At 39.8% G+C, this 288358-nt stretch overlaps 1 pseudogene; it reads right to left on the bottom strand.

Moving 5' to 3' along the window:
• Positions 1-240835: 240835 nt before the first annotated feature.
• On the bottom strand, positions 240836-241893 carry LOC149142975 (leucine aminopeptidase 2, chloroplastic-like; annotated as a pseudogene).
• Positions 241894-288358: the final 46465 nt, after the last annotated feature.

The following is a 288358-nucleotide window of genomic DNA, read 5'->3' as shown; positions in this document are numbered from 1 at the left end:
CCCTCTCATCAGAATTTTTTCAAAAATTTTTTATAAAGGAGCTATGATATTTACAACCTCTGATATGATGATGTCATCATTTCCACATGGCACCTTCGGAGTTGTGACATGTGTCACCCGGATTTGCCACACAAGTCCACCCCATAATGCCAAAATTTACTGCCACATGTCCTTCGTATGGCCACATCATGTTTCCATAATCTGCCACGTCTGCTTCTCGAGCCAGTCACCTATTTCCATGTTTCTTCTCATAGGAGAGAGAAAATTTCCTTGGGGTCGTTGGTTTTGCGATGATTTTCTTTGTATTTCCCCTTCTTTTCAATTTCGGCGATTTCAAAGGAATTACAATTTTTAAGGAGTTAAGAAACTTTGAGGTTCTGATAACACTTTGCTCTGAGGTATAGCCTTGCAATATTAGGTTCTGACATGACGCTTGCTCCAACCCTTCTGATATCGGGTCACAATATTCCTAACCATCTCTAAAATCCATCATTCTAAAAATCGGCCTCCAAATTTCGCCTCCCTTCTATATATCGGCCTCCAAACTTCAGCTCTCCTTTTTGGATTTTCCTTTGGTCAATGAAGATTGCACCTATCCTTCTCTATGCCAAGGATGAAAATAGGACCATTTGACACAAATACCAGATGGTATGACAGATAAAAACATTGGCTCCTATTGGGGGCAATGTATTGCAAGCAATGCATTGAGAACCTATAGATTAGTAACCTTCACCATTGGGCATGGAGTCATTGTATTTAGGTGCATAGCAAACAAAAACAGAAGCAGTAAGAACTTAAAACATTACAGGTATGTGCAATGGATTACCGGTATATACAGTAGGTAAAAATGGACCTTTTTAATGTTGAAAATATAGCTTGAGAAACTTCCCATTCACAGGAAGTTCAAGCAACTCACTATCCAAGTTTTCCAGTAGGAAGGTGTTGTTTCCCTTGTCTTCAGATATCTTGAAAGGTCCAAACCACAACGGATCAAACTTCCCATGTTTTCCTTTGTCCTCTCTCCTAACATCCCATCTAAGTAACAAATATCTTGGCTATAAAGATCTATCTCTTACCCTTTTGTCAAAAAGAGTCTTCATCTTTTCATGATATTCAATCAAATTATGAGTTACCTGTCCTCCGTTTTCTTGCAATTCTACTAGCTAATTTATTCTCCAGGTTAGAGAATTGGGCTCCTCCTCAACATCCTATAGAATTTTAGCCACTGGAATGGCTAATTATATAGGGAAATTGCATCCTTTCCATATAAAAATTCAAAGGGAGACTTGTCAGTTGATCTCTTAGAAGTGACTCTATTGGCCCATAAAGAAAATTTCAGTTGTGAGTCCCAATTTTTCTAATTTTTTGATATGGTCTTTTTCAAAATCCTCACTAAAGTTTTATTTTAAGATTCATCTAGTCCATTTCCCTATGGATAATAGGTGGTGGAGTGCCCCACGATAATGTTGTACTTTTGGAAAAAACTAAGAAACTTGGCAGACTTAAAAACTTGAGCGTTGCTAGTGATAATCTTCCTTGGACAACCAAATCTAGTAAGGATATTATCCTCCATAAAATTAATAACCATTGCATCAATTTCATTTCTGGTTGGGATGGCCTCCACCCATTTCGTGAAAGAATCAGTGGCTATAAGTATCCATTTGTGTTGACCATTGGATGGTGGATGTATTTCTCCTATGAATTCTAACCCCCATTTCTTGAAGGGCTTCTCCACAAAAACGTGAATCAGGGGGAGGGGTGCTAACTTCTGCTTATTAGCAAAAAGCGTACATTTTCCATAGGCCCTAACATATCTATGCACCTCACCGAATAGTTTGGGCCAATAGAAACTATCTTTGAGTATTTTATGGGCAGTGTCTCTCCAGCGGTAATTTCCCCCACAAACACAGCTATGGAATTCGTCAATCACCTTGGGAATCTCCTCTTCTACTAGGAATAGTAGCAAACCTCCCACCGAGTCCTTTTAGTACAGCTGGACATTTTAGATAACAAACTTCTCAGCTTGCAGCCTCAAGGCACTGTATTTAACTTTGCCAAAATTTAATGGGTATTTCAGAAAAAATAAATAATGGAAATATATTCGTACCAATGTGAGGCAAGGTACCTCATTTGAATCTTATGTGTTGAGGATACAATTTTTTTAATTCCCCTCTTCTCCTTTACCTTCCTCTTCCATATTTTCCAATAGCTTTATGCCCAAGGCCTGGAAGCTAGCCTCAGATAATATTTTCGCTAATCCCTGCCCCTTGATCAACTTAGTGGGTTTGATATCCATATCATATTCTTGGATATTGGCAATCCACTTTCCACTATTTACATCATTGTTGCCTTGCACAAGAATATCTTTCACAAATCTTGTTGTCTTGATAGGCCCTGACCCAAGTTCAGCGTTAAATAGCCAAGAAAATCCCTACATTACTGGCCCTTTCGGCATTAATCTGCAGAGTGCGAACTGAAGTCTCACTCGAAGAAGTATGGGGGAGTGTAGGAACCAAGTTTTCACACCCAGAGATGGTAGTGATGTTGTTTATTACCCTAAACCTTCCTTCGTGCAAGTCAATAATCCTTTTAGGGCTTATCGATATACTTCTCTTATTCGTCCTTCAGACCTCCACGAAGGTCTACGATCATCCTTCACATACCCTAGATAGGCAGATCAAGCACTTATGTGCCTCTATAATTACTCTTTACTTCTATTTTACCCAGATTAGCTTAAGTATTGAATAACTTCACATGTGTTAAGATTATCTTCGTGTAAACAAATATTCTTACTTGCGTTCATATAACAAAGAAATACATATGGATTCGCGCATCAATACAACATTAAAACATAAACCCAGTCTTCATCATAACATAATCATATGCAAAAGGAAACAGATCATACACGGATAATTCCAGAATAATTCTCTTTATTGATGTTCAAATCCTCTTTACAGACTCCAACTACCCTGCACACACAGCTGTAGGGCTTCACACACTCAGTTGTGGAATTCTACCATAGACCTTTGTGCACACAACTGCAGAGCCTCTTTCCTATGCTAAGACTCTTCACTCTCACCTCCCATAGACCGAAAATATATCAAGAATCAACTGAACTGAACTACAAATTTCCTTAGACTCTTCTAAGACTTCCCTTTTTATATAATCCCATGGTCCGCGGACCATGGGTGGATCTCTTAAATCCGACACAAGTTACATAAAAGAAGGGCGGAAGCATTTGTTGACTCTTTACATCTTCACACTCCACGGCCATAAAATGCAGATACTTTACCTTTATTATACAAAACTTGGGCTTTCTGCCCAAAACTTAGGCATTTTACCCCCAAAATGACCCTAGGGGACTTGTTCCCAACAGGCCCCCAACACAAATATGGTGACTCACCCCTGAGTCACTCTGCTAGCATGGAGATCTTGTCGTAAAGGTCTCCCAACTCCATCTATACCACTGCAACTTTGGAAACACACTATGTCACCGCCTTCTTAACCTGTTCCACCAGTTGCTCCGTTGCTGGTCTTGCGCTATCTGCCTTGATTTGTTGTTGTGTTTTCTGCAGGTTTTCCAACTTTCCTTCAATGGTGGTCATGAGCACATAGGCTTCATCTAGCCAAGGCCCCAATCTAGCCTTCAGTACTGCCTCCCTGCGCTGTGCTGCGTCCACCTGTTCCTTCAGTGCCTTTGCTTCCTGCAGCTTTGCCAACCTCTGTGTAATGGTGATGGTACGCACTGTCGCTCTGACCTCATCGTACCTCTGCTACAATTCCCTCACCTTGGTTTCTAATCTGTGTAGGTTGGGGTCTTCCCGTAGATTGGTAACTACTTCGAGCGACTATTCAAAGAGTGTAGTGCAATCCTTCACTACAGCATCTACTGATGCAACTGTGTCCTTGATAGCGGCCTCACACTACTCTTTGACCTCCGGTGGAGTCGAAGGCTAGGCCCTCAATTCAAGATATGTGATCTTAAGGTTTAGCTCAAAATGAACCTTAGCTAGCTCTGTCCTAGCATCATGCACACCTGTAGAGAGTTTCCAAATTATGGCATCGAACGATGCATCTTCTAGGATATGCAGCTTCAGAATGGTTCTGCGTGCTTCAGCTACCACGACTGTGGTGAGCTCATTCTTCTCTGTAATCTTCTTAAGGAGATCGATCGTGGAAGTCTTCTCTATAAACATCTGTGCATTGTTGACCTTCTGTTTGCTGATCACATTCGACACGCGTTGTTCTTGGGCCCGAAGTTCTGTGATCACACTGTCCTGCAGGGTGTGAAGGGCTTCACTTAGAAGCGAGGCCAAGTTCAACCCAACCCTTTTTAGAGTGCTAACGGTGGCCCTATTAGCTTCCGCTTCTATATTCAATGCTCCATCTGGAAGCACGACAGCCCAAGGATCCATAGAGCGAACCATCTCCACTGCTTCTGACATTCCCGACGCCAAACTAGTCGATGTTGTGCTACCCTACCCTACACCAGTCTGAGTAGCCCAGATCTGCAGCTCTCGCAGACCCGTCTGAATGGAAACTAGGGCTTGTTTTTGCTGCTGCTCAAATTGTTGTAGTAGTTCTACGGTCACATCTCTCATTGTGTCCTTGATGTCATTCAGATCACCTTTTGTCAAAGTGATCATGTCAAATGATGATTTACTGGCCTTGAACTTCTTCCATGACCCTTCTTTTTCCTGCTCCCTAGTGTGCTTAACCTGGAATGGAGTAGTCTCCATGTCTGCACCACCTTGTCTTGATTGCTACTCTTCATCCTCCATCTACAGTGAAGGAGACTTATGACTCCTATTAGAGTCGTGCTCTTACTCATCTTCCTTCTCTTTCGCCTGATCCTTAGCAGCTTGCTCTGCTTTAGCTTTTTCCTCAACCTCGCTTTTCCTCCTGTCGGCCAACTATTGCATCTTCAATTGGGCCTCTTCCTTCTTTTTCTTTCCTTTGGACTTTCTAGATCCCGCAAATAAATATGAGGTTGTGTGCCACTCTGATGGCCAGCGATCGAGGACCGTTACGATTGCATCATCTGTCACCAGGTATGGAAGATCATACCATTTCTACTTAGGGTCCTTTCATGCCCGCATGGAGATATAGTAGAAGTCCACCTTTAACTCCACATATTCTGCCAACTGCTCAAAGACATTTTGTGATAACCACAACTCGTTGTTTATCATGGTGCAGATGATTGATTCCATCAGTACCCAAAATATCTTACTATCCTTGACCCTTTCAGGGTCCTTTGTGGCCTAGAGAAAAGTGAACTTCACTGCTTCTGGCAGATCCGATGCGATTCGAGGAAACCGACTGTCCTCTAATAATTCCCACGTGACCAGTACGATTGATAGTAGAAGCCATGCATAATGGAAGGTCTTGCTCTGGTATTGTGCTTATTTACAGTTCGCGAGGAACTCACTGCAGAGCTAGCGCACCCAGTTGAATTGTACTCCCTCTGCACACTGAGTTGCTAATGACACAACTGGTGCTGGCACCTCATCTACGCAAAACTTCCTCATTATTTTCCCATCCAGGATCTAGCTGGCTACCTTAACTGTTGGGTTGGTTATGCTGGAAATTGAGTAGCCGCGCGACTTCTTAGTAAGCTTAAACTTGTCCTTCATTCTCTCGACGAGGTTTCGCTCGCCCGTCTTTCCACTAGATGCTTTGGTCGGATTCAACCTCGAGTGTGGTAGCAATGTGATCCTATGGATTAGCATATCTGTGATCGGTATTAGTTCTCCTAAACATAGGCACCCATTGTGTACCAAGCATAACAGTTGTTTGATCACTATTAAAGTTGTGGGTGCGGGGTTTGTCTTGTTTTTAGCGGCGCGGTGATATCTAGATTTTCAACTTGTGGTACTTCAACTTCGCGGTGACCTTCAGTCTCTGGGATATTAATGTTCCTTGAGTCCTTGTCCTCTTCTTCGACAATCACATTGTAACACTCCAATGCGTGGCTCAACTGGGTGGTCCAATATGATTGAATTAAGTCCAAGGGATCCTACGGTACTCTGAAGATTGTTTCGTTAACTTCCTATAATGCCTCATTAATACTTTCAAACCCATCCTCAAAGCTAAACGTCATCAAGAATCCTTGTTGCAAAACATCCCATTCTTCAGTGCCATGGCAGAGCTCTATTTCCAAATACCAATTCATCAGTATTACATCCAAAGTATGACAAAACAGATACACCCATTTAGGCTCAGGCTCCGCTCCATAAACCTTAGTCCATTTGGCCAGGTGATCACATGGGTTATTCCTTCCATCATATTTCTCTATTAGCCATACTTGTGGGTGACCAAACCGTAATCTCATCGTCTTTCTATACACGTGCCAATCTTCAAAATTGTCCTTGTGCGTACTCCACCATCTCGCAGGCATAGCACACAGTGCCCAATCCAAGGCTTGGAAGTGATGCTTCTTTGGTACTTCCCTTTCAAATGCATCCAAAATGTTATTAACATCAGTTAAACCATCATAATAGGGCAGACACCTTACCTCTAATGATACATAGCACAACAACTTGGTCATACAGTGCAACGTAGATACTTCATGCAGTCAATTCTGCCAGTGCTCCAACTCCTCATATGAATCTGATGTGCAGGAACTTTCACGGTCCCAGGCAATGCGTCCATCTGCTGTCGGATTCACCTAGTCCTGATCTCACATAATTATCTTATAAATCCGTTCCAAATCATCATTGCTTTCATAATCATGGACCGGTTCAGTATAGCGCGGTCCTTCTACAGGGTCCAAGGGCACTACTACATGAAGAGCCTTCTTCTCAAATATCATCTTCTGCTTCTTCAAATTAATAACCCCATTCATGTTAGTAGCCCAATCAATCCCAAGGAATGCAAGGTAGGGATTGTTGTCATCCACAATCTCTATCACTTCAAAATCATCCAATGCACTCGCGCCCTCAATATCAACTGTCACTCCTTGCAATCTTCCCATGGGGATGATTTTCTACTAATTTTCCATTCTTAACCGAATCGGAGACCACTGCAACACAGGTCTCCCCATCCTCTCCCATGTCTATTTAGGCAAAACATTCACATCCAACCCCAGATCTAGAATAACTTGATCCATCTCATATTCTCCTATATACGCATTGAGCCTCATCTCACGCCCCGTTCTCGCCTTATGCTTACCAATCTTCCTACTACGCACGGTCCATCATGAGTGTTTTCGTTTCTAGCGCACTTATTTATCATCTCCTATAGTCCTTTCACAGCCTTACTATCATGCAATAGCTTCATACAAGTCCTCAAGAAAGTAGTAAGCATGGAAGGGTCCATCTCTTCAGCTGGCTTATCTTGACTTCCTGAGGTAGAGGCCTCAATGAAGCTTTTCTTTGCTTCCATAAAAGTTTCCCTTGCGTGCTCTAGATAAAACCTAATCTCCTTTTCTGGTGCTTTGCGGCCCCATTCTCCTTATTCAGGCTCCTTCCCCTTATCTTCGACAGTCATCATTTTTCTCCATAACACAATATTTACCTCAAGATCCTCCTCGCAAGGCTTAGCCCTCATCATTTGCAGGTTTTGAGTCAGCTGTGAAGGTTGAGCCCCCTTATCGCGTATCTTAGCTAGCAACACTGGATAATATTCAGTCACGTGGTCAAACTAAGTATAATATCGGCATGACAGACGCATCAGGTTCGTGCAGTTTCACGCGTAGTGTCTCGGTCCTCCACAGTCGTAACAAATAACCTGTCCTCGACCTTTACCAGGTCCTCCTCCACCTCAGCCTCGTCTGCGCCCCTGATACTCACCTTGCGCTCCCCCAGTGCCTTGGTCTGGAGGTCGGGTCTCTTCCTGTACCCTATATGCGGGTGTTCTATCCATCATTAACTCATAATTATGGAAATTACGCTCATCATGAACCACCGATTGACTGAAGTTGTAGAAGAGTTGTTGCGGTGTCTGTACAAATTTTTGTAGCAGATGGAAATTTTCTATCGCATTTTATCCAGCTACCTGACATATAACACTCCATAGCGTGGGCCCTGTACTTGGCCTTGCTAGAGATTCCAGCCTCAGAGGCATTGGTCCCCCTGCTGCAACATAATTCGCAAAGACTGGACATTGATCTTTGTCATGCCCTTGACTTTTTCACTTCAAGCACCAAACTTCTTCGCACACCTCTAGCCGAGTTGTTCTATCTTTCTTCAAAATCTGAAATTCTAGGCACAGGTTCTGCAACTGCGCATGAATCTGTTGAACCCCTAAATTAGCATCTTGCTTCAGTGTCTTGTGCAATCTCATTGCAATCTCCAAGGCTTCTTCATGGGTTCCAATCTTTTGTTGTGACAAAGCAACCCTTAGATGGGGCAAGAGCGAAGCCACAAACCATTCGTGGTGATGCCCATCCATAAGATTCATGTTGGCTTCACGGATTGTGCACTTCAACCTCTGATCCAAATCCTAAGGTGTCTCACCAGGCTCATCATGATCTGTTTGAATCCCACAATTGAATGAGCATCATATTTTGGCCTATTGAATTCCTTATTCAACATGGTTTGAATATCTACTAGTGTAGCCATCGGATTATCAGTGCAGTACTTAATGTACCATATTAGTGCATGTTCCTGCAAAGAAGTAACCAATGTTTCTTTCTTCATCTGATCATCTGTAATACCTTGAGCTTCCCATACGGCCTTCGCAATGAACCAAAATTGGTCTAGGTCCTCAGTTCTCGACCCCTTGAACACAAGAAATTTTACTAAATTCGTCATATTGGATGGTGGTGGAGGTGGCAGTGGTGTGGGGGAAGGCATATGTGATGGAGGTGAATATGGAGGTGGTGTGGGGGGATGGGGTATTTGCGGGAACCCTTGTCTTATTTGTTGAATAGTGCTCTGCGGAGAAACCTGTGATGTTTCCTCATCATCACTCAAAGGAGGTCCAATCAGCGGGCTATATTTAGGGCATGTTTTCCCTCTATTCCTGAAGGTCTTTCCACTTCGCGTAGCTCCAAACATCAAGGTAGCTGCATAATTCACTTTTCACATAAGAGCATCTTAGTCCAAGTATTTAAAGACCTTAAATACTTACCTCATGGTCCCTTGAAGAAGCAGCGCTCTGCTTCGCCGTAACTAACTGAAGTATTGACCACAAACTCTGTCACGAACCCTCCTATGATATGATTGAGCCAATGATTGACAATGCGTGCGATCTTGTCTTCAGAGGCTTCCAATCTCCGCACTAACTCCGGGGTCCAAACTATCAGACCGTCAAGTCTCTACCTTCCTTGGTTGTCTGCCAATTTCGTGGTCCACTTGTATAATTTGAGCGAGAAGGAACAGAAGAAGATTTCATGTATCTCTATATACAGATATATGTCAAACCACTATTCTTTCGTCAATCACAGATTCATGTTCTCTTGCGTTGCGAATTCGTGGATCTTTCTATCCAACCAGTCTTTGATCTCCTTCTTAGTTGGATTCCAGTGATGCGACATCACACATCACTTTATGCAGATCCCAGTCCTGGCAATGGAACCATTTGTTGGCTTGATGGGCCCTGACCTAGGTTTAGCATCAATTAGCCAAGCAAATCCCTACACTATTGGCCCTTTCAGCATCAATCCGCGAAGTGTGGACTGAAGTCTCACCCGAAGCAATGGGGGGATGCAGGAACCAATTTTTTGCACCCATAGATGGTAGTGATGTCATTTATTACCCTAAACCTTCCTTTGCATAGGTCAATAAGCCTTTTATGGCTTATCGATATACTTCTCTTATTCATCCTTCAAACCTCCGTGAAGGTTTACGATCGTCCTTCGCATACCATAGATAGGCAGATTAAGCACTTACGAGCCTCTATATTTACTCTTTACTTCTGTTTTACCTATATTAGCTTAAGTATTGAATAACTTCACATGTGTTAAGATAATCTTCGCGTAAACAAATATTCTTACTTGCGTTCATATAACAAAGAAAAACATATGGATTCGTGCATCAATACAACATTAAAACATAAACCCAGTATTCATCGTAACATAATCATATGCAGAAGTAAACCTATCATACACAGAAAATTCTAGAATAATTCTCTTTATTGATGTCCAGATCCTCTTTACAGACTCCAACTACCCTATGCACATAGCTGCAGGGGTCCGCGCACTCAGCTGCAGACTTCTACCCTAGGCCTCTGCACACACAGCTGCGGAGCCTCTTTCCTACGCCAAGACTCTTCGCCCTTAGCTCCCATAGACCCAAAACATATCAAGATTCAACTAAAATGAACTATTAACTTCCTTAGACTCTTCTAAGAATTCCCTTTTTATATAATCCCATGGCTCGCGGACCATGGGTGGATCTCTTAAAGTTGACACAAGTTACATAAAACAAGGGCAGAAGCCCTTATTGACTCTTTACATCTTCACACTCCATGGCCACAAAATGCAGAGATTTTACCTTTCTTATACAAAAGTTGGGCTTTCTCCCACAAAACTTGGGTTTTTAACCCCCAAAATGACCCTAGGGTACCTGTTCCCAACAACTGCTATAGGGATGTAAGCTATTATATTTTACTGTAGGACATAAATTCAAAAATCCTTCGGAGATTTGACCAAGGCATAGGACTGTTTATCCAATATATTATACTTCATCTCTACATCTCACAACACTTAGTTGAAGAATGAAATCAATTGTTCCTATCCTTCATTATTTTTCAGCAATAAAAAAACTGCCACCGTGTTAGGAGAGGCAAAAGATAAAATGAGGAATGGCCTTTGATAGTCTGGGCTAGCTAAGACTGGGGATTCTAAAAAATATTTGTAATTATGGAGAATGACTCTCAGGCTTCCATAGTCCACTTGACTTCCCTATCCTTCTTCAACATTTTTGTGATCTCTCTAACAATTTCAACATAGTTTGGTTTAAATATTCTTAGAAAAATTATCCTGCCCAAGAAAACCTGAATTTCTTGTATATTCCTGGGTAATTGAATATCATTAATAGCCTCCACCCTTTAGGGATCAATCTTCACTCCTCCCTTTGCCACAATGTGGGCCAATAACATTCTCTCACTTAAAGAAAACTGTGATTTATTGGGATTTAGGGACATACCATACCTTCTACACTTTGCAAAAGTGAGTTGTAAGTGATTGAGGTTCTCTTCATCTGATTTAGAGAAAATAGTTATGTCATCTAGATAGATCACTACAAATTTATCCCACTCTCCAACAAACATTATATCCATCGCTCTTTGGAAGGTAGCTCCAACATTTATGAGGCTGAAATGCATTCTAGGATACATAAATGGTCCCCGTGGTGTAGTGAAAGTTTTTTTCCTCTGATCCTTATGGTGTATGGCAACTTGGCTATATCTAGAAAAACCATCCATCATGGAAATTTGGGTATACCCTACCAATTTTTGCATAACATAATCCATTTTAGGCAAAGGGTAGTTATCTTTTAGTGAGGCCTTATTCAGATTCATGAAATCTACACTCAACATTACTTCCCCATTCTTCTTCCTAACAGGAACTAAATTTTCTACCAAATCTAAGTACCTCAAAGGCACAATAATCTTAGCCTGTAATAGTTTCTTCACCTCCTTTTCAATTGATGGAAGTAACAGAGGATTAATCTTCTTGAGCTTCTACTTATATGGCTTCACCCTAGTTTTTAGAGGAATTTTGTGTTGTATGACACCAGGATCAAAAGTATTCAAATCATCATATGACCAAGCAAACACATCCATGTACTCCTTGAAAAGTTCTAGGTACCTGTTTTTTTATTCTCTAGGAACTCCTTTAGCTAATTTGATGATTCTAGGATCTTCTTCAATGCCAATATTACAATCCTCCACCTCCTCCTCAAGCTCTTGTTCAATTGGCTTAGCAGCCACATCATTTGAGTTAAAGAGCCTTTCCAATGGAACCAACCCTCTGGGGATGATATTTCCCTTTAGTTGCAATATTTTGTGACCAACAATAGATCCTTCTCAACCAGCTTGTTGTTCCTCTGTCAGCTTTTTGTCATATTGATCAATCACTGAGTTTGAGGATTCCCCAACCTCCTCCATGAAGCACTTGATATTTTCTTCAACCTCAAGCACCTACTAGTACCTCACATTGTCTGGTACTAAAGGCCTATACTTGACCTCGATTTTATATCTAAGAAAGGGGTTTTGAGGGGGTCTGAAATTACTAGCGGTAATAGGTAAAGAGTCAGCCATCTGATTTCATTCTCTAGGAAAGAACTGAATATTGAAGGCTAAGAATAAGTTTTCAACCAAATCACATACTTTGTTTCTATAGGACTTCAATATTGGGTGCTTGGTTTGGCATTTATTTTTTATTTTCTTCACCACCAGCTCTAAATCCCCAAACATAATCAAGCACCTAATGTTAAGGTTTTTAGCATCTTGCAGCCCCAATAGCAAAGCTTCTTATTCAAAAACATTGTTTGTAGCCTCAAACTCCATCTTGAAAGAGAGAGGGATCAAGCTACCTTCTAGAGATACTAATAACACACCTACCCTATTTCCTTCCTTAGAATAAGTACCATCAAAATACAATTTCCATACCATATCATGTTCCAATGATTTTTCACTCAGCTAAGCAGAACACTTGACCTGGGTGTCTCTTATAATTTGGTCATCTTCTTACATTAGAAGACAAGAGAAATCCTTCTTTGTACCATACATAGGAGCATTGTTTGAACAATATTCCTTCGTGACTATCTTCATGAATATATATTCCCTGTTTAATCAACACTCATCTCCACCAAACACGGGAATGGTAGCATATATTAGATCTAGTTTAATGGACCCCCCAATTTTCATTCCTCATGACCTAGACAAAATCGTACCAAACCTTGCAGGGATGCCAACAACTACAATGTCCATTACTATGCTCTTTACTGATATTTGAGCCAAATTTACCACTATATACTTGATCATACCCAAGCACTTTACTCTTTTGGAATAAAAGGAGTCACTAGATCTTTGTATGGTTTTGTTATCTTCAGCCCCAACTGTTCCATCACAAATAATGGCATTAAGTTATGAGACATTCCTGATTCAAGCATACAATTATGTAGTAGCAGGTCATGAATTAACAAGGTGACATACAATGGAGGAGTGGAAGGGTCCTACTCCTCCACATGTGGTCCAAACACAACCATAGGCCTCTCTTCCTACAGGTTAAGGTTGTCCTGCAAGGGGGTAGTGGTGGGTAAACTCATGAACTGAGATACTTGATGAGATACTTGAGCTTTATAACTAGATTGTTTCAATAATTTAGTCAAAGGAACATATATTTTGACTTTCTTCAATTCTTTTTGAAGGCTAAAGGTAGATGGATTCTTATCAATTCTAGAAAACTCAACAGGTTATTTGTTCTCATTGCAGATTGGCTTTATCGGTGGGGGAAATTTCTCTACTTTGGAGGCTCTAGACTCATTTGGAATAGGATTGGAGGATTCCTTTTTGGTTGGTGAGATAGGGTTGAGTGGTTTCTTCCCTATATCTTCTGGCTTAGGAGAACTCAGATGAAGAGTTTCTTCATTTTGATCTTGCCCCCTATACCTTTTCCTATACGACCTGAGATCATATTTCCTGTGCAATTGGACTTGCATGAAGTCAGCAAATTATTTGCAATAATTGTCTATCTCGTCATCATCCAATGGGGCATCCATATCATCCCCTTCTCCTTCAAGTGCTTCTACTTCATTTTTTCCCTCTGAGAGAGAAGAGAACTGATTTTATTAAAATTCTATAGTTTATTCTACCATCTCCTCAGGATCATCTTCTAGATAAAAAGGAGGTTTAATGTGATCCTATTGATCCTTTCTCTCCCTTTGCAAGAGATTCAAGGGTGACCTCGTATATTGGGGGTTAAAATTTCTGTTAAGAGTTGGTTGAATTTGTCAAGGAGGGTTTTTATTCTCGAACTCCAGATTTACCAGGTTTTTAGAAAAAATACTTATCAGTTTGTTCATCTCCTCTAACTTATGTTCTTGAGTTTCCATTACATGGCCTGAAGAACTGGCTTCTTCCTTTCCTCTCCTCCTGTCACTATATTCAAATTTCCCTTTCCACTATCCTGTGGAGGTGAAATACGCTTCAACTTCCAAGGAATCTATTTGGATTTGGTCCAGAGTATGAGAATTTATTTCTCTAAGGGTGAATCGGAACTCTGGTTCAAAGGCTCCAGAAAAAACCACTTTAGCAGCAACTTGTGGAAGTTTAATTTAAACAAGAAGAATATTATATAACTTATTAAACCTCTTTTTGAATTATGGAACATCTTCATTAGTTTTTTTCTTCACTGCATTAAATTTTGTAAGAATATATCCATGGTCCCTTTTCTCCCCCCATTTCTGCATGAAAGAGTTCTCCATCTCCTCCTAGGTATTAATTGAATCATTTGGTAGGATCTTGAACCATTTCCTGGCCTCCCCATTTAGAGACTAAACAAAGAGTCTTAAGACTACATCCAAATGATCCACATTCAAATTCTTAGAAAATGCACAGAAAATATCTATGTATTTTTGGGTTGAAATGTCATCCTCTCCAGTGAACCTTGGCAGGGATTTAAGGTAATCTTATGGAATCCCATTCAGAGGTTGTGGTAAGTTGAGTGGAGAATATTTATTAAGTATAAAAGTAGGGACATCCATGTTTTGCAATGGAGGTGGTTGAATATCTACCGTCAGACCTGGTTGAGGAGCTGTATGGATTATGGCTATATGGAGATGAGATGGAGTGCTAGAAATGCTTTGATTTAGACTAGTTATGAGAACATTTTTGACTTCTTCAGGTTCTGGGGAGATAGGGAATGTGAGAGGAGGTGAACTGGAAGAAGTTTCTTCAGATTTAACTTTAGAAGAAAATGAGTTAAACAGTTGGCTACATTCTTCTGAATATTCCAAGGCTTTGAAAGAGGACTCAGAGTAGTTTATCTCAGCCTTTTGAGAGTTGGAAGTTGACACCTCAGGAAATTTAATTATAGGATCTGGAGTAATAGGGGTCCTTTCTCTCCAAACTCTTATGGATATGATTCTTTTAGGGTTGAATATAGGAGAAGTTTTCTTCTAAGAAGTGTTAGAGTGAGCATGAGGCCTTTTGAAATCTGGGATGATCAAAAAGAATATTTAAACAATGGATTCACCAAGGTGATAGATCTTCAACCCACACTCCTTTCACTTACCTAAAATAAGGAATGTAAAAATCTCGTACCCAGGGGAAAATATTATGATTCATTCCCCGACGACAATGCCCGAAGATATTGTAGCTCCTAGAGCCAATCCCTGGGTTAAGGAGATTCAATGCCTAAGACATCTTAGTCTCTCTTGAAGATAAATCAGTTCAACTCAAGAGCTAAATGTACAATGAGATAGATTTTGGTTCAATTACCTTTCTCAGAGGAAGATTCAGTATATACATGAATAACATATCATTGCCAAGAATAAATGTTCGGGTCTGGTGGTTGACATACAAATAATGCAACTTAACTTTAAAGTTGTAGTAAATATGGGAAGGAGAAATATAGATAAGGAACTCAGTGCAAAGGGATGGAAATACCCAGAATCCTAGGAAGAAAATCCCATTAGAATCATGGAAATACAAAGGAAACAGAGTGCAGGAATTGTGGAACGCATTTTAAGGTATTATACTCAACATATCACACATACTTTCTACTATATCATAACATAATAAAATCTGAAATCTCACATGTATCATCTTCTAATACATAGCATAGATAAATCTGTGACTTAAGAGTAAAACCAACAACTACAATTTACACAATTTCTGATGAAGAAAAACATACATGAAGTGACACGCAGAGGAATAACACATACCACATATTCCAACTCTTGGAATCACTAGAAACTTATTCATTAATATTCAAGAATGGAATACGTGTCAGAGATCCGAACTGGTGAAATTTTGCAAAAAACAATTACATCCTCATGGAGCAAGTAAATAGAACCAACAAAACCTCTCTCTGAAAATAGAATTTGGAACCTCCCAATATAGAATTTGAAACCTGTGAAATAAAAGTGAGAACCCTTCTAATGAATTTCTTCTTCCCTTTTATAGGGAGAGGGAGAGCTCGAACAATAGTTACAAAAATATCTCAAAATGCTACAGTTGTTTGAGTGTGCGACTAGCCTAACTATCCTAATGATTACATGACAAACTTGATTCTTTTCTTGAAAATGAAAAAATTAAGAAAACATGAGAAACAAAAGGTTTCATAATTTAAATAAAAAAATATCTTCCTTGTTAATTCCTTTGATTTCCTTAGGTGGACTCCAGTATCTGGATTAATGGTGGGCTGATGATCTGGCCATGTCTCTATCATGGTATTCCTTGCAAGGTTATCTGTCAATTCACCTATATTTTTCTCCCTCTAACTTCTTGGATTGTCCCTCTTTGGAGCTAACCGTGATTTGATGTGGTGGCATTGGAGGTGCTTTGTACTTGCTAATGGCTTAACGAAGTTGATAGCTTCTAACCCACTCATCCTTTATACTCCTTGTATTGTAGTATTGGAGGCCTTAACATATCCTAACTCTATTAAAAGAACGTTGAGGAATCATAAAATTTTGATGCCCTCAACTCCATTTTTCTTACCCCCCTTTTTTTTATCTACCATAGTACCATGAACTGTGACCAAAGGCTTTCATATAACACTGCATTGGAGATTTCAAAGCCCTACATATCCTAACTTTCATTAAAAGGATGTTATGATATTACAAAGTCTCGGTTGGCCTTTAATTCCTTATTTCTTAGCCCCTCTTCTTATTTCTCTTCCTTGGGACTAGGTTTCGTGACCGATGACTTGGCATTTAGGTGTTAAGGCCTTCAGGCCCCTACTGAGGGCCTACCTTTCTTTGTATTTTCTCTTCCGCCATTAGTTCTTTGGTCTATCACAACCATGCATCACCAATCACATTGAATTTCCTTAGTATCATAACCTTTTTGAAATACAATTAGAATAGAGTTATGAAGTCCACTTCCTTCGACATTCTTTATAGAACTTAGGTTCTCTTTCCTCTCTACGCCCTTTTTTCTTTTGGGTCTTCATGACCAAGGGCCTATCAACATCAGAGCCCCTCTCATCAGAACTTTTTCAAAAATATTTTATAAAGGAGTTCCAATATTTCCAACCTCTGATACATTAATGTCATCATTGCAACGTGGTGCCTCCAGAGTAGTGACACATGTCTCCTAGATTTTCCACACAAAGCCACCCCAAAATGTCGAAATTGACTGCCACGTGTCCACCTTATAGCCATGTCATGTTTCCATCATCTGCCACATCTACTTCTCGAGGCCAATCACTTGCTTCCATGTGTGTTCTCGGACGAGAGAGAAAATGTCCTTGGGGTCCTTGGTTTTGCGATGATTTCCTTTGTATTTCCCCTTCTTCGCAATTTCGACACTTTCAAAGGAATTACAATTTTTAAGGAGTTCCAAAAATATAAGGTTCTGATATCAATTTTCTCTAAGGTCCAACCTTGTGATATTAGGTTCTGACACGCTGCTTGCTCCAGCCCTTTTGATATCGGGTCCCGGTATTCCTAGCCAAAAATTAGCCTCTAAATTTCAGCTCTTCCCTTTTCAGCTCCCTTTTAGATCTTAGCCTCCAAACTTCGTCTCTCCTTTTTTATTTTGGCCTCTGAACTTTGACTCTCCTTTTTGAATTTCCCTTTAGTCAACAAGGATTGCACCTGTCCTTCTCTATACCAAGGATAAAAATAGGACCATTTGACATTAATACCAGATGGTATGACATATAAAAACACAAGGAAAATTGCACAATTCTTGAGGTGAAGTAGGGAGACTGACTTCCTAAATTGTGCATTGTGCAGTCTCAGCAACCAGTGGTGCATCTTGAGGCTAGAGACTACACAAAGTACAATTTAACCTGGGCAAACTGGGGTGCAGGTTGCGCATTGTGCAGTCTCATTGGCCAAGGTATGGGCTTGAGCCCTAGAACTACGTAATGCGTAGTTGGTATATCCAGATACTATGAATTTCATAGTCTCAGAGGTTAAGCATCAAGCTTGATTCTTTGACTTGCGTAATGCCTAGCTAGACAAGGCAACTGCTGGCCAAGTGAAGGGAATATATGCCCGAAAAGGATATGGGAAACTAGCATATTTGAGTAATGGTGCAAGTTAAAGTGCATATATAACTAAGGATAGGTGGACCAATGCAAATCAAGTGTAAAATATCAACATGCAAAAGTAAAAACAAAAATGCACGGAGAGTCACCAAAACAATGACCACTAATGGGCAAAAGCAAGAAAATTTATGTGACACTTGTAAAAGGTGAATGAAAGACCAAACCAACACTTGTAAAAGTTAATATAAGTTAAAATTCCAACAACCATGAAAATAAATAAGAAAAACAACATTCATAGAAGCCAAACGACAAAAAGCGACAGAAAAACAATAAAATAAAAATTCACCAAGAAAAGCGTTGCAAAATCCATCGAAGGCTCCTTGATCTCCTTGGGAATTCTATAGCTCTGTGGAGTACTAAAAAGGTATGTTTTTGATGATCATTTCACTGGCTTTTTAGTGGAACTTGTGAACCTTTTTGCATCATGAACGTGGAAAACAATAAAGAATTATAACAAAACATGTGGGATTAGTATGCAAGACTTAACCGCTGATAGTTGTCATTCTCCTGTGCAGGAAGGGGTGAAAATAAGGAGTTGTTGTTCCAAAGAAAAAGACAAGAACAGGGTAACTGTTGTCCCTTTGATGGAGGACCGAGTGCAAACAAGGCTAAGCAGATTGAAGCAAACCGGTCCGGAAAAGGAGGAGAAGACACCAGCTCGACGAAGGAGAAAAGAAGTGATTAAGGATTAACAGTTTGGCGAATCCCTCAGGATCTATGATCCTGAGGGATCGCTGCTTTATTTATCTTGTTACTTAGGCATCTCCGCCGTCACCCTTATATAAAGGGACGACACTGTTAGCTTTGGGGGATTATGCTTTTATGTAAATTTCTGTTAAAGATCGAACTTTGATCATCGAGTCTCGTTGAAACTGGTTCATTGTATTTTTGTTTTATGCATTAATATACACTTGGTGATTATCTTATTTCTGCGTCCGGATTAGCTTAAAGCGGTGTACCCTTGGAGGCTAAGGGCCCGGCCCCGGAGGACACTTGCTTCTGTATCACTATGATTTGATTTTTGAGTGGTTTGCTTATCATCGTTATTTGGTAATTTGATACGCTTTATAAGTTTACATCACATGCTCTGTTAAGATTCATTCATTAAGGCTTTTACAGGAAGAACGGTTGTATTGACTCTGCATTATATTACTGATCCTTTCAGAGTTGATTGAATATTATTAGTCTTGACCAAATATTGTTACTATTTTGTTACAGAGCTCTTATGATGTACATTCATGTTATAGAATTTATCTGAAAGTTGTGTTCTTTACGATTCAGGAGTAATGTTGTTCCATTTTGAAACGCAGTTGTATTCCTATTAATGAAGATTGATGCTAGATCAGATTACTCTTCAAGCGTTTTGTGCGTGTATATGATTTCCAAACGCTGTTCGATAACTTATTAGTAATTAATGTTGTTCCATTAGTGTGTGCTGCTTGATTTGCCTTGAGAATGAAAGATTGCTATTTGATTACAATGAGTGCATTTGAGTTAGTAGAATAAAGTTTGATTACTGCTCACGAGACTTAGTTGTTTGATTGCTCTTCCATTTCAGAATTGCTGTTCTATTTTAGCATTGTTGTTCCATTCCAGATTTGTTGTTCGATTTCTTATTTGCTGTTCCATTTTTCTACCTGCCGTTTCATTTACTCGCATTTGTTGTTTTGGTGTGAGAGACGATCTGTGGCTGTAGTGAGCCTCAGAATTTACTGTCTAGCTCCCAGACCCATGGTCCATGCTCTAATTTCCTTTCCATCAGTTTCCAAAGGGATGGGTTATCGTTGCCGAACCCTTGACTGATAAGTTGTCTAGTTTTCTGAGTGTGTGATTTATTCCTTTGAAGTAACTTAGACATAGACAAACATCTGTTTACTCTTGTATTTTTGAATGCTGTACTACTAGCATTACTCTGACAAATGATAGCCTCAGACTAAGTCACTCTTTGAAATAACAAAAAGCTCGTGGATTGACATATTAATGTGAGGTAATTAGAGGTGAAAGAGACCCTTTTTATAGCTCTACATTTTGGCGCCGTTGCCAGGGAAAGAGTGTAGCCATTTGTCTTTTTCAGAGTAGTGTACGAACCTGCTAGGGAAGATTTGTATCTTAAAAACAGAAGGTAAGAACCTGCGTGCGGAGCATGTAAAAGCCCTGCTCCACTGTCCGCTTTCCTAACAGATTTGCTGTTGCTTTGTTTGAATAGAATTTAGTAGTTCATTTGAGTGCATGACTAAGAAAAAAAAACCAGAAAAGAATATTAAACTTCCATCCAAACCTGAAAAAGCTAAGGGGCCAGTGACCCTTGGCCGAACGACCTTCATAGACGAAATCTACAAGAAAACGGAATCTCAGCCATCAGTAGGCCCCAGGAAAATCATTTCTAAACAACCTACTAGTTCCCTTCAGGCCACAGGATCACCATCTGTAGCCTTTGCTGAGGTGCATAGTCAAACTGAAGAGAAGGACTTTCAAGAAATTGAAAATTCTACTCCAGAACCATTGCAGGAAGGGAATTTCAGCAACTTTTGTGAAGGAGAAGGAGAAATAGGGGAAACCGAGGAACCAAAATCCCCTATTGGAACAAATCAGCCATTAAATAGCCCAGATAAGGGGAGCGCTGCAAAAATCATTGTTGAAGGAATCCAATCTCCTCAGACATCAGGTATTCCCATTATCCTAGATAAAGGAAGTGCTATTAAAACTATCCCTGTCAAATTCGTTCCCTCTCAACCTAGGAATACCCTCCTAGATATCCCAGAAGGTTATTGGCATATATTCGATCCTATGGCTCAAAACCAGCCAAATACTCAAGCCTCTACATCACAATATCCTATAGTGGATTCTGCAGCAAATGTGCCCATGAAAGCTATCCCTCTTCAACATATCCCTACATTTCACGGTCTCACATCAGAAGATCTGGATGCATTTTTATTCGAATTCGATGTGTTGTGCAGGGGATATGATTACACCACCGATCCCCAGAAATTGAAATTATTCCCCTCTACATTAAAAGGGGTTGCTTTAAGATGGTTTATGGGACTAGGTGGTGGGGTCATCAACAATTGGGATCAAATGAAAGAATCTTTCTTAAAAAAATATCAGGACTACTATAGGTCTAGAGAATTAAAGGACGAAATATTCCAAATGGCAAACAAACCGAATGAAACATTAGAGGAGTATGTGGAATGTTTTCAGTACAATCTACAAAGATCTCCTTATGCATCACTACCTTTACCTGATAATGTGTTAAAAACTGCATTGATAAGGGGCATAAAGGAACAATGGATTGAAACATTAAACATCATGGGAAAAGGGGATATTTATCAGGAGAATTTTGCTGACATCATTGATTTATGTATCAGGAGTTCGAGAGGCAGCACAAGAGTAAAACCGGCAGAATATGATCGGTTTGCAAGAGATAACAAAATATCAACAGAAGGAGTAACACGTGTAGAGATTGGAAATTTATTAGAAAATTTTAAAACTGATATTCTGGGGACACTAACTACACAACTTGATATTATGCAGGCTAAGCAGAAGCAGATGGAGGCAGAACAGAATTTGGCGATCTTCTGTCCCCGATGCAGGACAAAGCATAGTCACAAGGAGTGTCCACTGGATATAGTCCAAACATGTGCCATCTGTACAAAAGATCACCTTACGGAAAGCTGCCCCTCACTTCCTGGATTAAAAGCAGTATATAAGGAAGCAGAAGAAGAACCAGAATCAGTGTACTTGATCAACCAGTGCCGCCAGTGGCAGCCGAGACAATCTGGTATGTTTCCAGACCCAACTTCTTCTTTTCAGCCTCCAAAGTATAATGCTCAACAATATAGTATGTGGCAAAGTTAGTCCCAACCCCCATTTTCAAATTGGTCACCACAGTCATTTCCTTCTTCAAACCCGTGGCTGAATCAGGCAAGCCAATCTGGTTGGCCGAATTTCCCCTACACTCCACCATATTGGCAAAATAGCCCATATCCTCCACAATGGACTCCCCCTACTTCACAAAGTTCACCCTGGCAGACAAACTGGCAAAGACCGATGCACCAGCCAGTAGGAACTATTCCGCTCCCTCAACCTACTCTGCCAGCCTTACAACAAAATCCCCAGTCTAATCTGAGACCGCAACTCCCAGCCCAACCCAACCCCAATCCAAATAACAAACCGGTCCAATCTCTCCAAATTATAGAATCACTAGAAATAGGACCCGACCTGAGGGAGTGTAATGATCTTCAGTTACGATCTGGACGTATTATTGAAACTGAGGGAGATAAAATAGTTCATATTGAAGATCAGTTACCAAGAGAACATCAGTTGCAACAAGAGGATGTAAATAAGCAGCAGACTCATAATCAAGCAACCACATCCTCTCCTCCGTTCCCAGAACGATTAGTCATACCTCGACCTTTACAGTATCCTGACTTCGACATTCTGGGAGAATTACAAAATCTGTACATAAAAATCCCATTCCTCCAAGCCATTCAAAACATTCCTATATACGCAAAAACTATCAAAGAATTGTGCATAAAGAAACCAAGGAGGAATATAACAACTAATCCAAGAGTCCAAGTAGTCGGTAATTTATCTGATTTACTATCCGGGAAAGAAACACCCATTAAATATGAAGACCTAGGAAATCCCATTGTAACTGTTCAAATTTATGGTCAGACCCTGTCTAATGCCTTAGTTGATCTAGGAGCTGCAATTAATATTTTAACAACCACTACTTGCCAAAAGCTCAGCATTACATCTGTAGAACCCACCTCTACTTTGTTAGAATTGGCTGACCGATCTGTGGTTAGACCAGAGGGTACTCTACATGATGTCATGGTCTCTGTAGATTCCTGGGAATATCCAACCGATTTCCTGATAATTAATCCAAAAACCCGACTTGATGGACACCCGCTAATCCTAGGTAGACCTTGGCTTGCCACTGCCGATGCTTACATTGGTTGCCGACAAGGAAATATGACCATAACCAAAGGACCAGATATCAAGAATTTAGTTCTATACCCTCCAGCGCAGCCAAGTGTCATAATAATTAAAACTAACAAGCACCCTGTATCATACCTTACTGATAACATTAGATCTCCATTGACTATACAAGAGGCACTTGATTTTAAAGATCAAACAGAAGATGATGCCATTAACAACTTCATTAGTCAAACTGAATCCGGATCCTGCACACAGTGTCACATGATAGAAGCAGCATTTGATAATGAATTAGAAGAAGATCCTCTGAAAGAGACACATGATCAAACAATACCTGTTACTTCTGTTGCAAATAGTAAAATTGTGGAAATTGAACCGGGAAAAACTTTAAATATCAATGCCAACCTCACACCTGAACAAGAAACGAAGCTCATCCATCTGTTAAGAAAATATCAAGAAGCATTCGCATGGGATTACCCTGATATGAAAGGAATCGATCCCCAATTATGTACACACCACATTTATATAGAAAAAGATGCTAGACTTGTTCATCAACCGCAAAGAAGACTTAATCCTCATCTAAAGGATGTGGTAAAAGATGAACTTCAGAAACTTTTAGATGTCAATTTTATCTATTCTATTTCTGATAGTAAATGGGTCTCTCTGCTTGTGGTGGTACCAAAAAAGAATGGGAAATGGAGAATTTGTGTGGATTACAGGGAACTCAATAAAGCAACACAAAAAGATCACTTTCCTCTCCCGTTCATAGACCAAGTACTAGATACTTTAGCAGGAAAGAAATTCTTTTCTTTCCTGGACGACTTCAGTGGATACAATCAGATTCAGATTGCCCCTGAAGACCAGGACAAAACTACTTTTACTTGCCCTTGGGGAACATTTGCTTATCGAGTTCTACCTTTTGGCCTATGTAATGCTCCTGCCATATTCCAAAGGGCTATCCTTAGCATTTTTGCAGATTTAATAAATGATGGACTTGAAGTATATATGGATGACTTTACACCATATGGAGATGATTTTGATCCAGCACTAGACACCCTAGAGAAAGTCCTACAACGCTGCATAGCTACCAGGCTTTGCTTAAGCCACGAAAAATGTTACATGATGATGACTGAAGGACTTATCCTAGGACACTATGTTTCAGCAGCCGGCATTCAGGTAGACCCAGCCAAAATCCAAATACTTTTGCTTATTCCCACTCCTACTACTCAAACAGAGGTACGCAGCTTTCTTGGATTTTCTAGTTATTATAGATGATTTATAGAACATTATTCGCACGTTGCTGCACCTTTATATGCACTAACTAGTAACGTTGATTTTCTTTGGACAGAAAAATGTGAGCGTTCTTTCAAGGATTTAAAGAAGCTTGTATCCACAGCCCCAGTCCTTCGAGGACCAAATTGGGATTTACCGTTTCCGATATCATCTGATGCCTCAGATACAGCCATTGGCGCAGTCCTTGGGCAGGAAGAAGATAAAAAAACCATATGCTATCTATTACATCAGCAAAAATTTATCCCCTGCTGAATTAAATTACACTGTTACTGAAAAAGAATTCCTAGCTGTAATACATGTTGTCAATAAGTTTAGACATTATATTACAGGCTATCCTATTATCTTATATACATATCATTCTACTATAAAATATTTAGCAAATAAGCCTGTCACAAATGCCAGAATAACTAGATGGTTGATTTTATTGCAGGAATTCGATATCACAATCAAGGATCGGCCTGGCAAAGAAAACCCTGTAGCCGATTTTCTCTCAAGAATGCCAAAGCCAATCGATGCAGCAGCAGTTGAAGATCAATTTCCCGACGAACATCTGTTTGCTGTTGCTGTTCAAACACCCTGGTATGCTGATGTTTCCAACTACCTTACAATAGGTAAACTACCAAAACACCTAACCCCTAATGAGCACAAACAGATTGTTCAGAAGAGTACTCGATTCTCCTGGATTGGGGGCTACTTGTTTCACACAGGGGCAGACATGCATATCAGGAGATGTGTTCGAGAAGATGAAATCTTTGACATCCTAAAAGCCTGTCATGATGGACCATGTGGTGGACACTTCACTGAGCATAGAACTGGACATAAAGTATTGCAGACAGGGTATTATTGGCCCACGATTTTCAGAGATGCAAAGAAATTTGTCCAAGCCTGTGATAGCTGTCAGCGAGCAGGACGTCCAGGTCAAGCTGACGAAATGCCTCTGAAACCACAGTTAGTCATTGAACCATTCGAGCGATGGGCTCTTGATTTCGTTGGACCCATCAACCCATCATCAAATCATAAAACATATATCTTGGTGGCAACAAAATATGTCACCAAATGGGTTGAAGCAGAAGCATTGCCAAGAGCCACATAGGACTCTGTCATATAGTTCCTGTTCCATTTATTTGTACGTTATGGTCTTCCAAGGGAAATAATTACAGATGGAGGACCATAATTTGTTGGGAATAGATTAGCTGCAACACTCAACAATTATCACGTCTAGCATAAAATCACTACTCCATACCACCCACAGGCGAATGGACAAGTAGAAAGCAACAATAAGGTAATAGAATCAATCCTAACAAAAACCATTGCGTCACATAGGCGTGATTGGGCTGCCAGACTACCTGAAGCACTCTGGGCCTATAGAACAACATGGAGAAGCACCACTGGTTACTCACCTTATCAATTAGTGTTTGGAAAACAACCCATTTTTCCTATAGAATTTGAAATCCAAACATTACGAACAACACAGGAAGTTGGCTTAGATCTAAGCGAGGCACAGATTAATCGACTACAACAGATCAATGAATTGGATGAAATTAGGCTATCTGCATTACAAAATAAAGCACTGATTCAACAGAAGCGAGCCAAATGGCATGATGCACTCATCAAAAAAAAAGTCTTCCACGAGGGAGACTGGGCTCTATTGTACGACTCTCGGTTTCAGGACTTCCCTGGGAAACTCCAGACTCGTTGGTTGGGACCATACGAAATCCAGAAGGTACATGACAATGGGACCCTTACTTTAATCACCATTGACGGTTCTGGATATTCCTTCAAAGTAAATAGCCACCGAGTTCGTCTCTATCGTAAACCACTCACTCGGGAATCCTTCTGCCAGCAGCTACGCCGAGACACTGATATGGAGATTTTAGGAGAGGAAGAAAAGTCTTCCTCACCTGTAATTCATTAAGGAATTCATTTCTTTTTACAATTTGTACATAAGTTCTTTTCTTTAAGTCCTTCTTGTACATATGCTTGGACTAATGTTTTCCTGTCATTTTTTTTGATGTTCCTTTTCTTTCTCAAAATTTCGATTTTTGTCATTTTGTTTCTAAAAGAATGGCATTTGCGTGTTTTTGCTGTTCCTTTTCAAAAGGAACACCATTCTTGATTTTCTGCTGTTCCTTTTTCAAAGGAACAACATTCTTGATTTTCTGCTGTTCCTTTTTCAAAGGAACAACATTCTTGATTTTCTGCTGTTCCTTTTCAAAAGGAACAACATTCTTGATTTTTTGTTGTTCCTTTTCAAAAGGAACAACATTCTTGAGCTGTTCTTGATTTTTGTTCTGTTGTTCCTTTTCTAAAAGGAACAACATTTTGATTTTTGTTGTTCCTTTTTCAAAAGGAACGGCACTGCAGAGTGTTTGCTGTCCCTTTTCCAAAGGCGCAGCATATTTTTGATTTCTGTTGTTCCTTTTTCAAAAGGAACGGAATTTTTGCGTCTTTTGCTGTTCCTTTTTTAAAGGAACAACATTTTTCATGGTTGCTGTTCCTTTTTCAAAAGGAACGTCATTTCGAGTGTTTTGCTATCTTTTTCTAAGGAAATAGCATTTTTTTTTTAATTTCTGCTGTTCCTTTTTCAAAGGAACGACATTGGTGTGTTCTGCTGTTCCTTTTTCAAAAGGAACGGCATTTGCACTTTTGAGATCTATGCTCCTTTGTTGTTCCTCTTTCCAAAAGGAACACTTCTAGCATACTTTTTCTCTCCTTGTGAAACAACTTATCCCTTTTGCTGATCTAAATTGAGGATGCTTCTTGCTCCTGTTCTCTCAAAGTCTTTAAGAGACAGATATGCACTTATGCAATGAACACAAAATCACAACATACTGAAATCCGCAAATTATAAATCGCTATCTTTATAAAGCTCTGTATTGGTAAGAGGACAAAAGGAAGGACACACTTATTCATCATCTTTTGTTGTCATTGTCTTACTAATTTTGCTTTGATTGGTTATCTTTATCATGACATTCCCTTTAATCCTCTTTGATTATTACTTAGGAATAAGAGCAAAGGGTTTATATCTTCCTATTGAGATGATAAGACTTCTTCCACCATTCCCACTCTTAAGGAGTGTTGAACCACCCTTTGTGTATAAATAAGGAAAAGTGCTTTATGAAAAAGAAAAAGTAAAAAGATGGATTATAAATTGTCAAATGCAGGATAGGGGGTCTCATCAAGAGCCAGCCTACCATGATCATGAGGATGGAAGTGAAGTGGCATTCCCATTATGGCCACCACACCAGAGATATGGTCCAAAATGTATATCAAATAAACAAACCTTGGAACAAGAGGTCTCATCATGAGCCGGCCTGCCCACTTTTCGCTCCTTCCTCGTGAATGGCATTATGGCTAACTAGTTACCAAGCCAGCATAATGGCCTACACTTTGACATTACATTCCTTAATATGCACATAAAGGATCATGGTTCCAAGGGTGAAAGAAACAACTCTACCAAGGTTATGGACACCTGTCGGCAGCAGAGCACTGTTAATGGTATTGAAGTCACATTGGTTACACCAACAGGTAAGATACTAATACTCTTTTGTTTCGTATATCCTAGGAACTAATCATACATTATCTCCCGATTCATATATCGCATGAACATTTATTACCACCAATCATGGCAAAGGAGGTGACAATGACCACTTGAGATTTGGCAAGTACGACAGATGTCCTATCCCCCAGCCTCGCATCATATCACAGCAGCCTCTTACGTAATATGCGATCCAACTTTATGCCTCGATTTTGGTAATTCGTTGTTTTTCTAAACATGGCATATTTTCATACGCTGTTCCTTTATGACTTTGTTGTAGATTGGGTGCTACTCCTTTCTTTGATGGCTGGGACAGCCTATCACATTGTGGAGGGGGAGGTTAACCTCATTATTCCCCGGATTATGTGTCAGCTCACTATTCGGGAAAGATAGTGTACTAGGGTATGGCACGGCTTAACGACATGATATTTCTATTTTTTTTACACAAGTTGTTGTTCATAAGCCATTTCTGTTGCATACTCTATGTTTCTTCGAAATCTTGTGATTATTACCCTCTCTATGTTTCAAACAGCACAAGCAGTTGCTGTTCCATTGAGAATCCACAGTGAAACCATGGGAGGAAGGGCAATTCGAAGGGAACCTCAGGAGTTGACAGTCTCCGCTGCTGCCCGGGAGATCCTAGAAAGAGCAGGGTGGCTGACTTATCTTAGCTGCTTGCAGGAGTCTAATGAAACAGTGGCGATTGAATTCCTGCAGAATCTGCAGGAGGATTACTCCATAGTAAGGGGGAAGCAGATAGCGGTCACCGACGATATAATCGCAGAAGTCTCGGGGCTACCAACCACCAGACCTGTATGGACACTAAAGAAGGAAAGATTACAGAAGATCATGGAAATCTTCCAGGACGAAGGCCAGAGCTTGACGATTAAAGGGAAGGGAGTTCTTCCAGCAACGCTAGGAGAACCCTGGGTAGAATTAGCAAGAACCGTGCAAAGCTACATCACCTGCAAGGGGAGAAAAGACGTGGTAAGACCACGACATCTTAAACTCTTAACTGTTCTAAAGCAGAAATGTTCTGTAAATCTGCCTGCACTTTTGAATTCATTACTTCATGATGTTGCACGAAGCTTAAAAAAGGCACAGCATGTCGAGTCAGTTGTCAGTCACCACGGATTAATTCGATTAATTGTTAGTCATAGCTAATTGCAATAATTGAGGGAAGGGCGACAGCACCATCCCCAAAATGTAAACATACTACCAGCACACCAGAACGTCCGGAAAAACGCAGAGAATTCGTAAAACAAAAACATGTTGCTAGTACATCTGAACGTCCAGAAACACGCCAAGAATCGGCAAAGCGTAAGCATGCCACCGATACACCCGAACAGCCAGAGAAACGCAGAAAATCAGTCCGGTTAGCTCGGATACGAGGAAGGCTGGAAAAGCTCCAGGAAAGCACCAGCCAGCTAGTGGAAATTGAGGACGAGCAATCCTCACGGCCAGAAGTAGAAGTAGAGCAAGCTGAAGGAGAAAAGAAAGGAGAGGCCCAGGAGGCGAGCAAGTTGAAGAGGAAAATGAGGAAGAAGTTGAGCATTCTGAAATAGAAGCTGAGCATTCTAAAGCAGAAGCTGAACAATCCAAGCAGGAGGAGGAAATGGGACAGTAGGAAGGTAGCCCACCACAGGACCCAGTGGGAGAAGATGAATTGGCTGCAGTTTTGGCCAATATGGGTGAGTATGGCCAACCTTCCAGTCCAACAGACCTCCACGACAAACCCCAAGAGGAAACTGCATCTGAAAAACCACATACAGAGGAGGCAGAAGAAGGAAATCTGCCTGTTCATGATGAAGAGGAGATAAGAGACACTGAACGGGAACAATCCGTTCCCAAGACACCAGAGGAAATTCCGAAGGAAGTAGGAGTAGAAAAAGAAGTTGCCCAGGAAGTGACGAAACCAGTTAAGGTTCCTACCCCAGAACAGAACAACGAAGAAGCACCCCAGGAGAAAGATCCAGGGACTAGTCATGGCCCAAAATGCAGCAAACAGCCTGCTGTTCCTTCTAATAAAACGCTGGAAATTAGGGAATTACGAAAGGAACAGCAGAGATTATTGAGCATAATAGCCCAGCTCCACCAGCAGATCAGGATCCTGAAAGCAAGGCAGAGGGTAAGGAAGACCGCAGGGAAGAAAAAGGTGACCACTGCAGTAAAATTCCGCAAGATAAAAAGGCGGAGGACCAAAAATTGCCCTCTTGTTCAAAACCCTGCTGAAAATCTAGCTGTTGTTCCAAATGATGCTGAGGAACAGACTGTTGTTCCATTTGAAAAGGAACAACAGAAAGCTGATATTCGTGTTAAAAAAGAAACGAATAACAAGAAAATTCAGACAGAGGCACCACCCTCAAGGGTGATAAGGGTTCTGAACTCGAAACAATGCAATAAGAAAGTTCAGGTAAAACTCCCGGCCTCCACTGTTGCATGGAGAAGAGATCCAAAGACAGTGACCTTGCGCAAAGGATTGAAACAGGCTCAGCAAGAAGCAGAAAAGCTTAGAGAGCAAACGGTCCCTCACGAGAAGTATGAAGAACTACAACAACAACTAAGGAACGTCAATCAATCCGAAAGCCAGGCCTTTGAAGGTTGGTGGAAGGAATAGGAAAAAGTTGAAAAGGTAACTCGTAGGCTAGATATTGTTATCAAGCAGATGGATACCTTGTGCTCTTTATACAATGACGTTTTAGCATGTAGGTCCCCTGCCAAAAACTATGCTCTGTTTTTACTGGAACGGTACTTACAATTAAAAATAAAAGTTGTTAAAGCAGGCGCCCCTATACAAATTAACACTGTCAATGACTTTATAGACTGTTGTAAACATTATGGGGTGAAAGTCCTGAGATTGCTATGTGAATTCTATTTACATAACCTCGTGCTAGATCAGGAGACTGAGCTGAACCCTGGCCCTTTTGTTGGAGACATCCAATTGCAAGCATTCATCTCATTCGGGGTTAAATGGCTCAAAGCCTATAATACTTTCCAGAGGCAGGAAAATAGCCTAGACTTGTGGGTAAGGGCTGAGCCTAGGGACCCAGTGCAGTTGTGGAAAGCACATAGAAACCTCATGAGAACTCCGAGTGTCATTGAAACATTAGGACCCATGCACGAGGCACTCATTCGACAAAGTTTATAATATTTTCTTTCTATTAAAGACCTCGCCATTGATGCAGCCAAATTTCGGTACCGAATCTCTAATCCAAACATCCAGCTCAGGGAGCCATTTAAGTATGAGAATTTTGAATTAGCTGCCAACCGTTTGAACCTCTATGGCGAAAGTATTTTGAGGGCAGGGCCATCCTGGTTAGGATATAGATTCTGCAGTCCAATTATCTGGCACCCTGCACCTGGATATCAAGCCCTATATGAGATGCCTGAGGGTCAAACAGGCCAGTTCTTTGACTACCTAGTCACTCACCACGGCTGTAGGCCTCCGCATGAGATTCCTTCTCCAACCTATTCTCTCACTGACTTGCATGTCAACTACAACGTTTTCATGAGGGCATGAAACAGGGTAAGCAGGGGGGTGTGTGGAGTACTAAAAGGGTATGTTTTTGATGATCATTTCAGTGGCTTTTCAGTGGAACTTGTGAACCTTTTTGCATCATGAATGTGGAAAACAATAAAGAATTATAACAAAACATGTGAGATTAGTATGCAAGACTTAACTGCTGATAGTTGTCATTCTCCTGTGCAGGAAGGGGTGAAAACGAGGAGCTGTTGTTCCAAAGAAAAAGACAAGAACAGGGTAACTGTTGTCCCTTTGACGGAGGACTGAGTGCAAACAAGGCTAAGCAGATTGAAGCAAACCAGTCCGAAAAAGGAGGAGAAGACACCAGCTCGACGGAGGAGAAAAGAAGTGATTAAGGATTAACAGTTTGGTGAATCCCTCAGGATCTATGATCCTGAGGGATCGCTGCTTTATTTATCTTGTTACTTAGGCATCTTCGCCGTCATCCTTATATAAAGGGACGGCACTATTAGCTTTGGGGGTTTATGCTTTTATGTAACTTTCTATTAAAGATAGAACTTTGATCATCGAGTCTCGTTGAAACTGGTTCATTGTACTTTTGTTTTATGCATTAATATAAACTTGGTGATTATCTTATTTCTGCGTCTGGATTAGCTTAAAGCAGTGTACCCTTGGAGGCTAAGGGCCCAGCCCCGGAGGACACTTGCTTCTGTATCACTACGATTTGATTTTTGTGTGGTTTGCTTATCATCGTTATTTGGTAATCTGATATGCTTTATAAGTTTACATCACATGCTCTGTTAAGATTCATTCATTAAGGTTTTTACAGACAGAACTGTTGTATTGACTCTGCATTATATTACTGATCCTTTCAGAGTTGATTGAATATTATTAGTCTTGACCGAATATTGTTACTATTTTGTTACAGAGCTCTTATGTTGTACATTCATGTTATAGAATTTATCTGAAAGTTGTGTTCTTTACGATTCAGGAGTAATGTTGTTCCATTTTGAAACACAGTTGTATTCCTGTTAATGAAGATTGATGCTAGATCAGATTACTCTTCAAGCGTGTTGTGCGTGTATATGATTTCCAAACGCTATTCCATAACTTATTAGTAATTAATGTTGTTCCATTAGTGTGTGCTGCTTGATTTGCCTTGAGAATGAAAGATTGTTGTTTGATTACAATGAGTGCATTTGAGTTAGTAGAATAAAGTTTGATTACTGCTCACGAGACTTAGTTGTTTGATTTCTCCCCATTTCAGAATTGTTGTTCCATTTTAGCATTGTTGTTCCATTCCAGATTTGTTGTTCGATTTCTTATTTGTTGTTCCATTTTTCTACCTGCCGTTTCATTTACTCGCATTTGTTGTTTTGGTGTGAGAGACGATCTGTGGATGTAGTGAGCCTCGGCATTTACTGTCTAGCTCCCAGACCCGTGGTCCATGCTCTAATTTCCTTTCCATCAGTTTCCAAAGGGATGGGTTATCGCTGCTGAACCCTTGACTGATAAGTTGTCTAGTTTTCTGAGTGTGTGATTTATTCCTTTGAAGTAACTTAGACATAGACAAGCATCCGTTTACTCTTGTATTTTTGAACATTGTACTACTAGCATTACTCTAACAAATGATAGCCTCAGACTGAGTCACTCTTTGAAATAACAAAACGCTCCCGGATTGACATATTAATGTGAGGTAATTAGAGGTGAAAGAGACCCTTTTTATAGCTCTACAATCTCCACGATAAAATTTACAAATTAGCTTTAGGGGCATCCATTATATAGGTCTAAGTCAATGAGGGTTTATGACATGCATTCCTAATATCAAGGAAAAAGTGACACTTAGAAGAAAGTTCCAAAAATAGTAAGTCTTCCACCTTCGGGAAACTAATTAATGACTCCCTATTTTCTGGGGATGTTTTTTGCTTTTTTACTTTTTTCTTTTTAGGAAATCGGGCATGCACACTGCCAAGAAAGATTACGCAGTTCCCAAGGACTAGGTAACTTGTTGACTCAGTGCATTATGCAGTTGCTGAGATCATGGAAGGTTTGTTCAGTTCATGGACTTAAGGCTGGGATGCCATCTAGTACTATGCAGTTTCTGAGCTCAAGGAAGGCTTGTCATCCTGGATTTCATAATTCCAATCATCAAGGTCGGCATGCCTTCCAAAATTGCGCAATTTCTATAAGAAAGCCTAGCAATGCTGCAAGGTCAATTCAAAATCTTGTTTATGAGTGAAAGATATCAAAATGGGATCAATACATCACAAGCAAAGCAATAAAATATAAGCCTTGATCACAACACGAATACTTGATGACATTGAAATATCTATTGGATCTTATCCATCATCAAATTCTTGGGTGCATACTTAGTTTCATATCAAACAAATCAATAATATCCCATTACATCACTTGCTTTAGATCTAACTATTCATGAAATATTCATCACTTACACAAAAACACTTTGATCTCCATCCTCTTATATAGCTTAGCCCTTATCCAATACCACAGGTGAAAACCACACTAATACTGATGGTATTCTTTGACAAGATCAAATATTCATTGTTGGATCAATACCATGGGTCAATATTATGGTAAATACCCTTGGTATTTAGAATACCATGGTGCAGAAATTGTATGCACCTTTTCTTCTTCATACCCATGTGTGTACGTGATTTGGTTCACAGAACCCGCGTATACTTCTTCAAAATTCATCTTTATCATTCCTCTATCTTTGAATTTCTATGCCTTTGACCAAACTCTCTACCACACATAGACACATCATGTTGACATCTTCATTAAGTAGGTTTCCATCAAAAGAAAACTCATCAATTATGTTTCTATCAAGGACAACACATTAGTCATAATGCCAACAATCTCCCCCTTTGGACTTGATGGCCACTACTTTGATGTTTGGTCACCACAACCTATAAATATATGTAAAACACATCAATCTAAGTACCAAGATTTTCAAACACCAAGTTAATCTCCCCCTTTGACATCAAGGGAAAAGGGTTAACCAATTTTGAATGAATGCTTCTCTCCCTTTGTTGACATGAGTGTTGTAGATCTGATCTGCTGAGTATGAATACTCAATACTGACCATGCTCCCTCTGAGCACATACTAAAACTTCTAAAGGATGTGCAATGAAGTACATGCCTCTATGACTCAGCTTAATATGAAATTTCATTTTACCAAGGACTTAAACTTACATCAATCACCCAATCACAGTGGGGTTACATATTTGACTTCATTATTACATCAACCACCCAAAATGGGATTACATTCATAATAGATTTTACATCAATAATTCAACCATGACTGAATATTACAATTAGGTATTTACATGACCTTTACATCAAAATACATATATGACATTTATAAATGTGACCAAAGATACTTCAAAGATATCATGATAGTCATCATCAACTATCATACACCATATAGGATTTGCACCATAAGCATTTGTCAGCAGCAACATGAGCAAAAAAATGCACATTTTTCATCATCAATTTGCAAGATAAGATAGTTTAGCTTCAATATCATACACATGTGACCAAGTATGCAGCATCAACATCATAATATTTTTCCATAGAGATCAACTATCAACTCATCCTCTTGACCTTATCAAAGTCAACTTGCTCTTTCCCTTTGTAGGAATAGCCTCAATCAATGTTCATCAAAGCAACATATATTTTCATGCATCAACCAACATATGTGAGAACCAAGCATATCATCATAAAGTAAGATAGGGAAAAGTAGCATCATTCCTTAACATCATCAATATGTGACTAAGGATGCCATGTCTCCAGTATCATTTAGCATATGTCTTCATAAAACCTGCAGTAACACCATTCTCTTAGCCCATTTTCTTTATGAAAGAAGAACTATCACACCATCACCACTTCATCAATATGAAACTTAAGTAATCGTCCATGAAGACAACACATAACTACAGCAAATCATGATGCATCATTCAAAAACTTCAGCAATGTGAGCATCATTAATATAAGCATCATTATGTAACAAGAAATTCTCAAGCAAACATAATGCCAACAATGCATGCATAGCAAATGCTCCCCCTGAACTTGTGCCAACTGTTCACTGTCATATATGATCATATCATCTCATATATCATTAAGGACATTAAAGTATCTTCACCAATTGGTTATCCATCAAGGCATTGAAAACTTATAAAAAGCCAAAGCCACTTCTAAATAGCATCAACAGACTATAATCATCAATCATCAGAACAAGAAAACCAAATAATAATTGTCTGCATCATATCAGAGCCTTTTCTTGAGTTTGTCCCACTATTTCTTCATCATAGAAAAACATATGTGACTTTTCGTATCAGAACTCGCATATATACACAACTTGTCTTCATAAGATCTATGTACAAAAAGAAAATACTAAAATTTTATAACCACACCTCCCCCTAAGCCTATTTTGTTTGTACCTTTTCACTGTTACTACACTATCAGTAATATAAGAAATATGAATATCAAAACAAACATGGGAATCATCATCAAGAAAAAACATGTATTGCTCCCCCTGAGATTATACATCACTGATCTTGAGGACGTGATAACAATTTTATGCTCTTATGAGGTCATGTACCTCACATCACTTCTGCAGTCACTGTGAGAAGTATTCTTTTAAGAATAATGGACTACAATAAGCACCATCTTCTTTTACTCTGAATCTAAATCCTCCTCATATCTGCAAGAATTTTGTTCTTTAAGCACATATAATTTGTCTCGATTTCTATATCCTATTTCTATGACTTTTCCAGTTTCGTCATTCATAACCTTGCACTTGGTTGATGTAAACACAATTACATTTCCTTAATCTTCCATTTGACCTACACTTAGAATATTCTGCTTTAGCCCTTGAACTAATAAATTATCAGCTGCCCCTCTATGTTTATTAATTATGGCTCTACCCTTTCCCAAAACTTTTACTGGAGCATTATTTCCAAGAATAACCTTACCATATTGGTTTTTCTTTAGAGACTCCACCTTAGTCTTATCTCCAGTCATGTGATGAGAGCATCCACTATCTATGTACCATTCATCTTCTTCTTCAAATGAGCAGATAGTAAGACCATACCTTCTATGATTTTCTTCTTTCCGCTTATTATGATAAATGTTGGTGGATCCATATTTTTTAGGTTTTTTGACATCAATATTCTTATCTGACTACTTACCATGTTGTCTGAGGCAATCCATAGATTTGTTCCTGCATTCTTCTACTACATGCCCAAACTTGTTACAAGTATAACATCTTATATGAGAAGAGGAATCATAATATTTCTATTTCATATTCCTTCTATTGCAGTCACTATCTTTGTGACCAAATATATTGCAAGAAAAACGATATCCTTTAAAGAAGCCTATGTACCTGGAAGTTGATGATCTTTCTATGAAGCAGTTATTTTCTTGTGATTGAAACAATCTACTTCTACAATTAGCTGCAACGTGTCCATAATTATGATATATAAAGCATTCAACATTATTGATTAGAGAGAATCAATTAATATTAGGAGTAAATGATTTTCTTTGAAGATTCACTTTCCTTGATTTTTTATCAGATTGACTTCTGAGCATTTCAGGTTTTGCATTGTTACCCTCTAAATTCCTTGCCTTAGCTTGTGAACTAGATTCTCCTTTAAAAATTTCATGGAAACCAAGACCAGATTTGATGGCAGGAGACCTTTGACTACTAAGAATATCATCCAAAACTTAGTACTATCTTGAAATCACAAATTTTTTTCTTTTTCTTCTAATTTACCTTTTATGATGTTTACCTCAACCTCCATTATTTTATATTTATTTTCCTTTTCTAGATAGTTCTCCTTCATACCTTCTTCAACCCTTCTTCCTTATTCCACTTTCTCCTTTAATTTGAGAATTTCATCTCTCAATGCATTTTCTTGTTCTTCAAATGCTTGAAGTAGTTCTTCATTTTGCTTATCTAGTTTTTCAATATCTACTCTTAGAGAGATGATCTAAGTTTCAAGACCTTCACAATATTGTTTAGATTCCACAACAACATTTACTAATTTAATATGATCCTTGTTATCATATTCCTACAACTTATCTTTAAGATTAACGATATTTTTCAAAGAAAGATCAATTTTTGTTCTAAGATCAAAAATTTCTTCTAACCTGCCTTCTTCTGAACCAACAACTCCATTTGACATGACAAAGGCTGTTTTGTTATCATGTTCATTTGTTGACACATTGTTAGAGATAGGACTACCTGGTAGTTCCCTTGATGAGCAATCTTCCTTTGGGATTTATTCATGCATTTCTTGTAGCTTATCCCACACTTGCTTTAGAGTTGTATAATGCATAACCTTATTTAATGTTGAATCAGGTATGCTACCAAATATGTCACTCAAAGCTTAACTATTCTTTTGCACTTCTTCGTCAAATGGAGGAATCTTGGTGTAGCCATTGCATACTAGATACCAAAAATAAATATTCATTAGATTATGCTTCATCTTCTCTTTCCATTGTTGATAATTATCTTTTCTTAGCATAGACACATTAGCATTGTTTATTGTTTCTGACTTGCCTTGATATTCTGCTTCTAGAGGAATCGTTTTTGAATCTGTTCTCTCTTTAGAGTGCTTACTTTCACTTTTACCCATGAGTGCAAGTTCAGTTGTTTCATTGTCATCATCACTATCATTATTGCATAGAAAAAGAAATGGAATGCAGTTAGAACAAAATCCCATACCTAAAAACTCTTTGTTGATGTCTTCTTCATTCTAGATTAATAGAAAGAGGGGTGCTCCCAAACTTGAATATTTGCTTACATCTATAACTGTCACTACATATGATATATCACTGTCAAAGTTTTCAATAAAAATATCCTTTTCTTCTAGGGCATCAGACTCATTACTACTTCTATCTTCAAATTCCATAACTAATTGACATTCTTGATCACACTCACCTTCTTCACCATTTGAAAGACCATCACTATCTTCAAGTTTATACAAACTTCTCTTGTTTTCAAACCTTCTATTTATTTTTGCAGCTTCTTTCCCTTTCTCATGATTTTCTCTATAGGGAAACTTAGCAGTGTAATGACCAACTCTACCACAAGCAAATATTTGAAGGGAATCTTACCTCTGAATCTTCTAGTACCCACTTGGATTTTCTTTACGAAGTTTGACTCTTCTTCTTCTGATACATAATTTGATTCTTCCTTTTATTTTCCTTTTGCAGTAGACTTGAATGAAACTTCTCTGATATCTAACGGACTCACTTTTCTCATTTCATAGGGTGTTAGAATCCTGTGAAGTTGTACAACAGTAAGATTCTTCAAGTCCTTCATTTCTTCTATGGCAGAAACTTTTGAATTGAATTTAGGAGTTAGAAACCTTATATTTTTTCAACCAGTGATGATTATTTTATTTCTTCACCAATATTTCTCATAGAATTCACGATCTCATCTACCCTAAGAAAGAAACTTGTGATACTTTCATCATTGTGCATTCTGAGATTTTCATATTGAATTCTAAAAGTTTGAAGTTTGGCACTTTTTACCTTGGTGTCACCTTCATAGCTTTGGATGATCTTGTCCCATATAGCCTTTTTCATATTCAGATGCATGACTTTGACAAATTATGAGTATGTCAAGCTTCTTAAAAGAGCATCGATAGCCTTTTCATTGGTCTCGTATTTCTTATTTTCTACTTTACCTGCGGGAATGGAGGATGGATATTGATAGCCTCCTTCAACGAGTCCCCATACATATGCTCCAAGTGACTATAAGTAATCTCTTGTTCTTACCTTCCATAAAACTAGATTGGTTATGTTGAACAATGGTGGCCTGATAGATGTTGTCCCTTCTTGATTTCTCAGCTTTATGAAACTTCCTTCAAGTGATCAAGCTTCTTCTAAAGGATCTGATATGATACCAATTGTTGGGAAAAATAGGGGGGTTGTGAATCAATATTTTAAAACTCAACTTAAACTTTTCTTTTCTTACTCATATTTATGTACGCAACTTTACTGAAAGAAACTTGTGTATCTACGTGAATTTAATTCATACAACTAGCATATATCCAGTCAAATTAGTTTTAATCAATTTTATCTTGAACTAGTATGTTATTACTTCATCAGCATTAGATATACAGTAACCATGTGCAGTAAGAATATAATAAAGCATCACACATAAGAAACACATATGAACACCATGATTTTTTAGGTGGAAACCCTATGTGGGAGAAAACCATCATTGTTGTTGTCTCTATCTTCTTTTATCATTAAGAAAAAACCTTACAATCTTGTACTAGTGTAGAGTTATACCATCATGCAAGCACCCACTTGTAGAAGGCTACAACCTTCTCTCATTCTCCATCACCTACTGGAAGAGAGATCCAACCCCCTAATCACATTTACCAGCACCCACCAAAAGGGAGCTCCAACCCCCTGATCTCATTTACTAGCACCCTTTGGAAGTAAGCTTCGACTTCCTTAGTGAAGGCTCCAACCCTCAACACTTTTGTGGACCATGTTTCATAAATTTTCACACTGGATCCACCTGATACAAAACATCACAACTTGTAGGCCACTTTTCATCAAATTTTTAGACTGGACCCACTACCATCATTTAAGCCCAATACCAAATATCAAAACTGAAACTGATCACTGCAACAAATCACTCAATCATTTAACCAACTAAATCAACCAATCACTAAAGCAACTGAGACCAAAATCAATCAAATTATTCTCAAACAGCCAAGGCAGTTATATCAATGTAATTAGAATACCAATAATCAACCCACAGATTGCATCAACTTACTAAACCAACTGAAAACCATGATCTACAAAATGTTAGAATATATATACTACTTTACTTTAGAAAACCTGTGTGTATACACAACTTCCTTGAAGCATACTCGCTTACAGATCTCAAAACATTGAACCCTGAAACTAAATCAATGTCATTATGAAACACACACTGAGTTAAACCCTGAACCACTGAATTATTTTGAAATAATCATAGAACCATCATAGATATTCAATCATATACATAGCTAGTAGCATCATCACTCTTCAATCAATCAATTCAACTTCAATCATTGTTGTTAAACCTAGATAATCAAGTAAGACTTCATTGACAGACAACAAAAACACAGCAAGACTAATTAGACTAATCAGACATCTTATTCAACAAAACCCTATCTTGTATACGCACTTCCCAAAAAAAACTTCGATGTCTATACACACTTTTCAGGAATCAAACCCGCAAATAGATATGAATTGATACGTGACTTACCAACATTAAACCCACATATGTACACGCTTTTTAGGTTATCAAACCTGTGTACTAGTCTATAAGTACTGACTTATAGCTTTGTTTCACATCATATCTTTAAAGCAAACAGATCTCTCAGCATACATAACAAAACATGAGTCAAACATAAATATTACAAATCTAATTAATCCACCATTAATATAGTCATTTCAAATATATTGGATTTGATCCATCATCAAATTCCCAAGTGCATACTTAGTTTCATATCAAACAATCAATAATAGCCCATTACATGCACACTTGCTTCAGATCTAATTATTCATGAAATATTCATCACTTACACACAAAACACTTTGATATTCATCTCCTTATATAGCTTAGCCCTTATCCAATACCACAGGTCAAAATCGCACTAATATTGATGGTATTCTTTGATGGGATAAAATATCCTTTGTTGGGCTCAATACCATGGGTCAAAACTATGGTAAAGACCCTTGGTATTTAGAATACCATCGTGTAAAACTATACGTGCCTTTTCTTCTTCATACCCATGTGTGTACACAGCTTTGGTTCACAGAACTCGCATATACTTCTTCAAACTTCATTTTTATCATTCCTTTGTCTTTGAATTGCTATGTCTTTGACCAAACTCTCTATCACATGTAGACACATCGCGTTGACATCTTCATTAAGTAGTTTTCATAAAAACGAAACTCATCAAGTAGGTTTCCATCAAGGATAACACATTAGTCATAATGCCAACACCCTTGAGGTACAAACATCTATTGAAACAATGGGCACACAAGGATCTTCATGAAATAAAAACTGATTTTTCTGTCTATGAAAGGATATATCACATTTCCCCATCGTCATTACATGTTTTGGGGCTATTTTCCATGGATTTCATACATGTATGTTACATAGGATTAACTAAATTGATGGATTATGCCAGACCCTATTACAACTAAAATGATTGGGTCTAACTAGTCCAATATACCAAACATATTTGAATATATGGAGTGGCCACAAATCATATACAACTAAAAGACAATGATGAAAATAAAGACACAACTATGTGTATTGATGGAAGTCCAAAAGAAGAAAGGAATATTGCAGGGCTTATAAATAGTACATGGCTCATCACCACAAATAAGCAACCCAATTACATATTCAAGGGATGTGAAGGAAACTGTGTATTCATATGTGCCATTAAATCAATAGCTGGAGGGGAAAAGTTGCTCATTCATTACAATTTGAATCAAATAAATAAAAATATTTCTATTGTGGGGGCGGTATGTATTCAATTTTACCCAACCTGTAAGCAATGTCCATTGTGGACATTGTATGTTATGATTTTCATTTACTACATGAAGTTTCTATATAAATTTAGACATATGATAATAGTGGTTTTCTTATTAATATGATGATTATTAATTGTGGATGAATTGAAAATTGTACTTATTTGATAAACACGGTGATAAGGGGAAGGAACCACCCTTAGAGTAGTCCGCAGATGCTCATGAGGAAGAGGTTACTGATGATGCAATTTTTATGTTTGTCAATATAATGCAAGAAATAAGGAAGCTTAAAGTCAAAGTTAATAAGAAACTTAATTCTTTAGTTTTGATTGAGCATCAGATAGATGAGATCAAAAGCGAAATCAGAACCTTGTTGCAACAAGTTTGTCGGTATGGGGTGAGAAACTCATTTAATTATCCCAGTTAGTTTTCTATGATTTAGTTATCTCATCTTTTATATAAATACTTTTTATTTTATAGGATCTTCTGGCGAAGTTTAATCCTCATGCTATGACTATGGGTTAGTTCAGCGTTGGTAGCAACGTCGATGCTCCACCTGTGAGTGAGTCACTAGTCATTGACATCATGACAACTGCTCAACCACCCACAATAGGATATGCACCCTTTGAACAACATACGTCAGGATCTACACATGATGTTATTGATGCAGAGCATGATACAATTGCATAATTTGAAATGAGATTTCCTAGATCTTCTGTTGTTATTAGCACAGGATCACTATTGATCACATTTTTGGTAAATGACGACAATGTCCCTATGAAAATATAGAAACTTCTAGGTATTTAAGAAGTGTTTTAATTATCAAGTACAACCTAAATGAAATTAACGTATAGTCTATGATTATTTTAAACTAATGATAATATCGTTTTGCAGGAAATGATGTATTTTATAGGAATTTGTATGACATAACCTTGGAAATATTTCAGTCGATCAATGCCACAAATTGGAAATCCCAAAGTTCCAAGTTAAAAGAGGAACTTATTCACAGGATGGTTCGATTATTGGGTGATGGTACCTTCAACAAATCTAGAGTTACCTCAAAGGCATGCCTACATTTAAAATATTTGCGGGACTAGTATAGGTCTCAATTGGAAAGTTACCCATGTCGCATGAGCACCCTCCATCGATTCCATAAATAAAGTGGAGAGCACAATTAAGTTTTTCAATATTTTAAATATAAGCTCCCAGATACTTCCAAATCCACACAGGCTAGGATAGGAAAACAAGGGCAACATCATCTTGGCCTGAGTGGTTACTTGAAACTGGCCACAAAAATTGTAAGTATATAATAAAATAATTTTCATCCAAATTATAAATTGTTAACAATTTTAATTTTAATAGCATAGAAGAAGAAAAATTCATGTTCTAATGCAAGATTGCAAGGGGCATAATTCAAAGACGTTCCCACAGAGGAAGACCTAAAGCTTTCTTTCAAGTACGGTTATCAAGTCATGGTTGAAAATAAGACAAACTTAGCATCTTCACAATCTTCTAGCACCCAACATAACACTCAAGTAAATAAAAGCAATGAATATAATTTTTAAGCCATTACTTGTACAATGTATTGGTCATTATTTTTTGCCATAAAGTAATGTGCTTGATTGTAAAAAGAAGGCAAGGAATGTAGATACAACACATGAGCCTATTGACAGTGGAGTGTCTAATTTTTAGAGTGACGTTCAGCTCGGTACTAGAGATATTTCATGTGTTATAAAAATTGTAGTATGTAATACAATTAAAAATATTTAAATGCAAATGGTGTATTAATTATAACCTTTCTTGTTTCTACACCAGAGCATGTACAGGATGTGGCCAAAGAAGAGGAGGAACATATGGCCACATTCAAAAGTATTTTGCTTCCCTCCACTACCAAAGCAGGTAAATAACACTCTAGTACTCTTTTTATTAATAAAACATTTGAAATAATAATAACTATAAATATGAATTTAAATTTTCTTTCTTATTGCAATTGATGCTCGGCCCCACTTGCAGCGGCATAGTCATAGGACTAGGAATGCAGCAAGAAATATTACACTAGATACTATAACAAATGAAGGGGGCCAAGATCAAGACATCCTCACTAACTTCATATAAAGAAAAAGAGAAATAAACATGATAAAAAATGACCGCACTTGTTTATTTAGAGCCCATTTTTTTGAGTGCCACATTTTTTACTGAGAGGTTTAATGCCTCATGGCATGTGCACATGTAACTTTAGACTATCTTAGTAAAAAAAAATATTTTTCCATTTCAAAAAATTAGAACATTTTTGTTTCATATTGTGTAAACATATTTTTTATGATACAAGGAGGGTGTAGAATACCATATATTTGATAAATTCGTGGTATAAGTCAATTAACTTCATTACAAACACCAAGAGCCTATAATAAGATTCTCGTGTTAAACTAAGCCTTTACACAATCCATGCCCCCGATAAGTCAACCATCTACTAATTTGTATACCTAACCCATTCCACTATACACTACCACACTCCTAATTTAGGTGCTAGCTACTCCTGCTTCACTTCCTAATCACAAAAATTTGTGATTATGATGACACTTTAAGTACATATTTGTGTAATGTCCATGATGGGATGTATGAATTGTCATCCCCAAATTTCCCGTCAATGATTATAACTTTAAATGGGCTAGCATTGGTCTATCTCATCATCTCAAAATGACCTGAAAGATGAAAATTTATAATTTCGGTCATCATCACTTCACATTATCTCACAAATGACCCTTTCTATAGATTATATGCATGAATTTATGGAAGTCCATCCCCTCTACCTATCCTACGATTTATTGTGACAACAAGTTAATAAAGGGAAATCAACAGATCTTGTTAATAAGATCCCCTACATATAAATTGTACTTTGTTCACCTATTCTCACAATCAAACATAGGTTAGGTTGAAGGGATGGTATGCCAAAAATTCATGCATATAATCTGTAGAAAGGTTCATCTATCAGACAATGTAAAGTGATGATGACAGATGTTAACAACAGAAAATCGTACCCACATTTTCACAATCTAGTAGACACTAAAAGGCGTCTAGAAAAATGCACAGGTGAAGATTCTCTAGCTAAATACATCATGGAGTTTAAAAAAATAAATTTCTTGTAAGGTCGAAAGTTTACAAAGATAACAAAAAAAAAAAAAAAAAAAAAAAAAAAAAAAAATTAATATCGCCATGACTATTTCTTTGATAGCCGCGTGCGTGCATAATATCCTTCAAAATCCATGCGGTCGTAGAAATGGATGACTCGGTGATTCAGGACCACTCCACACACTTGGAGCCGATTCTTTGACATGATCTTAGTCTCGGACAGCCGAATTTGAGTCACCCAGAAGATATGCAGCCCTCAATGGAATCATCTCTTCCTACTCATGTTTCATTACAATGCATGAACCAAGAGGGGGAAGATGGATTCAAAAATTATATATAAACAGGGCATGGGAGAGCCAAAATATGAGACATTGTTATGCTGGCCAAATTACTATTAGAGAAAACTACGATTCCATTTTTGAAGCCAAATAAGGGAAGAGCACTAGCATGCTGGCCATATTGATTCTAAGCAATCCATTATCCAAGTGAGAAAAGATGAATCCACCATTGGAGAGTCTTCATACTTCTTTGAGAGAGAGTAGAATCTTTCAAAGAGATTGAGGAAAAGAACCCCCCTTGCTAAGGATTTTTGAGCACCATAGCTCAAAGAATTCTCTTCAAGTGTCTAAGATTCATCTATTGTACGCAACCTCTACTACCAACAGTCAATAAAGGGAGATTTTGTCATTATTTTGTTGACTTGTTTCCTCCATTAAGCATTGTTTGTGTATTTACCTCTTTGTTTAGTTTATGTTTATGGATGCATTGTTTCACTATTTACGATGTTGTGTTTATTTAAGTATGTCCACTAACAACACCAATTTTGTCTTTGATCCTTTTCAAGGAACAATCAACTGTTAAGGAGATGTCTTTTGGTACACCATTGCGACAAAAACACTACCACAAGAATGGCAAACATATTGTTGTCTTTTCATTAATCTAAAGATTGTGTTTGCAGAACCTTCTCTCTTCATAACCATCCTACAAGGCACTCAACACCTCTATGGAATTTTTGCATGAACTTAGGGACTTGTTCAAAGCCCACATAATTGAAATGTTCATTTTCTTTGCTCACCCATGCATCTTTTCCTCTGACAGACGCATGTGTGCTTCTGTGTGTGGCTAAATTCACACGATCACCATAAATAAAAAAAGAGCCTTGTATTTTCTCTTTTCTCATGTGTTTGGCAACCTTTAGTGAATTTCCTTCACCTCTGCATTTTGAATTTTTTGTTTAGTATGCTTGGTTGCTTTACTAACCTCAATTGGTGGAGAAATTAGAGTATTTTTCATTTGTATTTGTAATACACACATAGATTAATTAGGGAGAGAAGTAAGTGGCCCAATTCCACATATGTTTTTCAAACTATTTTGCTAAAATTTTCTACAAATCACATAGCTTAATTAGTAAAGGAGTAAGTGGCCCATCATCCACAAATCCTATTACTAACTGTTAGCGCTTGAAATTTCACCTCAGGCTGAGAAAGGTAAACTTCAAGGCAACATCAAACCACTTAGCCTCGTAGCTAGCCCTACGGGGCAGGAGAGGGCTCTCTCCGGTCTATCTCGGTAAAGATCTTAAACGGGCGAGATAGCCAATAAAGAACACTGATTTTAGGCTAGTAAACTGATAAAAGGTTTGATTTGAGATTTTTGGGATTTTGGTGGAAAATCGGGGAAAGGCAATTTTGGGTGCGGGGATTGGACACAGTTTTTGCAGGGGGTTCTTTGGGGCAAGGTAGGAGACTGTATTGATGCCTTTGAATTAAGTGAATGGATAGGAATGACCAGTGAGGGGCTAAAGAGAGCAAGAAACCTTCCAGAGTTCTCTTTAGACAGATGAAAACATAAATATTAAGCAAACTTAAAAGCAGAGCATGGCAATCATGAATTCTACTTTAACACTTCATTTGCCTAATTTGCAGAAGGAGAAGTAAGGAGATGATTTACATAACAAACTTACAAGTACAAAGAGAAACACACCATCAATACATGTAACCACAGGAATCCCAAAAAGGACTGCAAAACCTTGGTCTTTCTTCCTTTGCCAAAATTGCAGAGGTACAATGAGTAATACAATAGAAGGTTTCTCCCTCAAGAGTCCAACCATGAAAATGACCTAGAAAATACATAATATAGGCAATCTAACATCTTTCCTTGCCTCTAGGGGTCGAGCTCACTATCCTAGGAGCTGTTTCAACCAATTCTAAACTGAGCACTAAAAACTAGGCAGTCAAAACAACTTGCCTCTATAAACTAGGAAACCAATTCATTCATTAAATTTTTGCCTATTTCATGAATGAATCTTTGGGAGAGATAAACAAGTGTCAAAATATCATAAAGTTACATCATTTACAACAAGGAGGATCAAAATCCACTCCAAAAAGTCAAATCCAGTCAAAACTGCGTTTTGCTGAGCTGTAGGTGAATTTCTGTGAAAACTGCCCAACACGTCGCGCCCTGATCCTGAACACGTCATGCGCCTTTGGAGCTGCTTTTGAGGCACTTCTAGGTGTCCAAATGAGGAAAAAGGGGGCTTGTTGGAAAGGACTGGATGTCTACTTTCCAACCCAAGTGGAATTTCTGAATTTGGTGGCCATTTGCCCCTCCAAAATTGCAATCTCCAAAGACTTCTTCCTGTGTGTCAAAAAGGTGGCAGAAAGTCATTTTTTGCTTGTTTTTTGACATTCTAGAGGCTCAAAACTTGATGAAATCTCTTGGTAATTGCTGAGCAGGTGTATCTTTGCATGACAAATCCAAAAATGCTGAGTTTTCCCGAAATGGAGTTGCCCATCGAATAGGTCGCGCGCGGCGCGCGACGTGTTGGTGGAGAAAACCTGTTTTTTGCCCAAAAATTCACAAGTGACCAAAAATGCTCAATTTTTTTTGAAATTTGTGCTGAAGTTAAGTCATTTAGTATCATGCTCCTTCAAGGAAGCCTCAGCCAAGATGTGGAGGGGATCGGGCCTTTTCCGTCGTTTTAGTGCCTTGGCCAACCGCCCTTAGATCACCTTCATTTTCGCCTTGCATACGTGCATTCGGGCCCAATAGTGGTTTTTCATGTTCCGGAGCAGGTCCTTATCTTTGTTGGCCTTGGCTAGCAGCCTCTCCAAATGAGCATTGACCCGAAGAAGCATAGCCTCTCGCTCAACGGGTACCAAATCACTGGGTCTCTTGCGCGCCAAGTTGCGGTCTTCGTGGATCCTCCGCAACTCATAAAGAGTGTGCTCATCTTCAAGTTGCTTGTTGCGCTGCTTTAAGTAGGTGATTGTCCAATTTGCCATTTCCAATCTTTGCTGCAACGAGTCATTTTCAGCCCTTAGGTGCTGGATGATCTCCTTTGGCTCTAGGCTAGGAACTGATATCAAGATCAACAACCTCTATGCCTGGAACACCTGATGGCCCCTCATCAATATTGGGCTACTTGCCTCTCTCTGGTACCTGTGCTGCTGTCGGAGACGAGGCCCCTTCCACCTGGTGTGGAGATAACACTCGTGATGCTGATGAAGAAGGCAAGACCCCTTCCACCTGGTGTGGAGATAATACTCGCCTAGATGATGCAAATAAGGCCATGTGTCCTTTCTGATATGTGACCCATGGAGGGGAACTGACATGTCTGGTCTCAGGAATATCATGCTGCTGTGAAGGCCCTCCCTCCCCATGAACAACCTCAGGAGGTGATGATGCTGGTGCTGTGAAAAAATCCCGAGAGATAAAATCCTCCCATGGGATACCCTGCTGAGCCAACTGATGTATGACCACAAGCTGGATCACACCATAATGATAGATGCTCTTGTGTTGCTGTGCTGGGCTCTTTCTCTGCACCAAGGGCACCATCTTCTCAATATTTCGGCACATGAAAAATGGTATGTTCATCATTCATACCCGTTTGAAATGCATCAACAAGCGAATATGGTACGAATACAAATATGAAAATCTGCCCTCACAGGTGAAATAGCGCATGATGAGCCTCATCAAGGGAGCATACTCATCCCTCAAAAATCTGAAGGGAAACATACCAATCAAGTACCTTATGTAGGCAGGTTTAATGTAGGGCTCATACTGAAATCTGTCCAACAATTTGCGCTTGTTCCACTCTTCTCCCACATTGGGTATCCCTGTTGCTTGAGCAATAATTTCAGATGACAATATAAAATCCACCCCTGCAAGATTTACATGCCCATCATGCAGATGCGAAACAAACAAGCGGGCCAATTCCCTATGGTGCTGAATTTGAGAAATCCTCTCGCAAAATTCATAACATGAGAGGTAGCGGAAACATGTGACTGCAAGTGGACAAGCCTGCAAATAGGTCAAAGAGGTGGGCTCCTCTCTCACATGGTGACCACTCTTACCACCCCTGTGAGGCCTCCTTTGTTCCTCAACTTCTGGTGTTGACTCACGGTCATCACTTTGCTCATAGTCGGTTTCGGTTTCTGACATGGTTTTAAGAGCAAAGTGGCTGAAATGTACTGTTGCTTCTGCTCAAATGATCTGCTGTTTTTCCCTATTTTAAATGCTACTTCAAGGGGACAAATAACACAAGGGAGATGTTAGGGAAGGGAGACTTCTAAGGGGAATTAGGGAAAATACATGAAAAAGGGAATTAAGGGAAGGAATAATGACATATACAACATCATACCATTATCATTGCAAAGATTTTATGGGAAGTAGGGTTTTAAGGTTATATTATTGGATTTTAGGGATATGGGTAGGGTTTTGGGCCTTTGATATTTTTTGGTAGGGAGATTAGGTAAAAATGATAAGGGAGATGGTTGGGATGTGGGGGAAAAAATGGGAGTGAAAGGGATGACCTTGAGAGCAGCAAAACAAAACTCTATCTCTACTTGCACTTTGACATTTTTAAAGCAAATATACATGAACTTCTCATTTCAACTTGATGGCATTAAAACACATTTCCCATGCCCATTTTTCTTTATCAAGCAAAATACTTTGATGATCAGAGGCCTACCTGCAATCTTGAAGAAATTTGGGATCGTTTGGCAGTTCACAGGCAATTTTTTGTGGATGATTTCCCAACAGGTCGCGCGCAGGTCTTGACAGGTCGCGCGCACCCAACACATCACGCCAGTGTTATTTCCCAACTGCTAGGACCCCCCTGACACGTCGCGCCTACCCAACACGTCGCGCGCAGGTCTTGACAGGTCGCGCGCGGGCTCTGTCTGCAATTTCACTCAATTTCTCTCCAAATCGCTTTTCACTATTGCTTTGAGGCAAATGATGATCAAATGGAGGGAGAGAAGGGCTTTATAGGCTTGATTTAAATTAATTTCCCCTCAAACCCTCTTTCTAATGTTTATAACTTGACACTTTTTTTTTAAATTTAAATGTTGCTGACTTTATGGTTTCTTTTTGTCCTGAAATTGATTGAACTGATGCTTTTTCTTGAAAATTTTTGCAGGGATAGCTTCTGAGGGATCTTGGCAAAGGGGACCAGGGCTGCATGCTGGCTTTTGAAGAATTTTGAATTTTTACAACTTTTTACAAAAATGAGAAAATGACCTTGTCTTTAAAAACAGGGTTTTTAAATCCAAGGTAAAAATTAGCTGTACAAGATGAAATCTTTTGTAGAAAAACTTTGATAGTCCTCCCTCTGGCCTGCTGGGCATTTATTGACTCTTAAAGACATGACCTCAAAGACAAATTGGACCTAAACCCTAGACCTAGGACTTTTGACCTCAAGACAAGACAAGAAACCTAAAAAAGTTTATTGATTGAAACAACTTGATCCCGCAGTGCCAAGAGGGAATAAAGACACCAGCTCCTCCATCAGGGTTATGGCATGCCTAATGGAATGCAATGAGATGACACTGATGAGACACCTACTTATGCAAATGCAAAGAGCTTTGATCGCTGATGGAGGGCTACTAGACCGACTCTAACATTGGCTCCAATGGGGATGGTAGCTCCTTGGAGGTACCAAGAACCTTAGACCTCTGGGAGAGCAGACCAGTGCTTTTCAATCATTGGGCAATGGAGTCATTATTTACATATGTGACCCAAACCGGGACAGCTTTATTGACTTTAACAACTGACTGAAAATTGGACTGACTTTGACCCAAACTAACTCAACATTTGGACAGAAAATGGACTAACAAAGATAACATGAAACACTCACACCAACTAATCCCCATCTTCAGAATTATTGCCTTCACCGTGGGCCCCAGACTAAAGATGAAAGATCAGTTCACACTTGCAGTGAAATAAAAGTAAAATGGTAATTACAATGATAATGGCTAAAGCAGAAAATGCTCAGACATGGTACCTTTTAAGCAGCCGGCCATTGACCGACCCTCCGAGACAATCATCACCATTCATTTCTTTGAGAAGAAAAGCATTTGGACCACGGTATGCTGCAATTTTGTAAGGACCTTTCCATAAGTTATCAAACTTTCCATGTTTCCCTTTGTCTTCATTTCGGGCATCCCACCTCAAAACAACATCATCTATCTGGAAGTCATCCGGCTTTGCTTTTCTGTCATAGATTTTCTTTATGCGCTCTTGCAACTTAAGAGTATTTTGAAGAACCTCCTCCCGAGTCTGCTGTAAATGAATCATTTGACTAATCCGCCTTTGCATTGGATCCTCCTCACCACCAACTTCTTGAAGCAACTTTGCAACCGGAATACTAAGTGAAGTAGGAAACACCGCATCTGTCCCGTAAACTAGTTCAAAGGGTGACATACCAAGTGACTTTTTCTGACTTACACGATCAACCCATAATGCATTTACTAACTTTTTGTGCCAGCTCTTCTTATTGTTTTCCAGCAACTTCTTTATGATGTTTACCAAAGATTTATTCGAAGATTCAGCCAGCCCATTTCCTTGCGGATGATAGGCGGTTGAATGCCCCAAGCTGATGTTATATTTGTAGCAAAAGTCAACCATCTTCTTTGATTTAAACGTTGTTGCATTATCTGTAATCAACTTATGTGGACAGCCGAAACGTGACAATATGTTATTTTCAAGGAAAGAAATAATTACCAAGTCCGTGGCCTGCCGGGTGGGAATGGCTTCAATCCATTTCGTGAAGTAATCGGTGGCTGTCAATATCCATCGATGCTGCCCGGAAGATGCTGGATGAATTTCGCCGATGAAATCTAAGCCCCACTGCTGAAACGGTGCGCTGACTTCAATGGGCTTGAGAGGCAAGGGCTGTAATTTCTGCTTTCCTTGAAAAATTTGACATTCATGACAACTCTTGACTGCTTTATATACATCTGAAAACAACGAAGGCCAATAGAAACCTGCCCTTAAGATCTTGTTTGCCGTGGTCTTCCAAAACAAGTGACCCCCGCAGTCACCTTTGTGAAAATCCTCTACAGCTCTCTTAGCTTCCTCCTCGACCAAACAATTCAGCAATATGCCACCGGGGTCTTTCCAATATAGTGCAGATTTGATGATGCAAAATTTGGCAGCCTTTAACTTCAATGTCCTAGCTTTGTTTCGAGGCATCCCGGGAGGTGAAGACAAATTTTGAAGCACATATACAATATCAGCATACCAAGGAGAGGAAATAAAGATATCAGATACCTGTAGCGCTGAATTTTCTTCATCTTCGTCGGACAAGGCAACAATCAAATTAATGTCTAGGACATGGAGATTTGTTTCAGCCATCAATTTAGCGAGACCTTGGCCCTTGATCAGCTTGGTAGGCTTAATTTCCACATCATACTCCAATAGTGCAGCAATCCACTTACCCCGCTTTCCTTCTGGTTCCGCTTGTACCAAAACATCTTTAACAGCCGCGTTAGGAACATATGCCAAAATGTGGGAATTCAGTATGTACACACGGAAATCTTTCAAGGCTTTTACCAACGCCAATGCTTGTTTTTCAATGATATTATACTTCAGCGCTCTGTCCCTTATAATACGACTGAAAAAAGCAATGGGCTTCTCAACTCCATCTCTCTTTTGCATCAGCACAGCTGCCAATGTATGCTCAGAAGCAAATGAAAATAAAATAAAATCTTGTGTATAATCCGGGCTGATTAGAGTTGGGGCTGAAGATAAAATTAACTTTACCAAATTGAAAGACTTTACCGCCTCTTCGGTCCACTTGAGTTGGCTGTCCTTTTTAAGCATGTTAGTGATTTCTCTAAGGTGTTCGGCAAGATTCGGAATAAAGCGGCGCAGAAAATTCAACTTGCCATTAAAGGACTGAATCTCTTTCTTGTTTCGGGGCTGCTCTAATTGCTGAATGGCTTCCACACGTGCAGGATCTATACGAATGCCATCTTTGGAAATGATGTGGCCCAACAACTTGCCTTCACTCATGGCGAAAAGACTCTTCTTTGGATTCAATGAGATACCATATTTTCTGCACTTTTGAAACACCATTGTTAAATGATACAAATGTTCTTCATCAGATTTAGAAAACACAGTTAAATCATCAAGATAAACGACCAAAAAGACATCCTTCTCATTAGCAAAGGCCATGTCCATCGCCCGCTGAAAGGTGGCACCTGCATTTTTCAATCCAAATGGCATCTTGGCATAATGAAATGTTCCCCATGGAGTAGTGAATGCAGTCTTGTCGTGATCATCCTCATGCACCAAAATCTGATTGTACCCGGAATAACCATCAAGTAGTGACATCCTTGATGCCCCAACTACCCGCTGCAATATATGGTCCATCTTGGGCAGCAGATAATTGTCCTTTAGCGACACCTTGTTCAGATTTCTAAAGTCTATACACAAGTGGATCTCACCGGTCTTCTTTCTCACGGGCACCAAGTTGGAAATCCAATCAGAAAATCTGATTGGCACTATAATTCCAGATTTGTACAACCTGTTAACTTCCTTCTCGATCAATGGCAGCAACTTAGGATTAATTCTTCTCAACTTTTGTCGGAAAGGCTTTTGATTTGGCTTTATGGGAATGGTATGCTGAATGATACTTGTGTCATAAGTTTTCAAATCTGAATAATCCCATGCAAAAACATTAGAAAATGAAGACAACAATCTGATATACTCTTTCTTTACCTTTGGCGACAATGCTTTCGATAGTTTCACCATCTTTGGATTTTCAATTGTTCCAAGATTCACTTCTTCGACACCCTCTTCCGTTGGCCTCAAGGTTGGTTTGCGGGCCACATCATCTTGATCGAACAGCTCTTCCAAAGGAATTAATCCTTTAGGAATGAAATTGTCTTTAAGCTGCAATACATCCATTTGATTTACTTCTTCAGGTTCTGTGTCTATAGAGATGTCTTTAAACTCACCTTCAACTTGCAGAAAATCCTTGATTTCCTCATCATCTTGGAAAACTTGCCAACATCTTTGATTGTCTGGAAATGTAGGACGGTGTTTCACATAAATCTCAAACTTATTGCTGGAATTCATGGGAATTTTTAGATTACTTGCTGCCTTAGCCAATGCATCCGCAACACCATTTTGGATACGGGGCACACATGTCAAAGTATGTTCAGAAAACAGCTTTAAGATATCTAAGACAACATTTCGATATGCTCGCATACGAGGATGTTTGGCCTGAAACTCACCTTTCACTTGCTTTATAACCAGTTCAGAGTCACCATATACTGCTATCTTCTTTGCCTTCAACTTCCGAAGGATTTTCAGGCCAGCAATGAGAGCCTCATATTCCACCTCATTGTTTGAACAATCAAATGCCAATTTGTAAGAGCATACTCGTACCTTGCTTGGGACTTTGTTTCGGACAGAAAATGGACTTCGAATCCACACACCTATACCAGCACCATCGCTGCCCACAACGCCATCAAAATCCATGGTCCAAAGACCATCCTCATCATCTTCTAAATGCTGAAATTGTGATGTCTCTGCATTTTCTGTTTGCTGCCCGTTCATTTCAGCTGTTGGCTTCATGACAGCGGACCTTTCTTCACTTTCTTTTCTCAAAATTCCTCTAAAATTTTCTGTAATGTCTGGTATATCTTCTGCTTGAACCAACTGACTATCTATCTCATTAAAATTATCAGCAAACAAAACAAACGATTCCAAATCTGTATGTACATAATTTACAGGATGATTAACTGGCTTTTCCTTACTAGTGATCATGTATTTCATCTTTTGCTCCCTATATAACTTCCTCATCTGACCAAAGACCGGGATTGTAGCATAAGAAAAATCAAGCTGAAGTGTACCTTTGAGCTTGGCTCCCCAAGATCTCGAAAGCAACATTCCGAATCGCGGAGGAATATCCGCCACCACCACATCCATCAAAACATTCTTTGCTGGGATTTGATCTAGGCTCACCACCAAGTCCTTGATCAAACCAATACATTTTACCCGGCTGGAATCAAACGAATACAAATCATGATATTTCCTTGTGATGTCTAGTCCCAGCTTTTCCATAATTGCTTTCGGCATCAAATTATGCGAAGCTCCCGAGTCAAACATGGCATTATGTAAAACATACTCATGCAATCGTAAACTGATATAGAATGGAGGAACATCACTTTCGGGAGACTCACCATTTAAAGCAGGCCCAAAAATCAATTCCGGCTGATCATCTTCTACATTCACCGTGTCTAGCATTGGATCAAAATTCAGCATCTTGGAGATTTGGCCTCGGTAAGTGTTGTTCTTCATGATTTCCATCAAAGGAATGGACACTTTCAACTTTGAAATTTCATTCTCCAAACTGAAAGCTGAAACCTTCTCACCTTCTTTGGTCGGAACTTCTCTTCTTTCAACTTTATCTCTCGGTGCACTTGCTGGCTGATCTAACTTGCTTACTGATGACGATTGACTTGCTGAAGGATCAATTATGTCTTTTCCTTTCGTCTGTGGGGAAGCTGAATCATTCTTTGCTGAAGTATCTTTCCTTTTCTGAATGGGATTTATGGGAACAGCTCGATTTCTTAATTGCCTCTGCTGAGCGGACAAAGCATTGAGATATCCTCTTTGGTATTCCTCTGATTCTTCCTCAAGTACTGCCTCATTTGATAAGATATAATGCTCATCCTGATGTATGACTGAATTTCTCACAAATTCTTCTTCTTCTGTAATATAGGTAGGCAGATCATCAAGAGTGAAAAAGTGATTTTCCTCTCCCACCGTATCACCTTCATCCTCGGATTCTTGGCTAACAAAATTCTGCTGAAAAGGAGGTTTAATTTGCTGCTGAACTGCTGCCTCTTGTGCTCTTGTTTCACGCTGTTTGATTCTATATTGCGGCTATTGAGGACCTCGGAAATTAGGATTACAGATCTGCGGTTCCGGCTTGCTGAGATGAGTATGTTCAAGTGCCCTTTCGATCTTTTCAACCTTACGGAGGAGCTGATCTGATGTAGAAACTTCTTCTTTGATTGTGACTCGCTTTTCTGCCTTCATCCTTGCTCTTTTATCATTCAAATTCGCTTCAACACTAACAGCAATTTTCTGCATATCCTCCAAGGTAGGCGGATCTCTATCTCGCAATGAATAAGCCATCTCTGGATCAAAGCCATCAGGGAATTTGAGAAGTGCTGATTTTCTTGACGGTCTCAAATCATCGGGAATAGCATTGTACACTGTATTAAATCTGATTATGTAGTCTTGAACGGACTCACCATGATTACGCTTGAGGTTGTTGTATTCGGCATTAATCTGAAGCGGATCCTTTCTGATTTCCCATCGATCTAGAAACTGCCTCTGAAGTGCCTCTAAGGTAGCAATGCTCCGGGCTGTCAAACCTCTGAACCACTTTCTTACTTCGCCATCAAATGTTTGTACAAACAAACGCATAGTTACATCCTCTTCATCTATCTCATATAGATCAAAGAAAGTCGTCATTTTGTCTATATGTTGCTGAGCAGAAATACTCTGTGGAGTGCCATCAAACATGGGAATTTTACTCTGATAATCGGCTGGCATATCATGCAGATTTTGGGGAAGAGCAAGAGGAGCAAATCGGGCAGCCATTGCTTTAGGTAGATTGGGTCTAGGAGTAGCAGGTGGAGTAAGTGTAGCTGTAGTATGAGGAGTATGAGGAGGAGAAGTGGTATGGGATGTAGAGGGCGAACCAACTGTAGATTCCAGATAAGTGATTATAGGAGAAACCGAAATAAAAGGAGGATTGGACTGCTCATGTGCTGTGATAGTGGATCCGATATGAACAAATATAGCTTCAACAAACTCAGCAAGATTAGTAGCGTGAATATCTGACTGAAGAGATCTTAGGATGAAATTGTCAACCAATTTATTGTGTCTCTCAACTTCAAGGGCAGCTGCAAAATCAGGGTTGGGAACTAGAGAATCAAGTGCACTTTCAGATTTAGTTTTGAACAAGGACAACTCAAAACTCACGTCAAAATCAATGTCTTCAAGATACTAAAAAACAGCTGGACATGAATGAGATTTGAAAATATGACCAGAATCTGAAGCCAGTTTGGATATCAAGGAACAAATAGCCAATCAACCTGTGAAAACTCTTAACCAATCATCCAAAAGTTCAGAGTTTACAAATATACTGGGGTGAAATACAATCGAGATGGTTGTATTCACAAGCTCACGGAGATTTCCTGAAGCAGCGTTTATCTACTTCCGCTAATGCAAAGCAAAAGCGTTTTGAAGGCTACCTAGCATAACTTCAGGCTCCGTCTAAGACTTATGAAACCAACACATCACTAAACAAACAATTTTTTCTCCCCAGTATGGTCGCCAATATGTTAGCACTTGAAATTTCACCTCAGGCTGAGAAAGGTAAACTTCAAGGCAACATCAAACCACTTAGCCTCGTAGCTAGCCCTACGGGGAAGGAGAGGGCTATCTCCAGTCTATCTCGGTAAAGATCTTCAACGGGTGAGATAGCCAATAAAGAACACTGATTTTAGGCTAGTAAACTGATAAAAGGTTTGATTTGAGATTTTTGGGATTTTGGTGGAAAATCGGGGAAAGGCAATTTTGGGTGCGGGGATTGGACACAGTTTTTGCAGGGGGTTCTTTGGGGCAAGGTAGGAGACTGTATTGATGCCTTTGAATTAAGTGAATGGATAGGAATGACCGGTGAGGGGCTAAAGAGAGCAAGAAACCTTCCAGAGTTCTCTTTAGACAGATGAAAACATAAATATTAAGCAAACTTAAAAGCAGATCATGGCAATCATGAATTCTACATTAACACTTCATTTGCCTAATTTGCAGAAGGAGAAGTAAGGAGATGATTTACATAACAAACTTACAAGTACAAAGAGAAACACACCATCAATACATGTAACCACAGGAATCCCAAAAAGGACTGCAAAACCCTGGTCTTTCTTCTTTTGCCAAAATTGCAGAGGTACAATGAGTAATACAATAGAAGCTTTCTCCCTCAAGAGTCCAACCATGAAAATGACCAAGAAAGTACATAATATAGGCAATCTAACATCTTTCCTTGCCTCTAGGGGTCGAGCTCACTATCCTAGGAGCTGTTTCAACCAATTCTAAACTGAGCACTAAAAACTAGGCAGTCAAAACAACTTGCCTCTATAAACTAGGAAACCAATTCATTCATTAAATTTTTGCCTATTTCATGAATGAATCTTTTGGAAGAGATAAACAAGTGTCAAAATATCATAAAGTTACATCATTTACAACAAGGAGGATCAAAATCCACTCCAAAAAGTCAAATCCAGTCAAAACTGCGTTTTGCTGAGCTGTAGGTGAATTTCTGTGAAAACTGCCCAACACGTCGCGCCCTGATCCTGAACACATCGCGCGCCTTTGGAGCTGCTTTTGAGGCACTTATAGGTGTCCAAATGAGGTAAAAGTGGGCTTGTTGGAAAGGTCTGGATGTCTAATTTCCAACCCAAGTGGAATTTCTGAATTTGGTGGCCATTTGCCCCTCCAAAATTGCAATCTCCCAAGACTGCTTCCTGTGTGTCAAAAAGGTGGCAGAAAGTCATTTTTTGCTTGTTTTTTGACTTTCTGGAGGCTCAAAACTTGATGAAATCTCTTTGTAATTACTGAGCAGGTGTATCTTTGCATGAAAAATCCAAAAATGCTAAGTTTTCCCGAAATGGAGTTGCCCATCGAATAGGTCGCGCGCGGCGCGCGACATGTTGGTGGAGAAAACCTGTTTTTTGCCCAAAAATTCACAAGTGACCAAAAATGTTCAAATTTTTTTTTGAAATTTGTGCTGAAGTTAAGTCATTTAGTATCATGCTCCTTCAAGGAAGCCTCAGCCAAGATGTGGAGGGGATCGGGCCTTTTCCGTCGTTTTAGTGCCTTGGCCAACCGCCCTTAGATCACCTTCATTTTCGCCTTGCATACGTGCATTCGGGCCCAATAGTGGTTTTTCATGTTCTGGAGCAGGTCCTTATCTTTGTTGGCCTTGGCTAGCAGCCTCTCCAAATGAGCATTGACCCGAAGAAGCATAGCCTCTCGCTCAACGGGTACCAAATCACCGGGTCTCTTGCACGCCAAGTTGCGGTCTTCGTGGATCCTCCACAACACATCACGAGTGTGCTCATCTTCAAGTTGCTTGTTTCACTGCTCTAAGTAGGTGATTGTCCAATTTTCCATTTCCAATCTTTGCTGCAACGAGTCATTTTCAGCCCTTAGGTGCTGGATGATCTCCTTTGGCTCTAGGCTAGGAGAATTGATATCAAGATCAACAACCTCTATGCCTGGAACACCTGATGGCCCCTCATCAATATTGGGTTGCTTGCCTCTCTCTGGTACCTGTACTGCTGTCGGAGACGAGGCCCCTTCCACCTGGTGTGGAGATAACACTCGTGGTGCTGATGAAGAAGGCAAGACCCCTTCCACCTGGTGTGGAGATAATACTCGCCTAGCTGATGCAAATAAGGCCCTGTGGCCTTTCTGATATGTGACCCATGGAGGGGAACTGACATGTCTGGTCTCAGGAATATCATGCTGATGTGAAGGCCCTCCCTCCTCATGAACAACCTCAGGAGGTGATGATGTTGGTGCTGTGAAAAAATCCCGAGAGATAAAATCCTCCCATGGGATACCCTGCTGAGCCAACTGATGTATGACCACAAGATGGATCACACCATAATGATAGATGCTCCTGTGTTGCTGTGCTGGGCTCTTTCTCTGCACCAAGGGAACCATCTTCTCAATATTCCGGCACATGAAAAATGGTATGTTCATCATCCGTACCCATGTGAAATGCATCAACAAGCGAATATGGTACGAATACAAATATGAAAATCTGCCCTCATAGGTGAAATAGCGCATGATGAGCCTCATCAAGGGAGCATACTCATCCCTAAAAAATCTGAAGGGAAACATACCAGTCAAGTACCTTATGTAGGCAGGTTTAATGTAGGGCTCATACCGAAATCTGTCCAACAATTTGCGCTTGTTCCACTCTTCTCCCACATTGGGTATCCCTGTTGCTTGAGCAATAATTTCAGATGACAATATAAAATCCACCCCTGCAAGATTTACATGCCCATCATGCAGATGCAAAACAAACAAGCGGGCCAATTCCCTATGGTGGTGAATTTGAGAAATCCTCTCGCAAAATTCATAACATGAGAGGTAGCGGAAACATGTGACTGCAAGTGGACAAGCCTGCAAATAGGTCAAAGAGGTGGGCTCCTCTCTCACATGGTGACCACTCTTACCACCCTTGTGAAGCCTCCTTTGTTCCTCAACTTCTGGTGTTGACTCACGGTCATCACTTTGCTCATAGTCGGTTTCGGTTTCTGACATGGTTTTAAGAGAAAAGTGGCTGAAATGTACTGTTGCTTCTGCTCAAATGACCTGCTGTTTTTCCCTGTTTGAAATGCTGCTTCAAGGGGACAAATAACACAAGGGAGATGTTAGGGAAGGGAGACTTCTAAGGGGAATTAGGGAAAATACATGAAAAAGGGAATTAAGGGAAGGAATAATGACATATACAACATCATACCATTATCATTGCAAAGATTTTATGGGAAGTAGGGTTTTAAGGTTATATTATTGGATTTTAGGGATATGGGTAGGGTTTTGGGCCTTTGATATTTTTTGGTAGAGAGATTAGGTAAAAATGATAAGGGAGATGGTTGGGATGTGGGGGAAAAAATGGGAGTGAAAGGGATGACCTTGAGAGCAGCAAAACAAAACCCTATCTCTACTTGCACTTTGACATTTTTAAAGCAAATATACATGAACTTCTCATTTCAACTTGATGGAATTAAAACACGTTTCCCATGCCCATTTTTCTTTATCAAGCAAAATACTTTAATGATCAGAGGCCTACCTGCAATCTTGAAGAAATTTGGGATCGTTTGGCAGTTCACAGGCAATTTTTTGTGGATGATTTCCCAATAGGTCGCGCGCAAGTCTTGACAGGTCGCGCGCACCCAACACGTCGTGCCAGTGTTATTTCCCAACTGCTAGGACCCCCCTGACACGTCGCGCCTGCCCAACACGTCGCGCGCAGGTCTTGACAGGTCGCGCGTGGGCTCTGTCTACAATTTCACTCAATTTCTCTCAAATCGCTTTTCACTATTGCTTTGAGGCAAATGATGATCAAATGGAGGGAGAGAAGGGCTTTATAGGCTTGATTTAAATTAATTTCCCCTCAAACCCTCTTTCTAATGTTTATAACTTGACACTTTTTTTAAAAATTTAAATGCTGCTGACTTTATGGTTTCTTTTTGTCCTGAAATTGATTGAACTGATGCTTTTTCTTGAAAATTTTTGCAGGGATAGCTTCTGAGGGATCCAAAGGGGACCAGGGCTGCATGTTGGCTTTTGAAGAATTTTGAATTTTTACAACTTTTTACAAAAATGAGAAAATGACCTTGTCTTTAAAAACAGGGTTTTTAAATCCAAGGTAAAAATTAGCTGTACAAGATGAAATCTTTTGTAGAAAAACTTTGATAGTCCTCCCTCTGGCCTGCTGGGCATTTATTGACTCTTAAAGACATGACCTCAAAGACAAATTAGACCTAAACCCTAGACCTAGGACTTTTGACCTCAAGACAAGACAAGAAACCTGAAAAAGTTTATTGACTGAAAGAACTTGATCTAGCAGTGCCAAGAGTGGAATAAAGACACCAGCTCCTCCATCAGGGTTATGGCATGCCTAATGGAATGCAATGAGATGACACTGATGAGACACCTACTTATGCAAATGCAAAGAGCTTTGATCGTTGATGGAGGGCTACTAGACCGACTCTAACACTAACCAAAGCATTCATTTCTTCATTTTTGGGAGGAGGAGAAAGTGTTATTAGAGAAAGTAAGTAATCTATGCTTCCCTTGCATCTCTTAGATGAGCCTGGGATTGCATATGAAAACTTTCTTAAAGCATTTGAATTTCCATCTCCCTTGTTGAAATTCACATGGTTTAATAGGAAAAGAGTAAGTGGCCCGTAATCCACAACATATTTATTTTTTAATGAAAGGAACAATCAACACTTAGTGTAATTAGAAGGATATTGTAAAGGATCATCGAATATCTGCATCTTACCACACTTTGTATGCTCACTTGCATCACACAATAAGCTTCCATAAGCTTTGTACTAGAGGGCATCCATTTTATGGAGCTTTGGGTACTTAGTTTATTCTCACTTACAAAATTACTTCGTAATTGAATTAAGACTCCTTAAAAACAACCAGAACTTGAACCAACTAAGTTTCCCCACAAGGGCCACCAAAAAAATTATATTTCAGGTTAGGACCATTGGGGGTAGGCATCTCATAAGCCGTCATGGTCATGTTACAACTTTGAAACATAGTTGTTGACTTTCTAGGGAGCTTAAAATCCTTCAATCATCCCACGCAAAAGAATACCCAAGCATGGCAGAGACCCAATTCAAAGGGGGTTCATCTTAGGTCCAGTGTGTGCAATACTCTTTGGGGTTGCCTCACCCATCTAGTGATCGGTACTGGTAACTAACTACCAAGAAGTTAAAGACTTGAATGCTCACGTGGAATGAAGGTACCTTAGTGGCCAAAATCTAGGGCATCATTTCCCTATAGGTGATGGTGCATGCAACACTTGAGCCTCATTTCCATCACCTTGGTTGATTCTTCGACTCCTAGAAGGTGTCGCCAATTCTTTCGAGACGTTTCCCTAGGACCCATCAGAATATATCTTCGCAAGGCCCAGTTATTTTGAGAGTGGTAAGGATGATTACGTCTGCATAGGATTTTTTATCATATGCAACAACCAAAAACGTTTGTATTGTTTGATTGATCACATAGCTTAATCGTAAAAGGAAAGTAACCATTTATATTTTCGCTTTTTCTTTATGTGTGTGATATTATTGCATTGATACTTATATCCTTCCCTCACCATACATAAAGTAGCACACTCTCTAATCGACACCATAGGGGGCCCCACGGCTCCCTTTCGATCTAGACTTTTTTTAAACTCCCCTCATTACTGGGAGGTGTGCTAGGACTCCCACCATTTAACCATAGAGGACATCACGCAAGCACCATTATTGGATATTCCTTTATTGGTGCATCTTTTCTTTGGACCTCTCCCCGTCAAAATAAACCCTTCACCACCCGAGAGAGGTCACCATGTGCTAGCCCTTTGGGAAGCCCACACACCACTCCTCTAGATAGTCTGCGAGACACCCATCGAGGTAGTTCTCCTGAGACTTCCCCACAAGGGACCCCTTTGCATATAGCTATCCAAAATCTTTTCGCGATGGCTGATAACTCACAGATCTCATTCTTAGCTTCTTTAAACCTACTGGATTTAAGCAAGCTAACTAATGACCCGATCGCCCATGGCCAGCTATGCCCACCAATCTCCCTTCATGCATTCTAAAGTTCGAATGGAAATAGGTCGAATACCTAGGAAACCATGTTATGACTTTTCACCTATGGTGTTTGTGTAATAGTATCACCGACGATACTATTAGATTACAACTATTTGAACGCACCCTTACTAGGCCTGCAACGATATGGTACATTGACCAGCCTTCTACGTCACATGGAAACTTTAGCTCCCTAGATACAACTTTCCTCACCTTCTTCTAGCTCCCGTTTTTCTATGATTTGAGCCTGGAACTCCTCACCCACTTAAAACAAACACCTTCTACCCACATCTCGGATCATATACATGAATGGCAGAAACATGGTAGCCTGTGTAAAGCTCAGTTTGAAGATAAGTCCTCTTAGACTTGTTTTTTAAATCCCTCACATCAGAAATCTCCAAAGACGTGGAAAATGCATCCAAGCATAATGAGGAAGAATTCATTAGTAAAGCTCAATAGTTGGAGCTTATCTACACCAAATCTAGGTACATTTATTATGTGTTTCTAGACACCCCACACCTACAAACATAAAAAGAGAACCCAGGAACATCCGATGTTGTTGATGGATTGATTGGGTCCATAACCCAAAACCAACTCAGAAATAGCTACCAGTGACCTGGATACTCATTCAATGGCCAAGCATTTGATGCTACACAAAATGCAGCACCATTGCAACATACAAGATACTACCCTAGTCAACCCACAGCTATGCAGAATAGGGTCAGTAGGGTTAACCGATATCAACCCCCTAAGGGAGGCTCATATCCTTCCCCATAGGGAATCTAATACTCCTTTAGGAATATGGGTGTAATGTACTCTTCCCAAAATCCATACATTAATAAGGGAAAAGGAAACCAATATTCTCCTTTCCCCGCACAATAACAGAATAACCCACCAATGCAAAATAATGCAAGGGTGAATCTAGTGCAACCTTCTCTTGCTTCACAATAATAATTGGAGGAGAAACTGAATCCAGCTAACCCCCCGAATGTTGCTAAGAAAAAACCTAAAAATAAGCCAAAGGGAGAACCTAAACAAGAGGGAAGCAACCCTCATGGGCACTGGGATGGGGCAACCCTAACCAGAATCAAAACCAGAGATCGACCAACAATAACCCACAGAAACAAAGAAATAACACAAGTCTACAGACTAATCATTCATGTGCTAACTTTGCGAATACGGTCATTATACTATCATTGTCCTCAACTGCCTGATTTAAAAAGGATACAGGATAGTAGCGGGAAAGGAGGTTAACAAACTGCAATAATGCATGAACCTTTCCCCTGTCAAGGAGTGGTTAACACTCAGCAACAATCACCCCACTCTCATCTGTCTGGAGGGTGTTAGAGTCCTATAGTAATAGGATTCATAATTTTGAATTGGCTGAGGTTAACTCTTGTAATATTGTACATACCTTTGCTTTCTACAAATGTTTTCCATATTAAAATTAAAAAATGTAAAGAGGGTATGTCCTAAAAGAAATATCAAAGGACAAGAAAAATAAGAAAAGAACAAAAAATGAAAAAATATGAACCCCAAACAAAAAACAGATCATGAAAGTGTGCAAGTCCAAGTGCCACTACTTTTTATTGTTAATGCCTTAAATAATGGTTGTGTGCAGCTTGTCATACATGCCACAACCCATGATATTCAAACTGCTTAATCTTAACTACTTCATGCTTTGAATTTCATGTTTACAGTTAGAGAATAAAAATCTGACCAAACAGTTTAATCTTGGCAAATCATTAGATAGGTAGAGAAATAAAAGGAGCTCATAAATTTAATATAAGCCCTTGGAAGGTATAAGGTTAGAAGTAGATAGTTTGTTTTATAAAAGGAAAGGAAAGAAAAGGGTTCGCTAGCTTAAGTGCACCCGTCAAAGTGAAGAAAAAATGTTAGGGTAGGTAAAAGGGTAAGTAAGGAAAGGTTGTAGAAATACAAATCATTTGGATCATAAGTACTACTATCATGCTTAACTATGTGTTTCAAGTGTGCAGGAGCAGTTATCCATAAAAAAATCATGCTCATAAGCTGATTTGCCTAACTCCCCCTCCATAGCATTTCACCCCCCCTATATACTCACTAATTTCCCTTTTACCCCTTCATGGCTTATGAAAACCCCTTCCCCCTCATTTTTACTCCTACCCCTTAGTTTCACACATTTCCCTAGTTAATTACTCCTAACATCCATTCCCCTAAGTGTGAAACCCCTTTCCCCCCTTTTAAAATCATGTTTTCACTTCAATAATTACCTAAAACCCCTCTAAACCCTTTATCCTAACTCTAAAAACCCCCTACCTCACTAACTCCACCACTTGACCATTTTCCCAACTAAAATTGAGTTTAACCCACCACCCTAGTGAGGTAAACTAACCCCTTACCCCTAAAACTCCGTAGTTTAATTAAATCCGCGATTAAGCATGGGTTAATTACTTTAAACAGTGATTAAAACCCATGGGTCACACTAAACTCCACCCCATTACCCGAACGCGCAACTTTCCAACGCAATGGTCATCTAATCATCCACCCCTAGATCCAATGACCATCACCCATATCGCACTCGCATGATGTCCGACCTTTAACGGCTTGAGAGCACGCTATATGGGTGGTTTTTCTTGGGGCCGATTTGCCTACATGTTGGCCTCTAGCATAGATTGTGTTCCCCCGAAAATACTGCCCGGCCATCATAAGCGGTGTGATGACCTCCAAAACCCTCTCCTCGCCAAAATGAAAACTAGCACTGTTCATAAAATATTTTTTCCCCGCCATTTTTCCAACCGGTCACGGTTAAAATCCTTCCGACCCCCATTTTCACCCTTTTTCGCTCGAATCACATTGTTGAAACCTTTGAGGCACCTGCACATTCAGAACTCCTGCAACCAGCTGTCAACCATCAGAGCCTTTTGACACCACTACTGCACACCATCCTAGCTGCCAAAGCCCTCTGCAAACCCCAATTGAAAACCAATTGCAGCCCCGACTGTAAATTCCAAGTATTTAAGCAAAAAACTAGAATTGTCCTCTCTTTAATGAAAGAACATTAAATTCTTAAAATAACTGAAAAATTTTGATTAATTTCAATTTAAATTGAGAATCTACCATTCCCAAAGTACCAGAACCCCAACCTGCAACCTACTAGTACCCTACCTTGGTTATTCAATTACTCAAGTTTCACTCCCAAAGCCATATAAAGCCCAGTTTTCCACATTTTATCACAGAAATGGTTGCTCCAACCTCTCTGGATGTAAGACCAATGACAACCCGTCAATTAGACATTGACCATTTGGCCCTAGCAGACAGGGATTTTCAAATCAAAGACACAGTCGCCCAAGAAAACCTTCTGAGAATCCATTGTTGGGCCAAGGATAGGTTCCTAAACCATGTTAATGACATAAACCTGTGGGAATCAAGTTTGCCCAATTATACATTCCTAGAAGCCCATCCATTCCCAGACATTGTACATTTCTGCCATGCATGTTACATCCCTAGCCAAAGGGCTATAATTGCCCCAAACCAAGACTTCTTGTTTTCAATTACTGTTGAGTCTATTAACCAGATGCTTCAAATCCAGCCCAGCCACAATTTGACTCCTTTGTCCATTGCACACCTGTTGGACCTGTACACCACATTGGACCCAGCTAAGATCAAACAAATATTTCAGAATTTCATCATTGAGGAGCGCCATACTCCTAAAGACATTCCACCCTATGTTTTTGCTATTTTTTTAGAGATTGGTAGGAGAATAATCACCATGATCTCAAGCATCCTAGGATTCACATTAGATGAGTTTGTGGATGAGATAATCATGGCCTTCTTGTCCATTTTCACTCCAGGCCAGCCTCCTACCATTATGTATGATTATGCCCAGTTCATTGCAGACAGAATGCATGAACAGTTCACTAGATTTCCCACTGAAAGAGTCTTCAAATACTCTTTAGTGCTATTTCATATGTTCCTGTATTATCAAACAGACAAGTTCCCAATGAAGATTCAGAAAATAGATACCAGGGGAAAGGAAAGATCAGTCATCTACTAGACACCCTTGGTCCAAAGGTATAACACAAAATTCACATACAAAGACTTCATAGAATGTTTTTTTCACCCTGTCATGAACATGCTGACTTCTAGCACTCAACCTAGAATTAGTACTGAGATCAAGAGAGTACTGCAGCTGGCAAAAAATAACAGAGTAGGAGACTGGTACCTCTACCAGAATCATACTGAAATTAGGATCTATGGCTATGAGTTACCCCCCTGCAAATTTCCTAAGTATCTCCCAATGAGAATATTTGCCCTAGAATACTTTAGGAAAATGATAGGTGCGGATGAGGTCCACTTCCTAGCTACTAGGAAGAAAACAGAATTTAAGATGAAAAACCAAATGGGCCCTTTCATCTGCAACACCAGAGAGGCAGGGCCTGAAACTGATAAGAAACTCCAGCAATTCAAATTCAGGAATAGTTTCATCTGGCAATATGACCCTCATGGGGTTATAAACAAACTCAGGCAAAAGGTCAAGCTGGGACCTTACATCCACTACCCAAGACCTGACATTGAACAGTATCATAATCAGTCAGAATGGGTAGAGAACACATTGATAGATATGGACCACATAGTGGTGGATGTGGAGAACACCATGATTGACTTGGAGAAACAATTTGACCAAATCTATTTCTTGCAGGTCACAGAGTTGGAAGAGGCAATGAATATCCCTCCCATCATTCAGACTCCTGTCAATGAGGAGAATAATCCCAAAAGAAGCAGGGAGGAAGCATCAAGCTCTGTTATGGACACCAATGATCAGCAGTTCCAACTAAGCAAAAGGCCCAAAATGACTCCAGTGTCTGAACAGGAGGAAAACATTGCATCAACAGAAATGATTGATATTGATGCAATGGGGCAAAGGAGTAGACAAACAATTGAGACTACTGCATCAGCAGAAACACAATAGCCCTCCTCTTCAAACACCCAGATTATACAGAGGCAGAAGAGTGTGGAGGTGTCTTCCTTTGTCAGGCCAGCTGACAAGGAATTAGATATCAAGGAAAGATTCAAGGAGATTAAAATGAGGAATGAAAAGCTCAAGGCAGACACTTATGCCAAGTACATGCAGATGACACCACCAAACCAGAGCAAATTGATGTTAGCCTTTGACATCAAAGAAGGAAATATGTAGGTTTCTTTCCTACAGCCTACTATATAGTAGCCTAAAACCATAGCAGACTACAAGAATACCAACTTTGAGGTCTTAGCTAGGGATGTGCATCCCATAGATCAAATAGAATTTCACAAGCAAGCTGGAGAGATGATCTACTCCACCCTCACAGCAAAAGCAATGGCAGCATTCAAGCTCAAGGAATCATTAGACAATGTGAAAGCCCAGTACAAACTGGAAAAATCATCTTCCAATGACAAAGACACATGGATCAAATAATTAGAAGACCTAATCATTGAGCTGGGCCATGACCCAAAGGACATAAAGGCTGCTGAACAGTTAATTAAGAGGAAAAATGAAGACAGTGCAGCCCTTAAGAAATAGCTCAAGCTACCTCAGTCACAACACCCTCAAACAAAAGAAGTCCTAGAAAGCCAAAAAAATCATGAAGAGATGATGGATTTGGTGCTGCATCTTAATGACCAGTTGAAGGAAATGGAAAAGGAACTAGATAGCTTGATCCAGCTCAAACAAACTAGTCTAGACAGTGCTCCTCCAACTATCATTCCTACAGTGACCATAGCTGTGCCTTCCACATTGGCATCAGCATTAGCTCCCACTGGTCCAATGGCCGCTACATTCCCAATAGCAACAGCAACTACATCAGCAACGGCATCAACAGCAACAGGTACCACAGGTGATGAAGAAAATAGGCTGGTCAAGGCAATGGAAGAAATGTCCATTCAGACCAGTGAGATGAACAAGTTAAAAGAGAAACTTACCAGCCTGGAGACAGATTGCAGGTTAGCCCAGATCATGCATAAGGAAGAACAACAGAAGGCTACCAGAATGAATGAGAGAGTGAAAAGCCTAGAGAAAGAGTTAACACTGAGTGAGCCTTTGGGAAAGGCCAAACAATTATTATGGGCCAATATCATTGACTCTGTCAATGATATTTGGCCATCTATCTAGGTCATTTTTGAGTAGATAGACTTAATCAAACAGGCTACAGAAGCCATCCAGAATGTCAAAGAAGAGCTTGGAGAAATGCCAAAGGAAGCAGTAAGAATTATTCAATTCCTCAACTCCAAGAACAAATATGAGCTACAAGAACTTGACATACCTGACAGGACAGGTACCATTTTGGAAGTCAAGAGGGTCCTAGCCAAGAGAAATTTAATGTTAAATTTAGGAGATAAGTTTCAAACCATGCAATTAGCCATTGACAGGTTTATGACCAAGTTTGAGCTTTTGAGAGAAAAGGGACTACCTAGTCCCTTAGTCATAAATGATAAACTAATTACACAGGAGGACTAAACAAGAAAATCAGAGAAGTTTCCAAAGAACAATAAAATACCTCATCAATGAGTGGTATACCAATTGGCAGAGTATTATACCTGACTTTTGAAAATTTGTTTTACCTCCAGCGTGAGGTGAAACACTTATTTATCATTAAGCCTACTTTTGCAAAATATACAGAGGCTAATAAGATGTATAGGAAAATGCTCAACATCCAGTTACTAGATGAAGAAACATGGCAAAAACTAAATGATTTACTGTAGTAAAAACACAATAAATTATAAATAGTAAATTATAAGTGTACAGTAAAAAGTAAATGAGCATGGTAAAAGGATGAAGATAGGTCAGCACAGTCAAAGTGTATCAGGTGAAAGAGTATCAGATGAAAGATGAAAGTCAAATAGACTATCCAGCGTGAAAGCCAAACAACCTGCCAGCATAAAGGGCTAAAAATCAAAGCATAACAGCTAGCAGAACCAAAATAACAGGGACAACATGAAACAGTTCAAGAGTTGTGTCTATCTTCTAGCAAGAAGATATTTTCCTTTTCCTGTATTAGTTCTCAAATTAGTTTGAGATATTTTGAAATAAACTTTTTGTATAAATACTTCAAAATTCGAAGTATTAGGGTGGATTATTTTACATTTGTAGAGTTATTGTGATCTTGAGCCTAAGAGTGATTGTACTATTTTCAAGTCAACAGACTAGAGCAAGTAATAAAACAATTTCGCTACAGGATTCATGAGATGAGCCATTTGCAGTGAAGTACTTTCTTTGTGTTATTGTGTTACCTTTCTTTTGTGTTTTCATAATCTTAAATGGGTTCTAAAATCTAAATGAATTAACTAGAAATATCATATAGAATTTGTTTAATTACACTCTGTTTTGCACAGTAATTTATTTACATGCTTTCTTCTGATACCCAGATTTGAGAACCCTTAATTACTCTCCCATCCCGATTGACTTCTTTCATTTCTTCCAATGTCCGGCCTAGGGAACCCTTAATTGCTCCCTGGATCCGATTTGAAGCCATTCACCATTTAGCCTATGAGATCTGCAGTAACTCATCTACCTTGCCCTGTAGACCCTATTTTTAGAACTCAATCCAATCTTGTTTGTCAGACATTTGACTGCATAGCCCAATGGTATAAACCAAAACTTTTTCCATCTAAGTAAAGTGATCCCACCACTAAATTTTCAAATCAAACTAAAGTGCAAGTAATAACTAGCCTAAAATCATCTTGACTAAAACAAAGTTAAATCTTAAGGAGAGAGCCCTCTTTGAGCATCCAGAAGGCTAGGTCCTGATCTCCAAAAGTGGTTTGTGCTTAACTTTGGTTTTTATTTCTTCTTACTTCAAAAGAATTATCAGAGTACTAACATTTCTGGTGACCATACTGGGGACTCGATCCTTAATCTCATAAAACTTTAAGGAAACCTTAAATTAAATCTTGAGCCCCTTAAGTTCATTATCCGAAGTAAAATTTCAAAAAAATCATAAAAAGAGTTTGAAAACTTAAAGTTCTAGCTTCTAAGAAGATTCACTATACTAGGGCAAACCGAGATCCAAACCCTGTAACTATAGTTGATGACCTAGATAGAATTCTAAGAAAACCAAAAAACCAAGAAACTCACGCAAGTAGTAGCCAACTAGCTAGAGCCAATTCACTCCCTGAGGAGTTGTCAACTTTAGAGGAAATCCCTTTTGATTTGTGAGTTGACCTCTCATTATTTAGAAGTAAATCTAAGAATGGTATCCATGAAACATTATTAGACCCTGAGTTTACTCAACTAATTGAATAAAAAATGGTTATCCATCCAAATTTAGATAAATTTGTCTTGGAAGCTTTTGACAAGTTAGAAGCTTTGACCTCTACATTGATTAGCAATATAAATAGTGCTTACCTTCAACAATCTGCTGAACTAGTTGCCCTTACTATTGCTGCCTCTCAAATTTCTACACAATCTTCACTCACTGTAAAGACCCCTTTCTCTTACCACAACTTCACCAATTGTATCTAGCACAATCTAATCACATAAAGCAGATATTAATCAACCATCTTCATCATCATCTAGTTCATCTCCATCAGTTTCAAGCCCTTCTTCAACCACTACAACTTTACCCCCTAGTCAAACCAAAATCACAGTAATGGCAAACCGATATGCTCCTCTTGTTTTACCTGCACAACTCCATGCCATGCCTGCAGATTATCAGAGTAATATTTTCCTGTTTGATGCTACTAGTCATTACACTACCCAGCAACATGTAAACAAGATTTTTGACTTTTTTGAATTGCATGAAACAGATGAAGCAGATGTCCAAATGAGATTGTTTGTCCAAAATTTAACTGGGGATGTCAAGAAATGGTTCAAAGCCTTTCCTACCAACCATATTGTAGACTTAGCTAATTTTCATAAGTTATTCATTGATAGATGGGAGAGAAATAAAAACCCACAGCAAATACTTTATGAATATGACAATATTAGAAGACCTCCTAATGAGTCAGTTCAGGACTATTGCACTAGGTTTAATAATATCTACAATGCAATTCCAGCCAACATTAAGCCTCTGCCTGACCTAGCATTAATTAAGTTCCCTGACGGTTTTGATGCTGACATGTCATACCAGCTAAGGGAAAGGAGTCCTGAAACAATTGAACAAATGCAGAGCAATGTTGTTAGTGTAGAGGCCAACCTATTAGTTAAGAAAGCACAAATGAGGAATGAAAAGAAAGTTGTATGTAAAGAGGAAGCTTCCACTTCAGATGGAAAAGTAGATGTTTAGCTAAGAGTTTAGAAAGAATCATGGATAGGTTAGAAAACATGAAGAGGAAAAATCAATGGGAGAATCAACAACAACAACCCACAATAAGAAACCCAAACCTTAGGAAGAACCCTAATGCTGGAAAGAATGCTACACCATACCAAAAGATTAGGCCCCCCTTCCAAGAGAACTATATTGAGGATTCACAAAACCAAGAAGCAGAGGATGATACCCAGATTAACTTACTGGAAACCAAAGAGGAAGACACTATTTTTCTTACTCAAGAAGAACAGGAGTTATAAATGCTACAACAGTTGCAATTAGAATCTGGTGAATCTTTTGATTTTAAACAGGGATGTGAGTCAATTATATATGAGGTACATAAACAATATAGCTTGAGAAGCAAGAAGAATAACAAGACTCCCATTAAAAGATCCATCCAAACCCAGACTAAGATAATAAAAGAAGCTCCAGTTAACAAAGTGTTACAAATCCTTCCTAGGGAACACTGGAGACTTCAACCCCTAGGATTGTAAATAGAACCTCCAATGAAACCCAAACAGAGAGAATCACTGAAAACAATCAAAATAAAAGAAATCAAGGCAAAATAGTAGAAACACATACTGAAATTCCTACTACTAAGAAACAGAATAAGGACACACAAACTACAAATATTAAGGAAGATATAAATCAAACAAACAAACCTCAACTCCCTTTCAATATCAAAAATGAAATAGAAAAATTAAAGATATCAGTTCCTTTGACCGAACTGGTAAAGAATGAATCTTATAGGTCATAGATAACTGAGACTTTGAACATGGGAGAGGGAGAGGATTCTGTTAATTTGAATGATGATTAGCCTGAATTTTTGTTTCGCCTTGAGGCCAATGGTATTCATTAGCAAGGGACAGTTCCTCCTTTTTACACCAGCCTAAACTTTCATGATAAAATTTTGCATAACGCTATGTTGGACTCAGGGGCATCCCACAATTTGATGCCAAAGGAAATAATGGAAATACTAAACCTACCAGGCCTTATAAGGATTTGTTTTCTTTTGACTCCAGCCAGGTTAAATGCCTTGGTTTAATCAAGCACTTATGTGTGACTCTTGTCCAGTTCCCTGCAAATAGCATTCTAATGGACATTATAGTTGCAGATATCCCACCAAAATATGGAATGATACTATCTCACTCATGGGGAGAAAAACTGCAAGGATCCTTGCATTTGGATATGTCTTATGCCACTATATCTATTTTTGGCTAGCCGAGAAAATTATATAGGGAGACCTTGATGAAATACGTGGTCAGTAGTGAGGAAAAGCCACAAAACTTTCCCATATACTCCATTCATTTAGATATGGACTCCTTTATATTATACAATGCAGAAAATGATAAAAAGGAAATCGCATCCAAAGACCTTAAATACAGAACAGCTGACAGTGAGAACATATTCCATGAATCACTATGGAATTTAGACTTTGATGGGTCAGTAAATAGGTTAGGAGCTGGTGCAGGAGTGTGGATCCATAATATGGAGAACAATCATGCTGAGGGACATGCTTTTAGATTGAACTTCAAATGTACCAATAATATGGCCGAATATGAATTCCTAATTCTGGGGTTACAATTGGTTAGGAAACTGAGAGCCAAAAGAGTTTCCATCATGGGAGACTTAGAGTTGATTATTAAGCAAATTAGTGGTGAGTATTCTGTCAAAAATCCTAGGCTTGGTCGATATAGGGATACTATTTTAGACTTGATCAAAGACCTCCTGGAATCAAACTTTGTTGCCATTCCTAGAAAAAAAAACATGCAGGATCACAGTCTACCCACCTTTGCTAGTACTTGTAAATTTCCATTTCAACCAAACCACTAGTACACTGCAGAAGTCAGGCATAGGCCTGTTATACCAGATAACCTCAAGTATTGGCAGATTTTCTTCGAGGACTCTCAGATCTATGATTTCATGAACAATGAAGGTGAGTTTCAGAATTGCAAGATAGATACTGACTGTACAATAGACAATAATATAGAAAGTAGCATAGATGTAAATACTTTTGATGTAACTAAACCAACTAAATTTACTAGAGTAGAAATAGATAGTTTAGAAAATGGAGATATAAATGAAATAATGGATGATGATCCTAAGATTCTTAATTTGAAAAATAATTTTTTGCCTAAAGGATTAGTACCTTTAGAGGATTTGTTTGACTCTAATGATGTAGCTAGGAACCCAAGATGGAACCTCTGAGAGCTGACATAGAGGAGGCTAACATAGGAATTGAGGATAAACCAAAACTCATCAAAATATAAAAAGCCTTACTTCTAGAGGAAAAGGCTAAATACATCAATCTATTTAAGGAGTTCTAGGATGTATTCGCCTGGAGTTATGAAGACTTAAAATCTTATGACATCAACATAATCCAACACAAAATACCTCTAAAAGAATATCATAAACCTTTCAAACAGAAACTTAGGAGGATAAACCCAGTTCTTATGCCATCCATAGAGAAAGAGGTTAAAAGAATGTTTGATGCCCAAATAATATCCCCTAATAGATACTCAAACTGGATTTCAAATTTAGTTACCACTAGGAAAAAGACTGGAAAAATTATACTTTGTGTAGATTTTAGAAACTTAAACAAGGTCTCTTTAAAAGACAACTACCCCTTACCAAAAATGGACCATATCCTTCAGAGGGTGGTGGGATCTTCCAGAATATACCTACTTGATGGATTCTCTGACTATAACCAGATCTTAGTCCAACCTGAGGACCAAGCCAAAACCGCGTTTACTACTCCTTAGGGTACCTTCATGTATTTGAAGATGCCCTTTGGACTAATGAATGCAGGTGCCACATTTCAAAGAGCTATGGATATAGCCTTTGCAAAGGAGATACATGATTTCCTAGTAGTATATCAAGATGACATCACAATCTTCTCTAAATCTAACAATGAACACTTAGACCACTTAAGGAAAGTATTTATCAAATGCAGGAAATTTGGGATTTCTTTAAATCCTAAAAAGACACTTTTTGGTCTAGAAGAGGGAAAATTGTTGGGACATATCATATCTAAAGATGGGATTAGAATAGATACTGCAAGAACAGAAGCCATTTTGACCATTACCCATCCTAGAAACATTAGAGAGTTACAATGATTTCTAGGCAAGATTAATTTTCTTAGGAGATTCATCTCAAATCTGGCAGAATTAATTAGGGAGTTAAATAACATGCTAAGAAAAGACTCCGCAATTAAATGGATAGTGGAGGCCAAACAATCCTTTGAAGTTATTAAGGAAGCTTTAACCAAAACTCCAGTCCTGATTAGTCCTGATTTTAACAAAGATTTTATTATTTTTTCTTTTGCTTTAGAACACACCATTGCAGCAGTCTTGCCGCAAAAGAACAACCAAGGATATGAACAACCAATTGCATTTTTTAGTAAATCCTTAAGAGATGCCACACTCAAATATAATATCATGGAAAAACAAGCATTAGCTTTAGTAAAGGCTATCAAAGACTTCAGAGTATACATTCTGTATTCTCACATTATTGCTTATGTTCTAAATTCCGTAGTTAAGGACATTTTGACACAAAATGGGCCTGAAGGGAAAAGAGACAAGTGGATTGCCACAATATTGGAATATGGCATAGGGATAAAGCCAACTAAGCTTATCAAAGGCCAAGGTTTAGCCAAACTCATGGTTGAATCGAATTGTCAGGCCCTTGATATCAACTTCATTAGTGCCCTTGATGATCAGGAGGAGATGGCAACTCCACAGATCAGTGAACCTTTTACTGATTCACCCTGGTATGCAGATATTATATTTGTATTACTAAACATACAAGCTCCTCTTGGATTGACAAGAACTAAAGCTAGATTCTTAAAAATGAAGTCATTAAGATATTGTGTTATAGATAATGCATTGTTTTGGAAGGACAATAGTGGTATTCTTTTAACCTATTTATTGAAAGATGAAGCTGACAAGATTTTACAAGAGTTTCATGCAGGGGATTGTGGAGGACACTTGTACTGGAAGAGTACTGCTGACAAAATTCTGAGGGATGGTTTCTATTGGCCTACTTTGTTTGCAGATGTTAAAAAACATGTGACCTCTTGTCAAAAATGCCAGATTTTTTTAGGAAAAAGAAAACTTTTACCCTTGCCTCTTAAGCCAATTTCCACTGAGATGCCATTTCAAAAATGGGGGTTAGACTTCATTGGAGAAATACACCCAGCCTCCTCAGCCCAGCACAAGTGGATTCTGACAGCCACAGACTATTTTACCAAATGGATAGAGGCCATACCTTCTAGGCAAGCCACAGACACTGTCATAATCTCCTTCCTAGAGAGTAATATCCTGTCAAGATTTGGATGTCCCCAAAAGCTCATTACTGATAATGCAGTTGCCTTTAAATCCAAAAGAATGATAGATTTCTGTAACAAGTACCACATCACCCTTGGCCATTCCACAGCATATTACCCTCAAGGTAATGGACTAGCAAAGTCATCCAACAAAATCCTGGTCAATATTATTAAAAAATTACTGGAAGATAACAAAAATACATGGAACAAGAAGTTAGTCAATGCCTTATGGGCAGATAGACTGACTACTAAGAAGTCCATTGGAACATCACCCTATCAGCTGGTTTATGGGATGGATGTAGTTTTCCCATCATCCTTGGGAGTGCCAGTGATGAATATCATCCAAGAATTACAGGTGGAACCAAATGATATTCAGAGAAGAATAAATCAGACCATACACATGCAGCAGACCAGAGAAGAAGTATATGTAAAATCACAGGTAATCTAGGAAAATATCAAGAAAGTCTTTGATAGAAAGACTAAAGCAAATGATCTTTACATAGGAGATAAAGTCCTTAAGTGGGATTCAAGGAGAGAAGACAAAGGCAAGCATGGAAAATTTGATTTTTTGTGGAAAGGGCCTTATGTCATTTATGGCTACAGAGGCAACAATGCCTTTTTCTTGACAAACATAGATGGATTATATCTACCAGGAGGACCTATTAATGGCAGGATGTTGAAGCATTATTTTTCCACTGACTCACAATAGTTCACTTTACTTTGCATCATTGTACATATCATTGCAAAGTGTAGATTGGATTGGATGGTAATCCTTTGAAGTTGAAGCCTGGAGAGAAGGCTTTGAACTTTGGAGGATTCACTGTCATAAGTATCAATAAAGAAGAATCACAGAAGGACAGTTCACAAGGTAACTACAGTCACAATTTAAACGCTACTAATCTTCATAGTTCTTGACATTTCACCAAAGAATTCCATCCCCATGTGGAGCCACTGTTAGAGTCCTATAGTGATAGGATTCATAATTTTGAATTCTTGTAATATTGTACATAGATTTGCTTTCTACAAATGTTTTCCTTATTAAAATTAAAAAATGTAAAGAGGGTATGTCCTAAAATAAATATCAAAGGATAAGAAAAATAAGAAAAGATCAAAAAATGAAAAAAATGAAAAAATATGAACCCCAAACAAAAAACAGATCATGAAAGTATGCAAGTCCAAGTGCCACTAATTTTTATTGTTAATGCCTTAAATAATGGTTGTGTGCAACTTGCCATACATGCCACAACCCATGATAGTCAAATTGCTTAATCTTGACTACTTCATGCTTTGAATTTCATGTTTATAGTTAGAGAATAAAAATCTGACCAAACAATTTAATCTTGGCAGATCATTAGATAGGTAGAGAAATAAAAGGAGCTCATCAGTTTAATCTGAGCCCTTGGAAGGTATAAGGTTAGAAGTAGATAGTTTGTTTTATAAAATAAAATGAAAGAAAAGGGTTTGCTAGCTTAAGTGTACCCATCAAAGTGAAGAAAAAATGTTAGGGTAGGTAAAAGGATAAGTAAAGAAAGGTTGCAGAAATACAAGTCATTTGGAGCATAAGTACTACTATCATGCTTAACTATGTGTTTCAAGTGTGCAGAAGCAGTTATCCATAAAAAACACATGGTCATAAGCTGATTTGCCTAACCCCCCTTCATAGCATTTGGCCCCCACTATATACTCACTAATTTCCCTTTTACCCCTTCATGGCTTATGAAAACCCCTTCCCCCTCATTTTTACTCCTACCCCTTAGTTTCACACATTTCCCTAGTCAATTACTCCTAAAATCTATTCCCCTAAGTGTGAAACCCCTTTACCCATTTTTAAAATCATGTTTGCACTTCAATAATTACCCAAAACCCCTCTAAACCCTTTATCCTAACTCTAAAAATCCCCCTGCCTCACTAACTCCGCCACTTAACCATTTTCCCAACTAAACTCGAGTTTAACCTGCTACCCTGGTGAGGTAAACTAACCCCGCTACCCCTAAAACTCTGTAGTTTAATTAAATTTGTGATTAAGCATGGATTAATTACTCTAAACAGTGATTAAAACCCATGGGTCCCGCTAAACTCTCCCCCATCACCTGACCGTGCAACTTTCTAATGTGATGGCCATCTGATCATCCACCCCCAGATCCAACAACCATCGCCCATATCGCGCTCACGCGATGTCCGACGTTTAACGGCCCGAGAGAATGTGATATGGGCGGTTTTGCTCGGGGCCCATTTGCTTATGTGTCGGCCTGTGGCATAAATTGTGTTCCCCTAGCAAAATACCACCCGACCCCCATAAGTAGTGCGATGACCTCCAAAACCACCTCCCTGCCAAAATGAAAACCAACACTGTTCATAAAAAAAAATTCCCTGCTATTTTTCCAACCGGTCACGGTTAAAAGCCTTCCAACCCCCATTTTCACCCTTTTTCACTCGAATCAAATTGCTGAAACCTTTGAGGCACCTGCGCATTCCAAAATCCTGTGACCAATTTTCAACCATCAGAGCCTTCCGACGCCACCACTGCACACCATCCTAGCTACCAAAGCCCTCTGCAAACCCCAATTGAAAACCAGTTGCAGCCCCGACTGTAAATTCTAGGTATTTAAGCAAAAAACTAGAATTGTCCTCTCTTTAATGAAAGAACATTAAATTCTTAAAATAACTGAAAGAATTTGATTAATTTCAATTTAAATTGAGAGTCTACCATTCCCAAAGTACCAGAACCCCAACCTGCAACCTGCTAGTACCCTACCCTGGTTATTCAATTACTCAAGTTTCACTCCCAAAGCCATATAAAGCCCAATTTTCCACATTTTATCACAGAAATGGCTGCCCCAACCTCTCTGGATGTCAGACCAGTGACAACCCCTCATTTAGACATTGACCATTTGGCCCTAGCAGACAGGGATTTTCAAATCAAAGACACAGTCACCCAAGACAACCTTCTGAGAATCCATTGTTGGGCCAAGGATAGGTTCCTAAACCATGTTGATGACATAAACTTGTGGGAATCAAGTTTGCCCAATTATACATTCCCAGAAGCCCATCCATTCCCAGACATTGTACATTTCTACCATGCATGTTACATCCCTAGCCAAAGGGCTATAATTGCCCCAAACCAGGTCTTCTTGTTTTCAATTACTGCTAAGTCTATTAACTAGATGCTTCAAATCCAGCTTAGCCACAATTTGACTCCTTTGTCCATTGCACATCTTTTGGACCTATACACCACATTGGACCCAGCTAAGATTAAACAAATATTTCAGAATTTCATCATTGAGGAGCGCCATACTCCTAAAGACATTCCACCCTATGTTTTTGCTATTTTTTTAGAGACTGGCAGGAGAATAATCACCATGATCTCAAGCATCCTAGGATTCACATCAGACGAGTTTGTGGATGAGATAATCATGGCCTTCTTTTCCATTTTCACTCCAGGCCAGTCTCCTGCCATTATGTATGATTATGCCCAGTTCATTGCAGACAGAATGCATGAACAGTTCACTAGATTGCCCACTGAAAGAGTCTTCAAATACTCTTCAGTGATGTTTCAAATGTTCTTGTATTATCAAATAGACAAGTTCCCAATGAAGATTCAAAAAATAGATAGTAGGGGAAAGGAAAGATCAGTCATCTACTGGACACCCTTGGTCCAGAGGTATAACACAGCATTCACATACAAAGACTTCATAGATTATTTTGTTCACCACGACATGAACATGCTGACTTCTAGCACTCAACCTAGAATCAGTACTGAGATCAAGAGAGTATTGCAACTAGCGAAGAATAGCAGAGTAGGAGACTGGTACCTCTACCCAAATCATACTGAAATTAGGATCTATGGCTATGAATTAACCCCCTACAAATTGCCTAAGTATCTCCCAATGAGAATATTTTCCCTCGAATACTTCAGGCAAATGATAGGTGCATATGAGGTCCACTTCCTAGCTACTAGGAAGAAAACACAGTTTAAGATGAAAAATCAAATGGGCCCTTTCATCTGCAACACCAAAGAGGTTGGGCCTGAAGTTGATAAGATACTCCAGCAATTCAAATTCAAGAATAGTTTCATCTGGCATTATGACCCTCATGGGGTTATAAACAAACTCAGGCAAAAGGTCAAGTTGGGACCTTACATCCACTAACCAAGACCTGACATTGAATAGTATGCTAATCAGTCAGAATGGGTAGAGAACACATTGATAGAGATGGACAGCACAATGGTGGATGTGGAGAACACCATGATTGACTTGGAGAAACAATTTGACCAAGGCTCTTTCTTGAAGGTCACAGAGTTAGAAGAGGCAATGAATATCCCTCTCATCATTTAGACTCTTGTCAATGAGGAGAAGAATCAGAAAAGAAGCAGGGAGGAAGCATCAAGCTCTGCTATGGACACCACTGATTAGCAGTTCCAACTAAGAAAAAGGCCCAAAATGACTCCAGTGTCTGAACAGGAGGAAAACATTGCATCAGCAGAAATGATTGATACTAATGTAATGGGGCAAAGGAGTAGACAATCAAATGAGACTATTGCATCAGCAGAAACACAACATCCCTCCTCTTCAAACACCCAGATTATTCAGAGACAGAAAAGTGTGGAGGTGTCTTCAAAGTACATATCAAGGAAAGATTCAAGGAGACTAAAATGAGGAATGAAAAGCTCAAGGCAGACACTTATGTCAAGTACATGTAGATGAAACCACCAAACCATAATAGATTGATGTCAGCCTTTGACATCAAAGAAGGAAAGATGCAGGTGTATTTCCTAAAGCCTATTATACAGCAGCCTAAAATCATAGCAGACTACAAGAATACCAACTTTGAGGTCTTAGCCAGGGATGTGCATCCCATAGATCAAATAGAATTTCACAAGCAATCTAGAGAGATGATCTACTCCACCCTCACAGTAAAAGCAATGGCAACATTCAAGCTAAGGACTCATTAGACAATGTGACAGCCCAATACAAACTGGAAAAAGAATCTTCCAACGCCAAAGACACAAGGATCAAATCATTAGAAGACCTGATCATTGAGCTGGGCCATGACCCAAAGGACATCAAGGTTGTCAAACAGTTAATTAAGAAGAAAAATGAAGACATTGTAGCCCTTAAGAAACAGCTCAAGCCACCTCAGTCATAGCACCCTCAAACAAAAGAAGTCCTAGAAAGCCAAACAAATCATGGAGAGATGATGGACTTAGTGCTGCAACTTAATGACCAGTTGAAGGAAATGGAAAAGGAACTAGATAGCTTGATCTAGCTCAAACAAGCTAGTCTAGACAGTGCTCCTCCAATAATCATTCCTATAGTTTCCACAACTGTGCCTTCCACATTGGCATCAACATTAGCTCCCACTGGTCCAATGGCCACTGCATTCCTAGGAAATAGTGAAGGAGGCCCAAATTGTACACTGCTGCAAATTCGATTTCCACCAACTCCAACTCAACTGCCTCCGATCTAAAATTCATGAGAACACAATATTTCTCGTACAGAGATTGACTGTATGGGCATTCACTGGATATCTCACCTTCCAAAGGAAGGATGAATCCAGAGGCTACCTGGCCCGATTACAGACTCTGCCTGAAGAAATAGAATGTAAACACTTCCTGAATAGTAGATCTAATGATCAACAGCTCTGACACCATGTAGAAACTTTTTCTACAATTATCTAGCTCTGATACCATGTAGAAATTTTGAATAATTTAACACATATTCAACAGAGATTATCCTGATCATGTACTATTGCGGAATACATAATCAATACATAAGCTCCTCTACGTTGATCATCAATATAGCAACATCAATAACAATAAAACATCAAGAGCATTCACACATTAACACAGTATGTAACCCGGGGAAAGCATCTCGCTAAAAACCCCACACTATCTGTATATTAATGATTGAGACCATGTAACATTACAAAGTACAATGCTTATCACAAGCAATCCAGTACCAGCTCCACCTGTTACACACAATATAGCTAAGATCTGATCTCCAAATCTATTCCACTGCTTGCCTGCCTCCACTACTCAATACCTGCTCAAGAATGAATGAGAATGGTCTACCAAACTCGTATTTCACCTCCAAAGAATCACTCACAATGTGTAAGATGTGAGCAGAAGCTACAAACTGGGAAAATACATGAGCAACCTCATTGGCATACTCAATCCCTTGATTGTGCAAGATCTGATGCACAACTATAGTCACAACTGATAGCAATCTAATTCTCTAACACCTGTCCTTGTTGAACTGAACATGCACTGACATGCAACTGAGTTAACTGATGTATTCTATATTTGTATTATGAGTTAATAATTAGTTTAACAACTCATCATTAGTCTATTTGCAGTTAGACTAACTACAACTAGTTTAACCAAGTCAAACTGAACACAACTCCATCAACTCCACAATCAACTCCACCAAACTCAACTGATTGACTTCTAACTGAAGTCATGCATGCAACAACTCAACTGACTCATAAGAAAAGCGTACTTCCTTCTGACAGCTGCATGGGCCACATCTGTAGCTCAAACTGAAGTGCTCCAAGAGAATAAGATCAAGTTTATAGTCCAAATATTATTATGAGACAATAATATTTGACTTTTCTATTTTTGACAGCCAGTCTAAAAATAGACTTTGATCACCCACACTTTGGTCACCCACATTGTGATCACTCACACTGTGATCACCCACAATGTGATCATCCACACTGTGATCAAAAATAGAACTTGCGCCATAATTTGCCTGCGGGCCCACTTAGTGAAGGCGACTCTTTTCACTAAGCTCCATCATCTTGTTGCAATCTCAACACTCCCTCTCGACAAGATATGGATTATCAGCAACCCCTATCCTGCCTCGGTGGTACTCGAATTTGTTCCTGGTGAGAGCCTTCGTCAGAATATCAGCATCCTGATCCTCCGTTGGAATGTATGAAAGCAACATGATCCTCCGCTGCACACAATCTCTGATATGATGGTACCTGATGTCAATATGCTTAGATCTATCATGAAATACAGGATTAGCCGAGAGTTTAATGCAACTCTGGTTATCACAGTAAATCATAGTAGGATCCAAATGAGAACTGAACAAACCAACCAGGATCTTCCTCATCCATATAGCCTCACATGCAGCCAAACTTGCTGCCATATACTCGGCCTCCACTAAATTAAGTGCCACGGATCTCTGCTTCCTGCTGTACCAAGAAACTGTTGTCGATCCAATACTGAAGACCCCTCCTAATGTGCTCTTTCTGTCCGTTGGGCTCCCTACCCAATCTGCATCCGTGAAGCCACATAGCTTTAGCTCATCCTCCTGTCTGTACCACAAACGATATCCTGATGTGCCTCTCAAGTAGCGCAATACATGCTTGCCCGCCTTCCAGAAGATCTTGGTAGGCTTAACCATAGCTTGTGAAAGCTGGTTAACTGCATAGCATATATCAGGTCGTGTATTGACCAAATACATCAGCGACCCCACCAACTGTCGATAAACAGTGGCATCCACTTCTTCTCCCAAAGTGGCATCCTCCTTCCTCCAACCTCCAGGAAGAGGAGTATCAATAAGCTTGCAGCCATGCATGTTGAACTTCTCCAGTATCTCCCGAGCATACTTGCCCTGAGAAACAAACAGTCCACCACTGCGCTACCATATTTCCAATCCTAGGAAATAGTGAAGGAGGCCCAAGTCCTTCATCTCAAACTCTGTAGCAATATCCTTCTTGCATGACAGTATCAACAGCTCATCACCCGTTAGAATCAAATCATCAACATACAGTACAATGATAAGCAACTTACCCTCCACCACAATCTGGTATAGGTTAGGATCCCCTCGCTCTTGGAGAATCCAAGTCCTGTGAAATAGTCGTCTATCCGTGTGTACCAAGCACGTGGTGCTTGCTTCAACCCATACAACACTCTCTTGAGCCTGCACACAGGCGACTCGCTGCTAAAGACCTCAAAGCCTTTGGGCTGCTCAATGTACACCTCCTCCTCAATGACTCCATTGAGGAACACAGTCTCCACATCCATCTGATGAATGTGCCATCCCATCTGCGGTGAGAGAGCAAGAATCGTCCGTATGAAAGAATACCTTGCGACAGGTGCAAAGGTCTCCTCATAATCGATCCCCTCTATCTGTGAAAAGCCTCGGGCAACAAATATTGCCTTGTACTTCTCCACACTCCCGTCAGCTGCCTGCTTGACCTTGTAGATCCATCTCGAACCCACCACTGATTTCCCTTCCGGTCTAGGAACAATCTCCCATGCACTGTTTCTGACAATAGAATCATACTCTTCCACCATGGCTGTTGGCATTATGATTCTGGTATGGCTCTATGTTATAGATGTTGTACTTGATGGCAACACCCTCAAGTGGCAATGCTTTGATCAGGCCCTTAAAATGTTGAAATCTAAGAAGTACGCAGGAGAACTGTTCAGAAGATGCGTACACGCAGGTACACCATGAAGGAACTGTAGCCACCCACGTAGGTCACCCGTTCAGAGGGTGTGTACCCCCAGTTTCACTTACTTCAAGGCAGAGAAGCGCGTTCACGTGGGGTTTCCTATGTTGGCCCGTGGTATTTAGCCCGCCACTCTTGATTCTATGGTTTTGGCCCGTGGTATTGTTTTATATTATTATTATTATTGAGCCCCATGTTTTTGGGCCCCTGGTATTGGTTATCTATGGTATTGATCCATGATTTTAGGAGGAGCTTGCCTATATAAAGCAAAGGAGTTCACTTGGCTAAGTATCCTTTGCAAATTGAATATCTTAAGATCTGAAATATTGGGTTATTGCTTAAAGGCTTGATCTATATGAAAGTGAAATTGGAAGCGAATCTGAGAAGGGTGATCTCTCGAGCGCATCTGGGCATCCGACTAATTGTAGCACTCTGGTGAACTGTCAATTCGGCCCTAATCAGAAGTACGCAGGTATTTAACGGAGAAAGTGCGTGGGTACGCAAAGTAGAAACAGGAGAGCTGCGTGTGTACGTAGAGCAGAAGAAGGCGAACTGCGTGGGTACGCAGACCAGAAGAAGTAGAACTGCGTGGGTACGCAATGCGACAGAGGTTCAGGTGCGTACGCACAGTAAAAATACGCGGCGCAATAGTGTATCTAGGTGCGTACCTACTGCAACAGTACGTGGTGTGATAATGTCTCTGGGGGCATACCTGTAGCAACAGTAAGCAGCGCGATTGAAGAAGCAGTGCGTGGGTACGCGGTGCAGCAGAAGACTCTCTGCGGGTATACGCAGGGAAGCAGAAGGTGAAGTGCGTAGCGACGCAGGCCACAGAAAGAAAAACTGCGTATCTGTCTTAAGATCTTCTGTTGACTGAATTTTTCTGTTGATAAGGTGTTCTGGGTTAGTTATGTTATTGTTGATCTGGTTACTGCAGTTGACTGTGTAATTTACATGTACTTGAAAGAAAAGAAGTAGGGGGTTGTAGCTCCCTTCCAGGAAAGACTGGAAAACGAGAGAGAGTTGTAGCTCTCTGCAGGTTGCAGCCTGTGTACTGGTAAAGGACTGCACCAGTACAAAATCATTGTAAAAGGAGTTTCTAATTTGAAAGAAGATAGAGACATATTGCAGCAGGTGGTTTTCACCCACATTGGGTTTCCACCTTACATCTGGTGTTCTTTGGTGTGACTATGTGTTTTTCTTGTTCATGCTCATTATTTCATGGTACTGATATGCAAAAATAATTCAAAGTATAAATAAGGAAGATTTGTTAAAAGAACTTGATAATACTGATTCACCCCCCCTCTCAGTATTATTTCCAACAATTGGTATCAGAGTAGGTCCTTCAAAGAAGCTTGATCGCTTGAAGGAAGATCATTCATCATGAGCAACTACGAGAGGGAAGCATCAATCAGGCCACCAATTTTTGATGGGACAAACTTCAATTATTGGAAGGTAAGAGTTACTGCCTATCTTCAATCTCTTGGTACAGAAGTTTGGGATATCATAGATACAGGCTACACTTTTCCTTCAGCTACTCCTACAGATGCGACCGAAAAGAAGAAATATGAAACAAATGCTAAAGCAGTCAATACTTTGCTGGGATGCTTATCTCAAACAGAATTCGTAAAGGTTATGCAATATAAATCCGCAAAAGAAATATGGGACAAGATTGTCTTGAGCTACGAAGGAGATGAACAGGTAAAGCGTGCTAAACTTCAAACTCTCAGGATTCAGTATGAGAATCTCAGGATGTATAATGATGAAAGTGTGGCTAACTATTTTCTTCGGGTAGATGAGATTGTTAATTGCATGAAAAATTTGGGTGAAGAAATAAAAGAGGCTATTGTGGTTGAAAAAGTTCTAAGATCATTGTCCCCCAAGTTTGAATCTAAAGTGTCTGCAATAGAAGAAAAGGAAAATCTACGAATTCTTACTATGTCTCAGCTTCACGGAATTCTAACTGCTTATGAAATGAGAAAGGGAGGTCCTTCAGACAGAAGAGAAGCTGCTTTCAAGGCTTCAGGCAAAGGAGATTATTATGAAGCAAGTCACGTGCCAGAAGAAGAAGAAGAAGAATCAAATTTTGTCAGAAATCTTCAAAGGGGTTCTGGAAGGTTCAGAGGTAAGTTACCTTTTAAATGCTTTGCTTGTGGAAGAGTAGGTCATTATGCTGCAAAATGTCCTTATAAGGATAAAGGAAAGGAACCTGCTAGATGGAACAAGAAACAGAGTGCAAATAAGAAAAGCTACTACACTCATGAAGATAGTGATGGTCTATCAAATAGTGATGAAGATGAACGAGGTAATGACTATAAATTGTTAATGGCATTTGAAGATGATGATTATATGGATGCTATAGATATGGATAGTCTTTATGAAGAAATTACTAGACTCAAGAGATGTATAGAAGAAAAGAATATGATCATTGATACTCTACAATTTCAAATTGATGAAAAGGAAAAACATCTTGAAAAATTAGAAGGTGAAATTGTTGGTCTTAGAAAAGAGATTGAGAAAACAAAAGCTATTAATCTTAAGTTTGTCAAAGGATCTGAAACTTTGGATGAGATTATCAATGTACAACGTTCTCCACTAAACAAGACAGGTCTGGGCTATAATGGAGAAACTTCTCAAGCATCCACCTCAAAAAGTTATCTTGATGCAGCAAGAAAAAATGAGCAAAAGCACAATGGAGACCATCAGGTAAAGCAGGGACGAATTGCAAACAGAGACTATCAGGGGCAATCCATCTTAAGGGTAAACAAAAGCTACAACCAGCCACAGGTAAAATCTTCTCAATTTGGTTCAAGAATGGATGACAATAGAAATTACAATCATTTGGCCGGTAGATTTGATAACCGCAGAAGTTTCTTCAATGGACAATGCTTTTCTTGCCATAACTTTGGTCACAAAGCAGCTCAATGTGTTGCATATAAAACAATCATGACTAGAGAAGCTCAAAAACAAAGAAGTATGACTGGGATTACAAAAAGGACCTATAACAACTTTTCGGTTCTTGAAAATGAAGTTGAATGTTCTATTTGCAATAACTTTGGTCATGAAGATTCTGAATGCAGGAGCAGGTTTCAGCAGACAAAGGAACAAGCCTCAAGCACCAAAACATGGAGAATAAAGGAACCACAACCAGAAAGATGTGGGATAGCATTTTATGCAGAGGGACAGGAAAATCTTTGGTACATTGACAGTGGATGTTCGAAGCATATGACAGGTGATAAAGAAAAACTTGAATCATATTCTGCTCTAGAAAAAGGAAAGAAAGTTTCTTTTGGAAATGATACTCCTGCAACTATAAAAGGAAAAGGCACTGCTCAGTTAAAAGAAAAGGTCAAAGCTGGAAATGTTTTGTATGTTGATGGATTGAAACATAATCTTCTAAGTGTCAGCCAGATGTGTGATCAAAGAACTGAGGTGATATTCAGAACAAATGGATGTCTTGTTCGTGATCTTGATACAGGTAAAACAGTTATCAAAGGAAAAAGAACTCCAAATAATCTATACATATTTGAAGAAGGACAACAACAATGCTATCTGAGCAAGGATGATGAACACTGGTTATGGCATCGGAGGTTGGGGCATCTAAGCTTTTCACAAATAAGGAAAGCATGCAAATATCAGGCAGTTCGCGATCTTCCAGATATCAAAATTCCAGACAACACCATATGCAAATCATGTCAGTTTGGAAAGCAAACCAGAACTAACTTTCCAGAGAAGGAAGGATCAGCTAGCATGCCTCTTGAGCTAGTACATACAGATACATGTGGTCCATTCAGGAAAAGGACACCTCGAGGAGAAGAATACTTGATATTATTCATTGACGACTTCTCCAGGTTTGTTTGGTTAGGACTTATGAAGCACAAAGATGAAGCATTCGAAAAATTCAAATCCTTCAAAGCCTTGGTTGAAAATGAATCAGGACACAAAATTAAGTGTCTCAGATCTGATAGAGGTGGGGAGTTTACCTCAAATGAATTTTTCGATTTCTGTGAAGAACATGGGATAAGAAGAGAATTCTCTACAGCTAGAACTCCTCAGCAAAATGGAGTTGTGGAAAGAATGAACAGAACAGTCCAACAAATGGCTCATGCTATGCTTGATGAGTCAGGAACTCCCGCAACTTTCTGGGGAGAAGCTGCACATGCTGCGGTTGTTATTCTCAACAAAACAAATGTCCGGGTGAACAGCACTCAAACCCCTCATGAGCTCTGGTGTGGTGAGACTCCTTCGGTAAAACACTTCAAAATCTTTGGGAGCAAATGTTATATTAAGAATACTGATGAGCAACTTGGAAAACTTGAACCTAGAGCAGATGAAGGCATTCTTCTTGGTTATTCTCCTCATAGCAAAGCATACAAGTGCTACAATAAGAGACTTGGCAGAATTGTTGACAGCATTGATGTAGTGGTTGATGAGAAGGGATACACTCCTAAGCAAGTACATCATGAAGACATCGAAGAAGATGAAGGCTACCCTCAAAGACAGAATGATGAAGAAGAAGAACCTCAAGAAGAACCAGAGGAGCAGACAAGAATAGAAGAAAAGACTCCATCCAGATATGTTCAGAAGAATCATCCAGAATCTCAGATTGTGGGGCAGAAAGAAGCAGGTGTACAAACAAGAAGAAAAATTGCAGAAGCCTCAAGCTATTTGGCATTACTCTCTTCCACTGAACCACAAAATGTGAAAGAGGCATGCAAAGATGAATGTTGGGTGAAAGCAATGGATGAAGAACTTGAGCAGATCGAAAAGAACAACACTTGGGAGCTGGTCCCTAGACCAAAGGATAAGAATGTTATCGGAACAAAATGGGTCTTCAAAAATAAATTGAATGAAAATGGAGAAGTAATTAGAAACAAGGCCAGACTTGTTTGTAAAGGGTATGCGCAGCAAGAAGGAATAGACTTTGAAGAAACCTTTGCTCCTGTTGCAATACTTGAGGCCATCCGAATGTTCCTTGCTCTCTCAAGCTTTCAAAACTTCAAAGTATTTCAAATGGACGTGAAATCAGCCTTTCTGAATGGAGACTTGGAAGAAGAAGTATACATTGAGCAGCTAGATGGATTCATTCTTGGAAATGATCCAAATCTTGTATGCAGATTGAAAAAGGCTCTCTATGGTCTCAAACAAGCTCCAAGGGCTTGGTACTATCGTTTGGACAAATATCTTCATCAACAAGATGACATTATCTTTGGCAGCAATGAAGAAGCTATGAGTCAAAGCTTTGCCTTGGTCATGCAGAAAGAATTTGAAATGTCCTTGCTGGGAGAACTGACATATTTCCTTGGTTTGCAAATCCAACAAAAAGAAGGAGGAATCTTTTTATCTCAAACCAAGTATCTCCAACAGATTTTGAAGAAATATGGCATGGAAGATGCAAAACCAGTATGTACACCCATGGTCACAGGATGTAGCCTCAGTGCAAATGATGAATCTGCAGCAGTACATCAACCAACCTACAAATCTATGATTGGAAGTCTACTTTATTTGACAGGTACCCGACCGGACATCATGCATGCAGTAGGAATAGTTGGAAGATTTCAGGCAAATCCAAAGGAGACCCATCTTCAGGCAGTGAAGAGAATTTTCAAATATCTTCAAGGGACACAAAATTATGGCTTATGGTATCCTAGAGATACAGATCTCACACTTCATGCTTATACAGATGCAGATTGGGCCGGAAGCGTGGATGACAGGAAGAGCACAAGTGGTGGTGCGTTCTTTATGGGTTCCAGATTAGTATCTTGGTTCAGCAAGAAACAGAGTTCGATTGCCTTGTCTACAGCTGAAGCAGAATATGTTGTTGCTGCATCTTGCTGCACTCAACTCCTTTGGATGATGCAGACCTTGCAGGATTTTCAAATCACTTGTACACCACCTATCTCCATCTTATGTGATAACACAAGTGCAATCAGCATCTCAAAGAACCCAGTCATGCATTCAAAAACCAAGCACATACCAATCAAGTATCATTTTCTCCGAGAACAAGTGCTTGAACAGAAGGTCAAGTTGGAGTATGTTCCTTCTAAGGAACAAGTTGCTGATATACTCACCAAACCATTGCCCAGGGAGACTTTTGAATACCTCAGGCAAAAGCTGGGGGTTGTTGATGCATCATCCTGTTGAATCTCTTCTGATGGTTACATGTGCGGGGTTGCGGATTGGTTGAAGTTTGAATGGCACAGGTTCAGGGGGAGCATATAATGCATTGTTGGCATTATGAAGGATGTACAGAAGGAAATCATGGATGCTGATCTGATTATCACTGCAATATGTCTCTATCTCTTTCATGGTCATTTATGGTGTTTGGGGGATTATGGTTCTTCTTTGCAGATCTGGTTCATATTCAGGGGGAGCATGTTCTTAGGGGGAGCATAACCCTTTGCCCTTGATGTCAAAGGGGGAGAATGAAGCTGAAGATTTTGAGGTTGCCATCAAGTCCAAAGGGGGAGATTGTTGGCATTATGATTCTGGTATGGCTCTATGTTATAGATGTTGTACTTGATGGCAACACCCTCAAGTGGCAATGCTTTGATCAGGCCCTTAAAATGTTGAAATCTAAGAAGTACGCAGGAGAACTGTTCAGAAGATGCATACACGCAAGTACACCGTGAAGGAACTGCGGCCACCCACGCAGGTCACCCGTTCAAAGGGTGTGTACCCCCAGTTTCACTTACTTCAAGGCAGAGAAGCGCGTTCACGTGGGGTTTCCTATGTTGGCCCGTGGTATTTAGCCCGCCGCTCTTGATTCTATGGTTTTGGCCCGTGGTATTGTTTTATATTATTATTATTATTGAGCCCCATGTTTTTGGGCCCCTGGTATTGGTTATCTATGGTATTGATCCATGATTTTAGGAGGAGCTTGCCTATATAAAGCAAAGGAGTTCACTTGGCTAAGTATCCTTTGCAAATTGAATATCTTAAGATCTGAAATATTGGGTTATTGCTTAAAGGCTTGATCTATATGAAAGTGAAATTGGAAGCGAATCTAAGAAGGGTGATCTCTCGAGCGCATCTGGGCATCCGACTAACTGTAGCACTCTGGTGAACTGTCAATTCGGCCCTAATCAGAAGTACGTAGGTATTTAACGGAGAAAGTGAGTGTGTACGCAGAGCAGAAACAGGAGAGCTGCGTGTGTACGCAGAGCAGAAGAAGGGGAACTGCGTGGGTACGCAGACCAGAAGAAGGAGAACTGCGTGGGTACGCAGTGCGACAGAGGTTCAGGTGCGTACGCACAGTAAAAATACGCGGCGCAATAGTGTATCTGGGTGCGTACCTACTGCAACAGTACGCGGCGCGATAGTGTCTCTGGGGGCATACCTGCAGCAACAGTACGCAGCGCGATTGAAGAAGCAGTGCGTGGGTACGCGGTGCAGCAGAAGACTCTCTGCGGGTATACGCAGGGAAGCAGAAGGTGAAGTGCGTAGCGACGCAGGCCACAGAAAGAAAAACTGCGTATCTGTCTTAAGATCTTCTGTTGACTGAATTTTTCTGTTGATAAGGTGTTCTGGGTTAGTTCTGTTATTGTTGATTTGGTTACTGCAGTTGACTGTGTAATTTACATGTACTTTAAAGAAAAGAAGTAGGGGGTTGTAGCTCCCTTCCAGGAAAGACTGGAAAACGAGAGAGAGTTGTAGCTCTCTGCAGGTTGCAGCCTGTGTACTGGTAAAGGACTGCACCAGTACAAAATCATTGTAAAAGGAGTTTCTAATTTGAAAGAAGATAGAGACATATTGCAGCAGGTGGTTTTCACCCACATTGGGTTTCCACCTTACATCTGGTGTTCTTTGGTGTGACTATCTGTTTTTCTTGTTCATGCTCATTATTTCATGGTACTGATATGCAAAAATAATTCAAAGTATAAATAAGGAAGATTTGTTAAAAGAACTTGATAATACTGATTCACCCCCCCTCTCAGTATTATTTCCAACAATGGCGTCTACCCATGCGGGATCCTCCACAGCTTCCTCGAAAGAGGATGGCTCAGTCACAACACACTTGCTCATCAGAGCCATGTATCCAGTGTATCGATCAGGTGACTGTCTCTGCCTGCGTTGGGCTGTAAGTGGTCCTACAACTTTCTCTGCATCTTGAGCCAGTCGCTCAGCTTCTGTCAAGCGCTTTCGCCCTCTGATGGTTGGCACTGCATGAGTGGTCTCTTCCACTCCATGAACCTCATCCTGTGGCTGATCCACATCCTGAAGCTCATCCTTAGGAACTAATAGCTCCTTATCTACATGCAAGTGTAGCTCCCTCTCAAGCGAACACTTCATGGCTTTCTCCTCCTGAAATTTTATATCCCATTGCACAACAGTTTTACCATTGTCTGGCAAATACACACGATAGTTGTGGGGCGTATCAGTGTACCCCACAAATATCCCAACCTCTGCAGTCAGCTCCAACTTCTTCCTGGCATCCTTCGTCACATGCATGTAAACGTTAGCACCAAAAATCCTCAAATGAGAAAGATCAGGCTTCTTACCAAAATAAGTCTCCTCAGGTGTACTCATGCCAAGTATCCTATGAGGACAACGGTTTTGCACATAAACTGTTGTATTGCATGCTTCCGCCCACAAGTGAAGGGGTAGCCCTGATCATGCAACATTGCCCGTGCAGCACCCACAATCATTCTGTTCTTCTGCTCAGCTATCCCGTTCTGTTGTGGGTTATGGGGAGCTATGAGCTCTCTACGAATCCCTTTGTCTTGCAGAAATCCTTGAACTCGTCCAAGATGTATTCACCACCATTATCGCTCCTAAGAGCCTTCACCTTCTTCCCGACTCCTTCTCGACCAGTGCTTTGAATTCATAGAACTTTGAATATGTCTCACTCTTCTTCTGCATGAAGAAGATCCAGCACTTACGAGAGAAATCATCAACAAAAATCACATAATACCTGTGTTTTTCTGTCGAAGCAACTGAGAAAGGTCCACACACGTCTGTGTGAATTCTCTCAAGGATCGTCGTGGTGCGATTATCCTTCTCGTGAAAGGTGGCTTTCACAAACTTCCCCAAAGTACACCCCTTGCACTGATCTGACTGCGCAAGTGTGCCTTTAGGAAGCCCTGTAGTGATCTGCTGCAGTATCTTCAAGGCTCCATGGTGAAGGTGACCCAATCTCCTGTGCCACAACTCGCCATCATCCCGGCTCACCAATCCTTCTGCCTTGCCCACCATTGCTGCGCATCCATCTACATGCAACTGATAAAGGTTCCTCACTCGAACCCCTATCTTCCGGGTCTCACCAGTTATCTTGCTGCGTAGGAAAGCCTTTCCCTCGCTGAAAACAACATCATACCCCTTGTCTTCTAACATCACCACTGAGATGAGATTCTTCGTCAATCTTGGAAGATGCATGACTTCCTTCAATACGAAGGGTTTACCAGACTCCCTCTCAAAGGAAATGGTACCGATACCGGTCGCACTGTATCTACCATCATCGCCCATCTCGATGTGCACTCCAAGATCTTTGTCCTCCAGATCAGAGAACAAATCTCTATCTCCCGTCATGTGAAAAGACGCACCACTGTCCAAGAACCACACTGATCCCATCACACTTGAAACCAAGCATGAGATCAATGAAAAATCAAGCTCAAACTGTGAGGCTAGAGCCTCTCCTGCTGAAGATCCAGCAGCCTGCTTGTTCTTCTTCTTCTGCGGACAATTAGTGGCATAGTGTCCATGCTGGTGACAGTGAAAACACTTCACCTTGGACATATCTTGCTTCTTGCCTTTCGCACCAGACTGAGAAGCTTTCTTGCTCTTCCCTTTCTTTGCTTTGGCAGCCAAAGCATAATTCTCTTCATCAGATACCTTTGATGAAGATCCATTCTCACCTTTATTGTTTCTGAGTTTATCCTTGAGTGCCAGGTCGCTCTTGCTTTGGAATAACATTTGCAATCCGTTGAAAGACATTTCAACAACACTGCTGCAAATTCGATTTCCACCAGCTCCAACTCAACTGCCTCCAATCTAAAATTCGTGAGAACACAATATTTCTCGTACAAAGATTGACTGTATGGGCATTCACTGGATATCTCACCTTCCAAAGTAAGGATGAATCCAGAGGCTACCTGGCCCGATTACAGACTCTGCCTGAAGAAATAGAATGTAAACACTTCCTGAATAGTAGATCTGATGATCAACAGCTCTGATACCATGTAGAAACTTTTTCTACAATTATCTAGCTCTGATACCATGTAGAAATTTTGAATAATTTAACGCATATTCAACAGAGATTATCCTGATCATGTACTATTGCGGAATACATACACAATACATAAGCTCCTCTGCGTTGATCATCAATATAGCAGCGTCAATAACAATAAAACATCAAGAGCATTCACACATTAACACAGTATGTAACCCAGGGAAAGCATCTCGCTAAAAACCCCACACTATATGTATATTAATGATTGAGACCATGTAACATTACAAAGTACAATGCTTATCACAAGCAATCTAGTACCAGCTCCACTTGTTACACACAATACAGCTAAGATCTGATCTCCAAATCTATTCCACTGCTTGCCTGCCTCCACTGCTCAATACCTGCTCAAGAATGAATGAGAATGGTCTACCAAACTCGTATTTCACCTCCAAAGAATCACTCACAATGTGTAAGACGTGAGCAGAAGCTACAAACTGGGAAAATTCATGAGCAACCTCATTGGCATACTCAATCCCTTGATTGTGCAAGATCTGATGCACAACTATAGTCACAACTGATAGCAATCTGATTCTCTAACACCTGTCCCTGCTGAACTGAACATGCACTGACATGCAACTGAGTTAACTGATGTATTCTATAGTTGTATTATGAGTTAATAATTAGTTTAACAACTCATCATTAGTCTATTTGTAGTTAGACTAACTACAACTAGTTTAACCAAGTCAAACTGAACACAACTCCATCAACTACACAATCAACTCCACCAAACTCAACTGATTGAGTTCTAACTGAAGTCATGCATGCAACAACTCAACTGACTCATAAGAAAAGCGTACTTCCTTCTGACAGCTGCATGGGCCACATCTGTAGCTCAAACTGAAGTGCTCCAAGAGAATAAGATCAAGTTTATAGTCCAAATATTATTATGAGACAATAATATTTGACTTTTCTATTTTTGACAGCCAGTCTAAAAATAGACTTTGATCACCCACACTGTGGTCACCCACACTTTGGTCACCCACTTTGTGATCACTCACACTGTGATCATCCACACTGTGATAAAAAATAGAACTTGCACCATAATTTGCCTGCAGGCCCACTTAGTGAAGGCGACTCTTTTCACTAAGCTCCATCATCTTGTTGCAATCTCATTCAACAGGAGCTAATGTATTTGAGGAAGCTGTGGAGGATCCCGCATGGGTAGACGCCATGGTAGAAGAGTATGATTCTATTGTCAGAAATAGTGCATGGGAGATTGTTCCTAGACCGGAAGGGAAATCAGTGGTGGGTTCGAAATGGATCTACAAGGTCAAGCAGGCAGCTGACGGGAGTGTTGAGAAGTACAAGGCAAGATTTGTTGCCCGAGGCTTTTCACAGATAGAGGGGATCGATTATGAGGAGACCTTTGCACCTGTCGCAAGGTATTCTTCCATACGGACGATTCTTGCTCTCTCAGCGTAGATGGGATGGCACATTCATCAGATGGATGTGAAGACTGCGTTCCTCAATGGAGTCATTGAGGAGGAGGTGTACATTGAGCAGCCCAAAGGCTTTGAGGTCTTCAGCAGCGAGTCGCATGTGTGCAGGCTCAAGAGAGCGTTGTATGGGTTGAAGCAAGCACCACGTGCTTGGTACACACGGATAGACAGCTATTTCACAGGACTTGGATTCTCCAAGAGCGAGGCGGATCCTAACCTATACTAGATTGTGGTGGAGGGTAAGTTGCTTATCATTGTACTGTATGTTGATGATTTGATTCTAACGGGTCATGAGCTGTTGATATTGTCATGCAAGAAGGATCTTGCTATAGAGTTTGAGATGAAGGACTTGGGCCTCCTTCACTATTTCCTAGGATTGGCTATCTGTATATTAATGATTGAGACCATGTAACATTACAAAGTACAATGCTTATCACAAGAAATCCAGTACCAGCTCCACCTGTTACACACAATACAGCTAAGATCTGATCTCCAAATCTATTCCACTGCTTGCCTGCCTCCACTGCTCAATACCTGCTCAAGAATGAATGAGAATGGTCTACCAAACTCGTATTTCACCTCCAAATAATCACTCACAATGTGTAAGATGTGAGCAGAAGCTACAAACTGGGAAAATACATGAGCAAACTCATTGGCATACTCAATCCCTTGATTGTGCAAGATCTGATGCACAACTATAGTCACAACTGATAGCAATCTGATTCTCTAACACCTGTCCCTGCTGAACTGAACATGCACTGACATGCAACTGAGTTAACTGATGTATTCTATAGTTGTATTATGAGTTAATAATTAGTTTAACAACTCATCATTAGTCTATTTGCAGTTAGACTAACTACAACTAGTTTAACCAAGTCAAACTGAACACAACTCCATCAACTCCACAATCAACTCCACCAAACTCAACTGATTGAGTTCTAACTGAAGTCATGCATGCAACAACTCAACTGACTCATAAGAAAAGCGTACTTCCTTCTGACAGCTGCATGGGCCACATCTGTAGCTCAAACTGAAGTGCTCCAAGAGAATAAGATCAAGTTTATAGTCCAAATATTATTATGAGACAATAATATTTGACTTTTCTATTTTTGACAGCCAGTCTAAAAATAGACTTTGATCACCCACACTGTGGTCACCCACACTTTGGTCACCCACATTGTGATCACTCACACTATGATCACCCACACTATGATAAAAAATAGAACTTGCGCCATAATTTGCCTGCGGGCCCACTTAGTGAAGGCGACTCTTTTCACTAAGCTCCACCATCTTGTTGCAATCTCAACACTCCCTCTCGACAAGATATGGATTATCAGCAACCCCTATCCTGCCTCGGTGGTACTCGAATTTGCTCCTGGTGAGAGCCTTTGTCAGAATATCAGCATCCTGATCCTCTGTTGGAATGTATGAAAGCAACATGATCCTCCGCTGCACACAATCTCTGATATGATGGTACCTGTTGTCAATATGCTTAGATCTATGATGAAATACAGGATTAGCCGAGAGTTTAATGCAACTCTGGTTATCACAGTAAATCACAGTAGGATCCAAATGAGAACCGAACAAACCAACCAGGATCTTCCTCATCCATATAGCCTCACATGCAGCCAAACTTGCTGCCATATACTCGGCCTCCGCTGAACTGAGTGCCACGGATCTCTGCTTCCTGCTGTACCAAGAAACTGTTGTCGATCCAATACTGAAGACCCCACCTGATGTGCTCTTTCTATCCGTTGGGCTCCCTGCCCAATCTACATCTGTGAAGCCACATAGCTTCACCTCATCCTCCTGTCTATACCACAAACCATATCTCGATGTGCCTCTCAAGTAGCGCAATACATGCTTGCCCACCTTCCAGAAGAGCTTGGTAGGCTTAACCATAGCTTGTGAACGCTGGTTAACTGCATAGCATATATCAGGTCTTGTATTGACCAAATACATCAGCGACCCCACCAACTGTCGATAAACAGTGGCATCCAATTCTTCTCCCGAAGTGGCATCCTCCTTCCTCCAACCTCCAGGAAGAGGAGTATCAACAGGCTTGCAGCCATGCATGTTGAACTTCTCCAGTATCTCCTGAGCATACTTGCCCTGAGAAACAAACAGTCCACCACTGCGCTGCCATATTTCCAATCCTAGGAAATAGTGAAGGAGGCCCAAGTCCTTCATCTCAAACTCTGTAGCAAGATCCTTCTTGCATGACAGTATCAACAGCTCATCACCCGTTAGAATCAAATCATCAACATACAGTACAATGATAAGCAACTTACCCTCCACCACAATCTGGTATAGGTTAGGATCCACCTCGCTCTTGGAGAATCCAAGTCCTGTGAAATAACTGTCTATCCGTGTGTACCAAGCACGTGGTGCTTGCTTCAACCCATACAACGCTCTCTTGAGCCTGCACACATGCGACTCGCTGCTGAAGACCTCAAAGCCTTCGGGCTGCTCAATGTACACCTCCTCCTCAATGACTCCATTGAGGAACGCAATCTTCACATCCATCTGATGAATGTGCCATCCCATCTGTGCTGAGAGAGCAAGAATCGTCCGTATGGAATAATACCTTGCGACAGGTGCAAAGGTCTCCTCATAATCGATCCCCTCTATCTGTGAAAAGCCTCGGGCAACAAATCTTGCCTTGTACTTCTCCACACTCCCGTCAGCTGCCTGCTTGACCTTGTAGATCCATCTCGAACCCACCACTGATTTCCCTTCCGGTCTAGGAACAATCTCCCATGCACTGTTTCTGACAATAGAATCATACTCTTCCACCATGGCGTCTACCCATGCGGGATCCTCCACAGCTTCCTCGAAAGAGGATGGCTCAGTCACAACACACTTGCTCATCAGAGCCATGTATCCAGTGTACCGATCAGGTGACTGTCTCTGCCTGCGTTGGGCTGTAGGTGGTCCTACAACTTTCTCTGCATCTTGAGCCAGTCACTCAGCTTCTGTCAAGCGCTTTCGCACTCTGATGGTTGGCGCTGCATGAGTGGTCTCTTCCACTCCATGAACCTCGTCCTGTGGCTGATCCACGTCCTGAAGCTCATCCTTAGGAACTAATAGCTCCTCATCTGCATGCAAGTGTAGCTCCCTCTCAAGCAAACACTTCATGGCTTTCACCTCCTGAAATTTTATATCCCGTCGCACAACAGTTTTACCACTGTCTGGCAAATACACACGATAGTTTTGGGGTGTATCAGTGTACCCCACAAATATCCCAACCTCTGCGGTCGGCTCCAACTTCTTCCTGGCATCCTTCGTCACATGCATGTAAACGTTAGCACCAAAAATCCTCAAATGAGAAAGATCAGGCTTCTTACCAGAATAAGTCTCCTCAGGTGTACTCATGCCAAGTATCTTATGAGGACAACGGTTCTGCACATAAACTGTTGTATTGCATGCTTCCGCCCACAAGTGAAGGGGTAGGCCCTGATCATGCAACATTGCCCGTGCAGCACCCACAATCGTTCTGTTCTTCCGCTCAGCTACCCCGTTCTGCTGTGGGTTATGGGGAGCTATGAGCTCTCTACGAATCCCTTCTGCCTTGCAGAAATCCTTGAACTCGTCCGAGATGTATTCACCACCATTATCGCTCCTAAGAGCCTTCACCTTCTTCCCTGACTCCTTCTCGACCAGTGCTTTGAATTCACAGAACTTTGAATATGTCTCGCTCTTCTTCTGCATGAAGAAGATCCAGCACTTACGAGAGAAATCATCAACAAAAATCACATAATACCTGTGTTTTGCTGTCGAAGCAACTGAGAAAGGTCCACACACGTCTGTGTGAATTCTCTCAAGGATCGTCGTGGCGCGACTATCCTTCTCGTGAAAGGTGGCTTTCACAAACTTCCCCAAAGTACACCCCTTGCACTGATCTAACTGCGCAAGTGTGCCTTTAGGAAGCCCTGTAGTGATCTGCTGCAGTATCTTCAAGGCTCCATGGTGAAGGTGACCCAATCTCCTGTGCCACAACTCGCCATCATCCCGGCTCACCAATCCTTCTGCCTTGCCCACCATTGCTGCGCATCCATCTACATGCAACTGATAAAGGTTCCTCACTCGAACCCCTATCTTCTGGGTCTCACCAGTTGTCTTGCTGCACAGGAAAGCCTTTCCCTCGCTGAAAACAACATCATACCCCTTGTCTTCTAACATTGCCACTGAGATGAGATTCTTCGTCAATCCTGGAACATGCATGACTTCCTTCAATACAAAGGGTTTACTAGACTCCCTCTCAAAGGAAATGGTACCGATACCGGTCACACTGTATCTACCATCATCGCCCATCTCGATGTGCACTCCAAGATCTTTGTCCTCCAGATCAGAGAACAAATCTCTATCTCCCGTCATGTGAAAAGACGCACCACTGTCCAAGAACCACACTGATCCCATCACACTTGAAACCAAGCATGCGATCAATGAAAAATCAAGCTCAAACTATGAGGCTAGAGCCTCTCCTGCTGAAGATCCAGCAGCCTGCTTGTTCTTCTTCTTCTGCGGACAATTAGTGGCATAGTGTCCGTGCTGGTGACAGTGAAAACACTTCACCTTGGACATGTCCTGCTTCTTGCCTTTCGCACCGGAATGAGAAGCTTTCTTGTTCTTCCCCTTCTTTGCTTTGGTAGCCAAAGTGAAATTCTCTTCATCAGATACCTTTAATGAAGATCCATTCTCACCTTTATTGTTTCTGAGTTTATCCTTGAGCGCCAGGTCACTCTTGCTTTGGAATAACATTTGCAATCCGTTGAAAGGCATTTCAACAACACTGCTGCAAATTCAAATTCCACCAGCAACCAACTCAACCGCTTCCGATCTAGAATTCGTGAGAACACAATATTTCTCGTACAGAGATTGACTGTATGGGCATTCACCGGATATCTCACCTTCCAAAGGAAGGATGAATCCAGAGGATACCTGGCCCGATTACAGACTCTGCCTGAAGAAATAGAATGTAAACACTTCCTGAATAGTAGATCTTATGATCAACCCTCGCTTGATATCCTGTAAAAATTTGTTCTACAAATCAAGCAGCTCCGATACCATGTAGAAATTTTGAATAATTTAACACATATTCAATGGAGATTATCCTGATCATGTACTATTGTGGAATACATACACAATACATAAGCTCCTCTACGTTGATCATCAATATAGCAGCATCAATAACAATAAAACATCAAGAGCATTCACACATTAACACAGTATGTAACCCGGGGAAAGCATCTCGCTAAAAACCCCACACTATCTGTATATTAATGATTGAGACCATGTAACATAACAAAGTACAATGCTTATCACAAGCAATCCAGTACCAGCTCCACCTATTACACACAATACAGCTAAGATCTGATCTCCAAATCTATTCCACTGCTTGCCTGCCTCCACTGCTCAATACCTGCTCAAGAATGAATGAGAATGGTCTACCAAACTCATATTTCACCTCCAAAGAATCACTCACAATGTGTAAGACGTGAGCAGAAGCTACAAACTAGGCAAATACATGAGCAAACTCATTGGCATACTCAATCCCTTGATTGTGCAAGATCTGATGCACAACTATAGTCACAACTGATAGCAATCTGATTCTCTAACACCTGTCCCTGCTGAACTGAACATGCACTGACATGCAACTGAGTTAACTGATGTATTCTATAGTTGTATTATGAGTTAATAATTAGTTTAACAACTCATCATTAGTCTATTTGCGGTTAGACTAACTACAACTAGTTTAACCAAGTCAAACTGAACACAACTCCATCAACTCCACAATCAACTCCACCAAACTCAACTGATTGAGTTCTAACTGAAGTCATGCATGCAACAACTCAAATGACTCATAAGAAAAGTGTACTTCCTTCTGACAGCTGCATGGGCCACATCTGTAGCTCAAACTGAAGTGCTCCAAGAGAATAAGATCAAGTTTATAGTCCAAATATTATTATGAGACAATAATATTTGACTTTTCTATTTTTGAAAGCCAATCTAAAAACATACTTTGATCACCCACACTGTGGTCACCCACATTGTGATCACTCACACTATGATCACCCACACTGTGATCAAAAATAGAACTTGCGCCATAATTTGCCTGCGGGCCCACTTAGTGAAGGCGACTCTTTTCACTAAGCTCCATCATCTTGTTGCAATCTCAACAACCACAACTGTGCCTTCCACATTGGCATCAACATTAGCTCCCACTGGTCCAATGGCCACTGCATTGCCAATAGCAACAACAACTACATCAACAACGGCATCAACAGCAACAGGTACCATAGGTGATGAAGCAAACAGGCTGGTCAAGAAAATGGAAGAAACGTCCATTCAAAATAGTGAGATGAACAAGTTAAAAGAGAAACTTTCCACCTTGGAGACAGATTGCAGGTTAGCCCAGATCATGCATAAGGAAGAACAAGAGAAGGCTACTAGAATGAATGAGAGAGTGAAAAGCCTGGAGAAAGAGTTAACACTGAGTGAGGCTTTGGGAAAGGCCAAACAATTATTATAGGCCAATATAATTGACTCTGTCAATGATATTTGGTCATCTATCCAAGTCATTTTTGAGCAGATAGACTTAATCAAACAGGCTATAGAAGCCATCCAGAATGTCAAAGAAGAGCTTGGAGAAATGCCAAAGGAAGCAGTAAGAATTATTCAATTCCTCAACTCCAAGAACAAATATGAGCTACAAGAACTTGACATACCTGACAGGACAGGTACCATTTTTGAAGTCAAGAGGGTCCTAGCCAAGAGAAATTTAATGTTAAATTTAGAATATAAGTGTCAAACCATGCAACTAGCTATTGACAGGTTTATGACCAAGTTTGAGCTTTTGAGAGAAAATGGACTACCTAGTCCCTTAGTCATAAATGATAAACTAATGACACATGAGGACTACAACAAGAAAATCAAAGAAGTGGCCAAAGAATAGGAAACTACCTCATCAATGAGTGGTATACCAACTGGCAAAGTATTATACCAGACTTTTGAAAATCTGCTTTACCTCTAGCATGAGGTGAAACACTTATTTATCAATAAGCCTACTTTTGCAAAACATACAGAGGTTGATGAGATATATAGGAAAATGCTCAACATCCAGTTACTAGATGAAGAAACATGGAAAAAACTGAATGATTCATTGTAGTAAAAACACATTAAATTATAAACAGTAAATTGTAAGTGTACAGTAAAAAGTAAATGAGCATGGTAAAAGGATGAAGACAGGTCAGCATAGTCAAAGTGTATCACGTGAAAGAGTATCAAATGAAAGATGAAAGTCAAATAGACTATCCAGCGTGAAAGCCAAACAACCTGCCAGCATAAAGGGCTAAAAGCATAACAGCCAGCAGAACCAAAATAATAGGGACAACATGAAAAAATTCAATAGTTGTCTCTATCTTCTTGCAAGAAGATATTTTCCTTTTCCTAGATTAGTTCTCAAATTAGTTTGAGATATTTTGTAATAAACTTTTTGTATAAATACTTCAAAATTAGAAGTATTGGTGTGGATCATTTTACATTTGTAGATTTATTGTGATCTTGAGCCTAAGGGTGATCGTACTATTTTCAAGTCAAAAGACTGGAGCAAGTAATAAAAGCATTTCGCTACAGGATTCATGAGATGAGCCATTTGTAGTGAAGTACTTTCTTTGTGTTTTTGTGTTACATTTCTTTTGTTTTTTCATAATCTTAAATGTGTTCTAAATCTAAATGAATTAACTGGAAATATCATACAAAATTTGTTTAATTACACTCTGTTTTGCACAGTAATTTATTTCCATGTTTTCTTCTGATACCCAGATTTGAGAACCCTTAATTTCTCTGCCATCCCGGTTGACTTCTTTCATTTCTTCCAAAGTCCGGCCTAGGGAACCCTTAATTTCTCCTTGGATCCGATTTAAAGGCATTAACCATTTAGCCTCTGAGATCTACAGTAACTCATCTATCTTGCCCTGTAGACCTTGTTTTTAGAACTCAATCTAATCTTGTTTGTCAAACATTCGGCTCCATAGCCCAATGGTATAAGCCAAAACTCTGTCCATCTAAGTAAAGTGATCCCACCACCAAATTTTCAAATCAAACCAAAGTTTAAGTAATAACAAGCCTAGAACCATCTTAACTAAAACAAAGTTAAATCTTAAAGAGAGAGCCCTCTCTGAGTATCAGGAAGGCTAGGTCCTGATCTCCAAAACTAGTTTGTGGTTACCTTTGGTTTTTCTTTCTTCTCACTTCAAAAGAATTATTAGAGTGATAACAGAGGGAACCCCCATAGTAATTCTAATCATGACATTTTCATGACAGGAGAAGATATCCTCCTACAAACACGAAATAGAAGTTATGAAGCTCCCCTAGAGCCAAATCTATCCAACTCCTCCACAACAATACCTATAGGGTCGTTGACCTTTCCTCGGCCTTCTATACAATCTATGCCTAAAATGGTCAAAGGACCTTTACGACATGCAAGACATAGCTCAAAACTTTCTCATAGCTATAGCATAGTCGACGACTTAGCAAAATAATTGTAATCTATGTCAGCATTAGAGGCCCTGCAAGCATGCCCAACCCAATGGAAAGCCTTACTTTCCGCTCTAGGTGCAATTGACCCATCTGATTCTCGCTTAATGGCCTTCGACTTGGATAAAGATACTCCAAGGCTACCATCAGTTGTTGCTTTCCAAATTCTAGTCTTCATCCAAAACATTAACATTCATTGTTTCATTATCGACGAAGGGGCCTCCACGTGTATCATGTCCAAATCTATTTGGCAGAAACTAGGATCCCCTTAACTAAAGCCTTCTGACATCACGCTTAGAACATTCGATTGGTGACCTTATTGTCCCATTGGCCTATACCCTAGCCAGTTAAGACATCAAATACTAGACGCCCAATTGGATTAAAATATCCTACTAGGTTGAAGCTACATGTACGAGATGTTAGTAGTCGCCTCATCGGTGTTTAGGATAATGATGTTCCCCCACGACGGAAAAATCACTACAATCAATCAACTCAAATACTATGAGAAGGAAACCTTACCTACACCTAACAACTTGTTACCCTTAATCTCATCTTCTCATAATTTAATCACTACTTACATTGAGCTCACCCCTCGCTAGTTTAAACCATCAAAACTCATAGGGACATTCCCAGGAGACCCTCCAGTGATACAATAAATTTCCCCAAACTCGGAGCATTAGTGTGCATGATGACCTCATCAAACATCCCCCAAAATCAGGAACGAGGTCCAGACACCACAAAATCTACAACTGTTGATTCCATGTCCCTACCTCACACCATCACATAGACACCCCTTTTGTGCCCTCCACCCGGCTTTGTCTCACACCAAGTCATGGCAACACTCACATTACCAAATATGGCTCTCGTGATATCGGTCTGGTATCTGGTCCCAATGACCATGTCGACTGATCTAGGAAATACCCTGATAGGTAGTCTCCATGTGCCTCCACCTCAGGAAACCATCCTTACTCAAAAAATTCCTTCATCAACACTAGTGGGAGCCAGAAAAAAGGCCAAAAAAAAGGTAAAAGAGGGGAGACCTCAAACTCCTCCAGGGCCCTACAACCCTATGCGTTATGTAAATACTTTGGGCACCCTACTAACATATTCCCTGAGTTAGATGAGTTAAAATCCATTATGCATACTTCCAAAACACCAGTAACCACAAATCCACCCAAAGGAGCAAAGGCTATGCCATTACGTAATAAATAATTATGCACCAATCATGCATGTGCTATATGCGAAAAATATGGGCACTACACTCATCACTGCCCTGAGATCCCTTGATACCAAGAGACGTTAAGCATGCCCATTCAAGCCAGTATTAATGAACCATTAGCACCATCCAAACACCAAGTTGATGATGAATGCAAATCCATCTTCTACATTCGAGAGGAACCATCTTCATGCTCTGACCCCTCTCAAACACCTTCCCACAAAACATGGAGGAAACATGAACAACCAAATCCCTCCCTTTCATTTCCATGTGTTCTATGTGATGACCCAAATTGTCAAGTTAACCTATGCTCTAAATTATGGACATTTAACCAAAACTATCTGGTCCCCCAGGTTGCTTAGAGAAGTAGACCTAGGCACAAGAACCCTACATGCACTATCTGTGCAGGGAACCATTATAGGCGAGGGTGCCCCCACCTTCGCAGGTTCCACGAATCTTTGAGTTTTGTATGTTGATTCATGGCTGAAAACTCTTATTTATTAGACTATGATATTGAGTCTACATAACCCATTCCCCCACTAGGGGGAGACAGGCCCCTGGACGTCTTATGTGTGTTTGAGTTGAAATGGTCGATAGAGACAAAGAAAGGCTCCCAACATTTAATATCCCATCACCACCATCAATTTGTATCAAACAAAAAATGATCTAAGGCCACCTAATAAAGAATATCACCCATCACATGCACCCTATGTGATAAACCCAACCATTTGGTGAATGAATGTCGCGAACTGGGTAAGTTCAATGACATCTTCTGCGTAGTGGTCCAATTCCACACAAGCATCTCTCCAATCAAGAGAAAATCACACACTATTGTTTCCACATATGCTCTCAATTCCACCATACAATGAATTTTCAGTACCTTCCACATTTTCACGCAACAAGAGCAACACTATACCACCACAAGATATTCTATCTCGTAACGTCAAAGAGGCATCAACATTTCATACTATGGTAAGTACCACCTCCCATACTATCTACTCGGTTAGTTTTGGTCTGGTATGCGGTATCTATACCAATACCTCTCATAGCACTGAGGCATTCCCTATTTTACACACATTTCAGCAACTTAGGATTCAACATCATCATCCTATCAAGGAAGCTACTTTTCCCCTATTACACCAACAAGAATGCAAGAACTTCCTCCCACATAGCATTGACCCACCATAACCGAAATTATACAACCACCCAATGCTGACAACATGCAACATCATATACGATTCATTTCCTCATCTATAGGAACCATGATTCGTGTCGTTTTCTCATCATTTTTTGGTATTGAGACTGAAAAATCCACCTCAATAGTGATAACACCGCCAATAGTGCATAAACGTCCCATCTACAATTTTTCAACCTCTCTTGGTTCTACGGCATCAACCAACGAATCATATTCTTGCTTGTTGACCAGCACAACCAGGTTGAACCTCAACTTCAAGGCCTAATGCAACACAAGTCAACACTAGATAATATTTTTCATTTAGATGAAGATATTATAGAAGCCATGATGGAACCTGAATATCCTTGGGATGCCATGCACCATCATTCGCTTTTTCTACCCGGAAAAATATTTGTTCCCATCAACACACAAACCCACGATATTTGTGCCATTGAATCAAAAGATTTTCTCCCACCAGGGAAGGTCGATTGGTTCAAAAATCCCATCCCAACACATGGTTCATTTGAGGAATGGAACATTTCAAACATAACACCTACCATCAATGTGAATATTTCAAGCAAACTTGGAAAATTCGAAGAGATCTCCCTGGGGGTAGCATGCTCTCCAAAACAAATAATCGCATATACATCCCTGTTCCAAGAATACAGGGATATTTTTACGTGGGATTACTTAGAGATGATAGGTATCAGTCCCACCATCATGGAACATCACATTGACATGTGGCCTAATGCCCATCTAGTCCGACAGAAACAACGTCAGTTACGTCCTTATAAGGCAATAGCAATCAAATAGGAAATCGATAAACTCCACAAAGTAGGGTTCATCTACCCTATTGCTTACATGTCTTGGGTTTCTAACCCTGTACCCGTCATGAAAAAACAGGGTACCATCTACGTTTGAACTTATATTAGGGGTCTGAACAAAGCATTCCCTAAAGATAATTACCTGATGCCATTCATCGACCAAGTCATCAATTATTGCATCAATCATGATGCATTATCCTTCATGGATGGATTCTCTGGGTACAACCAACTTTAGATTCGCCATACAGATCAATACAAAACCGCATCCACAAACCCTTAGGATACATTCACATACCATGTTATGCCTTTCGATCTTAAAAATCTTGGCGCCACCTTCCAAAAGGGCATGAATTACATCTTCCATGATCTAGTTCATCTCATCCTCACATATTTGGATGACCTTACAGTACGTTCCAAAAAATGTGCCAACCATTTAGAGAACCTTCGCCTTGGTTTTCAGAGATGTCGACAATATAACCTGCACTTGAACCCTCTTAAGTGTGTGTTTTGTGTCAATGTCAGAAGACTATTCGGTTTCATAGTTTCCTAGCAAGGTATCAGAGTCGACCCTCTCAAAGTCCAAGCCATTAAAGAGGTACCTCCCCACAAAAAATTAAAATAATTACAAAGATTGCAGGGTAAGGCCAGTTTCTTCCGACCCTTTGCTCTTTATTATGCTACTTGCGTGCAAGGCTTCCTGCGCCTCCTTCATCGGGATATCCCCTTCCATTGGGATGATCAAGCTCAAAAATCATTTGACGCTTTAAAAGATTCCTTATCTCAAACTCTTTTGATTAGCCCACCTGACCACAACAAAGACTATAACCTATACCTATCAGCATCATAGGTAGCCATTTTTTGGGTGTTAGTCCAAGATGGACCAAACAACAAGGAGCACATAATTTATTACGTTGGCAAGAACTTATCAGGGCATGCATTGAATTACAAGCCAGAAGGAAAAACTACCTTAGCCCTTATACATTATGTACAAAATCTTTTGTATTATATCATCCTTCGAATCACTACCGTAATAGCAACCATCAACCCCATGAGGTATCTTCTCACTCACTATATGATGAACCACAAGTATGCTCGGTAGGTTTTTATTCTACAAGAATTTGATCTACAGTTTAACTCTCCTAAGAGAAAAAAAATCGCTCATCCTTGTCGAGTTCATCACGAACCTCCTAACAGAGACCCGAGGCTCTCCCGTTAATGAGTTGCTTCTTGATGAACATCTATTTTTAGTATCAACGAATGACCCCTAGTATGGTGATATCCTCCTCTTTTTACAAACTCAAAATTTCTAACCCCAACTTACTCATGATGATCGGAGGCGCATACGCCACTAGGCCCCCTGCTACCTCCTTTTGGGGGATGTCCTCTATTGACGCCATCCTACGTCAATGCCTCAATCACCAACAAGTTGAGAAAGACTTAAATGATTTCCATACCGAAGCTTGTGGAGGCCACCTCTCAGGGATGGCCACTACCCAAAAAATCCTTCGTGCTAGTTATTTCTAGCCCGCCCTCTTCCACGATTGCATACAAGCAGTCAAATGATGCGAGCGAAGCCAATGATATGCTCATAAGGCATGAGCACCACCTTCTCCCTTACATCCAGTCATAGTGGTCAACCCCTTTTGCAAGTGGGGCATCAACTTCATGACCTGTAACCCCCAGTCATCAGGCAAATACAGAAATATTGTGGTCGTTGTGGGCTATTTCGCCAAATGGGTAGAAGCAATGCCCACATATAGTAACATCATAGAAACTATCACATGGTTTTTCTTCAACCATGTCATAACACGGTTTGGTGTTCCCAAGGAGTTGGTTTCATACCATAGTAAAAATTTCAAGAATGAAATATTTCAAGAGCTATCCCAACACCTTGGCTTCTCTCACGCGTTTGCGTCACCATACTAACCACAGTCCAACAGACAAGTAGAAGTCATTAACAAGGTCCTCAAAACCATGTTACGACACATGGTGAACATTCATAAAACCAATTAGTACCATATGGTGTTCTCCGCCCTATGCGAATACTGCACAACGGTCAAGGCATCTATAGGGTTTACACCCTTCCAACTAGTATATGGCATAGAAGCAATACTTTCCATTGAGTGTGAGATCCCCACCTTACTTTCAGTCATTAATCTTTTAACTGACACGAAACCTTTGGAAGAAAGGTTGGTGCAGTTCGAGCTTGTCGATGAACGCTAATGAGAATTCCTCCAGAATAATGAAGCACACAAGAAGAGGGTCAAAACCTCATTTCATCACAACATCATCCCTCGGACATTTACTGAGGGGGAGTTAGTCCTCTACTACAATGTTTCCCAAGAAATGGTAGGACCCAGAAATTTTGAAACCCTGTGGAAGGCTCCATACATCATCAACCATTGCCTCCTCAAGGGTCATACATCTTGTCAGAGCTCGATGGGACTTTCCTAAAAAATCTCGTCAATGATCTCTACCTCAAAAAAAATTCACCCATAAAATGCTAGAATGTACATGTATGCACCATGAATTATTTTTTATGATGATCACCTCATCATGGATTCACTCTAAACATCACTCTCTCATCATGTGTCAACATATGGATCATCCGTCAGCTTATCACCATGAGTTTTCTGATGGTGCATCTCGATGGTCGTAAAACCTCGTTGCTACAGTCTGGGCCATATACTGACCAGACACCTCGTCTCTCTAATGGACTTTGTATCAGGTCAACCACCAACATTCAAGTTAAATACAACATCACCATAGGTCTCTTGGCCGATGCCCACCACCTAGGTATCCATCATCTACATGTATTCGTTTATTCCCAGCTGGTTGTATCATAGTTAAACAAGACCTTTCAGGTTCGTGATACATGCCTTTTTTGGAAGTATCTGCATGCACAAAGGTTAGCTTGACATTTTGATCATATCACATTTACACATATACCAAGGGATCAAAATCATATAGCTGATCGCATAGCTAATCAAATCCTAGACTGGCATGCATCACATATATATAACCATCAAGATACATAAACCATGAGCATAAGATACATCTCAAAAAAATGCAGAAATACATCAAAAAGTATAGACGCATGTGACATATCATGAGAGCCGCCAAAAAACCATCTCGTATATACATATATATATATATATATATATATATATATATATATATATATATATATATATATATATATATATATATATATATATATGAGTACAAAAAATATCCATATAGTCCACTAGCCCACAACCAGGATAAATAAGTCAAAAAATATAGGGGAGCATCCTCATAATGGGTGCTTTCCCTAGTACATACATAGTCTCATAAAAAAATCTAGACCCACAGGTCTATCTAGGGCTCTCATGGACCAATCTCTGCGTCAGGAGCTAAAATCAGACTAGTCATAGCCACTACCATAGCTATACGGCACAAAACTGGTTGATGCACTCTCTCAAGCAACATCATCATCTCCACGACGACCTCCTTACCCAACCATCAATGGGAAACCCTCTAGTCAGGGCCTCCGCTCTACCCTAGGTGTCTTGGTAACTCTGCCAAATGTGCCTCTACAGCCTCGACATGCTCATGCCACCGCTCTATGTCACCGCCAGCCACTGCACTACTACCCTCATCATATGATCCACCAATATCTAACCAACACCATTGCACTAGTCGCTCAGTCCCAACAGGTGGACTCACATCCCTCAGTCTCTATGGCATGAGTGTCGCCCCCACAACACCCATACATCTTGGATCATGGCCTACCAAATAGGCCATTGGTCACCCCCATGGCCCCCCATCAACAAGTAAACAAATATGGTATCAACATCAGCATATATAAAACAACATACCTATACATGCAAAAAACATATATATACAAATGCAAAAAACAAAATATACATGTTGGTCCCCAGGCACCACCTGGTGGAAGCCCCATGTCTAGATCTCCCTGGAAGGCCACGCCATGATAAGGAAACTATAGAATCAGTTGAGGATTGGAGTTAAACCAATCCTCTACGACATCATTCCAATAATTCCTTGCCACACCACCCCCAGCTCACGGCATCGCGAGTGCCCAACAACATATATGAGGGTCCCTGGAAGGCCTTACCAGCACTACTAGGATCATACAAAACATCACCACCCTCTCATACATAATGTTGCATAGGACACTCGCATAACAAAAACTATAGAGAGTTCCACGCCACACCTGCGTCAACTAGGACATCATGCCCCTATATAACAATCGAGCCTAATAAAACAAGTGGCCCACCTAGAGCTGCTAAAGGACCACGATCTGCAGCCCTAATTCTCTATGGGGGATGTTGACACCACCAATCTAACAATCATCACTAGCGTCGCTCACTCAGCGAGATCCAAAATGGCCGCAATCCTAATGTAACCCTCCTCAAAGGGATTAGTCCCACAATGGGCCTCACCCTCTGCCCATCGAGGGATATCCACATGCCCTGCTGGTAGTGGATATGGCAGAGCCTCCCCACGAGGCAGAAAAATAGTAACAAAATAGATATCGGTATGGACCAATATCTGCAAATCTATCATGCAGATAACCATCACATGTTGATCCACATCCTAGCATCGAATCAAAAAACATAAGAAACCATCCTGCGATCTTAGAAAGGGGTTTTGAAGGAACTTTAGAAGACCCCACTACGCTAAGAACTAGCTAGAAGTTGGTTCCCATGCCACCTCCGCATGTAGGTGCACCCAGTCTTCCTCCCTCCAAATCATCCTGCCATCAAGGATATCGTGTATCAAATTTATAACTCCATAGACTATAAAAAAAAGCAGAGAAAAACCTTATTTTCTCTTAGTCACGCGGCTATGAGCTTGACAGACGCTTTGACACGCACCATTTCTTGAACAGACGAGTGGACGCACATCTTTCAAGCCCTCTGACATGAATACCAAAGCATCGAAGACCGTGTGCTTGTTTTAAAAATAGGCACACGATCCACGCGTTTGTGTATCACATAGATGCACGATTTGGCAGCCAAGCCATGGTGACCCCCAAAGGGTTTCGTTGCGGCATATCCCACCTCAGATGCACGGATCATGCTTCTGAGGCTCACTTTTTCACAGTGATGCATGACTCCATGGGAGTCACCCGCATGACCATAAAAAACCAACCTTAAAAGGTCATACAAGGGACCCCAGTACAGCCTATCTACCCTAAAACTACAAAAATCACAAAGGGTAGGGTACAAGCCTTACTTGTCTCTGCCTGCGCGCATCCCTAGTGCTCTCGATGACTGCAACGACAAGAAATTCTCCAAAACCTATCTATGACCTCTCAAGCTCAGTAGTACAAATGAAGTGATATTTGGCCCCTTTAGCCCTATCTATCGCCCTTTTCACCATTTTTTGGAGCCCATTACAGAAGCTTGGGACCTCTGTTGAAAAAACTAAAAGGGACGCAAGGATCAATACCACACCATCTTCATCATGTAACTCTTTATTCCAATAAATGCCAAAACTCATTTTTGGGCCTACCGCACACTCAGAAATTGATTTCACGTACTTCTCTCATTATATAATTCATATCATTCAATTTGTCATAGATTTTGTGTATGTTTTATAAACATGCTATCACTTGGGGTATTTTCCATGTATATTGCAGGAACATCACACACAATCCGCATCAACCAACACCTCAACAGGCCAATAACAAAGTAGGTATCATTCTCCACTTAGCATGATAGGCTTCCTCCTAAGCTTTGCATATCTTGACATCATTTATCCAAAATGCACCATAGGGTCCATCATCTCAACCATGTTTATCACCATCTCGCCTTAGCATATGATAAACATCTGCATCAGTTGATAGAGCCCTCCCACTCATGGCTTGCTTCATGTTTGTAGACCCCTATTCACTATCAGGAGCCATGACCACTTACTCTGGCCTGGGAACCACTCCACTTACATGCCTTGAAGTTCAGCCTCATTATGCTACACTCATCACACATGCACCCCATTTCTCGGGCCATCCCTAGTACTTTACGGCAATCAAGACAGATGCACCTCCGCGTCCTACATTTGGTCTATCATTCACCCATATTGCATAGCCCATCTGTTTCACTTCATCTGCCTCACCAACCCAACACATAGACCAACCAAAGGGGACCCCTCCATTAGAAAAAACACCACACCTCCATGCAGGTCACCAATATTATGGGGCACCCGTCTCTGTGTATGTATATCCAAATCACCCTCTTATTCTTTTGGCAAGTGTACAAAGATTTTTTAGGAAAATGACTCCCACCCACATTTTTTTTTTTCTTTTACCTGGGAGAAGTTTCTAGTCACCCTTGGTCAAAGCTGACACATCACCCACAATCATGTACCATCCTCACACTAGTTAGAACATACTCACACCCACCCTGGAAATCCTACCGACTCCAGGGCCATCCCTGTCAGCAAACATGTTTTTAACTACTGCCATTTTCAAAAAAGCTCTGACCTTGGGCCAGTTGGCCATATCCTCTCATATAATTAGCTCTCACTATCATGACTTATCAAACCCACAATATTACATTTTGTTTACATCTCATATTGATTCCTTGACATAGCATGTCCGGCAGTTAACGCTCCTTTCCTGTTGACTTCAACATTCGTATTCTAAGATAGAGGTAGTACCTTTGTTACTCCCCCCTTGAAGGGATATCCTCAGGTGGCACAATGAAAATCATTATTTCCCATTGATTTCATTGGTCCCCTTGACATTTGACACCAACACAAGTTTTCATATCAAGTTGGTGTCATACTTAACTACCGTTGCAGTTCTTTCATTTAGGCGAAGACCCCTGCATCACTAAACACATCATTCAACAATGCTTACAACATGATACAGGGAAGGTAACCAAAGTCGAAGACCCATGTATGCTATAGCACCTCATTCAGTAGTGCTTCAAATCTATTATGCATGGGGGAACCAAATGATGAGCCACAGTATTGCAACAAGAATGTCGCAACTCCCAAGGCTACCAACTTTAATAATCAACCTGGGGTTCGAAAATCTTCAGAGGTATTGACACTATATGTGTAGAAAATAGTGTGTCCTTATTTAGTTGTCATGATGGAATGGATTGAATGTAATGAAAACAAATCCTAAAACAATTTCATGAATGGAATATTACTTTGAAAACAAATTAATCCTAGGAAAGAACAACAATTTGTAATTGAAATCCTATGAGCATGAATTCAAATATAAAGGCCTAATATAATTTTTAAAAAGGCATGTCCTAATCAGTGTTTTATTCTTCCTCAATCATGGATTTAGAGCCTCGGGGTCATGATTCAAACCTAAGAGATAAAAACCAAGCTTTTTTAGCAAATCTGGTTAAGCGTACACGTGCTAGAGGAGTGCTACAGGAAGTTACAATCTTTGCTATAGGAAGTTACAGGTTTGCTACAAGAAGATATAATTCACAAATGACCAAGTAAATCCAATCCAAATGGAATGGGATGAATTTTTTTATTGAATAGGATGTCTTAGGTCTCCATTCCAAGTGGAATCACTCAAAAATACCCTTGTTAACACGTGCTAAAAAATAGTTGAACATTACTAGTCTAAAATCTAGAAATTCGAGAACTAGTGAGCTAGTTAACCTAATCAAGTGAAAATGAAATGGGGTAAATTTGTTTATTAACTTGAATGATTTTATGATCTAATTCAATTGGAATAAACTCAAATGAAACTCATTAGAATGTTCTAAAAAATAGCATAAAATTACTACTATTTTCTACAAGGGACTTCCACAATATTTTAGATTTGTGAATAAGCAAACTAATCCAAGTATATCAATGATTATTATGACATTAAACAGTTTTTCCAAGGTTTAAATCATGCTTTTTATCTTGCAAAAGAACTCACTTCAACCATTTACTCAATCCTACAACAAGAAATCATCAATAGTAAATGTGGAAATAGGAAAAACAAGAACAAGATATGCATGTGAATAAGAAGTGAAAAGAAGAAAAATAAATTATACAAAAGGGATTTGAGGCTTCTAGGATGGCCAAGCCCAAGGATACTCAGAGTCCTATGAAGGATACCAAGATTTATACGCTAAAAATGGCACCAATATTCATTATTTGAATCAATCTAAGTACATCCCTGCAAGAAATGAAAGTGGAGCTACAAAAATACAAGTTTTCTCCACAAGAAGGCTGAGAAAAACCGTCCCCCAGAGGAAAATTTGAATTGGTACTTATACAAAATGATGAGGAATCATTCTCATTGAAAGGAGGAAGCTTTCCCCTCCAAAATCCCTCAAATAGTGGATCTGGTTCCCAACACTATGAATACGCATTAAATGATAGGGAGCACATTCCTAGATCTTTTCAATCATTGGAGCTCCAGAATTTGTGCAATAATTTCATAATATCTTGTTGATTTATTATCCAATATTGATCCTCCTGTAGTAGGGAACAAGACCCTAAATTATCTCCTCCAAATCTTCATAATATGCCCAATATTCTCACAATATTCTACAAAAAAAAAAATATTAGGCACAAATATGCAATCATCCATAAACCTTCCTAATGAACATATTAAAGTTAAAAATATGTGATCTATTGCAAAAAGAGAGGTTTAATGTGCTGAAGGATGGTTAGATGGGCCTTAATTTATGTCTAATTTGGAGGCCCATCATACCTCCTGCTGAAAGTGTTTCTCATCCTATGAGAAACTCAGTGACCTCATTTTGCCTCATTTATAGCCCTAATGGCCTCTCTCTTGTACATTCCTTGGTCCTTGGTTTTAAGAAGCTTGGTTGTAGGTTCTACAAGGACAAACACAAAATGTATTTGTTCTTTTCATGATTGTTTAGCAGTCCTTCAAGCATAAAAACATAAATTTCCTCTTTGCAAGTGAACTATGTTAGCTTCTAGATCCATTTTATTCACATCCTCTCCCTTGAAACCTTCATTCCATTTTCACTAATTTTTCCAAAACTATTTGTGCATAGAAAAATCATAGTGTTTCTAGAGACCATTAGCCTGCCTTTTTCCCCTTGTGCAAGATGGGCTTTTGAATATTTTTCAGTTTGGCAAGGTCTTCCGCATCCTTTTCAAATTTCTTGTTGCCTTTTTCCACCATTTGGACACCTCTGAAACCCTCAAAATGCCCTCAGATGTGATCCTATAGCAACACAGAGCATCCTATAGAACACCTATAGCACACCACAAAATCTATCAAATCTTGACCAAAATTGCACCTCATGCTTAATTTTTGCCTCTTACCTTTCTATAACATCTTCTAGGCCTTGGAAAAAAACTAGAAAAAGATTAGAGACCTCTTGGAAAGCCTCTTTTCATCATTGTGGTTTGAGTTCTATTTTGATGGTGAATAACTTCTTGCCTTTTGTTTCCTTCTTCTTCTCTTTTATGGCCTAGATGATTTCCTAATGAGCTTTGGGTTTCTCTATTTTGATTAGGTCTCTCCTAGGCACTACTAATTTGGTTTTTAACATAGTTTGTTCCTTTTTTCCTTCTCCTTCCTTGAGTTTTTATTTTGGCTAATTTCCCTCTTCTCCATCTTCTTCTACTTCTTCATTAGCTTCTTCTTCTCCTTCTTATTGGTTGTGGAATTTCTATGGTTATATCCACCCCCATAGCCTTCAATACAACTTTCCAAATTTGGCAAGACAGTTGTCTTTTTCTGCTAGAAGTTTTAGATATTCCTATGTAATGAGGGTTTTATGATAGAGGCAAAAAGAATAACTTTCTCATATTTCCTGGAGGAAGACTGATTTCATGCTCACTCAAAAATAATTGCAATCCCCCTTCTTATCAAGCTCAATTCAAAGGAAACATCCATATTTCATTAATTTATATGTAAACATTTATCAAAAGTTTCCCATAGGCTATAGTACTGAAAAAATAAAAAATAATGCAGGCTTCTTATTCACATATGGCAAGGAGAAATATGTATTTTCCCTTTCTTTGGGTTTTGTCCTTTGAATCATAGGGTTTGGGAGTGAAACTCCTCAAAATCGGGGTCTTTTGCAATAGTTTTATCCTTCCTATAGCATCTATGTTTTTCTTGTAGCACATAGACTGTCTCTCCTGAATCAGCCTTGTTTCTCTTGTAGAAGCTTTGCTTTCTCCTGTAGCAGCATAAATCCTCTTGCATTTGGTTAGTCTTGTATCCCCAAGTGTCTGGCTTTCTCTTTGAGGCTTGGGCTACTTCTCCTTAGCTTGGAGGGAGGTTATTCCTTCAATCTTCTCCTTATTTCTCTCTAATTCTTCCTTTTGCTGACAATTCGATTGTTTATTTGTGATTAGGATTGTTGAGGGAGGTTGAGGCTTCCTTTGCTTTATTCTAGTTCTTATCCTTCTATTAAATCCTCCACCCATTCCTCCTTGATGTTATGTAGGTGTGGAACCCAGAAAAATTTTAAACAGTCTCAGTGGTGAAACAATGGTAAATTGTTTGGTATTATTGAGGAAGAAGGGTGCTTGAACTGATTTCAACCAAGCTCAAACTTCAAAAATACCTCCTATTGGTTAATTGACTATTATAGGCTCTTAATTTCAAACAAACTTCTCATGAAATTGGATGTGGAAACGAGGAAGAAGGGTGTCACTTACTTCTTGTCAGAGAAATTTTGGGTGTGCATGAAGGTTTCAGACAATATCGGGTCACTGTGACACCTTTTTTCTCCTCCCAACTCTTCTTGTAGCTCCTCTCGACCCTCCTGTAGCACTTTCAGGCCTGCCAATAGCTTTATCTGTAGCTTTAACAAGCTGTGTTCGAAACTCCTCAATGGCACCCTAGCCACTAGCTTGTTCTTCCTATACATGTTTTTCAAATGAGTGATGGTGGAAATGAAGTCGAGCCAGCACATAATATCCTCTTTCTGTTAAAAGCTTAGAGCGCTTTAGTGACTCGGCATGAACCTGAGTTTCCTCTTGTGGACCGTTGTCTCTACTAACTGTAATCATTTCTCTCTCCTTGTAATCATCACTTTCACCACTTTGAATTCTTCACATTGCATGTGTGTTCAGGTAAAATGTGCTCTTACTAGTCGAGGGTGGCCAAGTTTACTGGCCATGTTCAGTCTATAAAAATTCTCTCATGTGCATTGAACACATTTTTTTTACCTTAATATTCTGAACAGGAGAGGTGAAGAACAAATGCATACCTATGCCTACCTGATGTCAAGATGTTGTAGATGCATGCATGTCTTTGTGGGGCTTCTTATCATGATGGGTTGAAGGAGAGGCATGCATGCTACTACTGAGTTGATGATTGATCCATGCTTCTTTGGAGGTGTTAATTTCCTTTGTTTGCTTCTACATAGATCTTCATAGCTTGATGATTCTTTGACTGATAAGGTTGTTGTGTGCAAGCTTCTTTCCAGTGTCCAATCTGTTGTTGGTGGAGTGGATGGATTGATTCCTAAGGATTTTTTTCCCCCTTCTCAATCTTTAGAAATGGCTTCATGATGCTCAAGATTTCTAGATCTTCTATTGTGTGAGTGAAAAAAGAATTGATGCTAAGTTTTGTTGTAATTATGCACGCTGCTATAAGAGGAATCCTCTTCTTATAGCAGTCATATAATTCCTCTTCATGAAATCATTACTACATGTGGGATTGATGGAAAGTAATAAGAGGTCTAAAGACAGGGTTAAAATCATCAAGGGGTGGTGTAGGTAGTGGAAAAGTTGATGACAAAGTTTTTTTCTATTTTTTTCATGTAAGGTAGAGTGGAATTTGAAGATGAATTTTGGTTAGATGGAGTGGATGAGTGATGAAAGTGGTGTTGGGGGACCTCTGTCGACCTTTTAAAGAAGACATGCCCTTTTACCCTTTTATCCAATCATATATTCCCTTTGTAGCTTCTTCTCGACCATCCTGTAGCAATTCAAACCTTCCTATAGCATTTCAGGACAACCTCCTGTAGAAAAATTGTTTTATGCATATATTTCAAATGGTATACTGGATTGATCTGAAATTTTTTTATCTTGTTGCCATCATCCTTATGCACCTCCCCAAATTAAATCTTGGCAAATGGATATGCAAATCTCGAGAAAAAATAAAAATGGTTGTAGGTGATGGAGGTTGATTTCTCGAAAAGCGTGCACTGGAATTTGTTGAAATTTTGTGAGCATGTTATCATCATTCATATGCATCTCCCCATGACAAATCTAGGCAAATGGATGCACAATTTTCAAAATATGATAAAAACAATTTTTTGCGCCGTGTATTTTGCCTTCTTGTAACAAAACAGAGCCCTTGTGTAGCATTTTAGGACAGTGAGGAAAATGAATGGGAAAAGCTTGGGAATGATGGGTGGATGGTGGAAATATATGAGAGTGATGGATTGGCATGTCCTTGGTCATATTGGAGCATCTGGGCAAAGGAGGAGAAAGTCCAAGTTTGACTTCCTTTGAATATATTTTTTATCAATTATTTTCCTTTTGGTGCTAAATTGTTCTTGTTGCTTGCAAAGGTTGGAGAGCACCTTCATTTATTAGAGAGATATACATGGAGCAAGGATTTTTTCTTTTCCTTTTTTCCATTTTTTCCTTTTAGGCCTACTAGTTGCCTCAATGCGGTTATCAACTAGTAGGTTTGCCTAGGTGCCTCAAAGGAGGTTTTCACCTAGGATCTTTTCTTTTTCTGTTTTTTTCTCTTTTTCCAACCCATTGACCGCCTCAAGGAGGTTTTCAATCAATGAGAAAATCTTAGACACCTCAAATGAGGTTTTCACCTGAGATTTTATTTTTTTTTATCTTATTTTTCATTTTTTTCTTTTTCTATCCTACTCTACTTGAAAAACAAACTCTCTTCCAAGTATAGGAATACTTCCAATAGAGCCATGTGCACATCAATATGATAGATAAAATGATGTGTAGGATTGAAATATATGCTTTGACATGTACCTGAATTTCAAAGACAAAATGCTTGACATTGACAATATCAAGCACAGTTGAAGGAGAGAGTGATGCTCCATCTTGTTTATTTTCTGGAACCAAACCTCAATATAGATTTGATGCCCTTGGTTCTATTGCTCATCTAAATCATTCTTCATGTCTTATTATACCATTACATTCAAATCTTCCTCTTTTTTCAGATTATTCTCTTGAACACATGGAGGATCTGATGGTAAACATGAAGGAACTTTCTCAATCTTTGATTCGGATGTCTACTCTTCATCAAGTGCAGCCCATGATTCTTTGGTCTTCTCATTTGAATCTTCTTTTTTTGAATGTTGTCCTTCAATGACATCAAGAGAAACTCTTTTTTTCAATACTCTTCCTAAGCTAAGATGAATACCATTGAGATTAAGAGTAGATGTTAAGAATTCTTGTACCTCAACATTGTAAGTGGATTGAGCTACTTCCTTGTGTGGGTTTGGAAATGGTGGTACAAGTAGTTGAGTGGGAGTGAATACTTTAGATGGATGCGGTTGGGGTTATGGTTGTGGTGGAGGTGGATGGTAGGGATAACATGGAATTGGGTGTGGAGGATATTGAGGAAAATGTTGAGGATATTCTGGATTTCTCTCATAAGTTCCTTCCAACCTTGTTGCCAAGATTGGTTTTGGGGTTGATATGGCCAAGGTTTCCAAGGAAAGGGTGTGTTCCAATTACTTAGAGATGGATGTGCATAAGCTTGAAATTTTGAATTAGGCTCTTGCATCATACCGGGTTGACTAGGCTTCCATGGTCCTCGTGGAGCTACATAACATAGCTTCTTTGGTGATCAACTTGCCCCGTTGTCCTCTTGGTAAACTTCCTTCAACCTTGGTAATGATGGGAAATATTTAACAGCATGTGATTCTGTATGGACAACACAAATATCAACATATTCTTTTTCCTCATCTTGCATTCTTAATATTTCTACTTGTTTGCTTAGATTGCTAAGAATTTTTGTTTTAAAGTCATCAAACAAATTCCCAAGTTTAGCTTGACTTACCGATCTTGATGCTAATTTACTTATTGTTTCCCTTCCTCTTGAAATGTGTTTGCATGTTTCAAAAATTTCTTCAAATGATAATTGGTATACATCACCTCTACTCATGAGATCAAGGAGATCAATCCACTCATCCCTAATTGTTCTAAGTAAGAGGGTTTTTAGTGTGTCAGATCCTAAATGATGTAATTTTTCTCTCTTAACATTATACAAGAACCTCTTTATTAGATCCTCAAGGCTCTCATCTTCTTTTTTATTTATTCTAAATATTTCTTCTTTAAGATCGTGATCTTTATATTTTTCTAGAAATATATTTTGCATATCATTCCATGATCTTATTGAATTAGTCCCTAAATTCATGAACCATTAAAGAGCTCTATCCTTCAATGTTGCTGGAAACAATCTCAAATTTTGAGTGTTTAGCAAGTAACCATAATATCTACAAAGGATTTCAAACTCAAAGAGAAAGGTTTCCAGATCCTCTAACCTCATACCATGGAACTTGGGAAGGAAACATGGAGGGATGTTCTTCATGTGCACACTGACATCAATATATTGAATGGGAAATCCAAGAGGATCTTCTTCATCGTCATCATCTCCATCCATTTCTTCTACCTTCACTGTCACCTCTTCTTCTTCTACCTAAAAAAATGAATGGTGATGTGGCTCTTACTGCACCATGTTATCAAATGGGGGGGGGGGGGTTGGTATTAGAGAAGTACTTTTAAATTTTTCCAATAAGAATGTTAATGCAATGCAATTTTCTGTTTTTGAAATGAAATATGCCTAATGAAATTCTTTGTTTTTTGCATAAACGGATCAAATAGGGAATAAAATAATGCATACTTTGACACCTCCCCAACAACGGTGCCAAAAAGTGATGAGCCTCGGTATTGCAACAAGAATGTTGCAACTACCAAAGCTACCAACTTTAATTATCAACCTGAGGTTTGAACAAATTTAAGAGGTATCGACACTATATGTGCAGCATACAATGTGTCCTTCTTTCGATGTCATGATGTAATGGTGTGAATGTAATGAAATCAAATCCTAAACTAATTGCATAAATGGAAATGTAACTTTGAAAAGAAATTAATCCTAGGCAAGAACAACAATTTGTAATTGAAATCCTAAGAGCGTGAAATCAAATAAATAGGCCTAATCTACTTTTTTAAAAGGCATGTCCTAATTGGTGTTTTATTCTTCCTCAATCATGGATTTAGAGCCTAAGGGTCATGATTCAACCCTAAGAGACAAAAACCAATTTTTTGAGCAAATCTGGTTAAGTTTACACATGCTAGAGGAGTGCTAGAGGAAGTTACAATGTTTGGTACAGGAAGTTACAAGTTTGCTACAGAATGATATAATTCACCGAATGACCAAGTAAATCAAATCCAAATGGATTGGACAAATTTTTTTATTGAATAGGATGTCTTATATCTCCATTCCAAGTGGAATCACTCAAATTTACCCTTGTTAACACGCGCTAAAATATCGTAGTAAATTACTAGTCTAAAATCTAGAAATTTGAGAACTAGTGAGCTAGTTAACCTATCAAATGACTAACCTAATCAAGTGAAAATGAGGTAAATTCATTTAATAACTTGAATACTTTTATGATCTAATACAAGTGGAATAAACTAAAATGAAGCTCATTAGAATGTTCTAAAAAATAGCATAAAATTACTACTATTTTCTACAAGGGACTTCCAGAATATTTTAGATTTGTGAATAAGCAAACTAATCCAAGTAGATCAATGATTACTATGACCTTCCAAAGTTGTTCCAAAGATTAAATCATGCTTTTGATCCTGCAAAAGAACTCACTTCAACCATTTAACTCAATCCTACATCAAGAAATCATCAATACTAAATGCAGAAATAGGAAAAATAAGAACAAGATATGCATATGAATAAGAAGTGAAAAGAAGAAAAATAAATTATACAAAAGGGATTTGAGGCCCCTGGGATGGCTAAGTCCAAGAATACTCAGAGTCCTATGAAGGTTATCAAGCTTTATGTAGAAATTCTCACTGTAAATTAATCTGATTATGCAATGTACTAAAGCAAAATACTTACTCTACTTCTACAATCAAACTTGTGGAAGCTTAATCGATTTGAGCAAGATCAAATAGAACACATATAAGAGAGAAGAAGAATCAATCACACATGAAACACAGAAGAATACTCTGGGGAAAGCATCAGCTAAAAACCCTGCTATCTGTATTATCATACAAGTGGAAATATATCAGGATTACACAAAGCTTTAGCTCTCACAGCTATCCAGCTCTCAGTACAATCCCTCTCACTGATCATAGACAAACTAGACAAATCATAAGCCTTTCCCTCTGTCCTCCAAGCCTCCTATTTCCTTGCACTATTTTCCCTGGGTGCTCCAGCTGTAATGTTGTGTGACACTGATCTCACAAACTGCTCCAACACACTGTAAAACTACGCAAATTTCAAGGAATGAATTCCTTCTGCATGCAAGAGGTTTTCTTATAGGAAAATTATTCCAATTGATAGTACACTATCCATGCCTTTAATCTCAACTGGGCCTTTTTCTGAACTAACATGGATGAGTTATCTATGAGAGAATATTCAATTATCTAGAGTACACTAGTTTCATGCATGCATGCATTAACTGACTGAACTCACAATTAGTTTCACAAACTGTTTGGAACTAATCTAACTAGACTTAACTCAGTTAACTAAGCTAACTAATTACAACTCAAATACAACTCATCCTTATCTCCTTAATTAAGGGATAACTTCCTCAATCAAAGGGATAATTGTTGCATGACTTCACAAAGACTTCATGTTTGAATTTCTCCAACTAATTAACTCAGGATGAATTAATTAATTATTTTTTAAACAGCTGGTGAGACTAAATTTTAATTTTAATTCAAGGACAAATTAAAATTGGAATATCCTGAAATGCTATCTTTAGCAATGTTATTTTTAGCATTTCTTGTTGCTATTTTCAACACTCCCTCTCAACAAGAAAGGGATTATCTGCCACCCCGATCCTGTCTCTATGGAACTCGAATTTACACTTTGACAATGCCTTAGTCAAAATGTTAGCATCTTGCTCCTCAGTCGAAATATATTGCAACAACATGATCCTCCTCAGCACACAATCTCTGAGATGATGATACCGAATGTCGATATGCTTGGACCTGTCATGAAATACTGGATTCTCAGAGAGTTTGATACAACTCTGATTATCACAATAGATCACAGTTGGATCCATCCTCTGATCAAACAAACCAACTAGAATTTTCTGCATCCAAATGGCCTCACATGTTGCCTAACTTGCAGCCATGTATTCAGCCTCTGCTGAGCTGAGTGCAACTTACTTCTATTTCCTGCTGTACCAAGAAACTACAGCTGACCCAAGGTTGAAAATTCCTCCTGATGTTCTCTTCTAATCTGATGGACTCCCTACCCAATCTGCATCTGTGAAGCCCTGTAACTTCACTCCCTCTATCCGTCTATACCATAATCCATACTGAGATGTGCCACTAAGGTATCTCAAAACATGCTTAGCGGCCTTCCAAAACAGCTTGGTAGGCTGAACCATAGCTTGACTCAGCTGGTTCGCTGCATAGCACAAATCTAGTCGTGTGTTCACTAAGTACATCAGTGAACCCACAAGCTGCTGATACATAGTAGTACTACTTCTCTTGAAGTAGCATCCTCCTTCCTCTAGTTACCTACTAGAGGAGTTTACATGGGCTTGCACTTCTCCATGTGGAATCTGCTGAGTATCTCATTGGCATACTTGCCTTGAGACACAAACAACTCCCCATCCTTCTGCCACACTTCCATGCCTAGAAAGTAGTGCATGAGACCCATGTCTTTCATCTCGAACTCTCTTGCAAGGTCCTCCTTGCAAGACATGAACAACTGATCATCACCTGTCAATATTAGATCATCAACACAAAGAAAAATGATCAACTCCTTACCTTTTACCATGATGTGGTACAGGTTCGCATCCGCTTCACTCTTTGTGAAGCCCAACCTGGTGAAGTAGTTGTCGATCCTAGTGTACCAAGCACGAGGTGCTTGCTTCAGCCCATACAAAGCTCTCTTGAGTCAGCACACATGCAAATCATAATTGAAGGTCTCAAAACCTTCCGACTGCTCTATGTACACCTCCTCCTCAATCTTGCCATTGAGGAATGCAATCTTCACATCCATCTGATGGATCTTCCAACCCATCTGTGCTGATAGTGCCAACATCAATCTGATAGATGAGTACCTTGCTACAAGAGAAAATGTCTCATCATAGTCGATCCCCTTGACCTATGAGAAACCACGGGCAATAAATCTTGCCTTATGTTTCTCCACACTACCATCAACAACTTGCTTTACTTTGTAAATCCAATGAGAACTCACAACTAACTTGTTCTCTGGTCTTGGAACCACATCCCAAACACTGTTCCAAACTATGGAATCATACTCCTCCACCATAACATCAACCCAAATCGGTTGTTGCACTTCTTCCTCAAATGAAGATGGCTTTGTCTCAACACATTCCCCAACAAGGGGCATGTATCCAGTGTACCTATCAGGTGACCTCCTCTATGTGCGCTAAGAAGATGGTTCTCCCACATTCTCTCTAGCATTCGACAACAATCTGTCAGATTCTCTTGTCCGCTTCTGCCCATCTCTAGAAGACTCTGCTTGAGTGGATGTCTCCACTCCTGGAACCTCGGCATGCGGCTGCTCTACATCAGTCTGAGGCTCCTCCTCCTTAAGAAACAAACTTTCCTCCATAGCTTGTAGTTGGAGCTCCCTCTCAAGGGAAACTCGCATGGCCTTCTGCTCATCAAACTTGAGATCTCTACGAACCACTGTCCTCCAACTAGTAGGCAAATAGACCCAATAGTTGTTGGCTGTATCAGTGTACGCTACAAGTATCCCCAACTCTGCTGTCGACTCAAGTTTCTTCTGGGCATCCTTGGTGACATGGCAATAAACTGATGAGCCAAAGATCCCGAAGTGACCTACATCTATTCTCTTCCCGGAGAAAGCTTCCTCTGGTGTCTTCATCCCAAGTATGCGATGTGGGCTTCTATTTTGCAAATAGACCGTTGTGTTGCATGCCTCAGCCCACAAATTAAGTGGTAGGCCTTGGTCATGCAACATCGCTCGAGTTGCCCCCACAATTGCTCTGTTCTTCCTCTCGACCACCCCATTCTGCTGTGGTTTATGAGGTGCCGTCAACTCCCGTTTAATTCCTTCTACTGCACAGAAGTCCTTAAACTCTTGAGAGACATACTCTCCACTATTGTCGCTTCTTAAGGCCCTGATATTCTTCCCTGGTTCTTGTTAGCTCTACTACAAACTTCAGCATGTGAAGGTCAAATTCGGGTCTATCTGTGTTGTTGGTGCTTAAAGAAAGCTTGGAGCAGTCTTCTCCTCCTTCCTTCTTTAATTTTCCTCATGCTCTCCCAGCCCCACTTTACCCACCGTATGACCAAACCATGTGACTCGGTGCTTTCGTAACCCTCCGCCCTTCCTCAGCCCTTCGTCATTCTCTAATCTCCACTGTTAATCACCCTGATCTAATGGCATCCACGTTTTCTGCCCGCACGTTAAACCTCGTGCGCTTTCCTCGCCATCCGACCGTCCGTCGCACAATCGGACAGGAGTCGCAAGCCCTGCTCGCACTACTTGTCCACTCATTAACACACGATCGCAGTGGTTTCCTACCAGTCCCATCTGCCACGCGTCATGCAAAGAATGGATCGCTGGCCATTATACGTATACCACCGAACCCTGGTAGGCGGTGCAGGGAATACCACTTACCGCCTACCCGTACATCCCCACGCGTTATCGCCCATGCACTTTTTCCTCCCAATGACTGTCGGATCTGCCCAACTATGATCCGATGGCTCACGTTGCTCCATTCACATCACCTCCTGATAGCCTCCATAAACTAATCTCCACCGTTCAATCTCATGATCCGATGGCTCACATCTTTCTTTCGTTACCTCCCGATATTCCTCATTGAGTGATCTCCGTCGTTGATCTGTGCCATCCGACGGTCCGCCTCGTTTCTCTATTCACTTTGTCCACCCGCCATGAATTCTTTACTCCTTCGACTGTCTTGAGCTCCCGAAGGACGAAGCCATCAGCTACCAAGTACTCTGCGCAGTTAATACTTCAAATACCTACATTCAAATAACAGAGTGGCCAAGGAGGGAGAGCATAGAGCTCGGGCAGATAAACGCAGTTATTAGTTATAGAGCTTGTATCAGTCAGTACTCCACTTGCTCAGAGAAGGATAGCAGAATATCTAAAAAGGCCAATTTGTTCATTAAAGCACACAGTTTTCTAGCAGAGACCCATATTAGATTGTAAATGTGGCTGGTGGTGCATTATGACCCCTCCACGCATAGCATAGCAGAGTGTTTTTGTAATCAACCTCTACATATATCCAAAATACAGAATGTAAGGTTGTTGATGGTTGATGAATGTTATTTTGATGTAAAGTTCAACTTCTGGAGACTGTAACTACTTTGATACCTGCAGCGTTTGGTCTTCATTTTCAGCTAATACAAGCTTCTTTTGCTGTTAATTGCTCACTTTCCACTTCTTCTTTGTTCCAAGCTATGCCTGTTATGTATTTTTCATGTGCTCTTGATGTTTAGCATTAGAGGGGCTATCATCCCACCTCTGTGTTAGAATCTAGCAAGTATTATTGAATGTGTATGTAGGTTTCTGTTGTTTTAATGCCATAGAGCTGTCATCTTGTCTGTGCATTAGGAAATATATTTGCAGACCTCTTTACTGGTTGCAGCTGGCCATCACAGGGTCTTGTGCATATGCTGTTGTGATTAGTATTCTCCATTTCCACTAAATCCTCAAACTGTGAGTAATTGGTGGTCTAAAGCCTTGTAGTCTGGGGGTTTTCACCCATGTCTGGGGTTAAGCATAGTAGAAGTGGTTATCTGGCTTGAATATGCATCATTCCTTCCATTCATCCACCATTTTCCAACATTTTTGTTGAGTTTGTAATGTTCCCAAGCATCTCTGATATACAACCTAGGAGAGTTTCTTGGGGTGATAACAATTCTTTCTCAACCAAAGCTTTGAACTCACAAAACTTTGAGAAGGTTTGATCCTTCTTCTGCATGAAATAGATCCAGCATTTATGAGAAAAATTATCAATGAAGATCACATAATACCTTTGTTTCGTGGTGGAGGTTGTTGAGAATGGTCCACACACATCTGTATGAACTCACCCCAATATTGCTTAAGCTCGACTGTCTCGATCATGAAAGGAAGACTTGGCATTCTTTCCCAAGGTACAACCTTTGCATGTGTCCGCTTGCTCAAGTTTACCTTTGGGAAGTCCGATAGAAATCTACTGCGTTATCTTCAAGGCCCCATGATGGAAGTGGCCCAACCGCCTATGCCATAACTCTCCAATATCTTGGCTTTGCATCAATTATGCTTTGGAACTCAAAGCAACACAGTCATCTACCTCTAGCTTGTAGAGATTCTTCACTCGAATCCTAATCCTCTTGGTTTGACCCGTGGCTATGTGTCTCAGGAACGCCTTTCTTTTACTGAAGACTACATCATAGCCTTTGTCTTCTAACATCGTGACCGATACCAAGTTCCTCTTCAGTCTAGGCACATACTTTACATCAATCAGGGTGAGAGGAGCTCCATGCTTCCTCTGAAAAACAACCGTGCCTTCACCTGAAACATGGTACTTTCCATCATTTCCCATCTCTATGTTCATCTTGAGGTCTTTCTCCTCCAAGGTACTGAATAAACTCTTATCGCCGGTCATGTGGAATGAGGCTCCACTGTCCAGGTACCAAACACAACCCACCATCAATGAAACCATGCATGCGATGAGGGTAAAATCCAATTCGAACTGAGAGGCCAGTGCCTCACCTTCTGATCCTTTGGAGGATCCCTTCTTGGATTTCTTCAATGGACAATTAGTTGCATAATGGCCCACCTCATGACAATTAAAGCATCTCACTTTAGATTTGTCAATCTTCTTCCCACCATGAGAAGAACTCGATTTGGAATGGGAAGCCTTCCCTTTCCCTTTCCTTGCCTTACTTGCTAAGGCTATATTTTCTTCATCATCATGCTTAGATGAAGAACCATATCTGGTGCTCCTCCTGATCTCCTCCTGCATCAGATCCGACCACAGTCGTTCCCAATCCAGTAGTTTCTCTCTTCCATTCACTGAGTCCTGGTAGCTATGCCAGCTCTTAGGAAGACTGAGGAGAGCAAGACTCACCATATCATCATCGGTTGTCATTATTCCTACACTTCCAAGCTCATCTCTGCAGGTGGTGAGCTTGTTCAGATATGTAGAAATAGTGTCACCCTTTTCACACTTGATTTTCTAAAGCTTGTCCTTCAGCGCCAGTTTCCTTTGGTCGCTACTATTCTGATATAGGTCCTTCAATGTCTTCCACATTGAGAACAGAGTCTCCTTCCCATGGAGACTCGAGACAATATGGTCTTGAACTCCCTCCAGAAGAATCCTCCTCGCCTTCGCCACACACTTCTTCCATTCCGCCAATTCTTGGGCATTAGCTGCTACTGGCTTGGGGATTTCTTGATCAATGAAATCCTTCAAACCATTGTCTTCTAATACCGCTTCCATGCGATCCTTCCATGCTATGTAATTCGAGCTGCCATCCAGTGCATACTTGAGTCTCAAGCCATTGAACGCCATTGGTGAACTTTGAGGTGTGATAAGAATTCGATTTTGTACCTGCAATCAAGAACTTCAAACTTCGACTTTTCCCTTCTTAGTATGTTGTTCACAGCTCTAATCACCTTTTCTTTGATACCATGTAGAAATTCTCACTGTAGATTAATATGATTATGGAATGTACTAAAGCAAAATACTTACTCTACTTCTACAATCAAACTTGTAGAAGCTTAATCGATTTGAGCAAGATCAAACAGAACACATATAACAGAGAAGAAGAATCAATCACACATGAAACACAGAAGAATACTCTGGGGAAATCTTCAGCTAAAAACCCCGTTATTTGTATTATCATACAAGTGGAAATATCTCAGGATTACACAAAGCTTTAGCTCTCACAGCTATCCAGCTCTTAGTACAATCCCTCTCACTGCTCATAGACAAAATAGACAACTCATATGCCTTTCCCTCTGTCCTCCAAGCCTCCTATTTCATGTGTTGTTTTCCCTGGGTGCTCCAGCTGTAACGTTGTGTGACACTGATCTCACACACTGCTCCAACACACTGTAAAACTGCACAAATCTCAAGGAATGAATTCTGTTAGATTCGGTCTTGTCAGTCCTCCGTTAGAGATCAAAACTCTTTCTGCATCTCATTTTTAGGTGTCTCGCTCCATTCACTCAGCTGCATTCTGCTAGAGGCATGCCATAATCTGACGGAAGGGTCTTGTCAATTCATTCCCCTCATGTCTTGTACCTGCTGGCTTAGGTATTTTCATCAAGGTTATTAAGGTCCATGACAGTCAATGTTTGATCTTTTAATGGACAAGAGTCATTTAAGTCATTAGGTGTAGGGTTTGCAAATTATTGTTCTCAAATATTACTTGCAGGCCAGAGGAAGGTTCAATAATTCACTCAAATGATGTTTCCTAGCAAGAAAAGATGAATTTTGGAAACTTGAGAGAGTTTTTTGTCCAAAATAGGCCAAGGAAGAAAAACCTCCTTCACTTTTTACACAGGTGTCATGGTTTAAGAGAAATGTCAAAAATACAATTGCCTCGAGAGAATTGATGCACCTCTAAAGTGACCTTGGGAAAATCAAGTTTTCTCCTAGCTTGGTTAGCCAAATGACTTGCTTGATGAGTAAAATGATAACTATACACAAATATCTTTCGAAGGAGCTATCATGAGCTCAATTGGGAGTTGAGGAACACCTACAAAAGTTGACTGCAACAGCACTCTGCCTTGAGGCAGCCTCATTTGGCACATTTTGACCAGTCTTGGGAGATTTGATTTTTGATAGGAAAAATTAACTCAAAATTGAAAAATTCTAGTTGGTTTGGAAATTAGACTCAAATACCTTTCCAACGAGCTATCCTGCACCCAATTTGGACATCGGTAAGGCCTCCAAAAGTCTCCTGAAAAACCACTACCCACAGGCTATATGCGCCTCGCCTCAAGCCCAGTGCGTCGCGCCACTTCCCACTAAAAATTGGGAGCTCCAAATGAAGAAAGGTTTGCATTTTTGGATTCAGCATTAAAAATCATGACTTCTGGTGCATGGCCAAGAAATTTGGAGCATTTTTGGGGCATTTTGGGTCATTTGACAAATTTTTGGGCAAAACACATGTTTTTTCTCCCAGTGGCCCGACGCTAAAAATTGGGAGCTCCAAATGAAGAATGGTTTGATTTTTGAATTTAGAATGAAAAATCATGACTACTGGTGCTTGGACAAGAAATTTGGGCAAGATATGAGCCTCCAGGAGGTCAGAAACACCCAAAAAATGGCCTCTCTGCCCCTTTTTTGACACACAGGAAGCAGTCTTGGGAGAATGAAGATTTGGAGGGGCAAATGAGCACCAAATTCAGAAATTCCAATTCGGTTAGAAAGTAGATAGGACAGTATTTCCAACAAGCACACTTGGGCACATTTTGGACACCTGAAAGTGCCTCAAATTAGACTCCAAAGTAGCGCAGCGCACACAGGAAAAATTGCCAAATTTGCTTCCGTTTCGGGAAATTTCGATTCGCGACTTCTCCAAGTGGGCCCGCTCATCTACATTTCGGTCTTTTGGCACCTAAGGTGGCATTTAAAGTATTTTCTCTCCAGATTGGCTTCCATCCAAGTGGTGAAGGAAGGCAAATGGTCACCCAAGCCATTTGTCATGTTTGTAACGCTGCACCTGTAGCTGATGGTTGGCTCTTCATCTCCATTTTGTAATGATTCGAGTAACTCCCCAACCCTTGGGCATTCTATCTCTTCATGGCACATTCTATATATTGTATGCAAACCATTTGCAAAGGGTTGGTTGGCTTGTAACTTCTGGGAGACTGTGGGAAAGGAATTCTGCTTCTTCACTGTATATTTTTGACAGAGAACTAATGAAAGGCAGCGGCTTTGTTTCATGAGATTCATGTGGTTGTGAGTGTAGCAAATGTGTCTCTTATGTTTTCATATATATTTTGTTATGTTTCATAATTCAATTCATGTTCATTTCCAGTGAAGTTTTCTGAGTTAGATAAGGTAGAATTCAATTTTATTGCTCTACCTAAGGGAAAATTTCATGTTCAGTGTTCTTCTTCTGTTGAAAAGGATTCACGTTCCTATGCCCTTTCCACTCTCCTAAAAAATATCTCCATTCCGTGTTATTTCAAACTAAATTGCTACACTTTCCGCCTGCCTTGTCTCACGAAGTAATCTGTGCCTTTGTATTAAATTCTCTGTTCTTTGCTGATCGTTGGTCCCATACCATCCCAGAAGCTCGGTCATTCATGAAAATTGTTTCTTGTATCCATATTCACTTACTAGCCTAAGATAAATATTTCACTGTAATTCATCTCAGACCGTTTTGTTTATCCATTCATTGAGCATGACTCAGAGAGAGCCCTCTCCTGTTCTGGTAGGGCTAGCTACCAAACTGAGCATGGTTTGTGGTTACCCTGAATTTTGCCTTCCTTCAGCCTAGGGAAGATTTAGGTGCTAACATAGTGGCGACTCCACTAGGGAATGAAAATGGTTTGCTTGAAGATTGTCTTGCCCCAGTACATCTATCAAGTTCAGATCTGATGGTTGATGGTGAACAACGATCAGACATAAGAAGGTTGAAATCATTCACCTGGCGACTCCATTCACTGAAGGATCCAGCAATCGGTGATTCATGGTGACTCCACTGGAGGACTAACTCTTTCTCTGAGAAAATGGAAGGATCTTACACAAAGCTCGGGTATCCAAAGTGGAATGGTATTCAGGTTCTACTCTGCTTTCTTGTAAATTACTTCTTCGTTGTTCTTGAAGCTGCCCTGAAAATTTTTCAGAATTTGTTGTATGATAAATGTGATAAAAATCTTCACTCGATCTATTCAAAAAGTGTAAATAGTGAGTTTTCCTTTGATCCTATCTTCCTTACTTTTCATACATCTTATGATGACTCTCTTCAGAGTGATGAGCCTAAAGAACACAAACCTGATCCCATCGCTCTTGTATATATTCCTACAGCTGTTATAATCCCAGATAGGTATAAACCTCTTGTTTTACCTTCTGTTCTTCATGCTTTCCCCAAAAACTATGATCTATACTTGCCAAGTTTTGACAGTGAATGTAAGAATGTCAATGCTGAGCAACATGTGCAGAATGTTGAGACTTTTCTAGACCTTTTTGAAATTGATGAAGAAGATGTCAGTATAAGGCTGTTTGCTCTTTCTTTGCAAGGCAAAGTCAAGAGTTGGTTCAAAGCCCTACCTGATGCGAGCATCACAGATTTATAGCAGTTCATCAAAGTTTTTCTTGACAGGTGGAGGATCGGACAAAACCTTTTCCTTATCATAGAAGAGTATAATCAGCAGAAGAGACTGCCAGGCGAGACAGTACAACAATTTTCAGCCAGATTTAATCAAGTTTATTATTCAATGCCAGTTGATATAAGGACCCCTCCTGGATCTGCTCTCTTGCACTACCCGGGTGCCTTTGATCCAGAAATGGAGTTTCAGCTAAGAGAAAAGAATGTCGCAACACTTGAAGAGATGCAAAACAATGCAGTAAATGTAGAGGCTCATTTGCTGATCAGAAGGGCAAGGTTGAAAGAAGAAGAGAAGAAAAATGTGGATCCAAAGAAAACTACACCTTTAGAGGAAAAGCTTGACATTTTGGTGAGTGAAGTAGAAGAGATGGTGAAGAAAATGACTGCAAAAGATAAAAATGGCATTCATGAACAAGTGGTTGATCCAAAACATTTTGTTTCTTATCTCAGTAGTCATAAGGATTGTTTTGTAGATCATCTTGGAGAAGAAAGACCTGTTGATATGACATGTATGCTTGATGACGTGTTTTATACTGACGATATGCCTCAGTTTGATCAATATGATGATGATAATTATGCTCGCCAAACAGAAGCTAATCTTGCAAACAAATCAGCAGCTAGTTTGTGGGATGAGGAAGTTCGCTTACAGCAGCTCGAGTACAGTGATCAACCGAGGCATATCAGCTATGGAAACGATGAAGAAAGTGCAACAGATTTTGAAGTAAGTGAAGGATCTTTGCCTTTGTGCTTTGATTCATGTCATTTCATTAGAGATAATTTCCATGCAATCAGACATCAGTTATCAGCAAATCTTTATTTGGATCCTCTTGAGGGCGATGAAAACTTTGCTCCAGACTTCCTATATTCAGAGTTCCAGCCTCCAAATGCCATTAATAGTCAGGTTGCACATGAAGACGTAGAATTTGGCATATATGATCAAATGATACAAGAAGATTCCTTACCTCTCCGTTTTGAATCATTTCAGTTTTTGCGAGGTAAATTGCATAGTAAATCTTCAAATGAAAAGTTTGTAGGAAGTCAACAATCTCTCAATTTTAAAGTTGAGGATGAGACAGAAGGCAAAATTTTTGAGCAAGTCGTTAATAAGAAATCTTCCCCTGAAATCATTGATGAAATCATTTTGGATACGGAACCAGATTTGCAGCCACCACACACAATTCAAGATCAGATTACAGATGAAGGTGAGGCAGCCGAAATACATGATTTAATGATGCAAGAGGATTATGTACCCTTATGTTACGAAGCATTTCAGTTTATAAGGTAGAATATTCGTAATATCTCTAAAGAAAAAGATGAACGACCAATAGGATGTCATACAGTTTCAATAGATACATCGCAACAGTCTCCTCAAGTTTTTGATGATCCTTCTGCTCATGTGTTAGATTTTGTTTGCTGCAAAAATTCTTCTTCATCAGCTAACCATGTGACAAAAGAGAAGGTTGATAATCATCTGTTTCAAGGGTCACCTTCATTGTCTTGTTTAACAGATTGTTCATTTCATAGCCCATACCATAGTTTGCAGCCATATGAGAAGATTGATAAAGGAGGCTTTGGTTCTGTTTGGAAGCAACAACAGAGTTTGGTTCTTCATGAAATTCAGGATCCTTTTGACCGCTTGCTACAATCATCAGAGAAAGATAGTGCAGATGTGAGGAAAAGTTTAATATCCAGCTGTGAAGATTACTTGGATCAGAGCAGTGATGTGTTAATGGAAATAAATGGCGATGCTTATGAAGATCCTTTTGCAGTATTCTTGGAGTCATCCAGCCAATTCATGCTTTGCAATATTGTTAGCAGTGAACTTGATTCCAAGTTTCCATGGGAGTTGCCGTTCAATTCTTCCCTTTTCCTACGCATCAGAAAGCATTTGGGAAGAAATCAAATATCAGCCATAATGCTTACCTAGTTGCATTGGTTGTTCCATCTCACTTGACCGGGTGGTGGAAAGAGTAATTAGGGTAGGTTTGCTGAATAAGCTCAAATATGAGCATCTTTCCAGTTTGTTAGTTAGGATTTAGTCATGTCCAATTTTATTATGGTTTTCAGTTTGAGTCTTCAGTCAGATTCCATCTGCATAATGTCAGTTTCCGTGTTTTGACTCCATAGTGTTGGAAATAATACTGAGAGGGGGGGGGGGTGAATCAGTATTATCAGATCAGTAAAAACTTTCCAATTTCATACTCAGAAACATATACGCTACTTCAATTAAGTGAACCCGCGTGTACATGCTACTGTGTCTAATGAAACTCGCGTATATCCAGAGATCTTATAATTCAGTTAGCTTAATCTTCAGTAAATGCATCAGAACATTATTAAGCATATTAACAGTAAACAGGTGCAGAATAACAGAACAGAACATCACACAAGAGCCACACACATGAACACCATGATATAAGGTGGAAACCCAATGTGGGTGAAAACCACCTACTGCAATTCGTCTCTTTCTTCTTTAATAAGAAACTTCTTTTACAATGTACTGGTGCAGTCCTTTACCAGTACGCAGGCTACAACCTGCAGAGGGCTACAACCCTCTCTCGTTTTCCAACTACTTCTGGAAGGGAGCTACAACCCCCTCAGCTCTTGTACTAGCCGATCCATTTACTAGTACGTAGGTGCTGACCCTACAACCTTCTTTCCTTCAGGGACCACGTTTCATCAATTTTCAGACTGGATCCAAGAGTACACAACAAACATTACTGCAATACAATCATCAACTTATACTTGCATCATAATTCATTAAACAACCCAATACTGAATCACTGAAACCCTGTCATCAAGATCACAAAACCCAAACCAGAGCCCAAAACTCTGCAACAACCACCAGAATCAGCAGCAACCTGAAATATCAAATCTTATTATGCATACGCTACTTCACTGTACCAAAACCGCGTGTATACGTGCTTTCACCAAAGGCAACCCGCGTGCAGATCTAGAAATAATTACTTATACCTTCGCTGTCAGATCCGACCCTTGCCAAGCGTCCCGAACAGATAACTAGCAATACCAGATCTTCTCACTTCATCAGACACCCAATGCTTGCTCCTTTGCCTAATGATCTTCTCCTTATATAGCCTTAGGTACTTCACAATACCACGGTCCAAAACCATAGTAACACAATACCATCAAACTCAAAACGAGGGATCGACACGCCCGTCGAGACACCATGGTCCGAAACCATAGGCACAACTTCCAAGGACTAACCGCCACGGACCAAAGGTACTTTTCCACATACACGCTCTTTTACTGAAGCCAACCTGCGTGTACACGCGACTTGATATATAGAGAACCTGCGTATACGCGACTTGGTATATAGTGAACCTGCTTGTATACGCAACTTGGGCTTAACGAACCTGCGTGTATGAACTTTCTTGGCATGTTGTACTAAGATCTGTCCTCTGATTAAGTTGCCATCACCTGTACCAACCTCTGAGCACCTATACCAACCTCTGAGTGAGTTGCCATCAAGGACAACACTTGTATCATAATGCCAACAATCTCCCCCTTTGGACTTGATGGCAACCACCACACCAAGTCACTCTCCCCCTTTGACATCAAGGGCAAAGGGCGGACCAAGATATTTTCTTCTTTGGTATACCTTCTGCTGTCCATACTGCTGTCCATACTTTCTGTGAGTACATGCTGAAGTTTCTGATTTGGCTCCCCCTTTGTTTATGCCAAAGTGTACCAATCTATCCACGCTCCCCCTAAGTAGATGCAGGTTCTAAGACCAGCCATTCAGATCTGTACCATAAGCATCAGCCTGCAATACTATTCCTTTGATCAAACAACAAGATGTATCATTTAGTTTCATCAGCCACTTCTAACCATAATGCCAACAATGAATTATTTGAAGTATATGCTCCCCCTGAGTGTGAGCCAACCATGACTGAACCATTTCCTGAGTCTGTTCTGCTCCCCCTGAGCCTGAGCCAACCATGACTAAACCTAGGTCTGTTCTGCTACCCTTTCTTCATATACGCGACTTTGCAACCTGTAACTCGCGTATATACGCGACTTGTCTTCATTATATCAGCGTATGCAAGATGGAATACTGAATTTCATCACTTTCAGATTCCCTTGTGTCTGTTATGTCAGCTGTCTGAATTATGCCACACCTTTCTGTCTCTGTCTTCTTCAGTTCCTGGAACTGTGATGATGTATGGTCCTCTTGTTTTGAATTTTGAAATCTGCTCCTGCATTCCCTTGCTTTATGCCCATAATTGTTGCATGTATAACACCTTACATTTTTCATGTTCCTTCTATCACAATCAATTTTTTTGTGTCCATATGCATTGCAGGCAAAGCAATATCCTCTGAAATACCTGGGATGCGATGATCTTTCTTGAACCATTCTACTTCTACATCTGGCTGCAACATGTCCAAGATTATGACATACATAACATTCAACATTATTCAGTGGAGGAAATAATCGTCTATCACGTCCATAGTTAGGAGTAAAGGATCTTCCTTGAGGAATTTCTTTCCTTGGTTGTTCCTTGTTGAGCATTTCAGATTTCTCATTAGAGTTTCTTGCCTCACCTTGTGAACTAGATTCACCTTCAACATATTCATGAAAACCAAGACCAGTCTTGATAGCAGGAGACCTTTGACTATTAAGAATATCATCCAAGACTTTAGTACTATCTTGAAATCGTAAAAGCTTATCCTTTTCTTCTATTTTACCTTTCAAGATATTTACCTCAACTTGATGTTGTTCTTCCTTTTTCAGATATTGATTCCTTAGGTCTTCTTCAGCTTTTCTTCCTTCTTCCACTTGTCGCTTTAGTTTGGTCACTTCATGTTCTTGATCTTCAAGATCTTCTCTGTTCTGTTCTCTTGATTTTTTAAGATCTTCTTTCAGAGAGAGGATCTTTGATTCAAGTCTCTAAATAGTTGTACTCTGATCCTTTACTATATCCTGCAATTGCTCCCTTACCCTGATTTCTGTCTCCAATTGTTCTTTTAATTTGGAAACTTCTTCAGTTTCTACATTCTTCTCTTCATGTGCCATGAGACTTTTAATATCTTCGCTATTATTGGATGAAGCATTCTTCTTCTTATGTGCCATGAGACTTCTAATATCTTCACTATCATTGAATGAACTTTTAATATGGGTATAATAGCTTCTACCATCTTCTTCAGATATCTTTCCTTTGTTATGAGGACATCTAGCAGCATAGTGACCAACTCTACCATATAGAAAACATTTGAAAGGTAGCTTACCTTTGAACCGTCCAGTTCCCCGTTCAAGATTCTTGACAAAATTTACCTCATCTTCTTCCTCTGACACTTCGAATGCGGCCTCTGGTGGTACCTCTTGTCGCATTTCCAAAGCAGTTAAGATCCCGTGAAGCTGTGACATGGTGATTTTCTGCACATTCTCCTTTTCTTCTATGGCAGATACTTTAGAATCAAATTTAGTAGACAGAGATCTCAAAACCTTTTCAACTAAGACAACTTCCTCAAATTCTTCACCCAGATCCCTCATACAATTCACAATCTCATCCATACGCAGGAAATAATTAGCTATGCTTTCATTACTACGCATCTTAAGAGTTTCATACCGGATTCTGAGAGTTTGAAGCTTTGCTCTTTTTACCTGATCATCTCCTTCGTAGCTTGTAACGATTTTGTCCCATATTTCCTTAGCTGATTTGAAATTCATGATCTTCATAAATTCTGATTGAGTCAAACTACTCAATAGGACAGTAACAGCTTTGGCATTGAGCTCATATTGCTTTTTCTCTGTTGGATTTGTAGGAGTTGCTGATGGGAATTTGTATCCTCCTTCTACGATTCCCCAAACTTCTGCTCCAAGTGATTGTAGATATGCAGTGGTTCTTATCTTCCAGTGAGTAAAATTGTTCCCATCAAAGACTGGTGGCCTGATGTGTGCCTCTCTTTCTGGATTAGCCATTCTGATGGATCTTTTCCTTCAAGCGATCAAGCTTCCTCTGAAGGACCTACTCTGATACCAATTGTTGGAAATAATACTGAGAGGGAGGGGGGGGGGGTGAATCAGTATTATCAGATCAGTAAAACCTTTCCAATTTCATACTCAGAAACATATACACTACTTCAATTAAGTGAACCCGCGTGTACACGCTACTGTGTCTAATGAAACTCGCGTATATCCAGAGATCTTATAATTCAGTTAGCTTAATCTTCAGTAAATGCATCAGAACATTATTAAGCATATTAACAGTAAACAGGTGCAGAATAACATAACAGAACATCACACAAGAGCCACACACATGAACACCATGATATAAGGTGGAAACCCAATGTGGGTGAAAACCACCTACTGCAATTCGTCTCTTTCTTCTTTAATAAGAAACTTCTTTTACAATGTACTGGTGCAGTCCTTTACCAGTACGCAGGCTACAACCTGCAGAGGGCTACAACCCTCTCTCGTTTTCCAACTACTTCTGGAAGGGAGCTACAACCCCCTCAGCTCTTGTACTAGCCGATCCATTTACTAGTACGTAGGTGCTGACCCTACAACCTTCTTTCCTTCAGGGACCACGTTTCATCAATTTTCAGAATGGATCCAAGAGTACACAACAAACATTACTGCAATACAATCATCAACTTATACTTGCATCATAATTCATTAAACAACCCAATACTGAATCACTGAAACCCTGTCATCAAGATCACAAAACCCAAACCAGAGCCCAAAACTCTGCAACAACCACCAGAATCAGCAGCAACCTGAAATATCAAATCTTATTATGCATACGCTACTTCACTGTACCAAAACCACGTGTATACGCGCTTTCACCAAAGGCAACCCGCGTGCAGATCTAGAAATAATTACTTATACCTTCGTTGTCAGATCCGACCCTTGCCAAGCGTCCTGAACAGATAACCAGCAATACCAGATCTTCTCACTTCGTCAGACACCCAATGCTTGCTCCTTTGCCTAATGATCTTCTCCTTATATAGCCTTAGGTACTTCACAATACCACGGTCCAAAACCATAGTAACACAATACCATCAACCTCAAAACGAGGGATCGACACGCCCGTCGAGACACCATGGTCCGAAACCATAGGCACAACTTCCAAGGACTAACCGCCACAGACCAAAGGTACTTTTCCACATACACGCTCTTTTACTGAAGCCAACCTGCGTGTACATGTGACTTGATATATAGAGAACCTGCGTATACGCGACTTGGTATATAGTGAACCTGCTTGTATACGCGACTTGGGCTTAACGAACCTGCGTGTATGAACTTTCTTGGCATGCTGTACTAAGATCTGTCCTCTGATTAAGTTGCCATCACCTGTACCAACCTCTGAGCACCTGTACCAACCTCTGAGTGAGTTGCCATCAAGGACAACACTTGAATCATAATGCCAACACATAGCCCAATGGACGAAGGCACTGTCTGCTCTCCCAAAGATCTGCAGTTCTTGGCACCTCCAAGGAGCTGGAGCTGCCATCCCTATTGGAGCCAATGTTAGAGTCAGTCTTGTCAGTCCTCCGTCAGAGATCAAAACTCTTTCTGCATCTCATTTTTAGGTGTCTCGCTCCATTCACTCAGCTGCATTCCGCTAGAGGCATGCCATAATCTGACGGAAGGGTCTTGTCAATTCATTCCCCTCATGTCTTGTACCTACTGGCTTAGATCTTTTCATCAAAGTTATTAAGGTCCATGATAGTCAATGTTCGATATTTTAATGGACAAGAGTCATTTCAATCATTAGGTGTAGGGTTTGCAAATTGTTGTTCTCAAATAATACTTGCAAGCCAGAGGAAGGTTCAATAATTCACTCAAATGATGTTTCCGAGCAAGAAAAGATGACTTTTGTAAACTTGAGAGAGGTTTTCGTCCAAAACAGGCCGAGGAAGAAAAACCTCCTTCACTTTTTACATAGGTGTCATGGTTTAAGAGAAATGTCATAAATACAATTGCCTCGGGAGAATTGATGCACCTCTAGAGTGACCTTGGGAAAATCAAGTTTTCTCCTAGCTTGGTTAGCCAAATGACTTTCTTGATGAGTAAAATGATAACTATACACAAATAGATTTCCAATGAACTATCATGAGCTCAATTTTGAGTTGAGGAACACCTTCAAAAGTTGACTGCAATAGCACTTTGCCTTGAGGCAGCCTCATTTGGCACATTTTGACCAGTATTTGGAGATTTGATTTTTGACAAGGAAAATGAACTCCAAATTGAAAATTTTCAGTTGGGTTGGAAAGTAGACTCAAGAACCTTTCCAACGAGATATCCTGCGCCCAATTTTGACACCAGGAAGACCTCCAAAAGTCTCCTGTAAAATCGCTATGCACAGGCTATATGCGCCACGCCTCAAGCCCAGTGTGCTGTGCCACTTCCCTGTGCGCAGTGCTAAAAATTGGGAGCTCCAAATGAAGAAAGGTTTGCATTTTTGGATTCAGCATGAAAAATCATGACTAATGGTGCATGGCCAAGAGATTTGGAGCATTTTTGGGGCATTTTGGGTCATTTGACAAATTTTTGGGCAAAACACAGGTTTTTTCTCCTTGTGCGGCGTGGCGCTAAAAATTGGGAGCTCCAAATGAAGAATGGTTTGCATTTTTGGATTCATCATGAAAAATCACGACTACTAGTGCTTGGACAAGAAATTTGGGCAAGATATGAGCCTATAGGAGGTCAAAAACATCCAAAAAATGGCCTCTCTGCCCCTTTTTTGACACACAAGAAGCAGTCTTGGGAGAATGAAGATTTGGAGGGGCAAATGAGCACAAAATTCAGAAATTCTAGTTGGGTTAGAAAGTAGACAGGACGAGCTTTCCAACAATCACACTTGGGCACATTTTTGAAACCTGCAAGTGCCTCAAATCAGGCTCCAAAGTAGCGCGGCACACAGAGAAAATGGTGTGACACACACAGGAAAAATTGCCAAATTTGCTTCTATTTCGCGAAATTTCGATTTGCGACTTCTCCAAGTGGGCCTGCTCATCTACATTTCGGTTTTTTAGCACCTAAGGTGGCATTTAAAATATTTTCTCTCCAGATTGGCTTCTATCCAAGTGGCGAAGGAAGGCAAACGATCACCCAGGCCATTTGTCATGTTTGTAACGCTGCACTTGTAGCTAATGGTTGGCTCTTCATCTCCATTTTGTAATGATTCGAGTAACTCCCCAACCCTTGGGCATTCTATCTCTTCATGGCACATTCTATATATCGTATGCAAACCATTTGCAAAGGGTTGGTTGGCTTGTAACTTTTGGGAGACTGTGGGAAAGGAACTCTGCTTCTTCACTGTATATTTTTGACAGAGAATTAATGAAAGGCAGCGTCTCTGTTTCATGAGATTCATGTGGTTGTTAGTGTAGCAAATGTGTCTCTTATGTTTTCATATGTATTTCGTTATGTTTCATAATTCAATTTATGTTCATTTCCAGTGAAATTTTCTGAGTTAGATAAGGTAGAATTCAATTTTATTGCTCTGCCTGAGGGAAAATTTCATGTTTAAAGTTCTTCTTCTATTGAAAAGGATTCATGTTCCTATGCCATTTTCACTCTCCTAAACAATCTCTCCATTCCGCGTTATTTCAAACTAAATTGCTACACTTTCCGCCTGCCTTGCCTCACGAAGTAATCTGTGCCTTTGTATTAAATTCTCTGCTCTTTGTTGACCGTTGGTCCCATACCATCCCAGAAGCTCGGTCATTCATGAAAATTGTTTCTTGTATCCATATTCACTTACTAGCCTAAGATAAATATTTCACTGTAAGTCATCTCAGACTGTTTCATTTATCCATTCATTGAGTGTGACTCGGAGAGAGCCCTCTCCTGTTCTGGTAGGGCTAGCTACCAGACTGAGCGTGGTTTGTGGTTACCCTGAATTTTGCCTTCCTTCAGCCTAGGGCAGATTTAGGTGCTAACAAATTCCTTCTGCATGCAAGAGATTTTCTTAGAGGAAAATTCTTGCAACTGATAGTACATTTTCCCTGCCTTTAATCTCAACTAAGCCTTTGCTTGAACTGACATGCATGAGTTATTTATGAGAGAATATTTATTTATCTGAAATACACTAGTTTCATGCATGCATGCATTAACTGACTGAACTCACAATCAGTTTCACAAATTGTTTGGAACTAATCTAACTGGACTTAACTCAGTTAACTGAGCTAACTAATTACAACTCAAATACAACTCATCCTTATCTCCTTAATTAAGGGATAACTTCTTCAATCAAAGGGATAACTGTTGCATGACTTCACAAAGACTTCATGTTTGAATTTCTCCAACTAATTAACTCAGGATGAATTAATTAATTATTTTACAAATAGCTGGTGAGACTAAATTCGAATTTTAATTCTCAATTTTAATTCAAGGACAAATTAAAATTGGAATATCCTGAAATACTATCTTTATCAATGCTATTTTTAGCATTTCTATTTTTAGCATTTCTTATTGCTATTTTCAACGCTTTAGAACCTAAAAATGGCACCAATCTTCATTATTTGAATCAATCTAAGTACATCCCTGCAAGAAATAAAAGTGGAGCTACAAAAATACAAGTTTTCTCCACAAGAAGGTTAAGAAAAAACATCCCCTAGAGGCAAATTCGAATTGGTACTTATACAAAATGATGAAAAATTATTCTCATTGAAATGAGGAAGCTTTCCCCTCCAAAATCCCTCAAATAATGGAGTTGGTACCCAACTCTAGGAATACGCATTAAATGATAGGGAGCACATTCCTAGATTTTTTCAATCAATGGAGCTCTAGAATTTGTGCAATAATTTCATAATATCTTATTGATTTATTATCCAATATTGATCCTCTGGAAAAAGTCCCTAAATTATCTCCTCCTCCAAATCTTCATAATCTGCCCAATATTCTCACAATGTTCTACAAAAATAAATAATATTAGGCACAAATATGCAATTATCCATAAACAACAATGTAAACTTTGAAACGGGAACTGTAAGCTCAAAACGGGAACTCTAACCAAAATCATGAAAAATAGTGCTAAAAACGAATAGTGTTGATGCTGGAATAACACTTTTTTTTCTAGAGTAAATTTTCAACATGTTTTAAAAATGGCAGTGAAAACCAATTTTTTGTGCAAAAAACACCCTGAAAATGAGAAGTGTTGATGTGTTATGTTGAAGTAACGTCTGTTTTTTTTTTAAAGGATAAATTTTCAACATTTTGAAAAAATGGCGTAAAAGATTTTATCATGACTCTTAAAAACATTAAAATTTCAAAAGAATAATGAAAACATATATTAAAAATAAATAAATAAAAATAAAAAAAAAAAAATAAATAAATAAATAAAGCAATGAAAAAAAAAAAAAAAAAATGAACCACACTTGTTGGTTCGAAATGCCAAAAATTTCTCTTATGTGATTTCTACCGAAAGATTTTGCTTAAAAACATAAAAAATTTAAAAAAAATTAACACAAAGTAAATAAAAATATGTATTTAAAAAAAAAAACACAAAATTAAAAAAAAAAAAGACAAAAAAAATATCAATCATCAAAATGTTAAAAAGGAAAAACAAAATTAACCTATAAAAGATAAGAATTTAAAAATTTATATATATATATATATATATATATATATATATATATAACAAAAATATGTTAAAAAAAAAACATTAAAAAATGGTAAAAAAAACACAACAACAACAACAATTATCTGGTAAATTATAAAAAAATTGAAAAAAAACACAAAACAAAAAATTATAAAAACTAGAAAAATAAATAAATAAATAATACAACCATTTTAAAAAACTATTAAAATGGAACTATAAAGAAATAAAAAATAAAAAAATAAAAAAACAAACCAACCATTAAAAAAACTAGAAAATTAACGAGAAAAAAAAAATAATAAAATAATAATAATAATAAAATCTTAAATAATTTAAGAAAAAAACTAAAAAACTATTAAAACTAAAATAAAATAAAATTTTAAAAAAGTCATAAACCTAAAATATATATATATAATTAAAAATTTTAAATTACAATCATAAAATTAAAAAAATAAAAATAAAAATATTAAAGAAACTAAAAAGAAAAAATTAAAAAAAAAAAAAAAAATGAGGCAGCCCTGCCTGGGGCCCGTGGGGTGCTGGCCTTGGGCGTGCGGAGCTACACGCAGTGCTGCCTGCCCAAGGGCCAGTCCCCCGAGGCCCCAGGGTAGGGGTGAGATCTGATTCCGAGGGACCCGGGGGGACGCGACCCTGGGCAAGGCTACGTTGATTTTTTATTTTTTATTTTTTAATTTTGTTAATATTTATTTTTTAAGTTTATATATATATATATATATATATATATATATATATATGATTTTAATTTTAAAATTTTTAATTATATTGTTTTTTTTTTTTAATTTGTTTTTTTTGTGTTTCTAGGTTTATTACATTTTTTATGTTTTTTTTTTAGTTTTCTTTTAATAGTTTAAAAAAAATATTTGGTTTTAATTTTGTTTCTTAAATTATTTTAGATTTTTTTAATTTATTGGTTAATTTTCTATTTTTTTTAATGGTTTGTTTTAATTTTTAATTTTTTATTTATTTTTGTTTTTTTCAATAGTTTTTTAAAATGGTTATATTTTGATTTATTTATTTTTACAGTGTGTATATATATATATATTGATTCTTTACAAGATAATTTTCTTTTTTTGCATTTTTTATAATTTCTTTTGTTTTTTTATATATTTTTTTATATTTGTTTTTTAAGTAATCAACATTTTAAAAAAGAGAATAAGACAACTAGAAATTTTGTTTAGTCAACATTTAAAAAACAATTGAACATAAAAAAATTTAAAGTGTCAAAAATGTAACATTTAAAAAAAAAAATCCGCAGTTAATACATTAGAAAATATAAAATGTCAAAAATAAGTCCTCTAAAAAAAGGGGTTGACACTGCATCAATACGTTTCAAAATTAGCATGAAAATCACTAACATTTAAAAATAAATATTTATATTTGATACATAAGAAAATTTAAAGTGTCAAAAATATGCTCTGAAAAAGCATATATGTATTCCGCATCACCAATTTTAAAAATCAATTGACTTTTTTGCTACCTCAACGAATCAGGTAATCGTATCAGTTCCCATATCAAAGTTTACATTGTTAAACATTCCTAAAGAAAATACTGAAGTTAAAATATGTCATCTAATGCAAAAATAGAAGTTTAATGTGTTGAAGGATGGTTATATGGGCCTTAATTCAGTCTATTTGACTAAGAAGAACCCTGGAGGGCGTCAGCAATTATCATCATTAGCCATCAGCATGTCAACCACCATAACATCTATTGGATATGACCATTCTCTCTCCAACTGTAATAATTTAATATTAGTCATCATAAGGAGCATGGGACATGCCCGCCTCATATAGACACATTTTTCACTCTTTAGGTTTTCACTAGAGCATGGTTATCATTTGTACTCACTCAAGGGGATTCTCTACTCATCTCCATAACATGTTATCCTCTCATTCGAAAAGTTGATCAGACTCTCCATCAGAATAGAAAACATAATGTATTTCGGCTATCCGTTTTCTCCTAACCTCATACATCAAGAGACAATTGTTAACAACATAAAATCGTACACATGTTTTCACAATCCAGAAGATGCTAAAAGACATCCATCAGAATGCACAGGTGAATATTTTCCAGCTAAATACATCATGAAGTTTAAAAAATTAAATTTCTCCTAAGGTCCAAAGTTTACAAAGATAAAAAAAATTGATGTCATCGTGGCTATTTTTTCGATAGTTGCACGCACGTGGAATATCCTTCAAAAGTTGTGTGGTCACAGAAATGGATGACTCGGTGATTTGGGACCACCCCACACACTTAGAGTCGATTCTATGACATGATATCAGTCTAGGACAGTCGAATTTTAGTCACCCTGAAGATATGCATCCCTCAATGGAATCTTCTTGTCCTACTCATGTGTCATTATCATGCATAAACCAAGAAGGGGAAGATGGATTCCAAAATTCTATATAAACAAGCCATGGGAGAGCCAAAATATGAGACATTGTTATGCTAGCCAAATTTCTATAAGAGAAAACCACCATTCCATTGTTGAAGCCAAAGAAGGGAAGAGCACTAGCATGCTGGCCATATTGCTTCTAAGCAATCCATCATCCTAGTGATAAAAGAGGAATCACCATTGGAGAGTATTCATACTTCTTTGAGAGAAAGGAGAAACTTGCAAAGAGATTGAGGAAAAGAACCCCCCTTACTGAATATTTGTGAGCACCATAGCTCAAAGAATTCTCTTCAAGTGTCTAAGATTCATCTATTGTATTCAACCTCTACTACCAGTAGTCAATAAAGGGAGCTTTTTCCATTATTTTGTTGACTTGTTTGCTCCATTGAGAATTGTTTGTGTATTTACCTCTTTGTTTAGTTTATGTTTATGGATGCATTGTTCCACTATTTACAATGTTGTAATTATTTAAGTATGTCCACTAACAACACCAATTTTGTTTGTGATCCTTTGCAGGGAACAATCAACTATTGAGGTGCCTTTTGGTACACCATTGCCACAAAAACACTACCACAATAAACATGGTAAATTTTCATCTACCGGGTCATTTTGAGATGGTGATTACAAACCAGTGCTAGCCAATTCAAGCTTATAATCATAGGTCACGGAAAATGTGTGGAGGACAATTCATACATCTTGTCATGGACATTACACTCATGTATACTTAAATTTTCATCATAATCACACATTGTTATGAATTGACAAATAATATATGATATAATTTTGTTAGACTAATATAGATTATAAAATGCAACCAATATATATATTAGTTACAATAAATATAGTACAAATTAATATAGCATCCATTCCAACAGTGTTGACTAGTCTATATTGAGACAAATCTTGATGCTTCATGGGATGGTGTATCAACTCATCTCATGCTTTATCCCAATAATCATTGAATGTCATTATATTGCTATGAGGTTCTATTCAAATCTGGAAATTCATAAGACTTGTAGCATTCCATTATTTGCACAGCGCTCTAGCTTCAAGTGGTACACTAAGTCTAGGTCAATTAGTATACGTTTAATGAAGGTAGTTTATTGTCCTCAATCCATATTCAAAAGATCTTGCAAACATTTTTTCATAGGTATGGGCTCCTGTAGGTTATTCATATTCTCTATTTTCTTAGTTTGATCGATATTATAATTCTCATGCTCATAACACACACACATACACATACCAATATTTATCCAATATTAATCATTAATATTTATGCATCGAACATAGCTCTTAGCTTCTATGCTCCTATTTAAACTTCGGATCGTATATATGTATGTGCAAGACCGCTTTGTCCTATTCAAGTACAATGACTATAATTTTCAGACTAGGTCTAATCTTTTAACAATGTGTTTTAAAACTTAATTCAGAGACCCTATTCAAAAAGTGAATTTCAGTGTTTAATCATGATCATTATTTGTTTCTGGATTTTTGAAATGGTGCAACAATTCAGATGCCTAGTTTCAAAAACAATGCTTATGCATGCCATTTGGATGAGACCTAACGTATTGAAGGATAAAGGTGCAATTATTAATTTTCCAATGTTATTAAATTTCTCAATTTAAGAATCTAAAAACATCATTGAATACAGTCTTCCCTAAATATTTTATGAAAATACCTCTTATCTATTCCCCTAAACCCCTAAGTTTTTTGTGTCTATAATTAATGAATTAATGAATGTTGTATGTTAATGAATACTTTTTATATGTCTCTTTATGTATATGATGTTGTTTCATATTATGTAAACATATTTTTTATGATAAAATGTATTGAGATTAAATATTTTGTGTATTTATGAATGAATGAATGTTTTCTATTTGTTTTTTATGTATCTTAATGTCTTTCTTTCAACTATTTCCTATATAGTAGATAGATTGGGTACTAGGGAATTGAGAGCGATATGGGGGGGGGGGCGGGGGCGGCATGAGAGCTACCACTTTCACATGGTTGGACCTATTCAGTAGAGAATAAATTAGGATTTGGATAATCTTGGAGAAAAACACCCTTAATACAACATAACAACAACAAAGTCATTGTTGACTTCACTACCACTTCGTCGACTGAAGGGAGGCTTGCTCGACCAAGATTAAACTACTCCAACAACTTATTCTCGAAACCAAGAGGAACTCATTCAAGTATTCATATTGTCTATATTAGAATCTCCATATTAGAATGTTTTTGTTTCATATTGTCCGTATTAGAATCTCCATATTTTCTTTGTTGTCCTCTTCTTGTAAAATACAACATTTAGCCATTGTAGCATCTCCACAATCCATTAGTGATTCATGTTTAAAAACAAAATGACAGACGTTAAAAAAACCTAGAATTGATCTTCAAAACTTTAAGAAATTAAACAATTAATACAATATCAAAATGGAAAAATACAATTTTGAAGATACTTCTCAAACAAAGTGTTAATATTGATCAAGCAACCAATATTGCCTCTCATCTTCACCAGTAGTGTTTGGGGCATCTATGAATTCCAAAAATACTCCTGCATAGATGCCATACATGCTACTGGTGAAGATGGGAGGAAATATTTTTTTCTTGGCCATTATCGACGCTCTATATGAGAGTATCCACAAAATTACACTTTTATGTTTTGATATTGTGGTAATTTTTTCCTTTTTTAAATTACAATGTAAACTAGTGCACGAGGTAAAGAAAACTATAATGTTATTTTTATTAATGAATAATAATAAAAAATATCAATTTAAAATTTCTTGTTACAACTCATGATCCACCCTTCTTGTGGCAACGTCAACAACATCATGAGTACACAACCAGTCCAACAAAAATAAAGAAAAAGAAAAAGAAATTATTGCAATAGTTATATCGTTAGAAACATCACATACCATATTATGAAAACATATTTTTAATGATAAAAAAATTTGATATGAAGTATTTCGTCTCTATGATTAATGAATGAATGAATTTTATATGTTAATGAATAATTTCTAGATGTCTCTTTATCTACATGACATTGTTTCATATTATGTAAACATATTTTTTATGATAAAATTTATTGAGATGAAATATTTTGTGGATTTATGAATGAATGAATGAGTGTTTTCTAATTGATTTTTTATGTATTTTAATGTCTTTCTTTCAACTACTTCCTCTATAGGAGATAGATTGGGTATTGGGGAATTGAGAATGATATGGGTGGGGGTGAGGGGCCATGAGAGCTTCCACCTTCACATGGTTGGCCCTGTTCAGTAGAAAATAAATTAGGATTTGGATAATATTGGAGAAAAAAACCCTCAATCCTACAGAGCAACAACAAAGTCAATGTTAACTTTGTTGTTGCTTCGTCAAGTGGAGGGAGTTTTTCTCCAAGATTAAACTACTCCATTAATTTATTCTAAAAACAAGAGGAGCTCATTCAAGTATTCATGCACACAAGTCTTTATAATTATTATTTATTCATGTAGTTAAGTTTAATATTTGTCAAATTTAATCTAATTTTTCTTCATTGGTCTCATGGATATGTGTAGGACAACTAGTTTCAATTCGGATGTTGAAGTGGAATAACTATCTGAAGAAAATAGCTCAAAACAGTAAGGGTTTAGGAGAGACAACATTTTTTTTTATTTGTCTTGTATGTCTTGACTGAGTGGGAGTTACATAAAGTTTTATGAGAAATAACAAACTTTTCCATGAAAAAAATGCATGTAGTATTTGTGTTTCTTTGACAATTATGTTTTTATTTGTGTAAAAGACCATAAATTGTCATTTTTCATGCAGGGAAGTAGGAGAAAATCTTACTCTATTAATTGGGCATAAGGCACTAGTATGATTTTTCTTCTATTTTATTAATTATTTATCACATCTAACTTCTCCTCCTTCCTTTGTTTTGTAGGTACTTTCATTCACATATCTAGATTTGAAAGATTAACTACAGTTGGATTCATATACGTGAAAAAAATCATTGAAGTACTGCTCGACTTTAGCTCATGAAGTGCTTGGCTACCAGGTGCGTGATTTAATTTTATGTTGCATTTGATTTCAAACAATTTTTTATTTCTACATTGCAAATCTTCCAAGACCATATATGTTGAGAAAAACTAGGGCAAATAGAATTAGGGTTTCTTTTATAATGTTTTCTCTTGTTATATTGAAAATTCTTGTGATTTAATATTAGTTCATCATCATTATGTTATTTTTTATTCATCGTCAATAAAATGCCAATAAATAAGATCACAATGCAAACAAGAACACTAGAAATAGGTTCCAGACCAGGGAAAAACCCCTCCACAGGGGAAAAACCCAAAAACTTCTCTTCTTATAGAAATTCAAGGAAGACTTTCAAGACCTTTCATCAAGACAACTCACCAACTGATAGGCCAACCACCCAAACAACAATGATTCTCTCTATAACTAGGTCTGCTTCTCTTATCTAGCTCAAAATTTGAGCATAGATAGCTTTGTTCCCATGTGTGCGAGCTTGCCAAACAAAAAATTGATGCACAAGCCAAAAAAATAGACCTTCCTTATTTCCTTGATATCCTTCACATCTTTCTCTCTTTGAATTTTCCTCAAACTTCTTGAAGAGACTGAATTACTTGTGTGACTCAAATGAGGTTCAATACCTCTCCTTTGTTGAGAAATATAGGGCATTATGTGAGTTAGATTCTTCAATTTGATTTATCTTATCTTGACATTTACTTGTGAAATTATATGTTGATTATGTTAGTGTTCCTTTCATCAAATAAATTCCAACATGAATATCACAAAGACAAGAACACAATATGTAAGTGCACAGCCAGGGAAAAACCCCTATGAAGGAGAAAACCCAGTCAACTCTTTCTCTAGTAGATTAAATCAGGTTGAGACACACTTGACCCTTTGACTAAAGAAATACACTTAATCCAACCACCAAACAAATTCCTCCTGCAATTGACTCTGCAATCATGGTTTCTAGCTCCTTCTATTTCAACTTCAAAATTTCAACCCTCCTTCTGCAATAGTCTTGGCCCTCCTACTTCAAAAATCTCGACCTTCCTACTTCAAAAATATCGACCTTCCTTATGCAATAGTCACATCCCTTTCTGTAATCATCTCTGCAACAAGGAACTTCAGCCTCCCTATAATTGTTTATATAATTCACATTTTCGGTTTCCTCTCTATAATATTCTTATAAGATTATTTGTTTCCTCTCCATTTCTTGGTCCTATAATAGTTTCTCTTACTTCTTGAACAAATGCTTCACTTATCTCCTTATAATGGAAAAATAGTAGGCTATTTATACTTATTGGTCATTGTGCATTTGAGCTAACTTGAACACGACTTGTAGGCTTGTAATGAAGGTCAACTTGATTATCTTATATTTGGAGGCCAGCTTTGAAGGATGAATAGTAATCCTTTTGAGAGAAGGAATTGATTTGGTGGAGGAGATATTTAGACACAAAAACGTTTTTCCTTTCTTGGCCATAAGGATTCCAAGAAGGGTCACTTACAAAAATGACTTTGACTTTGACTCAACAAAAATTTGGCTTCACAATGCCCAAAAATGTATTTGAAGGAAAAATTTTAATTTAATTAGATTTCATAGGCCTACCCCTTTCTCATTCAATGTTTTATTTTCTATAATGATGATGCAGTCAAAGGAACATTTCTTGTTAACAGAAGATTTCCATGTAAATCCATTTTCGAGAGACGATGATAAATGTTGAAATAGATGAAAATTATGTTCGTTACCCAAGTATCAACTCCTTATAAATTTTTGGAATGAGCTATAAGTCAAGCACAACATCCCTTTCAAAACGTTTTATTGCATTGCTTACTTATGGAGAGGTTCCAAAATATTTCTTCATTAAGCTTGTAATCAATGTTATAGAAAAAATTCAGAATAAAATTAAAGATGAAACAAAATCTTGGAAAGTTGTAAAGCAATATAGAGATTTAGATGAAAACCACATATGTCTTAGAAAGTTATATGTGGAATTTATTTTCATGAATAAATGCTTATTGGATTGGTCAGAACCACCCTTGGGGTACCATGAATGAAATGTGAAGAAGTGATCTCAAAATAGGTATTTGGAATAAGCATGTGCTCCTAGGGGTGATGTAGGGGGAAGTTATGGATAGTTGTAGATATAGAGCCTATTAGAGTTTACACAGAACCAGGCCATTAGTTAGTCCCTTGATGTCGATAGGAAAGATAGAGGAAAAGTGTATAAGCCCAAAATCAATCTAAAATAAATGTACTCCAACTTATCTAAAGTATGGATAACCAGTAGTTGAAGGAGCCCGTGATGGGATAAAAATTCGTGTTTACCCCCTTTTTCCTTGGAAATCATTCTATTTATGGATTGTGGGAGGAATTATGGCTCATTTATGGTCTCTACAAGTTATACGTTTGGTTGGTATCTAGTTGGTTGTTGTAGCGGCTACAACCACCCTCAAAAATTTTGCCTTAGCTTCGTTTTGGAGCCTCCCTACCAACCTTTCACAGCAGCATGTCTTGCTTCGTCAAGTACACAAGCTTCAGTGATTTTCTTGCAGAATGACAGCCTATCCATCAGAGCTTATTTCATCCCCCTCACAGGTTGTTTCTCCGGAATTGGTCTAGCTTCAGGCTGAGCAGCTCCCTCAAGAAATTGTGCAATTCTGGAAGGCAACCAGCCTTCCCTCCAGAAATTGCATAATTCTGTCTGGCAGCCTACTGAGCTATAGAATTGCGCAAATTTTGCAGTCAAGCTTCACTGAGAAAAATGCACAATTCCTCCCAGCGAGTCTACTCAACCAAGGAATTGTGCAATCCTGGGCAACATTTAGCTGCTCTGCACAGAAATTGCACAAATATCTTGGGTAGCCAGCCCAGCGCCCTCCCAGAAATGCGAATCTTTTCCTCCCAGTTGAGCAGACTATTTCATGTGCAGTTGAGTTGACCAGTGCCACCTGGGACCAAGAAAACTTGACTTGCATGCATGGCCTATTTTTTCCTGGAATAGAAAAGGCTACATGAAAAAAGAATCCCTAGATTTTAGGGAGCTATTCTTAGTAGCTGGAGGTTACATGCAAAGATCGTTTTAGAATCTTCCCTCCAAGTTTTACTTTTTCCTAGATTTGTGGCATGCACGTCATGAGCTTCAAACTTATTTATTCGACGCTTCAGAGCTCATTTTTTCACATCGATCTTGGAGCTATGAGATCCCACAACACATTGAGGACTCTTCGACACATCCAGCTCAGCTATTCATGGGTAAGTGGTCTTAACTTGTCTTTTGCAGCATTTTTGTCACTTTTTGTCTTGACACTTGTGTGAGTGTTGTTTGCTTGATTTCTCTGAATGCTTGATGTCATTTACATGCATACTATCTTGTACTAGCACCATTTCAGTTTTCGTTAGCATCTCACTGCTGTCGCATGCATGAAACTATTTTGCATGAACGGTCGTCGATTCGGCGACTCACTTCACCCACATGCATGTTGTTCCATTTTATGAATCTTTCATTCATTGTTTTCGTGCACTATCATTCACTCCTACTTACACTCAATATCGCCATGCATTCACAATTTGCTTTTAGTTGCCCGTCGGCGAGTCTGGCCAGCCTTGGCCCAGACTCTGCCTCACCAAGACAACATTGCGCAATCTTGAGAGGGAAGGCTCTATCTTCCTCTCAAGAAATGCGCATTTCTACCCAAGATTTGTCCTCCAGGATTGAAATGCGCAATTCTAAGGGACAGTGATTGCTAGCCCAGAAAATTGTGCAATGCAGTCACTGAGCCTACAACCATTGCCAGTTGAAATTACGCATTGCGCAATTCCAACAGCCAGTCAACCAGTCTAGATTGTGCATTGCGCAATTCCAGCAGTCAATCAGCCTCCCAGATAGCCTAGAATACCTTTTCTATAGTTCTGGTAGCCAGTTAGCCAACCACCTAGAATAAATTGTGCAATCCTTGCCAGTGAATCCCCAGGTATGTTGCATGTCTTTCCTCAAGTTTGCTTTGGTTTTCGCTGACAGATTTCTTGCCATGCATGTTACTTTGTCTCTAGATCTAGCTGGTGCTCATCTACCTCTTAGCAATTCAAAAGCAATGGCCTCCAAGAGAGCAGGATCAAAGGACATTGACGGAAGTGCAATTAGAGCAACAGTTGAGCGAGTGTCTACAAGTCTGTCAATCTATGAAGATACCAAACTGATTGTAGACAAGGACATCAAGCTGAAATGGAAAGAGTTTAATGATGAATTTGCAGACACATTTGGGGAACACCTCGAAGACTGCCAAGTATATGTGAACATTCACAAGTGCAGCTTGTACTAGATTGCATGCAAATACCTCGCATTCCCGTGCGCGGACATGATACATTGGATCATCTCGCAAACTGATCTTGAGATGATGACATTGAGCAGTGTCAGCGGGATAGAGATTGCTACCTTCAGGGCACAGGATTATGATGAGATGTATCAGATGTTGGAGCCCGTGACCATCATGGAGACACCCTTTAGCTTACCCAGCAGCAATGCCAACTCCAGAGAAATTTTGAAGAACTGGGTGAAGGAGTCGGCTAGATTCAGGATGACACCCAACCAAGTCTACAAGACGAAGATACTGTGGAAGGCGTATCAATACTTGGTCATCTTTGCATGTTGATTGTATGGACAAGAAAGCATGGAAACCTTCCCACAGAGTTGGGTGATCGCGTTGGACCAATTGGCTAGAGAGGAAAAAACATGTAACTGGTCTGGCATGTTGGCTCATCAGCTGAAGGAACAAGTAACAAGGGCTTGACATCTACCCAAAGGTATGAAAGCAGATATCTACATGTCCACCTACTTCTTGGATGCAATTTGTGCCCGACAAGAGTTCCCAGGCTTTAAGTGGGCATGGACACCGGCGAAGACTGCTATGAACACATTATAAGATGTTGTCCGAATGCAGCGTCAGAGGAGTTATCACATGGTTATCTGATCATTTTTTCACCATGGCTTACAAGATTATATTTAAGCAGGATCCACCCTGCATGTCGAAAGCAGCAATCGAGGCACTGATAGACATAGCTAATTGGTATGCCTCACCATCTGGCACCTTCATATGGATGTACAGCACAGAGAAACCTTTGCATCTTCTACCAAAGTTTGCCTTGGACATACTCGTCATGCAGGAAGTAGCATATCACATCTCAGCAGGATTGACAGCTAGGCTACACTGGAGGAAGAAGGCACCTTGGCCCGCTCTTCTAATATGCATTGGGTTATATGAGATCTGGAGTTTCAAGCATGCGGATGTCGAAGCAAAACATATGAAGAAGTATCCATTCAACCTCCGAAGTTACAATCTATATCACCCGCATTGTCTTGTGAAAGATCAATGCGCAAGAGTACAGTTCAACTGAATCCATGAGGCATGTCATTACGTAGAGGAGGACCCATGGAGATATTGTTACAACTCCTCTAGACTCAATGAACAAGTTAGTTTTGCTGTGGAATGGTTAGTGAAGTAACATGAAGCATCATCCTAGAGAGCACTAGAAGCAGCAGCAGTAGTAGAGGTGAATATACTAGTGCGCGACAAGGGCAAGAGGAAGATTGTCGATCACATGGAGGAGGAGCAAGGCTGCAAGTTCTAAGTAGATCCACTTGTGGAGAAAGAAGATATGGCTATAGAGGCAAAGAGGCAACAGTGCGACAAGCGAAACATGCAAATGAAGAGAGAGAAACAAAGAATGGAGGAAATAGATAAGGAGTTGCATGAGTTTAAGGAGCAATTCCGGAAGGAACAGGAGCTGCGCAAACATGAGAGGGAAGCACAACAGCAACAAGTACATCAGGGAGCACAACATGTACAGACGGATGAAATAGCGACCGTACAGGTAGTGGACTCATCAGAACAGTTGGCATCAGGAAAACATGGTGAACCATCGCAGGAGCAAGACTTCGCTTGGGAGATAGAGCAATCACTTGAACAAATGGATACGGATATGGAGCAGTAGGAGTTAGAGGAAGACATCGACCTCATGCCTCACCACCAAGAGTTTGACCCACCAGCTTCACTGCATCCAGAAGATGAGAAAGTCCCAAGCGACCAAGGAGACACTGAGATCCTTGGAGATCAGCCAGAAGGAGAGATGCACAACATCTCATCTGACGAGTCTCAACATAGAGTTGTGTAGTCTCGCAGAGTGTCAACTCTGGAGGATCGTACATCTCCTGATATTTCAAGGAATGAGTGATCATGTTTGACATGCGCAAACATCCAGCAGCATTAGCTGATGCTACCAGAGCATATGTCGAAGCCACTAGCTCGAGTGTTCACTTTCTGATAGATGAGAATGTGTGAATGGCTAAGGATCTACAGAAGGCCAAGCAAGGAGGAGAATTGGTTACAGCATCTGGCTGAGCAGAATTGAAGAAGGAAATACTAGATGAATTATTATCCCTTGACATAGTCATACGGGCATTGTATTCCAAGTTTGGTATGTGCATAAGGCAATCATCCATCGTAATGGATGGCAGTAGCGATGTGATAGAAGATTATGTATCTTGTCAAACGTGCATGCTATTTTGGATTACATGCAAACATGGACGATGAGATACAAGGGAGCCCCACTTCACTTGCCTCAGATGATGAAGCCCATAGCAATCGAGATGAAGGCACGCATTCGGAGTTAGATCGAGAACTATGAAGAGCTCTTGCAGCTCATCACTAGTTTACAACTTCCCATGCATGTGTATTCAAGAGTATGGATGTTGTTGTGCATGCACATGCGAACCCATCTATTGGGATTCTCACCCAGGTGAAGACAAAGGCACGGGTCCGACTATAGCTTGACTCATACTTTAACGATTTGATGTGCGTAACCACCAACCCAGACTTGTTGATCAGTGCAAACACCATGCACAAGTTTGTTGTTGGTCCGGTCGCGCTAAGTACAATGATGAGCATGCTATCAAATGAGTTGGATAGAGGAGCCTAAGTAGTGTACCTAGATGCTATGGAGGCAAGAGTCAAGTTCCAGAAATATGTCACCTTAGAGTACACGGACACCATCGTGGACTACCGATCTTGGCATCAGTTCACTACTGTCGACCACTGTGAGGATGTTGAAGATTTGGTCTTCCAACAATTGTCTAAGTCATAGTGATGTCTTGCATGGCTTACTCAAGCCATTTTGTCTCACATGGGTACATGTGCATTGTAATGTAACGTCTTGTCAAGTGTAAGTTCAAGTGTCGATAGTTGGATGTAACAGTCATAGAGTATATGAAGAGTTATGAGGGTAGATGAACTGTCACAAAGGGGAATGTCAAGGGTCACCCCACCCTTTTCTATAAATAGTCCCTCATAACTCATTATAAAGGCTTTTGGTCAGCCAAGCTTCGATAGGAGTATCTTAGAGAAAGCTTGGGTAATATTGTAACACACCTTGGCTTCTCCACTGTGCAGACATAGCATATCTCTTTGGAGGAGCAGGCAGTTGTGGCTGTAACATTTCGCTATCGGAACTAGTGGTTGGACATGGATGTATTATATGACTAGAACTTACACTTCTTAATATAACAGAGCTAGCATGTTTCATGCATATGTTGTATTATATTTTAGCTATTGGGTTTACTCTGAATGATATATGTATTTTTTTGCTTACGCATGCATGTATGGACTATTTTGTATAAGTGTGTATGAATCTTTTTGAAATGTGTTGTTGGTCTATCCATCACTTTTGATTGCTCACTAACTTGTTTTCCATGTTGCGATGCATCTTCACTCGTGTGTTCCCTTCCAAGCCACGTACTATAAAAGTTTTCCAAGGGGCGCACTCACCTCACCCTCAGGGTGTTAAAACCCATGCACCTTCCTTGACTTACTGCAACTATCACACCCTTGCTACCAACAAGGAAATCTTACTTGCCTCTATGTGAAACCACAGTCAATGCATTACTGTACGACCCACTGCTAGGACTCCTACACTAAACGATATGAGGTCTAAGTGGGACTTCTTACAAGGGAGATACCCTGACATGTTGGTGGGTCTAGCACCGTCAACATTGGTATAGGAGTCTGAATTGATAAACATAAACTATAATTAACCTTCCTTCATGCTAGATGTGTTTTAAAAATATGATATGCTACCTCATCCTAGATACCTTAATCACAATGCCTTTAGTCACAAAAATTTCAATCCCCTTAACAATAGTCACATATCTAGATACATTCTCCCAGATCTAGGAAAGGCCTATTTAGTGAGACTCTCTCAAGGGTGAGAGGAAGAATTAAAGAGATATGGCCCAGTAATTCTAGTAAAATATCACCATAAAACTTTTCTCTTGCATCTCAAATGAGCCTATTTTTTCTATAAGTCGAGGGAAGAGGAGAACTAAGAGATCATAGGAGAGTATACACTATGATCAAGGTATAATATCTTTATGTACCATTGTTATTTTATTTTTTTTGGTTGTGGTTCATGGACTCCCTGGTCAATAGGTGGCGTTACGTCCACTGAAAAATCTGGGCCGATCGACCCCGAAGGGAATCTAGATCCGCAGTCCACTAGCAAGGCCTAACCCCAAGGGCTTCGAGGAGAATGGACCCTATGACCTCCTGATGGCGAGGCACTGAGTTTGACCAACTGAGCTAACCCTTGGGGCTATGTACCATTGTTATTATATGAATGGAAAATTAATTTCCTTTTCCATTTCATATTTGTATATATGATATTATGGTTTACTTGGTGTAATAGTTCATAGTGAAATCTAACTTCCCTTCTATGGAGGTAAAATTTTTCCTTATTTTTTGTGCATGTGTGTAGGGGTTCGGATCAAGGATTTAGAGTGAGATCTATGGGTTGCAGTAGGGCTTCCAGCTATTATGAGGAGTTTTCAATTTATGCTAGCCTATGAAGTTTATAAGGTGTCACAATTTACATACTTTCCTCCATTGATTGCATTACTTGTTCTTACATTGTGAGTAGGAAATTAGTTTTATCTTTCACCCATCACCTAGCAGATTACATTGTAGGATCAATTTGGCAATAGCTCCTTTGATTTTGTGTGAATTCAAAGAAAAATCCTCCACTCCTAGAAAATATCAAATCCAATCCCTTAAATATCTCTAACTATCCCTAAAACTACTAAACTCCTCCAACTATATGTTTTATTATTACATTGGTTACATTACATGATATATGAAAGAAACAAGCTCATTCCTTTGTAGATCAATCTAGAAAACTCTAGGTCCTATTACACAAGGAAAGAAAATTTAAATGATGCTCATGCATCACCTCTTAACAACACATTAATATATGAACTTAGTTTTATAGATTCATTGAAAATTCAATGCATCATTTCCTTATAGTGAGGGAACCAAATCCAAAATTTTATAATCCATCAAAGATTTGTACTTTTTATCCATAACATTTTCTCATCCAAGTTAATCATGTGCATCTACATATGTATGAGTATCACATGCCTCTAATCCACATGCCACTAAGGAAACACTACCACATTGTTTCATTCATCTACTCTTCCTTAAGTTATGTAATTACTTGCATGAACATCACTAGTTTCAATTGTATTAGTCACTCTTTGGAAATGGTTAGAATCCCTTGTAGAAGGATCACCTACATCTATGAGGGTCCATAGTCAAATATTTAGGAGATTCATTTCTTCTAGTAAACTACGTTGTTGAAGGTAAATTGTAAGACAATTCTATTAGGATATTTAACTATCAATTTGATAAGATGATTGACATGTTGATAAATGTTGTGAAATATGTATTCAAATCCAAAATTGTTTACAAATTTCAAATGGACCACTACTTAACCATATAAAAGGGGAGTTTGATAAAGAAGCACTGAAATCCCTATAATAAAATACAACATTCTTCATACACATAAATTACTAATTGAATGGATTAGGCAACCTGTTGTAGCTCCTAGAGACAACCCATGGTTGATCATAGGGGTCAGTGCCTAGGATATCTTAAAGTGTTTGAAGGATATATTGGTAGTATTCAATATTTAAACATAATATGAGTTAAAAATGGATTAGATATCTTATCCAAAGGCAAATTCAATATACACACATATAAAATGTTATTTTATAGGATTTAACATTTAGATTTGGTGGCCTACCACATAATGTGTATCTATATTTCCATTGTAGTATAAATGGAACAGAATAACATAAAGAAAGGAAATCGACGCAGAGGGTTGATATCATAATCGTATGCATTAGACTTTAGTTGAATTATGAAATAGGTGTTGTAAATGAAATTTAGAAAGCGCTAAGTTCATTTTAAGGACATTCTACCTCATACATCACATGGACCATTTATCAAAAACATGACATTCTAGCAGCTACAATTACACGCCTTCTGAGAGGAAAGAAACACATATGAAAAATATAAACAAAGAGATAATTACATACTACACAGTTCAGCATTTGGAATCACCAAAAATTCATTATTAATCTTACAAAATTCACAACACACTTGTAGTTCTTATCTCGTAGTTCTTCAAACACTTGCAAAATTCACAAGTTAAAGCCACCTCTGGACCAAAAAATTTAGAACCATGTTAATGAGTCTCTCAAACCCTTTTATAGGGTCCCATAGATGAATACCAATTATAAAATATTCCTTATTGAGAATCTCATCACTACTTATCCACTCAACAACTCAAGCATGCTACTAGAATAGTTGTCCTAATTATCGCACTACATTCTTGATTCTCTTCTTGAAACAAAATATTTACAAAAACATCAAAATAACATGAGATGTCATGATTGACACAACAAAATATCTTCATTGTTGGCCTGTTGATTCCTTTGGAAGGGACCCCAGATCAATGATTCGAAGTTGAGGTGGATTAACAAATTGATCACACTTTTTCCACAGTGTTGGGTTTGGAAAGGGAGAGAAAAATAAGTTATGATAAGTTATCTTCAAGTTGTTGAGCTCGGTATAATTTGCCTTATGAGAAAAAAAAGTTTTTACTGGCCAGAGTAGTTGGAAGTCCCTCCTTAGATAGTTTACTATAGTCTTCCCTTTGAGGGTAGAAGTCTTCTCATGAGAAGAGTCTGATTTTCTCTTTGCTTCCACTAGAAATTGTTGATATTGCTCCCATGGGAAAATCTTCCATAGGGAATCCCAACTGCTAGGAAACTCAGATCTAGTCCTTCTATCAAAATTCAAATCAAATGCAGCCACAAATTTTAGTAGATCACCTAAACACTCCTCAGCTTTGGCCCTGGATGCTTCTTTCTGAATCATCTTAGAAATCTCAATAATTTCCCTTGTCCTGTCAACAATATCCATTGTCCTCAAATCATTAGCTGGATTTTCATTGAGGTACTTGATAAACTTCTATGTTGTCTTGGCATTTTTTCCATCTTCCTCTTTGGCTAACAAGATAAAGAATTTAGTATCCTTGACAATAATATTTTGTTCTACAACTAGGTTTATATGGTCCCGTATATTCTTAACTTCATAAATAATTTCATCCCAAATTATTTGTCTGGCCTAAAGGACAGACATATTACCTTTTAACATGTTCTTCAGTTCTGTGATCTCCTCATTTGCAGTCTTCAAGTTGTTGTTGATTTGTTCCACATTCCCTCTAGCTGTCTCTAGTTGCTTCTCCTTTTGTGTGAGAGTATGTTTGGTATTCTCCATATCACTTTGCACCTTCTTGAGTTCACTCTTAGAAAATTGCAACTCAGTGAGGGCAAGTGTCAATTGTTTAGGGGGGTTTTGTGGACCTTCTGACACAATGACCGCACAAATGTGAGAATCAATTTTTTGATGGACCTCATCCACTTATTGTTTGAGGACTAACACCTCATTTTTTCTATCTATCAGCTCCTTGGCTAGGATTTCCTTTTCACTCTCTACCTAGGCTAGCTCTTTGGACTGCACATGTTCATATGTAGGTATTTTCAGTTTGTGCCTCAACTCTTGGATTTAATCTTGTGAGTTCTAAATGAAGGGTTCCACAACAACTTTATCATTTGAGTTCACCCCCAGTTTGAAAATTAATTCTTTGAAGCTTTCATTCTGCATGTGAAGGTGTTGGGTTGTGTTATATTCTTTCCACGACTAGCTACCCTAGTTAACCAGGGGGTTAGAGGGGGCTGGAGCCCCCACTTCGTTGTGCTGACTACGCAGCGGGGGGGTCACAAGGGGAGCGTCAGCCCCCCCTGTACGAGCGGATTGAGGGGGGTGGTCAGCCCCCTCTACAGGGTTCGGGGAAGTGCCGGGGAGAATTTTTTGGACCCTATATTATGTGGGCAGACCTACCTATGGTTTTATGCATGGTTTTCACACATGGTTTTGGGCATGATGGTTTTCGGTCCATGGTACTGGATGCTTCGGTATGTATATATATGTATCGTAACATTGAAAGGAGCATAATAAAAAATCAATCTAGTAGTCTCGATTTTGGGATATAGGGGAAAAATCTCTGTGTATATGTGTTTTATGTGTTATGCTCTCGCATTGTTTATTTTATGTGTTTTAGAATTCGTATGCAGGTAATTTCTGTACGGGGTTAAAACCTACATTTGGTATCATAGGTGTTTTGGCTTCAAGGGGACGCCTTTTTTGCTAAGGGGTTTCACTCGGGCCTGTGGTAGACCTTGTTCAGTGGGAGATCTATAGGATCGATTCTAGTGGTGAAAGAAAATGGTGAGCAGTGGAAAGATAGAGATCGAGAAATTTAATGGTCAAAGTTTTGAGTTGTGGAAACTTAAGACGGAGGATCTATTGGTGGATAAATATCAGTGGATCGCGGTAGATCCAGGTACTAAACCAACGAGAGTGTCCGATAAAGAATGGAAGAAGTTGGATTGAAAGGCAAAGAGCACAATACGATTGTGTGTCTCAGATTTAGTATTACTTAATGTATCAGGGGAAGTTATGGCGAAGGCTTTTTGGGACAAGTTAGGGACTTTGTACCAATCTAAGTCTCTAGTATTGTGTGTCTCAGATTTAGTATTACTGAATGTATCAGGGGAAGCTATGGCGAAGGCTTTTTGGGACAAGTTAGGGACTTTATACCAATCTAAGTCTCTGGTGACAGAGCATCTGAACGCATTTAATATTGCGGTAAGTGAGTTATTATTTGTTGATATTAAAATTTCAGATGAAGATAAGTGCATCATTTTGTTATGTTCTCTACCAGATTCATGGGATATTCTGGTTATTGCAATAGGTAGCAATGCAACTGCCTTGCATTTTGATGAAATAGTCTCATCCTTGTTGGCTGAGGAGATGAGACAGAAAAATATGGAGAGCCAAAATGGTGATGCCTTGTCTGTACGAGGATGGTCCCAAAACAGAAAAAAAAATAAGTCATCGAGTGGGAGATCTAAATCTAGAGGGAGGTCTAAATCTCCAGGAAAACTTGTAAAGGTGTGTTGGCAATGCGAAAAGGAAGGGCACTACAAAAGGGACTGTAAATCTAAAGCTCCTGACAAAGGAAAGGAATCTGATGATGCTCCTTCTGCAGAGGTGAAAACCACCTCAGATGAAGGTGGGGATGTGTACTTGGCTTCTTCAAGTACACATGTAGATCATGAGGCAGGGTTGATTGACTCAGGTGCATCCTTTCACTTCAGTCCCCATAGAGAGTGGTTCTATGAGTATGAGAAATATGATGATGGTGATGTCTTCTTGGGGGATGATAGGAAGGCTAGAATCATTGTTTGTAGAAAAGTTAAGTTGAATTTTCAAGGTGGAAGGATTAGAACACTTCTGGGTGTTCTACATATTCCTGCATTGGCCAGAAATCTAATTTCTGTAAGCAAGCTGGATGATGCAGGTGTAAAAACAGTGTTCGAGAAGGATACCTACAAGATGGTTCGGAGAGCACTAGTATTGATGTGGGGAGTTTGGATTGGAAATCTATACAAGCTGCAAGGTAGCACTGTTATTGATGGGTGCAATAGTTTTTTGGTTCCTGAAAGTGGAGCAAAATATCTAGTGGTCTCTGGAGAAAATACCATGCTATGGCATCAAAGGCTTGGATATATTATAGAGAAGGACCTTCGAATACTTCATGGTAAATGTATGGTAGAAGGTATGACTAATAGCTCTCTAGATTTTGATTTCTGTGAAAATTTTGTATATGGGAAGCAGAATCGGGTGAGTTTCCCTCTGGTGGTAAGAAGGCGAAACATATATTAGAGCTTGTGCATAGTGATGTGTTTGGACCTGTGAAGGTTCCATCACTGGGTAAGTCTGTGTACTATGTATCATTTATAGATGACTTCTCAAGGAATACATGGATATTTATTTCCTTAAGAAGAAATTTGAAGTCTTTGACAGGTTTAAAGAATTTAAGGCTCCGATGGAAAACTAGACAGAGAAGAAGATAAAGGTGTTGAGGACAGATAATGGTGGAGAGTTTTGCAAGAAGTAATTTGAATAATTTTGTAAGAAATGTGGTATAGCACGACAGAAGACTACTCCATGCACACCTGAGCAAATGGAGTTGCGGAAAGAATGAACAAGATGTTGATGGAAAGGGCAAGAAGCATGCTCAGTGGTGTGGGGATAGGACACGAATTCTGGGTAGAGGCAGTGGAGAATGCATGTTACCTGGTCAATAGATCACCTTCATCAGCGTTGGAGGATAAGACTCCAAAAGAGGTATGGACTGGTAAGAAACCCTCTCTTTCACATATGAGGGTATTTGGATGTGATGCACATGTACATGTTCCAAAGGAGAAAAGAACAAAATTGGATAGTAAATATGAAAAGTGCATCTTTATTGGGTATAAGCATGGTTTAAAGGGTTATAAACTTTTGAACCTAGTAACAAGGAAGGTTGTGTACAACCAAGATGTAGTGTTCAAAGAGGTGAAAAATGAAGTCCAACCAAAGGAACCTGAGAAGATAGAGTTTGAGCTAAAGGAGGAAGAATCAGAATCTACAGCAGAAGAGGAATCAAAAGATGAACATACACAAACTCCGGTTGTGAGAAGATCAGTTCGAGAAAGAAGGTAGCTAGAAAGGTATAGTCCATCTGCTTTCTGTTAAAATTTTTCTTTATATATCACTGATGATAATCCCAGAACTATGAAGGAAGCAGTAGATTCAGAGGATGGAAAACTCTGGAAAGTGGCCATGGTTGAAGAAATGGCATCTTTGCACAAAGATGAGGCTTGGGATCTGGTGGAGTTGCCGGCTGGAAGGAAACCCATTGGTAGAAAATGGGTCTTCAAGAAGAAGACAAATGCAGAAGGAAAGGTGGAGAAATAAAAGGCTCAGTTGGTAGAAAAAGGTTATTCCCAAGTGTCGAGAATTAATTTTGGTGATATTTTTTCTCATGTTGCCAAGGTAGCTTCTATTAGATTACTTTTTTATGTTGTTTTTTCTTTTGCTTTTGAGGTAGAACTAATGGATGTGAAGACAACATTTCTTCACGGGGATCTGGAAGAGGAGATCTACATGAAGCAACTTGAAGGCTTTGCGGTGAAGGGTAAGAAAGAACTGGTATGCAAGTTAAAAAAGTCTCTTTATGGGTTAAAACAGTCACCAAGGATGTGGTATCGGAAATTTGATACATTTATATGGGGACTTGGCTTCACCAGAAGCAAAGCAGATCACTTGTGTATTTCAAATTAATTGGTGACCATTTTATTTATCTAGTCTTATATGTGGATGATATGTTGCTGGTTGGAAATGACAAAGAAATTATCCAGGCTTTGAAGACCCAATTGTCCTCCAAATTCGACATGAAAGATCTTGGTGCTACAAAATAAATTTTTGGCATGGAAATTAAAAGAGATCGGGCAAAGAGGAAGCTTTGGTTAAACCAGAGGAAGTATGTCGAGACAATACTACAGAGGTTTAATATGCAGGATAGTAAACCGGTGAAGGTCCATATTCCTGTAGGTGTGAATTTATTTGTTGAATAGTGTCCCAAGACACAAGAAGAGGAAGAGGACATGTCCCGTGTTCCAAATGCAAGTGAAATCAATAACCTGATGTATGCGATGGTCCATACTAGACCAGACATTGCACACGCAATGGGAGTATTGAGCAGGTTTATGTCAAAACCAGGGAAGGAGCACTGGACAGGAGTGAAGCGGGTTTTCAGGTATTTGCGTGCCATTAGTGATTATGGTTTGTGCTACCAAGGAAGACCAAGATTGGACAGAGTTTTGGATATTCATGGCTTTGTTGGTGTAGACTAGGCTGGAGATCTGGATCAGAGAATATCTACAAGTGGGTATGTGCTTAACCTATTTGGAGGTGCAGTCAGTTGGATGAGTAAGAAACAATTTGTAGTGGCACTATCAACTACAGAGGTAGAATACATGACAGCCACTCATGCAAGCAAGAAAGCAGTTTGGTTGCAGAGATTTTGTTCAAGCATGGGGTTAGTACAAGGAGCTATAAGGATAGACTGTGATAGCCAAAGTGTAATTTTCTTGGCAAATAACCCTGCTTACCATTCAAAGAAAAAGCACATTGATTTTTAGTATCATTTTATGAGGGATATGATAGAAGACAAAAAGGTGTTGCTAGTAAAGGTGGACACTTTGAAGAATACTGTAGATGCATTGAAAAAATCTGTGAGCTTTGAGAAGTTCTCTTGGTGTAGAGAAAAAATGGGCATTACAGGGCTGGATAAATGACTAAGCTCTCCTGTGGCCCCCTATGGAAAGGAAACAACAAGTGGGAGAATGTTTTGTTGTGTTACATTCTTTCTATGACTAGCTTCCCTAGTTAACCGGGGGTTAAAGGGGGGTCGACTACGTAGCGGGGGGGTGACAGGGGGGGTGGAAGCCCCCCCTGTAAGGTTGGTTTGATGGGGGCAGTTAGGCCCCATCTATGGGGTCTGGGGCAACGCCCCGAGGAAAAAATATTTTTGGACCCTATATTAGGTGGGTGGACCTACCTATGGTTTTGTGCATGGTTTTTGCACATAGTTTTGGACGCGATGGTTTTTAGTCCATGGTATTGGATGCTTCGGCATATATATATATATATATATATATATATATATATATATATATATATATATATATATATATATATATATATATATATATATATATATATATATATATATTGTAACATTGAAAGGAACATAATGAAAAATCAATCTGGCAATCCCGGTGTTGGGATCCAGGGGAAAAACCTCTATGTATATGTGTTTTATGTGTTATGCTCTCGCATTGCTTATTTTTTGTGTTTTAGAATTCATATGCAGGTAATTTCTGTATGGGGTTAAAACCTTCAGAAGGGCTCTAGAGTTGCCCTTTTCTTGCTTTACCCTGGCGGCAACTTTTTCTAATAACTTCTCAGCCTTATTAACAGCTAAGGCACTCTTTCTTAGCTCACTATAGAGAATTTATCTAGTCTACCTATGCCAATTGATTTTGTCCTACAAGGGCATACTAGCCATATCTAATGACAGGTCCACAGTCCTGAATTGTATCCCTGATGGTAGGGACTATGCTAAGGGGTGGTACAAAGAGAATTTCATTTGGTTCCTTTCTAGTCCATAGCAGCTAGGAGCCTGGTCTGATAAGGAACTGAATGCGATTCCAGATGTTGTAGCATTTCATCCCTAATCCTTCTATTTTTCACCTCTATCATTTTTATTTCTTCCATTTGGGGTCTATTGTTGATGCACTTGCCAAAGAGCCCAATATTGTTATCTATGTAGAAGTTGTTGGAAATAATACTGAGAGGGGGGGTGAATCAGTATTAGCAAATCAATAACTTTTTGATTTCCATAATCAGATTCATATACGCTACTTTAGTTAAGGGAACCCGCGTGTACACGCAACTGTGTTTAATGCAACTAGCGTATATCCAACAAACTTATGATTCAGTTAATTTATCATATGTTGATCTTTAATCAGTGCATCAAAACTTCATTAACCATATAAATAGTAACCAGGTGCAATAAAATATAACAGATCATCACACATAACACACACACATGAACACCATGATATAAGGTGAAAACCCAATGCCGGACAAAAACCACCTGCTACCGTCTTCCTTTAATATAAGAAAAACCTGTTTACAATCTTGTACTGGTGCAAACTCAGACCAATACGCAGGCACCCACCTGCAGAAGGCTACAACCTTCTCTCATTCTCCAGCTACTACTGGAAGGGAGCCACAACCCCTGGCTCTTGTACTAGCCAATATATTTACTAGTATGTAAGCACCGGCCTACAGAAGGCTACAACCCTCTCTCATTTTCTAGTTGTTACTAGAAGGGAGCTCCAACCCCCTAGCTCTTGTACTAGCCAATATGTTTACCAGTACGTAGGCATCAGCCTACAGAAGGCTACGACCTTCTTTCTTCGTCCAGGGACCACGTTTCATAAATTTTCAGACTGTATACACCTGGATCACAACACAATAATATGAAGGCCACGTTTCATCTAATTTTCATACTGGACCCATCAACAACATTGAAGCACAAAATCAATCACCACTGTAATAAAATCATAAGCTATATCTGTATCATCAATCTCTGAATCACCCAACACTTAATCACTGAAACCCTGTCATCAAAACACAGTCACCAAAACATAGAGCAGAACCCAGAACTTTGCAGCAACAACCAGATCCAACTGCAACTTCAGATATCATACTTCATACTGTATATGCTACTCTGATGAGCCGAACCAGTGTGTATATGCGCTTTTACCAAAGCTAACCTGCGTATAGATCTACAAATATTTACTCATAACTTTGCAGCTATACCACACATCAGTCATACCCAGATCATAACATTTATAAAATATGCGTCAGCAGTTCAGATATATTATATCCATGATAAAACCACATAATGATAATACATTCCAAGCTTTAAGATCCCGATCCGTCATCCATCATCATCCACATAGGTGCATCCTTGGTTCAGATCAAGCAAAGCATCGCAAACCCATAACCTGCAGACTGGATCTCACACTTCATCAAATATTCAATGCTTGCTCCACTTGCACACTTTGGCCTAATGATCTTCTCCTCCTTATATAGTTTTAGGCCTCTCTCAATACCATGGACCAAAACCACTTAGGACCAAATACCTGGGGTCAATGCCTCTGGCTAGATACCTTGGACCAATACCATGGATCAAAATACCATGGACCAAATACCTCGAACCAAAACTTAGTTTTCCAAGATATACGCACCTTTCCTTTTGTGAAAGTGCGTGTGTACGTTATACGCTCCTTTGGTCTGTTCACCTACGTGTATATGCTCCTTTGTCAAGATGAACCTGCATATACCTCTCTCTAATCATTAATTCTTTTCTATTGACCTGTTGCATTGTGATCTGTCATCTGAGTGAGTTGCCATCAAGGACAACACCTGTATCATAATGCCAACAGACGTATAAGTGTCATCTTGTTAAGGATCTTATAGGAATACTTGGAATCCTGGCTGGTCCAAGTTCCTCTTAGTCAACTTGGTCTCAATCTCCTCCTCAACCTGCTCTTGGATCGTGTCCTTCTTGTTGGATAATGCCTCTTCCATTTCTATGTGTCCAACTTCGCCCACACTCCTATTTTAAGTCTTTCCCTTGAAGTTGGTGTTTCAATCTCCATTTCTGTATTAACAGGCCAAGAATCCAAATTAACCTTCCACTCAAGTTTAGGTCTATACTCATGCTCATAAGCAGAGGCATTAATCTCCCTTCTCCTCTTTGATATGACACCATGGGGATCATAGTGCCACACCTCTCCCATTTCAAAATTAAACTCTTTCAACATGTCTTCTACTTATTGAAGGGCTTGCATGGAATTAATAATGAATGGACACGTTGTCCTTCCCATATTGAACATGTATCCCTTGTTGGCAGGAATAAAGTGGATTTGATCAGCATTTAGGCTCTATCTAATAAATTCTAGGGAAAATATTCTCATGGGAATAAAGACAGGCAAGTGGTATGGGGGAAGTTCTGACCCATAGACTTTGATTTCAATATAGTTTTCAAATAAGTACCAATCACCTACCCTGGTATCTTCACTAAGCTAAAGGATTATTTTTTATTGGTGCGGGATTCTAGGAGGAGATATGTTATTTATAATTTTGTAGGAAATTGACATATAAGTGGAAATGAACTAAGAAAAACCCTCATTGTCAGGCTTCTTCTTTACAACATTGTCCCAATCAAACACATATTTTCTATGTTTGTAGGAATCTATAATACTAAGGCCCAAGTACTCAAATTCTTCTATATGGGTGTACAAGAAAAGGTAGAACATAATATAATAATATCTTAAATAAGCAGTAATGGGAAAATTATGCAACTGGAATTTTATGGATTTTGCAAGGTATGAGGGTATTTCAAAGATGATGTTTGGCCACATCATTGTGCACAAGAACCTTATGGCAGCTTTATTAATGTTGCAGGTTTCATCTTCCCCAAAATGTAGGGCATTGGTAGTCAAGATGGGTTGTACAACTTCAAAAAACATAAGCTCAAGGAATGTGTTTGCAATAGTGAGGGTTTGATAACCAAGGGCTAGAATCAATTGAAGGAAGGCATGTTGTTCTCTGGCTAAGAGCGTGTTATAGCTATAGAACAAGGTGGTCTCTATAAATTTCTCCAAATTGGGGAATTTTGGGTATATGAAAGAATTTTGAATCAATTATGGAGTTATTTACAAAATTTTCGCACTAGAGGGGGATATGAAACAATTCTTCTCCTGAAGGTATGATGTTGCAAGCCTGGAAAAAAATTCTGGAAAGTAGTAGACTGTGGGGGTGACAGAGTGGTATAAAGCTAACTCTATGACCGTAAAGGGGTCCTCCCCCTTGATATGTCGGTCATACATGTCGAAATGGAGGTCTGACAAGTGGTAGGAGTAGGGAGGACCATGAATCTTGGCTTCTTTACCCATGAAGAGCTCAACATTACTAGAGGTTTTTGTCTCCCTGGATTTGGGGGTTTTAGGTGTAGGTTTCTTCATTTTAAACATAAGGAGAAAGACCAAGTGTCAAAGGATTGTGGATTACCTAGTGACCGGGCGAAATTGGACAAAGTAGTGCTGGAATGGCTCTATGAAGGTTGAAAGTGAGACGGTGTGGTAAAAAGGTAGAGAGGTAAAGAAACTCAGTTGTAAAAAACAAATTTGAATTCAAACGGATAACAGGACATGGCCTTATAGGTAAAGGAAATGGTTATGTGACGTGTTGGACAAGACGTGATGTGACATGTGAGAGGAAGGACATGTGGCACCATAATTTTGGATGGCATGTGAGAGAGAGAGGAGATATTGGTCCTATGGGCACAACACTCACTTGTAGACATCAAAGATGTGTTGGTGCCCCTAGTGGCAAGCATGGTCCCCACTCTCCGGTGGGGTGAATGATCGAGGCTCGGGAGCAGGTTTGGATGCCCTGGAGTTAACCTTGGTCATAGATCACTCGCACCTACCCCTTTGACCTTAACCATTAGGGGGCTAGTGTCGGCTTATCCACTGCGCTAGTTTCCCCACCGAAATGCTTACAGGGCTCAGTTATTCGGCAATAGATGGAAATCCACCCCACCACTTGTTTGTTAATTAATCAGTCTCATACAAAATGGAAAAGAGAAGGGGAGACCCATTATTTTTTCATTTCTCTTTCTTTTTCTTCTTCCCACTCTTTTTAATCCTTTTTCAACATTACTAGAGAATTTTGTTCTGGATTTGGGGGTTTTTTGTAGGTTTCTTCATTTTAATCATAAGGAGAATGATTAAGTGCCAAAGGACTGTGGATTACATGGTGACTAGGCGCAATTGGATGTAGTAGTGCTGGAATAGATTTGTGTTTTTTGATAATTGGAAGGTGTGGTAAGTAGGCAGAGAGGTAAAGAAAATTAGCTATATAGAACAAATTTAAATTCAAATGGCTAACAGTTTATGGCCTTATAGGAGGAGGAAATGGTCATGTGACGTGTGGGGAAAGATGTGAGGGGACATGTGCGGAGAAATGACATGGGGTACCATAAGGTTGGATGGGATGTGAGAGAGAGAGGAGATATTGGTTCTATGGGCACCATACTTGCTTGCTAACATCAAATATATGTTGGTGTACCTAGTGGAAGGCATGGCCCCCACTCCCCACCGGGGTGAATGATTAGGGCTCAGGAGTGGGGCTAGAGCCCTAGAGTTAATCCTGACTGTAGATCAGTCGCACCCACCCCTTTGACCTTAACCTTATGGGAGCTAGTGTTGGCTTATATTTCACGCTAGTAGCCTCGACGAAATGTTTCTAAGGCCTGGTTTCTCGGTGATAAACTATGATCCACTCACCACTTTCTTATTTATTAATCAGTCTCATACAAAATGGAAAAGAGAAGGGGGATAAGAATTTTTTTTCATTTCTCTTTCTTTTTCTTCTGCCTAGTGTTTTTTTTCTTTTGTCAACATTACTAGAGGTTTTCGTCTCCTGATTTTTGGGGGTTTTACGTATAGGTTTCTTCATTTTAAGCATAAGGAGAACGATTTCGTGCAAAAGGATTATGGATTACCTGGTGACCGGGTGCAATTAAAAGGAGTAGCGTTGGAATGGCTCTATGTTGGTTGATAGTTGGACAATATTCTAAGTAGGTAGATAGCTATAAAAAACTTAATTGTATAAAACAAATTTGAATTCAAACAGTTAATAGGTCATGGCCTTAGAGGCAGAGGAAACGGTTATGTGACATGTGGGGCAAGAGGTGAGGGGACATGTGGTGGGAAGTACATGTGGCACCATAAGGTTGGATGGGATTTGAGAGAGAGAAGAGAGATTGGTTTTGTGGACCCCGTGCTCGCTTGCGGATGTCAAAGATGTGTTGGTGCGCCTAGTGGCAGGCATTGTCCCCACTCTTCGGTGGGGTGAATGATCGGGGATCAGGAGTGGGGATGGACCCCCTGGAGTTAATCCTAACCATAGATTAGTCACGCCCACCCCTTTGACCTTAACCTTCTGGGGGCTAGCATCGGCTTATCCATCACATTATTTTACCTGCCAAAATGCTTACAGGGCCCAGTTGTTCGGTAGTAGATGGCGATCTACCCCACCACTTGCTCGTTAATTAATTAGTCTTGTACAATATGGAGAAGAGAAGGGGGGGACCCATTATTTTGTTGTTTATCTTTATTTTTCTTTTTCCTAGTGTTTTTTTTTCCTCTGTCAACATTACTAGAGGTTTTTGTCTCCCAAGATTTGGTGAATTTAGGCACACGTTTCTTCATTTTAAGCATAAGGAGAATGATTAAGTTCCAAAGGAGTATGGATTACCTAGTGACATGGCACAATTGGATCGGGTAGTGTTATAATGGCTTCGTGTTGTTGACGATTGGATGATGTGGTAAGCAAGAAGAGAGGTAAAGAAACACAGTTGTATAAAACAAATTTGAATTCAAATGGATAAGAGGTCATGGCCTTATAGGCGAAGGAAACGGTCATGTGACGTGTGGGGCAAGACGTGAGGGGACATGTCGAGGGAAGGACATGTGGCACAATAAGTTTGTATGGGATGTGAGAGAGAGAGGAGAGAATTAATCTATGGGCACCACGCTCGCTTACCAATGTCAAAGATGTGCACCTAGTGGCAAGTATGGTCCCCACTCTCCAGTGGGGTGAATGATCGGGGCTCTGGAGTGGGGCTCGAACCCCCTGAGTTAATCATAGTTGTAGATCATTTATGCTTGCCCCTTTGACCGTAAGCTTCTAGGGGCTAGCATCAACTTATTCATCGTGCTAGCTGCTTCACCAAAATGCTTCCAGGGCCCTGTTGTTCGACAATAAACAAAAATCTTCCCCACCACTTTCTCATTAATTAATTATTCTCATACAAAATGGAAAAAATAAGGGGGAGACCCATTATTTTTCCTTTCCTCTTTCTTTTTCTTATACTCAATTTTTTTTGTCCTTTGTCAACATTACTAGAGGTTTTTGTCCCTTGGGAATTGGGGGTTTTAGGCACAGGTTTCTTCACTTTAAGCATAAGGAGAATGATTAAGTGCTAAAGGAATGTGGATTACCTAGTGACCAAGCACAATTAGATGGAGTAGCATTGGAATGGCTCTGTTTTGGTTGACAATCAGATGACGTGGTAAGCAAGCAGAGAGGTAAAGAAACTCAAATGTATAAAACAAATTTGAATTCAAACGACTAACAGATCATGGCCTTATAGGCAGAGGAAATGATCACGTGACGTGTGGGGAAAGACATGAGGGGACACATGGGGGGAAGAAAATTCGGCACCATAAGGTTGTATGGGATGTGAGAAATAGAGGAGATATTTTTTTTTAGGCACTGTGCCCGCTTGTCAACGTCAAAGACGTGTTGGCGCACCTAGTGGAAAGCATGGTCCCCACTCTCTGGCAGGGTGAATGATCGGGGTTGGACCCCTCAAAGTTAATCCTAGCCATAGATCATTTGTGCCCACCCCTTTGACCTTAAACTTTTTGGGGCTAGCATCGACTTATCTGTCATGTTATTTGCATTGTCGAAGTGCTTTCGAGGCTCGGTTGTTTAGCAATAGACAGTGATCTGCCCCACCACCTCCTCGATAATTAATCAGTCTCGTACAAAATGGAAAAGAGAAGGGGGAGACCCATTTTTTTTTGTTTCTCTTTCTTTTTCTTCTACCCCTTTTACCCACAAGTTTCTTCATTTTAAGCATATGGGGAATGATTAAGTGCCAAAGGAGTATGGATTGCCTAGTGACCGGGTGAAATTGGACAAAGTAGCACTGGAATGGATATGTGCTAGTTAAGAGTCAGATGGTGTGGTAAGTAGGCAGAGAGGTAAAGAAACTCAGTTGTATAAAACAAATTTGAATTCAAACAACTAATAGGTCATGGCCATATAGGTGGAGGAAATGGGCATGTGACATGTGTGGAAATACGTGAGGGTACACATGGCAGGAAGGACATATGGCACCATAAGGTTGGATGGGATTTGAGAGAGAGAGTAGATATTGGTTCTATGGGCATTGTGCTCACTTGTCGACATCAAAGATGTACTGGCGCGCTTAGTGGCAGGCATGGTCCCCATTCTCCTGCGGGGTGAATGATTAGGGCTTAGGAGCAGGGATGGATCCCCTGGAGTTAATCTTGACCTTAGATTAGTCATGCCTACCCTTTTAACCTTAACCCTTTGGGAGCTAGCCTTGGCTTATCCGTTGCGCTAGTTTCCCTACCAAAATGGTTTTGGGGCCCAGTTGTTCTATGATAGATGGTGATCTGCCCCACCACTTACTCGTTAATTAATCAATCTCATATAAAATGGAAACAAGAAGGGGGAGACCCATTATTTTGTCGTTTCTCTTTATTTTTCTTCTACCCAATGTTTTTTTTCCTTTATCAACATTACTAGATGTTTTCATCTCTCGATATTTGGGGGTTTTAGGTGTAGGTTTCTTCATTTTAAGCATAAGGAGAATGATTAAGTGCCAAAGGACTGTGGATTACTTGGTGACTAGGTGAAATTGGATGGAGTAGCACTGGAATGGCTTCAGGTTATTTGACAATTGGACGGTGTGTAAGTAGCTAGAGAGTTAAAGAAACTCATTTGTATAAAACAAATTTGAATTCCAACGGCTAACAGGTCATGGCCTTATAGGTAGAAGAAACAGTCATGTGACATGTGGGGCAAGATGTGAGGGGAAACGTGGGGGGAAGGACATGTGGCACCATAAGGTTGGATGGGATGTGAGAGAGAGAGGAGAGATTGGTTTTGTGGGCATCGCAATCGCTTACCGACATCAAAAATGTGTTGGTGTGCCTAGTGGTAGGCACAGTCCACACTCTCCGGCGGGGTGAATGATCGGGGCTCGAGAGCGAGGTTAGACCCCCAGAATTTAATCCTGGACATGGATTATTAATTTCTACCCCTTTGAACTTAACCTTCCGGGGGCTAGCGTCAAATTATCCGCTGCACTAGTTTCCCTACCAAAATGCTCCTGGGGGGCCGATTGTTCAGTGATAGACGGCAATCCGCCCCACCACTTGCTTGTTAACTAATCAGTCTCATACAAAATGGAAAAGAGAAGGGGGAGACCCATTATTTTTCCGTTTCTCTTTCTTTTTCTTTTTCCAAAGGTTATGTTGTGATCTACATGTCATTTCTCTTTCTTTTTCTTCTACCCACTTTAGAATATTCCATTGTTCCATTGGCTCATAGAACAAAACCCCTGCCAATTAACAAACTTGAAAAAACATGTAGATCACAACATAACCTATAGAATTTTGAATCATTGGAATATCCTACTATATTATAAGAATGAATTCTTATATCTAGTTTCTTTCTCTTATCATTTAGAATAAGATCCTAAATTATACATCAAAAAGTTTTGAGATGTTTTTCCAAGGGCTTCCTTTGATACATTCCTCAAGTGGGATCATATCCCATAAAAACTTGGTTAAAATCATTTTTAATGGTATTTCAATTAGTAGATAACCTATATTTAAAACCAATTGGCATTACTCTTGCATGAAGAAAACACTATGTTATTCCAATTAGAATCTAATTTTCTATTTCAAAAACACCAATATGATGAGGTGTGTAAGGTGCATATATTTCCCAAGTAATACCATTTTTATACAAGTAGTTCTCAAATACCTTAGTCAAATATTTTTCTCATTGTTAGATCTTAGAAATTTAATATATTGGTCACTTTACTTTTCAACCAATGCCTTAGGCTCCTTAAAATTTTCAAAGACATGATCCTTATTCTTTAAGAATTATTTCCAAATATACCTAGAAAAATCATTAGTAAAGTTAAAAACAAATGTTTTGTATGTTAATCATGGTTTTCTCACTATATAAAGGTTATTATGAATAAGCTCTAGTTGGGTATTTTCTCTGCAAACCTTTATAGTCTCAAATGTAGCCTATTGATTCTTCCCAACAATGCTTTTACATAAACCAACAACAGTTACTCCACTAGTTAGTTCATTAACCATATAAAATTCACCTAGAAATTTAAATGTCTAGGTTTCTCATGAGAAATTCATCTTGGATCATTGATGAGTGTAGTCAACGTTGGATCTTGCTTCTTCAAAATAGTCTTCAAAATAGTATTGTCTATTATAAATTTTTTTAAACGCATATCTTTGTTGAATATTAGACGTACGAGGCAGGTTGTCGAATATTCACCAACCGTTGGTCAGAGTACTCGATGACAGAACTTATGAAAGGAAGCATCGGTACTTTAACACTCCCATCGGATAGAACTCTCATATGTCGCATATCAAACGCTTCACCCTCAACTTGAAAGCATTGGAGTGACAACACTTATGTCACACAATTTACTTATGGCATGGATTCCTTGATGCCTCAACATCAATTTTTTCCGTTGGATAAAACTACCTATGTCTTAAATATTCAATGCTTCATAGTTGGATTGAAAGCATCGGAGCGGAAACACTTATGTTTCACAATTTACTTATGATGTTGGCAACCCTATGCCTCAATTTCGGTTTGTTCCGTCGGACAAAATTACCTATGTATCGAATATCTGACTGCGTACTAGTTCACGACTAGTTTCACAAAACCAAATTATAAACATCAATTTTTTAATGACCATTTCGACCTTTTTATGTGTCGGATAATCAACATCTATACCATTGCATGTCCAACAGTAACTAAACTTCTGACTATTCAATAGAATTCCAACGAATATTTGTAAACACCAATGTGTCGAATAGTCGACACCAATAAGTCATATATCTGACTAATAACCATCGTATTTTGGTCCCATTTGTACTGTTGTGCAATAAGGAGATGTATTCAATCGTACAATATTACCAGCAATGGAAATATTAGATTATGTGGAAGGAGATGATCATACACATAGATCACCAACCCTTGTAGTTTATACAGACCCAAGGGTAGTTGCAGAATCAATTCCATTAGAACTGGTCGACATATCTACAACAACTCCATTTGAATATCAAATATAAGAAGGGAAGCACCAATCATGTTGCATATTGCCTCAGTTGGCTATCTGTTGCAGCACTAACCACTATTCTCATCTCTTGTGGCCATGATACCTTTCAATAGTCGTAACTATATAAAAATGATCCAAAGTTTGCCACCACATACCAAATTCTAGTGAATGGCAAGCAAGTTCCACACTTCCACCTCTAGGATGCATTATTATGCTACCTAGGCCACCTTTGTGTTCCTTCAAGTGAGCGAGCCAAGTCGATTTGGGAGGCGCACTATGGTTGGGTCACAGTTTGGTGTGGAGAAAAATGTGTTCGTGCTACAGAAGTATTTTTATTGGCCAAATATTTGACAGGATGTTAAAAAATACATCAGATCCTGCACTGCATGTGTCATCTCAAAGCCAAATATTAAGAAGCAAAGCTTGTATAATCCTCTTCCTACTCCTAGCTAGCCCTGGGAATACATATTCATGGACTATATGTTTGGCCTTCCTTCTACCAAGCATGGCAACAACTTTGTATTTGTGTTCATTGACATACTTTTTAAGATGGCCGTATTGGATTCCTGCAAGAAGAATATCACAATAGAGGCCACTGCCATACTCTTCTTTGAACAAGTGTGGGTACATTTTGAGCTCCCTCATACCATTATATCAGATCAAGATAGCAGGTTCCTAAGCATATTTTAGTTGATTCATTTTTGGACACCAATTTCACCAAGTCAACAACATTCCACCCCCATACTGATGGCCAAACAGAGGACATCAATACAATGATTGTGCACATAATATGCATGTACAAATCTAACCATTAGCGAACATGGGATGAGAGTCTTCCCTATGTGAAACAAAACTATAACATAGCTCTCTATATCTCGACTGACCAAGGACGCTTTGAAGTGGGCCTGGGATTTCAACCATTATGTCCCCTTGATGTTGCGCATCCTTTTGCAACTACACCGAAAGAATTTGTCCATGTTCAATCTGAAGCTTATAAAGCCACTAGGTTTATTGAGCACATGCAGCACTTCTATCAGTAGGTTCACAAAATCCTAGATAAATCCAATGCCAAATACAAACAATGACATGATCAGTAACGGGTGCCCATAAGTTTCAGATGGGCGACAAAGTTTGGTTGCATTTGCAGAATGAACACCTTACCAAGGCCCATCAGAAGATCAGACCACTTTGATATGGGCCTTACACCATCACCAAGGTTTTGGGAGATAATTATTTTGAGCTCGGCATTCCCCCATTCCTTGTTCTGTATGCCGTGTTCATTGTGGACCGACTTCGGCCATACTTTCCACCATTGCTAGACACATCAGAGATTGTTGAGCAATTGACACCAACATAGCTCAACCCAAACTGCATTGAATAGGCCACAAACAATCGAATCATGGAAACACATATTAAAAAAACTCGCAAATAAATGATCCAACTATATCGAGTTGTCAAAGCTAACTAACTCTTGCACTAGGTCAAGTGGCTCACGAGGGACCAAGTTCAACAAAAATTTCTCCCTCTCATGGAGGCACTATATGCAATGGAGACCATTGCTTCCTGAGAAGGGAGGACTGGTCCAGGTGGATATTGGTGGCCACCCACCTATTCTACTTGGACCCCCAACACTATTTATTTAAGTTTCCTTAATTGTAGCACAATTTACTATTTTTGGTATTTTTTCAGGTCTTGGACTTTTTAAGCCATTTTGAGGCCCTAAACATTTTTTTTTTAGAAAACAAGCAAACTCACAATTTATGCTAGGGGATTTTAATTGAAAGTTGTATTCCTTGGATATATTTTTCTAATGAGGTATTGTACACATCAAACATAGATTGTGTGCCAAAGTTACTACCCTGGGAAGTTGATGTACCAATTTACCCCAATGGGGCCCACAAAATTTTGGCACTTGATCTCCTAGGGTTAGGTTTTTGGTTGTTTATGGTTTTCTACTTATTTCTCAATAATAAATAGGCCTTCAAGCCTCATTGTAACACAATCCAAAAGGCATGTAGCCGCCACATCTCTTCTAAGAGATAAGTTACCATCGTCTAAGCTTGTTTATTTCCATTCTACATGTAAACAGTTTTCAATACTTTGTTATTAATGAATTGAAATTTTGTTTTTGGTGTATCTCTGTGTTTCTATTCATATATGTTTTTCATTTTTTTCTTCATAAATCTGGATCAATTCAGCACCTCCACATGTCTTCACCCAATTTATGCCTCCCCTCGATCATTATCATTGTTATCCAAAGTATTTTGTTTAGATGAATACATACTCAACGCTATGGTGGAACTAAATGGGTAATGTCTCCCCTAACATAAATGTGGATATATCCATTGAACCATTTGTTGTTAAACAAATCACATTGGGGCAGCTTGTTCCCCAAAAGAAATAGTTTCCTACAAATATCTCTTTCAAGAATTTAGATATATCTTCACGTGATCCTATACAAAGATGCTTATTCTTGACCCTATCATTTTCGAACATCACATTGACACATGGTCATATGCTTCATTAATCCAAAAAAACAACGACCATTACACCCTTCAACGGAAATTCATATTAAAGTTGAAGTTTTAAAATTTTACAAAATAGGCTTCATTTACCCCATTTCTTACACTTCATGGGTGTGTAACCTAGTCCACGTGATAAAAAAGTAGGGAATCATTCACATTTGTACTACATTTCAATATCTAAACATAGGATGTCAAAAATATAACTTTCCAATGCCATTCATTAACCAAGTCATCAATTATTATGTTGGCCACAAGGCACTCTCATTTAGATCCAAACATGTAGATCAAATATACAACTACCTTCACCACACCATGGAGCACCTTTGCATATTGTGTTGTACCTTATGGTTTATGCCTTTTAGTGAACAATGACATATCTTTCATGATCTTGTTCACCTCATCATCACCTATTTAGATGACCTCACTACTCATTTTAAGAAGTGTTCCCAACTTCTAGAGGATCTCCACATCATCTTCCATAAATGTCATCAATATAAGGTATGCTTAAACCCCCTTAAGTGTGTTTTTTTTCTCTTGGTTGGACACTTGTTTGGATTCATTATTTCTAAGCAAGGGATCATGGTTGATCCTCTCAAAGCATATGATATTTGTGAGATCCCTCCACCCAAAACTATACAACAATTGTAGGGCATCCATGGCAAGGCCAACCTCTTACGATAATTTGTCCCTGACTATGCCACTTGTGCTCATGGATTTTTAATCCTTTTGCATCAAATGGATAACCACACTCAAAAATCCTTCAATTATTTAAAGTATTCTTTGTCAAAATAACCACTCAACAATCCCATTAATTTCACAATGGACCACATCCTATACTTATCAACCTCTGGCGTTGTGATCACTAGGGTGTTAGTTCAAGAGGTGAACAATGGATAGGAACACATCATCTACTATGTGAGAAACAAATTGTTGGTACCACCCCTCAATTATAACTTGGATGAAAAATTTTCCCTTTCCTTGGTACACGTAGTGCAAAAATTGAACCATTATATCTTGCTACACACCATAAAGGTCATTGCAATTTATAACCCCATGGGGTACCTACTTAGTCATGGACTCATGAATGGAAAGTTCGTTAGATGAATTATCATATTGCAAGTGTTGGATTATGAATTCATCACTCCTAAAATTAAGAAGGCCCTCATACTCATTCAATTCTTTCCTAACTTACCATGAAAGGTACAAAGCTCTCCACTGAAAAACAAATTCTCAAATGAACACTTTTTTTCATATCCTCTAGTGACCCATGGTATGGAAATATTCTCATCTACCTTCGCACTCAAAATTTCAGCTCGCATCTCTTACGTGATGATCATTTTTGCATTCACCATTGATCCCCTCGATACCTTATCATGAAATACATTCTATATTAATGGAAAATGGGCACCATATTATTTCATTTCCTTACTTTAGAAGAAGTTGAACAAGTCCTCGGTGACTGTTAAATCAAACCATGTGAAGGACATCTCTTAGAGATTATCATTGCCCAAAAAGTGCTCCCCATTAGTTAATTTTTCTCCACATTATTCCATAGTTTCATTCAACCCATGAATCAATGCATCAAATGATATCTCTTTTCCCACAAGGCTCATGCGCCTCTGGATCCTTTTCATCCCATTATCACAACCGATCTCTTCTGCAAATGGGACATTGTTTTTATGACCTAAAATCCACCATTCAACAATGGCCAAAAGTACATTGTATTTTTAGATGACTACTTCACCAAATGGTCCAAATCCATGCCCACATTTAACAATACTATTGATACAATGACTCACTTTTTCTTCAATCACATCATTACAAAATTTGGAATACCCCAAGAACTAGTTTCTTATCACAGTAAACATTTCAAAAAATAATTTTTTCATGAAATTTCTTGGATTCTAGACTTCAACCATGAGTTTGCATCACTATACTATCATCAATCCAATGGAACATTGGAGATTGTCAGCAAAGTCCTCAAAACTATGGTGTAGCGCACGATGAACAAACACAAAACACTAGCATCACATGTTATTCTATACCTTTTTAGCCTATTGAGAATTGGTTAAAACCACTGCTAGGTTTACATAATTTATCTCTCCCATGGTGTCGAAGTAGTTCTTACCTTTGTATGTTAGAACCTACTTTATGCATGATAGTTGAACTTTTTCCCTATACTACCCCTTTTGAACAATGCCTCATTGCTCTTGAAACATCAATGAAGATTTGCATTTCTCCCTCTATAAAAATGAGGCCACCAAAAATTAGTCCAACATTTCTTATGATTGTAAAATTAACCCTTATTCCTTTAATTATGGAGACCCTGTCTTGACTTATGATGTTTTCAAAGAAACTTCCAGTCCAAGGAAGCTTGAAACTTTGTGGAAATGACACTTCATTGTTAAACTCTGTGTCACATGAGGTACCTATATATTGGCCTACCTATATGGAACTTGCCTTAAAGGCCCTATCAGTGGGATCTACCTCAAAAATATTTTACCCTTAATGGTTTTCTAGCTAGAAACCCACCTTTCTATCGTATATACTTTGTCTATTCTTTTTGGATAATGGCAATGTAGGATTGTCTTTCCTAATATTTTCATTCACTTTGTTTATTAAAAGTGTCATCCATCTACATGCCATATCAATTTTTCCAATAGTGCTAGTTTATGGACTCAAAATATTAGATATGTGGCTTGGTCCATTTATCCCCCCCACCCATGACTTACTCCACTCCAGTGGAGTCGACATCGAACTAGTGACAAAAAAAACAAGCAGAGTATGTTACAGTCATCAGTTTGTTAGCCAATGTTGTGCACCATCACATTTATCACCTCTATGTGCTCATTTATTCTTATATCATTGCCTCATATTTGTATAATGTATCATGGTCCTTGTCTCTTTTGAAAATACCTACAAGTAAGGTTGTTATCCAAGAATTTTGAATCCATTATATTCATGCATATTCCTAGAAACCAAAACCAATTTATTAACCACGTTGCACACATGAGAAACTTGTGGATCTCATTTATTCTTTGTTATTTTATTTTTAAACAAAATGAGTTCATATTTCTTTCTACATGAGGACTATTAGAGCATAAGTCCATATTATGATGAATTAAATTATATTTAAAAGTTCTTATTTTAATTTTGAATATAGATTTATAATTTCTATAATATGTAATTGGAATTAATTTATTTCTATGATATATTACTTGTAGATCAATTAATTTAATCAATTTTAAGTGTAACGAGTGTTGACATAGAGTAATATCATCATTATGTTCTATGGAGGCAGGACCCACTCTAATAAAACAGATTGTTGTGCAATTTTAGTTTTCTTTAATTTCTTGTTGTGTAATTTAATTCACTATTATTTATTCACATAGTATTTGTTTTATTTAATTTTGTAATTAATTTCTTGTGTAAATTGGAGTTATCTTCAATGGTTGGGTGGAACAATTATTATCCTCCCCACTCAGTTTCAAATCCCCACTAGTGACATGTTGAGATTTGATGCCTTGATGAATATTGTTATAATGGATTAAAACCTAACAAAATCACTCTTAAGTGAGTATAAATATGGGTTGGCCTAGTACCCACAACCTCGCTCTTTCCTTCAGGTTGAGAGGGAGGTCAATTTCCTTCATTGGAAAAAAATAATAATAATAATTTATTATTGTGTGATATAACCCATTTATGCAATCAATTATTCACGTGTGGTTGCACTTATTTATTTATTAATGTATTTATGCAATTTATTATTCATGTAGGATTGCACTTATTTATATATTTATAATTTTACATACTTACATTTTATATTGGATTTGCATTCCTTTATTTTTTTTAATAAATGTGCCTAATGCAATGATTGTATTTTTGGGTCTAAGTAAGAATGATAATCATTTTGGAAAGGATTGTATTAAGTTATTTTATTTCCTGCAATTTTAGTTTCATTTAGTTGGGGTCTACAACACATTGCTAGAGGTTACAACATAGTACTTATATGCGAGCTAAATAGATTAGTTTTATTTTCTACAATCTAGTTAGCCTTTACATTTCTTATTTTTCCCAACTAGAGGTTACAATAGAGAGGTTTCCTATGCTAGTTGGGTTGGATTAGATTTATTTCTTACAATTCTTGTCTTTTCTGGTTGGAGGTTACATCAGAGAGGCTTCCTATGCTAGTTGGATAAGTTTAGGTTTCTTTTCTTTCCTACAATTAGTTATATTTTTCTTTCTTGCAAGTAGTTAATTTCCTTTCAGCATGTGTGTATTTTGTTTCCTGCAAGTAGTTTTAGTCACTTTACATTTTGAAAGTGTGACTTCGTTTCCAAAGTTTGTAGAACCTTGTTAAAACTTGTGAACTGTCAATACTCTCCTTGAAAAATTAATCACAGATACTACAAGTAAAAAACAAACTAATGAAAATAGAAAGTGTGATCTACATATACAATTCAAGGTAACTCCCAAGTTCCATACAAGCCATATGTTGAAAATGAAATGTACAATCTCTCTAGCTATCTTCTTAAGAAACTAGGAAGGTGATTAAAAGGATCGTAAGTTGATACAACATACATCCTAGGATCCTATTTGTTTGCATATATTAAGAGTACACCTCATGCTTCTTTCTCGTCATATTGTTAATGCACCCTTTCAAGCTCCCAATTTTTAGGTTATTTGATTATAATTAATGTGCTTACACATTTTCATTTGGCTTCTGATTCCCCCATCATCAGTATAATATTTTCATCACGGCCTCCATTCATTTACCCAGTAAGAGACTAGAAAAGGTGCATCGCCCGCCACCCCCCCGGCCATATTTCCACATCCTTTCTCATCACATTGTTAACCCACCCTTTCATGCTCCCAATTTTTAGGTTATTTGATTATAATTAATGTGCTTGTACATTTTCATTTGGCTTCCTATTCCCCCATCATCAATAGACTATTTGCATCATTAACCTCCATTCATTTACCCACTAAGAGACTAGAAAATCCCCCCCGGCCTTATTTCCCCATCAAGAAAGACATTTTTTCCACTAGGGTACCTTTATCTGTATTTGTACATTCAACTTATATGTTTTTTAATTCATTCAACAAGTGGGCAAAGATTTTTTTAGAACCAAACTTCTCTACCATCACTCCATTTTCCCAAAAAAAATTAGTGATAGTCCTTGTTACCCTTAGTCAAAGAATTACACTCATTGATTTTTTTTGCTTTCTTGGTACCCCACAATGGCCACCATTTGTGTTTCCCAATCTAGCCATTGTGATCCCCATGTCCATGCAATATTCATACTAGTAGTTAAAGCATTGACGTTCCATTTTTGGTTGTCCTCTCAAATCTATATTCTTGTATGTACATTTATGTTTTGGTTGCCACCCTATGATCAACAATCAGTTATTATCCACCCAAGGAAAGTCCACAGTTTCCACTTTGTCTCTATCAACCTTATCCATTATGACCAAAATTCATGTCATTACATTTTGGTATCTAACATGTATATAATTTTCTTTCCAAGGGTACTCTTCCCTTGATCATCTTGTCTTCTTTCTTTTTTGACTCCAGCTCACATATTTTGGGAATAGGTAGTATCTTGGTTCTCATTATCCTTTATAATGATGAACCTCTAATGGAACAAAGAGAAGCATCACTATTTTTTTCTTATATTTCCCCCCTTGGTGTTTGACTTCAACCCATGTTCACTTCAAGGTGTGTATTACCTTACATACTTGGACTCAAACAGCCTTATCTATCTATTAGTTTGAACTTTACAGTTCATGTCAATTTCCGAAGAATTTTCTCCTTAGAGTCATTTTCTACTCTTATCGGTGCCCTAGAGGGGGATGCAGATTTCTACTTCATCACAATGTTAGTAATAATACTTCTTTTGCATCTACAGTAAGAACTTTCAACATCTTGTCCCTCATTGTAGTCATCTTTGTTGATCATGATCACAATCATGGGACCTAATCCATTGACAACTTCTTATATGAGCTGCATAGAGCAATTTTATTTACTAAACTTGATCTATGTTCAAGTTATCACTAAATTAGCATGAAAGTAGATATTCCTAAAGCTACTTTTTGCACAAAAAGGTCATAACAAGTAGTGACACATTTTGGTATTAGCAAAGCACCACCCACTTTCTGAGCATCACGAACAAAATATTTCCACCCCATATGTGGCATTTTTTCCTTGTCTTGTTTGTTTATATTTTGATCCATAGAAAAACTTGGGATAGACATGTGACACATGTAAATCAGGATTTACAAATCCTTTGTAATCACCAATTTATTTTCAAAATCTACAAATGTGATTTTGGCACCACATAAGTGGAATATTCGGGGCACATTATTTGTTGGGATGGATTACCTATTGATCTTAATAAAATTAAAGTAATGAAATATTGGTCACACCCCAAGACTCAAAATTTTGCATCAATTCATTTTTCTCATTGGTTACTATAGGAAGTTTGTTCGTAGATATGGTAAATTATAGCCCCTTCACCACCTTGATCAATAAAAATACCTTCAGCTAGAACGATGTTGTAGAACAAGCCTTTCAATATTTAACAAAATTTATATGTACTAATCATATCCTAGCCATGTCAAGATTTGTTAGGGATTTCATCATATTTTAATGTGATGCATCAAGCAAAGGTTTTGTGGAAATTTTAATGCAAAAGGGACACCTCTTTGCATTAACCAATAAATAGTTATCTGATAAAAACTTTAACAAATTTACTTATGAAAAGTAAATTATGGTTATTCTTCATGTAGTTGCTACATGGAATCCTTACTTGATTGGGCATCATTTCTAGATTAAGATAAGCCATCATAGTTTGACATACTTCCTACAACAAAGGTTTTCCTCACTAGAGCAACAAAATTGGGTCATTAATATGTTAAATTACAATTATGATATCATCTATATAAAGACAGGAAAATAAAACATGGTGGTTGATAGTGTTATCTAAGAAGTATGAGGAAGGATCCCTATTTTCTTTATCTTTACCAATTCCCAATTACATAGAGGCATTGTGTCAAGAATGGTTAGATAGTGCCAATATCATTCAATTTATCCAATAGCTCTAGGAAAACCCACATACACATGACGGATATACTTGACATAACAATGCATCGTGGTATAAAGGGAGTAATTTTTTCGTCTTGATTCAACATTAAAATCAAGGGTGTTATTTGAATTGCATTCTTATCCCATTTTATATTGCTCATGGTTTTAGAAAACACATAAATGGATTAAGCATTCATTCTTGTGGGATGGCATGAAGAATAACATTTTCACCTTTCTAGTAAAATGTGACACATGCTAAAGGAACAATGGTGAAATGGTGAAGCCTTTGGGGAACATTTCAACCTTTATTGATTCTTGCTATAGTTTCGTATGATATTTCAATAGATTTTATTATGGGACTATTGGTGCTCAAATTGCTTCAAGAGTAGAACAATTTAAGGACACATTCACTAAGGACTGAGAAGTCCTGCCACTCTAGGTGTTGTAGGCTGACCACCAATATGCCACAGGGGGTATCCCTGACAACACTTATATAATTTTCAAGAAAGTGAATATAATAAGGTTAGATAATAGTAGTTGGAAACATCGCATTAATATTGTGGTGTAAACAGAAGAAAAAATAATTACTAACGATCGTTGAATGATACAACTCGTGCATATATGATAAACCCAAAACACTAGAAATAAAGGGAAAATGATGGAACATAATAAAAAAAAGTATAAAAATTAACACAACAGACACAGGTACGTGAGATAATAGCACACCCGATAATAAGGTAAGAATATTGCAACAAGTGCAAGTATCCCTAATTTCTCAATTTAGTTCTCCTATGATGGGTGAATCCAATAGTAAATATTAAGATTCTGAAATCATAAAGACAAATGAGAAACGTACAGGTTTCAGATTTTAACCAATATCTCAGATACAACAAATCATATATATATCTATATATATATATATATAACATAACATAACAATTGAGGATAAGTTAAGTGAAGATTGTCGTTAGTTGTAGGGGCAGGCTTCTATAACCAGCATGAATCAAGTTCTTGTCATTCAATCATTCAATTCGATAATACAAATATCGGGACATGAACAGACTGAAAAGAAAAAGAATACTAAACATGGAACAAGTCCTAGATTTAACACTTCAATTATCATACACAAACATACACATAAAAAGGTTTATCAGAAATGCGGAGTAATTTCATTCATATGATAAAAGTTTGTGTAACATGTACAATCAGAACTATAAAAAACCAAAACTTTCTCTTCTGTCAACAACCCCCCCATTACGAGAAACATGGTTTTAAATAGTAGTTTAACAAAGTAACTGTTTGAAATAATTGTCTTTAAATAAATGTATGAATTTAAATTAAACAAGTCAATTTTAAAAAAATAAACCACTTAAACATTAAGGTCACCTCTGCAACTTTGAAATTTTAACTTTCTTTCACATGCTCGCAGGAGAAATACTATGGGCCCCATGCATCTTGAGCATTGATGCTTGAGTAGTGATCAACGATATCTCACTCCAGTCTTCAGGCTGATCTATTACCGATTGCATCGGTTGAACGGGTTGCACTATAGTTGAAGATATTTGTTCCAGAGTAATACTTTGTTTCAAATGCTTCCTCACCTTAGTGATTTGATCCCATTCCATAGTAGATAATCAAGGCACGTTCTTATATTTTGTTATGACTATGACCAAATGAGATCTGATTTAGTATCGTGTCATAGGAAGATTATGTATCAGCTTATTAATTCCAACTAGTATAGTAAAATCCCTGCAAAGAGGGTTCACCACCACAGATGGTGAGACCAACTCTTCTTCCTGTATGGCTAAGCAGCCAAGGTATTTCTCTGTAGTTCTCAACTTATCGCAAAACTCTTCATGGGATATTAGCCAGTTTTCCTTTCCCTAGAAGGATGGTACACCATGTCACACGGAATAAGTCGATCTTGCGGACAAGATAGACCTTCCTAGAATCTAAAGAAGACCTAATGACAAGCAAACCAACCAGACACTATCTTTCTCTAAATATGCTTTTATAAACAATGGCAAACAAGTGTTTTTAGGGCCTACCTTAGGTCCAACGCAAGCTTGTGGATGCCCTCGCTCTTTCGATCCAAATGAGCTCCTTTTCGCAAATCTGCAAACACAAACAAGGAAAACAAATTAAATAGCACCTGAAAAGCCAATTGCATAAAACATATTTAACATGAAAGTCAAGGAGTCCATGCAACAAATAACATGAGATACTTGTTGAAAAAAATGAGTTTGATTGTATTAATTCAAAAGAAGAAGAACTTTACAACCTTTGCCTTGACGCTGTACAAGCTCCTCCCAGGGTCCAGCAAGAAGTCTCCTCTACTTTGACAAGTTTCCCTCACTCCCCAATGAAACCAAAAAAGGTATATGATCTCTCCTCTTAGGCTTAACTAGGAAGTCTTGATTTCACCAGCATTTACCCTCAAAAATGTTCAGCTTCTAACCTCCTCTGCAACCAGCCCAATGCCTGTATTTATAGTGCAATGGAGGGAGGTTACTAGGTCCTCCTTCAAAGGGATAAAGCCCTCCTTCAAGGGGATAGCTCCTCTCATCAAGGGATTAGCTTCTTCTCTTTTGGGATGCATGAACCACCTCAGAGCGAACAATCCACGTCAAAATTCCTTCTAGAAACCTCTAGAATTAACCCAAAGTGAGTTTTTTAAGATAAAACTTGTGCCTTTTGACTTTCACAGGGGTCCACACCTACACCGTTAGGGACAGAGCGGGCAAGTCCACAGTTTTTGTACACAGAAGGTGCGGGACCGCAGGTGACCATGAGAGAAAGTGTGGAACCAGAGTTACATTGATTTTTAATGTCTTTCTCTCATTTCCAAAGCTTGATTTGAAGAGATGAGGTCTGAGACTTGCTTAGGAGGACAATACAAGTGATGATAGACCCATACTGACTGCAAATAATCATGGTGACAATATTTTTGTGTAACAGATTGCCCCCTAAAGTGCGAAGTCTGTAGTAGATGAGGATTTCTTATCATTTAGGAAGAGTGAAGTACTTTATCATTTCGAGGATCATCTTGTGGAGAGCCCAGTTGGAACCTGTAAAAACATTCAATGCAAGATATATATATGAGATCATATCATCGCTGAGGTAGGCATTCCCATACTCAGATCAAAACTGACTAGAAAAACTAACTACTGCTCTGATACAGGAATGATCTTGTAAAACATCACAAGTATAGACTCATGTGGACACAGTATGGATGCAGCCATCTGTTTATGAATAGTCCATTATATAATGAATACAAAATTCCTCGCAGCCTGGATTGTGGAAACTAGATCCAGGGTCTTCATTTCTACTTCCCGAAACAGTACGATTCTATCCATGCGAATGAATGTGTTGATGTCGAACATGGTAGAAACCACTTGATTACCAGTCAATGATGTAAATTGTTAACAAGTGTGAGAGAAACCACCAGTGATGTCAATGGCTCTCAAAGTACCCAGTACAATCCATGAGATGTGAATAAATGTGTTGATGTCGAACATGTCACGGAATCCTTTGATCGAAAGTCAATGATGTAAACTGTCGTCAAAGGCGAGAAACCTGCCATTGAGGCATGCAGATCCCAAGGTACTGACGATTCCTAGATCATCTTTCTAGATAATGAGCTGATGTCGATAGAAAGCGATCCGTCGTAGGCAAGCCCACAACACGAAATCATAGATCAAGTTGAAGAAATTTAGTTGCAAGGACTGACTCAGGGATGGTCAAGATGGATGATAGATATTTTGCAAATGAATGGCTTATTGGTAGTGACCTCTTGAACACATAACGACACGACATATGGCTTGGTGACAATTGACCCAAAGTTAATACCCAGAAACCGGCTGAAGACTTTCAATGTGGTTTGATCAACTGTTAGGCAAAGGATTTCCCAACCCAGGTGAATGAAAGTGTCGTGTTCAAGAGTGGTTACAAAGTATGACAAACAGGCTCATTTTCTCTCTTTTCCCCCACCATTTCTGGCAAGTACCTCTTTATTTTTGACAAGCTTGAGGAGGATAACATTTGCTTGATTATAAGCTCATCCTTCGGATGAGTCCAACTTAGTTTAAATTCGAACCCTAAGAAGGAGTGGTTCGTTCCCATTTGTAATTGAACAGGTCCTTTACTGTGAAATTTTAACAAGTCTAGTATAGGAGAAACTCAGCGTTTTTCAATTTTAGAGAGTCTGAAAAATTTAAGAAGACTCCAGGGTTGACCTTTTTCATAAATTTGTGTCTCCCAAGCCCGAAAAAGTATAAAATAATACTTGAGAGAACCGCTTGATCTTTTACGACCAAGGAGTACTTTTCGTTATTAGTTCCTGTTAGCTACCTATACCAATAGGTTTCATTTTTCATGATTGACAGGGGAAGTTCCAAATATGCTCTACTTTGGTGATGCAAAGATCTCATATTTTTTGGGAAACACTTACTTACAGTTGTTTGATGTTGTTCTACTTCTGAATGGGTGATCCAACAGTTTAAGCTGGGTCATGCCATATTTCAATTGTTGTTGTAGATTAGAGAAAGAAATATGTCCAAACTGTTCAATCTTGGCAGATCAGTAGTTAGGTAGAAAATGAAGGTTCCCAACTGCTTAATCTAGGGCCTTGGAAGTAATAAGGCTAGCCTTAGATAGAAAATCAAAAGGAAATGTAAAAAGAAAAGAAAAAGAGCAATTGAGGGTTTGCAAGTCTAAGTGCACCCTCCTTGAAGTAACAAAAAATGCTAGGCAATAGAATGGGTAGGTAGATGGGGTTGCAGAAGCATGATTCCTTTCATATCACTGGCCTAAGTAAAGAAAACACATGATGGCCAGTGCAGATCTTCTTATTCAGCAGTTTTGTAGCAACAAAGTGAAGCATGTCTAACTCCCCAATCATCCCCCATCAAACTCCTTGCTGACATGCCAATACCACCTTTGTTCATAAGAGAAGTCAAACTCTTTTGTTGATTCTTGTTTCATAAAGAGCCACATTTCTTGTGTAAAAACCTTTTCATTTTGATCTACTCTCAAAACTAAGTTTATTCCCTAAAAACTTAGTGTCTATCACCTCTCATTCATATCCCCCTCCCATATTAACTATTAACCATTATTACTTAATTCCCTATATTCCCCTTTTCCCTACTACTATATCACCATTGTATATAAAAAGCCCCAAAGTATATAATCCCCTTCCCTAGGCAATATAGCCTTATAACTTCAAAGGTTGGAGCGCTAAGAGATTTAAGCGTAATAGACAGAGTAACGCCAAAAACAAAGTTTCGGGATTAAACCAAGATCTGCTTGGTTTAATAGCCCTAACCCTGCTTTGCAAACAAACGTTAATTAAATCCATTTGGCCTATAAACCATCGCTAAACCCACTTTTGCCGCTTATCCAAAGTTCTTGTTACAATGCGCATTTCACAAAAAACAAAAGGAAATTATTAAAATAATGCGTCAGGTCCCACCGTATCGTGTTGGCAATTTTCCATCCCATCGCTCGTCAGATCTGGGCCCTCCCATCCGACGGCTCACATTGATTTCGGACCGCCTCCGATGCCCGGACGATAGCTCCCAAAAAATGTCAGAGCATGACGTCAGGGCTCGGACGCGTGTCGTTCCCAAATTGTATCGGGAGGCCGCCTGCCAAAACCGTTCCCGTACAACCAGCGGTCTGATATTACCGCTTACCGCCTTTGTTTACCGCCCACCATGTCACGCCTACGTCACTGCCACCTCAGCATCGCATCACTGCTCCATTCGCCATCGCCCTGAGCTGTCCGCCACGTCCCCCATCCACGCGGACCACTCACTAGCTGCCACGTCATCACTCTGTACCATGACCCCACCTATGACGTCATGCTGACGTCATAAAAAAACGCGCCAAAAGCCAAAATTTTCTATTTTGCCCAAAAAATTCAGTTTTTCGCATTATTCGCAATATCCATGCACTGTGCTCTTGCATGAGTTAGAACGTCGTTCTCCACCAGCTTTGAAGATTACTCCCGTGCTGCCAGCGCCCTGAATTCACCTGCATTGCCACCATTGCCCGAGTTTACCAAGTATTTATCGAAGTTTCCCCTCCGCGCCTGGTTTTTTCCATAATTCTCTGAGGAAACTAAGAAAATAAAAACACTGTAAGTTCAAGAAATATTCATGAACTACTGGCGCTCTTACACACTGTGAGCCCAATTTTACCTGCAGAAGTCCCTATTGTGTCCAATTCCCACAAATTTACAGTCTGTTTGCGCATTCGCAAACTAAAACCTCTGCTACACAAGTCCACTGGGAAAACGACTCTTAAATCCCAGTGTTTGCTCATTAAACCTTTTTCAGGAACATTTCAACTTGTTTTCACCCTCATTCACCCTGTTTCTCCCGCAAATTTCCCTGCTCCTGCAAAATTCATTGCTCTGTGTTACTGTGCCCAGAAAAACAAGTTTAAATACAATTCAAAGTACCAATTGACTATGGAAACTCCAGTGGCATTGAACATTGCACCCTTAAATGCCCCACAAAGAGAGCTAGAATGGCAGGCCCTGGCTGACAGAGACTACCAGATGACAAAAGTAATTCCACTGTACAGCAAGTATCATATTCATGTACTCAATGAGCTGAAAGCCAAACATATCAATGGAACTGATATTCTAGGGATTTGGGACTCCAATTTGCCCATTTTCAATCTTCCTCAAGTCAATGTCCTCCCAGATTTAATCCATAGATGCAGTGCCAACTATGATCCATGTCAAAGAGCTGTCCTCAGTCCCTCAGGTTCAGTTTTGTTCCATATCACCCCTGAGGCTATAAATCAAATGCTGAACTTTCACAGTACAAAGCCATTGACTCCTCTGTCCATGATGCACTTAATAGACCAAGGAGGCAAGCTGTCCAGTGCCCAAATCATAAAGATTAATCAGCTATTCATTGAACCAGGCTCTCAAACTGTGAGGACCCCTCCTATAGGAAATGTATATTTCAATGAGTTGGGCAGGTTGCTTGTGGATATGATCAGTTATGTCCTGGGTTACAGGTCAACTAAGGATGCTGATGAAACCATTCTGGAAATGATGTCTATCTTCTCCCCTGGAAAGCCTCCTTCTGTTCACTATGATTATGCTGCATACATTGCCAACAAAATTCATGAGAAATTGATGAATCTAGAGAGGGAAAGGATATTTAGATACACTTCTTACATCTATCACTTGTTCCTATTTTACCAGCCTGATAGCTTCCCTATTACTCTCAAGAAGTCTGATGCCCAGGGAAACCCAAGGTCTGTGGTATTTTGGTCTTCAATCTTTCATCATACATCTTATTCACCATACAGCTACTGTGAATTCATAGACCTTTTTATCCATCCAGCCATGGCCTTGCTGTTGAGTGCCCCTCCTCCAAGATTGACAGATGAGATGCAAAGAATCCTCCAGCTCTCAAAGGCCTACAGCATTGGGGATTGGTACTTTTACCAACACCATACAGTGATCAGAATATATGGTTGTGAGTTGGCCCCATATAGGCTACCAAGATATGTCCCTATGAGACTCCTCGCCTTACATTATTTCAGACAATTTGGAAATGCAGACATGGTCCATTTCCACAGCAAAAATAAGAAGGTACAACTCAAAGTCAGAAACCAGCTAGGCCCATTTATTTATAATAAAAGAGAAGAGGCATGGCAAGAAGCAGACAAGATCCTAAAGTGCCTCGAGTTGCAAACCAGTTTCCTCTGGATACCCTATGATCCCAATCATTTCATTAGTCTTAGAAGGGTCAAATATAAGTTGGCTAGCTATGATCATGTCAAGTTGCCTCATATTGAAAAATATGCAAATCTATTAAGATGGAAAGAGGGAACTCTAGAAGAGGCAAGTACTAAAGAGGAAATAGCACAAAAAGAAGCCAAGAAACTTGAGAAGGAAGCTGACTTGGAATATTGTGGGCAGGTTTTTTCTCTTCCTCATATTCAACTTGGAGCAGCTGCCTCATCTTCTACAGCTCCCCACCAAGCAGCTCAAACAATTCCTCAAGCAGCTAGCACAGAAAAAGGAAAAGAAATGGAGCAGGAGCAGCCACTCCCAACAACAGAACAGCAGAAGGAACATACAGAACAGCAAGAGGAAATGGCTGAGGCCCCTGTATCCACAGAGAAACAGGCTCAAGAAAGTGTGCCTCCAAGGCAGAAAACAGCAGTGGATACCTCAGTGCTCCAAACCCCGTTGAATGAAGAGAGAACTAGGAAGAGGGACAGACAGCAAGAAACTCCCCTCACTACATCAGCAAGTCAACAAGGGGAGAAAAGGCAAAGATTAAACCCCTTTTCTGAAGAAGAGATGCCTATTGGGCCATCCATAGGTATGGGCCCCCCTAGCATGGAAGCATCAGCCAGTTCCTTCCAACAAGAACAAGAAAGACCACTTGGAGGAGAGGTCAGCTCCTCAAGCCAGCAAAGAAGGGAAAAATCCAGCATTAAGAAACAATTTATTGATATTAAGAAGAGGAATGAGCCATTCAAACTCCAGCTTTACAATCACTTGCTCAAGGTGGCTCCCACAAACCAACAGAGGCTTATGTCAGCATATGACATAACAGAGGGGAAGATGACTATGAGTCATTTCATGCCTACTATGTTGCAGCCACAGTCAGCTGCAGATTACATAAGAACCAACCTGGAAGTATTTGCAAAGGACATCCACCCAATGGACCAAATAGAGCTTCATAAGCAAACGGGTGAGATGGTTTACTCCTCTCTTGCAGATAAAACCTTTCTGGCACACAAATTGCAAAATAGTCTCCATAATACTACTGCCCAATTAGAATTGGAGAAAGCATCTTCTCAAGCCAAAGACAACAGGATCAGGTCTTTGGAAGATATCATTATAGAGCTTGGGCATGACCCAAGTGATCCCAAAGCTGTACAGGCACTACTAAAGAAAAAAGAGGAAGATATAGCAGCTTTGAGGAAAATGGTCAAAATTCCAGCAACCCTTCACCCTCAAACCGAAGATGTTGCTCAGCAGAGAAAGGACCAAGATGTAGCAACCATGCTGCTGACACTACACAAACAATTGGTAGAAATAGAAGGGAGATTGATAGCAACAGAGGGCGCATTACAGGCAGCCCTGAAACAGAAAGAAGGAGGGCAGACATCTCAGCCCCCTCAGCCAGTGATTAACCTTGAGGAACCTCCTCAAATTATAAGTCCTCCCACAGAACAAACAGCTGGGACAGGCCCTTCAACATCAGCACCAAATACAGCAGCAGCACCAGCAACAACATCAGGACAGGCACCCAGCCTGGATATGCAAAATATGATGAGAGAAATTCAAACTCTGGAGGCCCAGATGGCAGAACTAAATGAGGCCAAGGAAAAACTGGCTACACTTAATGAAAAATATGATAAATCAAAGCAAAGTGTAGCTGAAAAAACAAGAGAGGTAAGGGCTCTTGAGAAGAAAATAAAAGAACTGGAGAAAGAGCTCTCTCTTGATAAAGTGGTAGCTGAAATCAAGAAAGTCCTATGGGCCAACATTGGCCAGTCTATAACAGATCAATGGCAATATATTGAAACCATCCATGAGCATATAGATCTCATAGGCAGGGCCCAAAAAGAAAGCCAAAGAGCAAGGGCATCTCTAGGCAATATGCCTGAGATAGCCAATAGGATGATCAATGTCCTTAACAACCGCACAGGCCCTCAGCTGGCAGCAATGGGTATCTCTAACAGAACTGATACCATTTTGCTTGTAAAAAGGGTGCTCACTTTGAGAAATCTTGTGCAAACATTGGATAGAAGATGCCAGGAAATGCAGACAGAGGTGAACAAGTTCATAGAGAAATTTACAGCATTGCATAACAGAGGCCTTCCCAGCTTACTAAACAGTGCAGGAAGGTTACTATCCCATGAAAACTATGCCAAGAGGGTAAATACATTTGCTACAAATCAGATCACTGCAGCATCAAGTACCCCAGAGGAAACAGGGCCTGCATCTGGGCAGAGTCTCTATGACAGAATAGAGAATTTGTTTTTTATCATGAATGAGATTAGACATCTGTTTGAAGTGCCTCCAAATTACTACAAATATACTGAGGCAGATGAAACCTTAGGCACAATTTTGAGACATCAGTTGCCTACTCAGGAATGGTGGACAAGCATGATACAGACATTGTTGTGAACAAACATATTTTTCATCAAATTTTTGTACATCAAATATAAATCATCATGTTCAGATAGTTGATATATTCATTATGACTGGAGATGAGTGGACAGAGCCAACTCAGCAAACAAATTTGGACACTAAAGCAACACCGACAGATGCAGATGACAGGGCTGAGATAGCTACAGCACGACCGAGCAATAAAGGGCGTATTATTCAGAATCAATGCAAAGCACCCTGCAGAGCCAGTTTCCCTCAAAAGTCAAGAACTTCTGACAAACAGCAAGCAGCTGTTGTATATTCATTAAAGTAGCTTTTAATTTTGTAAGAAATATCTTTGAAAGTTGGTAAGAGCAGTTATTGTACAATAACTCACTATTGAGATATTTCTATGATATTTTGTATATATGCACCCCCGCACAGTTTATTGGGGGTTGTTGTTACTCATTTTGTTCAAGAGAACTCGGCTGTATTTCCTCTGAAAGATATAATACAAAGGAGCTGTTGGTTTCCAGGAGATATGTTTGGCTTGGACGTGCTGTGATGAAATTATTGACCGCTGCAGGATTCTCGTGTTATGACGTGATACAATAAGTGTTTTCTAACTGTATTTATGTTTTATCTCTTCTGTAATCTATCTATGATGTATGGTGTTTAATCTTGGTAGGAAGGTAAAAGACTAGTTCAGGATTTGTCCATTAAAGACACCCTAAACTCAATCCTTACTACTAAATATGTTTTCTTCAAGGTTAGCTGCAACTGTGGAATTCTTAAATGCTCCCATTTGCTCTAATCACATGATAAGTCTTTATTCAGTAATTCTCTGTTGCTGCGGAGTCAGATTTGTCCTTCATTTCATATTGCACTGTGAAAGAACTCTTAATTGCCTTTCCTGGTGTAAGTTATGCTGTTTTCTTTGCTAAAAATCAAAGTTTGTATCATGAATACCCATCTAGCCTTGCAGTGAAACTCTCTTTATCACAGACATCAAATCCTACTCATTTCTAGATTCCACATGCCCAATGGATTGAACTCTCCTTCATATTTGCATGCCCTTCCTTGAACAACAGTCTGCAACCAAAATTCAAACAAACTCTCACCTCATAACTAGCCCTAAATCCTCAAAAAACAAAGTTAAAACTGAAAGAGAGAGCCCTCTCTGATTACAGGTAGGCTAGAACCTGTAATCCAAAGCTTGGTTAGTGGTTACCCCGGCCGTATTCCCTCAAGAGTCAAAGGGAACAACCTGGGTGTTAACAGTTCCCTTGACCCGAAAAAGTAAAAAAGCGATCAATGACACGTTGTTTTATAACCAATATCGAATTTGAAACGACAAAAATCCGGCAATCTTATCATGTTTTTATGGTCGGAAAAGAGCTGTAAGTGGACCGTCTTTTAATTCCATTTTAACGAGTTTAAAAGAAACACTCGGCAATCTTTTCATGTTTCAGGAGTCAGAAAAGAGCTTAAAGGTGACTCTACATGTTTTTTCCGTCGAAAATGATAAATTTCACCTGAATAATCCGTTATTCTGCACAAAAACACAAACATCATTCATACCTGTTTGAAATGGATAAAAACGTCGCAAAATACCTTTTCAAAGTGAAACATAAACAAATTTGCAATTTATTTACTCAAAAAACTTATAAAAAGGGCCTTTGTCAATTCATTTTTACCATTTGAGTTTGGGTGAGAAAATAGTGCTTTTCCTCAGAAAAATTCCCGTGAAGATTGCGGAAAATCCAACCGTCGGAATCGAGCGTCGTCTTCTCCAGGTAATCCACATCATCCCACTCTTCATTTTTAACCGTTTAATTTTTTGTTTTAGTCATTTATTTCATTTTTGGGAGGGTTTTTAGGCACAAAACCCGCGCGCGGGGGCCCGCAGGTTTACCATTGCGGACCTGCGGACCCCAACTTTTTCTCCATTGGGAAAAAGCTCGGGGTCCACACCTTCCATGTAGACAAAGTGTGGTCCCATGCACTATGTCTAACGCGGAGGGTGCGGTCCCTGTCGCAAGGGTTTTTAACCCAAAAATTCTCAAAAATGGACCACACAAAATATTTTCTAGCATTTTAATTTGTCTTTATACTTGATGCAGAGAGTACATCATGCTAGATTGGCGTGAACGAGAGCATGAGGACGTGGATGCTGCCGCATGGAATCATCAGCCTTCACTTGATGCTTTGAGGGTGTGCGGATTGTACAAATACTGGGCCATTCCTGGCATGAGGGCTCAAGTGGATTTCTTACAGTTGTTGGTTGACAGATGGAGCATACAGGACCAGTGCTTCTTCATTGGTGACCACCAGCTCGAAATCGAGCCGGCGGACATATATTTCTTGACTAGTTTGCCTAAGAGAGGCGAAGACTTGACTCTGTTTGGGGCTAGGCCAGGTGGCCAGTCTGTCGATAGCCTCAGGCTAGAGTACTGCAACAGCCAGGCTAGAGACAAAGGGATAGACATAAAGACCATATCCCGTCCTGAGCTCATGGTGATTGCGTTCACTGTCACCAGACTTTGCGGAGCTGCCGCATTACATATTGCCACCGGATCCCAGATGCGTATGGCAGTTGATTGCTTTCGAGACACCATCTTCAACTGGTGCGATGCCGTGTTGGCCAATCTGAAAGGCCAACTGACCGGGCCAAAAACGGACAACTAAATACCTTTGGTTATGGGGATTTGGTTGTGAGTTTTGGCCTAGAGAGGGTTCCTATGCTGATCCCACAGCACCTTACAGTCGGAGCTAGGCTTCCTCGAGAGCCCAAACTGATGCGATGGGTCGCAGTTATGGCCCGTCACCCAGACGAGAGGACGGAGGTTGCTCGTTTCAAACCTGAGTATTTCCAATGGCTGGAAAACCAGGTCTTTTCTATTCAGAACTTCCCTTACGCTGGGATAGATTTTCATGGTGACCCAAACATGGTTCTTCCACCAAGAGAGCAGTGGGACGAGTCAGGTAAAATCCTTTTCAACATTTTTTCTATTTTGATTTTTTTTGTTATTTCTTTATCGTCTCAAAACTGATAGTAAAAATTTCAAATGCAGATGTGGGTCCACAGCAACCAGCCGCTCTCCGGCCTTACGAGAGGAGGCAACCAGTTGCACCCATGCCAGCCCCACAGGACGAATCAGCAGAGGTTTTGGCCGAGTTGGAGGGTCATCTCAAGCACTTGACAGGAGATATTCCTGAGACCACTATAGACGACATTCCTCGTCGACTTCAGCGATATGTGATTGGGGTCCCGAGACCTTTTAGGAGGTTCCTTTGTAAGGTGGCCTGTGCAGTGGTTTCTTATAGAGGTCATTACCAGTGATAGGATGATCACCTATTGTGGGCACATGTGACATTTTTGTTTTTGTACTTATCATTTTTGCCGATCATAAGGTGTTTTTCAACCTATTATCGAGGACGATGTATTTTTTGACACACTCCTATATATATATATATCACTATTATCGACTTATCTTGTAAATCATGTTATGGAATGGTTTTAAATTTACATGTATGATTATTGCAAATGTCTATTTAACATTCAAGAAGCAACTGCATCTGCTAATGTATTTAAATACCTTGGAATATGATGATATTCAATATAATCAAATTCACATTCCAAGAGATGCACTCTCAAAAATAATCTTAATAACACTGGATTTCTAATGGCATACACTCTATTAAGCTGTAATACAACGAGTTCAGAATCTAACCTCACTATCAAACTCTGAATCCCAAATGAAATAGATTCAGCTAATAACTCAATAACTGCACTATACTCGGCAATGTTGTTCGTTGTTTGACCGAGGCTTACCCCATGCATAGATACTAACTCGTCAGAGGGCGAATAGATAACCCAAGCTGCGGAAGAGATGTTCCGTGTATTACGACAAGCACCATCAGTGAAACCAATGTATGTTTGGAGAGGCATCGACATCTACAATATCAAGAGTAAAACCAAGATAAGCAGGAATAATGACGAAAAACACTCTCTAAGCTAAGCACACTGTTTAAACTAAAACACACCAGCTAGAAAGAAAAACTATCCTAACTAAAAATCTCCATACCCATTCTTTTAAGCATAATACCTCTTCAAGTAAAGGCCATTTCTGGGTTTACCCAAAGAGACCCCGTCAAAGTCTACCAATTCATAGGCCCCTTTGGCTAGCTTTCACTTGACAACATAGGGACAATGCCACATAGGAACGAATTTTCCAGCGCCTAATTTATCATTAGCTTGATCGTAAACTAAGACTAGATCTCCTTCCGAAAAATTTCGAGGGGTCACATTTCGATCATACTGAGCTTTCATTCATTTTGCGTGAGTCTCGATCGCCAACGCAGCATCACGTCGATTCTCATCTAATTGAGCCAAGTATAACAAACGCTTTTCCTCTTCGGAAGTGGCTGGAAGTAACTTGATGGCCATTTGCAGTGATGGGATTTCGCATTCAATGGGTAACACAGCTTCCAAACCGTAGACTAGTTGGAAAGGAGTGAACCCTGTTGATGTTTTTACTGAAGTTCGGTATGCCCAAAGCGCTGAAAATAGCATGTTGTGCCAATTCGATCGATGAATCCCAATGATTCGTCGGATCATGATGACTAAAACTTTGTTGATGGATTCAACCAGACCATTCGCTTGTGGATAATAAAGGGTTGAACTATCATGACGTAAACCAAGTTGGCCTGTAAGTTCAGTCATCATAACGTTTCGAAAATGATGCCCATGATCAGTGATTATCGCTTGTGGGACACCAAACCTAGCAATTATATGATTGAACATGAAAATTGCAGTTGTCTTGCCGTCTGCCTCAAATGTAGGCATTGCCTCGGCCCACTTAGTAAAATAATCTACTGCAAGGATGATATACGCATGCCCCCCGGCCGAGTAAGGGTTACATGTAATAAAATCGATACCCCATTTGGCAAAAGGACCAACGGCAATTATAGGGTGGAGAGGAGAAGGTGGAGCACGTATCTTACGATCAGAAATTTGGCAGTTGTGGCATTTTTGGACCGCCGTAATACAATCTTTAAATAAAGACGGCCAGAAGTAGCCAGCGCGCAATATCTTTTGGGCTGTGGCATACCCAGACATATGACCGCCACACGCTCCAGAGTGACAGTCATTTAGAACCCTTTCAGCTTCCTCGTGAGTTAAGCAACGTCAAAAAACAGAGTCTGCCCCACGACGATAAAGAGTATCTCTAATAATCCTGAATTGTTGGGACTGGAATTGAATTTTCCGACGTTCTGACCTTGAAATTTCTGGCCGAAAGGATTGGGTCTGGAGATAAACGATGATATCCCCATACCACGGATCTAAAGTGTTGATTAGAAGCAAGGATTCATCCGCAATGGGCTCCTCCGCCACAGTTTCCGTGTCAGCATGCGGGAAATCACACATTAACTCTACAAAAACTAAAGATTTCTTAGACTTAGATTTCTCAAATTCCAAGTCGAACTCTTGTAGGATAACGATCCATTTAGAGTACTTTCCCCCTAGAAATTTCTTGGTCAAAATGTAGATCATAGGGTTGCAATCCGAAATTACTGCAATTTTACGTAGTAAAATGTAGTGACGAAAACGTTGGACAGCTTGAACAGCTGCCAATGCCAATTTCTCCACATGTGAGTATTTTAGCTCAGTTGGATTTAAAGTTCGACTAAGGTAATATATCACATGTTCCGTTCCGAATTCATCTTCCTAAACTAAGACCATTCCAATGGTGGAATGAGAGGCAGCGATATACAAGAAGTAATCCTGGTTGTAATTGGGAGGATGCAATAACAGTGCATGGGTCAACTCGTGTTTGAGTGCATCAAAAGATTTCTGAGCTATCTCATCCCAATGGAATGGAGTATTTTGCTTCAACAACCGGGTAAAACCCTTTGTAACCTCGGGGTAGTTAGGAATGAATCGTCGTAAAAAGTTTTCTTACCCCTGCAAACTTTGGAGTTGGCGAAGACTCGAAGGAGGAGGCAATTTGATGATAGCTTCGACCTTTGAGGGTTCAACGCGAATGCCGGCTTTCGAAACTACAAACCCCAGCAATCGACCCGTTTCTATACAGAAGACACATTTGTGTGGGTTCAACCGAATACGATAATGCCTAGACCTCATAAAGATTTCTCGTAAATGGACGAGGTGATCAGCTCGATGTAATGAATGAGCAGGCAAGTCATCGAGATACGGTTGCACAATGTGTTTGATGTCATGAAACACATAAGACATCGCCCTTTGAAAAGTTGCTCCGGCATTCTTAAGCCCAAAAGGTAATTTGCAATAAGCAAATGTCCCCCATGGACAAATGAAAGTCGTTTTTGGTTGATCGGCAGGTAGAATATTGATTTGATTGTATCCGGAAAAACCGTGCATAAAGGAAAATATTTCGCTGTCGGCACAATCATCAATGATTTGATCGATATAGGGAGTTGGGTAATTGTCCTTTGGACAGGCTCGATTAATGTCCATATAGTCGATGCATATTCTTATTGTTCCCTGTTTTTGGTTAACCGGAACAATATTCGATACCCAATCCGTTAATGGGATCGGATAAATGAAACCTGCTTTCAATAATTTTTCAACTTCTGCTTTGATTACAGTAGCTTTTCATGGGTGAATTTGACGCAAACATTGCCGGACGGGTTTAGCGTCTGGGTAAGTCTTGATCTCATGAACAACAATCGCGGGATCAATTCCTAGCATTTCCTCATAGGACCAGGCAAACACGTCGCGGAATTCTTGAAATAGGGCCTTATATATTTGAATTTCGTCATCTGTACACAAGGCACCTATATGAATGTTCTCAACAATTCCGGGCTTAACCGAAATGTCAATAGGAATAGTTCGAGAGATGTTTCACAAATTTAACTCTGAATCGGGATGTTTCATTGGATTCTGAGGTTCCTTGACATATTTAGTTGTAAAAATTGATGAGAAATCATTTTCAAAACTATCATCCTCAGGTAAAAACAAAGATCTGTGATGGAGATCTTCCCATGGTAAATCATCTACACATAGGATTTCACGAATTTTCTCATCAGAGTGAACAAGTTCAGAAAACGTGGTTAAATCCGAGGTTGATGTGAAAACTGATTCCTCATGGACCACATTCATTAAGTCATTTTCGGTTGAACATGGGTCGGCAAATGACTGCGCGGCTTCATAGGCAATTTCATATGGACTCAAAGGCATGGCATTACCAAATTAGTCTATCTCAGATTCAGAAGGGACAATTCAAGGATCATCATAAATAATGGTGTCTGATGTAATCATATGAATGGTTGCAAATGAAGATGATGCGTTGATTGAAGGAAAAGGAAAAGTTCCCAATAAACCGGCATCTTTAACTAATCCTACTCCAACATCCTTATATGGGATAGTCGTTTTACCGACATGTTGAATACTCTCCGAAGAGGCTGGGTCAGATGAAAAGTAAGCCAGTTGGTCTATTGCTACGATCTTTCCATTGTGTGGAAACTTTATAACTCGAAAGACCGATGAAATGACCGCTGTCATAGCGTAAGACCAACTTCAACCCAAGAGAAGGTTGTAATCTAGAGAGGCATCAACCACCTCCACATCTAGACTAACGGTTTTTCCTTCAACCCCTATAGGCAAATCCTGTAGAATGCCAAAAGGATGAAACCCACGGCCATCAAAGGCCTTTAGAATCGTCGGGGATTGATTTAGTGAAGGAGAACCAAGTGATCTCCAACACTGTATCGACATAATACACGTTGAGGCTACCTCATCAATTACAGTCCGATGAATAGGCCTGTTTTTTACTATCACTAGAATCTGGAAAGCCATTTGATGAGGCAAACGTGGTGTACTATTTTCTAGATCGAAGATTATTAGGTTCGGGTCCTAAACATCAATAGCTCCTATAGCCGACAAAAGTAATTTACGTTGTGCTGGACATGATTGCAGCACTTCCAAAGCCGACATTGCTGAGGGTGAAATAGCTAAATCCTCAACAATGTTATAATTCTGGGCCGCTCTCGCATGTGGATTGAAAGCTGACTTTCGAAGTATACCCTTGATGGGCGGTTTGATTACCAAGTCTAGATTAGGTTTCTCGATCTGTAGTGGATCGGAACCGGGAGCTGAGGTTGATGGATTAGAATGAGAAGATTCTGCTTCTTTACCATCAACACGACTTTTACTACCATAATCTTGCGATCGAGTCGCAATCCTAACATGGGACATCATCAGTATGGGTTCTTCATTGGCATTCGAGGATGAACCTATCATCTTACTGTCTTAAGCCGGAAAAGGATCCTTCAAAACAGCAGGAGTTTGGGAACCCTTGACAATCTTCACAACCTCTGCACGATGAGGGCAGTCTCTTGTAAAATGTTCATTGTCACAAATGAGACAAGGATAACGAGGTTTGCGCTTTTCATCATTGGATTCCGCCTTTTCAGGTTTCTCCTTTGAACTTTTGTCCGTTTTATTCTTCTTCTTTCCTTTCTTCTTCCCACCGGATTTTGATTTGGCAGTAGATGACTCTACAACGTGAATATCGGCGGAGATCTCTGTAGAAGAATCTCCTGTTGGGGAATCAGGCAAGGTTATGATAGGGGAAGAATTCTTGGAAGACTTCTTCTTACTTTTAGTGTTAACCGTGCCAATCATACCATCGGCAGCATGAGATCCCGAAGGAGCTGCAGCGATTTGATTTTGCTTGGGAAGATCGGGGATTTTTTCGTGTAACGTACCTGACTGAGTATAGACCAAGTCAAGGTACTGTGCTTGAGCAATTACTTGCTCCTCAGTAACAACTCCGGCTTTAGCAACATCTTCAGTGATCTTTGGCAACAAAGATTTTACAAACCACTCAGCCAAGATTTGATCCGAAATAAATACCTTCACTAAACGTCGTCGACGTCTCCACTCATGAATATGATCTGAAATGTAAGTGGATGTCGATTGTTTTAGAGAAGTTAATAGTTCCGTGCCATTGTCATATTGGACTGGCAACTGAAAATGAGTTAAAAACGAGGTAGCTAACTGACTAAAATTATAAAAAGTGCCTCGCGGTAACTCAATGTACCACTTGCCTGCGAGACCAATTAGAGTGCGCTGGAAAAGTCTAAGACGGATTGAATCATCTGTGATGGAGTTAGACGCACAACAGAGGTGATAAGTCATCACATGGTTCGATGGGTCCTCTCCTGATTTACCTTTGAACTTGGGAATGTCACTGGGCAACTTATTCGGCATTGGCGGCCAAAACGGAAGATAATTAATGGGATCGTTCGTTAGGCACGACAAGTCAGGTAAGTCCAAAGTTGCGATAAATGGTAACTGCCGATTAGGATCCCTAAAACTCTGGGTCATGAGACCAGCCCCAGGAGGTGGATATCCAGGATAACTAGGAATAGGAATCATGTTTGGGATATTGTATCCTCCCGGAAAACCAGGATTAACCGGACCGTACTGGGGTTGTTGAGGTTGTTGATAAGTGTACCCAGGATACGGTTGATACTGATAGACTGGCTGCTGCACAGCAGGACCGAATTGGTACTGTCCCTGGTACGATTGATAGGTGAGTTGTGGTTGACTTGTGACAACCGTACTTAAACCAGGTTGTCCTACAGGCATCTGAACCGAAGTTTGAATCGTAGATCCAGGCGGTGGTAAAGATGTCTGAGGAGTAGATACAGGAACAGTAGAAACCGGAGCTGTCGATACTCCAAAAGTAGGTGGGGTAGATTGAACAGATGTTGCGACAGTTGTAGCAGTCATTTGAGGCAGAGTACGAGGTGTACTAGGCCCAGGCTCGGAAACTACCGAAGGTACAGAAGTTTGAATGTTAGACTGGACTGGTTGCTGGGGTGAACCAGAAACTAGGGGTTGTCCAGTTTGAGATGACAACTGTACACTTGGCTGCAACACCTGTTGGGTTTGTGATGAATCCCACACTATATTCATTCCGGGGTACTGACCCATAACTGGTTGAGAATACTGAGGACCATAACCGGATTGAGGGTAGGATTGATAATTGAAAGGTATATTTCCTGTTCCTTGAACATACGTTTGACCTTGGGGTGGTTGGAAACCTTGGTTCGAGTATTGACCTTGGGGTTGATACCCTTGAGGCACATATTGATACTGGGGTTGACCTTGAGGTATAAATTGATACTAGGGTTGACCTTGGGGTACATATTGAGTCTGGGGTTGACCTTGAGGAACGTATTGTCCCATAGGTATGTACTGTCCTTGAGGTTGCCCCCCAGATGCAAATTGTGTACCTTGAGGTTGCCCCCCAGGCATTAATTGAGGCTGCCCCCCAAGCGGTAATTGGCCACCTTGAGGTTGAGGATTGGGAATAGAACCTGACATCATAAGAATGTCTTCTATGCTCAACGACTTAGTACCATTGTTTCCAGTTTGCAACCCTTACTCAATGGGTTGAGGAGATGCTCCCGAAAAAGTACCAGAAATTGACTGGTACCTGGAGGGAACAGAAGGACCGCCGTACAAAAAAGATTCAGGTGATTGAGTAAACATGGATGACTATCCTACCATATTGACAGGAGTATAAAAACCTCTAGGTGTTGGATGATAAGGAGCACAAAGTGTTGAAAAAATTAACCCTGAGTTTTCTAGAAAATTAGTCAAAGAAAGATACCAAGAACTACTCCTAGGTGGACTGTAAAAAATTGATTCACGCTCCCTTAGTTCAATAACAGGTTGATTTTCAAGGATAGGGATGCCCACTTCTTCTTCCGGAGCAAGTTTTTCAATAGCAATAAGTCCAGAAGGAAGATCTTGGGTGATAACTCTTTCTACCCTAGGTGAACTAGGACCACTAGAAGTTGGAGAAACAAACCCCGATGTCGGAGTAGCAGCAAATTCACTTTCAGGCTCGGATATTTCAGGTTCTTCACCTATATCACTAGTAGACGAAAAGCTACCAGCGATTTCAGAAACAGACACTGACTGTGGATTATACTCTGCTACTAACGGTTGAAAATCAGGATGTACTATCAAAGAATATTCTCCTTCCTCAGGTGACCCAACTCTACAGTCTCTAGGAGTTACGAGGACTTTCAAGCCTTCGAGCTGGCTCAGTACTTCCTCAGGAGGCTGGCCCCGAAATCTATGGGACTTCCTCAGTAACTCAGCCACGTTTACAAACTCAGGAGACTGGCCCCGAAGTCTATGGGATTGTCTTGGTAATTCAGCCACAGTTGAAAACTTTTAACTACTTCACACGCAAACAAAGTAAAATCTCAATGAAAAGCACCTAAAGTCTCTAAAGAACCAAACAAATTTGAATCACATGCCTAAAGATTCTAGGAGATCAAACACACACAAACAGCAACTTTCCGTACCGAAAACACTAGTTGGCGATGAAATCCAACGTCGCAGAGTTCAATACAGAAATGGCGGTTGGAACAGTTACCCCGGCAACCTGCTTAATGAATAGGCTGGCACAAGTTCCTCCACTTAACCGTCTCGAGTGAAGAGAACCCCCCAGAAAATCCAAGTGAGTCTAGCCGACGTCTGCTCTAGGTACAGTGGGATCTTCCCACCACTGTCACCTCAGGAAGAGTCCTAAAGAATATGGCCACTAAGGTTACCAACTGAGACAAATACACCTGGGGGAACAGTCTACGATCCAATACGCACGCAAGGGCAGAGTAGCAAGCTCAATCCCCTTGAAGGCTCCTTGACATAATCCAAGGTTTACCAACAAGTGACCCCAGGCTCCTCGACAATGGTTAATCCGAGGTTTACCGTTTTTAGTACGTGAATATCTGGCGTCGTTCCCAATCAGGAAGGATTGGTTCCCACACTGGTTCGGACACGATCTCGTGCTTCTCCTTTAAGAGGAGCTTTCCCAGAGCATAAATGCAACAATTGGATTTCTTCCCTACCACAAGATACAGCTACTTGTTTGTTTTTACTATCTTGGAGAGTTAATTACTCTCCTACTCCAAGACACTAGCTTAAGCTAAGTTGGTGTATCAAAGCCCTAGAAATAAAAATGTTACTAGGTGAATTTTACTTTAAGCGTTAATTTTAGTTGTTTTTGTTTAAGTCCAAAGGTGTAGAGATGAAACTCGTGGTATGAAGACTCGACTCAAAATCACTAAAAATGCACCTAAGATGATCTAAACAATCTTTTTCTCTTCGATGAACTTCTAAACTAAGAAAGAGTTTGAGAATGCAAATACTTTGTAAACACAAATCTTTCTCAATTCAACAAATTAAAAGAAGAGCTTTTTCTTTTCCAAGCACTCAAAACGAGACAACTAGTTATTTCACAAAAATTTTCCTTTTCGTTTCAAAGCACTCAAACACTACAAAACAAACTTTTTTCAAAAGAGATTTTTATATTTTTTTTAATAAAACACTCAAAACTATGAAAATGACTAACTTTGAGATCTACAAACTATAAAAACCTATTTGAAGTCAAAGCCTACTAAAAGTCTTTTTTAAGGATGTTTTACTCAGCTAGATGTAAGCTAAGGACCAATTTATGCAGAATCATAAATATCCCAAAGAGTCCCAAAGAGAAGCACGAGATCGTGTTTGAACTAGTCTATCTTGTCTTTGATACACCAACTTAGCTTAGGCTAGTGTCTTGGAGTAGGAGAGTAATTAACTCTCCAAGACAGTAAAAACAAACAAGTAGTTGTATCTTGTGGTAGGGAAGAAATCCAATTGTTGCATTTATGCTCTGGGAAAGCTCCTCTTAAAGGAGAAGCACGAGATCGTGTCCGAACCAGTGTGGGAATCAATCCTTCTTCATTGGGAATGACGCCAGATATTCACGTACTAAAAACGGTAAATCTCGGATTAACCATTGTCTAGGAGCCTGGGGTCACTAGTTGGTAAACCTTGGATTATGTCAAGGAGCCTTCAAGGGGATTGAGCTTGCTACTCTGCCCTTGCATGCGTATCGGATCGTAGACTGTTCCCCCAGGTGTATTTGTCTCAGTTGGTAACCTTAGTGGCCATATTCTTTAGGACTCTTCCTGAGGTGACAGTGGTGGGAAGATCCCACTGTACATGGAGCAGATGTCGGCTAGACTCACTTGGATTTTTTGGGGGGTTCACTTCACTCGAGATGGTTAAGTGGAGGAACTTGTGCCAGTCTACTCATTAAGCAGGTTGCCGGGGTAACTGTTCCAACCGCCATTTCTGTATTGAATTCTGCGACGTTGGATTTCATCACCAACTAGTGTTTTCAGTCCGGAAAGTTACTGTTTGTGTGTGTTTGATCTCCTAGATTCTTTAGGCGTGTGATTTAAATTTGTTTGGTTCTTTAGAGACTTTAGGTGCTTTTCATTGAGATTTTACTTTGTTTGCATGTGAAGTAGTTAAAAGTTTTTAACTGTGGCTAAATTACCAAGACAGTCCCGTAGACTTCGGGGCCAGTCTCCTGAGTTTGTAAACGTGGCTGAGTTACTAAGTCCCGTAGACTTCGGGGCCAACCTCCTGAGGAAGTACCGAGTCAACTTGAAGGCTTGAAAGTCCTCGTAACTCCTAGAGACAGTAGAGTTGGGTCACCTGAGGAAGGAGAATCTTCTTTGATAGTACATCCTGATTTTCAATCATTAGTAGCAGAGTATAATCCACAGTCAGTGTCTGTCTCCGAAATCGCTGGTAGCTTTTCATCTACTAGTGATATAGGTGAAGAACCTGAAATATCCGAGCCTGAAAGTGAATTTGTTGCTACTCCGACATCGGGGTTTGTTTCTCCAACTTCTAGTGGTCCTGGTTCACCTAGGGTAGAAAGAGTAATCACCCAAGATCTTCCTTCTGGACTTATTGCTATTGAAGAACTTGCTCCGGAAGAAGAAGTAGGCATCCCTATCCCTGCAAATCAACCTGTTATTGAACTAAGGGAGCGTGAATCAATTTTTTATAGTCCACCTAGGAGTAGTTCTTGGTATCTTTCTTTGACTAATTTTCTAGAAAACTCAGGGTTAAGTTTTTCACCACCTCGTGCTCCTTATCACCCAACACCTAGAGGTTTTTATACTCCTGTCAATATGGTAGGACAGTCATCCACTTTTACTCAATCGCCTGAATCTTTTTTGTACAGCGGTCCTTCTGTTCCCTCCGGGTATCAGTCACTTTCTGGTACTTTTTCGGGAGCATCTCCTCAACCCATTGAGCAAGGTTTATTAACTGGAAACAATGGTACTAAGCCGTTGAGCGTAGAAGACATTCTTATGATGTCAGGTTCTATTCCCAATCCTCAACCTCAAGGTGGCCAGTTACCGCCTAGGGGGCAGCCTCAATTAACGCCTGGGGGGCAACCTCAAGGTACACAATTTGCATCTGGGGGGCAACCTCAAGGACAGTACATACCTATGGGACAGTACGTTCCTCAAGGTCAACCCCAGACTCAATATGTACCCCAAGGTCAACCCCAGTATCAATTTATACCTCAAGGTCAACCCCATTATCAGTATATGCCTCAAGGGTATCTACCCCAAGCTCAATACTCGAACCAAGGTTTCCAACCACCCCAAGGTCAAACGTATGTTCAAGGAACGGGAAATGTACCTTTCAATTATCAATCCTACCCTCAACCCGGTTATGGTCCTCAGTATTCTCAACCAGTTATGGGTCAGTACCCCGGAATGAATATAGTGTGGGATCCATCGCAAACTCAATAGGTATTGCAGCCAAGTGTATAGTTGTCATCTCAAAATGGACAACCCTTAGTTTCTGGTACATCCCAGCAACTAGTCCAGTCTAACATCCAAACTTCTGTACCTTCGGTAGTTTCTCAGCCTGGGCCTAGTACACCTCGTACTCCGCCTCAAACAACTACTACAACTGCCGCAACATCTGTTCAATCTACCCCACCTACTTCTGGAGTATCGACAGCTCCGGTTTCTATTGTTCCTGTATCTACGCCTCATACATCTTTACCACCGTCTGGATCTATGATTCAAACCTCGGTTCAGATGCCTATAGGACAACCTGGTTTAAGTACGGTTGTCACAAGTTAGCCACAATTCACGTATCAACCATACCAGCGACAGTACCAATTCAGTCCTGTTGTGCAGCAGCCAGTCTATCAGTATCAACCGTACTCTGGGTACACTTATCAACAACCTCAACAACCCCAGTACGGTCCAGTTAATCCTGGTTTTCCGGGAGGATACAATATCCCGAACGCGATTCCTATTCCTAGTTATCCTGGATATCCTCCTCCTAGAGCTGGTCTCATGACCTAGAGTTTTAGGGATCCTAATCGGCAGTTACCATTTATCGCAACTTTGGACTTACCTGACTTGTCATGCCTAACGAACGATCCCATTAATTATCTTCCGTTTTGGCCGCCAATGCCGAATAAGTTTCCCAGTGACATTCCCAAGTTCGAAGGTAAATCAGGAGAGGACCCGTCGAACCATGTGATGACTTACCACATCTGGTGTGCGTCTAACTCCATTACAGATGATTCAATCCATCTTAGACTTTTCCAGCGCACTCTAATTGGTCTCGTGACCAAGTGGTACATTGAGTTACCGTGAGGAACTTTTTATAATTTTAGTCAGTTAGCTACCTCGTTTTTGACTCATTTTCAGTTGCCAGTCCGATATGACAATGGCACGGAATTGTTAACTTCGCTAAAACAATCGACAACCACTTACATTTCAGATCATATTCATGAGTGGAGACGTCGACGACGTTTAGTGAAGGTATTTATTCCGAATCAGATCTTGGCTAAGTGGTTTGTAAAATCTTTGTTGCCAAAGATCACTGAAGATGTTGCTAAAGCCGGAGTTGTTACTGAGGAGCAAGTCATTGCTCAAGCACAGTACCTTGACTTGGTCTATACTCAGTCGGGTACGTTACACGAAAAAATCCCCGATCTTCCCAAGGAAAATCAAATCACTGCAGTTCCTTCGGGATCTCATGCCGCCGATGCTATGATTGGCACGGTTAACACTAAAAGTAAGAAGAAGTCTTCCAAGAATTCTTCCCCTATCATAACCTTGCCTGATTCCCCAACAGGAGATTCTTCGGCAGAGATCTCCGCCGATATTCACGTTGTAGAGTCATCTATAGCCAAATCAAAATCTGGTGGGAAGAAGAAAGGAAAGAAGAAGAATAAAATGGACAAAAGTTTAAAGGAGAAACCTGAAAAGGCGGAATCCAATGATGAAAAGCACAAACCTCGTTATCCTTGTCTCATTTGTGACGATGAACATTTTACAAGAAACTGCCCTCATCGTGCAGAGGTTGCGAAGATTGTCAAGGGTTCCCAAACTCCTGCTGTTTTGAAGGATCCTTTTCCAGCTCAAGACAGTAAGATGATAGGTTCATCCTCGAATGCCAATGAAGAACCCATACTGATGATGTCCCATGTTCGGATTGTGACTCGATCGCAAGATTATGGTAGTAAAAGTCCTGTTGATGGTAAAGAAGCAGAATCTTCTCATTCTAATCCATCAACCTTCACCCCCGGTTCCGATCCACTACAGATCGAGAAACCTAATCCAGACTTGGTAATCAAACCGCTTGCCAAGGGTATACTTCGAAAGTCAGCTTTCAATCCACATGCGAGAGCAGCTCATAATTATAACATTGTTGAGGATTTAGTTGTCTCACCCTTAGCAATGTCGGCTTTGGAAGTGCTGCAATCATGTCCAGCACAACGTAAATTACTTTTGTCGGTTATAGGAGCTGTTGATGTTCAGGACCCGAACCTAATAATCTTCGATCTAGAAAATAGTACACCGCGTTTGCCTCATCAAATGGCTTTCCAGATTCCAGTGATAGTCAAAAACAGGCCTATTCATCGGACTGTAATTGATGAGGGAGCCTCAACGTGTATTATGTTGATACAGTGTTGGAGATCGCTTGGTTCTCCTTCGCTAAATCAATCCCCGACGATTCGAAAGGCCTTTGATGGCCGTGAGTTTCATCCTTTTGGCATTCTACAAGATTTTCCTATAGGGGTTGAAGGAAAAACCGTTAGTCTAGATGTGGAGGTGGTTGATGCCCCTCTAGATTACAACCTTCTCTTGGGTTGAAGTTGGTCTTACGCTATGACAGCGGTCGTTTCATCGATCTTTCGAGTAATAAAGTTTCCACACAATGGGAAGATCGTAACAATAGACCAGCTAGCTTACTTTTCATCCGACCTAGCCTCTTCGGAGAGTATTCAGCATGTTGGTAAAACGACTATCCCATATAAGGATGTTGGAGTAGGATTAGTTAAAGATGCTGGTTTACTGGGAACTTTTCCTTTTCCTCCAATCAACGCATCATCTTCATTTGCAACTATTCATATGATTACATCAGACACCATTGTTTATGATGATCCTTGGGTCATTCCTTCTGAATCTGAGATAGACTCATTTGGTAATGCCATGCCTTTGAGTCCATATGAAATTGCCTATGAAGTCGTGCAGTCTTTAGCCGACCCATGTTCAACCGAAAATGACTTAATGAATGTAGTCCATGAGGAATCACTTTTCACATCGACCTCGGATTTAACTACGTTTTCTGAACTTGTTCACTCTGATGAGAAAATTCGTGAAATCCTATGTGTAGATGATTTACCATGGGAAGATCTCCATCACAGATCTTCGTTTTTACCTGAGGATGATCGTTTTGAAAATGATTTCTCATCAATTTTTACAACTGAATATGTCAAGGAACCTCAAAATCCAATGAAACATCTCGATTCAGAGTTAAATTTGGGAAACATCTCTCGAACTATTCCTATTGACATTTCAGTTAAGCCCGGAATTGTTGAGAACATTCATATAGGTGCCTCATGTACAGATGACGAAATTCAAATATATAAGGCCCTATTTCAAGAATTCCGCGACGTGTTTGCCTGGTCCTATGAGGAAATGCCAGGAATTGATCCCGCGATTGTTGTTCATGAAATCAAGACTTACCCGAATGCTAAACCCATCCGGCAACGTTTGCATCAGATTCACCCAAGAAAAGTTGTTGCAATTAAAGCAGAAGTTGAAAAATTATTGAAAGCAGGTTTCATTTATCCGATCGCGCTAACGGATTGGGTATCGAATATTGTTCCAGTTAACAAAAAGCAGGGAACAATAAGAATATGCATCGATTATAGGGACATTAATCGAGCCTGTCCAAAGGACAATTACCCAACTCCCTATATCGATCAAATCATTGATGATTATGCCGGCAGCGAAATATTCTCCTTCATGGACGGTTTTTCCAGATACAATCAAATCAATATTCTACCTGTCGATCAACCAAAAACGGCTTTCATTTGTCCATGGGGGACATTTGCTTATTGCAAGTTACCTTTTGGGCTTAAGAATGTCGGAGCAACTTTTCAAAGGGCGATGTCTTATGCGTTTCATGACATCAAGCACATTGTGCAACCCTATCTTGATGACTTGCCTGCTCATTCATTACGTCGAGCTGATCACCTCGTTCATTTACGAGCAATCTTTATGAGGTGTAGGCATTATAGTATTCGGTTGAACCCACACAAATGTGTCTTCTGTATAGAAACGGGTCGATTGCTGGGGTTTGTAGTTTCGAAAGCCGGCATTCGCGTTGATCCCTCGAAGGTCGAAGCTATCATCCAATTGCCTCCTCCTTCGAGTCTTCGCCAACTCCAAAGTTTGCAGGGGAAAGCAAACTTTTAACGACGATTCATTCCTAACTACGGCGAGGTTACAAAGGGTTTTACCCGGTTGTTGAAGTAGAATACTCCATTCTATTGGGATGAGATAGCTCAGAAATCTTTTGATGCACTCAAGCACGCGTTGACCCATGCACCGTTGTTGCATCCTCCCAACTACAACCAGGATTACTTCTTGTATCTCGCTGCCTCTAATTCCACCATTAGAATGGTCTTAGTTCAGGAAGATGAATTCGGAACGGAACATGTGATATATTATCTTAGTCGAACTTTAAATCCAACTGAGCTAAAATAATCACATGTGGAGAAATTGGCATTGGCAGCCGTGCAAGCTGTCCAGCGTTTTCGTCACTACATTTTACTACGTAAAACTACGGTAATTTCGGATTGCAACCCTATGATCTACATTTTGACCAAGCAATTGCTAGGGGGCAAGTACTCTAAATGGATCGTTATCCTGCAGGAGTTCGACTTGGAATTTGAGAAATCTAAGTCTAAGAAATCTTTAGTTTTTGCGGAGTTAATGTGTGACTTCCCGCGTGCTGACACGGAAACTGTCGCGGAGGAGCCCATTGCGGACGAATCCTTGTTTCTAATTAGCACTTTAGATCCGTGGTATGGGGAAATCATTGTTTATCTCCAGACCCAATCCTTTCAGCCAGAAATTTCAAGGTCAGAACGTCGCAAAATTCGATTCCAGTCCCAACAATTCAGGATTATCGGAGATACTCTTTATCACCGTGGGGCGGATTCCATTTTTCGACGTTGCTTAACTCACGAGGAAGCTGAAAGGGTGCTAAATGACTGTCACTCTGGAGTGTGTGGCGGTCATATGTCTGGGTTTGCCACAGCCCAAAAGATATTGCGCGCTGGCTACTTTTGGCCGTCTTTATTTAAAGATTGTATTACGGTGGTCCGAAAATGCCACAACTGCCAGATTTTTGATCGTAAGATGCGCGCTCCACCTGCTCCTCTCCACCCTATAATTGTTGTTTGTCATTTTGCCAAATGGGGTATCGACTTTATTACATGTAACCCTCACTCGGCCGGGGGGCATGCATATATCATCCTTGCGGTAGATTATTTTACTAAGTGGGTTGAGGAACTTCAGTAAAAACATCAACAGGGTTCACTCCTTTCCAACTAGTCTACAGTTTGGAAGCTATGTTACCCATTGAATGAGAAATCCCGTCACTGCAAATGGCCATCGAGTTACTTCCAACCACTTCCGAAGAGGAAAAGCATTTGTTATACTTGGCTCAATTAGATGAGAATCGACGTGATGTTGCATTGGCGATCAAGAATCACGCAAAACGAATGAAAGCTCAGTATGATCGAAATGTGACCCCTCGAAATTTTTCGGAAGGAGATCTTGTCTTAGTTTATGATCAAGCTAATGATAAATTAGGCGCTGGAAAATTCGTTCCTATGTGGCATGGTCCCTATGTTGTCAAGCGAAATCTAGCCAAAGGGGCCTATGAATTGGTAGACTTTGACGGGGACTCTTTGGGTAAACCCAGAAATGGTATCCCGTTTTATGAATTGATATCCCTATAGTCGATGCATATTCTTATTGTTCCCTGCTTTTTGTTAACTGGAACAATATTCGATACCCAATCCGTTAACAGGATCGGATAAATGAAACATGCTTTCAATAATTTTTCAACTTCTGCTTTAATTGCAGCAGCTTTTCATGGGTGAATCTGACGCAAACATTGCCGGATGGGTTTAGCGTTCGGGTAAGTCTTGATTTCATGAACAACAATCGCGGGATCAATTCCTGGCATTTCCTCGCCATTTTGTCACACGGAATAAGTCGATCTTGCGGACAAGATAGACCTTCCTAGAATCTAAGAAGACCTAATGACAAGCAAACCAACCAGACACTATCTTTCTCTAAATATGCTTTGATAAACAATAGCAAACAAGTGTTTTCAGGGCCTACCTTAGGTCCAACGCAAGCTTGTGGATGCCCTCGCTCCTTCGATCCAAATGAGCTCCTTTTCGCGAATCTGCAAACGCAAACAAGGCAAACAAATTAAATAGCACCTGAAAAGCCAATTGCATCAAACATATTTAACATGAAAGTCAAGGAGTCCATGAAACAAATAACATAAGATACTTGTTGAGAAAAATGAGTTTGATTGTATTAATTCAAAAGAAGAAGAACTTTACAACCTTTGCCTTGACGCTGTACAAGCTCCTCCCAGGGTCCAACAAGAAGTCTCCACGGAATATACTCCTCTCATCAAGGGACCAAACCAACAATCGCGGGATCAATTCCTGGCATTTCCTCGCCATTTTGTTACACAGAATAAGTCGATCTTGCGGATAAGATAGACCTTCCTAGAATCTAAGAAGACCTAATGACAAGCAAACCAACCAGACACTATCTTTCTCTAAATATGCTTTTATAAAAAATGGCAAACAAGTGTTTTTAGGGCCTACCTTAGGTCCAACGCAAGCTTGTGGATGCCCTCGCTCTTTCGATCCAAATGAGCTCCTTTTCGCGAATCTGCAAACACAAACAAGGCAAACAAATTAAATAGCACCTGAAAGTCAAGGAGTCCATGAAACAAATAACATGAGATACTTGTGGAGAAAAATGAGTTTGATTGTATTAATTCAAAAGAAGAAGAACTTTACAACCTTTGCCTTGACGTTTTACAAGCTCCTCCCAGGGTCCAGCAAGAAGTCTCCTCTACTTTGACAAGTTTCCCTCACTCCCCAATGAAACCAAAAAAGGTATGTGATCTCTCCTCTTAGGCTTAACTAGGAAGTCTTGATTTCACCAGCATTTACCCTCAAAAATGTTCAGCTTCTAACCTCCTCTGCAACCAGCCCAATGCCTGTATTTATAGTGCAATGGAGGGAGGTTACTAGGTCCTCCTTCAAAGGGATAAAGCCCTCCTTCAAAGGGATAGCTCCTCTCATCAAGGGATTAGCTCCTTCTCTTTTGGGATGCATGAACCACCTCAGAGCGAACAATCCACGTCAAAATTCCTTCTAGAAACCTCTAGAATTAACCCAAAGTGAGTTTTTTAAGATAAAACTTGCGCCTTTTGACTTTCACAGGGGTCCGCACCTACACCGTTAGGGACAGAGCGGACAGGTCCGCAGTTTTTGTACACAGAAGGTGCGGGACTGCAGGTGACCATGAGAGAAAGTGCGAAACTAGAGTTACATTGATTTTTAATGTCTTTCTCTCATTTCCAAAGCTTGATTTGAAGAGTTGAGGTCTGAGACTTGCTTAGGAGGACAGTACAAGTGATGATAGACCCATACTGACTACAAATAATCATGGTGACGATATTTTTGTGTAACACACCAAACCTATTGAGATAATTCTAGTCGGCTCTAAAATCATTGGTTTCCTTAGAAGCTCTATTAAACTCTTCCCACATAAGCTACATTGCAATACACTTCTCCTTTATCATACAAAGGGAGAAAGTGCACTGATCTCTTGGAGGTAAATTCAACCCTGCTAGTGTTTCATCCTCCACGGTATTGATGGAATAGATAATTGATTCGACGTCCTTTAATATTTCCTCCAGTATTATGGTTGTTCTTTTCTCCTTTAGATTGGCGCTTTTAATAATGGCCTTTTCACAATCAGAAAGGATTTCCAGATAAGTTCTTACTATGGAGATTTTGTGTTTAATCTCCTTCCAGATTTCTTCTTTGGATTGTATTAGGACCTACTTTCTTGTGTGGGTGACTTTCATTATCTCCTGCAAGGTTTTAACTTCACCTTGATTCTACTTAAGTGCATTCTGCATATGTTCAATTTTGCCATTCTTCTCGTTTTCTAAATTTTTCCCTCTTTGTTATACTCTCTTCTTCTCCAATCTAGCTTCTTCTAGCTCTTGTTCCAGCTAATTTATTTTGATCTGCAGAATATTTAAGTCCTCAGCTTCAAATTCTTGGGATGTATTAAGAATTTTGTCAATTTTAGTTTTGTAATCCACCAGAAGTTTAAGGTGGTGTTCCTCTTTAGCATGAGATTCTTCTTTCAATACCTCCATTTGTTATTCCTCTTTGAGTCGCAAGGATCTTTTCATGTCTTTCAGATGGGTTTTGACCTCTTCCTTCCTTTCAAAATCTCGAATCAAGATATGTGGGTCATGATCTGGAATCTTCATTATGGCCTGCAGGGATTTGATTTCCTTCTCCTTTTCTTCCAGTAATTTATTAAATGGATTGATTTCTTTAGGTTGACCAGATTGTCAGAATACAATATCTTACAATTATTTAATATGATTAGCTCTAGTTCTTAGAGCTACCAGCGCTATGTGTAACTGGTTAGAAACTTTTTCCAACATCACTTGCATTCTTCTATTTCTCGTTTTTGAATCAAGCAATCTCTTGACGACAATTTCTCCTGCTTGTCGATGTAAGTTTACTACATCCATATCTGAAACTTCCCCAAATTAATGGCCAAAGAAGAAGTTTGCATCCTATCATATTTTGATTCTCCCTTATCTCTAGTTGAACCACAGTAAGGCTTAGAGTATTTATTTCAAAATTAGTGGCAGAAATAAATCGAGGTGCATCTATAGGGACCACATCATTGAGTGTTACAGCTTCTATCGATTGAGACAACTCAGATAATAAGGCTATTTTTCTACTAGTTGTCATTGTGGGTTTTCCTTCTACGAAGTTATGCTTGATGCTAAGGGTCTATGTCCTAGAATCCTTTGGTATAGTATAAAAGATATCTGTTTGCATCTCCTTACTTAACTATTCTATTTCTTGCTTGAATAATTCAATATCAACATCATTTCCTTTTTCTTTCACCCGTTGTGATGCTTTAGTTGGAGCTAAGACCTTTGATTTTCTTTTTATTGCAAGGGCTGGTGGAATAGGATTCAATTTTTCTATACTGATCTCTTGTGTTTGGATTCTAATGGAGCTTGAAGCAAAGTGACTTATTCCTTCATTTTCTGTAGATGTATGTGTCACCTCCTATGTAGGACTATACATAGGTAGTGTTGTCGCTTTTTCTAGCACCTGTAGCACAAGTGCTTCAGGAGACATAGAAAGATTCCTAGAGACAACCTCTGGGTTGATTGTAGACCAATGCCTAAGACATCTTAGATAGGGGAGTGCTTTGGAAGATTATCAATAGGGCTTTCTACTGCACTCTAATTGTCACATAGTTAAAATGATAATAAAGGGGGCTTGGTTCATGTTGTAGTGGCTACAACCACCCTCCAAAATTTTTCCTTAGCTTTGTTTTGGAGCCTCCCTACCAACTTTTCACAACACCTTGTTTTTCTTCGTCAAGTACACAAGCTTCAATGTTTTTATTGCACAAAGACAGCCTATCGATCAAATCTTGATGCATTCCCCTCACAGGTTGATCACCCGGACTTGGTCCAGCTACAGGCTGAGCAGCTCCCCCAAGAAATTGCTCAATTATAGAGGGAAATCAGCCTTCCCTCCATAAATTGTGTAATTTTGTCTGGTAGCCTGTTGGGCTCTAGAATTGTGCAATTCTGCCAGTCAGGCTTCACCCAGAAAACTGCAAAATCCTTCCCAGCAGGCCTGCTCAGCCCAGGAATTGCGTAATCCTGGGCAGCAGTCAGCTGCTCTGCCCAGAAATTGTGCAAATCTCCTGGGCAGCCAGCCCATTATCCCATCCAGAAATGTGCATTTTCTCCCAGCAGTTGAGCAGCCTCATGCATGAGTAGTTGGGTTGACCAGTTCCACCCGAGACCAAGGAAACTTGACTTGCATGCATGGCTTTCTTTTTCCCAGAATAGAAAAAGGAAAAATGCAAAAAGCATCCCATGATTTAGGGAGCTATTTTTAGCAGTCAGAAGTTACATGCAAAGTTCGTTCTAGAAACTTTCCTCCAAGCATTGCTTTTTCCTAGATTTGTGGCATGCGCATCGTAAGCTCAAACTTATTTATTCAACGCATCAGAGCTCATTCTTTCACACTTGGAGCTCTAACATCCCATAGCACATCCAGGATTCTTCGACACATCCAGATCAGCTATTCACGGGCAAGTGGTCTCAACTTGTCTTTTTCAACATTTCTATCGCTTTTTGTGTTTTCGCTTGTGTGAGTGTTGTTTTCTTGATTTATTTAAATGCTTGCTGCCATTTACATGCATACTAGCTTATACTAGCACCGTTTTAGTTTTCATTGCTATCTCACTGTTGTCGCATGCATGAAATTTTTTTGCACGAACGGTCGTTGATTCGGTGACTCGCTTCACCCACATGCATGTTGATCTATTTATTGAATATTTCATTCAATATTTACATGCACGATCAATCACTTTTGCTTTCACTTAGTGTCACCATGCATTCACTTTCAGATTTGCTTTCAGTTGCCCGTCGACGGGTCTGGGCAGCCTTGGCCCAGACTTTGCCTCACCCAAACAACATTGCGCAATCTGGAGAAGGAAGGCTTTGTCTTCCTCTCTAGAAATGCACATTTCTTCCCAGACATTGTCCTCCAGGACTATTTTGCACATTTTTGAGGGACAGTGACTGCTGGCCCAGAAAATTGTGCAATACAGTCCCTGAACCTGTAGTCATTGCCAGCTGGAATTGCGCATTACGTTATCCTAACAGTCAACAGTCAACTTGGATTGTGCATTGCACAAATATAGCAACCAGCATTGCCTCGCAGACATCCTAGACTGCCTTTTGCGTAATTCTAGCAGCCACTCACCCAGCCTCCCGGAAGAAATTGCGCAATCTTTGCCTATCATTCCCCAGGTATGTGTTAAGTCATTCCCCAAATTTGTTTTGGTCTTCACCGACAAATTTCTTTCCATGCATGTTTCTTTGTCTCCAGATCTTTCAGGTGTCCATCCGCCTCTTAGTAGTATAGGATCAATGACCTCCAGGAGAGTATGATCAAAGCACATTGACGAAAGTGCAACTGGAGTAATAGTGGAGCAGGTGTCCGCATGTCTACCGATCGATGAAGATACCAAGTTGTTTCTAGACAAGGACATCAAGCTAAAATGGCAAGAGGTCAATGAAGAATTTTCATGGACTTTTGTGGAAGACCTCAAAGACCATCAAGTGTATGTGAACATTCACAAGTTCGACTTATACCAGATTGCATGCAGATACCCCGCATTCCCATGCATGGACATGATACATTGGATCGTCTCATACATTGATCCCGAGACAATGACTCTTAGCAGTGTCAGTAGGACGAAGCTTGCCACCTTCTGGGCACAGGATTATGATGAGATGTATTAGATGTCGAATCCATGACTATCATGGAGACTCCTTTTAGCTTGCCCAGTAGTAGTGCCAACTCTAGAGACATTCTGAAGAACTGGGTAAAGGAGCTAGTTAGATTCAGGATGACACGCAACTAGATCTATAAGACAAAGATACTGTGGAAGGTGTATCAATACTTGGTCATATTTGCATGTTGACTATGTGGCCAAGAAAGCACAAAAACCTTCCCACAGAGTTGGGTGATCACGCTGGACCAACTGGCCAAAGAGGGTAAACCATGTAACTGGTCCAGCATGTTGGCTCATCAACTGAAGGAATAGGTAATGAAGGCTTGACAGTCACCTAGAGGTATGCAAGTATAGATCTACATGTTTGCCTACATATTAGATGCAATCTGTGCTCGACAAGGAGTTCCCAGGCTTGGAGTGGACATGGTCACTGGTGGAGACTGTTGTGAACACATATTGAAAGTTGTTGTCCAAATGTAAATTCAGAGGAGTAATCACAGGGTTCTCTGATCATTTTGTCACCCTAGTCTACAAGATGATATTTGGACAGGATCCACCCTGCATGTCGAAGGAAGCAATGGAGGAACTGATAGACATTACTGATTGGTATGCATCACCATCCGGCACCTTCATATGAATGTTCAGCATGGAGAGGCCTCCGCATGTTCTACCAAAGTTTGCCTTGGACATACTCGTCATGCAGGAAGTAGCATATCACATCTCGACAAGATTGACAGCTAGACTGCACCAGAAGAAGAAGGCCCCTTAGCCTGCTCTTCCATTGTAGATTAGGTTATATGAGATTCAGAGTTCAAAGCAAGCAGATGTCGAAGCAGAACTGATGAATAAGTATCCATTCAACCTCTGGAGCTACAATCTGTATGACCCACATTGCATTGTGAAATATCAATGCACGAGAGTACAGTTCAACTGGATCCACGGGGCATGCCCTTGGGCGAAGGAGGACCCATGGAGATATTGTTACAACTCCTCCAGACTCAATGATTTCGTCAGCTTTGTTTTGGAGTGGTTAGCGAAGCAACATGAAGCAGCATCCCGGAGAGCACCATCACCAGCAGTAGTAGCAGTAGAGGCAAGCATACTAGTGTGCAACAAGGGAAAGAGGAAGATTGTCAATTGCATGGAGGAAGAGCAAAGCTAGAAGTTCCAAGTAGATCCATTGGTAGAGAAAGAAGCTATGGCTATAGAGGTGAAGAGGCAACAACACAACAAGTGAATCGCGCAAAGGCAAAGGGAGAAGAGAATAATGGAGTAAGCAGAGAAGGAGTTGCATGAGCTGAAGGAGCAACTCCAGAAGGAACAAGAGCTGCGCAAACAGGAGAGGGAAGCACAGTAGAAACAGGTACAACAAGGGGCACAACAGCAAACAGATGAAACAGTGCCCGTACAGGTAGTGGATTCATCATAACAATCGACAACAGGCTGATCCAAAATGGATCTAACATAGACTTTTAAGTCTATGAATTTTCCTCACAAAGGAAAAATGAATGTCATTGGATGATTTTGAAAATAGTCTCATTGCATATATCTCTTCATTATAAATCTAACGCAATTTGATGGGCTAAAATGGACTTTGGATGAGGAAGTTATTGTTAAAAGAAATTTGCCCATTGTCCTTTAAAAAGGAGGCAATTTCTTATTAAAATGGACTTAAGGGTTCCTTAAAGAAATCGCATTGGAGAAAATCCAAGCCGAGTGTTAAAGGACCTCGCCTTAAGGAATTGTGATAGCAATAGCGCGATTGCACGTGGACTATTAGATCAAACGCACAGATCAATGGTGGAGATGGCTTTATCGCATCGCACAAAACCATGGGAGAAGGACCAAGATCCATGCCATTGCAACTTGTGATAGCGATACGCCGATGTGATCGGCGATCAGCGATCAGATCGCACAATAAAAAGGGTCGTTGACATGCGATAATTCGATGTGCGATTAGCGATAGTGCAGATGTGAGGGGGCTGATAGCGATAGTGCCGATGCGATGGGGCCGATAGTGATATGCGATGCACCGATATCTGTGATCGGCGATTGGTGGATCCCCAATATAAAGGGTCATTGACATATGTGATTGCGATTTGCGATCAGGGCGCGGACCCGATAGGCTTATAAGCGCAATTTCATTTCATTTGAAATCCAGATTTACGGGATTTCTTTGTATTTTCCCTTGTATTGGATTTTTAGCCATACGCAATGCAATTGCGATATGCGATGAAAGGACAGACCCGAAAGGCTTATAGGGGCAATTTCATATTATTTGAAGTCTGGATTTTCGGATTTTCAATGTTTTCCTGTGTAAATCCGAATACTTTTGTGTATTGGAAATATGATCATTTTCGGGATTTCATCCGAATAAAGGTCGTCGATTCCTTTGTAAACGGTCCATGTCCTTGAATCATTTGTGCCACACTGTAAGCGAGCGTTTTGTAACAATGATGCATTGTAACAAGAATGCGTTATACGCAGAGAGCCACAGAGCCAGAGGGCCAATTAAAGAGACAGAGGAATGATTACACACAAAGAAATGGACAGGAAGCCATAGAGCTGAAGGGATGCCTCACAAAAGCCAGAGAGCACAATTGAAAGAGAAAGTTTTTGGAGTCGCTTGGAGGTAGAGTGAAACCAAAAGCTCAAGAGCCGAGAGCCAAGAGCTGAGAGCCAAGAGCCGAGAGCCAGAGCTGAGAGCCAGAGCCAAGAGCCAGAGCCAAGAGCCAAGAGCCAAGAGCCAAGAGCCAAGAGCTAGAGAGCCAAAAAGCTAGGGATAAAGATGGCATTCTAAGCCCAATGGTTCAATTGTAAACTATTGGAGTTGAGTCAAAGACTTGTAAAATAATTCAGACCATAACCCCAAAGAGCCTAATCGATTTGATTAGAGCTCAAGGAGACGTAGCCCAATATATCAGGGTGAACTCCATATTATATTGTTGCCTTATGTGGTTTGCTTATTCGCTGCCCTGTTCTACTGTTATATGTTTTTATATCAGTTTAAGCAAATCAACTTAAAGCACTTAACAGTTAAAGGCAAACACAAGTATACACCTATTTCAAGTTCTTTTAATTCCGCAAATTATCCATCATAAGCATAGATCTTGGAAATTGTTTAAGCTTTGGGAGTGGGAGAGGTTCTTGTAAGCTAACAAGACGCCTTTAGTGTGCCATTTCAGATCACAGGCAAACAAGGTGAACCATCGCAGGAGCAGGACTTCCCTCATGAGAGAACAAGAACTTCAATAGTTGGATACGAATATAGAGCAACAGGAATTGGAACAAGACATTGACCTTATGCCTCACCACCAAGAGGTCAAATTACCTGCTTCACTACATCTAGATGATGAGCAAGTCTCAAGTGACTGAGGAGGCACTGAGATCCTCGGAGATCACCCGAAAGAAGAGATGCACAATATCTCATTTGATAAGTCTCAACATAGAGTTGTGAAATCTCGTAGAGTGTCAACTCTAGATGATCATACATCTCTCGCACAAGTTGAGGAATAAGTGATCATGTTTGATGTACACAAACATCCAGCAGCCTTGGCCGATGCAGCTAGAGTGTATGCCAAAGCCACTAGCTCAAGTGTTCTCTTTCTAATAGCTGAAAATGAGAGAATGGCTAAGGAATTTTAGATGGCCAAACAAGGAGGAGAGTTGGTGACAGTGTCCACCTGAGCTGAACTGAAGAAGGCAATATTAGATGAAGTATTGTCCCTTGACACAGTTATGCGAGTGTTTTATTCCAAGTTTGGCATCGTGCATAAGTAGTCTTCCATCTCAACGGATGGCAACAGCGATGTGCTAGAAGAGCATGTATTTTGACGAACTTGCATGTTGTTTTTGATTACATGCAATCATGGACGATGAGATACAAGGGAGCCCCTCTTCAGTTTCCTAAGATGATGAAGGCCAGTGTTATCAAGCTGAAGGCACATATCCAGAGTCAGATCCGGCACTATGAAGAGATCTCGCAGCTCATCACTAGTATACAGGCTTCCTATGCACGTATGTTCAAGAGTATGGATCTTGTGGTGCACACACAACTGATCCCATCTATTGGGACTCTCACCTAGGTGAAGACAAAGGCACAGGTCTGACTAGAGCTTGACACATACTTCGATGAGTTGATGCGCATTGCTACCAGCCCAGACTTGCCCATCAGTGCAGACATCATGCACAAGTATGTTTTTGGTCTGGCTGCAATGAAGACAATGATGCGCATGCTTACATACGAGTTGGATAGAGGAGCCCGAGCAGTGTACCCGGATGCTATGGAGGAAAGAGTCAAGTTCCAGAAAGATGTCACCTTGGAACACATGGACACCATCAAGGACTACCGATCTTGGAATTAGTATGTTACTATTGATCAACATGAGGATGTTGAGGAGTTGGACTTCCATGGTTGTCTAAGTCAGAGTGATGTCTAGTATGGCTTGCTCAAGCCATTTTGTCTCACATGGGTACATGTGCATTGTAATGTAACGTCATGTCAAGTGTAAGTCAAGTGTCGATAGTTGGATGTAAACGTTATAGAGTAGATGAAGAGTCATGATGGTAGTTGAACTATCACAAAGGGGAATGTCAAGGGTCACCCCACACTTTGCGATTAATAGTCCCTCATAGCTCATTTTATAGGATTTTTGGTCAGCCAAGCTTTCGATAAGACCATCCGTTGATTTGGGGTAGCATCGGATGTTCTCTAGCCATGAGATCTCCAATACTCAAAAATAGTTTGGGCAGAATCTAACCAGTTTGGAAGATATTAAAATAATTAATATTTTTAATGGAGTCCCTAAGTCTAAAATTAGGGAAAATAAAATATTAATGTGAATTAATATAAAATTGAGTTAGAATGGTACAAAAGTCATGGATCAAGCCAGATATAATCTTAGCTGTTGATTAGGGACTTAATCTCGGCCGTTGAATTGTCAACGAGAAAAGTATAAGAGGAGGCTTGAGGGTCACTTGGAGAACACACCGAGTTGATCAAGAATTCAATTTTTTGGGGTAGGGCTTGCTGAGGAAATCAAAGTAATGATCAAAGTTGCAACTGAGAGCCAGTGAATGTAGTAGCAGAGAGGCAGAGATAGTATTGGGAGCATCAGCACAGAAGCCGGGAGAGAGTTGACATAGAGCCAGCTAGAGGCCATGCAGAAGCAACTAAAGGCCACGCAAAGGCAGCCAAGATTTGCGCAGAGCATGAGGAGGGCCAATGTGGGAGACGTAGAGGCTCCAGAGGCTGACGCAGAGCCCCAAGAAGCTGACGTTGGGCTAACGTTAGGCTAGAGAGGCTGATGCAGAACCTAGAGGCTGATGCTAGGAGATTTCGTGCGGCAGATTGGGGCTGATATCTATCTCCGACTGAGAGGTACTACTATTGAGGGAATTCTCTGTTGGGTGAGCCATTTCTGGCACCCAGATTGTATTCTAAAACTGCCTAATAATAAAACCCTCAGATAGCTGCACCAGTTTTCTCGCATTGGGTTTTTCCGAGGACATTAGTCCAAACATAACGGTGTCACTTGTGTGCTTGCTTTTTTTCCTTTAGTTGATGATTTGTATGTGTTGAGACTGTACTTGTATTTATTTTCAGTATTTACATGGTAAATAACTTGTTAATTAACATAACAAGTAGGAAGAAATAAATCAAAAAGTATAGGAAGGATTTCTAATAGTTAGACTTAGAAATTCCAACACTATCTTGGGGAGAGCTTGGACAGTATTTTAACAAGCCTTGGCTTCTGCACTGTGCAGAGCTAGTACATCTCTTTGGAGGAGTAGGAAGTTGTGGCTATAACGTTCTGCTATCGAAACTAGTGGTTGGACATGGATATATTGTATGACTGGAACTTACACTTCTTTATATAACAAGAGCTAGCACGTTTCATGCATATGTTGTATTGTATTCTATGCTATCTGGTTTACTCTAAATGATATATGTATTGGTTTGCTTACGCATGCATGTATAGCTATATGTGTATGTATGTATGAATCTTTCTGAAATGTGTTGTTGGTTTAACCATCACTTTGGATTGCTTGCTAACTTGCTTTCCATGTTGTGATGTATCTTTGCTCGTGTGTTCCCTTCTTAACTGTGTGCTATCACAGGATTCCAAGGGGTGCACTCATCTCAAACCCCATGTGTTAGAACCTCTCATGCACCTTCCTTGGCTCATTGTAGCTGTCACACCCTTTCTACAAACAGAGTTATCTTATTTACATATGTGCGAAATCGCGGTCAAGGCATTACCATACGACCCACTACTGGGACTCCTACACCAAACGGTTTGAGGTCTAATTGGGACTTCTTACCGGGGAGATCCCCTGACATGTTGGCGGGTCTAGCATCGTCAACAATTCAATAGGCCTTCATTAAGGTAAACTCAAGTGAATGCATGGATCCAAATGTTTAGGGGGTAAATCGGGCCAACCTCAAAGAGAAATGTCTGGTTCTAGCGACTCCGCCGGGGACTTGATTGTTTTCCTTGTTTTTACTTTGACCTGAGAAACTGTGTTTTTGTTTCTGTTTTTGGCTTGTTGTGTGTAAAATTGGGTAGAGTTTGTAGATCCAGGGTTATTTTTTGTTTTTCATAGCTTTGGGAGAGGACCGCACCCTAGCCGTTTGACACAGTGCGTACCTACCCGCAGCTTGGCTTTTAGCACAGAGCGGAACCGCACCTGTGTCAACTGTGGACCTGCAGACCCTGTCAAAATTTTGAAAAACCCTAAGATTTCCTCTGTTAGTCAGCTTAGTGTTTGTTTAGAAATTGTTATCCACTGCCCAGACCTGCATATAACTTGTCAGAAGCTTTCCTTACGTTGATTTCGTTAGTGTTAGGGTTTTAAGTGAAATTCCTAGGAGTTTTGCTTGTTGGGTTTGTTTTTCATTTTGGTTGTGTAGTGGCTCTGAGCTTAGAAGCTGTAGGGACTTCAGATCACCTTAGTATCTACCAGCCTTCTTATGATTCTGACCATTTATGAAATCTCCCCTTGTTGAGGAATCTGCTTTGAGTTTCCTCTTTACAAAACTTCGAAAAGCTTGTGTTTGAGAGTTTGGATTTTCATTTTCAAAAAGAAAACAAAATTGGTTGTTCTTGACTTATTTGTGATTCTACATAAATTGGTCCTTAGCTTACATCTAGCTAAGTAAAACATCCTTAAAAAAGACTTTTAGTAGGCTTTGACTTCAAATAGGCTTTTATAATTTGTAGATCTCAAAGTTAGTCATTTTCATAGTTTTGAGTGTTTTATTAAAAAAATATAAAAATGTCTTTTGGAAAAAGTTTGTTTTGTAGTGATTGAGTGCTTTGAAACGAAAAAGGAAATTTTTGTGAAATAACTAGTTGTCTCGTTTTGAGTGCATTAGAAAAGGACAAAAACTCTTCTTTTAATTTGTTTGATTGAGAAAGATTTGTGTTTACAAAGTATTTGCATTCTCAAACTCTTTCTTAGTTTAGAAGTTCATCGAAGAGAAAAAGATTGTTTAAATCATCTTAGGTGCATTTTTAGTGGTTTTGAGTCGAGTCTTCATACCACTAGTTTCATCTCCGCACCTTTTGACTTAAACAAAAACAAATAAAAAATTAACGCTTAAAGTAAAATTCACCTAGTAACATTTTTATTTCTAGGGCTCTGATACACCAACTTAGCTTAGGCTACTGTCTTGGAGTAGGAGAGTAATTAACTCTCCAAGACAGTAAAAACAAACAAGTAGTTGTATCTTGTGGTAGGGAAGAAATCCAATTGTTGCACTTATGCTCTGGGAAAGCTCCTCTTAAAGGAGAAGCACGAGATCGTGTCTGAACCAGTGTGGGAATCAATCCTTCCTCATTGGGAACGACGCCAGATATTCACGTATTAAAAATGGTAAACCTCGGATTAACCATTGTCAAGGAGCCTGGGGTCACTTATTGGTAAACCTTGGATTATGTCAAGGAGCCTTCAAGGGGATTGAGCTTGCTACTCTTCCCTTGCGTGCGTATCGGATCGTAGACTGTTCCCCCAGGTATATTTGTCTCAGTTGGTAACCTTAGTGGCCATATTCTTTAGGACTCTTCCTGAGGTGACAGTGGTGGGAAGATCCCACTGTACCTGGAGCAGACGTCGGCTAGACTCACTTGGATTTTCTGAGGGGTTCTCTTCACTCGAGACGGTTCAGTGGAGGAACTTGTGCCAATCTATTCATTAAGCAGGTTGTCGGGGTAACTGTTCCAACCGCCATTTCTGTATTGAACTCTGCAACGTTGGATTTCATCACCAACTAGTGTTTTCAGTACGGAAAGTTAATGTTTGTGTGTGTTTGATCTCCTAGATTCTTTAGGCGTGTGATTCAAATTTGTTTGGTTCTTTAGAGACTTTAGGTGCTTTTCATTGAGATTTTACTTTTTTTGCGTGTGAAGGAGTTAAAAGTTTTCAACTGTGGCTGAATTACCAAGCCAGTCCCGTAGACTTCTGGGCCAGTCTCCTGAGTTTGTAAACGTGGCTGAGTTACTGAGGAAGTCCCGTAGACTTCGGGGCCAACCTCCTAAAGAAGTACTGAGCCAGCTTGAAGGCTTGAAAGTCCTTGTAACTCCTAGAGACAGTAAAGTTGGGTCACCTGAGGAAGGAGAATCTTCTTTGATAGTACATCTTGATTTTCAACCGTTAGTAGCAGATTATAATCCACAGTCAGTGTTTGTTTCCGAAATTGCTGGTAGCTTTTCATCTACTAGTGATATAGGTGAAGAAACTGAAATATCCAAGCCTGAAAGTGAATTTGCTGCTACTTCGACATCGGGGTTTGTTTCTTCAACTTCTAGTGGTCCTGGTTCACCTAGGGTAGAAAGAGTAATCACCCAAGATCTTCCTTCTGGACTTATTGCTATTGAAGAACTTCCTCCGGAAGAATAAGTAGGCATCCCTATCCCTGAAAATCAACCTGTTATTGAACTAAGGGAGCGTGAATCAATTTTTTACAGTCCACCTAGGAGCAGTTCTTGGTATCTTTCTTTGACTAATTTCTTAGAAAACTCAGAGTTAAGTTTTTCACCACCTTGCACTCCTTATCACCCAACACCTAGAGGTTTTTATACTCTCGTAAATATGTCAGGACAGTCATCCATGTTTACTCAATTTCCTGAATCTTTTTTGTACGGCGGTCCTTCTATTCCCTCCAGGTATCAGTCCCTTTCTGGTACTTTTTCGGGAGCATCTCCTCAACCCATTGAGCAAGGGTTATTAACTGGAAGCAATGGTACTAAGCCGTTGAGCGTAGAAGAAATTCTCATGATGTCAGGTTCTATTCCCAATCCTCAACCTCAAGGTGGCCAGTTAACGTGTGGGGGGCAACCTCAAAGTACACAATTTGCATCTGGGGGCAACCTCAAGGACAATACATACCTATGGGACAGTACGTTCCTCAAGGTCAACCCCAGACTCAATATGTACCCCAAGGTCAACCCCAGTATCAATTTATACCTCAAGGTCAACCCCAGTATCAATATGTCCCTCAAGGGTATCAACCCCAAGGTCAATACTCGAACCAAGGTTTCCAACCACCCTCCGGTCAAACGTATGTTCAAGGAACGGGAAATGTACCTTTCAATTATCAATGCTACCCTCAACCCGGTTATGGTCCTCAGTATTCTCAACCAGTTATGGGTCAGTACCATGGAATGAATATAGTGTGGGATCCATCGCAAGCTCAACAGGTGTTGCAGCCAAGTGTACAGTTGTCATCTCAAACTGGACAACCCTTAGTTTCTGGTTCACCCCAGCAACCAATCCAGTCTAACATTCAAACTTCTGTACCTTTGGTAGTTTCTCACCCTGGGCCTAGTACACCTCGTACTCCGCCTCAAATGACTACTACAACTGCCGCAACATCTGTTCAATCTACCCCACCTACTTCTGGAGTATCGACAGCTCCGGTTTCTACTGTTCCTGTATCTACTCCTCAGACATCTTTACCACCGTCTGGATCTATGATTCAAACTTCGATTCAGATGCCTATAGGACAACCTGGTTCAAGTACAGTTGTCACAAGTCAACCACAATTTACTTATCAACCGTACGAGGGACAGTACCAATTCGGTCCTGCTGTGCAGCAGCGAGTCTATCAGTATCAACCGTACCCTGGGTACACTTATCAACAACCTCAACAACCCCAGTACGGTCCCGTTAATCCTGGTTTTCCGGGGGATACAATATCCTGAATGCAATTCCTATTCCTAGTTATCCTGGATATCCTCCTCCTGGGGCTGGTCTCATGACCCAGATTTTTAGGGATCCTAATCGGCAGTTACTGTTTATCGCAACTTTGGACTTACCTGACTTGTCGCTCCTAACGAACGATCCCATTAATTATCTTCCGTTTTGGCCGCCAATGCTGAATAAGTTGCCCAGTGACATTCCCAAGTTCGAAGGTAAATCAGGAGAGGACCCGTCAAACCATGTGATGACTTACCACCTCTGGTGTGCGTCTAACTCCATTACAGATGATTCAATCCGTCTTAGACTTTTCCAGCGCACTGTTATCACAAAATCAAGCACTGGAAGGCTGCTGACCAGGTAGACTCTGTGTAACTGTTTCAGACCAATCTTTTGACTAAGGCTTAGCCTCCTTAGCCTGAGAGGGCTCTCTCAAAAGGTTATTGATTTTGACTATTGATGAGATGGCTAACTCTTGCAAAGTGAATTTAACAAATACGTTGGCTGGACAGACATTACAAAGACTTCCATTGGGCTTATGGAGTTAATCATCCTTCAGTAAACTATAACACTACTCATACATAGAAGTCAGGGCATGTGATGTTTAAATACTCAAAACACATCTCATAGAAACCTCAGCTTACAAATACACACAGGAAATCAGAGCAGCAAAGTGAATTCTGAGTGATTGTGTATTTATACAACTGTAAAAACATTAAGGATAAAGCAAAACCACATATCTTGAGCATTGAAACACTGTATGAATCCTGAGAAGAAAAGCAGCAAATTGTATTACTGAAACTGAGTTTTTACACAAGCCAAAACAATACTCTGTTTTCTCAAATATCCAACCCTCATTACATAAAAGTTTCATCTATATATAGAAACATAACTTTAACTACTTTGAGCTTCCTCCTCCAGCATGAGGGGAGCTCGATGACTGCCACTAATGACACCTATCTGCTATTGAACTGACTCATTAAATACAATAAGTGCTAAACTGGAGTTTAAAGAGTCCTAATTTAACTATAACTCTAACTCTATCTTCCTCGTAGAATGATTCCTTCTTGTTCATTGACACCTGTCTCCTTTTAGTTTGGCTGGGATGGCTGAGATGAGGATTCAATGTTCCATGCTAGCTTTGGATGCTGAATGCTTTGATGGTTCAGTGATGTTAGGAGAAAACCCCTGTTTTTTCGGTTCCAGTCTTCCACCACTTATGCGAAAATGCAGCAGCATGTCTCCAGCTCTTTAATATCCCAAAAATGTAGAGCACCACCATGTTTCCAGATGTGTTGGAGGCTTCATTGATGGACAGGTGTGCAAGCCAAGACTCCTCGTATGCAACTCCTTCCAAACCCTAATGACCGGTAATAAAGTGACTTTATAACAAAATCTTTAAACTTGAGTCAAAACATTTCACTTTTTCCAAAAGGTGCACCTGTCATAATCTGAATGGCTGTGATAGCTTCATTTGGTCTCTTATATGTCCCTTAGGTGTTTCCTTTGAAAATTTCCGATCATCTTATCAAACTGTTTGTCTGCGTTAAAAAACAACACCTACAGCAGTTTCGTAGCGCGCTACGAAACTGCTAAATTATTTGAAACAACTTGCTCTTCTGGAAGAAATTCAGGCTCTAACATACAGTAGTGCAGGTTCCGCATTGATTTGAACCATTTATACACATGAATGTTGCTGCCAGTGATAATGAATGAAAGCATTCAAGCTACTTGCTGTGGCCGCCACATGGTTTTCTGTGTACAGAGGATCCCTTCCTTGTTTTGAGAGTATGTCATTCGGATTTGCCACTGTGAGAAACTACAAATGAAAGAATCCCTGACTCATCATGTCCTAGACCACATTTCCCTATTTTCAGAACAGCTGGACTCTGGACTATGTACTGGGCCTTAACCAAGAAAAACAGAGGCCAGAGATGCCCATACTCTTGCATTCTTAGCACCTTCTTGAAAGTTTCTTGTCTTTGAAAACTTTAAACGACACCAGATTCTATTCAAGTTGAGCATGTGCAGTGCATGCTTCAAAATAAGTGGTGTATTGTCACTCAGAAGTGCCAAATTTACATGCCAAATACACCTTAACTGACACCGTTTGACCTGTAATAAGACCTGTAATCTCCTACCTCGATTCTCTTGTTACAATTATTGCATACATCTATGAATGCATGCTTATTTGGGTTGCAGATGTGAAACAGAATCATCATGGAGGAATACTTGGCATGGCGCAGCGTGTCAAACTGATAATAGTTTCCCTTACAGAGGTTTTGAAAATCCTCACGATTGTCAAAAAGGGGCTCCTGATTTCTTCTTCGTCGTCCGTGTCTGTAGCAACATTTTTCACCTCAACAGGATCAATTTTATGCTTCCCTCCACCATGCCTTTGAGATAGATCACATCTTCTATCCTTCTCATAACATTCATTACAAATCTGGAAATCCCGCAAGCATATCTTGCAGACCCAGTATTTGGAATTCACCAAGGCATGGAAACAGTGAGAACAACGAGGATGCAAATTAATCAACATATGATGTCGTTTAATCCCCTCGATGAGCATCTTAAGCTGCTTCATTACAAGATTATCCTTCTGAGAAACAGTCAAACACGTTCTTCTTCTGCAATTCCAGTTTTCTTCTTCCATCTTCATTATAAATTTCTCCATCTTATCTGGAAGGAAATTTCCCTCACAGTATGGCAAAGGAGCAGCTGTGGTGTTCCTCTTTCCCCAAAACTGGTTATAGATGTTTGTCAACTTCAGAACGATTCTCTCATTAATGGCCTTGTCAACCATGTCCCTGTACCTTTTTCGGAATTGGCTTTGAATCTAAGTCGATGGCTATTTATGAGGTGTAGAAAGAACCCTATTGATTCTGATGGGCTGGATGCTGAATCCGTCGATATCACCGTCGGGCATCCTCAATTTAAAGTGCCATGTGTTGCTCAATTTAAAGTGCCGCGTTTTCATTACCCTGTTCTGGTGCATGACACCAATCGGCCAAACAATCAAAGTTTCAAACATAGGTCATATACAAATAGAGTGTGAAGAAATCCTGCAAGTGACCACATTATCTGGATTCTGACGATGATAAGGATAAAAGAAGATTTATTTCTATGAGCGATGATTCTCATTCAAGCGCCCTTACGACACACAGTTAGCAAACTCATGCCTGTTGTGACTTGTGTGTCTCAGCTCATTCAGATATACAATTTCAACCAGAAACCGGTAGATCATCAACACTCGGTTAGAATTACCGTGCCTATGCATCGCCATTTCTAGCTTCAGTTGGTGAACTGGGAACAAAGGGAACAAAACCTCGGCTCCCAATCTTCATATTTATTTGACCAGTCAATCCATGCCAGAAAAGACGATACAGCAGACCAGTTGATCATGTTCACAGAAATATTGAAATAATAAACGTCAACAGAACCCCTTTTGTTCAGCTAGTATTCATGATGAGTTTTCCAAAACCCATTCAACCAAGGTTGAGACAGCAAATCCTGTTACACCACGTTTCTTATCACTCCACACTGGTCTAGCCATGTCTATATGCAGCCATTTCACATCTTCATCCACAAACTGCTTAAGAAAAAGTGCAGCAGTGATGGAGCCACCTGGACGGCCTCCAGTGTTCACCATATCAGCAATCCCAGATTTCATTGATTCCCAATAGCTTTCCTCAAGTGGCATTCTCCAAAACTTTTCTCCTGCAATTTCTGCAGCTTTGGATATTTCTTCTGCCATTTCATCATTGGGAGTGTACATTCCAGCAATTTCATTTCCAAGAGCAATTATGCAGGCTCCAGTGAGAGTTACAAGATCGACCACCTTATGAACGCCTTGTTTACATGCATAAACCAAAACATCTGCCAATGTCAACCTGCCTTCAGCATCCGTGTTATTTACCTCAATTGTCTTCCCGTTTGAAGCTGTAACTATGTCACCAGGCCGCATACCAGTGCCACTAATCATGTTTTCATATGCAGCAACAATGAAATGGACCTCCACCTCGGGAGGCTTAATTTGACCAATAGCCTTTGCTGCACCAAGAACTGCTGCAGAACCTCACATGTCAAACTTCATGAGTTCAATAAGACATCCTGGTCTTGTCTTGATGTTGTAACCTCCACTATCAAATGTCAATCCTTTTCCAACTATGGCAAGTTTAGTCTTAACATCTCCAGTTGGAGGCTTGTAGCAAAGGTGAATGAACTTTGGAGGGTTTGCAGATGCTGCAGCCACTCCTAAATATGATCCCATTTTCAACTCTTCACATTGCTCTACATCCAATATCTTTGCAGTGAGTACATCCAATGTAGCTGGATTATAGGAAAAACCTTGAGAATGAAACACAGCAGTATTATCTGTATATTGATGATAAGATTCAGCACTGTGACATGAGTCAGATATTCCCACAAAACCCATAGGAGACAAAGGTGATATGGGTGGGCTATGGTTTCGGACAAATCCCCAATTTCGTAGCGCAGCCAGTGCAAAATATGAATTATGCGCTACGAAATCACTTAAAGCATGTTGCGCTGCGAAACTGCTGAAAAGGATTTATGTGCTTTACCATCAAACAAATGTAAGACATTTGGCATTGAAATTTTGTCAGTGATAACAGTGGCTCCACTTGGGATAGTGTGCCCTTGTGGTACACTAAGAACCTGCAGTTCCAGTGCCTTGTAAAATTTATTTGACAAACATCTTCTTTCAGCTTCTTGGGCCTTCACCTCGGGCTTAAGCTTGATGATCACTGTAGGAGAAAGGAATCTACATCTACTAAAAAAAAATGCTCAGTCAACCTTGAGCTTATTTGCATTTTCCTACCTACCTACCCTAACAGCTGGAAGCTCCACTTGTAGCTCAGGCAACATGATATTTCCAATAAAGCCAATCAACTGTCTTATCTGATATTTGAGGCTCTTGACTGCATCCGACCTCAAAATAACCATGGTAGTGAGATGACCACATCAACTCATAATATATTTGATCTTCATAATGCAAATGAAAATGAAAGACCGGAGTGCAAAGCTTGTCTATGTATTCACTTATAGGGTCAAAGAATACATGGTTATGTTGATGATCATCATAATATTCCACATCTTTAGACAACTGATTCTCAACCACACAATATTCTTTTGATATACTATCGAACTGCTTTTCTGAATGCTGCCTACAAACAATGTAATTTTCCTCTTTCTTATGATCATCTATTGCTGTAAGCTGCTGAGAAGTTTGACATAAAAAACCAACCCTTTCCTCTGCCTGAGGGTTGTAAAAGCTATCTCCCACTTCTTCTTGCTATTTGCAATCATTTTTATCTTCATTATGATTCAAAGACTGAGAATATTGCTGCATCTCTTCATTCATATCAAAGGATTGAACATGGTTTTCACAAGTAAACCCCTGCTGATCTTCATGTTGCGTTTCATGAGATGTTATACCTTCTTCTTGGTGCTGGAATGCATTGTTATGAAGAGCCTCTAAAATTTCTTCATTCGTAAATTCATCATCATCATAACAATCTTCCAAGTACTGAATAAGACTTAAAGACTGTCTACAGCAATCTTTAAGCAGCAATAAGGAAGGATAACCTTCTTTATACATTTCACAGAATTCATCATGAAAACTAGCAAGCGAATATATTGAACCATTTTCCAGACTTTTATACCAAGACCATGCTTTTCCTTCTAAAGTGGTCATAAACATTTTCATGAGACAATCTTCAGGGAAATGAACCTTAAGACTGCGTACATGCATATGGAATTTAACCAAATGAAGAGCAGCATTGTCCTTCTTTTCATCTTTGAATATTGGAAGATCATCTAACCAATCAACCTTGGGCATAGGATTTGGAAAACCAGGGATATGAGACCGATTCATAGGAGCATACCTGGCATTCATTCTTGTAGTGGAATTCATCTTGAAACTTCATCAAGCTACTGATCTTCTAGCAGTGGAGTCACCTTCCGATTTATTATTTGATGTGTGGAGTCGCCAAGGTAGTTTTGCAGCCTCAAAATGATGTCTGAGCTCCTGCTACCTTCAGAAGTTCAGTCTCTTGATTTCGGGAATGAATAATCTTCAGACTCCCGGCAGACGCACCAAAATGTTATCACAAAATCAAGCACAGTAAGGAGATCCAAGTTTCAGATCAGATTGATGATTGGCTTCATTGGAAGTTTCATGTTCCTTGAGCTACAATTGGAGAATGCAGCTGATAGGGTAGGTAGGAATGTGCAAATAAGCTCAGGGTAGGTTGACTGAGCATCTGTTTCAGTAGGTGCAGTTTGAATTCTTCATTCAGAAATCATTAAAGGCTTGGGGAGAAAATTGGGTAGAGGTTCAGAGTTTTATTCTGGAGGATGGATAGCGGCACTGGAGCTGCAAGTTCTTAGTATACCACAAGGGCACACTATCCCTAGTGGAGCCACTGTTATCACCCTAAAATCTTTGTCTCTAAGCTTTGGTAAGTTGCCTTGTTTCTAATCATAGTCTTATAAGTTTTGAGTTAGCTCATCACAATTAGTTTCATTCTCATTTACAAACCCTTCTTTTAGTCATGGTGTTAAAAGGTCTCTAGGTCATTTCATGCTTTAAGAGTTAGGTCATAAGGTTAGAAGTCTTTCAAGGTCATATCTCTTTTCCATCAAACTTTGACAGCCTCATTCCATGTCCTAGAAGCCTCACCATGAGTTTGGAAGTCATATCTCACATTAATTTGGAGAAATTTTCAAACTAGCTTTGAAATCACTGAACTAGGAGTTTTCGTAGCGCGCTACGAAACCCCTGTAGCAGCCTGTTTTAGCAGAAAAAACTTTGTTTTCTGCTTTTACTAGTCAATTTCCAAACGCTTTCCTGAGCAGCTGAGAACTTAATTTTGCACACTGAAAGAGGCTTTTCTTCCTAACATGATTCACTACAAAAACCTCTTTCAGTTTCTTCAAATTCGTTCTGAGATGGGAGGAATTTATGGTTAAACTTGCGCTACGAAACTGCTGAAAGTCAAGCTTTGTCTACTGGTTTTAGCAGTCATTTTAAAGATCAGTTTTTGGTTACAGGAAGACGTATCTTGGAATTATGATGGAGGTTTCTCTTCATAAAATTTCCAGCTACAATAACCTATCTCACTTTATTCATAAGTGTTTTCAGTTGGGAGATACTAAGCTTTCATTGAGACCCTACTTTCAGAAAACGGATTTTTCCTGTTTGCCACGTGTTTTTCAAGGACAGTTTCTGGACAGCTGGAGAAATGTTTTAAAAAACAAGGAGAGGTTTTTGTTCTGGAAAACATGGGCTACAAAAACCTCCTTCATGTTTGTAAAATGTGTCATGGATGAAGAGATAAAGGCTCTGTCCCACGTGCCATTTTCAGGGATCCTAAACCTAAAAACAGGGAAACATGTTCCCTAATTTCTAGGGTTTGTCTTCAGCAGTCAGATGACCACGTGGGAGGCTTCATCAAATTCGACTTCATGGAGTGTTAGGTGTCAAAGAATGCTTTAAATGTTTAGATAAGGATGTTGTAATCATAATAAGGAGTTACACTCCTAGTTGTATTAGGTCACTAGCACTCCTAGTTAACAGCTAGTTATAATTAATGGTTTGTTTTATGGTTAGAATAGGTGTCACTGATGGAAAATTCGAATTCTCTTGATGAGGGATGATGGAATACTAATTTTAAATGCTTTATATAGAGCAAGAGGTCAAATTAGCAAAGGGTTGGAGATTTTTTGGCTCAACTGCTGCTCTATGTGCAGACTGTGTATATTTTTAACCTAATGCAGAATTTCTACTTAGACAACTCAAGATTCATGAAGAGTTCTTGTATGTTCTTGTTTTGATGGCATCTTCCAATACTTACATTGTAGTGAGGTTTACTTATGATACTCATAATTCATCAATGATTCTCTGACTTCCTTCATAGATAAACTAACTGTGTTTCACTGTTTTATATTTGCATTTCTGCACTTGAACTCTATAATGCCTTGACTTCCATGCTAGGTAGAATGTTTCGGCTTCACTACTCAGGATTCAAAGAGGGTTTTTAATGTCCTATTGTCTCATGGCTTTCCTCTTTCACTTACTTGCAGTGGTATGAATACATGTTACTTAGAACTCATCAATGATGCTCTAACTTCCTTCATGTATTTATAAACTGTGTTTCCTTGCATTGTATCTTTGTTTTGTTGATGTATAAAAACTCTTTATGCCCTGACTTCATGTTAAGCTGATCTTGCTATGGTACTGAACATACTTTGACTCCATAGCCCAATGGTAGCCAACCTTCATCTTTCAACCTATAAACATATACAATCACAAACCATAGAGTTAGCCATCTATCTTATTCTTTAATCAAAATCATTAACCCTTTGAGAGAGCCCTCTCAGGCTGAGGAGGCTAAGCCTTAGCCAAAAGTTTGGTTTGAAATAGTTACTCAAAGTCTTCCTGATCAGCAGCCTTCCAGGGCCTGATTTTGAGATAACACGCACTCTAATTGGTCTCGCGGCCAAGTGGTACATTGAGTTACCGTGAGGCACTTTTTATAATCTTAGTCAGTTAGCTACCTCATTTTTAACTCATTTTCAGTTGCCGGTCCAATATGACAATGGCACAGAATTGTTAACTTCGTTAAAAAAATCGACATCCACTTACATTTCAGATCATATTCATGAGTGGAGACGTCGACGGCGTTTAGTGAAGGTATTTATTCCGGATCAGATCTTGGCCGAGTGGTTTGTAAAATCTTTGTTGCCAAAGATCACTGAAGATGTTGCTAAAGCCAGAGTTGTTACTGAGGAGCAAGTAATTGCTCAAGCACAGTACCTTGACTTGGTCTATACTCAGTCAGGTACGTTACACGAAAAAATGCCCGATCTTCCCAAGCAAAATCAAATCACTGCAGCTCCTTCAGGATCTCATGCCGTCGATGGTATGATTGGCACGGTCAACACTAAAAGTAAGAAGAAGTCTTCCAAGAATTCTTCCCCTATCATAACCTTGCCTAATTCCCCAACAGGAAATTCTTCTGCAGAGATTTCCGCCGACATTCATGTTGTAGAGTCATCTACAGCCAAATCAAAATCCGGTGGGAAGAATAAAGGAAAGAAGAAGAATAAAACGGACAAAAGTTCAAAGGAGAAACCTGAAAAGGCGAAATCCAATGATGAAAAGTGCAAACCTCATTATCCTTGTCTCATTTGTGACGATGAACATTTTACAAGAGACTGCCCTCATCGTGCAGAGGTTGCGAAGATTGTCAAGGGTTCCCAAACTCCTGTTGTTTTGAAGGATCCTTTTCCGGCTCAAGACAGTAAGATGATAGGTTCATCCTCAAATGCCAATGAAGAACCCATACTGATGATGTCCCATGTTAGGATTGTGACTCGATCGCAAGATTATGGTAGTAAAAGTCCTGTTGATGGTAAAGAAGCAGAATCTTCTCATTCTAATCCATCAACCTCAGCTCCCAGTTCCGATCCACTACAGATCGAGAAACCTAATCCAGACTTGGTAATCAAACCACCCGCCAAGGGTATACTTCGAAAGTCAGCTTTCAATCCACATGCGAGAGCGGCTCAGAATTATAACATTGTTGAGGATTTAGCTGTTTCACCCTCAGCAATGTCGGCTTTGGAAGTGCTGCAATCATGTCCAGCACAACGTAAATTACTTTTGTCGGCTATAGGAGCTTTTGATGTTTAGGACCCGAACCTAATAATTTTCGATCTAGAAAATAGTACACCGCGTTTGCCTCATCAAATGGCTTTCCAGATACCAGTGATAGTCAAAAACAGGCCTATTCATCAAACTGTAATTGATGAGGGAGCCTCAACATGTATTATGTCGATATAGTGTTGGAGATCGCTTGGTTCTCCTTCGCTAAATCAATCCCCGACAATTCTAAAGGCCTTTGATGGCCGTGGGTTTCATCCTTTTGGCATTCTACAGGATTTTTCTACAGGGGTTGAAGGAAAAACCGTTAGTCTAGATGTGGAGGTGGTTGATGCCCCTCTAGATTACAACCTTCCCTTGGGTCAAAGTTGGTCTCACGCTATGACAGCAGTCGTTTCATCGGTCTTTCGAGTAATAAAGTTTCCACATAATGGAAAGATCGTAACAATAGACCAGCTGGCTTACTTTTCATCTGATCCAGCCTCTTCTGAGAGTATTCAACATGTCGGTAAAACGACTATCCCATATAAGGATGTTGGAGTAGGACTAGTTAAAGATGTCAGTTTACTGGGAACTTTTCCTTTTCCTCCGATCAACGCATCGTCTTCATTTGCAACCATTCATATGATTACATTAGACACCATTGTTTATGATGATCCTTGGATCGTTCCTTCTGAATCTGAGATAGACTCATTTGGTAATGCCATGCCTTTGAGTCCATATGAAATTGCCTATGAAGTCGTGCAGTCATTTGCCGACCCATGTTCAACCGAAAATGACTTAATGAATGTGGTCCGTGAGGAATCACTTTTCACATCAACCTCAGATTTAACCACGTTTTCTGAACTTGTTCACTCTGATGAGAAAATTCGTGAAATCCTATGTGTAGATGATTTACCATGGGAAGATCTCCATCACAGATCTTCATTTTTACCTGAGGATGATCGTTTTGAAAATGATTTCTCATCAATTTTTACAACTGAATATGTCAAGGAACCTCAAAATCTAATGAAACATCCCGATTCAGAGTTAAATTTGGGAAACATCTCTCGAACTATTCCTATTGACATTTCGGTTAAGCCCGGAATTGTTGAGAACATTCATATAGGTGCCTCATGTACAGATGACGAAAGTCAACTATATAAGGCCCTCTTTCAAGAATTCCGCAACGTGTTTGCCTGGTCCTATGAGGAAATGCCAAGAATTGATCCAGCGATTGTTGTTCATGAGATCAAGACTTACCCAGACGCTAAACCCATCCGACAACATTTGCGTCAGATTCACCCACGAAAAGTTGTTGCAATTAAAGCAGAAGTTGAAAAACTATTGAAAGCAGGTTTCATTTATCCGATCCCGTTAATGGATTGGGTATCGAATATTGTTCCGGTTAACAAAAAGCAGGGAACAATAAGAATATGCATCGACTATAGGGACATTAATCAAGCCTGTCCAAAGGACAGTTACCCAACTCCCTATATCGATCAAATCATTGATGATTGTGCCGGAAGCGAAATATTCTCCTTCATGGACAGTTTTTCCGGATACAATCAAATCAATATTCTACCTGCCGATCAACCAAAAACGGATTTCATTTGTCCATGGGGGACATTTGCTTATTGCAAGTTACCTTTTGGGCTTAAGAATGCTGGAGCAACTTTTCAAAGGGCAATGTCTTATGCGTTTCATGACATCAAGCACATTGTGCAACCCTATCTTGATGACTTGCCTGCTCATTCATTACATCGAGCTGATCACCTCATCCATTTACGAGCAATCTTTATGAGGTGTAGGCATTATCGTATTCGGTTGAACCCACACAAATAAGTCTTCTGTATAGAAACGGGTCGATTGCTGGGGTTTGTAGTTTCGAAATCCGGCATTCGCATTGATCCCTCGAAGGTCGAAGCTATCATCAAATTGCCTCCTCCTTCGAGTCTTCGCCAACTCCAAAGTTTGCAAGGGAAAGCAAACTTTTTACGACGATTCATTCCTAACTACACCGAGGTCACAAAGGGTTTTACCCGGTTGTTGAAGCAAAATACTCCATTCTATTGGGATGAGATAGCTCAGAAATCTTTTGATGCACTCAAACATGCGTTGACCCATGCACCATTGTTGCATCCTCCCAACTGCAACCAGGATTACTTCTTGTATCTCGCCGCCTCTCATTCCACCATTGGAATGGTCTTAGTTCAGGAAGATGAATTAGGAACTGAACATGTGATATATTACCTTAGTCGAACTTTAAATCCAACTGAGCTAAAATACTCACATGTGGAGAAATTGGCATTGGCAGCTGTTCAAGTTGTCCAACGTTTTCGTCACTACATTTTACTACGTAAAACTATGGTAATTTCGGATTGCAACCCTATGATCTACATTTTGACCAAGAAATTGCTAGGGGGCAAGTACTCTAAATGGATCGTTATCCTGCAGGAGTTCAACTTGGAATTTGAGAAATCTAAGTCTAAGAAATCTTTAGTTTTTGCGGAGTTAATGTGTGACTTCCCGCGTGCTGACACGGAAACTGTGGCAGAGGAGCCCATTGCGGACGAATCCTTGTTTCTAATCAGCACTTTAGATCCGTGGTATGGGGATATCATTGTTTATCTCCAGACCCAATCCTTTCGGCCAGAAATTTCAAGGTCAAAACGTCGAAAAATTCGATTCCAGTCCCAACAATTCAGGATTATTGGAGATGCTCTTTATCACCGTGGGGCGGACTCTATTTTTTGACGTTGCTTAACTCACGAGAAAGCTGAAAGGGTTCTAAATGGCTGTCACTCTGGAGCGTGTGGCATTCATATGTCTGGGTTTGCCACAGCCCAAAAGATATTGCGCGTTGGCTACTTCTGGCCATCTTTATTTAAAGATTGTATTACGGCGGTCCGAAAATGCCACAACTGCCAAATTTTTTATCATAAGATGCGCGCTCCACCTACTCCTCTCCACCCTATAATTGCCGTTGGTCCTTTTGCCAAATGGGGTATCGATTTTATTACATGTAACCCTCGCTCGGCCAGGGGGCATGCATATATCATCCTTGCGGTAGATTATTTTACCAAGTGGGCCGAGGCGATGCCTACATTTGAGGCAAACGACAAGACAGCTGCAATTTTCGTGTTCAATCATATAATTGCTAGGTTTGGTGTCCCGCAAGCGATAATCACTGATCATGGGTGTCATTTTCGAAATGTTATGATGACCGAACTTACAGGCCAGCTTGGTTTACGTCACGATAGTTCAACCCCTTATTATCCACAAGCAAATGGTCTGGTTGAATCCATAAATAAATTTTTAGTTATCATGATCCGACGAATCATTGGGATTCATCGGTCGAATTGGCACAACATGCTATTTTCAGCGCTTTGGGCGTACCAAACTTCAGTAAAAACATCAACAGGGTTCACTCCTTTCCAACTAGTCTATGGTTTGGAAGCTGTGTTACCCATTGAATGCGAAATCCCGTCACTGCAAATGGCCATCGAGTTACTTCCAACCACTTCCGAAGAGGAAAAGCGTTTGTTATACTTGGCTCAATTAGATGAGAATCGACGTGATGCTGCATTGGCGATCGAGACTCATGCAAAACGAATGAAAGCTCAGTATGATCGAAATGTGACCCCTCGAAATTTTTCGGAAGGAGATCTAGTCTTAGTTTATGATCAAGCTAATGATAAATTACGCGCTGGAAAACTCGTTCCTATGTGGCATGGTCCCTATGTTGTCAGGCGAAAGCTAGCCAAAGGGGCCTATGAATTGGTAGACTTTGACGGGGACTCTTTGGGTAAACCCCAAAATGGCCTTTACTTGAAGAGGTATTATGCTTAAAAGAATGGGTATGGAGATTTTTAGTTAGGATAGTTTTTCTTTCTAGCTGGTGTGTTTTAGTTTAAATAGTGTGCTTAGCTTAGAGAGTGTTTTTCGTCATTATTCCTGCTTATCTTGGTTTTACTCTTGATATTACAGATGTCGATGCCTCTCCAAACATACATTGGTTTCGCTGATGGTGCTTGTCGTAATACACGGAACATCTCTTACGCAGCTTGGGTTATCTCTTCCGTAGCTTGGGTTATCTATTCGCCCTCTGACGAGTTAGTATCTATGCATGGGGTAAGCCTCAGTCAAACAATGAACAACATTGCCGAGTATAGTGCAGTGATTGAGTTATTATCTGAATCAATTTCATTTGGGATTCGGAGTTTGATAGTGAGGTTAGATTCTGAACTCGTTGTATTACAGCTTAATAGAGTGTATGCCATTAGAAATCTAGTGTTATTAAGATTATTTTTGAGAGTGCGTCTCTTGGAACGTGAATTTGATTATATTGAATATCAGCATATTCCAAGATCTTTAAATACATTAGCACATGCAATTGCTTCTCGAATGTTAAATAGACATTTGCAATAATCATACATGTAAATTTAAAACCATTCCATAACATGATTTACAAGATAAGCTAGTAATAGTGATATATATATATATATAGGAGTGTGTCAAAAAATACATCGTCCTCGATCATAGGTTGAAAAACACCTTATGATCGGCAAAAATGATAAGTACAAAAAAAAAATGTCACATGTGCCCACAATAGGCGATCATCCTATCACTGGTGATGATCTCTATAAGAAACCACTGCACGGGCCACCTTGCAAAGGAACCTTCTAAAAGGTCCCGGGACCCCAATCACATAGCACTGAAGTCGACGAGGAATGTCATCTATAGTGGTCTCCAGAATATCTCCTGTCAAGCGCTCGAGATGACCCTCCAACTCGGCCAAAACCTCTGCTGATTCGTCCTGTGGGACTGGCGCTGGTGCAACTAGTTGCTTCCTCTCATAAGGCCGGACAACGGCTGGTCGCTGTGGACCCACATCTGCATTTGAAATTTTTTACTATCAGTTTTGAGACGATGGAAAAATAACAAAAAATTTAAATAGAAAAATGTTGAAAAGTATTTTACCTGACTCATCCCACTGCTCTCCTGGTGGAAGAACCATGTCTGGGTCACCACGAAAATCTATCCCAGTGTAAGGGAAGTCCTGAATAGAAAAGACCTGGTTTTCCAGCCATTGGAAATACTCAGGTTTGAATCGAGCAACCTCTATCCTCTTTTCAGGGTGACGGGCCATAACTGCGACCCATCGCATCAGTTTGGGCTCTCGAGGAAGGCTGGTTTCCCTCTATAATTGAGCAATTTCTTGGGGGAGCTACTCAGCCTGCAGCTGGACCAAGTCCGGATGATCAACCTGTGAGGGGAATGCATCAAGCTTTGATCGATAGGCTGTCTTTGTGCAATAAAAACATTGAAGCTTGTGTACTTGACGAAGAAAAACAAGGTGTTGTGAAAAGTTGGTAGGGAGGCTCCAAAACAAAGCTAAGGAAAAATTTTGGAGGGTGGTTGTAGCCGCTACAACATGAACCAAGCCCCCTTTATTATCATTTTGACTATGTGACAATTAAAGTGCAGCAGAAAGCCCTATTGATAATCTTCCAAAGCACTCCCCTATCTAAGATGTCTTAGGCATTGGTCTACAATCAACCCAGAGGTTGTCTCTAGGAATCTTTCTATGTCTCCTGAAGCACTTGTGCTACAGGTGCTAGAAAAAGCGACAACACTACCTATGTATAGTCCTACATAGGAGGTGACACATACATCTACAGAAAATGAAGGAATAAGTCACTTTGCTTCAAGCTCCATTAGAATCCAAACACAAAAGATCAGTATAGAAAAATTGAATCCTATTCCACCAGCCCTTGCAATAAAAAGAAAATCAAAGGTCTTAGCTCCAACTAAAGCATCACAACGGGTGAAAGAAAAAGGAAATGATGTTGATATTGAATTATTCAAGCAAGAAATAGAATAGTTAAGTAAGGAGATGCAAACAGATATCTTTTATACTATACCAAAGGATTCTGGGGCATAGACCCTTGGCATCAAGCATAACTTCGTAGAAGGAAAACCCACAATGACAACTAGTAAAAAAATAGCCCTATTGTCTAAGTTGTCTCAATCGATAGAAGCTGTAACACTCAATGATGCGGTCCCTACAGATGCACCTCGATTTATTTCTGCCACTAATTTTGAAATAAATACTCTAAGCCTCACTGTGGTTAAACTAGAGATAAGGGAGAATCAAAATATGATAGGATGCAAACTTCTTCTTTGGCCATTAATTTGGGGAAGTTTCAGATATGGATGTAGTAAACTTACATCGACAGGCAGGAGAAATTGTCGCCAAGAGCTTGCTTGATTCAAAAACAAGAAATAGAAGAATGCAAGTGATGTTGGAAAAAGTTTCTAACCAGTTACACATAGCGCTGGTAGCTCTAAGAACTAGAGCTAATCATATTAAATAATTGGAAGATATTGTAATCTGACAATCTGGTCAACCTAAAGAAATCAATCCATTTAATAAATTACTGGAAGAAAAGGAGAAGGAAATCAAATCCCTGCAGGCCATAATGAAGATTCCAGATCATGACCCACATATCTTGATTCAAGATTTTGAAAGGAAGGAAGAGGTCAAAACCCATCTGAAAGACATGAAAAGATCCTTGCGACTCAAAGAGGAATAACAGATGGAGGTATTGAAAGAAGAATCTCACGCTAAAGAGGAACACCACCTTAAACTTCTGGTGGATTACAAAACTAAAATTGACAAAATTCTTAATACATCCCAAGAATTTGAAGCTGAGGACTTAAATATTCTGCACATCAAAATAAATTAGCTGGAACAAGAGCTAGAAGAAGCTAGATTGGAGAAGAAGAGAGTCTAACAAAGAGGGGAAAATTTAGAAAACCAGAAGAATGGCTAAATTGAACATATGCAGAATGCACTTAAGTAGAATCAAGGTGAAGTTAAAACCTTGCAGGAGATAATGAAAGTCACCTACACAAGAAAGTAGGTCCTAATACAATCCAAAGAAGAAATCTGGAAGGAGATTAAACACAAAATCTCCATAGTAAGAACTTATCTGGAAATCCTTTCTGATTGTGAAAAGGCCATTATTAAAAGCGCCAATCTAAAGGAGAAAAGAACAACCACAATACTAGAGGAAATATTAAAGGACGTCGATTCAATTATCTATTCCATCAATACCGTGGAGGATGAAACACTAGCAGGGTTGAATTTACCTCCAAGAGATCAGTGCGCTTTCTCCCTTTGTATGATAAAGGAGAAGTGTATTGCAATGTAGCTTATGTGGGAAAAGTTTAATAAAGCTTCTAAGGAAACCAATGATTTTAGAACCGACTAAAATTATCTCAGTAGGTTTGGTGTGTAACACAAAAATATCGTCACCATGATTATTTGTAGTCAGTATGGGTCTATCATCACTTGTACTGTCCTCCTAAGCAAGTCTCAGACCTCAGCTCTTCAAATCAAGCTTTGGAAATGAGAGAAAGACATTAAAAATCAATGTAACTCTGGTTCCGTACTTTCTCTCATGGTCACCTGCGGTCCCGCACCTTCTGTGTACAAAAACTGCGGACCTGCCCGCTCTGTCCCTAACGGTGTAGGTGCGGACCCCTGTGAAAGTCAAAAGGCGCAAGTTTTATCTTAAAAAACTCACTTTGGGTTAATTCTAGATGTTTCTAGAAGGAATTTTGACGTGGATTGTTCGCTCTGAGGTGGTTCATGCATCCCAAAAGAGAAGGAGCTAATCCCTTGATGAGAGGAGCTATCCCTTTGAAGGAAGGCTTTATCCCTTTGAAGGAGGACCTAGTAACCTCCCTCCATTGCACTATAAATACAGGCATTGGGCTGGTTGCTAGGGAGCTTAGAAGTTGAACATTTTTGAGGGTAAATGCTGGTGAAATCAAGACTTCCTAGTTGAGCTTAAGAGGAGAGATCACATACCTTTTTGGCTTCATTGGGGAGTGAGTGAAACTTGTCAAAGTAGAGGATACTTCTTGCTGGACCGTGGGAGGAGCTTGTACAACGTCAAGGCAAAGGTTGTAAAGTTCTTCTTCTTTTGAATTAATACAATCAAACTCATTTTTCTCAACAAGTATCTCATGTTATTTGTTTCATGGACTCCTTGACTTTCATGTTAAATATGTTTTATGCAATTGGCTTTTCAGGTGCTATTTAATTTGTTTGCCTTGTTTGTGTTTGCAAATTCGCGACAAAGGAGCTCATTTGGATCGAAGGAGCGAGGGCATCCACAAGCTTGCGTTGGACCTAAGGTAGGCCCTAAAAAACACTTGTTTGCCATTGTTTATCAAACATATTTAGAGAAAGATAGTGTCTGGTTGGTTTGCTTGTCATTAGGTCTTCTTTAGATTCTAGGAAGGTCTATCTTGTCCGCAAGATCGACTTATTCCGTGTGACAAGATAGACCTTCCTAGCAGAGTCGCTAGAACCAGACATTTCTCTTTGAGGTTGGCCCGATTTACCCCCTAAACATTTGGATCCATGTATTCGCTTGAGTTTACCTTAATGAAGGCCTATTGAATTGTTGACGATGCTAGACCCACCAACATGTTAGGGGATCTCCCCGGTAAGAAGTCTCAATTAGACCTCAAACCGTTTGGTGTAGAAGTCCTAGTAGTGGATCCTATGGTAATGCCTTGACCGTGATTTCACACATATGCAAATAAGATAACTCTGTTTGTAGAAAGGGTGTGACAGCTACAATGAGCCAAGGAAGGTGCATGAGAGGTTCTAACACAGGGGGTTTGAGATGAGTGCACCCCTTGGAATCATGTGATAGCACACAGTTAAGAAGGGAACACACGAGCAAAGATACATCACAACATGGAAAGCAAGTTAGCAAGCAATCCAAAGTGATGGTTAAACCAACAACACATTTCAGAAAGATTCATACATACATACACATATAGCTATACATGCATCCGTAAGCAAACCAATACAACCTCCTCCCTTTCCTCCTCCCTTTCCTCCTCCCTTTCCTCCTCTTCACTTTACTACGACATCAATATTAAGTTGCATGTTGTTGTGTGTCAGCCACTAGAAATAGACAAGATAGACCTTCCTAGAATCTAAAGAAGACCTAATGACAAGAAAACCAACCAGACACTATCTTTCTCTAAATATGCTTTGATAAAAAATGGCAAACAAGTGTTTTTTAGGGCCTACCTTAGGTCCAACGCAAGCTTGTGGATACCCTCGCTCCTTCGATCCAAATGAGCTCCTTTTTCGCGAATCTGCAAACACAAACAAGGCAAACAAATTAAATAGCACCTGAAAAGCCAGTTGCATAAAACATATTTAACATGAAAGTCAAGGAGTCCATGAAACAAATAACATGAGATACTTGTTGAGAAAAATGAGTTTGATTGTATTAATTCAAAAGAAGAAGAACTTTACAACCTTTGCCTTAACATTGTACAAGCTCCTCCCAGGGTCCAGCAAGAAGTCTCCTCTACTTTGACAAGTTTCACTCACTCCCCAATGAAGCCAAAAAGGTATGTGATCTCTCCTCTTAAGCTCAACTAGGAAGTCTTGATTTCACCAGCGTTTACCCTTAAAAATGTTCAGCTTCTAACCTCCCTAGCAACCAGCCCAATGTCTGTATTTATAGTGCAATGGAGGGAGGTTACTAGGTCCTCCTTCAAAGGGATAGCTCCTCTCATCAAGGGATTAGCTCCTTCTCTTTTGGGATGCATGAACCACCTCAGAGCGAACAATCCACGTCAAAATTCCTTCTAGAAACCTCTAGAATTAACCCAAAGTGAGTTTTTTAAGATAAAACTTGCGCCTTTTGACTTTCACAGGGGTCCGCACCTACACCGTTAGGGACAGAGCGGGCAGGTCCGCAGTTTTTGTATACAGAAGGTGCGGGACCGCAGGTGACCATGAGAGAAAGTGCGGAACCAGAGTTACATTGATTTTTAATGTCTTTATCTCATTTCCAAAGCTTGACTTGAAGACCTGAGGTCTGAGACTTGCTTAGGAGGACAGTACAAGTGATGATAGACCCATACTGACTACAAATAATCATGGTGACGATATTTTTGTGTAACAGTGCACTCATCTCAAACCCCCTGTGTTAGAACCTCCCATGCACCTTCCTTGGCTCATTGTAGCTGTCACACCCTTTCTACAAACAAAGTTATCTTATTTGCATATGTGCGAAATCGTGGTCAAGGCATTACCATACGACCCACTACTGGGACTCCTACACCAAACGGTTTGAGGTCTAACTGGAACTTCTTACCGGGGAGATCCCCTGACATGTTGGTGGGTCTAGCATCGTCAACAATTCAATAGGCCTTCATTAAGGTAAACTCAAGCGAATACATGGATCCAAATGTTTAGGGGGTAAATCGGGCCAACCTCAAAGAGAAATGTCTGGTTCTAGTGGTCGACACACAACAACAGGCAGCTTAATATTGATGTCGTAGTAAAGTGAAGAGGAGGAAAGGGAGGAGGGAAATCGGTGAGTAGGGCTTATTTCTAAGCCACGATGTTCTAGAAAAAATATGGAAGAGGGAGGAGATGAAAGAGTGGAAAGAGTGGAGTGCTAGTCGAGGTTTCCTGCCTTATACCTCATGGATACCCTTATCACCAAACAGCATGAGTAACTTTGTGCTCATACAAGCACTGCAGGTCAATCGAATAACACAAGTAAATTTGTCTAGTACACAGGTATTGTAGGTTATAGACTAATAGAAGTAACTCTGTCATATACATAGGTATTGTTCGCTATTTAGTAGTCTATATTAATCCATGAATCAGAGAGAAACCTTTAACAACTTCATTACACTATTTCAGAGAAAGAAAAACACATTTGAAATGAGATTTACATAGGGGAAAACATATTGCACATTGGCACGATTGGAATCACCAAAGAGTTTCATTAATATTCGAAATGAGTCCCATTCACTAGTCGATTGACATTCAGCAATCTATGGCTCAAGTCTCTCATGAACAAGCTTCATAAAACCAAAGTGGAACCACAGAATTTGGACCATTGCGAGTGTAGAATTCTAGAACCTCTATTAAGTGTTTCTCCCCCTTATTTATACAGAGAAGGGGGGCCTTTGAATCAATAGTTACAAAATATCTTAGCCAAGGACCAGTTGTCTTATCAACTAGTCATCTCAGCGTGCGATAGCCCTACTGCCCACAATGATTTCATTCAGATTTGATTCCGTTCTTGGAAATATAGAAATTACAGAATAATAGAAATTACAGGAAAATAGAAACAAGGAAACTAAATGATGATGGAGGAAAATATCGCTTTGCAATTCCTATGAAGGCCCTTGATCAGGCAACATCTCTGTGTTGATGTGCCTCTCCTTGCAGCTTGGCTAGTTCCCATCACTTTCATCTTAACTACCTAACTTCACCACTCTCTGGAGCTAATAGTGATCGACTGTGGTTGCTTGTTACGTTTGCATTTATGACTGAGTGGAGCTCCAAGCTAATGCATTAAGTCTTCCTGAGTCCCCATACCTTCATTTACTCTCTGAAGACATGCAACGAAACAGGATTAGCCCATATTGATATGCCACTGCTCCATACCTCTATTCAAAGTCTCAGCTACCGACCCATCAACCTTTAAAGCTCTGTACCACGCTATCAGAACCTTACTGCATCGAGACTTTTATTCTAGAGGATGTTACAGACAGCGAGTCCTGATGCTTCTTAGGCCCCCTTTGGTTTAGCCCATTTCAGTACTTCTTCATCAAAGGACTAGAGGCTATGACTGGGTGCTTAGCCCTAAGGTGCTAGGGCCTTTAGACTCTTGTTTGGGGTCCTTTTCCCTTCATAAGTGATTTGTGTCTAGTTTCCTTAAGTCTTCATGACCGTGTGCCTATTATTGGAGCTCCTTTCTCAGTGGATCGCAATCAAAGTTTCCAGTCAGGACTTTTACATTAGAGCGATGACATTCTTAGAATCTCCAATTGTGATAGTCCTTTAGTGCTTGGCCCTTGGTTCCTCAACTCTTTATGTGATCACGGTCCAACCACCCTTATCGAAGCCCCCTAATCAGAGGTTCGCAATCGGTGATTCCTTTTTTATGCACACCACAACCGTTGATCGTCGATCGCTGATCACCCTATGTGCTTAGCCCCTGGTTCTTTTATCTCTTTATGTGACTGTGGGCCAGCCCCTTGATCGCACTTTCCCATGTGCGTGTTGTGTTATAAAGAACCGATAAGCCTCAACCTCTGATTTGCAATTGTCGATGTGACATCATCACTGCCACGTGGAACCTCCTGAGTGGTGACACATGTCACCCGGATATGCCCTCTTTGGACCTTTGAAAATGCCAGATCTGAATCCCACATCATGCTGACGTTAGTGCCACCGTGTCTTTATCGGATCCAATAATATTCTACCACGTGGCCTCCTAGAGGAGAGAGAAAAAGGCTTGCCTGCCCCTAGCTTTGCGTTGATTTCCTTTGTTAAATGTTTTCGGCCCTTTCCTAGTGATTTACACTTATCGACATTCTTTTCCCGCAATTCCTTCATAGTGATCACTTTAAGATCGCCAACTACCAATTTCTGACGTGTCTTGTGCTGTTGCGATCATCAATCACCGATTTGCGACTTGCAATATGTTTCAAGACCTCCGATCTGTGATATGAGCGATCGCTGATCTCTAGAACCTCTAATATACCATGCTGCCTGATCCTCTGATATGCTCTTTTTCCTCCTTTCAAAGGTGACAAAACCCCCATCTTTAACAGGCCATATCTTTTGATTCTGGGGTCCATTTGAGGAGTTCCATATACTGTTAGAAAGACTATTCTTAGCACTATGAAATGGAGGGGGTCTGATTTGGCTTTGAGTGATTCTGCAGTTTGGGAGATGGATGCAAACTTTTCTGCTCTTTTTCACCCTTTGGACAACTAAAAACACATTTTGTAGTGAGTGACAATAGGTAGTATGACATTTTCGAACTTTTTTGTTTCGAGCTTACTTTCTTGTACATAAGTTGATAGTATTGCTTCTTTCTTCAATGCCGAGATAATTCCCAGGGAAATGTATTTCCAGTTGTCATCATGAAATAATCCAAACGATTGTATTTCCTTTTCCAGGGCATCTATAGTGTTTTTACTTTTAGAAATTAAAGGTGCAATAGAATAGGGATAACTGAAAATTGATCCTTTCTTCTTAGAAACAAAATGTAACTCATTTATAACAATCTTTATCTGAGCACTTCATAAGAAAACAACAAAGGTGAAATATACTTTGGTAATTGGAAAGGTGTTTCTCAAAACTGTAAAGATGAATTAAAGTGAAGTCGGGGTACAACCATCTTCCTATACTTTGTTCTTCAGTAAGTTTGAGCATTCTTCTTTGTTCCTCTGAAATTCTATCTATGGTTTCTTCATTAAGTTTCACTTTCAAATAATATGTGAAACAATCTATATATTGAGCATATGAATTAGGGAGACACTCTGGGTATATTACATCTATGCACCTATAAATTTCCTTCTCTTTATCATTCACATCCATAATACTTAGGAGAAGCTTAGTAGATATGAAATAGGAAGGATAATTGAATAGAATCAAATGGATTAGATGTGTACAATCACGGCACAAACTGAATGGGATGGCAGTAGAGAGATCGATTGTGATGGATCAGACTAAACACTTAGGAAAATTAATTACCTATCAGTTCAGCTTTAGGGTAATGAGTCGAATGGCTAAGAAGATGGATTCATCCATTTTCGAATCACCCACCAACCAAAAAATGATAGAAAATGGATAGGTTAAAGTCCGATAGAAGGGCTTAAAGGAATTGACTACTACAGGGAACTGAAATTTCAACTTTGGGTCAGGGGTTAGGAGTAAACCTTTCAAAAATTCCACTTTATCTTCCTTAGCTCATGTAATAAATTCTTGGTGTATCCTTTTGTCTATTATATCAATTCCTTATGTAGGGATGCCAAACATTTTGGAAATTATTTCCTCATCAAGTCTCAAAAAAACTTTATGGCTCGAGGGAGAGAAGATAGTTTGTTGTTTGAGTTCGAAACACTCAGCAAGTAACAAAATATAATTTGGGTTGAAATGAATCGAGGGAAGGGTGGAATCTAAAACCCCAGACTTCATCAGACATATTTCCTTGTCTAAGACACTCAAAGAGGAGGTCAGACTTCTTTTAAGTGTAAGGATGTCCGTTAGAAAGGTATTTTTCCTTGACGCTAGCTAATTCATTAACTGGAGCGTCCCTAGACAATAATTCTGACATTTCAAACTTCTCGAAAACTAAATTACTAGTTGAATGAAATAAAGAGCAAGAAGAAAAGAACTTACTGAATGAATAGCAGCAGTGGCTCGGCCTTGGGTCTACACAAGAGTTATATTTTGCTACTGCTAGGCTTCCAGGCTATATGAAAGAGAAGGAGAAAAATATGAATGAATAATGGAAAATTGGAGGCATTAACATTTAATCAGGTTAAATGATTAATTAAGGAAACACGACAATTATCATATGGTAGATGGAACGCTCCATGACTGAAAATATGGGTCCTGTCGCACGGAATAAGTCAATCTTGCGGACAAGATAGACCTTCCTATAATCTAAAGAAGACCTAATGACAAGCAAACCAAACAGACACTATCTTTCTCTAAATATGCTTTGATAAACAATAGCAAACAAGTGTTTCTAGGGCCTACCTTAGGTCCAACGCAAGCTTGTGGATGCCCTCGCTCCTTCGATCCAAATGAGCTCCTTTTCGCAAATCTACAAACACAAACAAGGCAAACAAATTAAATAGCACCTCAAAAGCCAATTGCATAAAACATATTTAACATGAAAGTCAAGGAGCCATGAAACAAATAACATAAGATACTTGTTGAGAAAAATGAGTTTGATTGTATTAATTCAAAAGAAGAAGAACTTTACAACCTTTTCCTTGACGCTGTACAAGCTCCTCCCAGGGTCCAGCAAGAAGTCTCCTCTACTTTGACAAGTTTCACTCACTTCCCAATGAAGCCAAAAAGATGTGTGATCTCTCCTCTTAACCTCAACTAGGAAGTCTTGATTTCACCAGCATTTACCCTCAAAAATGTTCAGCTTCTAACCTCCCCAGCAACCAGCCCAATGCCTGTATTTATAGTGTAATGGAGGGAGGTTACTAGGTCCTCCCTCAAAGGGATAAAGCCCTCCTTCAAAGGGATAGCTCCTCTCATCAAGGGATTAGCTCCTTCTCTTTTAGGATGCATGAACCACCTCAGAGCGAACAATCCACGTCAAAATTCCTTCTAGATGTTAGGATATTCCGACACATAGGAAATAGTTAAGTTCAACTTGGTCTAGTATAGAGTTAGGTATAGAGTTAGGTAAAGTGTGTTTCTTTACCGTTGTACATTTTGTAACTTACAATCCGACGGTCACGATATGTAGTGATCTGACGGTTCACTCTCTCCTCGGTATTACCGACACTTGATCCGTGGCTTGACACCCGATTGGTCCATGAGTTCTATTTAAAGCGCATGGAGGGTCATTGTTCGGGTAATCCGTGCATGAGAGAAGCTTATGTAAATTTTCATTCTTTGATTAATAAATTGCCTGTAGTGGCCACGTTGGCACAGGCCGTGGACTGTTTCCCTCTTTGAGGGTTTTAACCACGTCAAAAATACTGGTGTATTGATCTGTGATCTGGTTGTGAGCGGTGTCCTTTTGGTGTTCTTTTTGAGGAACTTACCCTGTAAATTCCTACATGGTATCGGAGCTATTTGAGGGCCGCGTCCGTTGGTGATCCAAATCTGAAGCCGGTAGAACTGCATCCGACTGTCGTTTCCTAGATCTGTTGTTTCTGACTGCTTTCGGGCCGAGAGGACTGCTCTGTTGTGTTCGGAGCATCTGTTTCAGTGAGGAACCCCTTTCGTTTCACGCGAAAAGGTTTCCGGTAGCCCTAGCTGCGTCATTTTTAAGATCTGGAGGTATACAGTCTTTATTTGCAGTTTACTGTTATTTTCTCTCTGCTTATTTCGGTTTCGGTTTATTTAGCTTTTTTTTAACCGGATCTATACCTTTCATTTCTGCGTATGCTCTTTGCCCTGCGACTCTGTGCGATCTGGGCAAATCAGAAACAGAAAGGAAGGATTTTTCTCATGCGTATGCTCTTTTCCCTGCACCTTAGTGTGATCTCGGAAAATCAGAAACATTGAGAAAAATATTTAGTTTTTCGGCTAAAGCTAACTTTGAGCCGCAAGGTTCATTTTTTAAAATATCTAGTTTTTTGGCTAAAGCTAACTTCGAGCCATAAGGTTCGTTTTCTTTGCATGTCCGTGTTGGGTTTTGTGTTTTGTGTTTTGTAGGGAAAAAGAGCTTTCTCAAGGCAAGCACGCAAACCAAGGCCCCCCCCCCCTCTCTCTCTCTCTCTCTCTCTCTCTCTCTCTCTCAAATTTTTTGTATAGATCAATTGGTTCAAAGCTATTTTAAGAGAGTAGAGGTCTTGGGTTCAAGTCTCCATTTTGTGGGGGCGGATTTTTTCATTTCCGCACATTCGCGCACTTTGCCGGCAACTTCAACAATTTTTTTTCAAAAAGCCATAACTTCTTCATCCGGAAGCCTTTTTCAGAGCCGTTTTTTTTAAAACAGCCTAATTTTTTGAGATCTATCCATTGGAACACTTACTTTCAGCATCTTCAGCTTCAGTTTTTTTTAAAATGGAAAGTCCATGCCAAGTCATTCTTGACAGCACTAACTACTTCCAATGGATATCCTACATGGAAGATTTACTTAGAAGTAAAGGTCTCTACAGAATAGCCACAGGCCAAGAGAAGAAACCAAAAGATGAAGACAAGGCTGCAAAATGGGAAAATAGACAAGATCAAGCACGTGGTTTGATAGGGATGTCTATTTCTCCTGATCTTAGATTCCATATTGCAGAACTTGATACTCCTCATGAAGCATTGGAACAAATCACTAAAGTTTTTGGGATTAAAAATGAAATTAGAGCCCATCAACTTGAAAATGAGTTGCTTACATTGGATCCTAATAATTTTTCTTGCATTGAAGATTTCTTGTCCAAATTCAAGACCCTTAGATATCTCTTGGAAGGTGTTAAGGTTAAGAAAGAAGATAGTAACCTTATTTATTCCATCCTTACTAAGTTGGGACCAGCCTACTCTGTATTTGTTTCCACCTTCCATTCTACAAGGGAAGCTTTCATTTGTCAAGGAAAAGACTACAAGGCCCCTTCCTTTGACTCTTTTTGTGATTCTTTAATAAGAGAACAAGAAAAACTCTTACACCTTGGTCTTCTTAATCTTGGAAACTCTTCCAAGAAAGCGTTAGCCGCCCAGCAGCAACCAAATTCAAAGAATCCTAAGAAGTCATATCCTAAAAAGAATGGTCCTAAACCAAACAAGGGTCCTAAGCAAACTCACCCTCAAAATGAAAGATCATTTCAGCAAAATGATAAGACCAATAAAAACAAATGGAAGAAGACTGATAGACATTGTAACTTTTGTAATCGAGATGGCCACTTAGAATCTAAATGCTTTAAGAAGATGGAAGCCTTGGAAGCCGCAATGAAGAAACATAACATCCATGTGGAGCATTCTTCAACTTCAACTTCAACTTCATCTTCAGGAATGGCACTTTCTGCATGTCGTTGTCAATCATCTCAGTCTGGTTATGCATTAAATGTATCTTCTTCTTCTCATTCTCATGAGTGGCTCATTGATTCTGGAGCCTCTTATCACATGGCCAAAAACAAAGCCATGTTTTCTTCTTTAAATGATTGTAACACCAAAAATATATATGTTGGTGATGATAGATCTCTTAATGTTGTAGGGACTGGAACTGTTCATCTAGACAATGGTCAGTTTAATGATGTATTATGTGTTCCAACCTTATCCTGCAACCTTCTATCTGTATATCAGATAACTCATTCAGGTGAAGGTAAAATTGTTGAATTTTCACCTCATGATGTTGTAATCAAGGATCTAAGAGATCCTAAACAGATTCTAGCTACTGGTATTGCTGATGATTCCACAAGGTTGTATAAGTTTCACAACTTTGGGTCATCAAATCTTCCCTCAGTATTTGTTGCTCATAATGATGAAGTGAGCAAACTTTGGCATGAGCGATTTGGTCACTTAAACTATCGCTCCCTTCAGCATCTATGTAAAGAAAATATGGTGACAGGTCTTCCTATGGTATCTTGCAGAGATGGTGTTTGTTCCGGATGTGTACTCGGAAAACATCATCGGGACAGTTTTGAAAAACGTGCCTCTTGGCACGCCTCAGCCCCTTTACAGCTTGTGCACAGTGATTTATGTGGTCCACTTCCTGTTGCTTCATTCTCTGGCTGCAAGTATTTCTTAACTTTCATTGATGATTTCTCCAGACGCACTTGGGTATACTTCTTAAAACTCAAGAGCGAAGTATTTAACACATTTTTGGCCTTCAAAGCCTTTGTTGAAAAACAATCTGGACATCAAATTCTTAAGCTAAGAACTGATAATGGTGGAGAATATGTTAAAAACACATTCATCAACTTTTGCACCGAAAATGGAATTCAAATGCAACATACTGTTCCATACACTCCACAACAAAATGGTGTAGCTGAAAGGAAAAATCGCACCTTAAAGGAAATGGCTAATTGTATGCTGCAATCTAAAGGACTCAGTCTTAGTTTTTGGGCCGAAGCAATTAATTGTGCAAATTATATAATAAATCGCACTCCTACTAAGGTTCTAAAGAATATCACTCCAGAAGAAGCTTGGAGTTCCATTAAACCAGATGTAAGTCACTTTCGTGTTTTTGGAAGTGAAGCATGGGCCCATATTCCAGATGAAAAGCATAAAGCTTTAGAACCTAAGAGTGAGAAATGTACTTTTGTTGGATATTCTGAAGATGTAAAAGGTTATAGACTTATTCCATTTAAGTCCAAAAATGTTATCATTAGAAGAGATGTAAAATTTGATGAAAATAAATCGGCCTGCGAGCCTAGTCCGGCGGATGTGCCACCTCTTCCTATCTCTTCTACTTTTGAAAACATTTCTTCTTCAGATGATGAAAGTGAGGATGATAATCCTCCCCCACCTTCTCAGGATCCTCAACTTCCAAGATGGGTCCGTGCTACTCGGGATGCAGCAGGTGATCTTGCCGGTGATCCTACAGATCAGCGACGTACACGTTCTCAGTTTGAAAGAGCCTCTTCTTTACTGGCTCAAGCTCCAGTAAATCATGATCCTGACACTTTTGCAGAAGCTTCAGGCCATCCACATTGGGAAGCAGCTATGAATGAAGAATATCATTCATTGTTGGCAAATGATACATGGGATCTTGTTCCTCTACCAAAGGGACGCAAACTTGTTAGATGTAAATGGGTTTACAGAACCAAGTATGGACCAGATGGGAAAGTTGATAAACATAAAGCTCGTCTTGTTGCTAAGGGCTTTTCACAGGTTGAAGGCATTGACTACACTGAAACCTTCTCCCCTGTTGCCAAAATGAACTCTATCCGCCTTGTTCTTTCCCTTGCTGCCTCTTTAAAATGGGAAGTCCATCAGATGGATGTTAAATCTGCCTTCTTGCATGGGGACTTGCATGAAGAAATCTATATGGAACAACCCATTGGCTTCATCCAAACAGACTCCAGCCTTGTATGTCGACTTAAGAAATCCCTTTATGGTCTCAAGCAAGCTCCTCGGGCTTGGTATGCCAAAATGGATAGCTTTCTTTTAGAATCTGGCTTTTCTAGGTGTTATTCTGACAATACTGTCTACACCAAGAAAGTGGGCAACTCTCTTATCATCCTTGTTCTTTATGTTGATGATCTTATTCTTACTGGTAGTGATCCCAACCTTATAAACCATGTGAAGTCCAGCCTTAAAAAGAAATTTGAAATGACAGACTTAGGACACTTACACTATTTTCTCGGTCTTCAAGTCTTGCAATCCAAGGAGGGTATTTCCCTTTCCCAGTCCAAGTATGCTTGTGATATTCTTCGTCATTTTCACATGGAAGACTGTAAGCCAGCCCCTTCTCCCTTTCAGTCTGGAGTCAAACTTTCAGTCTCTTGTACTTCTCCTGAAGTTGATGCTACCTTATACCGTCAACTTGTAGGAAAACTCTTGTATTTAACCCATACTCGTCCTGACTTTCCTTTGTTGTTGGCCTTGTTGCTCGTTTTATGCAAAACCCCCGTGAAAGTCATTGGAAAGCAGCTAAAAGAATACTTCGTTATGTTCGAGGTACAGTACAGTTTGGGATTCATTACAGTGCCAAAGCAGCTCCTCTATTAGTTGGTTTCACTGATTCTGATTGGGCTGGTGACCCTGATGATCGGAAGTCTACTGCCGGTTATGTCTTCACTCTTGGTTCAGGACCTATTACATGGGCTTGTAAGAAACAGGCTGCCATTTCTCTTTCGTCAGCAGAAGCAGAGTATCGTGGTGCCGTGGAAGCTAGTAAGGAAGCCTTGTGGCTTCGTCAGATCCTATCAGAGTTTGGCTTTGAGCAGCAGCATCCAACCACACTTTGGTGTGATAATCAAAGTGCCATTCAGCTATGCAAAGATCCAGTCCAGCATCAGCGCAGCAAACACATTGAACTACACATGCACTTCATCAGAAAGCTCATTCATGACCATGTTCTTGAAGTGCAATATTGTTCAACAGATGATCAGGTTGCAGACATCTTCACAAAGGCTCTCACAGAGGCGAAGTTCACTAAACTTCGATATATGCTTGGAGTTCAGGAAGTTGTCACTAAGGGGGGATAGGCTCTAGTGCCTCCTTCCTTCTCCTATTGTGTCATATTTGTAAATCCTTCAATCCTATCCCAAGTTGTTCTTAAGGGGGGATGTTAGGATATTCCGACACATAGGAAATAGTTAAGTTCAACTTGGTCTAGTATAGAGTTAGGTATAGAGTTAGGTAAAGTGTGTTTCTTTACCGTTGTACATTTTGTAACTTACAATCCGACGGTCACGATATGTAGTGATCCGACGGTTCACTCTCTCCTCGGTATTACCGACACTTGATCCGTGGCTTGACACCCGATTGGTCCATGAGTTCTATTTAAAGCGCATGGAGGGTCATTGTTCGGGTAATCCGTGCATGAGAGAAGCTTATGTAAATTTTCATTCTTTGATTAATAAATTGCCTGTAGTGGCCACGTTGGCACAGGTCGTGGACTGTTTCCCTCTTTGAGGGTTTTAACCACGTCAAAAATACTGGTGTATTGATCTGTGATCTGGTTGTGAGCGGTGTCCTTTTGGTGTTCTTTCTGAGGAACTTACCCTATAAATTCCTACACTAGAAACCTCTAGAATTAACCCAAAGTGAGTTTTTTAAGATAAAACTTGCGCCTTTTGACTTTCACAGGGGTCCGCACCTACACCGTTAGGGACAGAGTGGGCAGGTCCACAATTTTTGTACACAGAAGGTGCGGGACCGCAGGTGACCATGAGAGAAAGTGCGGAACCAGAGTTACATTGATTTTTAATTTCTTTCTCTCATTTCCAAAGCTTGATTTGAAGAGCTGAGGTCTGAGACTTACTTAGGAGGACAGTACAAGTGATGATAGACCCATACTGACTGCAAATAATCATGGTGACGATATTTTTTTGTAACAGATTGCCCCCTAAAGTGCGAAGTCTGTAGTAGATGAGGATTTCTTATCATTTAGGAAGAGTGAAGTACTTTATCATTTCGAGGATCATCTTGTGGAGAGCCCGGTTGGAACCTGTAAAAACATTCAATGCAAGATATATATATATGAGATCATATCATCGCTGAGGTAGGCATTCCCATACTCAGATCAAAACTGACTAGAAAAACTAACTACTACTCTGATATAGGAATGATCTTGTAAAACATTACAAGTATAGACTCAGGTGGACATAGTATGGACGCAGCCATCTGTTTATGAATAGTCCATTATATAATGAATACAAAATTCCTCGCAGCCTGGATTGTGGAAACTAGATCCAGGGTCTTCATTTCTACTTCCCGAAACAGTACGATTCTATCCATGCGAATGAATTTGTTGATGTCGAACATGGTAGAAACCACTTGATTACCAGTCAATGATGTAAACTGTTAACAAGTGTGAGAGAAACCACCAGTGATGTCAATGGCTCTCAAAGTACCCAGTACAATCCATGAGATGCGAATAAATGTGTTGATGTCGAACATGTCACGGAATCCTTTGATCGAAAGTCAATGATGTAAACTGTCGTCAAAGGTGAGAAACCTGCCATTGAGGCATGCAGATCCCAAGGTACTGACGATTCCTAGATCATCTTTCTAGATAATGAGATGATGTCGATAGAAAGCGATTCGTCGTAGGCAAGCCCACAACACGAAATCATAAATCAAGTTGAAGAAATTTAGTTGCAAGGACTGACTCAGGGATGGTCAAGATGGATGACAAATATTTTTCAAATGAATGGCTTATTGGCAGTGACCTCTTGAACACATAACGACATGACAGATGGCTTGGTGACAATTGACCCAAAGTTAAAGCCCAGAAACTGGCTGAAGACTTTCAATGTGGTTTGATCAACTGTTAGGCAAAGGATTTCCCAACCCAGGTGAATGAAAGTGTCGTGTTCAAGAGTGGTTACAAAGTATGACAAACAGGCTCATTTTTCTCTCTTTTCCCCCACCATTTCTGGTAAGTACCTCTTTATTTTTGACAAGCTTGAGGAGGATAACATTTGCTTGATTATAAGCTCATCCTTTAGATGAGTCCAACTTAGTTTAAATTTGAACCCTAAGAAGGAGTGGTTCATTCCCATTTGTAATTGAACAGGTCCTTTACTGTGAAATTTTAACGAGTCCAGTATAGGAGAAACTCGGCGTTTTTCAATTTTAGAGAGTCTGAAAAAATTAAGAAGACTCCAGGGTTGACCTTTTTCGTAAATTTGTGTCTCCCAAGCCTGAAAAAGTATAAAATAATACTTGAGAGAACCGCTTGATCTTTTACGACCAAGGAGTACTTTTCGTCATTAGTGCCTTTGACCTGAAAAAGTAAAAAAGCGATCAATGACACGTCGTTTTATGACTGATATCGAATTTGAAACAACAAAAATCCAGAAATCTTTTCATGTTTTTTACGGTCGGAAAAGAGTTGTAAGTGGACCGTCTTTTAATTCTGTTTTAACGAGTCTAAAAGAAACACTCGGCAATCTTTTCATGTTTTAGGAGTCAGAAAAGAGCTTAAAGATGACTCTACATGTTTTTTCATCGAAAATGATAGATTTCGCCTGAATAATCCTTTATTCGTTTGAGTTTGGGTGAGAAAATAGTGCTTTTGCTCAGAAAACTTCCCGTGAAGATTGCGGAAAATCCAACCGTCGGAATCGAATGCCGTCTTCTCCAGGTAATCCACATCATCCCACTCTTCATTTTTAACCGTTTAATTTTTTTTTTTAGTCATTTATTTCATTTTTGGGAGGGTTTTTAGGCACAAAACCCACGCGCAGGGGCCCGCAGGTTTACCATTGCGGGCGTGCGGACCCCGACTTTTTCTCCATTGGGAAAAAGCTCGGGGTCCGCACCTTCCGTGTAGACAAAGTGCGGTCCCGTGCACTGTGTCTAACCTGGAGGGTGTGGTCCCCGCCGCAAGGGTTTTTAACCCAAAAATTCTCAAAAATGGACCACACAAAATATTTTTTAGCATTTTAATTTGTCTTTATACTTGATGCAGAGAGTACATCATGCTAGATTGGCGTGAACGAGAGCATGAGGACGTGGATGCTGCCGCATGGAATCATCAGCCTTCACTTGATGCTTTGAGGGTGTGCGGATTGTACAAATACTGGGTCATTCCTAGCATGAGGGCTCAGGTGGATTTCTTATAGTGGTTGGTTGACAGATGGAGCATACAGAACCAGTGCTTCTTCATTGGTGGCCACCAACTCGAAATCGAGCTGGCGGACATATATTTCTTGACTGGTTTGCCTAAGAGAGGTGAAGACTTGACTCTGTTTGGGGCTAGGCCAAGTGGCCAGTCTGTCGATAGCCTCAAGCTAGAGTACTGCAACAGCCAGGCTAGAGACAAAGGGATAGACATAAAGACCATATCCCATCCTGAGCTCATGGTGATTGCGTTCACTGTCACCAAACTTTGCGGAGCTGCCGCATTACATATTACCACCGGATCCCAGATGCGTATGGCAGTTGATTGCTTTCGAGGCACCATCTTCAACTGGTGTGATGCCGTGTTGGCCAATCTGAAAGGCCAACTGACCAGGGCCAAAAACGGACAACTAAAGACCTTTGGTTATGGGGCTTTGGTTGTGAGTTTTGGCCTGGAGAGGGTTCCTATGCTGATCCCACAGCACCTTACTGTTGGAGCTGGGCTTCCTCGAGAGCCCAAACTAATGCGATGGGTCGCAGTCATGGCCCGTCACCTGGACGAGAGGACAGAGGTTGCTCGATTCAAACCTGAGTATTTCCAATGGTTAGAAAACTAGGTTTTTTCCATTCAGGACTTCCCTTACGCTGGGATAGATTTTCGTGGTGACCCAAACATGGTTCTTCCACCAGGAGAGCAATGGGACGAGTCAGGTAAAATCCTTTTTCAACATTTTTTCTATTTTGATTTTTTTTTTGTTATTTTTTCATCGTCTCAAAACTAATAGTAAAAATTTCAAATGCAGATGTGGGTCCACAGCGACCAGCCACTCTCCAGCCTTACGAGAGGAAGCAACCAGTTGCACCCACGCCAGCCCCACAGGACGAATCAGCAGAGATTTTGGCCGAGTTGGAGGGTCATCTCGAGCTCTTGACAGGAGATATTCCTGAGACCACTATAGACGACATTCCTCGTCGACTTCAGCACTATGTGATTGGGGTCCCGGGACCTTTTAGGAGGTTCCTTTGCAAGGTGGCCCGTGCAGTGGTTTCTTATAGAGATCATCACCAGTGATAGGATGATTGCCTATTGTGGGCACATGTGACATTTTTGTTTTTTGTACTTATCATTTTTGTCGATCATAAGGTGTTTTTCAACCTATGATCGAGGACGATGTATTTTTTGACACACTCCTATATATATATCACTATTACCGGCTTATCTTGTAAATCATGTTATGGAATGGTTTTAAATTTACATGTATGATTATTGCAAATGTCTATTTAACATTCGAGAAGCAATTGCATCTGCTAATGTATTAAAAGACCTTGGAATATGCTGATATTCAATATAATCAAATTCACGTTCCAAGAGACGCACTCTCAAAAATAATCTTAACAACACTGGATTTCTAATGGCATACACTCTATTAAGCTGTAATACAATGAGTTCAGAATCTAACCTCACTATCAAACTCTGAATCCCAAATGAAATAGATTCAGATAATAACTCAATCACCGCACTATACTCGGCAATGTTGTTCGTTGTTTGATCGAGGCTTACCCATGCATAGATACTAACTCGTCAGAGGGCGAATAGATAACCCAAGCTGCGGAAGAGATGTTCCGTGTATTACGACAAGCACCATCAGCGAAACCAATGTATGTTTGGAGAGGCACCGACATCTGCAATATCAAGAGTAAAACCAAGATAAGCAGGAATAATGACGAAAAACACTCTCTAAGCTAAGCACATTGTTTAAACTAAAACACACCAGCTAGAAAGAAAAACTATCCTAACTAAAAATCTCCATACCCATTCTTTTAAGCATAATACCTCTTCAAGTAAAGGCCATTTCTGGGTTTACCCAAAGAGTCCCCGTCAAAGTCTACCAATTCATAGGCCCCTTTGGCTAGCTTTCGCTTGACAACATAGGGACCATGCCACATAGGAACGAATTTTCCAGCGCCTAATTTATCCTTAGCTTGATCGTAAACTAAGACTAGATCTCCTTTCGAAAAATTTCGAGGGGTCACATTTCGATCATACTGAGCTTTCATTCGTTTTGTGTGAGTCTCGATCGCCAACGCAGCATCACGTCGATTCTCATCTAATTGAGCCAAGTATAACAAATGCTTTTCCTCTTCGGAAGTGGCTGGAAGTAACTCGATGGCCATTTGCAGTGACGGGATTTCGCATTCAATGGGTAACACAGCTTCCAAACCGTAGACTAGTTGGAAAGGAGTGAACCCTGTTGATGTTTTTACTGAAGTTCAGTATGCCCAAATCGCTGAAAATAGCATGATGTGCCAATTCGACCGATGAATCTCAATGATTCGTCGGATCATGATGACTAAAACTTTGTTGATGGATTCAACTAGACCATTCGCTTGTGGATAATAAGGGGTTGAACTATCGTGACGTAAACCAAGTTGGCCTATAAGTTCAGTCATCATAACGTTTCGAAAATGACGCCCATGATCAGTGATTATTGCTTGTGGGACACCAAACCTAGCAATTATATGATTGAACATGAAAATTGCAGCTGTCTTGCCGTCTGCCTCAAATGTAGGCATCGCCTCGGCCCACTTAGTAAAATAATCTACCACAAGGATGATATACGCATGCCCCCCGGCCGAGTGAGGGTTACATGTAATAAAATCGATACCCCATTTGGCAAAAGGACCAACAGCAATTATAGGGTGGAGAGGAGCAGGTGGAGCGTGCATCTTACGATTAAAAATCTGGCAGTTGTGGCATTTTCAGACCGCCGTAATACAATCTTCAAATAAAGACGGCCAGAAGTAGCCAGTGCGCAATATCTTTTGGGTTGTGGTAAACCCAGACATATGACCGCCACAAGCTCCAGAGTGACAGTCATTTAGAACCCTTTCAGCTTCCTCGTGAGTTAAGCAACATCAAAAAACAAAATCCGCCCCACGGCGATAAAGAGTATCTCCAATAATCTTAAATTGTTGGGATTGGAATCGAATTTTTCGACGTTCTGACCTTGAAATTTCTGGCCGAAAGGATTGGGTCTGGAGATAAACGATGATATCCCCATACCACGGATATAAAGTGCTGATTAGAAACAAGGATTCATCTGCAATGGGCTCCTCCACCACAGTTTCCGTGTCAGCATGCGGGAAATCACACATTAACTCCGCAAAAACTAAAGATTTCTTAGACTAAGATTTCTCAAATTCCAAGTCGAACTCTTGTAGGATAACGATCCATTTAGAGTACTTGCCCCCTAGCAATTTCTTGGTCAAAATGTAGATCATAGGGTGGCAATCCGAAATTACCGTAGTTTTGCGTAGTAGAATGTAGTGACAAAAACGTTAGACAGCTTGAACGGCTGCCAATGCCAATTTCTCCACATGTGAGTATTTTAGCTCAGTTGGATTTAAAGTGCGACTAAGGTAATATATCACATGTTCAGTTCCTGATTCATCTTCCTGAACTAAGACCATTCCAATGGTGGAATGAGAGGCGGCGAGATACAAGAAGTAATCCTGGTTGTAGTTGGGAGGTTGCAACAACGGTGCATGGGTCAACACGTGTTTGAGTGCATCAAAAGATTTTTGAGCTATCTCATCCCAATAGAATGGAGTATTTTGCTTCAACAACCGGGTAAAACCCCTTGTAACCTCGGCGTAGTTAGGAATGAATCGTCGTAAAAAGTTTGCTTTCCCCTGCAAACTTTGGAGTTGGCGAAGACTCGAAGGAGGAGGCAATTTGATGATAGCTTCGACCTTCGAGGGATCAACGCGAATGCCGGCTTTCGAAACTACAAATCCCAGTAATCGACCCATTTCTATACAGAAGACACATTTGTGTGGGTTCAACCGAATCCGATAATGCCTACACCTCATAAAAATTGCTCATAAATGGACGAGGTGATCAGCTCGATGTAAGGAATGAGCAGGCAAGTCATCGAGATATGGCTGCACAATGTGTTTGATGTCATGAAACGCATAAGACATCGCCCTTTGAAAAGTTTCTCCAGCATTCTTAAGCCCAAAAGGTAACTTGCAATAAGCAAATGTCCCCCATGGACAAATGAAAGCCATTTTTGGTTGATCGGCACGTAGAATGTTGATTTGATTGTATCCAGAAAAACCGTCCATAAAGGAGAATATTTCGCTGCCGGCACAATCATCAATGATTTGATCGATATAGGGAGTTGGGTAATTGTCCTTTGGACAGGCTCGATTGATATCCCTATAGTCGATGCATATTCTTATTGTTCCATGCTTTTTGTTAACCGAAACAATATTTGATACCCAATCCGTTAATGGGATCAGTTAAATGAAACCTGCTTTCAATAATTTTTCAACTTCTGCTTTAATTGCAGCAGCTTTTTGTGGGTGAATCTGACGCAAACGTTGCCGGATGGGTTTAGCGTTCAGGTAAGTCTTGATTTCATGAACAACAATCGCGGGATCAATTCCTGGCATTTCCTCATAGGACCAGGAAAACATGTCACGAAATTCTTGAAATAGGGCCTTATATAATTGAATTTCGTCATCTGTACACGAGGCACCTATATGAATGTTCTCAACAATTCCGGGCTAACCAAAATGTCAATAGGAATAGTTTGAGAGATGTTTCCCAAATTTAACTCTGAATCGGGATGTTTCATTGGATTCTGAGGTTCCTTGACATATTCAGTTGTAAAAATTGATGAGAAATCATTTTCAAAACGATCATCCTCAGGTAAAAACGAAGATTTGTGATGGAAATCTTCCCATGGTAAATCATCTACACAAAGAATTTCACAAATTTTCTCATGAGAGTGAACAAGTTCAGAAAACGTATTTAAATCCGAGGTTGATGTGAAAAGTGATTCCTCACGAACCACATTCATTAAGTCATTTTCGGTTGAACATGGGTCGGCAAAAGACTGCATGGCTTCATAGGCAATTTCATATGGACTCAAAGGCATGGTATTACCAAATGAGTCTATCTCAAATTCAGAAGGGACAATCCAAGGATCATCATAAATAATGGTGTCTGATGTAATCATATGAATGGTTGCAAATGAAGATGATGCGTTGATTGGAGGAAAAGGAAAGGTTCCCAGTAAACCGGCATCTTTAACTAATCCTACTCCAACATCCTTATATGGGATAGTCGTTTTACCAACATGCTGAATACTCTCCGAAGAGGCTGGGTCGGATGAAAAGTAAGCCAGCTGGTCTATTGTTACGATCTTTCCATTGTGTGGAAACTTTATTACTCGAAAGGCTGATGAAACGACCGTTGTCATAGCGTAAGACCAACTTCGACCCAAGAGAAGGTTGTAATCTAGAGGGGCATCAACCACCTCCACATCTAGACTAACGGTTTTTCCTTCAACCCCTATAGGCAAATCCTGTAGAATGCCAAAAGGATGAAACCCACGGCCATCAAAGGCCTTTAGAATCGTCGGGGATTGATTTAGCGAAGGAGAACCAAGCGATCTCCAACACTGTATCGACATAATACACGTTGAGGCTCCCTCATCAATTACAGTCCGATGAATGGGCTTGTTTTTTACTATCACTGGAATTTGGAAAGCCATTTGATGAGGCAAATGCGGTGTACTATTTTCTAGATCGAAGATTATTAGGTTAGGGTCCTGAACATCAACAGCTCCTATAGCCGACAAAAGTAATTTACGTTGTGCTGGACATGATTGCAGTACTTCCAAAGCCGACATTGCTAAGGGTGAGACAGCTAAATCCTCAGCAATGTTATAATTCTGAGCTGCTCTCGCATGTGTATTGAAAGCTGACTTTCAAAGTATACCCTTGGCAGGCGTTTTGATTACCAAGTCTGGATTAGGTTTCTCGATCTATAGTGGATCAGAACCGGGAGCTGAGGTTGATGGATTAGAATGAGAAGATTCTGCTTCTTTACCATCAACAGGACTTTTACTACCATAATCTTGCGATCGAGTCGCAATCCGAACATGGGACATCATCAGTATGGATTCTTCATTGGCATTCGAGGATGAACCTATCATTTTACTGTCTTAAGCCGGAAAAGGATCCTTCAAAACAACAGGAGTTTGGGAACCCTTGACAATCTTTGCAACCTCTACATGATGAGGGCAGTCTCTTGTAAAATGTTCATCGTCACAAATGAGACAAGGATAACGAGGTTTGCGCTTTTCATCATTGGATTCTGCCTTTTCAGGTTTCTCCTTTGAACTTTTGTCTGTTTTATTCTTCTTCTTTCCTTTCTTCTTCCCACCGGATTTTGATTTGGCTGTAGATGACTCTACAACATGAATATCGGCGGAGATCTCTGCAGAAGAATCTCCTGTTGGGGAATCAGGCAAGGTTATGATAAAGGAAGAATTCTTGGAAGACTTCTTCTTACTTTTAGTGTTAATCGTGCCAATCATACCATCGGCGGCATGAGATCCCGAAGGAGCTGCATTGATTTGATTTTGCTTGGGAAGATCATGGATTTTTTCGTGTAATGTACCCGACTGAGTATAGACCAAGTCAAGGTACTGTGCTTGAGCAATGACTTGCTCCTCAGTAACAACTCCGGCTTTAGCAACATCTTCAGTGATCTTTGGCAACAAAGATTTTACAAACCACTCAGCCAAGATCTGATCCGGAATAAATACCTTCACTAAACGTCGTCGACGTCTCCACTCATGAATATGATCTAAAATGTAAGTGGATTTCGATTGTTTTAGCGAAGTTAAGAATTCCATGCCATTGTCATATCAGACTGACATCTGAATATGACTCAAAAACAAGGTAGCTAACTGACTAAAATTATAAAAAAGTGCCTCGCGGTAACTCAATGTACCACTTGGCTGCGAGACCAATTAGAGTGCGCTGGAAAAGTCTAAGACGGATTTAATCATCTATAATGGAGTTAGACGCACACCAGAGGTGGTAAGTCATCACATGGTTCGACGGGTCCTCTCCTGATTTACCTTCGAACTTGGGAATGTCACTGGGCAACTTATTCGGCATTGGCGGCCAATGGAAGATAATTAATGGGATCGTTCGTTAGGGGTGACAAGTCAGGTAAGTCCAAAGTTGCGATAAACGGTAACTGCCGATTAGGATCCCTAAAACTCTGGGTCATGAGACCAGCCCCAGGAGGAGGATATGCAGGATAACTAGGAATAGGAATCACGTTCGGGATATTGTATCCTCCCGGAAAACCAGGATTAACCGAACCGTACTGGGGTTGTTGAGGTTGTTGATAAGTGTACCCAAGGTACGGTTGATACTAATAGACTGGCTGCTGCACAACAGGAATGAATTGGTACTATCCCTGGTACGGTTGATACGTGAATTGTGGTTGACTTGTGACAACTGTACTTAAACCAAGTTGTCCTACAGGCATCTGAACCGAAGTTTGAATCGTAGATCCAGACGGTGGTAAAGATGTCTGAGGAGTAGATACAGGAACAATAGAAACCGGAGCTATCGATACTCCAGAAGTAGGTGGGGTAGATTGAACAGATGTTGCGGCAGTTGTAGTAGTCGTTTGAGGCAGAGTACGAGGTGTACTAGGCCCAGGCTGAGAAACTACCGAAGGTACAGAAGTTTGGATGTTAGACTGGACTGGTTACTGGGATGTACCAGAAACTAAGGGTTGTCCGGTTTGAGATGACAACTGTACACTTGGCTGCAATACCTGTTGATTTTACGATGGATCCCACACTATATTCATTCCGGGGTACTGACCCATAACTGGTTGAGAATACTGAGGACCATAACTGGGTTGAGGGTAGGATTGATAATTGAAAGGTACATTTCCCGTTCCTTGAACATACGTTTGACCTTCGGGTGGTTGGAAACCTTGGTTCGAGTACTGACCTTGGGGTTGATACCCTTGAGGCACATACTGATACTGGGGTTGACCTTGAGGTATAAATTGATACTGGGGTTGACCTTGGGGTACATATTGAGTCTGGGGTTGACCTTGAGGAACGTACTGTCCCATAGGTATGTATTGTCCTTGAGGTTGCCCCCCAGATGCAAATTGTGTACCTTGAGGTTGCCCCCCAGGCGTTAATTAAGGCTGCCCCCCAGGCGGTAACTGGCCACCTTGAGGTTGAGGATTGGGAATAGAACCTGACATCATAAGAATGTCTTCTACGCTCAACGGCTTAGTACCATTGTTTCCAGTTAATAATCCTTGCTCAATGGGTTGAGGAGATGCTCCCGAAAAAGTACCAGAAAGTGACTGATACCCGGAGGGAACAAAAGGACCGTCGTACAAAAAAGATTTGGGCGATTGAGTAAACATGGATGGCTGTCCTGCCATATTGACGGGAGTATAAAAACCTCTAGGTGTTGGGTGATAAGGAGCACGAGGTGGTGAAAAACTTAACCCTGAGTTTTCTAGAAAATTAGTCAAAGAAAGATACCAAGAACTACTCCTAGGTGGACTGTAAAAAATTGATTCACGCTCCCTTAGTTCAATAACAGATTGATTTTCAGGGATAGGGATGCCTACTTCTTCTTCCGGAGCAAGTTCTTCAATAGCAATAAGTCCAGAAGGAAGATCTTGGGTGATTACTCTTTCTACCCTAGGTGAACCAGGACCACTAGAAGTTGGAGAAACAAACCCCGATGTCGGAGTAGCAGCAAATTCACTTTCAGGCTCCGATATTTCAGGTTCTTCACCTATATCACTAGTAGATGAAAAGCTACCAGCGATTTCAGAGACAGACACTGACTGTGGATTATACTCTGCTACTAACAGTTGAAAATCAGGATGTACTATCAAAGAAGATTCTCCTTCCTCAGGTGACCCAACTCTACTGTCTTTAGGAGTTACGAGGACTTTCAAGCCTTCGAGCTGGCTTGGTACTTCCTCAGGAGGTTGGCCCCGAAGTCTACGAGACTTCCTCAGTAACTCAGCCACGTTTACAAACTCAGGAGACTGGCCCCGAAGTCTACAGGACTGTCTTGGTAATTCGGCCACAGTTGAAAACTTTTAACTACTTCACATGCAAACAAAGTAAAATCTCAATGAAAAGCACCTAAAGTCTCTAAAGAACCAATCAAATTTGAATCACACACCTAAAAAATCTACGAGATCAAACACACACAAACAGTAACTTTCCGGATTTAAAACACTAGTTGGTGATGAAATCCAACGTCGCAGAGTTCAATACAGAAATGGCGGTTGGAATAGTTACCCCGGCAACCTGCTTAATGAATAGACTGGCACAAGTTCCTTTACTTAACCGTCTCGAGTGAAGAGAACCCCCCAGAAAATCCAAGTGAGTCTAGCCGACGTCTGCTCCAGGTACAGTGGGATCTTCCCACCACTGTCACCTTAGGAAGAGTCCTAAAGAATATGGCCACTAAGGTTACCAACTGAGACAAATACACCTGGGGGAATAGTCTACGATCCGATACGCACGCAAGGGCAGATTAGCAAGCTCAATCCCCTTGAAGGCTCCTTGACATAATCCAAGGTTTACCAACAAGTGACCCCAGGCTCCTCGACAATGGTTAATCCGAGGTTTACCGTTTTTAATACGTGAATATCTGGCATCGTTCCCAATGAGGAAGGATTGATTCCCACACTGGTTCGGACACGATCTCATGCTTCTCCTTTAAGAGGAGCTTTCCCAGAGCATAAATGCAACAATTGGATTTCTTCCCTACCACAAGATACAGCTACTTGTTTGTTTTGACTGTCTTGGAGAGTTAATTACTCTCCTACTCCAAGACACTAGCCTAAGCTAAGTTGGTGTATCAGAGCCCTAGAAATAAAAATGTTACTAGGTGAATTTTACTTTAAGAGTTAATTTTAGTGGTTTTTGTTTAAGTCCAAAGGTGCGGAGATGAAACTCGTGGTATGAAGACTCGACTCAAAATCACTAAAAATGCACCTAAGATGATCTAAACAATCTTTTTCTCTTCGATGAACTTCTAAACTAAGAAAGAGTTTGAGAATGCAAATACTTTGTAAACACAAATCTTTCTCAATTAAACAAATTAAAAGAAGAGATTTTTCCTTTCCAAGCACTCAAAACGAGACAACTAGTTATTTCACAAAAATTTCCCTTTTCGTTTCAAAGCATTCAAACACTACAAAACAAACTTTTTTCAAAAGAGATTTTTATTTTTATTTTTTTTTAAAACACTCAAAACTATGAAAATGACTAACTTTGAGATCTACAAACTATAGAAACCTATTTGAAGTCAAAGCCTACTAAAAGTCTTTTTAAGGATGTAAGCTAAGGACCAATTTATGTAGAATCATAAATAAGTCAAGAACAACCAATTTTGTTTTCTTTTTGAAAATGAAAATCCAAACTCTCAAACACAAGCTTTTCGAAGTTTTGTAAAGAGAAAACTCAAAGCGGATTCCTCAAACAAGGGGAGATTTCATCAATGGTCAGACTCATAAGAAGGCTGGTAGACACTAAGGTGATCTGAAGTCCCTACAGCTTCTAAGCTCAGAGCCACTACACAACCACAATGAAAAACAAACCCAACAAGAAAAACTCCTAGGAATTTCACCTAAAACCCTAACACTAACAAAATCAATCCAAGGAAAGCTTCTGACAAGTTATATGCAGGTCTGGGCAGTGGATAACAATTTCTAAACACAAACTAAGCTGACTAACAGAGGAAATCTTAGGGTTTTCAAAATTTTGACTGGGTCCGCAGGCCCACAGTTGGCACAGGTGCGGTCCCGCTCTGTGCTAAAAGCCAAGCTGCGGGTAGGTACGCACTGTGTCAAATGGCTAGGGTGCGGTCCTCTCCCAAAGCTATGAAAAACGAAAAATAACCCTGGATCTACAAACTCTACCCAATTTTACACACAACAAGCCAAAAATAGAAACAAAAATAGATTTTCTCAGGTCAAAGTAAAAACAAGGAAAAGTATCAAGTCCCCAATGGAGTCGTCATTTTGTTGCACGGAATAAGTCGATCTTGCGGACAAGATAGACCTTCCTAGAATCTAAAGAAGACCTAATGACAAGCAAACCAACCAGACACTATCTTTCTCTAAATATGCTTTGATAAACAATAGCAAACAAGTGTTTCTAGGGCCTACCTTAGGTCCAACGCAAGCTTGTGGATGCCCTCGCTCCTTCGATCCAAATGAGCTCCTTTTCACGAATCTGCAAACACAAACAAGGCAAACAAATTAAATAGCACCTAAAAAGAAAATTGCATAAAACATATTTAACATGAAAGTCAAGGAGTCCATGAAACAAATAACATAATATACTTGTTGAGAAAAATGAGTTTGATTGTATTAATTCAAAAGAAGAAGAACTTTACAACCTTTGCCTTGACGCTGTACAAGCTCCTCCCAGGGTCCAGCAAGAAGTCTCCTCTACTTTGACAAGTTTCACTCACTTCCCAATGAAGCCAAAAAGATGTGTGATCTCTCCTCTTAACCTCAACTAGGAAGTCTTGATTTCACCAACATTTACCCTCAAAAATGTTCAGCTTCTAACCTCCCCAGCAACCAGCCCAATGCCTGTATTTATAGTGCAATGGAGGGAGGTTACTAGGTCCTCCTTCAAAGGGATAAAGCCCTCCTTCAAAGGGATAGCTCCTCTCATCAAGGGATTAGCTCCTTCTCTTTTGGGATGCATGAACCACCTCAGAGCGAACAATCCACGTCAAAATTCCTTCTAGAAACCTCTAGAATTAACCCAAAGTGAGTTTTTTAAGATAAAACTTGCGCCTTTTGACTTTCACAGGGGTCCGCACCTACACCGTTAGGGACAGAGCGGGCAGGTCCGCAGTTTTTGTACACAGAAGGTGCAGGACCACAGGTGACCATGAGAGAAAGTGCGGAACCAGAGTTACATTGATTTTTAATGTCTTTCTCTCATTTCCAAAGCTTGATTTGAAGAGATGAGGTCTGAGACTTGCTTAGGAGGACAGTACAAGTGATGATAGACCCATACTGACTGCAAATAATCATGGTGACGATATTTTTGTGTAACAGGTCCCATCCATCGATTGCGGGAAGGTGATTAAACTTCATGTAAGTATGGACCTGATGACTGGCGATGATAGATTAGATAAATGGTTGAGATCGCATCAGGTTCGAAAGAGACATTGTGTCCCTCGCTTGTTTGGGGGTGATATGAATCAGCTATCGTCAAATAGGTTTATATTAAATGGTTGAAATTCATTGGGTGGTAGCTAGAAGTTTAATGCTCATGCATGTTTATGTGTGATAAGACAAATCGAAGATTTGATCCTGTTAGTGTCATTGTTTCACACTGCCATCAGTGATCAAAATCTGCTCTTTTGTATTTCATAGTAGGAGTCCCATACTGATGAGTTTGCATTCCATTAGGTCATGGATTCATTGATGGTAGGGTTTACTTCAATTTTTCCCTCATGATCTGTACTTGTTGATCCTCTTCCATATATTTCAGTCATGGCTCATGTTCCCTTTGCAATTCATTTCATTAGGTCTTAGGGTTTGGTCTCATTAGGTTTTAGGGTCCCACCATGGTCAAAATCTAATAATTACATGCCAATATTGATCAGCAAGGACATGAGAAGGCAAATAATGATTATCAAAGCCATAATTTATCATTTTGAAAGCCTAATGTAGTTCTCACCTCAAAACTTGTTTTGAGGTGAAAATAGGGTATTTTTTTTTTTATCTCCATTAATGATGTAATTTTATGTTTTCATATGTAATATTGGTTCCCAGCTAATCCTAAACATCTTGTGATGTTGCCAAGCACTTGCCAGTGCAAAAATCAAGTCATCATGAGCACCAATTCACCTGCAAAAGCAAAAGAGAAATAAGCACTAAACCCTAATTTCCTCTCCCACTGAGTTAGGGTTGGCTATGGGATCAGAGATATTTGAGCAAAGGAGGCATAAGGGATATCAGAAGGTATGATGCCATTTCATGTCATCAAACATCAGGTCTCCATCATTTTTCGCGAAGTCATTCCAAGGAACAAGCCATTCACCACACATAAGGGACGATTTTTCTTTAAACTGTGTTTCTGAGCAAGAAAAGATGAATTTGAAAAAAGTGAGAGAGGTTTTTTTTCATCATAGACCCAGGACAAAAAAACTCCTTCATTTTGTACATAAGTGCCATGTTTTTAGATAAATGTAAAAAATACAGTTGCCTCAGGAGAGTTGATACACTTCTGGAGGGACCTTGGGAAAATCAATATTTCTCCTAGCTAGAGTGACCAAATGACTTGCTTGATGAGTCAAATGATAATGAAACACAATGATTTTTCCAATGAGCTCAATTTGGAGTTGAGGAAGACCTTCAAAAGTTGACTGCAACAGCACTATGCATTTTGGCAGCCTCATTCTGCACATTTTGACCAATCTTGGATGATTGAACTTTTGACAGGGAAAATGAACTCCAAATTGAAAAATTAAAGATGTTCTGGAAATTAGACTCGACACACTTTCCAAAAATCTATCCCATGCCCAATTTGGAAACCGGGAAGGCCTCCAAAAGTTTCCTGCAAAAGGCGCTACACTCCTAGGAAGTGGCGCTGCGCTTTTAGCAGATTTTCCCAGTGCAAATTAACACAGGCACTGCGCTTTTGGCCTGGCGCTGCGCTTCTGAGTGGTGGTGCTGCAATTTTGTGTAGGAGGGCCAGAAAACCCTCAAACTTTTAAGAAACCTCCAAATTTCCGTCTCATCCCTCAAACAGGTAAGTGTTACCCCTAAGCTTCACTCTTGACACTCAATTAATTTACTTCAGGTTAATTAACCATGCCTAAATTGAAACCATAAATTTCCTCTAAATCATGCCTTAAAACCCTAACTCTTTCTATACCTCCCACCACTTATTCCTAAAAACCCTAAACCTCCCATATCTCCTTTCACCTATTTTAAAAACCCTAACCCCTCCTACATATCCCTCCATATCCCTTATTCCTTCATCCCCAAAGAAATATCCTAAAACCCTAGTCCCTCTCTCTCATTTTCACAGGTTATACCCTCCTTCTCATTAGTCCACCAAAATACCACATAAGATCAGTTCCCCTTCCCTTATTCCTAATCACCCATACTCACTCCCACCATACCTTCTCTAGGGGTATACAGCTTCAAAACTTAGCAAACCTGGACAAGGAGGACCTTCTAGCCCAGTGAAAATAGATGAGAGGCACAAGGAGACTTTTTGCAGCTGCTAGGCAAGTGTTTGCTCCACAAGGTGTGGAAGGGGCCTTGCTTTCGTCATCAGTCCACAGGCAAATGTTATCTCCACAAGGTGTGGAAGGGGCTTTGCCTTCTACATCAACAAAATAGGTACAGGTTGAGCAGTTGAGCAAAGGCAAGGAAAAAGTGCAAGAGGAAGATCTTGGTGATGAGGAGGAAAGAGATTTTGACCTGATTGAGCATGAGGAGCCACAACAGCACTTTACTCATCATGGAATTGGCATCATTGACTTGGAGGCTCAGGATGAAAAAACCATCAAAGACATCATCATTCAAGAAAGGGAAGCTCAAATACAAGCTTTGGCAGACAATTTAGAGAGAGCCAAGGTCATCATCAAATATTTAGAACAAGAAAACAAACAATTGAGTGACAAGCAAGTCCTCATGGAGCTACAAATGATCAAAACAAATAGGCAAATGGCTAAAGAGGCTCATGTCATGTTTACTCCTATTGAGCAAGAAATTGAACAAGATAGCGAAACTTGGCTTCAAAGAGTCAACATACATCTTGAAGGACTAATTGAGAAGGCCAACAGGGATAAGAAAATGCTCTGACACATGGCCTACCATTTCATGACTCATAACAAAATTTGTAACATGAGGATCAGGAAGCTAAAAGCTAGGTTAAGGAGAGCTTTAGAGGGCAAGAAAGATCAATATAGGTTGAAGATGTTGGCTGAAGCCTCCTTGGCCAATCAAAGCAGCTGATGGTGGTGTTCCATGCCAAATTTGGGCAAGGTTTGAGAAGTTTTTGCATTTTTGAAAATTTTGAAATTCACAACACGGAAATTTTGCCCAAAAGCACAGCGCCACCGGCGCTGCGCTTTTTCTTGGAGCATCAGATGGAGAAAAATTTTGTATTTTTGGATTCAACATGATGATAACATAAACCCTGGAAATTTTCAGAAGTTTTGGAGGAAATCTGGGTCACAAAAGGTCCAAAAACTATCAAAAAATGACCTTTCTACCTCATTTTGGACCCACATAAGCAGTCTTGGGAGATTCAATTTTTGAGGGGAAAAATGACCTCCAAATTCAAAAATTTAAGTTTTTCCAGAAGCTAGACTTGAAGACCTTTCCAATGAGCTATCTTGGGCTCAATTTTGTTAAGGGGAAGGCCTCCAAAAGTAGGTGGAAAGCAGCACTGCGCTTTTGACCAATTTGCCTAGAAAATCCAAATTTCGCCTGTTTTCACTATAAATTCACTTTCTCTCTCCTCATGGATGATTTCTCTGATGTAATTGATGACATGGCGTGTAAATGTAATGGTAAATAGTCTTATAAGTTATATTCATTAGTTAGAGGTGGTTTTGAGGCTAATGAATCAGTTTCCATGCTTATAGAGACAAGTAGTTAGACTGTCTATATTCCTGGTCCATATTTGGAAATGGTTGTAACAGCCCCTATTCTCATGGATTCGACCCCTGATGGTCAGGATGAGTGGTTTTGATGTCTATATTATGTATTTTCTTTGTCATTTGCAAGGGTTGGATTCACTTGGATGCTCTGAACAATATTGTACATCATTGTAAGCAGTTTGGCAAGGAAATTAATAGGAGTTGCAGCTATTTTTATGGGATACTTGTGGTATGGTGTTTTTGCATAGTTTCTTCTTCTGTTATCAGTTTTTCACATGTTTTATGTATGCCACAATCTATTTCACTGCTTCTAACTAAATGATATCAAGATAGATAGGTAGAATTCATTGTTTACAGTGCTCTGCCTTGGGAAGCCATTCAGTATTCTATGTTTTCTACTATTTGAGAAGGATACATGATCTTTACATGCCCTCCTCAGCTCCTCACCAGTCTTAGACATCTCACCTCACTCAATTTCAAGTGCTAAAGCCTATACCTACCTTGCCCCATAGAACACCCTGCATTCTGACCTAATTTCCTGGACCTAAAACTGCCTAGCTCCATATGATCCACAAAAACCAGCAAAATCAATTAAAACCCTTGAGCTACTATACCTAGCATAAAATCTTGTTCATGATCTAGTCATCTTGACTGAGATTCATAAGGAGAGAGCCCTCTCCTGACCTAGTAGGGCTAGCTACCAGGTTAAGCTTGGTTTGTGGTTACCCTAGAATTGCCTCCCTTCAGCCTGAGGTCAATCTAGGCTATAACATAGTGGCAACCATACTGGGGAACGTAGTTTTATGTTCCTCAGTAAAATGTATCAAGTTTAGATCTGATTGTTGATGGTGGACAATGATCAAACACCGGAACGTTGAAATCATTCACTTGATGACTCCAAATCAGTTTCGAGATCAGATCCAAGGACTCCACTGGAGGATGAACTTGACCAGCAAAAAAATGAAAGGACAATATGGAAACATCAGGTATTCAAGTTGGAATTTCATCCAAGACATTATGTTCTTTGTTATAAATTATTTCTTCTCTTTTCCCGAGAATGTCAAGAAGGCTTTACAAAGTATATTGTATTTGAGAAAATATCGTAGACCTGCATTTGATTCTTTCCTTTTGAAGATTGTGAATACAAAATGTTCGCATGCCTTTGATCTTGATCAAGACCCTTCTTCTGAATCTTATGATGACCGTCTTCAAACTGATGAGCCTAAAGAGACCAAGACTGATTCTACACCTTCTATACATATTCCTATACCTTGTAAAATTCCAGATAGATACAAGCCTCTGATTTTACCTCCTATATCCCATGCTTTCCCTAAAAATCATTACCTATATCTACCAAGATTTGATGGTGACTGTGACAACATCACTGTTGAGAGACATGTACTGAATTTTGCATATTTTCTTAACCTTTTTGAATTTGATGAAGAGGATGTCAGTATTAGGCTTTTTGCTCTTTCTTTGCAAGGCAAAGTCAAGAGTTGGTTCAAAACCCTACCTGATGTGAGCATCTTAGATTTCCAGCAGTTCATCAAAGTTTTCCTCGACAAGTGGGTGGTCAGACAAAACCCTTTCTTGATTCTAGAAGAGTATAACCAGCTAAAAGTACTACCAAGGGAGACAGTACAATAGTTTTCAGCCATATTTAACCAAGTCTATTGTTCGATGCCTATTAATATAAGGCCTCCTCCTGGATCCGCTCTCTTACACTATCCGGAAGCCTTTGATCCGGAAATGGAGTTTCAGCTGAGAGAAAGGAACCTTGCAACACTTGAAGAGATGCAAAACAGTGCAGTAGATGTAGAGGCTAATTTGTTGATCAGAAGGGCAAAGTTGAAGGAAGAAGAGATGAAGAACATAGATCCAGAGGAATCGACATCTTTAGAGGTAAAGCTTGACATTTTGGTAAGTGCAGTG

The sequence above is a fragment of the Pinus tabuliformis genome, chromosome X, assembly GCF_031772625.1.
Source record: "Pinus tabuliformis cultivar Carrire ecotype Pingquan chromosome X, CPIR1, whole genome shotgun sequence".
Taxonomy (NCBI): Eukaryota; Viridiplantae; Streptophyta; class Pinopsida; order Pinales; family Pinaceae; genus Pinus; species Pinus tabuliformis.
Note: the sequence above shows the minus strand (reverse complement) of the source record. Positions and strands in the feature narration are given on the sequence as shown.